At 55.4% G+C, this 268,971-nt stretch overlaps 4 protein-coding genes and 4 long non-coding RNA genes across 9 annotated transcripts; 5 read left to right on the top strand and 3 right to left on the bottom strand.

The window, feature by feature from the left end:
- Positions 1-39,055: 39,055 nt before the first annotated feature.
- Positions 39,056-126,699, bottom strand: LOC147571423 (liprin-alpha-1-like). The gene is made up of 12 exons (XM_086696418.1): positions 126,673-126,699; positions 125,367-125,501; positions 123,707-123,790; positions 65,803-65,913; positions 65,023-65,160; positions 63,355-63,501; positions 61,719-61,853; positions 60,057-60,140; positions 57,956-58,087; positions 55,241-55,320; positions 51,975-52,116; positions 39,056-40,074 (listed from the first exon to the last, which is right to left on the bottom strand). Exons 1-12 carry the CDS (start codon positions 126,697-126,699, stop codon positions 40,021-40,023), a joined length of 1,269 nt encoding a protein of 422 aa, XP_086552544.1. The 3' UTR covers positions 39,056-40,020.
- Positions 115,289-118,964, bottom strand: LOC147571424 (uncharacterized). Its single transcript, XR_015247405.1, has 2 exons — positions 118,891-118,964; positions 115,289-115,766 (listed from the first exon to the last, which is right to left on the bottom strand). It is a non-coding gene; the product is annotated as an uncharacterized LOC147571424 (long non-coding RNA).
- Positions 126,575-148,023, bottom strand: LOC147571422 (liprin-alpha-3-like). Of its 2 annotated transcripts, XM_086696424.1 has the most exons (6): positions 134,380-134,608; positions 129,842-129,943; positions 129,459-129,569; positions 128,679-128,816; positions 127,009-127,155; positions 126,575-126,779 (listed from the first exon to the last, which is right to left on the bottom strand). In XM_086696424.1, exons 1-6 carry the CDS (start codon positions 134,545-134,547, stop codon positions 126,711-126,713), a joined length of 735 nt encoding a protein of 244 aa, XP_086552550.1. In that variant the 5' UTR covers positions 134,548-134,608; the 3' UTR covers positions 126,575-126,710. The 2 variants fall into 2 exon arrangements, 1 of the variants encoding a protein (XP_086552550.1); XR_015247403.1 differs by lacking the exons at positions 126,575-126,779; positions 127,009-127,155; positions 128,679-128,816; positions 134,380-134,608 and adding exons at positions 145,388-146,444; positions 147,787-148,023 and having other exon boundaries at positions 129,123-129,569.
- LOC147571418 (uncharacterized) lies at positions 129,543-192,123 on the top strand. The gene is made up of 2 exons (XR_015247409.1): positions 129,543-129,678; positions 191,580-192,123. It is a non-coding gene; the product is annotated as an uncharacterized LOC147571418 (long non-coding RNA).
- Positions 171,173-177,555, top strand: LOC147571421 (liprin-alpha-4-like). Its single transcript, XM_086696420.1, has 6 exons — positions 171,173-171,339; positions 172,912-173,046; positions 174,592-174,675; positions 175,406-175,593; positions 177,182-177,298; positions 177,552-177,555. The coding sequence occupies exons 1-6, from the start codon at positions 171,196-171,198 to the stop codon at positions 177,553-177,555; spliced, it is 672 nt and encodes a 223-aa protein (XP_086552546.1). The 5' UTR covers positions 171,173-171,195.
- On the top strand, positions 179,445-183,120 carry LOC147571420 (uncharacterized). The gene is made up of 2 exons (XR_015247406.1): positions 179,445-179,518; positions 182,643-183,120. It is a non-coding gene; the product is annotated as an uncharacterized LOC147571420 (long non-coding RNA).
- On the top strand, positions 187,257-188,500 carry LOC147571419 (uncharacterized). Its single transcript, XR_015247404.1, has 2 exons — positions 187,257-187,661; positions 188,328-188,500. It is a non-coding gene; the product is annotated as an uncharacterized LOC147571419 (long non-coding RNA).
- A 44,577-nt stretch (positions 192,124-236,700) lies between the features above and the next one.
- Positions 236,701-268,193, top strand: LOC147571417 (liprin-alpha-1-like). Its single transcript, XM_086696421.1, has 11 exons — positions 236,701-237,135; positions 241,584-241,685; positions 241,958-242,068; positions 242,711-242,848; positions 244,372-244,518; positions 246,022-246,156; positions 247,732-247,815; positions 249,785-249,916; positions 252,552-252,631; positions 255,756-255,897; positions 267,823-268,193. Exons 1-11 carry the CDS (start codon positions 236,968-236,970, stop codon positions 267,874-267,876), a joined length of 1,293 nt encoding a protein of 430 aa, XP_086552547.1. The 5' UTR covers positions 236,701-236,967; the 3' UTR covers positions 267,877-268,193.
- Positions 268,194-268,971: the final 778 nt, after the last annotated feature.

Here is a 268,971-nt window from a genome sequence, read left to right as displayed (position 1 = left end):
GCTCCTCAAAGTGCGACGTGTGGAAAGTATATAATGCACACCACATTTTAAAGACAATGTGATAAAAGAGAACGCAAAAGCATTCATTAGTCTCCCTCACGCTGGCTATACACTGAAATGATATTTTGGATATACCTGTTAGTAATATTATTAAACTCATTCTCGCCTATTCCTTACTTGCTTTAAAGTGGTCACTAAAATCTGAATTCTGTCATTAACAAACTTCATCTAACGTATAAATAAGAGAATACTGCATTCCCCCCAATACACATTATTTGCACGTGGCCAAGGAAGAGTTCATGAAAACGAATATATGCCAGGCCATTAGGAAAGTGAACTCATCTGAAAGGACTGAAATACTGCAGGGCATATTTAGGGATCGCATTAGATTAACAGTTCATTTACCCCAACAATTCATCACGCCCACAGTGATGGGATGAAGACAGGGAGACTTCCAGTGATGACCAGTCCTGGGCGGCTGAGAGAGCACCATCACCCCTGCCACCACTTGAGGACAGGGAGGAGTAGGCTGTCGATGAACCAGGAAGCTGACTCTCACCTGACCCTGAATCTGCAGATGCCTTGATCTTGAGAACTTCCCAGTCTCCTCAACTATAGGAAAGAAGCTTCTGTGCTTATTAGGCAGCCAGTCTATGGAATTTTGTTACAATCACCCAAAAACACTGAGACAGATACCTTCATGGAATTCAGCTAGAAATCAGCACAAAGAGAACGAGAGAATCCCCCGAAACATCAAGATGTGTTATGCTCCTAAACATTGTGACGAATTAAGAAAAAGATACCACAGTGAAAGTTAGAAAATAGTTTCACATAAAAGATAATAAACATTTAGCTTATCAAAACTTGTAAGATCATTAAAGGTGTGCTTAAAGGGAGACTCATACCTTTAGAATACATATATCATAGGGATAGCTCAGTTGCTTGGTGACCAACTCTTGATTTTCGCTCAGGGTATGATCCCACGGCCACAAGATCGATCCCCAGCCTGGCTCCACACTGAGTGAGGAGCCTGCTTGAGATTCTATCTCTCTCTGTCTCTCTCTCTCTCTCTCTCCCTCTGCCCCTCTGCCCTGCTCATGCTCTCATTCTAAAATGAATCAACACACTAATAAGCAAATAAATACAATACACATACTGGAAAAGGACAAAGGCTAAAAATCAAATGAAGGATTTAGTTCCAGAACTACAAGATGGGACAGCAAACAATCACCAAGTAGATGGAAAAAAAAAAGGGGCAGAAATCAGTGCTGCAGGAAACAAATAGTAACTGACAGAAATAAAAAAAAAAAAAAGCGCCCAAGTTGGTTCTATGAAAAAGAAACAAAGCACAAAGTACCAATAGCAAGAAGTTCTAAAGCAAATATCACACCAGATGCTGCAGATAGGAGGGATATTAGAAACCAGTTGACACTTACTCCTTGGAAAGTTTGGGAGGTCTGAGCAAATTACAAGAAAACAAAATGCCTTATCTAAATAGACACGAGAAGATATGGGAAATCAGAAAAATCCTATTTCCACTTAAGAAAGGAATCTGCAATGAAAACCCTTCTCACAAGGAAAACCCTACACCAGCTGTTGGCCTAGCACTTCTTCCCAAAAGTAAAGAACACACACAAAAACTCTTCTGGGAAAGCACAAGGAGTGCTTCTTCCTACGTTGTTTTAGGAGGCCAGCACGACCTTAATCCCCAACCCCAGCATGGACAGCACAAGAGGGTGCAAGGGAACACCCACCTCTCTCTTGAATACACATGCAAGAATGCAAAGCACACTATTTACAAATGGAATCCAGTGAACAGAGAATGCATAGACATCAGGGTTGGATTATTCTAGAAGGGCAAAAGTTGTTTTAAGTAAAACCACAACATTGAAACAAATCACTTGTCCCCAAAATGCACAAAACACATTTCAGAAAACTTAGTATTATTATTTCTTTGATGATTGTTAAAAAATCAGAGCAAACTAAAAATAGAGGAGAATTTTCATGTTTTGATCCAACTATCTACCAGGAACGCAACGGCAGGTGTCATACGTAGTGGTAAAATACTGAACTCTTTGGGGCACCTGAGTGGCTTCTAGTCGGTGAAGCGTCTGACTCTTGATTTCAGCTCAGGCCACGATCTCACGGTTCATGAGTTCAAGCCTCGCATCAGACTCTGTGCTGACAGGGAGGAGTCTGCTTGGGATCCACTCTCTTTCCCATCTCTCACTCCCCTTCCCATGCACGCTCTCGAAATCAATAAAGAAAGAAACTTTAAAAAATATTAAGTATACACACAATTATGAAACCCTTCTCTCTCGTATCTGGAAGGAGACAAGGACACCTACTCTCACCACTTCCATTCAACACAGTACTGGAGGCCCTAGCCAATCCAAGGCAAGAAACATACAAATGGTTCTACTATTGGAAAGAAAAAAAAAGAAACTTACCAAAAGGCAACACAGAGAAGGAAAGGCAGACAGACACAAGAATGTGAAAACCTCTGCCACTCACAGATGTATTCCACACACATACAAAGAACTCATTCAAATCAACAAAAACCAAAACACACAACCTAATCACAAAGTGGCTTCCAAAAGGCAATTATTTCACAAAAGAAACACGTAAGTGGCCAAGACACACACGGGGGCGGGTCCCACGAATACACCTTACCTCCCAGCACCTGAGCCCCAGCAACCAGCTAACACACGAGAAGAGGCAGTACCAGGCATCAGCCAGCCCCGAGCTCCCACACGCTGTTGCTCGAGGGGGACAGACACGTGCCACCACTCACGCCCTGCTCCTCCATGGCAACCCAATACGGTGCATGTGGATCTGCAGGCAGCCTCTGCACAAACCGGAGCACCCACGGGAGAAAGAATAAACCGTGCTGTCCTCACACACTGGGCTTTCGACGCCAGGGGAGGACCAGCAGAGCCACGCAAGGAAAGCAGGCGCGTTGCGCACACACAGCGCTCAAGGGTTGGCTCAACACGAAGCGAAGAACAAGCCAAAGCCATCGCTGGTGAAAGTCAAGACCGTGGTTACCTTTGGGGGACGTTCGGTGGGAGTCAGTAGGAGTTAGGAAGCACGGTAAGGTTCCATTTCTTCATCCAGGTGGTGGTTCCAAGAATGTGTTCGCTGAGTGAAAGATACGGAAGATCAGCTGAAAGTAGTGGTCTAGGACGTTCCAAACATCCACCGCGTGCCACACAAAAAGGCAGCTCTGGGACGGCGGCGGCGGCTGCGGCTTCGGCGGCGGCGGCGGCGGCTTCGGCAGCGGCTTCGGCGGCGGGGGCGGCTGGGGCTGCGGCTGAGGCGGTGGCGGCTGCAGGCAGGCTGGCAGGCAGGCTAGCAGGATGGCAGGAAGGCAGGCAGGTAGTCAGGCCCGAGCGTGCATGGGAGAAGCTCGGCACCCGCTTGGCTGAGGCGGCGGCGGCGGCGGCTGCGGCGGCTGCGGCAGCGGCGGCGGCGGCGGCTGAGGCGGCTGCGGCTGAGGCCGCGGCTGAGTTGGCGGCGGCAGCTACGGCGGCGGGGGCGGCGGCGGCGGCGGCTGCGTCCGAGGCTGGGACGGCGGCGGTGGCTGTGGCTGCGGCGGCTGCGGCTGAAGCGGTGGCGGCGGTGGCGGCGGCTGCCGCCGAGGCTTGGGCGGCAGCGGCGGCGGTGGCTTCGGCGGCGGGGGCTGCAGCTGAGGCGGCTGCGGCTGCAGGCAGGCTGGCAGGCAGGCTAGCAGGCTGGCAGGAAGGCAGGCAGGTAGTCAGGCCCGAGCATGCAAGGGAGAAGCGGGGCACCCGCTTGGCTGGGACGCGCGAAGCAGGCTCTTGAAGCGCCCACAGGCAGCCGCTGGCTGTTCGGTCATACCAGCCAGAAGGCGCCTGACCCCGTCTTCTCTGGGAAGCTAAGCAGGGTCAAGCCTGCTTACCACTTGGATGGGAGTCGGCCTGGGAATACCGGGTGCTGTAGGCCTTGGCCTTTTAAGCCTTTGGCCTCCTTCACCTCTCCTCTGGCGCCCGCCGCCCGTCCCCCCCTCCCTGCCTGCGTCCCTGTCTGCCCAGGGAGCGGCGCTGCTGGGGCCAAACACGTCCCAGCCACTGCTCGCTCAGCCCCTCCCAGGCCAGCAAGGCGGCCGTGGCTGGCCCGACCCCGCCCCGTCTCGCCCCCCCCCACCCCCCCGTGCCCGCACACACCAGGGCACTACAAAGGGGCACACTCCCCACTCCCGGTACCCGGCCAAACCCCACTGCAGCGACTGGAAGCCACAGTCCAGCTGTGCACCTTTCCTGACACACCACCCAAACCCACACCCGATCCGAGGGGTTGTTACTGTGTGGGCGGAACCGGAGGCTGGCGTCTGGGGGCTGGGGGTGGGGGCTGGGTGGGTGGATACAAGAACCCAGGAGGGAGCGGAGAGGCCATGCGACTCCAGACTCCGCATCCGCCACAGCCCTGGGCCCCCTGGGTCCTGGACCTCTTCCCTCCCTCCAGCCCTCATCCCCAGGGCCCCTGGCATTTCACCAGGCCCAGCTAAGGCAGCGGCCTCGGGCTGGTGATGGTGTCTGGGGGCGCTGGGGGCTCCGGGTGGGTATGCCCCAGGTGGGGCAGACGGGAGGGAAAGGCCTGGTGGCTGGCGGCCCTCGCCCCAGGGCTGGGGAGGAGGCGCTGAGATACCAGCGGGGCGGGCCCGGAAGGCACGACTGGCCTGATGCCCCAAGCTCGCTCCACCCACTTCCCAGTGACTAGCCCAGCGTGGTGTGGTGCCTGGCTGCGAGGTGCCTTGCGGTGCGGTTCGGGATGGAAGCGGAGGCGGAAGTGGGGCCACGCCTGGAGCAGCCCGCAAGAGTCCCGGGATTGCAGAATGCCGAGGCTTGGGCCACAGCGCGTTGCCAGGGTCCTCTTGCGGGGCCTCTGCCACCCGCTCGGGGCCGGGGCCCAGGGCCCGCGGCGGAAGGCAAGCAGGCAGGCTGGCAGGCCGGCAAGCAGGCTGGCAGGCAGGCAAGCAGGCAGGCTGAGAGGCAGGCAAGCAGGCAGGCTGGCAGGCAGGCAAGCAGGCAGGCTGGCAGGCAGGCAAGCAGGCAGGCTGGCAGGCAGGCACGCAGGCAGGCTGGAAGGCCGGCAAGCAGACAGGCTGGCATGCAGGCAAACAGGCAGGCTGGCAGGCAGGCAAGCAGGCAGGCTGGCAGGCCGGCAAGCAGGCTGGCAGGCAGGCAAGCAGGCAGGCTGAGAGGCAGGCAAGCAGGCAGGCTGGCATGCAGGCAAGCAGGCAGGCTGGCAGGCAGGCAAGCAGGCAGGCTGGCAGCCCGGCAAGCAGGCTGTCAGGCAGGCAGGCAGGCAGGCTGGCAGGCAGGCTGGCAGGCAGGAAGGCTGGCAGGAAGGCAGGCAGGCAAGCAGGCAGGCAGGCAGGCAGGCACACAGGCAGGCTGGAAGGCCAGCAAGCAGGCAGGCTGGCATGCAGGCAAACAGGCAGGCTGGCAGGCAGGCAAAAAGGCAGGCTGGAAGGCCGGCAAGCAGGCTGGAAGGCAGGCAAGCAGGCAGGCTGAGAGGCAGGCAAGCAGGCATGCTGGCATGCAGGCAAGCAGGCAGGCTGGCAGGCAGGCAGGCTGGCAGGCAGGCTGGCAGGCAGGCAAGCAGGCCGGCGGCATGCAGGCAAACAGGCAGGCTGGCAGGCAGGCAAACAGGCAGGCTGGCAGGCAGGCTGGCAGGCAGGCAAACAGGCAGGCTGGCAGGCCGGCAAGCAGGCAGGCTGGCAGGCAGGCAAGCAGGCAGGCTGGCAGGCAGGCAAACAGGCAGGCTGGCAGGCAGGCAAGCAGACAGGCTGGCAGGCAGGCAAGCAGGCAGGCTGGCAGCCCGGCAAGCAGGCTGTCAGGCAGGCAAGCAGGCAGGCTGGCAGGCAGGCTGGCAGGCAGGCAAGCAGGCAGGCTGGCAGGCAGGCAAGCAGGCAGGCTGGCATGCAGGCAAGTAGGAAGGCTGGCAGGCTGGAAGGCCAGCAAGCAGGCAGGCTGGCAGGCAGGCAAGCAGGCAGGCTGGCAGGCAGGCAAACAGGCAGGCTGGCAGGCAGGCAAGCGGGCAGGCTGAGAGGCAGGCAAGCAGGCAGGCTGGAATGCAGGCAAGCAGGCAGGCTGGCAGGCAGGCAAGCAGGCAGGCTGGCAGGCAGGCACACAGGCAGGCTGGAAGGCCGGCAAGCAGACAGGCTGGAATGCAGGCAAGCAGGCAGGCTGGCAGGCAGGCAAGCAGGCAGGCTGGCAGGCAGGCACACAGGCAGGCTGGAAGGCCGGCAAGCAGACAGGCTGGCATGCAGGCAAACAGGCAGGCTGGCAGGCAGGCAAGCAGGCAGGCTGGCAGGCCAGCAAGCAGGCTGGCAGGCAGGCAAGCAGGCAGGCTGAGAGTCAGGCAAGCAGGCAGGCTGGCATGCAGGCAAGCAGGCAGGCTGGCAGGCAGGCAAGCAGGCAGGCTGGCAGCCCGGCAAGCAGGCTGTCAGGCAGGCAGGCAGGCAGGCTGGCAGGCAGGCTGGCAGGCAGGCAAGCAGGCAGGCTGGCAGGCAGGAAGGCTGGCAGCCCGGCAAGAAGGCTGTCAGGCAGGCAGGCAGGCAGGCTGGCAGGCAGGCTGGCAGGCAGGCAAGCAGGCAGGCTGGCAGGCAGGAAGGCTGGCAGGAAGGCAGGCAGGCAAGCAGGCAGGCTGGCAGGCAGGCACACAGGCAGGCTGGAAGGCCGGCAAGCAGGCAGGCTGGCAGGAAGGCAAAAAGGCAGGCTGGAAGGCCGGCAAGCAGGCTGGCAGGCAGGCAAGCAGGCAGGCTGAGAGGCAGGCAAGCAGGCAGGCTGGCATGCAGGCAAGCAGGCAGGCTGGCAGGCAGGCAGGCTGGCAGGCAGGCAAACAGGCAGGCAAGCAGGCCGGCTGGCATGCAGGCAAACAGGCAGGCTGGCAGGCAGGCAAAAAGGCAGGCTGGAAGGCCGGCAAGCAGCCTGGCAGGCAGGCAAGCAGGCAGGCTGAGAGGCAGGCAAGCAGGCAGGCTGGCATGCAGGCAAGCAGGCAGGCTGGCAGGCAGGCAGGCTGGCAGGCAGGCTGGCAGGCAGGCAAGCAGGCCGGCGGCATGCAGGCAAACAGGCAGGCTGGCAGGCAGGCAAACAGGCAGGCTGGCAGGCAGGCAAACAGGCAGGCTGGCAGGCCGGCAAGCAGGCAGGCTGGCAGGCAGGCAAGCAACAGGCTGGCAGGCAGGCAAACAGGCAGGCTGGCAGGCAGGCAAGGAGACAGGCTGGCAGGCAGGCAAGCAGGCAGGCTGGCAGCCCGGCAAGCAGGCTGTCAGGCAGGCAAGCAGGCAGGCTGGCAGGCAGACTGGCAGGCAGGCAAGCAGGCAGGCTGGCAGGCAGGCAAGCAGGCAGGCTGGCAGGCAGGACGGCTGGCAGGAAGGCAGGCAGCTGGCAGGCAGGCACACAGGGAGGCTGGAAGGCCGGCAAGCAGGCAGGCTGGCATGCAGGCAAACAGGCAGGCTGGCAGGCAGGCAAACAGGCAGGCTGGAATGCCGGCAAGCAGGCTGACAGGCAGGCAAGCAGGCAGGCTGAGAGGCAGGCAAGCAGGCAGGCTGGCATGCAGGCAAGCAGGCAGGCTGGCAGGCTGGAATGCCGGCAAGCAGGCAGGCTGGCATGCAGGCAAACAGGCAGGCTGGCAGGCAGGCAAGCAGGCAGGCTGGCATGCAGGCAAGCAGGAAGGCTGGCAGGCTGGAAGGCCAGCAAGCAGGCAGGCTGGCAGGCAGGCAAGCAGGCAGGCTGGCAGGCGGGCAAACAGGCAGGCTGGCAGACAGGCAAGCGGGCAGGCTGAGAGGCAGGCAAGCAGGCAGGCTGGAATGCAGGCAAGCAGGCAGGCTGGCAGGCAGGCAAGCAGGCAGGCTGGCAGGCAGGCACACAGGCAGGCTGGAAGGCCGGCAAGCAGACAGGCTGGAATGCAGGCAAGCAGGCAGGCTGGCAGGCAGGCAAGCAGGCAGGCTGGCAGGCAGGCACACAGGCAGGCTGGAAGGCCGGCAAGCAGATAGGCTGGCATGCAGGCAAACAGGCAGGCTGGCAGGCAGGCAAGCAGGCAGGCTGGCAGGCAGGAAGGCTGGCAGGAAGGCAGGCAGGCAAGCAGGCAGGCAGGCAGGCAGGCACACAGGCAGGCTGGAAGGCCAGCAAGCAGGCAGGCTGGCATGCAGGCAAACAGGCAGGCTGGCAGGCAGGCAAAAAGGCAGGCTGGAAGGCCGGCAAGCAGGCTGGAAGGCAGGCAAGCAGGCAGGCTGAGAGGCAGGCAAGCAGGCATGCTGGCATGGAGGCAAGCAGGCAGGCTGGCAGGCAGGCAGGCTGGCAGGCAGGCTGGCAGGCAGGCAAGCAGGCCGGCGGCATGCAGGCAAACAGGCAGGCTGGCAGGCAGGCAAACAGGCAGGCTGGCAGGCAGGCTGGCAGGCAGGCAAACAGGCAGGCTGGCAGGCCGGCAAGCAGGCAGGCTGGCAGGCAGGCAAGCAGGCAGGCTGGCAGGCAGGCAAACAGGCAGGCTGGCAGGCAGGCAAGCAGACAGGCTGGCAGGCAGGCAAGCAGGCAGGCTGGCAGCCCGGCAAGCAGGCTGTCAGGCAGGCAAGCAGGCAGGCTGGCAGGCAGGCTGGCAGGCAGGCAAGCAGGCAGGCTGGCAGGCAGGCAAGCAGGCAGGCTGGCATGCAGGCAAGCAGGAAGGCTGGCAGGCTGGAAGGCCAGCAAGCAGGCAGGCTGGCAGGCAGGCAAGCAGGCAGGCTGGCAGGCAGGCAAACAGGCAGGCTGGCAGGCAGGCAAGCGGGCAGGCTGAGAGGCAGGCAAGCCGGCAGGCTGGAATGCAGGCAAGCAGGCAGGCTGGCAGGCAGGCAAGCAGGCAGGCTGGCAGGCAGGCACACAGGCAGGCTGGAAGGCCGGCAAGCAGACAGGCTGGAATGCAGGCAAGCAGGCAGGCTGGCAGGCAGGCAAGCAGGCAGGCTGGCAGGCAGGCACACAGGCAGGCTGGAAGGCCGGCAAGCAGACAGGCTGGCATGCAGGCAAACAGGCACCTGGCAGGCAGGCAAGCAGGCAGGCTGGCAGGCCAGCAAGCAGGCTGGCAGGCAGGCAAGCAGGCAGGCTGAGAGTCAGGCAAGCAGGCAGGCTGGCATGCAGGCAAACAGGCAGGCTGGCAGGCAGGCAAGCTGGCAGCCCGGCAAGCAGGCTGTCAGGCAGGCAGGCAGGCAGGCTGGCAGGCAGGCTGGCAGGCAGGCAAGCAGGCAGGCTGGCAGGCAGGAAGGCTGGCAGCCCGGCAAGCAGGCTGTCAGGCAGGCAGGCAGGCAGGCTGGCAGGCAGGCTGGCAGGCAGGCAAGCAGGCAGGCTGGCAGGCAGGAAGGCTGGCAGGAAGGCAGGCAGGCAAGCAGGCAGGCTGGCAGGCAGGCACACAGGCAGGCTGGAAGGCCGGCAAGCAGGCAGGCTGGCAGGCAGGCAAAAAGGCAGGCTGGAAGGCCGGCAAGCAGGCTGGCAGGCAGGCAAGCAGGCAGGCTGAGAGGCAGGCAAGCAGGCAGGCTGGCATGCAGGCAAGCAGGCAGGCTGGCAGGCAGGCAGGCTGGCAGTCAGGCAAGCAGGCAGGCTGGCAGCCCGGCAAGCAGGCTGTCAGGCAGGCAAGCAGGCAGGCTGGCAGGCAGGCTGGCAGGCAGGCAAGCAGGCAGGCTGGCAGGCAGGCAAGCAGGCAGGCTGGCAGGCAGGAAGGCTGGCAGGAAGGCAGGCAGCTGGCAGGCAGGCACACAGGCAGGCTGGAAGGCCGGCAAGCAGGCAGGCTGGCATGCAGGCAAACAGGCAGGCTGGCAGGCAGGTAAACAGGCAGGCTGGAAGGCTGGCAAGCAGGCTGGCAGGCAGGCAAGCAGGCAGGCTGAGAGGCAGGCAAGCAGGCAGGCTGGCATGTAGGCAAGCAGGCAGGCTGGCAGGCTGGAAGGCCGGCAAGCAGGCAGGCTGGCATGCAGGCAAACAGGCAGGCTGGCAGGCAGGCAAGCAGGCAGGCTGGCATGCAGGCAAGCAGGCAGGCTGGCAGGCTGGAAGGCCGGCAAGCAGGCAGGCTGGCAGGCCGGCAAGCAGGCAGGCTGGCAGGCAGGCAAGCAGGCAGGCTGGCAGGCAGGCTGGCAGGCAGGCAAGCAGGCCGGCTGGCATGCAGGCAAACAGGCAGGCTGGCAGGCAGGCAAACAGGCAGGCTGGCAGGCAGGCAAACAGGCAGGCTGGCAGGCCGGCAAGCAGGCAGGCTGGCAGGCAGGCAAGCAGGCAGGCTGGCAGGCAGGCAAACAGGCAGGCTGGCAGGCAGGCAAGCAGGCAGGCTGGCAGGCAGGCAAGCAGGCAGGCTGGCAGGCAGGCAAGCAGGCAGGCTGGCAGGCAGGAAGGCTGGCAGGAAGGCAGGCAGCTGGCAGGCAGGCACACAGGCAGGCTGGAAGGCCGGCAAGCAGACAGGCTAGCATGCAGGCAAACAGGCAGGCTGGCAGGCAGGCAAACAGGCAGGCTGGAAGGCTGGCAAGCAGGCTGGCAGGCAGGCAAGCAGGCAGGCTGAGAGGCAGGCAAGCAGGCAGGCTGGCATGCAGGCAGGCAAGCAGGCAGGCTGGCATGCAGGCAAGCAGGCAGGCTGGCAGGCTGGAAGGCCGGCAAGCAGGCAGGCTGGCATGCAGGCAAACAGGCAGGCTGGCAGGCAGGCAAGCAGGCAGGCTGGCATGCAGGCAAGCAGGCAGGCTGGCAGGCTGGAAGGCCGGCAAGCAGGCAGGCTGGCAGGCAGGCAAGCAGGCAGGCTGGCAGGCAGGCAAGCAGGCAGGCTGGCAGGCAGGCTGGCAGGCAGGCGAGCAGGCAGGCAGGCTGGCAGGCAGGCAGGCTGGCAGGCTGGCAGGCAGGCAGGCAGTGAGGCGCGTGCATGGGTGAGGCGCGGCACGCGCTTGGCTTGGCACGCGTGCTGCAGGCTCTTGAAGCGCCCAGCGGCAGCCCCTGGCCTGTTCGGCCATAGCAGCCAGAACGCGTCCGACCCTGTCTTCTCTGGGAAGCTAAGCAGGTTCGGGCCTGGTTCCCACTTGGAAGGGAGACGGACTCGGATACTGGGTGTTGTAGGCCTTTGCCTTTTAAGCCTTTGGCCTCCTTCACCACTCCTTTGGCGCCCGCCGCCCGTCCCCCCTCCCTGCCTGCGTCCCTGTCTGCCCAGGGAGCGGCGCTGCTGGGGCCAAACACACCCCAGCCACAGCTCCCTCAGCCCCTCCCGGGCCAGCAAGGCGGCTGTGCCTGGCCCGGCCCCGCCCCGCCTCGCTCGCCCGCCCCCCCCCCCCCCGTGCCCGCACACACCAGGGCACTACAAAGGGGCACACTCCCCACTCCCGGTACCCGGCCAAACCCCACTGCAGCGACTGGAAGCCACAGTCCAGCTGTGCACCTTTCCTGACACACCACCCAAACCCACACCCGATCCGAGGGGGTGTTACTGTGTGGGCGGAACCGGAGGCTGGCGTCTGGGGGCTGGGGGTGGGGGCTGGGTGGGTGGATACAAGAACCCAGGAGGGAGCGGAGAGGCAGCGCGACTCCAGACTCCGCATCCGCCACAGCCCTGGGCCCCCTGGGTCCTGGACCTCTTCCCTCCCTCCAGCCCTCATCCCCAGGGCCCCTGGCATTTCACGAGGCCCAGTAGGGCAGCGGCCTCGGGCTGGTGATGGTGTCTGGGGGCGCTGGGGGCTCCGGGTGGGTTTGCCCCAGGTGTGGCAGCCGGAAGTAAAGGCCTGGTGGCTGGCGGCCCTCGCCCCAGGGCTGGGGAGGAGGCGCTGAGATCCCAGCGGGGCGGGCCCGGAAGGCACGACTGGCCTGATGCCCCAAGCTCGCTCCACCCACTTCCCAGTGACTAGCCCAGCGTGGTGTGGTGCCTGGCTGCGAGGTGCCTTGCGGTGCGGTTCGGGATGGAAGCGGAGGCGGAAGTGGGGCCATGCCTGGAGCAGCCCGCAAGAGTCCCGGGATTGCAGAACGCCGAGGCTTGGGCCACAGCGCGTTGCCAGGGTCCTCTTGCGGGGCCTCTGCCACCCGCTCGGGGCCGGGGCCCAGGGCCCGCGGCGGAAGGCAAGCAGGCAGGCTGGCAGGCCGGCAAGCAGGCTGGCAGGCAGGCAGGCGGGCAGGCTGAGAGGCAGGCAAGCAGGCAGGCTGGAATGCAGGCAAGCAGGCAGGCTGGCAGGCAGGCAAGCAGGCAGGCTGGCATGCAGGCACACAGGCAGGCTGGAAGGCCGGCAAGCAGACAGGCTGGCATGCAGGCAAACAGGCAGGCTGGCAGGCAGGCAAGCAGGCAGACTGGCAGGCCGGCAAGCAGGCTGGCAGGCAGGCAAGCAGGCAGGCTGAGAGGCAGGCAAGCAGGCAGGCTGGCATGCAGGCAAGCAGGCAGGCTGGCAGCCCGGCAAGCAGGCAGGCTGGCAGCCCGGCAAGCAGGCAGGCTGGCAGGCAGGCAAGCAGGCAGGCTGGCAGGCAGGAAGGCCGGCAGAAAGGCAGGCAGGAAAGCAGGCAGGCTGGCAGGCAGGCACACAGGCAGGCTGGAAGGCCGGCAAGCAGGCAGGCTGGCATGCAGGCAAACAGGCAGGCTGGCAGGCAGGCAAAAAGGCAGGCTGGAAGGCCGGCAAGCAGGCTGGCAGGCAGGCAAGCAGGCAGGCTGAGAGGCAGGCAAGCAGGCAGCCTGGCATGCAGGCAAGCAGGCAGGCTGGCAGGCAGGCAGGCTGGCAGGCAGGGTGGCAGGCAGGCAAGCAGGCCGGCTGGCATGCAGGCAAACAGGCAGGCTGTCAGGCAGGCAAACAGGCAGGCTGGCAGGCAGGCAAACAGGCAGGCTGGCAGGCCGGCAAGCAGGCAGGCTGGCAGGCAGGCAAGCAGGCAGGCTGGCAGGCAGGCAAACAGGCAGGCTGGCAGGCAGGAAGGCTGGCAGGCTGGCAGGCAGGCAAGCAGGCAGGCTGGCAGCCCGGCAAGCAGGCTGTCAGGCAGGCAAGCAGGCAGGCTGGCAGGCAGGCTGGCAGGCAGGCAAGCAGGCAGGCTGGCAGGCAGGCAAGCAGGCAGGCTGGCAGGCAGGAAGGCTGGCAGGCTGGCAGGCAGCTGGCAGGCAGGCACACAGGCAGGCTGGAAGGCCGGCAAGCAGGCAGGCTGGCATGCAGGCAAACAGGCAGGCTGGCAGGCAGGCAAACAGGCAGGCTGGAAGGCCGGCAAGCAGGCTGGCAGGCAGGCAAGCAGGCAGGCTGAGAGGCAGGCAAGCAGGCAGGCTGGCATGCAGGCAAGCTGGCAGGCTGGCAGGCTGGAAGGCCGGCAAGCAGACTGGCTGGCAGGCAGGCAGGCAGGCAGGCTGGCAGGCTGGAAGGCCGGCAAGCAGGCCGGATGGCAGGCAGGCAAGCAGGCCGGATGGCAGGCAGGCAAGCAGGCAGGCCGGCAAGCAGGCTGGCAGGCAGGCAAGCAGGCAGGCTGAGAGGCAGGAAAGCAGGCAGGCTGGCATGCAGGCAAGCAGGCAGGCTGGCAGGCTGGAAGGCCGGCAAGCAGGCAGGCTGGCATGCAGGCAAACAGGCAGGCTCGCAGGCAGGCAAGCAGGCAGGCTGGCATGCAGGCAAGCAGGCAGGCTGGCAGGCTGGAAGGCCGGCAAGCAGGCAGGCTGGCATGCAGGCAAACAGGCAGGCTGGCAGGCAGGCAAGCAGGCAGGCTGGCATGCAGGCAAGCAGGCAGGCTGGCAGGCTGGAAGGCCGGCAAGCAGGCAGGCTGGCAGGCCGGCAAGCAGGCAGGCTGGCAGGCAGGCAAGCAGGCAGGCTGGCAGGCAGGCTGGCAGGCAGGCAAGCAGGCCGGCTGGCATGCAGGCAAACAGGCAGGCTGGCAGGCAGGCAAACAGGCAGGCTGGCAGGCAGGCAAACAGGCAGGCTGGCAGGCCGGCAAGCAGGCAGGCTGGCAGGCAGGCAAGCAGGCAGGCTGGCAGGCAGGCAAACAGGCAGGCTGGCAGGCAGGCAAGCAGGCAGGCTGGCAGGCAGGCAAGCAGGCAGGCTGGCAGGCAGGCAAGCAGGCAGGCTGGCAGGCAGGAAGGCTGGCAGGAAGGCAGGCAGCTGGCAGGCAGGCACACAGGCAGGCTGGAAGGCCGGCAAGCAGACAGGCTAGCATGCAGGCAAACAGGCAGGCTGGCAGGCAGGCAAACAGGCAGGCTGGAAGGCTGGCAAGCAGGCTGGCAGGCAGGCAAGCAGGCAGGCTGAGAGGCAGGCAAGCAGGCAGGCTGGCATGCAGGCAGGCAAGCAGGCAGGCTGGCATGCAGGCAAGCAGGCAGGCTGGCAGGCTGGAAGGCCGGCAAGCAGGCAGGCTGGCATGCAGGCAAACAGGCAGGCTGGCAGGCAGGCAAGCAGGCAGGCTGGCATGCAGGCAAGCAGGCAGGCTGGCAGGCTGGAAGGCCGGCAAGCAGGCAGGCTGGCAGGCAGGCAAGCAGGCAGGCTGGCAGGCAGGCAAGCAGGCAGGCTGGCAGGCAGGCTGGCAGGCAGGCGAGCAGGCAGGCAGGCTGGCAGGCAGGCAGGCTGGCAGGCTGGCAGGCAGGCAGGCAGTGAGGCGCGTGCATGGGTGAGGCGCGGCACGCGCTTGGCTTGGCACGCGTGCTGCAGGCTCTTGAAGCGCCCAGCGGCAGCCCCTGGCCTGTTCGGCCATAGCAGCCAGAACGCGTCCGACCCTGTCTTCTCTGGGAAGCTAAGCAGGTTCGGGCCTGGTTCCCACTTGGAAGGGAGACGGACTCGGATACTGGGTGTTGTAGGCCTTTGCCTTTTAAGCCTTTGGCCTCCTTCACCACTCCTTTGGCGCCCGCCGCCCGTCCCCCCTCCCTGCCTGCGTCCCTGTCTGCCCAGGGAGCGGCGCTGCTGGGGCCAAACACACCCCAGCCACAGCTCCCTCAGCCCCTCCCGGGCCAGCAAGGCGGCTGTGCCTGGCCCGGCCCCGCCCCGCCTCGCTCGCCCGCCCCCCCCCCCCCGTGCCCGCACACACCAGGGCACTACAAAGGGGCACACTCCCCACTCCCGGTACCCGGCCAAACCCCACTGCAGCGACTGGAAGCCACAGTCCAGCTGTGCACCTTTCCTGACACACCACCCAAACCCACACCCGATCCGAGGGGGTGTTACTGTGTGGGCGGAACCGGAGGCTGGCGTCTGGGGGCTGGGGGTGGGGGCTGGGTGGGTGGATACAAGAACCCAGGAGGGAGCGGAGAGGCAGCGCGACTCCAGACTCCGCATCCGCCACAGCCCTGGGCCCCCTGGGTCCTGGACCTCTTCCCTCCCTCCAGCCCTCATCCCCAGGGCCCCTGGCATTTCACGAGGCCCAGTAGGGCAGCGGCCTCGGGCTGGTGATGGTGTCTGGGGGCGCTGGGGGCTCCGGGTGGGTTTGCCCCAGGTGTGGCAGCCGGAAGTAAAGGCCTGGTGGCTGGCGGCCCTCGCCCCAGGGCTGGGGAGGAGGCGCTGAGATCCCAGCGGGGCGGGCCCGGAAGGCACGACTGGCCTGATGCCCCAAGCTCGCTCCACCCACTTCCCAGTGACTAGCCCAGCGTGGTGTGGTGCCTGGCTGCGAGGTGCCTTGCGGTGCGGTTCGGGATGGAAGCGGAGGCGGAAGTGGGGCCATGCCTGGAGCAGCCCGCAAGAGTCCCGGGATTGCAGAACGCCGAGGCTTGGGCCACAGCGCGTTGCCAGGGTCCTCTTGCGGGGCCTCTGCCACCCGCTCGGGGCCGGGGCCCAGGGCCCGCGGCGGAAGGCAAGCAGGCAGGCTGGCAGGCCGGCAAGCAGGCTGGCAGGCAGGCAGGCGGGCAGGCTGAGAGGCAGGCAAGCAGGCAGGCTGGAATGCAGGCAAGCAGGCAGGCTGGCAGGCAGGCAAGCAGGCAGGCTGGCATGCAGGCACACAGGCAGGCTGGAAGGCCGGCAAGCAGACAGGCTGGCATGCAGGCAAACAGGCAGGCTGGCAGGCAGGCAAGCAGGCAGACTGGCAGGCCGGCAAGCAGGCTGGCAGGCAGGCAAGCAGGCAGGCTGAGAGGCAGGCAAGCAGGCAGGCTGGCATGCAGGCAAGCAGGCAGGCTGGCAGCCCGGCAAGCAGGCAGGCTGGCAGCCCGGCAAGCAGGCAGGCTGGCAGGCAGGCAAGCAGGCAGGCTGGCAGGCAGGAAGGCCGGCAGAAAGGCAGGCAGGAAAGCAGGCAGGCTGGCAGGCAGGCACACAGGCAGGCTGGAAGGCCGGCAAGCAGGCAGGCTGGCATGCAGGCAAACAGGCAGGCTGGCAGGCAGGCAAAAAGGCAGGCTGGAAGGCCGGCAAGCAGGCTGGCAGGCAGGCAAGCAGGCAGGCTGAGAGGCAGGCAAGCAGGCAGCCTGGCATGCAGGCAAGCAGGCAGGCTGGCAGGCAGGCAGGCTGGCAGGCAGGGTGGCAGGCAGGCAAGCAGGCCGGCTGGCATGCAGGCAAACAGGCAGGCTGTCAGGCAGGCAAACAGGCAGGCTGGCAGGCAGGCAAACAGGCAGGCTGGCAGGCCGGCAAGCAGGCAGGCTGGCAGGCAGGCAAGCAGGCAGGCTGGCAGGCAGGCAAACAGGCAGGCTGGCAGGCAGGAAGGCTGGCAGGCTGGCAGGCAGGCAAGCAGGCAGGCTGGCAGCCCGGCAAGCAGGCTGTCAGGCAGGCAAGCAGGCAGGCTGGCAGGCAGGCTGGCAGGCAGGCAAGCAGGCAGGCTGGCAGGCAGGCAAGCAGGCAGGCTGGCAGGCAGGAAGGCTGGCAGGCTGGCAGGCAGCTGGCAGGCAGGCACACAGGCAGGCTGGAAGGCCGGCAAGCAGGCAGGCTGGCATGCAGGCAAACAGGCAGGCTGGCAGGCAGGCAAACAGGCAGGCTGGAAGGCCGGCAAGCAGGCTGGCAGGCAGGCAAGCAGGCAGGCTGAGAGGCAGGCAAGCAGGCAGGCTGGCATGCAGGCAAGCTGGCAGGCTGGCAGGCTGGAAGGCCGGCAAGCAGACTGGCTGGCAGGCAGGCAAGCAGGCAGGCTGGCAGGCTGGAAGGCCGGCAAGCAGGCCGGATGGCAGGCAGGCAAGCAGGCCGGATGGCAGGCAGGCAAGCAGGCAGGCCGGCAAGCAGGCTGGCAGGCAGGCAAGCAGGCAGGCTGAGAGGCAGGAAAGCAGGCAGGCTGGCATGCAGGCAAGCAGGCAGGCTGGCAGGCTGGAAGGCCGGCAAGCAGGCAGGCTGGCATGCAGGCAAACAGGCAGGCTCGCAGGCAGGCAAGCAGGCAGGCTGGCATGCAGGCAAGCAGGCAGGCTGGCAGGCTGGAAGGCCGGCAAGCAGGCAGGCTGGCATGCAGGCAAACAGGCAGGCTGGCAGGCAGGCAAGCAGGCAGACTGGCAGGCCGGCAAGCAGGCTGGCAGGCAGGCAAGCAGGCAGGCTGAGAGGCAGGCAAGCAGGCAGGCTGGCATGCAGGCAAGCAGGCAGGCTGGCAGGCAGACAAGCAGGCCGGCTGGCAGCCCGGCAAGCAGGCTGTCAGGTAGGCAGGCAGGCAGGCTGGCAGGCAGGCTGGCAGGCAGGCAGGCTGGCAGGCAGGAAGGCTGGCAGGAAGGCAGGCAGGAAAGCAGACAGGCTGGCAGGCAGGCACACAGGCAGGCTGGAAGGCCGGCAAGCAGGCAGGCTGGCATGCAGGCAAACAGGCAGGCTGGCAGGCAGGCAAAAAGGCAGGCTGGAAGGCCGGCAAGCAGGCTGGCAGGCAGGCAAGCAGGCAGGCTGAGAGGCAGGCACTCAGGCAGGCTGGCATGCAGGCAAGCAGGCAGGCTGGCAGGCAGGCAGGTTGGCAGGCAGGGTGGCAGGCAGGCAAGCAGGCCGGCTGGCATGCAGGCAAACAGGCAGGCTGGCAGGCAGGCAAACAGGCAGGCTGGCAGGCAGGCAAACAGGCAGGCTGGCAGGCCGGCAAGCAGGCAGGCTGGCAGGCAGGCAAGCAGGCAGGCTGGCAGACAGGCAAACAGGCAGGCTGGCAGGCAGGCAAGCAGGCAGGCTGGCAGTCAGGCAAGCAGGCAGGCTGGCAGCCCGGCAAGCAGGCTGTCAGGCAGGCAAGCAGGCAGGCTGGCAGGCAGGCTGGCAGGCAGGCAAGCAGGCAGGCTGGCAGGCAGGCAAGCAGGCAGGCTGGCAGGCAGGAAGGCTGGCAGGAAGGCAGGCAGCTGGCAGGCAGGCACACAGGCAGGCTGGAAGGCCGGCAAGCAGGCAGGCTGGCATGCAGGCAAACAGGCAGGCTGGCAGGCAGGCAAACAGGCAGGCTGGAAGGCCGGCAAGCAGGCTGGCAGGCAGGCAAGCAGGCAGGTTGAGAGGCAGGCAAGCAGGCAGGCTGGCATGCAGGCAAGCTGGCAGGCTGGCAGGCTGGAAGGCCGGCAAGCAGGCAGGCTGGCATGCAGGCAAGCAGGCAGGCTGGCAGGCTGGAAGGCCGGCAAGCAGGCAGGCTGGCAGGCCGGCAAGCAGGCCGGATGGCAGGCAGGCAAGCAGGCAGGCCGGCAAGAAGGCTGGCAGGCAGGCAAGCAGGCAGGCTGAGAGGCAGGCAAGCAGGCAGGCTGGCATGCAGGCAAGCAGGCAGGCTGGCAGGCTGGAAGGCCGGCAAGCAGGCAGGCTGGCATGCAGGCAAACAGGCAGGCTCGCAGGCAGGCAAGCAGGCAGTCTGGCATGCAGGCAAGCAGGCAGGCTGGCAGGCTGGAAGGCCGGCAAGCAGGCAGGCTGGCAGGCCGGCAAGCAGGCAGGCTGGCAGGCAGGCAAGCAGGCAGGCTGGCAGGCAGGCTGGCAGGCAGGCGAGCAGGCAGGCAGGCTGGCAGGCAGGCAGGCTGGCAGGCTGGCAGGCAGGCAGGCAGTGAGGCGCGTGCATGGGTGAGGCGCGGCACGCGCTTGGCTTGGCACGCGTGCTGCAGGATCTTGAAGCGCCCAGCGGCAGCCCCTGGCCTGTTCGGCCATAGCAGCCAGAACGCGTCCGACCCTGTCTTCTCTGGGAAGCTAAGCAGGGTCGGGCCTGGTTCCCACTTGGAAGGGAGACGGACTCGGATACTGGGTGTTGTAGGCCTTTGCCTTTTAAGCCTTTGGCCTCCTTCACCACTCCTTTGGCGCCCGCCGCCCGTCCCCCCTCCCTGCCTGCGTCCCTGTCTGCCCAGGGAGCGGCGCTGCTGGGGCCAAACACACCCCAGCCACTGCTCCCTCATCCCCTCCCGGGCCAGCAAGGCGGCTGTGCCTGGCCCGGCCCCGCCCCGCCTCGCTCGCCCGCCCCCCCCCCCCCCCCCCCCGTGCCCGCACACCCCGGGGCACTTCAAAAGGGCACGCTCCCCACTCCCAGAACCGGGCCAAATCCCACTGCAGTGACTGGAAGCCACAGTCCAGCTGTGCACCTTTCCTGACACACCACCCAAACCCGCACCCGGACGGGGGGAGGGTGATGTGGGCGGAACTGGAATCTGGCGCCTGGGGGCTGGAGGATGGGCGCTGGGTGGGTGGATACAGGAACCCAGGAGCGGGCATTTGGGTATGTGGGAGGGCAACACGTCCCCAGCCTCCAACTTCCCCAAGGCCTGGGCTCCCTGGGTCCTGGATCTCTTCCCTCCCTCGAGCCCTCATCCACAGGGCCCCTGACATTTTAAGAGGCCCAGCTAGGGCAGCGGATTCGGGCTGATGCTGCTGTCTGGGGGCGCTGGGGGCTCCGGGTGGGTTTGCACCAGGTGGGGCAGACGGGAGGGAACGGCCTGGTGGCTGGCTGCGCTCGCCCTAGCGCTGGGGAGGAAGCGCTGAGAACCTGGCGGGGCGGGCCCCGAAGGCACGAGCGTCCTGATGCCCCACGCTCGCTTCTGCCCTCTTCCCAGTGAGCAGCCCAACGTGGTGTGGTGCGGAGCTGCGAGGTGCGGTGCGGTGCGGTGTGCTGCGGGATGGATGCAGAGGCGGGCCTGCGGCCAAGCCGGGAGCCGCCTGCAAGAGTCCCGGGGTTACAGAACGCCGGGATTGTGCCACGGCGCGTTGCCAGGGTCCTCTGGCGCGGCCTCGGCCACCCGCCGCGGCCCCACGGCTGCTGGCGGTGGCGGCAGCGGCGGCGGCTGCGGCTGAGGCGGCGGCTGCGGCTGAGGCGCCGGCGGGGGCGGCGGCTGCGTCTGAGCCGGCGGCTGGGGCGGCTGCAGCTGAGGCTGCGACTGCGGGGGCGGCTCCAGCTGAGGCTGCGACTGCGGGGGCGGCTGCAGCTGAGGCTGCGACGGCGGGGGCGGCGGCGGCTGTGGCTGAGGCGGCGGCTGCGGCGGCGGCGGCAGCGGCGGCGGCTGAGGCGGCGGCAGCGGCGGCGGCGGCGGCGGCTGAGGCGGCTGCAGCTGAGGCTGCGGCTGAGGTGGCGGCGACGGCTGCGGCGGCAGAGGCGGCGGCGGCGTCGGCTGCGGCCGAGGCTGCGACAGCGGCAGTGGCTGTGGCTGAGGCGGCGGCGGCGGCGCCGGCATCTGCAGCTGAAGCGGCCGCGGCGGCGACTGACGCCGAGGTTTGGACAGCGGCGGCGGCGGCTGCAGCTTAGGCGGCAGCGGCGGCGGCGGCGGCTGAGGCAGCTGCAGCTGAGGCTGCGACGGCGGCGGCGGCGGCGGCGGCGGCGGCTGCGGCTGAGGCGGCGGCGGCGACGGTGGCGGCGGCTGCCGCGGAGGCTTGGACTGTGGCGGTGGCTCCGGCTTCGGCGGCGGCGGCGGCTTCGGCGGCAGAGGTGGCGGCGGCATCGGCTGCGGCCGAGGCTGCGACAGCGGCAGTGGCTGTGGCTGAGGCGGCGGCGGCGACGCCGGCATCTGCGGCTGAAGCGGCGGCGGCGGCGACTGACGCCGAGGTTTGGACGGCGGCGGCGGCGGCTGCGGCTGAGGCGGCAGCGGCGGCGGCGGCGGCGGCGGCTGAGGCGACGGCGGCGGCTGAGGCGCCTGCAGCTGAGGCTGCGACGGCGGCGGCGGTGGCGGCTGCGGCTGAGGCGGCGGCGGCTGCGGCTGAGGCAGCAGCGGCGGCTGAAGCGGCTGCAGCTGAGGGTTCGACGGCGGCGTCGGCGGCTGCGGCTGAGACGGCGGCGGCGACGGTGGCAGCGGCTGCCGCCGAGGCTTGGACTGCGGCGGTGGCTCCGGCTTCGGCGGCGGCGGCGGCTGCGGCGGCTGCAGCTGAGGCTGCGATGGCAGGGGCGGCGGCGGCTGCGGCTGAGGCGGCTGCGGCTGCGGCTTCGGCGGCGGGGGCGGCGTGGGCTGCGGCTGAGGCGGCGGCGGCTGCAGGCATGCTGGCGCTGCTGGGGCCAAACACACCCCAGCCACTGCTCCCCCAGCCCCTCCCGGGTCAGCAAGTTGGCCTGGCCTGGTCCGGCCCTGTCAGGCGTGGCTGGCACACCCCACCGCATGTCAGAAGGGGCATGCTCCCTGCTACCCGCTCCCCTTATCAGGCCAAATCCCTCTGTACTGGCTGGAGGCCACTCCTCAGGTTTGCAATTTCCCTGACACACCACCCACAGGTGCAGGGAGCAGGAAGAGAGGGCGGGGCTGGGGTCTCGGTAGGGGTTCGCATGTTGGAGGTGTGGGTTGGGGCCTATTTATACAAGGACCCAGGAGGCTGGGAGGCGCAGTGAGTTCTCAGATATTGACTGTGCCCCAGTCCTGGGCTCCCTGGGTCCTCTACCTCTGCCCTGCCTCTCAGCCCTCATCCCCAGAGCCTCTGTCAATTCACGAGGCCCATCTACGGTATTGGGCTTGGGCTGGTGAGGTTCTCTGGGGACGCTCGGGGGGCTTCCTTTTGGTTTCGAGCCAGGTGGGGCAGACAGGAGAGAATGGCCAGGTTTTGGTTTGCGCTAGCCCTCTTGGTGGGGAGGAGGGCCTGAGAATCTGCTGGGCTGGAAGGCAAGGCTGGTCTTATGCCGCTTCTTCAGCGACCTGGTTCCACATTAGCAGCCTTGTTTTTTTTGTATGGGTTTGACACAGGTGTGTTTCCTTCCTGGGTCAGCCACTAAGATATGTACTTTTCAGCCCAGTGATAGAGTGTAAAGTTTCAACTTGTAATGGTTTGTTGAAACTATCGATTATTGGACTAAGTGAATTATGTCAGTCAGAAATCTACAAGTACCATGTAATATTGTAATCATTCACGGGTTAGAAGTAAAGAATCACCGGAAATAAGAGAGCGAGATCGTGAGGAAGAGACAAAGGGAGAGAGTGAGAGCGAGTAGAGTATCAAGTAACAGACCCTACTGTGATAATAGTTTGATAGTACTAGAGCGAAGGTGGCTGCTGGGGTAGTTTTCGCACCACGTGAAGGAGATTGAAATGTGTACCTGCAAAAATGCACACTGGGTAATATTTGGACCGTGAAACTACTTAACTCTTTGTATTAACCTTTTGAAATCAAAGAGACTACAAAAACTGCAATTTGAAAACGAAACAAAATGAAATGAGTACCTGTCCAATCGTTTAGTAGGTGAATTACATGAGATTGTAGTTATGGCACCCTTGCCAGGACTGCTGTGGGTTCTGAACTACGTTGGGGGTGGCACATGGGTGGCTCAGTGAGTTGAGTGTCCGACTTGGGCTCAGATCATGATCTCGCTGTCTGTGAGTTCGAGCCCTTTGTCGGGCCTTGTGCTGATAGCTCAGAGCCTGTGTCTCCCTCTCTCTCTGCCCCTTCCCTACTCATGCTGTGTCTTTGTCTGTCTCTCAAAGATGAATGAACATGAAAAAAATTTAAAAAAAAGAAGTACCTTAGAAGAAGTTACAATGTCCTCTAAGTCACATTGCATAGAGACTCCTCTCTTTCCCGTGCAGAAATAGTTAGCAGTAGTTGTGCAGGTATTGAAGAAGAATGAGGATGACAATGTCTTACAGATAGACAAAGGCAGCTTAACAATGGAAGGCTAGTGGGAAATCCTCCGTGCATGCCATCCTGGGCCTGTAGTTTTGACGCTCATGACGCAAGTCAAATAACAGGTTCATTCTGTATGAATTCCTTTAAAGGCCACCCATCCTTCCTCTGGGTCCAGCACTATATCTTCATTAGTGACCGGGACAAAATGTGATCTGTGCCCATGTGGAGATCACTGCCAATGAGGAAGACAGAGGTGAAAGGGGGGTCCATGTGGTTAGTAGGGATGGGAGACAACAGCACGGGTCATTGAGAGCAGAGACCTGCACTTCAAAGGAAACTTCCTCCGAAAGGAAAACTTGGCACGAAGGTCTCGGAAAGGAATGAATGAGAGCTTTTGGAAAAGTGTGGTTTTATATTGAATAAAAGATGTGTTATCATCTCACCTGTGTATTTATTCCTGGAACGTAGGTTTAAACTGGAGGGGATCGGGTATCTATCTGGCAATTTGTCTCACCAAATTATAGCATTGTGGCAGAAATCTCCTAGGCCTCTTTAGTTTTTCCAAGGACTTCTCCATTCCTGTGACAATCAAGTCATGCTCTTTGGAAACCTCCATTGGCTCCTCTTCCTGATTGACTTTCCTTAGATTTGGAAGCAGCTTAACCAAACCAGGTTACGTTTGCCGGTAGCTTTCTGTGTTCTTTGGATAGACAAAATAAGGCTGATGAAGGAAATAAGAATCCTGGCATTCAAGGGCAATCACAGCCTACACTGTTTTTCTACCTTAAGCATTATTTTCAGAGAGTGGAATCACAGTGTGAGTTTGGCTTTTTTGTTGGGCAAACTGTTTTGTTTCTGTTTTTATTCTTATTTTCATTTCAACTGGGTAAACCCTACTTCGTATCTTTAAATCTCCATTTACATTGGTTTTCAATTTTTTGTTACCCTACTCCTCATAGGGAAAACTCTTGGCCTGCTGCCAGTGCCCTTAAGAGTACACATAAATGGGAACAACAAGTAGCCATAGAAGGGGGAGCGCTTGCTGACGTTGCTTCTTTAAAAAGTCATAACAGGGTGGCTGCACCAGTTTGTATTGTGACCAGCAGTGCAAGAGTGTTCCCCTTTCTCCAACTCTCACCGACAACGGTTCCTTCTTGTGTGGTTCATTTTAGCCATTCTAGCAGGTGTGAGGTGGTCTCTCATCGTGGTTTTGCTCTGCATTCCTTAATGCACAGTGATGTTGAGCATCTTTCCATATGTCTGTTAGCCATCTGGAAGTCTTCTTTGGGCAAGTGTCTATTCATGCCTTCTGCCCATTTCATAACTGGGCTGTTTGGTTTTGGGTGCTGAGTTTGATAAGGTGTTTCTACATTTTGATCCTAACCCTTTCTCACATATGTGTCTTGCAAATATCTTCTCCCATGCTGTGGGCTGCTTTTAGTTGTGTTCATTGTTTCCTCCACTGTGCAGAAGGTTTTGTCTTGATGAGAATATTACTCAGCCATCAAAAAGCATGGAGTCTTGCCATTTGAAACTATGTGGATGGAACTAGAACGTATTGTGCTAAGCTAAATGAGTCCATCTGAGAAAGACAAAGATACAATTTCACTAGTATGTGGCAATTAACATATGAGAAGGTGAGGACGAGAAGAGAGGTAGACTTAAAAAAATTTTTTTTAATGTTTATTTATTTCTGAGACCGAGAGAGACAGAGCATGAGCGGGGGAGGGGCAGAGAGAGAGGGAGACACAGAATCCGAAGCAGGCTCCAGGCTCTGAGCTGTCAGCACAGAGCCTGACGCGGGGCCCAAACTCACAGATTGAGATCATGACCTGAGCCGAAGTCAGACACTCAACCGACTGAGCCACCCAGGTGGACCTAGAAAAGAGGTAGACTTTTAATGCTAAAGAACAAACTGAGAGTTGATGGAGGGATGTGGGTGAGAGATGGGCTAGATGGGTGGTGGGTACCAAGGAGGGCACTTGTGATGAGCACTGGGTGTTGTACGTAACTGATGAATCACGGAATTCGACTTCTGAAACCTATACGTTAACTAACTAAAATTTAAATTAAAATAAGAAACAGAAATCTAAACAGCCCACTCCCTCGGTCATGGCCCATGAAACGGTTTTGACAACAGTGTGTGACATTCTCTCTGGCACCATCATTCTAGATGCTGTATCATGGTCCTGTAGCCAGAGGAATCGGATCCTCTCTGTCTGAGAAGGAGGTGTCCCATTCAGGGCTCTTAGAGCAAAAGCAGAGATGACACATGCCTACATGAAAGTCTGTGCAAATCCCTAGTCACTGTCTTTGCTCTCCAGAATCAGACCCCTCCCCACCGGAATCAAAGGTGATGGCAACTGAAATCATGGCAACAATCACCCTCCAGTAAGAGAGTCGAGGCCCCTCCCGCTACTGAAAAATGAGTGCCCTGATCTCTAATGCACAACAAGGGGTCTGGTTTCAGGAGTGCGATGAGTCATTTTTGCTAGTTTTGTGGATGAGAAATTACACCAAACTCATCGTCCTATGTTCACTTTTCTGATGACGAGTGAGGCTGGATGTTTACCACTTCCTGCCATTTCCAAAATGTAGCCACCGTTCTCAGTTCTGGGTGAGCCTGCTGAACACACTCTCCCGGACATCCCCCGGGGACACAGACAGTGATCTGTGTCCAGTCAGGAAACGTCACTCCTTGTGAAACCACTAAGCTGTTAGTGAGGGGAGGTCAGTTTCCAGATTTCAGGACAGAAATTCTGTCACTTGCTTCTGACTTGCTTTGTCCCGTGTTTGTTCCATCTCTCTCTGTCTGTCTGCTCCTCTTTCTCTCTCTCTCTGTATCTCTCTCTCTCTCTCTCTCTCTCTCTCTCTCTCTCTCCTTCCCTTTTCCCTCTCTCTCTCTGCTCTCTGTCCTCATTTGCTCCCTCTGTCTGTCCGCTAACCCTACAAATGGGGAATCAAACACCTCAGTTAGGGAATACCATATGAGAACATGATAGAGGAGAGTAAGAAGCAAGTTTCCAAGGCAAAAGATTGAAATAGGCTCTCAGTTGCAACTGAGTTCTGACACTGTCTGTGTGAGTGAGCTTGGAAGGAAAGTATCGCCCTGTTGAGTCTCCATTGAGACCACAACCCTGGCTTCATAGAGACTTACTTTGAGGCAGGGTCACACAGCTATGCTGTGACTGGATTCCTCTCCTACAAAAATTGTGAGCTATTCAATATTAGTAGTTTTAAGGTTCTAAATAGCTAGACAAGTCTGTCAGAGAGGAATGGAAAGCTAATAGTCTACCAGGTCCCAGCATCTGGTCTATGGTCTGGCTCCTCTCTGCCTCTCCCCTCCCGGGATCCCACAGCCACATTATCCACCTTTCTGATGTGTCTGGACAAACTCGATTCTGTCTCCTATTCTTGGCCACAGCAATATCTTCTCCTGACACGTTGCAGACATGGGCAAGGTGTTTCCACTCTTGTCATTCTGGTCCCAGCAGATGTCACCTCCAGTGACTCCCCACGCTGTCCTCACAGCACACTTGTTTTTTTCACTATTACAGTCCTTGAACCCCTTCCCTTTTTATTGGGACAAATCTTGTCTTTCATACCTTCGTTCATCTCCCCACCAGACTGTGGAGACCTGGCAGGCGGGGACCGCTTTGTCCTTGCCAGCCTTTCAGTTAGGCCCGCCAGATCCCCTAGCGCAAAGTGCGTGCTTGGAGCAGTTACTGAATGAAGAAAATGAAGGTCTTGGAGCACTCTCTCTAGATTGAATGGGATTATTCTGTGGTGATAACTGCTACTCATGGGAGATTCCTGTTGTATCTGAGGCAGGGGGATTCCAGAATGACCTGTGCACGAACATTCCCTTGTTCCATTCCTCCAGCAAGTCTCAGTGTGCACCACGGACACAGGAGGCTGCCTGTTCCCTGGTGCCCGGCGCTAGCACTGCAGCCACAGGCATGAAGAACACCAAACAGAATCAGCACCCTAACACCAGCTTAACCTAATGGGACATAAACCTAAGCTAACGTGGCCCTCGAAGGTCCCTGAGTAAAGCTCATAAGCCACACGCCCAATAGCTGTGCTATGCATCTCAGGTTTCTGTCGTTCCCCTTTGTGCATCCCCAGTGTAGACTCGTGACTCGTGAGGCATCCTCCCGTCGGCCAGCAAAATGAACCCCCTGTTTCCCAATGAAGAGCCCGGGGACCCCGGACTGTTACTGGACTTGGGCTCTGGAGTCAGTGTACAGGGCTCTGACATATCCTTCCCTATCCCCACCCCTCACCGCCCCAAGTCCCCAAACCTCCCTAGGCTCTAAAGACTTCAGCAAGTATCAAGTCCTTCTCTAGTCTCTCAGAACACAGTGAGGCATTGATCGAGAACCAAGGCCAGTTGACACTTTATGATTTTACGGAACTCAGGATTAACCCACTGGCAACACAACTGATTATGGGAGAACACCAAAGCCTTTTCTTCTTTAGCTATTGTGAAACTACTGGGAGTTAGTTCATCATAATTCCAGGTGCCCAGAGAGGTGGACTGTAGGACCCTAGTCCTTTCCTCTGGAGGCTGGGTCAAGGATGGTCCTGGGTGCAGCAGAAACCTACATACGTTAAGAATCTCTTGCCCATCTTTGGGCCTTTGTGCATGCAGCTGTGACAATGGATGCTGCTGCCCCATGGCAGAGCTCTCGCTCACCTGTTTCTTCCTTCTGTCTTGTTATTGCCCAGTGTCCAGTCTCTCTTGAACACCGTTCAGTGTGTGTGTGTGTGTGTGTGTGTGTGTGTGTGCCAGTACATATGTGGGAATTAGGATGGCAAGGTGAACTCAAATGGACAGGAAGTGCTGACATGATTTCTCCTGGAATATCTGCCTCTCATTTTTAGAGCAAACGTGATGGGAGAGCTTTAAGCTATTGCCAGTTGCACCAAAGATACTTTGTCAGTTACACAGAAATTACCCTAACGGAGAGGTATAAAATCTGTACTCTGAAATCTCATGAACGAAATGCGAGAGGACACAAAGAAATGGGAAACCTCTCCATGCCCGTGGTTTGGAGTACAACGTGGTTAAAAGGTCTATACTACCCCAAGCAATCGACACGTTAGCGCAATGCATATCAAAATACCACCACCATCTTTCACAGAACAAAAGATCGTAAAATTTGTATGGAATGATAAAAGTCCCCGAATAAACAAAGCGATGCTAAAAACCAAAGCAAAACTGGAGGCATCGTTGTGGACATATTACAAAGAGGACTGAAAACCAACAAAAGAAATAAAACAAACAAAAAGCCTAATGATTTCTTGTGACTGACTCACTTATTCCAAGAATATTTCTATTTAGTTTCTCTTTATGCTTCTACCTCAGCAGTAGTCGAATAAAATCTAATGGTTGCCACTCAGATATTTAGAATACATGAAGGAAAATAGGACAGAAGAATGTGCTGTCGTGAAGATTCAACGTTTCTTTATGACATTTTCTACTCACAGGTGTTTCTAAATATGCGACCTCCTCATTTCTAGGTGATAGGAGAACGTGACCACATGCAGGAACCACAACTGACAGACTGTCTTCCAAGTGAATTGAGATATTTCTATATTTCTGTCAGATATCACTTTCCTGTTTGGCAATCCCACAGAAGTACTCACAGCTCAACCATTGGGAGACTTTGCACTTTAGCAACATAGGTTATTGTAAAGTCTATGTGGCCCGAGACATAAAAACACACAGTGATGTGTCCCTGTGTGGTGAATGCAGTCCAGAAACAGCGGTCATGCTGCAAAGCGATCAGGTTAGATGTTAAATAGAATAGAGAATATAAGACACTCATGCAATTCAAAGCAGGTGGTGCTGGAAAGAGCCCACCTCACTTCAGGGTCAAGAAGAGACTGGGATCAGGGGCCAGATTCAGGAGCAACTGGTCTGTCCTCAGACAGTGACAAGAAGCTCTAGGCGAGCTCCCACTCGGTGGTGTGCTACCCCACAGCAATCCGTTTGCCATGTTGGGGAAGAAAGGTTGTCCTTGCATTCCTAAGAAGTCAGGGCCAGGCAGGATTGTGTTGGCTCAGATGGTTACTTCCTGCTCTCTCCCAACCTCCTGGAATGCCTGTGCTTCCTAAGTTCTGAGATGCTAATGGTTTGTCCAAGCAAAGTGCATACCTTGCCTAAGGAGGTAGAAACAAGAATCTCCGTAAGTAAAGACCAGAGACCATCTCCAGGGACTTGGGGGTCAGCCAGGAGCCAGATAAGATCCTTCAAATCACCACTGCTCTATCGCTGAAGGAAAGGAATGGAAGAAAGTGATAGCCCTTTTACATACAGGGCTCCTAAGTGTAGCTACTGGAGGTTCCCCTGAGGCCTGGCCCACTGAGGTTAGTGCTGACACCAACCTGGCCCAGGAAAAAGTGCTAGTGACTTCATTGGAAGCTTTATACCATTTTCTTCGGTGAGGAAGACATCTGGCCTTCAGTGCATCCCTTCAGATTCCCTTGCTCTTTCATTAATGAGGATATCATTATGGGACATTCACAGACATCATCTAGGAGCATTTTCTGACGGTAATCATGGAGTTGCGACCAGTTGCCAGGAATCTAGGATGGCCTGGGCAATATGAATCCATGGGCCTCCTCTGCAAGGCCTACCTTGGCCAAAGATGTCATCGGGGATCGGAACTGTTCAGCCCAAGAGGCTTGCTTTGTGCATAGGGGCAGAGGAGGTTCGGAAGGATCCGATCTCCTTTCTGGATCAAGGGCCTAGGGCCATGTGGAGGAGCTACAGGGCTGTCAGTCAGACCGTGCCCAGTCCTTCCCGGGGAGCCTGCACTCACACCGTGTGTCATCACATAGCACTTAATTTCTGATATCGAAAAGGAAAGGTTGACCTCCTGCCAGTAAGAACTCTGTGTCTGGCTGGTTTCTGTCGCCATGGGACCATTGCCCTGCTCTCTACCCACCCCTTCCGGGAAAGCCTGAGCTACCTACCCCCTGAGACACTCAGGGACCGTGCGTGTAAAGTTCATTCACCGAGCAGGTTGGGGCACAACGATACTCCAAGACTAAAATACCAGAGCCTGAATCTGAAGACTCGCCAGGAGCAAGAGCCTACCTTGTGAGTCACAAGGGCCTCTCTATCCACAGATGGGAATGGCTTGAAACCTGGCCAGAGCTTGACACTTTGCTGACCATATTGACGTTGGGGTGCATGACGTTGCTCACGGGACTCCCTGGTACAGCTAGTGGGTGTTCCATTTCTCTTCAGGCCACAGGTCTTTTTCACTCCTTGGAACCCACACTTGCCCAGGGAGTTGTGCTAGTAACATCAGCTCCAGCTTCTTTCTGTTTTCACCTGAGATGAAGAACTTTAGCCCTCAGTGTATCTTTTCCATTTTCTTACACGTATCCTCACCGTGTGTTCATTGGGAGACATTCGTGCTGGAGTCGGGCAGCCTTTGTCTCCACTTTGATTGGTGGAGTCTTGCCAAGTTCCCATCGATTTGGAATGGCTTGAGGAACTGATGCTCTTCTGGTGTCTGCCAGATGTATCTTGGGAACAGGAGGTACTGGGGACATGAATGTGTGAAGCACAAGAGGCTTGCTCGTGGGTAGTGGCAGGTGATATTGAGAGACGGTTGGCCTCACTGCTGTGGCAAAAGTTGACAGAGATGTGGCCTTTAGGGCCACGGTCAGAAGGGGAAAAAAAATCACATAGATAGGGCTAGCTAGTCTTCTTTTCTTTCATACTTTACTGATAAATTAGATTCCATACAACACCCAGTGCTCATCCCAACAAGCCCTCCTCAATGCCCATCACCCATTTTCCCTCTCCCCCACCACCCATCCACCCTCCATTTGTTCTCTGTATTTAAGAGTCTCTTATGGTTTGCCTCCATCCCTCTCTGTTTGTAACTATTTTTTCCCCTTCCCTTCCCCTCGGTCTTCTCTTAAGCTTCTCAGGAAGCACATGTGAGTGAAAACATATGATACGTATCCTCCTCTGACTGACTTATGTCGCTCAGCATACAACCTTCCCGTTGCATCCACGTTGCTGCCAATGACATGCTTTCACTCTTTCTCTTTGCACGTAGGGCCGATTAACTCCCAGTGAGCACACGTGAAGGTTGTTTTCAACCCCCCGAACAACTAATTTCTGATGTCAACGAAAACATGTTGTCCTCCTCAAACCGTTGGGCGTTGAAGTCTCTTGTTGGTGCAGTGACTATTACTGTGCTCTTTGCCCCCGCCATAGACTGCCTCAACATCCTGCTTTTGGAGACTTTCAGGGATCCTGCATGCCCAGTCGTTGCGCCAGCAGGTGATCGTCAAAGAAACGACTCAAAAAGAACTAAACAGAATCAGAACCCAGTCCTACACACTTGGGCATCGGCTCGTATGGAGACTCTGCCCTCCAGATCACCACTGCTTTTACCCACGGACAGGAAAAGCTGCAAAGCTGGCAAGTGCCCCACCCCCCCTACACTGTTTGATGTCAGATGTTGGGGGTTTCTTTTGCTGCATTGAAGCTCCCAGGTGTAACTAAAATAGGTTCTATTTCTCTACAACCCACAGGTTTTCCATAGTCATAGGACATGAAGCTTCCCTGGGCAATTGTGCCGGTCACTTCCTTCACAGATTTATTTTAGTATCATCTGGGACAGAGAGTTGGGACCCAACTGTATCCCTTCTGATTCCCTTGATCTCTTCCTAATCCTGTTTTCCAGTGAGGGACTGAGTTTCCTAGCCTGGAACTATGTCTCTCTGATTTTAAGTGTGGAGTCCTGCTACGTTGCCCTAGATCCAAGGGAACATGGACAGTGGGTTCTCCATGGGCTCACCTGTGACACCTCTCTTGGCAAGAGAAGGCAAAAAGTCTTCTGGGATGGGGCAAGTGGTATTGGGAGGGAGCCATCTTCACTTGTGTGCAAGGGGAGTTGGAGATCAGAGGTCAGAGTCAGGAACCATGTAACTGTTACTCAGAGAGTGCCCAGCATTCACAAGCAGCTAACCCATGGCGATTCCCAAGGACACATTGCCCTCCCTTACTGAGACCTGTGTGCTTGTTAGCCGGAGGGCTGTCGGTGACCCTGTTCCACAGGTCGCTGTGAGGTAACCACATGATGAGAAGTCCAGTGTTGGAGCATGAGCATTGTTCTTCCCCAGGTGGTCAGGGCAGACAGTCCATTCAAAGACTCGGGGACCAGAGCCCAATTCCACAGACATGGCTGCCAGCCAGCACAGAGAAGCCAACGCTGAGATAGATCACGAGGGCCTCTGCCCACCGGTTGTGAGTGGAAGGCCAGAGCCAGAAGCCTTCCTGCCCTACGTAGCTCAGGATGCAGTGCGCTTGTGATCGGTGCTTCCTTTCATGCCAACCCCACAGACGTTTCCTTCTTACCCTCAGGACACCTAGCTTGCCTGGAAAATAGTGGTCATGTCCGCAGTCCCATCTTAATTCCATTTTCATCTGAGCTGAACAACTTATGTCCCCAGTGTGTTTCTTCTCACTTGTTATTCTTATTTTGATTATGATTATCATCATAATCATCATTGTTATTTATTGACCAGTTCCTCCCTGTGGAGCTTTGGTGGAAGCAGTCTGGAAGCCTCCCTTCTGATTTTTCATTGTCAACTCCTTTAAAGCAGAGTCCCTGGATGGGGGACAGTTTGGAAAATCAGTGCCTCATGGGCTTCCCTGGCAAACGTACAGTGGCAACAGGAAGCAGGTACCCCAGTGCGTTGCAAAGCATTGAGCACAAGAGGTTTGCCTGTGGACAAAAGGCCGGGTGGAAAGCAGGCTGCCTTCCTTCTAGGGCAAAGGAAATATATCAGCAGGAAGGAGTCAGGAGCAACGCGGCTGCCACCCAGACAGCAATCTCTGGCAGCTTCTCTGACTGAGAAGCTAATTTCACTTAGCATAATATCCTCCAGTTCCATCCACCTAGTTGCAAATGGCAAGATTCCGTTCATTTTGATAAGGCACAGACCTCTCTTCCTGGCGGAAGGTGAGAGGCTGCTCACAGGTCTCTCTCTGAAACCCAGCGATCCACTGAGGAAATCCCAGGCATCTGGAGGGATCCGTGTGTAACATGATGAAGAGTAAAAACGTCAGGAGGACGTCTGATGCCAGGGCAAGCCGTCAGGCGTGCAGACCTCTTCAGGACTCCAGGACATCCTCCCACACTTCACACGGCTTTGTGAAGAAATCCGAAGGAGGGAAGGAGGAAGTGCATTTGACTAACCAAATAGCTCAACCGGTTTTCAGACACATTGAGAAAATACAGAAAATGACACGTTTCCAAAGATTTGTAGCTGCATAAAGTTCTCTCTTCGTGCAAACGGAAATCACTGCTGCAACCTGCCAGCATACATCTCCTCATGGCCTCCAGGGTTTGTTCCTCGTAAATGATGACTTTGCTACAAGTAATAAATTCTATTACTGTGAGTTAAACATGTACTCACACATGCAAACACAACACACAAAAGGGCCACCAGGGTGGCCCACTAGGTCAAGCGTCCAACTTTCGACTCAGGTCATGATCTCGAGGTTTGTGGGTTCGAGCCCTTCGTCCAGCTCTGTGCTGTAAACTGGGAGCCTGGAGCCTGCTTCTGATTCTGTCTCCCTGTCTCTCTGCTCCTCCCCTGCTCACACCCTGTCTCCCTCTCTCAAAAAGGAATAAACACAAATAAATAAATAAATAAATAACCCAAGTAATCCTCTCTGGAGGGACCGTGTTGCAGCTGGGAGACAATCACAGCACAGGGAATGCTGTCTGCATGAAAAGCAGGGAGCTTCTGGGAGCAAAGGGAGAAGCCGGCTGCAATTCTAATGAACAGTAATGCTTACTGCCCAGAGATCAAGACACCGATCCGTCAAGCCACCGACTCCCCACCAACTCCCAGAAATGATACAGCAGCCTCGACAGGCACCCCACGGTTAGACATTACAGAGCAGAGAAACAAAGTGCCCTCTTTCCCTAGAAACAAGCCAGTCTCAAGCACATGCCACTTACATCCACGAACCACTCTGTCACACACAAGAACCACAGGGTCCCCGGCATCCCATCTACACATCCATTTGGTCAAGCACATCACTGAGCCCGGCCCAGGCTCGAAGGGAGGCCTTAGACTCCACCTCTCAAAGGGAGTAGTAGCGAAGCACCTACCTCCCATCGCGACTTTGATGTCATCATAGGCCACCTCTCAGCAAGTCTACGATGTCACTGCTTGTAGGACACATCCTGATGTCACACGAATCAAAATGTGAAAGCAGGGTCAAGACGGGATCGTGATGTAGCACTTGCATGCTGATTTGTGAGAGGAGACATGTCTCCACTGCCAGTGCAGCTCAAAGTTCGAACCCGGGCTACTTTACGTTCCAAAGTGAGGGCCAGGGAGCAGTCGTTCCAGGCTGAGACCATCTATCGCATGGAGGGGATCCCTAAACAACCACTAATGTTTTCTATTCTAGAAACTTCTGCACAAATGCCAAAGGAAGATGTACAGTAAACCCTCATGAACGCATCACCCATCTTCCACCAGTATCAAACCACATGGTCACTTAATCATTGATGCATACCCTGACCTAACCCAGGGCGTCGAATTCCCAGACGGTGGGTGAGTTCACGTGTAAATGCTGGGACATACGGTGGCACCGTGAGCCCTTTGTGTTGTCCTCCTTGCAATCCACGTGGCTGAGCGATACATATCGCTTTATTACCTAGATGCCACCGGGTAAATCTGAAATGGATTTGCCAGGGCTCACACTGGCCACCAATGAGTTTGTAGGGAAGCAAGGGGAGGAACGGTTAGAATAGTATCACATGGGGTAGGGAGGGGAGTAAAAACCAAGGTGGGGGCAACCACAGTTTCTCTTGAAATAATGAGTGTGGTGGCACTTTGGGCAAAACGTTAAAAACAGGGGCCCCTGGGTGGCTCAGCTAGTTGAGTGTCCAACTTCGGTTCAGGTCATCATCTTATCATTGATGAGTTCAAGCCCTGCGTCAAGCTCTATACTGACAGCCCGGAGCATGGAGCCTGTTTTGGATTCTATGTCTCCCTGTATCTCTGCCCCTCCCCCAGTAGCATTCTGTGTGTGTGTCTCTCTCTCCCTCTCAAAAATAAACAAACATTAAAACATTTGAAAAAGGAAAACAAAAAACCAGGGTCACTCAGCTGCCACTCGGGGGAGTATACAACTCTTGTAGGAGGGTCACGGGTCTGTGCAGACGTTATTTAAAATCTTTAAAAAGTAAATCGAAATTAGGGGCACCTGCGTGGCTCAGTCTGTTTAGCATCTGACTCTTGATTTCAGCTCACATCATGATCTTTTTGTTGGTGAGAGTTGTGTCCCATGTCGGGTTTGTGCTGACAGTGAGGAACCTGCTTGGGATTGTCTCTCCCTCTCCTCTGCCCCTCCTCCTCTCTCTCTCTCTCTCTCTCTCTCTCTCTCTGTCCCTCTCAAAATGAATACAATTTTTACAAAATTTAAAAGGTAACGTAAATGGAAAAGAAAATAAGGTGTTGGAGACGAAGACACCCTCAACCCTCTATTTGTGCAATGTGACAATCCCTCAGTCACTGCTTTAGTTACAAGTTAAATATTTTGTTAATTTTATATTTTTTACGTTCATTTTGAGAGCAAGCACTTGCGTGAACGGGAGAGGGGAGAGAGAGAATGCCAAGCAGGGTCCGTGCTGTCAGCGTAGAGACCGATGCCATGCTCAAACCCCACAAACCGTGAGACTATGACCTGAGAAGAGATCGAGAGGCAGACGCTCAACCAACTGAGCCACACCGGCACCCCTAGTTAAGAATTTGTAAAGCAATTTCCACTATTTTATTCTCATTATAAGTTTAAAAATAGCTTTTACTTAATTTTCTTAGAGCATCGTGGCCTGAAAACCAGAGCCATGGCACTGAGGCCTGGAGTGTAAGCTGTGGGCCGCCCCCCAGCGCCAGGGGAGAAAGGTTCTGTTGGCCTCCTCTGAGGATGGCTGGCCGGATGCACCGAAGACACTCCAAGCCAGTGGGACGGTGGCCGCCGCTTGCGCAGGAGAGGCCGACGTACCCTCTAACTGCTGGATGTGTCCCGGTACGTGTCCCCGAAACCCTGTGGGCGGCCCCCATGGCCATGGCTCACAGCGGACGGAGGCCTTGGAGGCGGCACAGTGGGACACAGGCCAACCTGCACCTGGCCCTCACCACAGCCCAGCCTGGCTGGCATCCTGGCGTCCAGGCCTGATGCTGCTTCCTCTCGCGTGTGGGCAGGATGGTTTCCTCTTGCATCGCTGTCTCCCCACACGTCCTTGTACCTGTCCAGAGTGCTTTCTGTCTCAGTAGCCCCTGAAAGTGTCTTCTACCAACGCAGAGCCCCCCCACCCACCGGGCACACACACACATTCGTGGCCAGGAGAGGCTCGGCACACTCGAGTGAGAAGATCAACTGGAAGTAATCCCGATGCGTGCCAGAGGTCCTCTTGACCATTGTCCGCTGTCTTCTGCTGTCTTCCTGGACAGTCCAGGGCCCTTCCTGTGACTCGAGAGTCCTCTTCCCTTGGGAGGGTGGGGCTCGCCCTCCCCACCCTGATGGCTCTGGGACAGGACCAGGCAAGGCAGGCCTTCTCCAGAAACAGGTGGACTGAGGAGGTGGGGTGAGCAGTGGGCCCCCTGCAGGCACATCTATGTCCAAATCTCTGGAACCTGTGCATGAGACTTTATTTGGGAAAGGGGTCTTTGTAGGTGCAGCTAAGCGGAGGACCTTGACACCACCCTGCGGTCCTCAGGAGGGAAGGTGCAAGGACGGATGTTCTTACGAGAGGCGGCAGGTAAGATACACTGAGGGAGGACAGGACAGTGGGCAGCAAGCAGCGAGGCTGGCAGGCCGCAGCCTCCCCGCCCCCCACCAGTTTCTGCCCAAGCAATGGTGGCTGAAGACACAGCGCTGGCCTCGAGGCAGGACTGGAAAAGGTGCAACAGGAAGACAAGGACAAGAAACAGCACAATCCGGGCCACTTGTTCCCACTGAGGAGTCAAGCGACAGGAAGGTAAGAGAGAGCAGAGCTCGGAGATCTTGAGAAACACCATCAAGCGAAGCCGTATCGGCAAGAAGGAGGAAACAACCCCACTTGCGCGTGTGCCTGCTGCCCCTCTGCAGAGGACATGGGGACAGATCACTCCCCGGACCACGGAGCACCCTTCTGGGGGGCTGAGGGCTCAGCTAGCAATAGGCGAGGAAGAACACGTGAAGCCACAATCACCTTCAGATCACACGATGTGACACTGGAGACAGGACCTGAAGGGCAGCAGTGATGAGGGTTTAGTGACCTCCAGTAGGAGTTTCTAGCAGCGGGGGAGTCAAGGGTCTTCGGTGGGACCTGGTGGGACTGTGGAAAGGCCTGCAAGCCCCGGACGTTCAGTGTGGAGTGAGTACAACCAAGTATGGCTAAGGAGTGTTCTCAGAGAGGCGAAAGCTCTCGACATCTGCTCGGCGCTTGGTCTGTTTCTCAACTGACATTTGTTTTTTAGGCACGAGTGGAACCACCAAATCAAGTTTTAATAAAACATCTGCAACTTAATGTACCTGGGGTGAACTGATCTGTTTCCAGAAACTTTCAGATGCCTAAGGCTTGCCCAGCTTTGGTGGGGAAGAGCAGATTGTTACATGTAAAAAGCAAGGAAGCACTCCGTTGTTCCAAAGCTCACACTTAACACGAAGGACTAGGAAGTGCAGAAAAAAAATAAAAATAAAAAATCAGCCAGCACAGATTCTGAGCAGGAAGACAACAACCTAACTACGCCCTAACGGAAGAAAGACGGGAAGGATTACTCCACAAAAAGGGAACGCAGCATTCAGAGGAGTAGCCGATCAGTCCTGGCAGGAGAGACAGTCCAGGAAGATGAAACCCAGTGATCGTCAGCTGTGCCCACCACACACGGACCACGGGTCAAGGTGTCCATCCGCCAACCCGATGGCCACGTGCTCTCCGTGGCGGGGAGGGAAGGAACCGTCCCAGAGTCGCCCGAGCGACAGGGATCTTGTGCCAGAGCCTCATGAGTTGGCCTGGTGGTGGCTGCCAGCCCCCGGTGCGGGCAGACCCTCCCGCCTGCCACACTGGCTGGTGTAAGACTCAGCACTGGGTCTGAGCTTCGGGAGAAGCAGCCTAGTGGGTTCCAGGGGCTGAGACGATGGGGAAGGATGCGGCCCTGGGCACTTCTTGGGACCTTGAGAGGACAGCAGCAGGACAGGAAAGCCCACACAGAGGATGGAAGAGGAGTGGAGACTGGGTGGAAAGCACGCGCCTGTACACACATGCGCACACGCACACACTCCAGTCTCCTGGGGTCCTGGAGGAAGAGCAGCCTCAGCTGGCCCTGACCGTGGAAGAGTCGCCCTGCCCCGTTGGCCTATTGCCTGGGCCCCCGGCTGCACTGATTCCGGGGCCGCTACCCTAGGGTCTGGGCACTTGGCCCTCCTGTGGAGGACACCCCTGTCCTGAACTTCCACTCCCAGCTGTGGTATTCCATCAGCTGGTTTCCACACTACTACTTCCACGTGGCAGAAGTGCCTTCATGGCCCCGAGCACCAGAGAAAACCACGGCAGCCACTTCTCAAGTCAATGGCAGCTTGTTCTCACTAGTCTTTATTGGCAGTGGGAAACGCTCCACTACTGCCTTGAAAGCCAGCAATAAATAATACCGTGAGAAAAATAGTTCAAAGTAGACGGTACCTACTCTGGCATACAATCAGGAAGTTCACAAAAGATTAATAGAAAAACACAGGGAAACTGTCAAACGTCCAATGAAAAGCAGAAACGACATGTAAAGAGACATGTCGTTTCTATCTCTGTACCAGCTGCATAAGAAATAAGGCACCATGATCTGAGCACATTCCTGGGTGGCTTTTTTATATGCCACCTCAAAATTATAAGTTACGTTGGCTACTCGTATAACCTGAAATGGCTGTCTCCTCAAAATCTACACATGGAGATGGGGCGCCTGGGTGGCTCAGTCACTTAAGCGTTCGACTTCAGCTCAGCTCACGATCTCACAGTTTGTGAGTTCGAGCCCCACGTCGGGCCCCGTGCTGACAGACAGCTCGGAGCCTGGAGCCTGCTTCGGATTCTGTGTCTTCTCCTGTCTCTGCAGCATCCATGCTCATGCTCTGTCTCTCTCTCTGTCTTTCAATAATAAAGAAACATAAAAAAATTAAATAAAATCTACAAATGGAGAATGAGGTCCACTCCGTAAACTTGTTTACAAACAAATCTAAACAGCTGATTTCCGTAAGAACAATAAGGCCTTTATTAGAGTTGCACTACATTGTTTCCAGGATCTTGCATCTTGCTCTGTGCTGAGCACCCAGCGCCCTGGCCCGAGGTGGGAGACCAGTGCACCCTGATTGGTCCTCTGAGAGTTCTGCTGCCAGGGGTCTAAGGTTCGGGTTGGGGGGGGGGGGGAGAAGGGGGTGGGCAGGGTTTCGGGGAAGAGGTGGCCAGGTTGCCCCACCCAGGCTTTCTGGGGCCTCAGCTCCCAGGTTGTGCGGGTCACTGCAGGCAAACTGCCCAGGCCCCCGGGGACCAGGCTCAGAAACAGCATACCGGCCCTGGGAGATTGTCACAGTGTTTCAATCAGCTTTCCACTCCAAGTTTCTTTAGCTGATAGTTAACACCAGATATTTTTAATCTGTTCACACTGCAGAAGAAAGCATTGCTTGCTAGAAAAAGTGTAGTTAAGGTGAGTCATTAAAATACAATGACAATTGCTGCAAATTAAGTCTGATTATATCAAAACCATGGTTGTAGAGCTAAGGGACATTCGTAAAGGATAATGCAGGCTGTGTCACGGTGATTTGACAAACGTGGTAAAATCCTTTTCTCTGTCAGGGCTTCTTAACAAACAATTAAACAATGATAATTACAATACATGCACAGGTTATAAAAGCCCTGTATTTGTCGTAGGATTTATACATACAACCATGATAGTACATACACTTGAAAGACTAAACTGCGATATAAGAACATCAATTGATTCCAAAGGATATTTATAGCCCGGATATACATGAAAGTAAGGAACTATCTATAGGGAGTGACAAATTTACAGAAATGTACGAAACATTACATGCTAAATGAGTTTCTCGATCCTATTCACGAATTTTTCAGTAATTAAATACTGTAAGAAAATATCTCAGGGTCCATATAACAAGGATTAACAGATGAAAGATCTGGTTGAAGTTTCAAATGTAGTCACTGCTGGGCTCTGCGTGCTGCAAGACCATCGGTAGAAGCAGTGTGGGTAAACTGCAAGATAAAGGAAAGAATCAGTCTTAAGACATCAGCCCGAAAAGCACCTTCCAGGGCCCCAGGTGGGGCCTAGCGCGTGCCCCCCGTCCCCAAAGACCTTCCTGGCTGAAGAGATTTGAGAATCTAGAGAAAATATGAAGCATTTTGCATGACCAATGAGAATCATTCGATTGAGTTCATACTGGCTTAAGACTGAAAGTTACCAAATTAAAAAAAAAACAAGATGAAGGAATCAATCAACTATTCTTTTTTTTTTTTTCAGGATTTTAAGTAATCTCCATTCTAAAATGGGGCTCAAACTCACTACCCTAAGTTCAAGTGTCATAGGCTCCACCTGGCCTCCAGCCAGGAGCTCCCAACAATCAAACACTGTGGCTGAGACAGGAAAACAGAATGAGAGCAGCACAAAGCCCACCCCCCGAGGCCCTCAGAGCAGGGAGAAGAGGGCTGGGCTCTGGGGCCCACACCCGAAATCTCCAAGTTCAAACTCAGCCCCTCAGAGGGCAATGTGCTTCCGCTTTTAAAAGCTAATCTCTCAACTGAGAGGCCACCAGCGTCACTCACGTGAGGACTAGAATCCTCTTGGGCCTGGTTCATTCAAGAAGGTGTGCGTAAAACAAGCCAGCCAGGGCCTGCTGACCTAGGAGCTCCAGCAGACCAGGCAAAGGCCAGTGCCACTTGCTCCCGAACGACCAGGAAGGTCAGCTCAGACCTGGAAAATCTCCTACTGCTCCGACAGCAAGCCTGCCTCCCTACCACAAAAGACATTAGCAGACACTGAAGCCAAACTTCTTTTTTTACAAAAAGAGTGGAAATACAGTTTTCTCCGGAAAAACTGAGAACACACCAACCTCTTTAAGTGTAAGCACACAAACACCAGAATCCTCTTAGCAGGTGTAGAGAAGCTCGTGTGTGTGTGCGCGCGCGCGCGCGCGTATGTGTATGTGTGTGTGAGTCTGTCTATGTGTGTCTGCGTGTCTGTGTGTTTCTGAAAGTCCCTAAGTGAGCCTGCTGCGGCTGTCCTGGCTCACACGGACATTGCGCAGACAGGACACAGGGTGTCCGACTGTGGCCTGCATGGACGGTGCCCTCTACTCACCAACAGGAGGCGTCGGCAGGATTAAGACATGACTGGCTGAATCCAGCCTCTGTGGTGCAGATACTATGCCTGCTCCAAGCAACACAAGGGGCAGCGTGCAAATGCAGCATGCGGTTAGTCTTAAAATAGCACATGAGGGCACAAATACAGCCACACACATTCTAAACCACAGCAGCAACCACTGAGGGCTCCCGGGGCACTTCTGAGTGGGGTTCTCTCCACCCGCAAGCAGCCGGGGGAGTCCCCGGGAGTTCACTCTCAAATAGCAATGGGGCAGTAGAGGCCATGAAAACACTTTCGCCGTGTCCATCTGCCATCTTGGGAAAGAGGGGCCAGGGCTGCCCATCACATACGTAGCTCTGCGAGTGTCGCTCTGAGGCTGGTCCAACGCTCTGAGGACACCCACGATGCCTAGTTGTAGTAGTTGAGAGAATACGCTAATATTCCATCAGATAGAAAAGTTAAAAAAATCTCTTTCACTGTGAAACTTTGATAAGCAGAAGTGAGGAGTAACCTTAGATCATTTGAGCCTGAGCATGCCACAGCATCTGAACGCCTTGTTACATATGAAGTCGGCCATTCTCCATCAGTGTTCACATTCCAACCCAAGAGCCTCCCATACCTCCGCCAAGAGGCTGGGGCAGAGCAGCACGTCACATACAGACCAGCAGCGTCTTCTCTGGCTGCATAGAGGACAGAGAGGAAGTGACCCAGAAGCCTGCAGGGAGAGTCTCTGCTGACCCAGCAGGTAAGTCAAGAGTGTCTTGATCCACATTGCTATCTCTAAGAAGGTGCCCTCCTGAAGCTTCTATCATCATCCTGGGAAATTACAGGACCCATTGTGAAATAAAAACCAAAAATATATAGTAAGGTCACCAGCCCTTTAAAATGACCTCACTCTGCAAGTTTGTTTACAGCTGTTTACCCCCATTCCTGACAGCCATTGGGGGCCCCCTGCCCAGACGGCTGCCCCAGGCGGTAAAGGGAGGCAGGGCCATATTTGTGCCAGGACCCTGACCGGGCACAAGTCAGGACAGTCCTGGGCTGACTGGACCTGCCGCACTGTCTTTGTGAAATCACCTTCTTGCTATACAAGATACTACCTTTTTGTTTTCAAAACAGTCTTTAAGCTGCGGACAGTGCCACACGCTAGGACAGTCCCACCGCACCCTTTCACGTGTCCTATTCTCGTCACACTCGAGTGTTCTTATGGCAATGAAGACAGTCTTAAGTAGTGGTGTGGGAGTAAATCAGTCCTGGTGTTGTATAAGGAGAAATCAACACTTCGTGTCTTGTTCAATAAAACGACTGTAACCTTCCCCCAGAGCACAGGGCCCTGGACTGCAGAGAGACCTCCAGGCGCCCCCAAACGCAACTTACAGGCTCTACTGCCAGGCTGCCGTCAACGTGTTATGATGTGAAAAATATTTCTCAAGACTATCAAAAGTCAAATACCAAAAGGAAAGAAACCAAACTCCTCACCTCTGTTAAAATATTGGTTTCTCAATAGCCCATTGGTTTGGGTGTTTTCTACGTTTTTGCAGGTACATTTATTTATTTTTGAAAGAGACACAAACAGTATGAGTTGTGGAAGGGCAGAGAGCTAGGGAGAGAGAGAATCCCAAGCAGAATCCCCATTGTCACCGCTGAGCCCAATGGGAGGCCCAAACTCACGAAGTGTGAGATCATGACCTGAGCCGAAAGCAAGACTCAGATGCTTAAATGATTGAGCTACCAGGCACCCCTGTTTGTTAGATTTTCAGAGAGAGAGGGAGAGAGAGAGAGAGAGAGAGAGAGTGAGAGAGAGAGAGAACGATTGTGTGTGAGTGAGATAGGGGCAGATAGAAAGGGTGACAGGGGACCCAAAGCAGGCTCCACGCAGACAGCAGCCAGCCCCATGCTGGCCTCAGACTCACAAGCAGTGTGATCATGACCTGAGCCAAAGTCAGACACTTAACCAACTGAGCCACACAGGCGCCCCAAAGCTCATTTGTTAATAAATTAAGAGCTAAGCTTAACTTGTAAGGTAAAATTATCTCCGCATTTGGAAGAGTAGTCTGGTACGTGATCCCTACAAACATAATAATCTACGTTCCTTTTGTTTTTTTTGTTTTTTTTGTTTTTGATTTTACTTTTAGGAAATCTCTACCCCCAGCACAGGGCTCAAAGTCACAACCCAGAGATTATGAGTCACGCTGTCCTCTGACTCAGCCAGCCAGGCATCCCCAAATATAATACTTAACAGTTAACGCAAATTTAGATATCATTAGGCTGAAAACTTATTTCACCAACCCTTTGGTCAGTCGCCATGACCAAAAGGTGGTTCGACTCCCATTCCAAGATAGCACGAGCCTGAAATCACGAGCCGACACCCCAAAAGTTAATGTCAATCTAAAGGATGACAACATATTGCAATTGCGTCGAAACCAAGACTTCAAACTCAAAACAATACCCATTGAATCCTAATAGTGTATTTTCAATCAGAGATGTTAATGTGGAGTCCATTAATGGGCTTGATTTACTTATCTTTGAGAGGCAGAGAGACAGCATGAGCAGGGGAGGGGCAGAGAGAGATGGAGAGAGAGAATCCCAAGCCGACTCCAAGTTGTCGGCACGGAGCCCGACTTGGGGCTCGACGCCACCAACTATGAGATCATGACCTGAGCCCAAAGCAAGGGTCGAGCGCCGAATCATCTGAGCCCCCCAGGAAGCCCACAGGAATGGGCCTTTGGGGAGAGGGGTCCATGCTCTCCGGGAAATTAGACAAGGGTGCCGTGGAGGGGGGTTTGCAGAGGGGACACTGAGGGCATTCCCAAAGGTGTACAGTGTTCTGTAGAAGGATCGAAAGAGTCCTGATTCTCCACTGAGCCCATGAGTCGAACAGAATTCCACAGGGAAATCAGAAACAGAAGCCATGAAACTTCCACGTGGCACACGAAGTAAGAGTGTTTCTCTCTCCACATAAGAGCTAAATGCACGCCAGTCTCACGAGCCTGTGAGGGGAAGGGACAGGCAGAGCTCAGGCAGGAGGAGGCAGCACCGAGGACTCCGTGCCGCGCAAAACAGACCGGGTTTGGCGAGAGAGGACTAGCTGTGCGGTGAAGCTACGCGCTGCCTTGCTCTAATACAGGCTGCGGGGTCTCCAGCAGGAGAGCAGTGGGCGGGTGCAGACGGCCCGGTGTCACCTGTGTGTGCTGGGTCGGGATCTGCACCAGAAGCGCCAGGGCGGTGACATCGAAGGTCCCATCTAAGGCCATCAACGTGCCGTGAACTCCACCGTCTACGCGATTGTTGGCATCCTCCTTAAGGCCGATCGATAGGACCCAGCGAATCCCCGGGTCCTTCCTCCAAACCAGCACCTCTGCCGACAGTAAACACCCATGGCCACGGTGGCTGCCGAAAGCTCTCTCCATCACATCCACACCCTGTAATGCAGGACAAGGATCTCCGCTGTGTGCCCCAAGCCTATGCTTCAGCTGCACACTCCGGGTGTTCTGGAAAACCTTCCTCCCGTCAGACAACACTGTTGGCCCCGAGCCTGGGCACCTTGTCACTTCAACACAAACGTCTCAGTTCTAATCGCAGAGCCCGCTTTGTGGACTCGGTTGAAAATCAGAGAAACCTGAAAAGACTCCCCAGCATATTAAGAGACTGTGACGGGACACCTCACTTTCATGCAAAGTAATAACTATTGCATTTGCTTTAGGACACATCGAAAAATCACCAGATGATTCACTAGTTACTTCTGGTGAAAGACGGCTTCTGTCAACTGTGAAGAGATTTAAAATGAAGTACACAGTACAGGAAACACATATACCCAGTTCATTTCCAAGGTCTTTCACTAGGTAAAATAACAGTTGTTCAAACACATGGACACGCTTAAAACACTTACAGATCGTTATCACATTTCTCTGTAATAACTCTGTAATAACTCTGAGACTCATTCTCCTGAGGCGGACATTGTCACCACTAGGCACCTTTCGTGGAGCCTTATGGGGCTCTACCTCACCGCCACCTCCCTGAGAACTTCACTCCTCATAGCCCACTGTACCCAGAAGCCTTACCAGAAACAGTCGGTTAACACATATTTTATAAGTGACGTGTATATGCTGTATTCCTTCATAAAACAAGGTAAATGTGATTAAGAAAACCATAAAGAGGAGAAAATACATTTACAATACTCTACTGGATGGAAACACATAACTTGCATACGAGTGGACCTGATCTTCAAACCCTGGCTGTTCAAGGGTCAACCGTATGTTTCTGGGACTGGCCGTGCATGTCCACAGAGACCACAGTATGATCCACTCTCAGACACTGCGTGATACCTATGGTAACACAGAACCCAAGTCAGCGATTTGAACATCTCAGCCCCGGAGAAAGTCACCTACACACACTCTGTGAAACTGAATCAAATGCTGGGGCAAACAACTCAATAAACGCTGTCCTCATACGACCAAGTACTTAAACCATACCTCCCGAAGATGACAAAATAAACGTAGGAAACACAGGGGAATGTTTTGGCCAATTTTGTGACCTCTGGACTTACAAGACATACACATTTCTGGGAGCAGTGGGTGTGACAGCCAGAGGGCACTACCACGAATCTTAACGTTTTCATTACAGAAAGTATAAGGATGTGGAAGAAAACACACTGGCAACATGTAAGGGACCGAATTTTCCCAGCATGGTTCCAGGAGCAAAAGGCCCTGGAGGCCTTTTTATGTCCGTGGAGGACATAATACTGCTTTGCAGCTATAGAGTCTATTGACCAAACGAACAGCTACTGCTTGAAAAACAGGTACAGCTGAAAAGTGCTCAGCAAGGTGACAAGAAACACAATGCTTATTTTTTAAAGTTTTTGGTGTTTTTCAGCTTGTGCGCCCAATTTGCGGAGTCCCAGGGCACCTTGGGAAGGGTTTTCAATTCCGTGGCTCCAATTCAGCGGCTGTGGGGAAGCAGAGTGATGAAATGGGAGGTGGGGGGTGTCCACAGCCACGTGAGGTCTCCCGACACGGGGAGGGGTCCGCAGGCAGAGAGACCACGGATCTAGAGGAATGAGGCCAGTAAGACCACCCACACGCTGGAAACACGCAGGGGACACCAACCTGGTCATGCAGGCTCGTCGCTAGCGTGGCTGGGGTGGACCTTTTGTCTTCTGGTGAGCAACCAGCGGATGGATTTTGTGATGCCCTTCTTCTTGGGGGCGTGGTTCAGTGAGTCCCGGCTATTGCCAGTTTTGCTGAGGCTGCTCAAGGGGCCATCCCGAGAGCCCGGGGATCTGGGGGACGCACAGGAGAGCATCTTCCACGCGTGCTCGTCACACGACACACCGCCCCACGTGATTAGAAGCACAATGCCCTGGGAGCTGACACTCTCTCCCTCCCAAGTATTATCTGGAGTCCAAGCCCCTTGGGTTGAGAACGCTCGGCACCCCTCCCTGGCTGTGACCCGGGAGCACGGAGGACATGCACACCTGAGCCACCCCAGGGCGTGGTGCGAGTAACAGAGGGGCTGCTGGAGCTGCGTGGTGGGGGTGGGGGGAAGAGAGCATGGCTCCTGACAGCCCCACAGGGCACAGTGCGGCCCAGGGGAGGAGCCCTAGGGAGCATGTCACCCAGGATCCACCGGGAGGAAAAGGGAGGTCTCAGGACGGCTGGTGCGTAGGATCTGAGCAAACGAGGCTGCCCTACAGCCACCAGCATCACAAGACTCCGGTCTTTCCCACCTGCCTTTTGCTCTGCTGGCCACACCCAGGGCACCCAGGCAGGTATCCCAAGAACGCCGTGCACGTAAGCTCGGTTCATTGGCCTCTCTTTGGAATCGCTGTTCCGACCCTTTCTCCCCCATGTAGAGATCAAAGGTTTCTCAGAGCTGAAAACCAGCGCACAGGCATGTCTCCTACGATGCCTGTGCCCCTTACTTTGTGGCGTCCCTGATGTCCTCGTGGCTGGCCTTGTGCGGTGCCCCTTGCTGCAGCCTGTCCAAGCTCAGGGACCTCTGGGAAGAAGGAGCTGACGGTCCACATCGTGTCCTTGCCACACGATCTTGTGACTCTCCCTCCAAAGGCAGCAACTGTGGGGTGGAGAGGAGAGTGACATGAGTTCACCGTGCGCCCAGACAGAGGAGCACACAGCCCTGAAATCACAGCCAGCAACTCATTTGAAAAGCTATGAGCTGTGCTTTGTGCAGGGTCCAAAACGACTTCCTAGGATCGGCCTAACGCCAGGCGAAAGGGTGGATTCGCGTCCGGGCAGTGGGCCCACTGAGACCCCCAGCCCATCGGCACCGAGGGGTGTACCCTCCCCAGGACCTCGCACCACCAGGAGCCCGGCCACAGAAGGTAGAGGCGGAGGCCCAAACCATGTCACCATACACCACGGCCAGCTGAGAAGGAAGGTGTTTGTTTCCTGACGCCGTTCAGGGCAAACCCTGGTGAGCACGGAGCCCTCCCGTGCACGATTGTCCAAAGCTCTTTGTTTGGGGGAAGTGGAGCGAGCTTGTGGCCTAACCCACTGTCACTTCTGGTAGCGATGCAAGGCTGGAACCTACGGGGACGTGTGTAAAGTGACAAGGCACCCAACCCCCTGACCCCACACTCGGGTCTGACTTCTGCTTCTCGGGGCCGTTTCGGGTGATGTTACAAACTGACGGACTCATCTGCAGCTTACAGACAGTCTGCTCGACACGGTGGAGACACAGTGTCCCGTGGCTGCCGTCACGACAAATGAACCCCTTCAGACTCCATTTTTCCTTCTGTGACAGGCGGTGGGTCTGCGGCTATGTGGCTGTGGGCCCTGGAAAGGACCGTGGGGCCACGGACCCGCCAGCGTTATGACCCTTGACAGGTCCTGGGGGTGAGGCAGGGCCGGATCTCACGAGACACACGTGTAGGACTGGCGAGACAGGCACAGCCAACTGGGTTTGTACCAGGACCTCCGAAGCTGCACGGGGCTCGGGACACCCATGGCGGTCAGCACCAAGCGGAGCTGAGCTCAGGGAAGACACAAGCTTCACCAACAGCTCCAAAACACCTGCCTCCTCTCCTGATTTCCTGACAATCGGCAGACAACAAAAGGCTACCTTAACAGGCTACAAATTATCCACATAAAAGCAAACAGGGTCAGACTCCCTCAACACAAGTAGATTTCATACCCAGGTGGAAGCAAGGATATGGAGAAAACAAACCCAAAGGGGAACAGGACGGGGAGCCACGCTAGCGACCAGGCTATGAGGTGAGCAGAGACGGAGGGCTCCGGGAGCACACCCTCCCCTGGGTCACAGCGCAGTCCACACACAGGCCCCCGCCCAGCACTGGGTCCTGCCAGACTTGTGCCTATGGGCCATTTCAGTCTCAACCAAAACGGGAGGCTCCCGCCAGGCTGGGAAGTGCAACGCCCGTGCTGGCCCTGTCTGCACGGACCTGACACCCACTGCCCGTACGCCTAGACTTCATCCCCCAAAACCTCCAAAGAGCCCTCCAAGTAGCCATCAGTGAGCTGCGGGAGCAGGCCGTCCTGCCTGGGTGTTCATCACGCGACCCTCTGTTCCTTGAGAAAGTCTTGCTACAGAGGAAAAGGCAGCACGAGCCAGCAGAATGCAGGGCGTGCTCTGTGCCCCGGCGCCGATGTGAGCTCCTGATCTCTGAGGACCGTGCACCGATGGGCAGTGTGTGGACACCCCAAGGGCCGTGAACCTTGCGCTGTCCTCACTTACCAGGAGAGCAAAGCAGGAAAAAAAAGACGGTGATGAATACACCCCGGTCACAAAACAACCAGTGACCGAACTGGCACTTGAACGCAAGAATTCAACTGAACGGACACACCGTCTGTGCAGTGGAGGGGCTCCCCCAGCTGCCGCCCAGCTCTGTATCAGAGGCACGGCCCTGTCAGCGCATGGCTGGGAAGGTCTGGGATGGGGGTCCGGTCCAGGGAGCAAGGCATCCCAGTTATGAGGCGGACTGTCTGGTCGAGGGTTCCGTCCCGAGGCACGGCGCTTCCCCTGAGGATGGGCACACCCACGTCATTGTCCTCTGGACACAGGAGGTGTCCTGTCCCGGCGAGGGGCACTGTAAATGGGAGGAGGGCGCCCGAGCAAAGGTGGGGTATGTGGCAGAGTGGTGTCGTGGCCAGTGTTTGCCCTGCAAAGTGTCCTCATGCACAGGACCCGGGCTCTCAGGCTCTGGTTGCACATCTGGAAATGGGCTAACCACACAAGCTGTGGCTCGCGGGGATGTCTGTGAGGGCCAGGTCACAGGATCCTAAACCACTGCACACACCAGGTGGCGAACGAACCCTAAGAGCTCTCTGAATGCTGCTGGCTACGGCTGTCAAAAGTGGTTATATCCCGAAATCGAAACTCTACGGCTCTGCTTCAGTAATTTCTCTTCCTAGAAACTTCTGTGTCTCATGGAACAAAGTTCGCAGCGCAGCGAGCAAGACACAAACGAGAGACAACGGCGAGCTCCGGTGGCCGTCGCAGGTACCGTGGAAACCGCACGCCGCGCTCGAGCTCCCAGTGGCTCCTGTACTTCCCCGCACACGCCAGCCGCTCGTCCTTACCCAGCTGTGGTGCTCACCGTGAAGAGACGGGCACTCTCCCCCACACCACAGACAAACACAGCTAGGTTGCACTACGAAACACTTTCGCTTTCTCCGATGCTTCCTTACATCGCTAGGCTGACAGAGGCATGCAAAGAAAGGAAGAGGAATCAGATTTACTGCACACTTGGAAGCTACAATTTCCAAGACGAAACGAGCAAACATATTTTAAAGAGAACAACGAGATGGATATAATGGAGAGAAGATTTAGAAACAACCACGACTGGACGCAGAACTTTGTTCCACCGCACATCTGAATGTAATAGGCTATTCGACATTTACCAGAGACACTCCCAATTATCACTCAGGGACGTAAAACTCCATGACAACATACACAACTTACTGAAACATGGCATCTTGTAGAACAAAGACGTCTAACAGGTGCCTATTCTAAACTTTCCTGTAACTGTTCTCCTTGTTGGAAACCAAGTTACACTTTTACAGTATCACCCGAGGGGATGCCGAAGTTCCCGCAACACCTTGTATAACACCAAACAAACCCACTCTGTTAACGCCCTGCTGGACGTGAATGTGAAATCCTGACCTCGAATTGGATTGACAACCTCTCACGAATCACTGTGCTGGTTACAGGAGGGTGCCCTGGGCAGGTACGTGATAAAAACGGGCTTAGGGGCAGGTGACAGCTTCACGTTGTAGGAGTCCCGAGTTTCAGTGTAGAAGGCAGTACTTGTGCTCAGTAAGCCCGTGAGATTTGGAGTCCTGAACGCGAGTGTCGGCACCGCAAAGCGTGCTGTCTGCATCGAGCTTCCGTTCATCTATGCTCAGTGCCTTATCTCTTTGGAAGAAACACTTCGTTTACAAATTATGATCTAGATCGTACCCGTATCCACCTGTACTATACAGCGATACGCTAACGACAATTTATGACTATTGGGGCAAAACCCCACTCTCTAATGACAAATGAAGATACAGGAGAAACAACACGAGCCAGCCACGAGTGACCACAGACGCGCCAGGGCAAAACAGCAAAATGACAAAACACAAACCACAGAACTTTTGCCCTGTGTCTCCTTCCAGCTAGCACTGCGTCTCTGCTCCCAACCAGAGTTCAAGTCCTCCAGAAATCTGCCCCTACTGTGTCTACACAGACTCTGGAACTCGGGCGAGCGGGCTTTAGCGCAAGGGCTCCTGGACCAGACCACCGTGGTCCTCGGCCTCCACCTTGCCTGGCCCCACCCAGCACGACCAGGCCACCGGTCTCCCTTTCCCTGAGCACCTGGCTCACTGAGCTCCTTCCACCTTGTGACCGCTTGCTCTCTGCCAGATCTGTCTCTCTCTCTCCACTGCCACACTGGGAATTGCCCAGAGAGCCACCCTTGGACTCTGGGGCTATCCACAGGTGCCCATCTAGGGACTCGTCAATCATCTGTCAAACAGAAATAGATAACTAACACACATCTCACCTTTTACTTCCCATTCGCTGCTGGTCTCCCCTCACTACACTGTGCACACATAGGGGTGCAGGCCTCTCCTCTGACTTTTTATCTATTTATTGTCTTCTTTGTTTTATTTCAAGTGGGGGAGGAGCAGAGAGAGGGAGAGAGAGAGAATCCCAAGCAGGCTCCAGGCGCGGTCAGCGCAGAGCCCCGTGCGGGGCTGCGGGGCTGCGGGGCTGCGGGTCTCGATCTCACCAAACCATAGATCGTGACATGCGCAGAAATCAGCAGTCAGACCCTTGACCGACTGAGCCACCCGGCGCCCCTCATCTGGGTTTTTCAGTCATGCTGCACCCTAGCTCTGGGACGATATCTGCACCAAACTTGTTCCATGACTACAGGTGCTCAAAACTTACACAAATATCTAAAAATATAGGCGGCTGAAGAGACAAAGGACAAAAGTACTTAAACTCCAAAGGTGAATTCTCTGTTGTTTAAGTTCGATGAAGACACGCGTTCATTTAACCTTCATTAGCATTTCAAACCCTTACTCATTTGCATTGTGCTGTGCTTAACACTAGGTCCTATCTTCATCCACATTGCTACTTTATACAAAGAAAGAACAAAAGCTCTCAAAAGTAAATTCTAAGGCAGCAAAAGAAGAATGGGGGAAGGGGAAAAGAGAAAGCAGCCTATCAGTCCCTTAGTTCCAGAAGAGCCTCACAGACAGAGGAAAAGGCAGGTGACATTGGAGCAGGCAGGTGGGTCCCACGAGAGCCCCCAGAGGATGGAGGTCCTTGCCTTGGAAGGCTCATGTCGCAGACGGGCCACACGGCCTTTCCGGTGGCGCCGCAACACCGCGCTGCTGCTGGTGCTGCTGGCATCCGTGGGGCTGTCCGCCAGACGGAACCTGGAAGCTGGGATGCTGCTGACGTGCGTCCGCCTGAAATATGGAGGAGAACAATCAAACAAACACGCGCACACACACACCAAGGTTGTTATCTAGAGAAAAGTGGGCTTTGTCAGCCAGGCCAGAACCCATCAATTGGGAACATGAGGTCACAGCAAAAGGTCTCCAAGGAAGGCATCCTTGCCCCTGGCTCCAGTGCAAGCCCGCTAGCCGGGCCCTGTGGAGACAGGGTCTCCCGGGCCCAGCAGGTGCAACGCATCCCCGCGGCCCAGACGTCCCCGAGGTGGAGCAGCGCCTGCCCCCGGTCAAGCTGTCATCCTGCGTGTCTGCACCACCTCCTGCCCAACTGACCGGAAAGCACTCCTGTACGTCCCTCTGGCCTTCACCTGCCACCGGCCCACATGTGCCAAGGCCCTTGCTGTGATGCCAGGTGACCCCAGGTTTTCCTCCACCAGCCACTATCGGACGCCCCAGGGGCATCCGCGGCAGGATCCTCGGGAACCACACCTCGCAGCTCCCGTACACAGGAGGTGGCAATGCGCCCGGTGTTTCCAAGGCAAAAGCGTCTCTGGCCTCTGTGCAGTTAGACTAACAGACAAATGTCCCCCTTGGCCACAGAAGTCTCCAGAAAAGTTCCATGGAGCCCCGAGACCCTAGGGTGGAGTCACTTAATTGGGCTGTCAGCTGCTCCCCTCAGCAAAGGATCTGGGCACGAAGCGGTCAGCAGCTGCGAAGGAGCACCCGCCAGCCCACGTGCCCGGCCTCAGCCAAGGGCTCACCCTCCACACTTGAACCCTGCACGGGAGTCCAGGGGCTCCTCGCTCTCTGGAAAAGAAGAGAGGCTGCCTTCCATTTCACAAATCCTTATGGTCTCGGGAGACAGAACACGCCCATCTGATTCACATCAGCTAAAGAGGGGGCCCCTGGCGTCACCCCTTGTGGCCTGGAGACAGAGCCACCACGACAGGGCGTCTCCTCTGTGGTGCTTCAAGCTCTTCTCTGAGGCCTTTCAAGAAACGTCATTGGCACGTGCTGCCTCAGGGTACTGCTTGTTTCTAAGACAGCCAAGTCGGAACTGGCCGCTGGCCACAACCATCTTCCCCTCCTCTGGTCCCCCCATTCCCAGAACAACTGCTCACCTGAGCTCAGGTGGTCTAGCTTCACCGCTGTGGGGCCACGACACATCGCCAATCGGGGAGAGCCACACACGCCGCCCCGCATGGGACCTGGCATGGTTCGTGGCTCCACCGAGGTTTGCGTGTGTCCCCTGACTCTGACACCCTATCTCAGGCTCCCTGGCTCCCGACCCCACCACCCTGCATCCAGTCCTATCCCAGAGCTCTCTCCCATCTGCCCCGCCTGCGTGTGCAATTTGGTCCGTCACCTTTCTTTTCCTCTGTAACCCAGACCATGTCATCTTGCTAGAGGAGGACACAAACGGAAGACGTGGCTGTGAGGTCGTGCCAGGAGGGCTCAGCTGTCCAGCCTGCCTGCCGCCTTCTCAGTCTCGTCCCCCCGGCCCCCGGCCGCTCACGGCGACACAGCTCCCACCAGCCTCGCTTCTGCCACCACACGAGAGATCACTTTGTGAGACGGCTTCAAACAGACCCTGTTCCTCAGCCGGTCTCCTGCCCGGTGTCTTCTGACCACAAGGCCACCTGTGACCACGGACAATGCCTCTGCAACCACGGGAGCACTGGGATCCTCTCTATCCTTCTCCTTGGCCAGCTCACCTCAGGCGGGTGACGGGCGTGGATGTCCCTCTTATGGCAACTGCCCCAGGGTGACACCCTCCAGGGGCCTGCACAGCCCCTTCCCTTGAGAACTCCAACATGCACTCGAGTGGCCTGCACCGCATCCACTGTTTGCTCCCTTGGCCTCCTCACACATACCCGTCATCAAGCCCTGGAATGGTGACACTCAGCACACTGGTGTCTTGCTGGCGAGGATCTCCATCAGCCAACCAAGAGGCTGCTCTGTGCCCGGATCTTCCTGTGTGCTTCTCTCTCCGGACACACATTCGCTGTGCCACCAGTAGTTCCCTGGACAGGGAGGGCCGCTTGGGACTCTACCTGCCCTGACTTCTCTCTCCTACAAGCAGGCTCAACACGGACAGCCACAGCACACCCTCGACTCTCCCGAGAGCCCACGTCGGCAGCCGCACAGACCCCAGTGAGGCCTGAGTGGGCCTGCCTTTGGAGCAGGAGCCTGCTTCCTGCACCTAAGGGGGCCCAGTCAGCTACTCGAGGCACTGTCACACCAGAATGACTCTCACATGGTACATATTTCCTACAAAGAAGCAAGCAAACCTTTGAATACCTTGCTGACAGTTACTGTCTGCAGGACGCAGCTCACAAGCCGGCTGACCCACTCCCTCACAGGCGACTCACCAACGTCCCAACAGAGTTGCGGCGATTACCTGTCATTCTCCAGTCTTTTCAAAAATATAAGAAACTGCGAGCACTGCGCTAACCCCACCGACGTCAAGGTGACCTTCACAACCACGGCCACGTGTGCACTCCCATGGTGACCCCACTGGCATTGCGGAAGGGACCATAGCTTCCAGGGATGCTGGGCCGAACCTGGCAGGCTGGACCCCTCCTAGCCCCACACCATCACTGCCACACTCGGGGGAGGGAGGCCGCAAATAAACCCACCCAAACACGAACAGAACTTTTCCTAACTTCTACTCCTCCTCCCATGGCTGTGAGCTCTGTCAGGCCTCCCGGTCTCCTGAGATTCCAAACCTAACCTCTGGAATGAGGTTTTACTTCTCCCTCTTGCCACCTACTAAGCTACCGGCTCCCTGAGCTACATCCAGTCCCTCTGCCCATTCGGCCAAAGGATTCCTCTGGAAGATACACAGCAGGTGCTAACGTATGTGTTTGTGAGGTGGTTCATGTTAGGCACGGTGAAGGGCAGTGTCCCCCCCCCAGCCCCGCCCCATCATCAGTTAGCTGGTACCTGGAAAATGGATCGCGTCAGACTACAACACACTCAGGGTTATTGTGTGTAACTCTGATCCGGTGCGGGTCATACCATAGCACACCCACGGTTCTACTTGGGAACCATGAGCTGGTTCAGGTCATACTGGTGACAGAGGGAAGCCGCCCCCAGCCGCGTCTCAAACAGATCTGTGAAGCGGGAAATGTCATACCTGTGGTGAAGCGAAGAGCCTCTCGATCTTGCCCGCTTTAATATGGCCCTCAGTGCTTCCATTTTCCGTAGAAGGTGATCCTGCAAAGCAGCAAATGACAACGACACTCACTGCAAGCAAGGTTAACTAGTCTTTGCATCAAGAGTCCGTTCAACTCAGAGCACAAACTGGTAGTGGCCAGAGGAGAGGAGAGTAGGGGCGGTTGGCAAAAGAGATGATGGTGAGTAGGAGGCATCAGCATCCAGGTATCAAATAAGGCCGTCTCGGGGATGAAAAGCACAGTACAGGGAATACGGTCCGTGATACCCTAAGGACTCTGTATGGTGACACACGGTGACCACAGTGATGGTGACGAGCACAGAGTCACGTGTGCAATTGTTGAAACGGTATGCTGTCTACTTGAAACTGATACCACACTGTAGGTTCATTAGAATTCAAGAAAAAATGGAAAACACTACTTGCATCAAGTGTGCTGAAATGCTGACCATCATAACCACGCTGGGTAAATTCAGCAGTTACAAACCCCAAGACCATTCTCTCCAAGAGTCCTCCAGTAAACACCCGGATCACCAAGTGAACGTCCTAAACCCTACTGAACAGTTAGGTCTCAGGCATAGCAAGGTTACAGAGGAGAAACACCGAGCCACTAGGACTTCTTCCTAATTATGTAGAGAGGAGCAGGACTTTCTGGGCGGTGGGGGAATAGCCCTTCTGTGTAATAGGCACGTGCTCCGTCGTGGACCCTCTGCAGCCCAGCCTCACGTCTGCACACGCAGCACCAGGGAGTAAAACCGACGAGGAGCTTTGGTCACACAACTACCCCCTAGGCAGTGCCGTCCCAGGCCGCAGACACCACCGCACGTGGCTAACTGAGCGCCCAAAATGGGGCTGGTCCCGACCACAGGGGATGGAACTGTGAGACGCCCCGTGGGTTGCAAGGACTGAATGTGGAAAAACATTGTAGAGTAGCTCCTTCATGTCTACACTATTTACATGATACAATAACATGTTGCCTGCATCGGGCTGCGTGAAAACTAACATCACCCGTGTGTTTGACCATTTCAAATGCAGCCTCGAGAACCCTTGGGATGACACCCATGTCACCTGTTACCTTCCTGCTGGGCAACGCTGCACTCCACGAAAGGTTTACGCGAACATTTTAGCTTTCGAGCGAACCCCCGAAGGGACTCAGAAATCTGAACCCCGTAGGCTGCTCGGCTCCAACTCCGCCACATGCGTGCCATTCAGACTTGCGAGCGTGGGGCCGCTCGAAAGCACAGTGGTGGCTCGCCTTGGAGGAAGTGTGAGCCCCAGAGGTCACCTGCTCCTTTCCAGTCTCAACCGATCACTGAATGAGTGAGAGACGGAAATACCTTCTCACGTTGCATTTCTTGTAACTGTTTTTTCAGATTGCCAACTTCTCCTAACAGAGACTTCTGAGAAAGATACCGACAGTCCTTTAGTGTTGATTCTTTCAAACGTTCCACATGCTAGACCATGCCTACGTTTCTCTTTACAATAACGCAGCACCACAGACAAGGCATGGAGCCGATGGCCATACCAACGAACCGCGTCACATGACCACAGAGTGAAATGCTGTCTGTGAAACTGCAGTAACAGCCTTTACTCATCCTTTGTCCATGTACAATTTCTTCACGGATCACTGTCTGACTGTAAGTATGACAAGTTCCTACGTTTACTTGCAGCAGGTACACTGGTTTGTACTAGCTTTTAGGGTCTGTGATGCCTCAGTCACTTGGGAAACCTGACCTAAGTTTCGTACATATACTTCCAATCTCACATACAACCTTCTACCGAAAGGCTGGCCCCAGTGATCAAGGTAGAACCTCACGTGGGGTATAATAACGCACCTCATAATGGGTTTTACCCAAAACAAGTGTGTCGTGAAATTAGCATTGCTCACTGGTGTCTCCAAGTGACAATCTTAGGGAAGATTCTGGGCTCATCTACAGGGACACAGGTGTAATCAGAACCGGTAGTATCAGGTCCGCATCCAACTGTCCCCACCAGAGCTTCTCTCACAGAGATCCTATGATACTGCTTCCCTCCCGTTACACCTCAAGTGTGTCCGTTATGATGGTGTAAGAGTCCAGGCTTAGACTCTTTCCAACCCAGATGAAAAGAGGGAAGGCAGGAGATGGAACAGGAGATACTCTGTTTTCAGCTGGTTAAATGCTTGACAGAACTGCGCACTCCTACCGGTCCGTCTGGACAAAAGAGGTAGAAATTAGCTCCCCAGACAAGAACCAGGCTGAAGGTTCCAGCACAGGGGTGGCAAACGAGGGCCTGCCGACCACATCCAGCCACCGCCGGGTCCTATCAACAAAGGGGTATCGGCACACGGCCCCTCCCCTTAGTTATATACTGCCTATGGCTGTTTCTGTGCCCATCTTTGATTAGCATGAAGCTAGCTTACTCCTTACGTCTCAGTTAGTCTCAGTTACGTCTCAGTTAGTAAAGGCCCAGACCATACTCCTCTTCTAGACAGTGAGACGCACCTTCCCGCACGCATACGTCGGGCGGGGACACGACACTGGGAACTTAACGTAGGCCTGCAGTTTTTCCGCGTGAAAGAATCATTTCTACTTTCTACAGTGGCTGTTAGCCTCTGCTCCACGCTGCTCCTCAGGATCACAACGTGAGCGTCTCCTCTGTGAGGACGGGGGCACTCAGCCGCTGTCTCTCATAGCCTACCTTATCTTCTGCAGCAGCCATTCTTTCCTTTAGATGACGCTGAAGACGCTCGTCAGATTCGGAAAGGAGCTTGTCAATAGTGCTGGACAGATGTTGATTAGTCTCTTCCTTCAGTTTTTCTCTCTGCCTTACCTGAAAGAGAAGACGCAGGCTTCAAGCCAAAGTGCGAACACTGGCTCAGGCGTGCGAATGACCAGCGGTGTGACCCACACGCACGCCATCCTCGGCTGCCCCTTCCCACGGCACTCTTTGGCGTGCTTGTGCGTCACTGCCAGCACCGACCTAGCGGGGCACACAAACGCAGGAACCTGCTTCCCAGGGGTCATCACTTAGCAGGTCCCTTTGTTTCTGGGAAACAAAACACGCATGGGCCCTCACGAATGTCCTCATTGTTAGCTCTCAGATGGGCTCAGGAGGCAGATGTACATGCAGGAAAGAGCATATTCTCAAGGGGATCAGCTGATCTACACACGGGAGGAGGCATATTCCGGGGCGGAAACCCAAGCTCAGATCTGGCCTCAGGGGGAAAGAAATGAATCCATTGACAAAACCCAAAGATAAAAAAAAAATCCCCTTTGGGAAAGATTCAGTGGTGAGAAAGACTTTGACCTGTTTTTCGTGAAATTCACACATCTCCTGAACGTTTTGTAATGGAAACTTGTATTTACCTCAAGTAATTTCCGAACGGAACCGCCAAGTTCACGGGTCTGTGTTTTATAGAACTCTCATCAATCGTATGGTTTAAAAACTTGTTCCTACCGCATATCCTGAATTAACCCAAAACAGAAGCGGCGAGGACAGGCCGGCAGGATTCAGGGGCTCCTGCCGGGCGGAGGGCCGTGGGGTACGGAGTACACATGTGCCCTGCAGTCGGGGGGCCCAGGGAGGAGGAAGAGCCCACAGGACACACCCGCAGGCTAGGCAATGGACAGTCCCTCCAGGCTCGGGCTTCCTCACCTCCAAGCCACACCTGCTGGCACCTCTTTCCTTGGGAGCAGGCAACAGAAAGCACGACCACCACACCTCACACGCAGCAACGGCCGTCACTCGGAAAAGACCCTGGCCACCCCACAAGAAGGGATCAGCACCCAAGTATTTTTCAAGCAAAGCAGCTTAAAAGTGTCCTTGGAATTGTCTCAGTTATAATAGAATCCTTATCTCAACACCTGTCCCTCCAAACTACCATACAGTCCTAAAGGCAATGAAGTGCTTCTCTAAGTAGGTGAGGTGGAATTCTCGGCCCAAGAGGCTAGCGTCTGGTTGTGCTCGCTTGTGTGCATGTGTCATGGCGGGCTGGGGTCGGCCAACGCGAGCCGTCACGCTGGCATCAGAAGCTTCACTCCGCGGAAACTCATGTTTTATTCTCTGACCCTGAGGGCCAAGCACACGAGTGTCTGGTGTAAGTTAAGGGTGAGTGTTTTGAGTTTTCTGGTGAAAACAAAACCCGATGGCCTTGGATGGACGTCCCAAGTTGGGGAGGCGGCTGCCTGCTCTGTCTCCTGGGTGTTTCATGTTGACGTCCGACCAGCTCCCACAGGGAAAAATCTCAGGGGATTCAAGGGACACGGGCCTCCCTTTCGTCAAGGCTCGATGACGCTATTCCTCTTCTTAGGAACATCTACCCCGACCTGTGCCTTTACATCTCAAGTAGAAATTCAGGATGTGGGGACCAAGGTCAGGCCCGTGACCTGATTTCAGGACCTCGGTGTCATGTCCTAAGGAAGGAGACCCCTCCTCTAGGCTGCCCTACCCCAGGCCAGTACCTCCGCTTTGGCCAAGGGACACCCACGAGGTCCCGCGTCAACCGTGAGTAGCTGCTAACGAGCTGGTGGGCACAGTGGGCTGTGCGGGTGCCTCCACCCCTAGGCGGCACTGCCTACGGGGCCCCAGCGTCCAGAGAACATTGTCCACAGGCTAGCAGTGTTCACTAGCATCCAACTCGCACAAGAGTGCACTGTACCCCTGATGGGATCGAGAAGGGGCCTGGCGTCCACGTGGGGAGAAGTGGGAAACAAGGGACCACTCCCTACCCCCACACCCCCAGCCTGCGCCTCATCCTCAACCACCGCCAGGTGCGCGGCTGCTCCGCCCGGACACGTACCCGCTGCAGTTCTTGGTTCTTTTCCTCCAGCTGGGCCTCCATCTGGCGCAGCCTTTCCTCGATGTTGCCACCCCTCTGCTCGGCCTGCGGGCGACAGCAGGGTCAGAAGAGCTGGCTGCCCCACCACACACGCTGTGCCTACGCACGACATGCTGTGAGCGGCCTTCTGCCTGCTCACAGTCCCTACAGGCCTCATGCGTGCCAGTGGGAAGCAGTGGGCTTCCATGCTGGTGACCGGGGGTAGGCAATGGTCTCGTCCCCACCCCGGGTCCCGGATCCTTGGACGGTGCCTCGTCCCCCGGGAGACACCCCTGGCCACTCAGCACGGACAGGAGGAAGCAGCAAGCGGAAAGAGCAAACAGGCGTGCTGCCTTCCTAAGCTGGGAAGTTACTTCCAACAATTTAGCTTCCTCAGCAGCACACTGTCCAAAGACAAAGGGTCGGGCTACACGGCTGACCAGGGACAGGAGAGAGGACAGGTGAGAAAAGAAATGGAGACTTGACATGCAGATCACAAAGGAGGAGAGGCTCTGTTGGAGCCTGGGCCTGTGGGCGCCCAATGCCGCCTGCCCGACTTGATGGCAGCCTTGAGGGTCATTATCCCGTGACGAAACCACCCCCCTTCCCACTGGGACCCTCACTGCACTGGAACCGCTGACACAGAAGCACCGACAGGCTCCCTGCTACAGGTTCCCTCAGCCCAGGTTCCGGAAGGATGGACTGGCTGCCCAGTCATGGGCTCCCTCGTCCTGTGTGCATCACTCGATCCCAGCACCGCCCACATCATGTCTGGAAACTACCTCTTCAACTGCTGCCTTCCTCTGTGGGTGGTGAGGGCTGTGAGAACTGGGAGGGCAGGGACTGTGTCTGGCACGTTCCTCGACTCTATTTGTGGAACCTCCGAGTGAATTCCTTAAAGATTTATTTCTTACAGGGGTGTCTGGGTGGCTCAGTCAGTCGGGTTCTGACTCTTGGCTTCAGCTCAGGTCATGAACTCAAGGTTTGGGGCTTCGAGCCTTGTGTCAGGCTCTGTGCTGATAGCATGGAGCCTACTTGGCATTCTATCTCCTTCTTTCTGCCCCTCTCCTGCTCATGTATGTGCCCAGGCTCGCTCTCTCTCTCTCTCTCTCTCTGTCTCAAAATAAATGAACATTTAAGAATTTTTTAAATAAAAAAACGATTGTGTTTGAAAGAGGATAGGATTTTCTCATTTCTCGGAAAAATTCTATGCTTTTTTTGTTTTTGTTTTTTTTTTTTTCCTTCGGTAAGCTCTACACCCAATGGGGAGCTCAGACTCATGACCCTGAGATCAAGAGTCCCAAGCTCCACTGACTGAGCCGGCCAGGCACCCCTGTCCTTCTCTTGCCCAAGGCTACTATCTTGAGCTTTGAGTCGCTGACTTAACTCTGAAAAGCAGTGAGTCTTAGATGCAGCCAACGGCAAACTGCACACGTCGGACAAAACCGGAGGGAACAAAACTGGGGATGATGCCTGCCGTTTGAAAAGCATTCCAATGTCAGACAAAGAAGCACCGAAAACAGATCTCAGCTGGTTCGCGGACTTTGGCACGCCGACGTTACCGGTGAGAAATGAGATACAAGAACGGACCGCCATGAAGTTGACATTCCCACCATGGGACCCAGAAGGAAACGGGGGCCCCACCTTGCAGAGGGTGGCCACCCTCTGGGCCGGCTCGGCTTCCACCTCGGGCAGCGACTTGGCCTTCCTCGGGGTCTGCTGCAGCTTCCGCTCCGCCACCTCCAGGCACTCTTGCAACTGGCGGTTTTGATCCGCAGTCTAGGAAATGAAGGCAAAGCATCAAAGTGTAGCAAGTCTTCTCTCCGTTTCCATTTTTAATAAAGTGAAACAAAATCTAAATGCAGAGATCTACTGTTAGTTCTGACTGAAGCCAACAGTTTGGTAGGTGCTTCAGAGTAAACCTTTCCTTTCTGCGAGGAGTCACCCACTGCCTTGGTCCTCCGTTCGCTACGCAAAACATGTCTTGCCAAACTCTTTGCTCTTCTTCACTATCTTCAAAGAAGTCTTTCCAAAGACAAAGTTCCCACACATTAAAGAAAACCCATCTTCTGGAGGAGCTTGCTCGCTCTTCCTGACCAGTTAAGGAGAGAAGGGTTCGGTCCTAACCCTTCGTAAACATATTTATACTGGGGTCCGAGGGCTCGCTACATAGGACATTCTGAGGTGGGCACATCAGCCAGCACAGAGCTTCTGAGAGCATGCCTGATGCCAGTTGAGTTCTTTTTGGAAGTGTACCATTATTCAACAAAAACACTCTCCCTCTTGACCAAAAACGTGGAAAACTTCAACGTGGAAAACTTAGACACGAGATTTTTTGTTAAAGGACTTTTAGGGAAGCCGAGGTGGCTCAGTCAGTTAAGCGTCCACCTTCGGCTCAGGTCATGATCTCATAGCTCATGGGGTCAACCCTGCCTCGTGCTCTCTGCTGACAGCTCAGAGCCTGGAGCCTGCTTTGGATTCTGTGTCTCCCTCTCTCCCTCTCTTGCCCTCCACTGCTCATGCTCGCTCTCTCTCTCTCTCTCTCTCTCTCACTCTGGCTCCCTTTCTCAAAAATAAATAAGCATTAAAAATATATAAAGTCATTTTAAAAATCATGTATAAGGTGAGGTTTTTGCAAGGTTAACGTGTGTTCCCACAGACTCCTTCCATCTTCTGTGTGCATATAGCTCTGTGTGTATATACAGACCACGTATCATGCTTGAAAACCCTCCAAACAGCATTCCTCCATGTCATTTTAATGGCTTCCTAGTATTTCACTTTGATTATCATTTTGGGTCGACTGACGCATTTGACAAACACACCAGACAAAGCTCACTCTGTTTCCAAGAAGCTGGATGTGGTTTTCCTGTTCAATGCCGGATGACCTGAGACAACCAAGGAAGAGACGTGCTGCTTCCCAAAACACAGGGTCTCACATCCTCACGCCAGACTGTGCTTCTGCACCTGCCATTCCCCCCGATCTCAGGTACTACCCAAAATGGCCAGCTGCCTACACATTCCCGGCCACTCCCTGCTCCTTTGGAAACAGTGCTGACAGGCAACAGAGTAACGTGCATGTAAGACAAGACAAAGAAGGAATCAAGGAGGGGAGCCCCATAACATGCTTCCATAAAATTCGAAAGAATTAAACCCTGGACGTTGAAGTAACCCCGCTGGTCAACACAAGTTTCTAAGATCCTAAAACCTTGACATTGACACTTGGTCCTTAACTTGACTTGTAATTAATAAAAGTGGAATGAAGTCCAACGAAACCAACGACCTGTCGATGCAGAGAGTCCTTCTTTGCCATCTCGTTTTCAAGTTTCTCCTTGAGGTCGTGCAGAGAGGTGGCTTTGTGCTGTGCCCTGAGGCAGCGCTTCTCAAGGGTAGTGATCCTGTCTTGCATGTCTTCCTTCTGGGCCATGGCCTACAGCAGGTATTTCAGAGGGAAAACAGGGAACGAATTAGCGTACGACACATTAACACACTCCAGACACAAAACCCGGGCGAAATCCTCATTTTCCAAACAAACAGAAAAGTAGCATCCTCGGGGCACCTGGGTGGCTCAGCCGGTGTCGCTCTGTGAGTTGGCGCCCCGCGTCAGGCTCTGTGCCGACAGTGCGGAGGCTGCTCGGGATTCTGACCAGTTACCCAGGCTTATTCTTTCCCATGTGTTCAAAGACAAACGGATAAGAAAGTCTCCCGGAAGTCACAACCTCGGTTGCCTCCGGACACCGTTGAGCTTTCCACAGAACAGCGACTTGCCTCTGGAGGCACACACCATGAGACAACCATCCTTTTTCCCGGGGAAAAGGCGGATGAAATCTCATCCAATTACCACAAAGTTGAAGCAGCAGTGGTAACAAATGGAAGCCAAACTCCACCTTTCATATAACTGGAAGTCATCTTCTATAGCCTAACCCTGTAACAACATTGTATCCCATGGTATCTGACACTGCAAATGGAACCAGAACGTCCTGCCCTGCGTTTCTTGTCCAACACCCGAAAGATTCCTCTTCCAGCCCTCCGTGTTTCCTAAGCAATTTATGTCAGCAGTCTCAAGAGTGAAAGTGATGAGTCCTAAGAAAGGATTTTCTAAATTCTCTGCACATTGAACTCTGCTGAGGGGTCTCTCCCCACCTCTGCCAAACAACAACTTCACTGAACAGGTTCTATAATTTCTGCAAATACTTTTGTTTTAAATTCCGACACGATCTCACCCACACTAAGGTACTAAACAGACTGCTCGTGCACTTACACCCTCGAGGGTCTGACAGGGTCTTCCCGAGGTGGCACTGCTGGGCTGGGGGTGGGGTGTGCGGGGACTGTCCGCAAAGGGCAGCTCACAGTGACAGGAGGAGGCACAGAGAAACCATCCTACCCTTACCAGTCCTCTGTGACAATGATCAGATTCCCATCGACGACCACACGTGCAGAAGCGGCCGCACTCCTCCATGACCTTACACCAGGACCAGCGGGCTACCCCTCGCTTACTCTGACCGTCACGACCAGGAGCACGGAACCCCTGGGAGGAGGGCAGGGCGGCAGAGGCGGCCGTGACGGCCCCTGGCAGAGCCGCCCCCGCAAGGCCGTGCCCCCGGAAACGCCCTGGCAGCACCACGCTGGTTCCTACGTGCCGAGTGTGTTCCCAAAATGGACCGAGAGCACGGCATGGGCCAAGCTCAGGTGGCCCACACGCCACACCCGAGGCCACTCCGCCGCCTGCCCGCCAGGCCTCGGCAGGGGAGAGCCCAGGGAGGACAGATTCCACCACGCAGATGGGGAGGCAGCCCGCCCAGGCCCCGGAGTCACGTCCCGTTCTGCTGCTACTTCTACCAAACTCCAAACGTTCAAAACCCGTGGGAGACGAAGGACACACTGGGCAAGGCCGAACCAAACACCCCACGTTTGGCTCGACGACGGCGTGGCCATTTCAACTGACACTCACTTCACGGACATCTCTTTGTAATATGGTGTTCATTGCTTCAGAAAGGATGAGGTCTTTCCTGGAGATGTCTAGGTCCTCTTCCAGCTTGGCCACGAGAGTGCACAGGGTAGCCAGGAGCTCTTTCATCTGGCTCTGCACCTTTGAAACTCAGAAAGGGAAGCAACATGTGAGGGCCCCCACTGCTAGTCTTCATACGTTGTTTTAAAAACAATGGATAAAAAGGAAACCCCCTCCAATCAAATCCTGGCGTGATGTCTGGAGCTGAACTCTGCGAGTGGCCCCTAATTCTTCTTCTACGAAACTACACCCCTCCAGTGCCACACGTAACTGCTCTCTCACCTGGAAACAAAGGGATTGAGTTGGTACACAGAGGTGTTTCATTAGTCCTTACTATACAGTTACCCTAAGATCCCCTTCGCCTCAAATGACATGACAGAATGCTGGTAAGGTTTTTCACGGATGCTCCTGTTCACAGACTTGCTTGTTAACCGCTTTCAATTTTACATTGGAGACAAATCTTCCCCCAAATAAATTACATTATGCAATTTGTACTAGCCAATCGATACACACAACATTTCCACCAACTACTGCTTTTTAACCATACAGACCTGTCTTCTTACAAGAATTCAAGAAGATGAAAAGGAAACCCCAGTCACACAAACACACAAAGTGTGCCTAGAACACACAGCATGTGCACAAATTGAGAACCGCCGTGGCTAGGCACACCGTTTCAGCCTCGGTTTTGTCCTTCTCCAATATGCAGTTGAGGACCTTGAGCACCTCCGCCTCACTGGACACGCCGGCCGGAGTCTTCGCCTGTCGCCGTATGACTGTTTTTTGAAGAGCTCTCTCGTGCCTGGAGACGAGGAACTCCAAATGTTCCAGCAGCAGCTGGCGGGAGAGGCAAAAGGAAAACCGTGTTTCAAGAACACCTTCAATTCCGGGCCTCAAGTTCACCAAATGCAAAACCAAGTCTGAATCCCTTCAATTCAGTTCCCAGGTAGGGAGCCGTCCCCGCCAATGTGTTAAAAGAGCCTTACTCCTCCTCACGGATCAAACAAGGTTTGAGAACAATAGGTCCCAGCCAACTCCACGGGGACATTGCGGACAAGGGGAGTGAATGGTGTCCCGTGTTTGAAGACACTGGCAGTGCGCCTACTGACCCTGGTGTTGTTTCTCTCCGCCTTCAGGTTGGCGATCTCCTCCTCTCTCTGCACGAGCTGCTCCCTGCAGGTGTGGAGCTCTGCAGCGAGAGCTGCACACTCCTGGGGTCGGAGAGGGGACAAAAGTGGAGAGACACAGGGGGTCTTTACCAGAGCACACCAGGCCTCCGTGGCCCTCCAGAGGCCCAGCACCCACCGCCCTCAAGTAGCATCACACACACCAGTCCCCTCCTCACCACCCACAGGAGTCCCGGGGATTTTCGGAGGGACCGACACTCAAGGGGACGGACATTTTCAGGTGCCTGGCAGGTCTAGGACTCAGGAACTCTGCTGACTCGGGAGCAAGCGGCCGAGAAGCCTCCTGCCCATCCGCAGCCTCTGGCCTCGTCTGCCAAGCAGGCTTGTGGAGCGGCAGTGGGGAAAGGCTGACGGTACTCAAAAGCTGCTGTCTTAGCCTGAACCCCTGGCTCAATCAGACTCAACCACACCCAATGGACTTTTCAAAAATGATGGTAGGACTCTTGACGAAAGGGCGAGTTTACGACTTCTTTCCTTAGTCAAGCAGGAAATATTATGGAGGAAGGGTTTCTGAGGAGAGTGATGCCAGGGCCCACCACCCCGCGTGGGGCTTCTCTCACGCCAATACTGAGCGCCCGCCCAGGACATGGCGTACAGGTGGGCTCCAAGGAGGTGGACGCACACTCTCCAGTCAGTCGAGCGCAGAGCCCGGTGCAGGGCTCAATCCCTGAACCATGACATCATGACCTGAGCTGAAACCAAGAGTCAGACGCTTAATGCCCTGAGACACCCAGGCGCCCCAGAGCTTTTGTCTCTGTAGGACAAACGAGGGGATAAACGTTCACTTAACAACTGACATTCCAAATAAGGAGAGTTGTTGATTTCAGCAATTCTGGAAAATCCAAGTACAAACTGGTGACACACTTCAATTTCTTTCATAAAGTAGCCCTTTCCAAATCAACGGGAATGTTACCACAGAACTGACCACGTTCCTTGCAATCTGACTTGACAAGGTGAACCCACAGAAGCCTATCTGATCCTTGATGTAGGACTGTGCAGGCCCGTTTCTATGTGGGGATTTTTGTTCCAATAAATGCACTGGAAACTCTTCTGGAGATGTGTGACATTTGGAAAGACTGGCAGATGAGCTGAGCAGCTACGAAGTATCAAACCTAGTAAGTAAAAGGGAGGCCACGAGTGCATGAAATATACGCAGATACTAGGCTATTAGAGCATTTCCTCCCCGAAAACATACACAAACCTACTCTGACAAGATAAAACGTATCATTTTGCACACAGAAACTGACCGTACCTACATGGTGCCATTTGCAGTCAAGAGAAAGGCAAACAAATGTGGAGACGCAGGATTAAGTCCTAACCGCATAACACGAGCTGTAGCAGACGCTGTCCTCTGGGGGAAGTGTGCACCACCTCCTGTTGCTCTTGAGGTCCCCTCAGGTGTTGCACGAATCCACGAATCTGCTACTCAGCTCTTGGTAAGCACTTCCTTTCTCCAGTACATCAAGCACCACAGGAGAAGTGATTTCTCAGGGTTCCTGCGTCATTTTCACCGCGTTAAGGGCAATACCATGAACCTTAATTACAGCCTGGGACCCGTTCGAAGTGTGCCCAGGGATGCCGGACGTGCTCCCGCGATGCAGAGAAGACTCATGGTGTGACAAGAAAAGGCTGAATGGCCTGACATGTACTGAGGTCCACAGCTGCAGCTGCCAGCCGGCCAGCGTGAGGACCACGGAGGCACAAAGAAAGGGAAAGTCTCGAAGCTCTCTCCCTGCGGCGACCCCAGCACATGCAAAAACCTGGTGCTACTGGTGAGACATCTTTGTGTCTGGTGCGGAAGATGTGGCATCTCTGTGGATGTAGGACTGCTGTGAGACGGGCACACCTGCCGACGCAACTCAAACTGCAAGACAAGTGAAGACCTGACATCACGACGTAAGGCAGAAGGAAGGGAAGGATCGAAAACTGGCACATTTCAATGCAGGCACAGGATAGCTTGGTGATTTTAGAAAGGGGTTTGGCTTTGAAAATGGTCCAGACGCTAGGAGAAGCAGCTTCCACCACGAAGAAGAAGGACACAGTTTCCCAGACGCCCCAGAGAAGATTGCAGAGAAGCAGGAACTACCATCCACCGCATGTCAACCACTCCAACGCAAAAAGTGAAAACCCAAGAAAATCAGTTGAGGAGACCATGGCTGCCTGCACGGGTTTTTCATGCAGCAGGAGGTGCCCTGTCGGGGGGAAAATGCCACAAACGACATTTATTCACGAGAAAGACAAGTGAGCACCAAGATGTTGGGTAGGAAGGGGTGAAGCAGCTACCGAATGAGCGGCTACAGGTGGGGGTGTGAGCAGGGCGGCTGGCCCTGTGTAGGAAGCTCACCCCAGGGTCCTGAAGGCAACAAGTGCCAGTGGCCAGTGGTCTGGCTGCACAACCAGAGCCCTTGCCCTGGGGCAGTTCCATCCCGGCTCTGTCCCTCAACTCAGGAAGTACACTGAAAGCAAGGGACTGTCCTCCAAAGTTCTTCTGACATTGGACAATGTCCTGGCCACCCAGAACCCCACGGGTCACCACCAAACGTGTCTTGGCGGCTCACTCGCTCCGGAGCGCAGCGGGTCTAAGTGAGCCTGCGGACCAGGGGCCACGAGGACCTGTGAGGTTCATGACACAGGCACGTTACAAGAAGGACAGTCAATGCTACCAAAGAGAACCGCCACAGAGGGAACATTATGAAAGTCAGGAAGATGCCAAGGGACGTTACAAAAAACTCTGGGGAAACCGTCAAGCCCAACACAATCAAGAAATCCCTGCTAGAGATGACTGTCCATACGACGTGCGTGATTTCCAGGACCTATGACACAGCCAATCAGGAAACTCATGAATGACACTGTGCATATGGCAAAAAGAAAAAAAAAGAAAAAGAAAAAGAAAAAGAAAAAGAAAAAGAAAAAGAGTTGGGGGATGCAGGGATTCAAAATGCGTATCCTACAGAAGGTCACGAGCACAGAGAAAAGCCCAGAGGAGGTCACAGAAGAAGACAGCACAGAGAGGAGATCTGGTGAAGCAGACGGAGGGCGAGGAAGGCGGGACGGAAGTGTCATCGCTGGAAAGCACGCTGCCACCAGGAGTGATCCGGCAGAGTCTCGGCTCCTTTCCCACATGGACCCTTCCATGACAAGGGCGCTGGGACTAAAGCCAGCCAGCCGTCTATGGAAACACTGGCCAGGAACAGAAAGGCCCTTCTGGAAAGCTGCACAGACAGTGCCCGCCTCCACCCCCATACCGCCAGGCCCCAAGGCCCAAGACAGCCCAATCTAGCGGGTCCCCCCCACCCCATGCATGTCTGCATATCAGCACATTTGTGAGGACCCACCCCCACTTTCCAGACAGCAAATCCTCACCAAGGTGCTCAGTGAACCACTTCGCCTGCCATGCACACGTCTGTGCGTGAAAATCGAGGGAGCATGCAGCCAGGCCACCCGGGACGCATGTGTGTCACCACCACCTAAGCGTTCATCAGGAGGAACGTCGTGTGCGAGACTTGTGTGCACTTGGACAGCCTATCCTCACACGGGCATAAGGGCAGTAAGATCTGACATAAAGACAGGCAAGCTCCACGCCACAGGACCCACGGCCCAGCAGGGAGAGGGAAGAGCAGGAGAGAGGCAAAGCCATCTCCCTGGCTTCTGACCACCGGACCAGGGAGCAAGCTGCTCTGTTCCCAGGAGGAGGCACAGGTGGGGGGGGCAGGGTGGTGGCCCGTGTGGAACTCAAAGAGCCCACAGTCCGCCCAGATGGAGCTTCACTACGAGGTGCTTGGAAAGGCGTCCGGGAGACAGAGTGGCGTGCATGAAGGAGAACACAGGGCAGCTGAACCTCCCAAGGAAAACCGCCTCCCCGAGTCTGACCCACGCCGACCCATGGCACAAAACGGCCATCCTGCAGCCGCACTGTGCACACGTTCCCCCTATTCCACCGAACCACACACTCCCATGCCCTTCTATTGCTCTCCGTAAAACCGCATACGTCTCTGGGCGAGGTAACTGCAGCACATAGGGTTCAGCACCTAATACCGTGCCTGCCATGCACTCCAGAACAGGTGAATACTTTAGTGTACGCCCTGTACCCACACACGTAAAATTACACACGCTGCTTTTAAACATTACGCAGTTCTGTAAAGGATATAAAGACGCACACTGTCCTGTGCTTTATGTGATGGGTGATGTGAGGGGCTTGTACCTGTTGCCTAAAACACGAATCTTAGAGCTCAACCCACACATTAGAAGGAGCCACTCTACCCAATGACGTCTACACTGCATCCATTCTTGTCTCCTCCCCCAACCCACTATCCACACAGAACCAGCACCAGCTTTCAAAACATTCAAATCCATCATGCCAGTCCTTCCCCCTGAGGACACAACGACCCCAGGCCCTTATCGGAAAACCCAACTCCTTACGGGGTAGGTTCCGTCCCAACGCCAGCTGCCTGGTGCCTCACCTGGCTCCGCTTCCGCTTCCATCGCTCACAACAAAGCCAAGCTCCTCCTTGACCCCGGCCTTTGGCCTCGGAGTCAGACTGCTGGGAGAGTGCTCGGTCAGCCTCAGCTCCCGAGCGACCTCTCCGGAAAAGGCCTTTCCGGAACCACAGTGCGCAAGTCAGCGACATTTGCTCCTAACCCCTTCACTCGCCCAGATACACTCTTCTCAGATGTGCCTCCACCACCCTCTCCGAGGAGCACAGCAGCCAGAGCCTGGCGACCACAATGGTGCAGAGTCACAAAAGGGCTCAACAAGGGTGGGTGGTTGTGTCTCTGCAGATGATTCGGGTGCACCAACACAGAAGCCCTTTTTGTGGGGGCTACACCGTACACATACAGACATCATAAGGACTCTAAACCCGTATCTTTCTATAATAACACTGAATGTAAATGGACCAAATGCGCCAACCAAAAGACACAGGGTATCAGAATGGATAAAAAAAACAAGACCCATCTATTTGCTGTCTACAAGAGACTCATTTTAGCCCTGAGGACACCTGTAGATGGAGAGTGAGGGGATGGAGAACTAGTTATCATGCTACTGGAAGCCAAAAGAAAGCTGGAGTAGCCATACTTGTATCAGACAAACTAGACTTTCAATCAAAGGCTGTAACAAGAGCTGAAGAAGGGCATTTGAGAATAATTACAGGGCCTATCCATCAGGAAGAGCTAACAATTATAAATGTCTATGCGCCGAATACAGGAGCCCCCAAATATAGAAAACAATTCCTCATAAACATGAGCAGCCTTATTGATAAGAACGTGGTCATTGCAGGGGACTTTAACACTCCACTGACAGAAATGGATAGATCATCTAGACACACGGTCAATAAAGAAACAAGGGCCCTGAAGGATACATTGGATCAGACGGACTTGACACATATATTTAGAACTCTGCATCCCAAAGCAACAGAATATACTTTCTTCTGGAGTGCACATGGAACTTTCTCCAAGATACGTCATATACTGGGTCACAAAGCAGCCCTTCATAAGTATACAAGAATTGAAATTATACCATGCATACTTTCAGACCACAAGGCTGTGAAGCTTGAAATGAACCACAGGAAAAAGTCTGGAACACCTCCCAAAGCATGGAGGTTCAAGAACACCCTACTAACGAATGAGTGGGTCAACCAGGCAATTAGAGAAGAAATTGAAAGATACATGGAAACAAACGAAAATGAAAATACAACAATCCAAACGCTTTGGGATGCAGCGAAGGCAGTCCTGAGAGGAAAATACATTGCACTCCAGGCCTATCTCCAGAAACAAGAGAAATCCCAAATACAAAATCTAACAGCACACCTAAAGGAAATAGAAGCAGAACAGCAAAGGCAGCCTAAACCCAGCAGAAGAGGAGAAATAAGAAAGAGCAGAGCAGAAATAAACAATATAGAATCTAAAAAAAACCGGAGAGCAGATCAACGAAACCAAGAGTTGGTTTTTTGAAAAGAAAAACAAAATTGACAAACCTCTAGCCAGGCTTCTCAAAAAGAAAAGGGAGATGACCCAAATAGATAAAATCATGAATGAAAATGGAATTATTACAACCAACCCCTCAGAGATACAAACAATTCTCAGGGAATACTATGAAAGATTATATGCCAACAAATTGGACAACCTGGAAGAAATGGACAAATTCCTAAACACGCACACTCTTCCAAAACTCAATCAGGAGGAAAGAGAAAGCTTGAACAGACCCATCACCAGCGAAGAAATTGAATCGGTTATCAAAAATCTCCCAACAAATAAGAGTCCAGGACCAGATGGCTTCCCAGGGGAGTTCTACCAGACGTTTAAAGCAGAGATAATACCTATCCTTCTCAAGCTATTCCAAGAAATAGAAAGGGAAGGAAAACTTCCAGACTCATTCTATGAAGCCAGTATCACTTTGATGCCTAAACCAGACAGAGACCCACTAAACAAAGAGAACTACAGGCCAATATCCCTGATGAATATAGATGCAAAAATTCTCAATAAGATACTAGCAAATCGAATTCAACAGCATATAAAAAGAATTACCCACCATGAGCACGTGGGATTCATTCCTGGGATGCAGGGCTGGTTCAACGTTCGCAAATCAATCAACGTGATACATCACAGTAAGAAAAGAAAAGATAAGAACCACGTGAGCCTGTCAAGCGATGCAGAAAAGGCCTTTGACAAAATTCAGCACCCTTTCTTAATAAAAACCCTTGAGAAAGTCGGGATAGAAGGAACATACTTAAAGATCGTAAAAGCTATGTCTGAAAAGCCCACAGCTAACATCATCCTCAATGGGGAAAAACTGAGAGCTTTTTCCCTGAGATCAGGAACGCGACGGGGATGCCCACTCTCACCGCTGTTGTTTAACATAGTGTTGGAAGTTCTAGCATCAGCAATCAGACAACAAAAGGAAATCAAAGGCACCCAAATTGGCAAAGATGAAATCAAGCTTTCCCTTTTTGCAGATGACATGATCCTATACATGGAAAATCTGACAGACTCCCCCAAAAGTCTGCTAGGCCTGATACATGAATTCAGCAAAGTTGCAGGACACAAAATCAATGTACAGAAATCAGTTGCATTCTTATACACTAACAATGAAGCAACAGAAAGACAAAGAAACTGATCCCATTTACAACTGCACCAAGAAGCATAAAATACCTAGGAATAACTCTAACCAAAGATGTAAAAGATCTGTATGCTGAAAACTATAGAAAGCTTATGAAGGTAATTGAAGAAGATATGAAGAAATGGAAAGACATTCCGTGCTCACGGATTGGAAGAATAAATATTGTCAAAATGTCAATACTACCCAAAGCTATCTACACATTCAAGGCAATCCCAATCAAAACTGCACCAGCATTCTTCTCGAAACTAGAACAAGCAATCCTAAAATTCATATGGAACCACAAAAGGCCCCGAATGGCCAAAGTAATTTTGAAGAAGAAGACCAAAGCAGGAGGCATCACAATCCCAGACTTTAGCCTCAACTGCAAAGCTGTCATCATGAAGACAGCATGGTATTGGCACAAACACAGACACATAGACCGATGGAATAGAATAGAAACCCCAGAACTAGACCCACAAACGTATGGCCAACTCATCTCTGACAAAGCAGGAAAGAACATCCAATGGAAAAAAGACAGTCTCTGTAACAAATGGTGCTGGGAGAACTGGACAGCAACATGCAGAAGGTTGAAACTAGACCACTTTCTCACACCATTCACAAAAATAAACTCAACATGGATAAAGGACCTGAGTGTGAGACAGGAAACCATCAAAACCCTAGAGAGGAAAGCAGGAAAAGACCTCTCTGACCTCAGCCGTAGCTATCTCTTACTCGACACATCCCCAAAGGCAAGGGAATTAAAAGCAAAAATGAATTACTGGGACCTTATGAAGATAAAAAGCTTCTGCACAGCAAAGGAAACAACCAACAACACTAAAAGGCAAACAACGGAATGGGAAAAGATATTTGCAAATGACATATCGGACAAAGGGCTAGTATCCAAAATCTATAAAGCGCTCACCAAACTCCACACCCAAAAAACAAATAACCCACTGAACAAATGGGCAGAAAACATGAATAGACACTTCTCTGAAGAAGACATCCGGATGGCCAACAGGCACATGTAAAGGTGCTCAACGTCGCTCCTCATCAGGGAAATACAAATCAAAACCACACTCAGATATCACCTCACGCCAGTCAGAGTGGCCAAAATGAACAAATCGAGAGACTATAGATGCTGGAGAGGATGTGGAGAAACGGGAACTCTCTTGCACTGTTGGTGGGAATGCAAATTGGTGCAGCCACTCTGGAAAACAGTGTGGAGGTTCCTCAGAAAATTAAAAATACACCTACCCTATGACCCAGCAATAGCACTGCTAGGAATTTACCCTAGGGGTACAGGAGTACTGATGCATAGGGGCACTTGTACCCCAATGTTTATAGCAGCACTCTCAACAATAGCCAAATGATGGAAAGAGCCTACATGCCCATCAACTGATGAATGGATAAAGAAATTGTGGTTTATACACACAATGGAGTACTACGTGGCAATGAGAAAGAATGAAATATGGCCCTTTGGAGCACCACGGATGGAACTGGAGAGTGTTATGCTAAGTGAAATAAGCCATACAGAGAAAGACAGATACCATATGGTTTCACTCTTAGGTGGATCCTGAGAAACTTAACAGAAACCCATGGGGGAGGGGAAGAAAAAAGAAAAAAGGAGGTTAGAGTGGGAGAGAGCCAAAGCAGAAGAGACTCTTAAAAACTGAGAACAAACGGGATTGATGAGGGGTGGGAGGGAGGGGAGGGTGGGTGATGGGTATTGAGGAGGGCACCTTTTGGGATGAGCACTGGGTGTTGTATGGAAACCAATTTGACAATAAATTTCATATATTGAAAAAAAAAATAATAAACATAAAAAAATTCAACAACCTCATGCCAGTCCTTCCCCCTGAGGACACAACGACCCCAGGCCCTTATCGGAAAACCCAACTCCTTACGGGGTAGGTTCCGTCCCAACGCCAGCTGCCTGGTGCCTCACCTGGCTCCGCTTCCGCTTCCATCGCTCACAACAAAGCCAAGCTCCTCCTTGACCCCGGCCTTTGGCCTCGGAGTCAGACTGCTGGGAGAGTGCTCGGTCAGCCTCAGCTCCCGAGCGACCTCTCCGGAAAAGGCCTTTCCGGAACCACAGTGCGCAAGTCAGCGACATTTGCTCCTAACCCCTTCACTCGCCCAGATACACTCTTCTCAGATGTGCCTCCACCACCCTCTCCGAGGAGCACAGCAGCCAGAGCCTGGCGACCACAATGGTGCAGAGTCACAAAAGGGCTCAACAAGGGTGGGTGGTTGTGTCTCTGCAGATGATTCGGGTGCACCAACACAGAAGCCCTTTTTGTGGGGGCTACCCTGTACGCTTGAGGGGCATCCCCCCCCCCCAGCCTGCTTCAGATTCTGGGTCTCCCTCTGTCTGCGCCTCCCCTGGCCACACACTCTGTCTCTCTAAATAGTAAATAAACATTACGAAAATTAGAATACAAACAACACTGATCAAACACTCCCAGAATAAGCGTCACTTAAGCGATCCACTTCATCTAGTTGCCCTGCCATAGCCAGCCCGTCATCACAAAGCCTGCCCTGGGCAGGCACCTGACAGGGGAGGAGGGCGGCCATGGCAGTAGGGGATAGGGAGCTGGGAGGCTGACACCATCACCACCCCATGGACGCTGGCTGAGTGTGGGCAAACTGGATGGGTCATTTTAGAAGAACGACGGGTACTAGGCAAGGACTACTGGGTTTCGTTTTCTCCTGTAACAAATGCTGAGGACCAAAATGTTTGCTATGACTTCTCAGTCTTCCCTGGCTTGCTCTTATACATGTGAGTAGCCTGTTAATCAACACATCATGAACTAGGAAAGATGAGTTCAATTTGAAGCATCTCTGAAGGCATCAAGGAGACCCCGAGGCAGTCCCAACTGGGAGGACCGAGACCCCAACAAAAGGGAAGCCCGCTGAGCCAACTCTAATGTTCAGAGTCCTCTCTCTCCCTCAAGACATGTGAGGATTCTGAATTTCCTCAGGGATTGGAGGCAAGATACCAACGAGCTGCAAAGGAAACCTAACAGAAAGGCAAGCAGAAAGTGGCAGCTAACCGAGCTCTGGACAGCACAGGGAGGCACAGAAAAGGAGCCCGGCACTCGGCAAGCACTGCCTGAGAAGCTGACCCTTCCATCATCTCATTGTGCTGTGGAGAAAATAACGGGGCTTTGGGAGCTAGCATCAAGGACGGGTCCTCGGAAATACTCCAGGCCTCCAAATGGAGACCCTGGAGGTCTACACGGGGGTGGGGGACAGCGTGAGCCCAGCTCACACTGCACCTTACAAAGACTGAGCCCCGGTCTCAACTCACTCACGCCTGAGTGGGCCCAAGAACCGCCGCACTCGGGGTGTGTGGGATGAAATGCTGAAGGAATACAAGCACACGAAGAGCCTCTATGCTTCTCCATACAGTCCAGCACAACAATAAAAACAAAGAAGAAATGAAAAGACAAGATAAGACAAGACAACAAAAAGACAGAAAAGAAAAGAAAAGAAAAGAAAAAAGAAGAAAAAAGAAAAGAATAGAAAAGAAAAAAGAAAAAAAGGAAAAGGAAACGAAAGGAAAGGCAAGGAAACGAAAGGAAAGGAAAGGAAAGGAAAGGAAAGGAAAGGAAAGGAAAGGAAGGGAAAGGAAGGCAAAGCAAGGCAAGGAAATGAAAGGAATGCCTGGGTGGCTCAGTCGGGGAAGCATCCCACTTTGGTTCATGTCATGAACTGACGCGTTATGGTTTGAGTCTCGCGTCGGGCTCTGTGGTGACAGTGCAGAGCCTGGAGCCTGCTTTGGATTCTGTGTCTCCCACTTTGCCTCCCCCTCCCCTGTTCAAGTTTTGTCTCTACCTCTCTCTCTCTCTCAAAAGTAAATAATATTAAAACAAAATTCTTTTCATAAGAAAAGGAAAGAAACAAACAAGCAAACAAAAAAAGAGAGGCACCTGGATAGCTCAGTCTACTCGTTTAAGTGACCAACACTTGGTTTCGGCTCACGTTTGTGAGTTTGAGCCCTGTGTTGGGCTCTCTACTGAACAGAAAAGAGCCTCTCCTCAACAGTGTCTCTCTCTCCCCCGTCCTCTACCCCCACCCCTGCTCTCACTTTCTTTCTCCCTCAAAATAAATAGATAAACATAAAAAAAAAAAAAAAAAAAACAAACAGGTCATATCGACCCAAAGAAGAAAGAAGAGAAACAGACCAAGAGGAGACACATAGACTGGAGTTATTGGATGCAAAAGTCAACTGTCCAAAAACCATTCTTGACAAATGGGAAATTTTCAGAGACTCAAAACAGATTCTCCAACTGCAAATTACCAGAGCTAAAATTAAGATCTCCAGGTGCCTGAGTGGCTCAGTTGGTTAAGCATCTGACTTCAGCTCAGGTCATGATCTCGTGATTCGGGAGTTTGAGCCCCGCGTTGGGCTCTGTGCTGACAGTGCAGAGCCTGGAGCCTGCTTCGGCATCTGTGTCTCCCTCTCTCTCTGTTCTTCCCTTGCTCCCAGTCTGTCTAGCTCTCTAACACAATTAAAAGACTAAAAAATCTTGTTAATGGCATGAAGAACTCAGTCGGTGGGTTTCACATCAGACTAGACACAGGTGAATAGACTCAGTGAACTGAAAGATAGTTAGGTAAAAATATATCTAGACCATACACAGAGAAAACGTCCAGAAAATACAGAAGCCCAAAAGACACAGAAGATATGGTACAAAGGTCCAATAGGAACCCACAAAGTAGAGGAAACACAGAATGGGTAGTACCACCTCGCTACAAAGATAAGAATCAAAACTGATAAAAGAACCATGAGAGTGACTCCACAAAGAACACCCGAGGCAAAAAGATGTTAACAGTCATGAGAGGACAAAGATACCGCCTTCCATGGGACAACGACAACAACACTACCAGCTGACTCTTCAAGAACAGCAAATGAAGCCAGATGATGGATTGGCATGTATGAAAGGTGAACTAAAATAGCCACCAACCTGGAAGTCTTTACCTAACAGAAACATTCTTCACAGTGAAGGCAAAGTAAAGATGTTTTTCAGGCAAAACAGAAGCAAAAACAAAAACGGAACAACAAAAACAACACACACACACACACACACACACACACACACACACACCATGACTACACATCAACTACAGACACAAACTAAAAGCAATATTAAAGCAGCTCGTTGCAAAAAAGAAATGTAGTCTCTGACAGAAATATGAAAAAACAAGGCTTGCAGAACAAAGGGTAACTATGAGAACAAACCTTAACAAGCATTAAGTGCACGAAACAATGACATCAACGCCAAAATCCATCTAAGACTAAAAAATATTAGCCAACAAAAGGTGAAGGGGAGTTCAGTGTGGTTCAAGTGTCCAAGAAAAGAGCAGGGGCGCCTGGGTAGCTCAGTCAGTTGAGTGTCCGACATTGCTCAGGTCACGATGTCACCTTTTGTGAGTTGGAGCCCCGCATCAGAGTCTGTGCGGATGGCTGAGAGCCTGGAGCCTGCATCAGATTCTGTGTCTCCCTTTCTGCTCTGCCCCTCACCCGATTGTATTATGTCTCTCTCAAAACACAAATAAATCTTAAAACAAAGAAAAACTAAGAGGAGAGAGCAGTGTCAGGGAAGCAGTACAAGTCCTGAATCAGGCAGGGGTCAGTTTAAAATGCACCTGCCTCTAGAAATAGATATATTCCAATTACCTAACAGATCAGTGTACAATTAAAAACTCCCTCCTACTTCTAAAGGAAGGCTAGAGACCAAAAGAACACACAACAGCTGGGACAAAGAAGAAACTAGTAATACAGTACGTGTAAACTAACATATCAGTCATTACATGTGCACAAATACTCCAAGGAAAAGTTTGAGTGTCAAATTCATTAGAAGGAAACTAAGCATACGCTGGTCACAAAGGTACACCCTAAAACGTAAGATCACAGACAGGTGGAAGGAAAAGATCCCCAGGCAAACCCAACCGAAGAGGAAACTGATGTGACCACTGGGACCCTCCAATAAACTAACCTCTATAGCAAAAAGCTCTACTAGAGACCAAGAGGAACATTTCACGATGGAAGTTCCATTTACCAGGAACACAAGACTTCTAACCTTGCATATACCTGATAACGCAATCTCGAAATACAGAAAAATTGACAAACATAGAAAAGGGAAAAGAGCCACATCCATAAGCATTATGGGAGACTTAACGATACATCTCTCAGTATCTGACAGAACTGACGACAACAGAAAAATCAAAGGAGTGGGACGGGGCTGTCCAATATGCGGTCACGTGCTTTATTGCAAGTCCTTGAAATGCGGCTCCTCAAAGTGCGACGTGTGGAAAGTATATAATGCACACCACATTTTAAAGACAATGTGATAAAAGAGAACGCAAAAGCATTCATTAGTCTCCCTCACGCTGGCTATACACTGAAATGATATTTTGGATATACCTGTTAGTAATATTATTAAACTCATTCTCGCCTATTCCTTACTTGCTTTAAAGTGGTCACTAAAATCTGAATTCTGTCATTAACAAACTTCATCTAACGTATAAATAAGAGAATACTGCATTCCCCCCAATACACATTATTTGCACGTGGCCAAGGAAGAGTTCATGAAAACGAATATATGCCAGGCCATTAGGAAAGTGAACTCATCTGAAAGGACTGAAATACTGCAGGGCATATTTAGGGATCGCATTAGATTAACAGTTCATTTACCCCAACAATTCATCACGCCCACAGTGATGGGATGAAGACAGGGAGACTTCCAGTGATGACCAGTCCTGGGCGGCTGAGAGAGCACCATCACCCCTGCCACCACTTGAGGACAGGGAGGAGTAGGCTGTCGATGAACCAGGAAGCTGACTCTCACCTGACCCTGAATCTGCAGATGCCTTGATCTTGAGAACTTCCCAGTCTCCTCAACTATAGGAAAGAAGCTTCTGTGCTTATTAGGCAGCCAGTCTATGGAATTTTGTTACAATCACCCAAAAACACTGAGACAGATACCTTCATGGAATTCAGCTAGAAATCAGCACAAAGAGAACGAGAAAATCCCCCGAAACATCAAGATGTGTTATGCTCCTAAACATTGTGACGAATTAAGAAAAAGATACCACAGTGAAAGTTAGAAAATAGTTTCACATAAAAGATAATAAACATTTAGCTTATCAAAACTTGTAAGATCATTAAAGGTGTGCTTAAAGGGAGACTCATACCTTTAGAATACATATATCATAGGGATAGCTCAGTTGCTTGGTGACCAACTCTTGATTTTCGCTCAGGGTATGATCCCACGGCCACAAGATCGATCCCCAGCCTGGCTCCACACTGAGTGAGGAGCCTGCTTGAGATTCTATCTCTCTCTGTCTCTCTCTCTCTCTCTCTCTCCCTCTGCCCCTCTGCCCTGCTCATGCTCTCATTCTAAAATGAATCAACACACTAATAAGCAAATAAATACAATACACATACTGGAAAAGGACAAAGGCTGAAAATCAAATGAAGGATTTAGTTCCAGAACTACAAGATGGGACAGCAAACAATCACCAAGTAGATGGAAAAAAAAAAGGGCAGAAATCAGTGCTGCAGGAAACAAATAGTAACTGACAGAAATAAAAAAAAAAAAAAAGCGCCCAAGTTGGTTCTATGAAAAAGAAACAAAGCACAAAGTACCAATAGCAAGAAGTTCTAAAGCAAATATCACACCAGATGCTGCAGATAGGAGGGATATTAGAAACCAGTTGACACTTACTCCTTGGAAAGTTTGGGAGGTCTGAGCAAATTACAAGAAAACAAAATGCCTTATCTAAATAGACACGAGAAGATATGGGAAATCAGAAAAATCCTATTTCCACTTAAGAAAGGAATCTGCAATGAAAACCCTTCTCACAAGGAAAACCCTACACCAGCTGTTGGCCTAGCACTTCTTCCCAAAAGTAAAGAACACACACAAAAACTCTTCTGGGAAAGCACAAGGAGTGCTTCTTCCTACGTTGTTTTAGGAGGCCAGCACGACCTTAATCCCCAACCCCAGCATGGACAGCACAAGAGGGTGCAAGGGAACACCCACCTCTCTCTTGAATACACGTGCAAGAATGCAAAGCACACTATTTACAAATGGAATCCAGTGAATAGAGAATGCATAGACATCAGGGTTGGATTATTCTAGAAGGGCAAAAGTTGTTTTAAGTAAAACCACAACATTGAAACAAATCACTTGTCCCCAAAATGCACAAAACACATTTCAGAAAACTTAGTATTATTATTTCTTTGATGATTGTTAAAAAATCAGAGCAAACTAAAAATAGAGGAGAATTTTCATGTTTTGATCCAACTATCTACCAGGAACGCAACGGCAGGTGTCTTACGTAGTGGTAAAATACTGAACTCTTTGGGGCACCTGAGTGGCTTCTAGTCGGTGAAGCGTCTGACTCTTGATTTCAGCTCAGGCCACGATCTCACGGTTCATGAGTTCAAGCCTCGCATCAGACTCTGTGCTGACAGGGAGGAGTCTGCTTGGGATCCACTCTCTTTCCCATCTCTCACTCCCCTTCCCATGCACGCTCTCGAAATCAATAAAGAAAGAAACTTTAAAAAATATTAAGTATACACAAAATTATGAAACCCTTCTCTCTCGTATCTGGAAGGAGACAAGGACACCTACTCTCACCACTTCCATTCAACACAGTACTGGAGGCCCTAGCCAATCCAAGGCAAGAAACATACAAATGGTTCTACTATTGGAAAGAAAAAAAAAGAAACTTACCAAAAGGCAACACAGAGAAGGAAAGGCAGACAGACACAAGAATGTGAAAACCTCTGCCACTCACAGATGTATTCCACACACATACAAAGAACTCATTCAAATCAACAAAAACCAAAACACACAACCTAATCACAAAGTGGCTTCCAAAAGGCAATTATTTCACAAAAGAAACACGTAAGTGGCCAAGACACACACGGGGGCGGGTCCCACGAATACACCATACCTCCCAGCACCTGAGCCCCAGCAACCAGCTAACACACGAGAAGAGGCAGTACCAGGCATCAGCCAGCCCCGAGCTCCCACACGCTGTTGCTCGAGGGGGACAGACACGTGCCACCACTCACGCCCTGCTCCTCCATGGCAACCCAATACGGTGCATGTGGATCTGCAGGCAGCCTCTGCACAAACCGGAGCACCCACGGGAGAAAGAATAAACCGTGCTGTCCTCACACACTGGGCTTTCGACGCCAGGGGAGGACCAGCAGAGCCACGCAAGGAAAGCAGGCGCGTTGCGCACACACAGCGCTCAAGGGTTGGCTCAACACGAAGCGAGGAACAAGCCAAAGCCATCGCTGGTGAAAGTCAAGACCGTGGTTACCTTTGGGGGACGTTCGGTGGGAGTCAGTAGGAGTTAGGAAGCACGGTAAGGTTCCATTTCTTCATCCAGGTGGTGGTTCCAAGAATGTGTTCGCTGAGTGAAAGCTACGGAAGATCAGCTGAAAGTAGTGGTCTAGGACGTTCCAAACGTCCACCGCGTGCCACACAAAAAGGCAGCTCTGGGACGGCGGCGGCGGCTGCGGCTTCGGCGGCGGCGGCGGCGGCTTTGGCAGCGGCTTCGGCGGCGGGGGCGGCTGGGGCTGCGGCTGAGGCGGTGGCGGCTGCAGGCAGGCTGGCAGGCAGGCTAGCAGGATGGCAGGAAGGCAGGCAGGAAGTCAGGCCCGAGCGTGCATGAGAGAAGCTCGGCACCCGCTTGGCTGAGGCGGCGGCGGCGGCTGAGGCGGCTGCGGCTGAGGCCGCGGCTGAGTTGGCGGCGGCGGCGGCGGCTGCGTCCGAGGCTGGGACGGCGGCGGTGGCTGTGGCTGCGGCGGCTGCGGCTGAAGCGGTGGCGGTGGTGGCGGCGGCTGCCGCCGAGGCTTGGGCGGCAGCGGCGGCGGTGGCTTCGGCGGCGGGGGCTGCAGCTGAGGCGGCTGCGGCTGTAGGCAGGCTGGCAGGCAGGCAAGCAGGCAGGCTGACAGCCCGGCAAGCAGGCTGTCAGGCAGGCAGGCAGGCAGGCTGGCAGGCAGACTGGCAGGCAGGCAAGCAGGCAGGCTGGCAGGCAGGGAAGCAGGCAGGCTGGCAGGCAGGAAGGCTGGCAGGAAGGCAGGCAGGCAAGCAGGCAGGCTGGCAGGCCGGCAAGCAGGCAGGCTGGCAGGCAGGCAAGCAGGCAGGCTGGCAGGCAGGCAAACAGGCAGGCTGGCAGGCAGGCAAGCAGGCAGGCTGGCAGGCAGGCAAGCAGGCAGGCTGGCAGCCCGGCAAGCAGGCTGTCAGGCAGGCAAGCAGGCAGGCTGGCAGGCAGGCTGGCAGGCAGGCAAGCAGGCAGGCTGGCAGGCAGGAAAGCAGGCAGGCTGGCAGGCAGGCAAGCAGGCAGGCTGGCAGCCCGGCAAGCAGCCTGTCAGGCAGGCAAGCAGGCAGGCTGGCAGGCAGGCTGGCAGGCAGGCAAGCAGGCAGGCTGGCAGGCAGGCAAGCAGGAAGGCTGGCAGGCAGGAAGGCTGGCAGGAAGGCAGGCAGCTGGCAGGCAGGCACACAGGCAGGCTGGAAGGCCGGCAAGCAGGCAGGCTGGCATGCAGGCAAACAGGCAGGCTGGCAGGCAGGCAAACAGGCAGGCTGGAAGGCCGGCAAGCAGGCTGGCAGGCAGGCAAGCAGGCAGGCTGAGAGGAAGGCAAGCAGGCAGGCTGGCATGCAGGCAAGCAGGCAGGCTGTCAGGCAGGCTGGCAAGCAGGAAGGCTGGCAGGAAGGCAGGCAGGCAAGCAGGCAGGCTGGCAGGCAGGCACACAGGCAGGCTGGAAGGCCGGCAAGCAGGCAGGCTGGCATGCAGGCAAACAGGCAGGCTGGCAGGCAGGCCAAAAGGCAGGCTGGAAGGCCGGCAAGCAGGCTGGCAGGCAGGCAAGCAGGCAGGCTGGCATGCATGCAAGCAGGCAGGCTGGCATGCACGCAAGCAGGCAGGCTGGCAGGCAGGCTGGCAGGCAGGCAAGCAGGCCGGCTGGCATGCAGGCAAACAGGCAGGCTGGAAGGCCGGCAAGCAGGCTGGCAGGCAGGCAAAAAGGCAGGCTGGCAGGCAGGCAAGCAGGCAGGCTGGCATGCAGGCAAGCAGGCAGGCTGGCAGGCAGGCAAGCAGGCAGGCTGGCAGGCAGGCACACAGGCAGGCTGGAAGGCCGGCAAGCAGACAGGCTGGCAGGCAGGAAGGCTGGCAGGAAGGCAGGCAGGCAAGCAGGCAGGCTGGCAGGCAGGCACACAGGCAGGCTGGAAGGCCGGCAAGCAGGCAGGCTGGCATGCAGGCAAACAGGCAGGCTGGCAGGCAGGCAAAAAGGCAGGCTGGAAGGCCGGCAAGCAGGCTGGCAGGCAGGCAAGCAGGCAGGCTGAGAGGCAGGCAAGCAGGCAGGCTGGCATGCAGGCAAGCAGGCAGGCTGGCAGGCAGGCAGGCTGGCAGGCAGGCTGGCAGGCAGGTAAGCAGGCCGGCTGGCATGCAGGCAAGCAGGCAGGCTGGCAGGCAGGCAAACAGGCAGGCTGGAAGGCAGGCAAACAGGCAGGCTGGCAGGCCGGCAAGCAGGCAGGCTGGCAGGCAGGCAAGCAGGCAGGCTGGCAGGCAGGCAAACAGGCAGGCTGGCAGGCAGGCAAGAAGGCAGGCTGGCAGGCAGGCAAGCAGGCAGGCTGGCAGCCCGGAAGCAGGCTGTCAGGCAGGCAAGCAGGCAGGCTGGCAGGCAGGCTGGCAGGCAGGCAAGCAGGCAGGCTGGCAGGCAGGCAAGCAGGCAGGCTGGCAGGCAGGAAGGCAGGCAGGAAGGCAGGCAGCTGGCAGGCAGGCACACAGGCAGGCTGGAAGGCCGGCAAGCAGGCAGGCTGGCATGCAGGCAAACAGGCAGGCTGGCAGGTAGGCAAACAGGCAGGCTGGAAGGCCGGCAAGCAGGCTGGCAGGCAGGCAAGCAGGCAGGCTGAGAGGCAGGCAAGCAGGCAGGCTGAGAGGCAGGCAAGCAGGCAGGCTGGCATGCAGGCAAGCAGGCAGGCTGGCAGGCTGGAAGGCCGGCAAGCAGGCAGGCTGGCATGCAGGCAAACAGGCAGGCTGGCAGGCAGGCAAGCAGGCAGGCTGGCATGCAGGCAAGCAGGCAGGCTGTCAGGCTGGAAGGCCGGCAAGCAGGCAGGCTGGCAGGCCGGCAAGCAGGCAGGCTGGCAGGCCGGCAAGCAGGCAGGCTGGCAGGCAGGCAAGCAGGCAGGCCGGCAATCAGGCTGGCAGGCAGGCAAGCAGGCAGGCTGAGAGGCAGGCAAGCAGGCAGGCTGGCATGCAGGCAAGCAGGCAGGCTGGCAGGCAGGCAAGCAGGCAGGCTGGCAGCCCGGCAAGCAGGCTGTCAGGCAGGCAGGCAGGCAGGCTGGCAGGCAGGCTGGCAGGCAGGCAAGCAGGCAGGCTGGCAGGCAGGAAGGCTGGCAGGAAGGCAGGCAGGCAAGCAGGCAGGCTGGCAGGCAGGCACACAGGCAGGCTGGAAGGCCGGCAAGCAGGCAGGCTGGCATGCAGGCAAACAGGCAGGCTGGCAGGCAGGCAAACAGGCAGGCTGGCAGGCAGGCAAACAGGCAGGCTGGCAGGCCGGCAAGCAGGCAGGCTGGCAGGCAGGCAAGCAGGCAGGCTGGCAGGCAGGCAAACAGGCAGGCTGGCAGGCAGGCAAGCAGGCAGGCTGGCAGGCAGGCAAGCAGGCAGGCTGGCAGGCAGGAAGGCCGGCAAGCAGGCAGGCTGGCATGCAGGCAAACAGGCAGGCTGGCAGGCAGGCAAGCAGGCAGGCTGGCATGCAGGCAAGCAGGCAGGCTGTCAGGCTGGAAGGCCGGCAAGCAGGCAGGCTGGCAGGCCGGCAAGCAGGCAGGCTGGCAGGCCGGCAAGCAGGCAGGCTGGCAGGCAGGCAAGCAGGCAGGCCGGCAAGCAGGCTGGCAGGCAGGCAAGCAGGCAGGCTGAGAGGCAGGCAAGCAGGCAGGCTGGCATGCAGGCAAGCAGGCAGGCTGGCAGGCAGGCAAGCAGGCAGGCTGGCAGCCCGGCAAGCAGGCTGTCAGGCAGGCAGGCAGGCAGGCTGGCAGGCAGGCTGGCAGGCAGGCAAGCAGGCAGGCTGGCAGGCAGGAAGGCTGGCAGGAAGGCAGGCAGGCAAGCAGGCAGGCTGGCAGGCAGGCACACAGGCAGGCTGGCAGCCCGGCAAGCAGGCTGTCAGGCAGGCAGGCAGGCAGGCTGGCAGGCAGGCTGGCAGGCAGGCAAGCAGGCAGGCTGGCAGGCAGGAAGGCTGGCAGGAAGGCAGGCAGGCAAGCAGGCAGGCTGGCAGGCAGGCACACAGGCAGGCTGGAAGGCCGGCAAGCAGGCAGGCTGGCATGCAGGCAAACAGGCAGGCTGGCAGGCAGGCAAACAGGCAGGCTGGCAGGCAGGCAAACAGGCAGGCTGGCAGGCCGGCAAGCAGGCAGGCTGGCAGGCAGGCAAGCAGGCAGGCTGGCAGGCAGGCAAACAGGCAGGCTGGCAGGCAGGCAAGCAGGCAGGATGGCAGGCAGGCAAGCAGGCAGGCTGGCAGCCCGGCACGCAGGCTGTCAGGCAGGCAGGCAGGCAGGCTGGCAGGCAGGCTAGCAGGCAGGCAAGCAGGCAGGCTGGCAGGCAGGCAAGCAGGCAGGCTGGCAGGCAGGAAGGCTGGCAGGAAGGCAGGCAGCTGGCAGGCAGGCAAGCAGGCAGGCTGGCAGGCAGGAAGGCTGGCAGGAAGGCAGGCAGCTGGCAGGCAGGCACACAGGCAGGCTGGAAGGCCGGCAAGCAGACAGGCTGGCATGCAGGCAAACAGGCAGGCTGGCAGGCAGGCAAACAGGCAGGCTGGAAGGCCGGCAAGCAGGCTGGCAGGCAGGCAGGCAAGCAGGCAGGCTGAGAGGCACGCAAGCAGGCAGGCTGGCATGCAGGCAAGCAGGCAGGCTGGCAGGCTGGAAGGCCGGCAAGCAGGCAGGCTGGCAGGCCGGCAAGCAGGCAGGCTGGCAGGCAGGCAAGCAGGCAGGCTGGCAGGCAGGCTGGCAGGCAGGCGAGCAGGCAGGCAGGCTGGCAGGCAGGCAGGCTGGCAGGCAGGCAAGCAGGCAGGCTGGCAGGCAGGCTGGCAGGCAGGCGAGCAGGCAGGCAGGCTGGCAGGCAGGCAGGCTGGCAGGCTGGCAGGCAGGCAGGCAGTGAGGCGCGTGCATGGGTGAGGCGCGGCACGCGCTTGGCTTGGCACGCGTGCTGCAGGGTCTTGAAGCGCCCAGCGGCAGCCCCTGGCCTGTTCGGCCATAGCAGCCAGAAAGCGTCCGACCCCGTCTTCTCTGGGAAGCTAAGCAGGGTCGGGCCTGGTTCCCACTTGGAAGGGAGAGGGACTCGGATACTGGGTGTTGTAGGCCTTTGCCTTTTAAGCCTTTGGCCTCCTTCACCACTCCTTTGGCGCCCGCTGCCCGTCCCCCCTCCCTGCCTGCGTCCCTGTCTGCCCAGGGAGCGGCGCTGCTGGGGCCAAACACACCCCAGCCACTGCTCCCTCAGCCCCTCCCGGGCCAGCAAGGCGGCTGTGCCTGGCCCGGCCCCGCCCCACCTCGCTCGCCCGCCACCCCCCCCCCCCGGGCCGCACACCCCGGGGCACTTCAAAAGGGCACGCTCCCCACTCCCAGAACCCGGCCAAATCCCACTGCAGTGACTGGAAGCCACAGTCCAGCTGTGCACCTTTCCTGACACACCACCCAAACCCGCACCCGGACGGGGGGAGGGTGATGTGGGCGGAACCGGAATCTGGCGCCTGGGGGCTGGAGGGTGGGCGCTGGGTGGGTGGATACAGGAACCCAGGAGCGGGCGTTTGGGTATGTGGGAGGGCAACACGTCCCCAGCCTCCAACTTCCCCAAGGCCTGGGCTCCCTGGGTCCTGGATCTCTTCCCTCCCTCGAGCCCTCATCCACAGGGCCCCTGGCATTTTAAGAGGCCCAGCTAGGGCAGCGGACTCGGGCTGATGCTGCTGTCTGGGGGCGCTGGGGGCTCCGGGTGGGTTTGCACCAGGTGGGGCAGACGGGAGGGAACGGCCTGGTGGCTGGCTGCGCTCGCCCTAGCGCTGGGGAGGAAGCGCTGAGAACCTGGCGGGGCGGGCCCTGAAGGCACGAGCGTCCTGATGCCCCACGCTCGCTTCTGCCCTCTTCCCAGTGAGCAGCCCAACGTGGTGTGGTGCGGGGCTGCGAGGTGCGGTGCGGTGCGGTGCGCTGCGGGATGGATGCAGAGGCGGGCCTGCGGCCAAGCCGGGAGCCGCCTGCAAGAGTCCCGGGGTTACAGAACGCCGGGATTGTGCCACGGCGCGTTGCCAGGGTCCTCTGTCGCGGCCTCGGCCACCCGCCGCGGCCCCACGGCTGCGGGCGGTGGCGGCAGCGGCGGCGGCTGCGGCTGAGGCGCCGGCGGGGGTGGCGGCTGCGTCTGAGCCGGCGGCTGCGTCTGAGCCGGCGGCAGGGGCGGCTGCAGCTGAGGCTGCGACGGCGGGGGCGGCTGCAGCTGAGGCTGCGACGGCGGGGGCGGCGGCTGCTGTGGCTGAGGTGGCGGCGGCGGCGGCTGCGGCGGCGGCGGCAGTGGCGGCGACGGCGGCTGAGGCGGCTGCGGCTGAGGCCGCAGCTGAGTTGGCGGCAGCGGCTGCGGGGGCGGCGGCAGCGGCGGCTGCGTCCGAGGCTGGGACGGCGGCGGTGGCTGTGGCTGCGGCGGCGGTGCCGGCGGCTGCGGCTGAAGCGGCGGCGGCGGCCGCCGCCGAGGCTTGGACGGCGGCGGCGGCTGCGGCTTCGGCGGCAGCGGCGGCGGTGGTTTCGGCGGCGGGGGCGGCGGGGGCTGCAGCTGATGCGGCTGCGGCTGCAGGCAGGCTGGCAGGCAGTCTAGCAGGCTGGCAGGAAGGCAGGCAGGTAGTCAGGCCCGAGCATGCAAGGGAGAAGCGGGTCACCCGCTTGGCTGGGACGCGCGAAGCAGGCTCTTGAAGCGCCCACAGGCAGCCGCTGGCTGTTCGGTCATACCAGCCAGAAGGCGCCTGACCCCGTCTTCTATGGGAAGCTAAGCAGGGTCAAGCCTGCTTACCACTTGGATGGGAGTCGGCCTGGAAATACCGGGTGCTGTAGGCCTTGGCCTTTTAAGCCTTTGGCCTCCTTCACCTCTCCTCTGGCGCCCGCCGCCCGTCCCCCCTCCCTGCCTGCGTCCCTGTCTGCCCAGGGAGCGGCGCTGCTGGGGCCAAACACGTCCCAGCCACTGCTCGCTCAGCCCCTCCCGGGCCAGCAAGGCGGCCGTGGCTGGCCCGGCCCCGCCCCGTCTCGCCCCCCCCCACCGCCCCGTGCCCGCACACACCAGGGCACTACAAAGGGGCACACTCCCCACTCCCGGTACCCGGCCAAACCCCACTGCAGCGACTGGAAGCCACAGTCCAGCTGTGCACCTTTCCTGACACACCACCCAAACCCACACCCGATCCGAGGGGGTGTTACTGTGTGGGCGGAACCGGAGGCTGGCGTCTGGGGGCTGGGGGTGGGGGCTGGGTGGGTGGATACAAGAACCCAGGAGGGAGCGGAGAGGCAGCGCGACTCCAGACTCCGCATCCGCCACAGCCCTGGGCCCCCTGGGTCCTGGACCTCTTCCCTCCCTCCAGCCCTCATCCCCAGGGCCCCTGGCATTTCACGAGGCCCAGCTAGGGCAGCGGCCTCGGGCTGGTGATGGTGTCTGGGGGCGCTGGGGGCTCCGGGTGGGTATGCCCCAGGTGGGGCAGACGGGAGGGAAAGGCCTGGTGGCTGGCGGCCCTCGCCCCAGGGCTGGGGAGGAGGCGTTGAGATCCCAGCGGGGCGGCCCGGAAGGCACGACTGGCCTGATGCCCCAAGCTGGCTCCACCCACTTCCCAGTGACTAGCCCAGCGTGGTGTGGTGCCTGGCTGCGAGGTGCCTTGCGGTGCGGTTCGGGATGGAAGCGGAGGCGGAAGTGGGGCCACGCCTGGAGCAGCCCGCAAGAGTCCCGGGATTGCAGAATGCCGAGGCTTGGGCCACAGCGCATTGCCAGGGTCCTCTTGCGGGGCCTCTGCCACCCGCTCGGGGCCGGGGCCCAGGGCCCGCGGCGGAAGGCAAGCAGGCAGGCTGGCAGGCCGGCAAGCAGGCTGGCAGGCAGGCAAGCAGGCAGGCTGAGAGGCAGGCAAGCAGGCAGGCTGGAATGCAGGCAAGCAGGCAGGCTGGCAGGAAGGCAAGCAGGCAGGCTGGCAGGCAGGCACGCAGGCAGGCTGGAAGGCCGGCAAGCAGACAGGCTGGCATGCAGGCAAACAGGCAGGCTGGCAGGCAGGCAAGCAGGCAGGCTGGCAGGCCGGCAAGCAGGCTGGCAGGCAGGCAAGCAGGCAGGCTGAGAGGCAGGCAAGCAGGCAGGCTGGCAGGCAGGCAAGCAGGCAGGCTGGCAGCCCGGCAAGCAGGCTGTCAGGCAGGCAGGCAGGCAGGCTGGCAGGCAGGCTGGCAGGCAGGCAAGCAGGCAGGCTGGCAGGCAGGAAGGCTGGCAGGAAGGCAGGCAGGCAAGCAGGCAGGCAGGCAGGCAGGCACACAGGCAGGCTGGAAGGCCGGCAAGCAGGCAGGCTGGCATGCAGGCAAACAGGCAGGCTGGCAGGCAGGCAAAAAGGCAGGCTGGAAGGCCGGCAAGCAGGCTGGAAGGCAGGCAAGCAGGCAGGCTGAGAGGCAGGCAAGCAGGCAGGCTGGCATGCAGGCAAGCAGGCAGGCTGGCAGGCAGGCAGGCTGGCAGGCAGGCTGGCAGGCAGGCTGGCAGGCAGGCAGGCTGGCAGGCAGGCTGGCAGGCAGGCAAGCAGGCCGGCGGCATGCAGGCAAACAGGCAGGCTGGCAGGCAGGCAAACAGGCAGGCTGGCAGGCAGGCAAACAGGCAGGCTGGCAGGCCGGCAAGCAGGCAGGCTGGCAGGCAGGCAAGCAGGCAGGCTGGCAGGCAGGCAAACAGGCAGGCTGGCAGGCAGGCAAGTAGACAGGCTGGCAGGCAGGCAAGCAGGCAGGCTGGCAGCCCGGCAAGCAGGCTGTCAGGCAGGCAAGCAGGCAGGCTGGCAGGCAGGCTGGCAGGCAGGCAAGCAGGCAGGCTGGCAGGCAGGCAAGCAGGCAGGCTGGCAGGCAGGACGGCTGGCAGGAAGGCAGGCAGCTGGCAGGCAGGCACACAGGGAGGCTGGAAGGCCGGCAAGCAGGCAGGCTGGCATGCAGGCAAACAGGCAGGCTGGCAGGCAGGCAAACAGGCAGGCTGGAATGCCGGCAAGCAGGCTGACATGCAGGCAAGCAGGCAGGCTGAGAGGCAGGCAAGCAGGCAGGCTGGCATGCAGGCAAGCAGGCAGGCTGGCAGGCTGGAATGCCGGCAAGCAGGCAGGCTGGCATGCAGGCAAACAGGCAGGCTGGCAGGCAGGCAAGCAGGCAGGCTGGCATGCAGGGAAGCAGGAAGGCTGGCAGGCTGGAAGGCCGGCAAGCAGGCAGGCTGGCAGGCAGGCAAGCAGGCAGGCTGGCAGGCAGGCAAACAGGCAGGCTGGCAGGCAGGCAAGCGGGCAGGCTGAGAGGCAGGCAAGCAGGCAGGCTGGAATGCAGGCAAGCAGGCAGGCTGGCAGGCAGGCAAACAGGCAGGCTGGCAGGCAGGCACACAGGCAGGCTGGAAGGCCGGCAAGCAGGCAGGCTGGCATGCAGGCAAACAGGCAGGCTGGCAGGCAGGCAAGCAGGCAGGCTGGCAGGCCGGCAAGCAGGCTGGCAGGCAGGCAAGCAGGCAGGCTGAGAGGCAGGCAAGCAGGCAGGCTGGCATGCAGGCAAGCAGGCAGGCTGGCAGGCAGGCAAGCAGGCAGGCTGGCAGCCCGGCAAGCAGGCTGTCAGGCAGGCAGGCAGGCAGGCTGGCAGGCAGGCTGGCAGGCAGGCAAGCAGGCAGGCTGGCAGGCAGGAAGGCTGGCAGGAAGGCAGGCAGGCAAGCAGGCAGGCTGGCAGGCAGGCACACAGGCAGGCTGGAAGGCCGGCAAGCAGGCAGGCTGGCATGCAGGCAAACAGGCAGGCTGGCAGGCAGGCAAAAAGGCAGGCTGGAAGGCCGGCAAGCAGCCTGGCAGGCAGGCAAGCAGGCAGGCTGAGAGGCAGGCAAGCAGGCAGGCTGGCATGCAGGCAAGCAGGCAGGCGGGCAGGCAGGCAGGCTGGCAGGCAGGCTGGCAGGCAGGCAAGCAGGCCGGCTGGCATGCAGGCAAGCAGGCAGGCTGGCAGGCAGGCAGGCTGGCAGGCAGGCTGGCAGGCAGGCTGGCAGGCAGGCAAGCAGGCCGGCTGGCATGCAGGCAAACAGGCAGGCTGGCAGGCAGGCAAGCAGGCAGGCTGAGAGGCAGGCAAGCAGGCAGGCTGGCATGCAGGCAAGCAGGCAGGCTGGCAGGCAGGCAAGCAGGCAGGCTGGCAGCCCGGCAAGCAGGCTGTCAGGCAGGCAGGCAGGCAGGCTGGCAGGCAGGCTGGCAGGCAGGCAAGCAGGCAGGCTGGCAGGCAGGAAGGCTGGCAGGAAGGCAGGCAGGCAAGCAGGCAGGCTGGCAGGCAGGCACACAGGCAGGCTGGAAGGCCGGCAAGCAGGCAGGCTGGCATGCAGGCAAACAGGCAGGCTGGCAGGCAGGCAAAAAGGCAGGCTGGAAGGCCGGCAAGCAGCCTGGCAGGCAGGCAAGCAGGCAGGCTGAGAGGCAGGCAAGCAGGCAGGCTTGCATGCAGGCAAGCAGGCAGGCTGGCAGGCAGGCAAGCAGGCAGGCTGGCAGCCCGGCAAGCAGGCTGTCAGGCAGGCAGGCAGGCAGGCTGGCAGGCAGGCTGGCAGGCAGGCAAGCAGGCAGGCTGGCAGGCAGGAAGGCTGGCAGGAAGGCAGGCAGGCAAGCAGGCAGGCTGGCAGGCAGGCACACAGGCAGGCTGGAAGGCCGGCAAGCAGGCAGGCTGGCATGCAGGCAAACAGGCAGGCTGGCAGGCAGGCAAAAAAGGAGGCTGGAAGGCCGGCAAGCAGCCTGGCAGGCAGGCAAGCAGGCAGGCTGAGAGGCAGGCAATCACGCAGGCTGGCATGCAGGCAAGCAGGCAGGCTGGCAGGCAGGCAGGCTGGCAGGCAGGCTGGCAGGCAGGCAAGCAGGCCGGCTGGCATGCAGGCAAACAGGCAGGCTGGCAGGCAGGCAAACAGGCAGGCTGGCAGGCAGGCAAACAGGCAGGCTGGCAGGCCGGCAAGCAGGCAGGCTGGCAGGCAGGCAAGCAGGCAGGCTGGCAGGCAGGCAAGCAGGCAGGCTGGCAGGCAGGCAAGCAGGCAGGCTGGCAGCCCGGCAAGTAGGCTGTCAGGCAGGCAAGCAGGCAGGCTGGCAGGCAGGCTGGCAGGCAGGCAAGCAGGCAGGCTGGCAGGCAGGCAAGCAGGCAGGCTGGAAGGCAGGAAAGCTGCCAGGAAGGCAGGCAGCTGGCAGGCAGGCACACAGGCAGGCTGGAAGGCCGGCAAGCAGACAGGCTGGCATGCAGGCAAACAGGCAGGCTGGAAGGCCGGCAAGCAGGCTGGCAGGCAGGCAAGCAGGCAGGCTGAGAGGCAGGCAAGCAGGCAGGCTGGCATGCAGGCAAGCAGGCAGGCTGGCAGGCTGGAAGGCCGGCAAGCAGGCAGGCTGGCATGCAGGCAAACAGGCAGGCTGGCAGGCAGGCAAGCAGGCAGGCTGGCATGCAGGCAAGCAGGCAGGCTGGCAGGCTGGAAGGCCGGGAAGCAGGCAGGCTGGCAGGCCGGCAAGCAGGCAGGCTGGCAGGCAGGCAAGCAGGCAGGCTGGCAGGCAGGCTGGCAGGCAGGCGAGCAGGCAGGCAGGCTGGCAGGCAGGCAGGCTGGCAGGCAGGCAGGCAGTGAGGCGCGTGCATGGGTGAGGCGCGGCACGTGCTTGGCTTGGCACGCGTGCTGTCTTCTCTGGGAAGCTAAGCAGGGTCGGGCCTGGTTCCCACTTGGAAGGGAGACGGACTTGGATACTGGGTGTTGTAGGCCTTTGCCTTTTAAGCCTTTGGCCTCTTTCACCACTCCTTTGGCGCCCGCCGCCCGTCCCCCCTCCCTGCCTGCGTCCCTGTCTGCCCAGGGAGCGGCGCTGCTGGGGCCAAACACACCCCAGCCACTGCTCCCTCAGCCCCTCCCGGGCCAGCAAGGCGGCTGTGCCTGGCCCGGCCCCCCCCCCCCCCCCCCCCCCCGTGCCCGCACACCCCGGGGCACTTCAAAAGGGCACGCTCCCCACTCCCGGAACCCGGCCAAATCCCACTGCAGTGACTGGAAGCCACAGTCCAGCTGTGCACATTTCCTGACACACCACCCAAACCCGCACCCGGACGGGGGGAGGGTGATGTGGGCGGAACCGGAATCTGGCGCCTGGGGGCTGGAGGGTGGGCGCTGGGTGGGTGGATACAGGAACCCAGGAGCGGGCGTTTGGGTATGTGGGAGGGCAACACGTCCCCAGCCTCCAACTTCCCCAAGGCCTGGGCTCCCTGGGTCCTGGATCTCTTCCCTCCCTCGAGCCCTCATCCACAGGGCCCCTGGCATTTTAAGAGGCCCAGCTAGGGCAGCGGACTCGGGCTGATGCTGCTGTCTGGGGGCGCTGGGGGCTCCGGGTGGGTTTGCACCAGGTGGGGCAGACGGGAGGGAACGGCCTGGTGGCTGGCTGCGCTCGCCCTAGCGCTGGGGAGGAAGCGCTGAGAACCTGGCGGGGCGGGCCCCGAAGGCACGAGCGTCCTGATGCCCCACGCTCGCTTCTGCCCTCTTCCCAGTGAGCAGCCCAACGTGGTGTGGTGCGGGGCTGCGAGGTGCGGTGCGGTGCGGTGCGCTGCGGGATGGATGCAGAGGCGGGCCTGCGGCCAAGCCGGAGCCGCCTGCAAGAGTCCCGGGGTTACAGAACGCCGGGATTGTGCCACGGCGCGTTGCCAGGGTCCTCTGGCGCGGCCTCGGCCACCCGCCGCGGCCCCACGGCTGCGGGCGGTGGCGGCAGCGGCGGCGGCTGCGGCTGAGGCGGCGGCTGCGGCTGAGGCGCCGGCGGGGGCGGCGGCTGCGTCTGAGCCGGCGGCTGGGGCGGCTGCAGCTGAGGCTGCGACTGCGGGGGCGGCTGCAGCTGAGGCTGCGACTGCGGGGGCGGCTCCAGCTGAGGCTGCGACTGCGGGGGCGGCTGCAGCTGAGGCTGCGACGGCGGGGGCGGCGGCGGCTGTGGCTGAGGCGGCGGCGGCGGCTGCGGCGGCGGCGGCAGCGGCGGCGGCTGAGGCGGCGGCAGCGGCGGCGGCTGAGGCGGCTGCAGCTGAGGCTGCGGCTGAGGTGCCGGCGACGGCTGCGGCGGCAGAGGCGGCGGCAGTGTCGGCTGCGGCCGAGGCTGCGACAGCGGCAGTGGCTGTGGCTGAGGCGGCGGCGGCGGCGCCGGCATCTGCAGCTGAAGCGGCCGCGGCGGCGACTGACGCCGAGGTTTGGACGGCGGCGGCGGCGGCGGCGGCGGCGGCTGAGGCGGCAGCGGCGGCGGCGGCGGCGGCTGAGGCGCCTGCAGCTGAGGCGGCGGCGGTGGCGGCTGCGGCTGAGGCGGCGGCGGCTGCGGCTGAGGCAGCAGCGGCGGCTGAAGCGGCTGCAGCTGAGGGTTCGACGGCGGCGTCGGCGGCTGCGGCTGAGACGGCGGCGGCGGCGACGGTGGCAGCGGCTGCCGCCGAGGCTTGGACTGCGGCGGTGGCTCCGGCTTCGGCGGCGGCGGCGGCTGCGGCGGCTGCAGCTGAGGCTGCGATGGCAGGGGCGGCGGCGGCTGCGGCTGAGGCGGCGGCGGTGGAGGCTGCGGCGGTGGCGGCTGCGGCTGCGGCTGAGGCGGCGGCGGTGGCGGCTGCGGCTGAGGCGGCGGCGAAGGCAGCTGCGGGGGCGGCTGAGGCGGCGGCGGCGGCTGAGGCGGCTGCAGCTGAGGCTGCGACGGCGGCGGCGGCGGCGACGGTGGCGGCGGCTGCCGCCGAGGCTTGGACTGCGGCGGTGGCTCCGGCTCCGGCGGCGGCGGCGGCTTCGGCGGAGGCTTCGGCGGCGGCTTCGGCGGCGGGGGCGGCGTGGGCTGCGGCTGAGGCGGCTGCGGCTGCGGCTGCGGCTGAGGCGGCGCCGGTGGCGGCTGCGTCTGAGCCGGCGGCTGGGGCGGCTGCAGCTGAGGCTGCGACTGCGGGGGCGGCTCCAGCTGAGGCTGCGACTGCGGGGGCGGCTGCAGCTGAGGCTGCGACGGCGGGGGCGGCGGCGGCTGTGGCTGAGGCGGCGGCGGCGGCTGCGGCGGCGGCGGCAGCGGCGGCGGCTGAGGCGGCGGCAGCGGCGGCGGCGGCTGAGGCGGCTGCAGCTGAGGCTGCGGCTGAGGTGGCGGCGACGGCTGCGGCGGCAGAGGCGGCGGCGGCGTCGGCTGCGGCCGAGGCTGCGACAGCGGCAGTGGCTGTGGCTGAGGCGGCGGCGGCGGCGCCGGCATCTGCAGCTGAAGCGGCCGCGGCGGCGACTGACGCCGAGGTTTGGACGGCGGCGGCGGCGGCGGCGGCGGCTGAGGCGGCGGCGGCGGCTGAGGCGGCAGCGGCGGCGGCGGCGGCTGAGGCGGCGGCGGCGGCTGAGGCGGCTGCGGCTGAGGCGGCGGCGGCGGAGGCTGCGGCGGTGGCGGCTGCAGCTGCGGCTGAGGGGGCGGCGAAGGCAGCTGCGGCAGCGGCGGCGGCGGCTGCGGCTGAGGCGGCGGCGGCGACGGTGGCGGCGGCTGCCGCCGAGGCTTGGACTGCGGCGGTGGCTCCGGCTCCGGCGGCGGCGGCGGCTTCGGCGGAGGCTTCGGCGGCGGCTTCGGCGGCGGGGGCGGCGTGGGCTGCGGCTGAGGCGGCGGCGGCTGCAGGCATGCCGGCGCTGCTGGGGCCAAACACACCCCAGCCACTGCTCCCCCAGCCCCTCCCGGGTCAGCAAGTTGGCCTGGCCTGGTCCGGCCCTGTCAGGCGTGGCTGGCACACCCCACCGCATGTCAGAAGGGGCATGCTCCCTGCTACCCGCTCCCCTTATCAGGCCAAATCCCTCTGTACTGGCTGGAGGCCACTCCTCAGGTTTGCAATTTCCCTGACACACCACCCACAGGTGCAGGGAGCAGGAAGAGAGGGCGGGGCTGGGGTCTCGGTAGGGGTTCGCATGTTGGAGGTTTGGGTTGGGGCCTATTTATACAAGGACCCAGGAGGCTGGGAGGCGCAGTGAGTTCTCAGATATTGACTGTGCCCCAGTCCTGGGCTCCCTGGGTCCTCTACCTCTGCCCTGCCTCTCAGCCCTCATCCCCAGAGCCTCTGTCAATTCACGAGGCCCATCTACGGTATTGGGCTTGGGCTGGTGAGGTTCTCTGGGGACGCTCGGGGGGCTTCCTTTTGGTTTCGAGCCAGGTGGGGCAGACAGGAGAGAATGGCCAGGTTTTGGTTTGCGCTAGCCCTCTTGGTGGGGAGGAGGGCCTGAGAATCTGCTGGGCTGGAAGGCAAGGCTGGTCTTATGCCGCTTCTTCAGCGACCTGGTTCCACATTAGCAGCCTTGTTTTTTTTGTATGGGTTTGACACAGGTGTGTTTCCTTCCTGGGTCAGCCACTAAGATATGTACTTTTCAGCCCAGTGATAGAGTGTAAAGTTTCAACTTGTAATGGTTTGTTGAAACTATCGATTATTGGACTAAGTGAATTATGTCAGTCAGAAATCTACAAGTACCATGTAATATTGTAATCATTCACGGGTTAGAAGTAAAGAATCACCGGAAATAAGAGAGCGAGATCGTGAGGAAGAGACAAAGGGAGAGAGTGAGAGCGAGTAGAGTATCAAGTAACAGACCCTACTGTGATAATAGTTTGATAGTACTAGAGCGAAGGTGGCTGCTGGGGTAGTTTTCGCACCACGTGAAGGAGATTGAAATGTGTACCTGCAAAAATGCACACTGGGTAATATTTGGACCGTGAAACTACTTAACTCTTTGTATTAACCTTTTGAAATCAAAGAGACTACAAAAACTGCAATTTGAAAACGAAACAAAATGAAATGAGTACCTGTCCAATCGTTTAGTAGGTGAATTACATGAGATTGTAGTTATGGCACCCTTGCCAGGACTGCTGTGGGTTCTGAACTACGTTGGGGGTGGCACATGGGTGGCTCAGTGAGTTGAGTGTCCGACTTGGGCTCAGATCATGATCTCGCTGTCTGTGAGTTCGAGCCCTTTGTCGGGCCTTGTGCTGATAGCTCAGAGCCTGTGTCTCCCTCTCTCTCTGCCCCTTCCCTACTCATGCTGTGTCTTTCTCTGTCTCTCAAAGATGAATGAACATGAAAAAAATTTAAAAAAAAGAAGTACCTTAGAAGAAGTTACAATGTCCTCTAAGTCACATTGCATAGAGACTCCTCTCTTTCCCGTGCAGAAATAGTTAGCAGTAGTTGTGCAGGTATTGAAGAAGAATGAGGATGACAATGTCTTACAGATAGACAAAGGCAGCTTAACAATGGAAGGCTAGTGGGAAATCCTCCGTGCATGCCATCCTGGGCCTGTAGTTTTGACGCTCATGACGCAAGTCAAATAACAGGTTCATTCTGTATGAATTCCTTTAAAGGCCACCCATCCTTCCTCTGGGTCCAGCACTATATCTTCATTAGTGACCGGGACAAAATGTGATCTGTGCCCATGTGGAGATCACTGCCAATGAGGAAGACAGAGGTGAAAGGGGGGTCCATGTGGTTAGTAGGGATGGGAGACAACAGCACGGGTCATTGAGAGCAGAGACCTGCACTTCAAAGGAACCTTCCTCCGAAAGGAAAACTTGGCACGAAGGTCTCGGAAAGGAATGAATGAGAGCTTTTGGAAAAGTGTGGTTTTATATTGAATAAAAGATGTGTTATCATCTCACCTGTGTATTTATTCCTGGAACGTAGGTTTAAACTGGAGGGGATCGGGTATCTATCTGGCAATTTGTCTCACCAAATTATAGCATTGTGGCAGAAATCTCCTAGGCCTCTTTAGTTTTTCCAAGGACTTCTCCATTCCTGTGACAATCAAGTCATGCTCTTTGGAAACCTCCATTGGCTCCTCTTCCTGATTGACTTTCCTTAGATTTGGAAGCAGCTTAACCAAACCAGGTTACGTTTGCCGGTAGCTTTCTGTGTTCTTTGGATAGACAAAATAAGGCTGATGAAGGAAATAAGAATCCTGGCATTCAAGGGCAATCACAGCCTACACTGTTTTTCTACCTTAAGCATTATTTTCAGAGAGTGGAATCACAGTGTGAGTTTGGCTTTCTTGTTGGGCAAACTGTTTTGTTTCTGTTTTTATTCTTATTTTCATTTCAACTGGGTAAACCCTACTTCGTATCTTTAAATCTCCATTTACATTGGTTTTCAATTTTTTGTTACCCTACTCCTCATAGGGAAAACTCTTGGCCTGCTGCCAGTGCCCTTAAGAGTACACATAAATGGGAACAACAAGTAGCCATAGAAGGGGGAGCGCTTGCTGACGTTGCTTCTTTAAAAAGTCATAACAGGGTGGCTGCACCAGTTTGTATTGTGACCAGCAGTGCAAGAGTGTTCCCCTTTCTCCAACTCTCACCGACAACGGTTCTTTCTTGTGTGGTTCATTTTAGCCATTCTAGCAGGTGTGAGGTGGTCTCTCATCGTGGTTTTGCTCTGCATTCCTTAATGCACAGTGATGTTGAGCATCTTTCCATATGTCTGTTAGCCATCTGGAAGTCTTCTTTGGGCAAGTGTCTATTCATGCCTTCTGCCCATTTCATAACTGGGCTGTTTGGTTTTGGGTGCTGAGTTTGATAAGGTGTTTCTACATTTTGATCCTAACCCTTTCTCACATATGTGTCTTGCAAATATCTTCTCCCATGCTGTGGGCTGCTTTTAGTTGTGTTCATTGTTTCCTCCACTGTGCAGAAGGTTTTGTCTTGATGAGAATATTACTCAGCCATCAAAAAGCATGGAGTCTTGCCATTTGAAACTATGTGGATGGAACTAGAACGTATTGTGCTAAGCTAAATGAGTCCATCTGAGAAAGACAAAGATACAATTTCACTAGTATGTGGCAATTAACATATGAGAAGGTGAGGACGAGAAGAGAGGTAGACTTAAAAAATTTTTTTTTAATGTTTATTTATTTCTGAGACCGAGAGAGACAGAGCATGAGCGGGGGAGGGGCAGAGAGAGAGGGAGACACAGAATCCGAAGCAGGCTCCAGGCTCTGAGCTGTCAGCACAGAGCCTGACGCGGGGCCCAAACTCACAGATTGAGATCATGACCTGAGCCGAAGTCAGACACTCAACCGACTGAGCCACCCAGGTGGACCTAGAAAAGAGGTAGACTTTTAATGCTAAAGAACAAACTGAGAGTTGATGGAGGGATGTGGGTGAGAGATGGGCTAGATGGGTGGTGGGTACCAAGGAGGGCACTTGTGATGAGCACTGGGTGTTGTACGTAACTGATGAATCACGGAATTCGACTTCTGAAACCTATACGTTAACTAACTAAAATTTAAATTAAAATAAGAAACAGAAATCTAAACAGCCCACTCCCTCGGTCATGGCCCATGCAACGGTTTTGACAACAGTGTGTGACATTCTCTCTGGCACCATCATTCTAGATGCTGTATCATGGTCCTGTAGCCAGAGGAATCGGATCCTCTCTGTCTGAGAAGGAGGTGTCCCATTCAGGGCTCTTAGAGCAAAAGCAGAGATGACACATGCCTACATGAAAGTCTGTGCAAATCCCTAGTCACTGTCTTTGCTCTCCAGAATCAGACCCCTCCCCACCGGAATCAAAGGTGATGGCAACTGAAATCATGGCAACAATCACCCTCCAGTAAGAGAGTCGAGGCCCCTCCCGCTACTGAAAAATGAGTGCCCTGATCTCTAATGCACAACAAGGGGTCTGGTTTCAGGAGTGCGATGAGTCATTTTTGCTAGTTTTGTGGATGAGAAATTACACCAAACTCATCGTCCTATGTTCACTTTTCTGATGACGAGTGAGGCTGGATGTTTACCACTTCCTGCCATTTCCAAAATGTAGCCACCGTTCTCAGTTCTGGGTGAGCCTGCTGAACACACTCTCCCGGACATCCCCCGGGGACACAGACAGTGATCTGTGTCCAGTCAGGAAACGTCACTCCTTGTGAAACCACTAAGCTGTTAGTGAGGGGAGGTCAGTTTCCAGATTTCAGGACAGAAATTCTGTCACTTGCTTCTGACTTGCTTTGTCCCGTGTTTGTTCCATCTCTCTCTGTCTGTCTGCTCCTCTTTCTCTCTCTCTCTGTATCTCTCTCTCTCTCTCTCTCTCTCTCTCCTTCCCTTTTCCCTCTCTCTCTCTGCTCTCTGTCCTCATTTGCTCCCGCTGTCTGTCCGCTAACCCTGCAAATAGGGAATCAAACACCTCAGTTAGGGAATAGCTTCTGATTCTGTGTCTCCCTCTCTCTCTGCTCCTCCCCTTCTCACATCCTATCTCCCTCTCTCAAAAATAAATAGACATGAAAACATATATAAATAACCCAAGGAAACCTCTCTGAAGGGACCGTGATGCAGCTGAGAGACAAGCACAGCACAGGGACTGCTGTCTGGATTAGAGCAGGGTGACTCAGGGAGCAAGGGAGAAGCCAGCTGCACTTCTCATGAACGGTCACTGCGACTGCAGAGAGACCAAGACACCAATTCATCAAGCCACCGACTCCCACAAATGATACACCAACCTCGACAGGCACTGCATTGTTACGAATTACAGAGTAGAGAACTCATGTCCTCTCTTCCCCTAGAAACCAGCCAGTGCCAAGCACGCACCGCTTACATCTGTGAGCAACTCTGTCACACTCAAGAACCACAGGTTCCCCGAGCATCCCATCTACACATCCATTTGGTCAAGCATGTCACCGAGGACGGCCCAGGCTCAAGGGGAAGCCTTAGACTCTACCTCTCAAAGGGAGTTGGAGACAAGCAACTACCTCCCATCATGACTTTGATGTCATCATAGGCCACGTTTCAGCAGGTCTAAGATGTCACCACTTGTAGGAAGCATCCTGATGTTACTCGAATCAAAATGTGAAAGCAAGGTCAAGATGGAATCGTGACGTGTAGGACTTGCACGCTGATTTGTGATGGGAGACGTGTCTCTGCTGCCGGTGCAGCTCAAAGTTTGAACCCGGGCTACCTGACGTTCCAAAGTGAGGGCCAGGGAGCAGTCGTTCCAGGCTGAGACCATCTATCGCATGGAGGGGATCCCTAAACAGCTACTAACGTTTTCTATTCTAGAAACTTCTGCACAAATGCCAAAGGAAGAGGTACAGTAAACCCTCATGAATCCATCACCCATCTTCCACCAGTATCAACCCACATGGTCACTTAATCATTGATGCATACCCTGACCTAACCCAGGGCGTCGAATTCCCAGAGGGTGGGTGAATTCACCTGTAAATCCCGGGGCATAAGGTGGCACCGTGAGCCCTTTCTGTTGTCCTCCTTGCAATCCACGTGGCTGAGCGATACATAGCGCTTTATTACCTAGATGCCACTGGGTAAATCTGAAGTGGATGTGCCAGGGCTCACACTGAGCACACATGAGTTAGCAGGTAAGTAAGGGGACAAAACGGTTAGAATACTATCGCATGGGGAAGGGAGGGGAGTAAGAACCAGGGTGGGGGCAATTCAGCCACAGTTTTCCTTGAAATAATGTGTGTGGTGGCACTTTGAGCAAAACATGAAAAACAGGGGCACCTCGGTGGCTCACTTGGCTGAGTGTCCAACTTCGACTCAGGTCATGATCTCACGATTCATGAGTTCAAGCCCTAGGTCGGGCTGTTTGGTGACAGCTCAGAGCATGGAGCCTTTTTCGGATTCTGTGTCTCCCTGACTCTCTTCCCCTCCCCCAGTTGCACTCTGTGTGTGTCTCTCTCTCCCTCTCAACAATAAATAACCATTAAAAACTTTAAAAGAAACAAAAACCAGGGTCACTCAGCTGCCACAGTCAGGGGAGTATACAACTCTTGATACCTGGGTCGTGGGTCTGTGCAGAAGTTACTTAACATCTTTAAAAATAAACCGAAATTCGGGGTACCTGGGTGGCTCAGTCAATTAAGCACCTGACTCTTGATTTCAGCTCAGATCATGATCTCTCTGTTGGTGAAAAAGTTCCCACATCAGGTTTGTGCTGACATTGGAGGGCCTGCTTGGGACTCTCTCTCCCTCTCTCTGACCCTCCTCCCCTCTCCCTCTCTCTCAAAAGATATCATTTTTAAAGTTTAAAAATTAACATAAGTAAAAAAGAAAATAAGATGTTGGAGACTAAGACAATCTTACCCCTCTATTTTTGCAATGTGACAATGCCTTACTCACTGCTTTAATTACGAGTGAAAAGTTTTTTTTTTTGTAACTTTATTTTTATAACTTTATTTTGAGACAGAGCACATGCGTGAGTGGGGGAGGGGAGAGAGAGAATCCCAAGCAGGGTCTGTGCTGCCAGCCCAGGGCTCGACGCGGGCCTCAAACCCACAAACCATGAGATCGTGACCTGAGCCGAGGTCAAGAGTCAGACGCTCAACCAACTGAGCCACCCAGGCTACCCTAATTAAAAAATTTTAAATTAACTGACATTATTATTCTCCTGAAAATGTTTACAAATAGCTTTTACTTAATTTTCCGAGAGCATCCTGGCCTGAAAACCAGAGCCATGGCCCTGAAGCACGGAGGCTAGGCTGTGGGCCTCCCCTCAGCACCAGTGGAGAAAGGTTCTGTTCGCCTCCTCTAAGGATGGCTGGCCGGACGCACTGAAAACAATCCAAGCAAGTGGGACGGCAGCCACCATTTGCGCAGGAGAGGCTGACCCACCCTCTAACTGCTGGATGTGCTCTGGTGTGTGTGCCCCGAAACCCTGTGGGCGGCCCCCATGGCCATGGCTCACAGCGGACGGAGGCCTTGGAGGCGGCACAGTGGGACACAGGCCTCCCTGCACCTGGCCCTCACCACAACCCAGCCTGGCTGGCATCCTGGCATCCAGGCCTGATGCTGCTTCCTCTCACGTGTGGGCAGGATGGTTTCCTCTTGCATCGCTGTCTCCCCTGCACGTCCTAGTGCCTTTCCAGAGTGGTTCCTGTCTCAGGGGTCCCTGAAAGTGCCTTCTACCAAAGCAGAGAACACTCACCCCCCCCCAGGCACACGCACGCTCGTGGCTAGGAGAGGCCCAGCACACTCGAGGGAGAACACCAACCGGCAGTAATCCTGATGCATGCCAGAGGTCCTCTTGACTATTTTCCATCTTCCACTTTCTTCCTGGACACTCTAGGGCTTGTCGAGAGTTCTCTTCCCTGTGGGAGGGTTGGACCCATCCTCCCCACCCTGATGCCTCCGGGGTAGGACCAGAGGAGGCCTTCTCCAGAAACAGGTGGACTGGGGAGGTGGTCCCGTCTATGTCCAAATCTCTGCAACCTGTGCATGTGACTTTATTTGGAAAAGCAGTCTTTGTGAGTGCAGCTACGTGGAGGACCTGGAGACCACCCTGGACTCCCTGGGGAGGGGGCTGGGGAGTACACGGATGAATGTTCTTAAAAAGAGGAGTCAGGTAAGATACACCGAGAAGGGACAGGGCACGGGGGCCAGCAAGCACCGAAGCCGGGCAGGATGGAGCCTCCCTGCTCCCGCTGAAATCTGCCCACGCACCGGGTGGTGTGGACACAGCGCTGGCCTCAGGTCAGGACTGGGAAAGGTGGCACAGGAAGACAAGGAGGAGAATCAGCAGAATCCACGCCACTTCTTCCCACCGAGGACTCAAGCGACAGGGGGGTAAGAGAAAGCAGAACGTCAGAGATGTTGAGAAACACCATCAAGTGAAGCCACATCATCAGGAAGGAGGCAACAACCCCTCCTGGGCATGCGCCGGCTGCCCCTGTGCAGGAGCCATGGGGACAGACCCCTCCCGGTACCGCGGACCACCCACCTGGGAGGTGGCAGGACTCGGCCAGCAAAAGGCGAGGAGGAAAGTGCGAAGTCACAATTACATTCAGAACACTCGACGTGACACACAAGAAAGGACCTTAAGGGCAGCAGTGAGGAGGGTAGAGTGGCCTCAAGGAGGAGTGTGAAGCGGTAGGAGAGTCAAGGGTATTCGGTGGGACCTGGCGGGTCTGTGGAAAGGCCTGCAAGCCCCGGAACATTCAGTATGGGGCGAGCACAGCCAAGGATGGCTAGCGCGTGTTCTCAGAGAGGCCACACCCCTCGGACATCTGCTTGGTCTGTTTCTCAATTGACATTTCTTTTTTAAGCATAATTAGATTCACCAAATCGAGTTTTAATAAACCATGTGCAACCTAATGTACCTGTGGGGAATTGGTCTGTTTCCAGAAACTCTCAGATGCCGAAGGCTTGCCCAGCTTTGGTGGGGAAAAAACAGAATCTTAGATGTAAAACGCAGGGAAGCACTTTGTTGTTCCAAACCTCACACTTCACACTAAGGACTAGGAAGTGCAGAAACTAAAGATCAGCCAGCAAAGGTTCTGAACAGGAAGACACAGAATGACCTAACTATGCCCTGACAGAAAGGAGAAGGGAAGTCTTACTCCACAGAAAGAAACTATGTATCCTTCACAGTAGTAAACGATCGGCCCTGGCGGGAGAGACAGTGCAGGAAGAGGAAATCCCAGCGATTGTCAGCTGTGCCCTCCACACAAGGCCCACGGGTCAGGGCGTCCATTCCTTGACCCAGTGACCATAAGCTCTCTGTGGCGGGGAGGGAAGGAACCATCCCAGAGTCGCCTGAGCTATGAGGGATCTTGTGCCAGAGCCTCCTGAGGTGGCCTCGTGAGGGCCGCTTCGGAATCTGTGTCTTCTCCTGTCTCTGCCCCTCCCATGCTCATGCTCTGTCTCTCTGTCTCTCAATAATAAATAAACATAAAAAACTTAAGGAAAATCTACAAATGGAGAATGAGGTCCACTCTTGAAACTTGTTCAAAAAACAAATGTAAAAAGTTGATTTCCGTAAGAACGGTAAGACCTTTATTAGAGTTGCACTACATTATTTCCAGGGTCTCGCGCCTTCCCCCTGGGTGCACACCCAGCACCCTGCCCCGCGGTGGGAGCCCAGTGCTTCCTGATGGGTCTTCTGAGTGTTGTGGTGCCAGGGAGTTCAGGGTGGGTGTGGGGCAGGGCTAGGGGGGGACGTGCCCAGGTCCCCCCCACCCAGGCTTGCCACGGCCCCAGCTCCCAGGTTCTGTGGGTCACTCCAGGCAAGCTGCCCAGGCCCCCAGGACTAGGCTCTGATAGAGCCCACGCACTGAGGACACCCACGAGGCCTAGTTGTTGTAGGTGGAAGAGCACGCTAATATTCAAGCAGATACGAAGTTAGGAGTCATCTTAGATCATTGAAGCCTGAGCGGGCCACAGCCTTGTTACATATGAAGTCGGCCATTCTCCACCATTGTTCACGTTCCAGTCAAAGAGCCTCCCGTGGCGCCGTCGCCGAGGGGCTGGGGCAGGTCAGCATGTCACGGACCGACGACCAGCTGCATCTTCTTTGGCTGCATAGAGGACAGAGAGGAAGTGACCCAGAAGTCTGCAGGGAGAGTCTCTGCTGACCCAGCAGCTAAGTCACAAATGTCCTTTGGTCTACATTGTTTTCTCCAAGAAGGTGCCTTCCTAAAGTTTTGTCATCATCCAGAAATCAAGACTGATTGGAAATTAAAAAACAAAAGTGGATACTAAAGTTACCAGCCCTTTAAAATGACCTCGCTCTGCAGTTTTGTTTACAGGTATTTACCCACATTCCTGACAGCCATCGGGCCCCCTGCCCAGAAGGCAGCCCCAGGGGGTAAAGGGAGACAGGGCCACACTTGTGCCAGGACCCTGACCGGGCACAAGTCAGCAGAGTCCTGGGCTGCCTGGGCCTGCTCCACTGTCTATGTGAAATCGCCTTCCTGCCATAGAAGATACTACCTTTTCGTTTTCCAAATAGTCTTTGAGCTGCAGACAGTGCCACACGCCGGGACAGTCCCACAGCGCCCTTGCCCTTGCCCTGTTCTCCTCACAAGCATGTGTTCGTTCTTAGGGCAATGACGACAGTCTTAAGTAGTGGTGTGGGAGGAAATCAGTCCTGCTTTTGTAGAAGGAGAATGCAACGTTTTGTGTCTTTTCAAATAAATAACTGAAACATTCCCCCAGAGCACAGGGCCCTGGATTGCAGTGAGATATCCGGCTACCCCCAAAACACAACTTACAGGCTCTATTCCCAGGCTGCAGCCAGTGTGTTATGATGTCAAAAATATTTCTGAAGGCTATCGGTGTCAAATAGCAAAAATGAAAGAAACCAAACTCCTCATCTCTGTGAAACTATTGGTTCCTCAATAGCTAATTGGTTTGTTTATTTATTTTTTATACTTTTTTTTTTTGAAAGAGACAGAAGCAGCAAGAGCGGAGCAGGGGCAGAGAGTTCGGGGGAGAGAGAATCCTAAGCAAACTCCCCGCTGTCAGCTCTGCGCCCAATGCAAGGCTCACATTCACCAAGTGTGAGAACACGACCTGTGCCGAAACCAAGACTCAGATGCTTCACTGACTGAGCCACCCAGTCGCCCCTGTTTTTAGAGTTTGAGAGAGAGAGAGAGAGAGAGAGAGAGAGAACGAGTGTGTATGAGGAGAAAGGGGCAGAGAGAAAGGAGGAAGGGGACCCAAAGCAGGCTCCACGCAGAAAGCAGCCAACCCACACTTTTTGTTAGCTCTCAACTTGCCAAAATACACATTTCGGGGAGCAGTGGGGTGGGAGAACCAGAAGGCATTACCACGAATCTTAGTGTTTTCATTACAGAAAGTATAAGGATGTGGAAGAAAACACATCAGCAACATCTAAGGGACAGAATTTTCCCAGCACGGTTCCAGGAGCAAAAGGTCTACTTTCAGTATCAAATTGCACACGGCCAGGTGGCAACTATCCAAGTTATTGTATATCCAAGTTAGTGTATCCAACACTTTTATACACTTCAAACATAGGAACATTCACATCAGACCACTGTTGGACAGTTTCTACAAATTTCCATTCCCAGAGAACCAAAAGGCTGAGGGTTCCTACGGAATTGTGAGCAGTAACAGAAATAACAGCATTTCACCTGAAGTACAACTCAGTGTGCCAGTCATGATCATTATTATGAGTTCTGAGAAGGAGACTACATTGAGGCAGATGGAAAGAAACCAACGGACAAGTCCGGGGGCTGAAGCGGAACGGCCTCTACGGGAAGGGGCTCTGTGGGCCCAGTGTGGACATGAGGCACCCCACTCCAGACCTCGCAGACTCTCAGGGCACGGAAGAGTGGCCACACGCCTTGCCTAATGTCCGGTGTATCACAGAGCCCACTGACTTCTGCCCTGGCTCAAGGCCCCGTCCCGTCGTCCCACCATCTCCAAAGTACCCCCGTGGCCCACCTCCTGCTCCACCCCGCTAGCCTGCAAACAACCTCTTCTGTTGAAAAGAGCTCACTTTTTTTAATCAGTTGTGGGATCACTGGGATATGGTTTCAACCTGCCTCCTTCACCCACTTAACTCAGCTCTGGGACACAGTGAACCCACGTGCGACCTGCTCTGCAGTGGAAAGTCCCAGAGAGATATGCCCGCACCACTCCTCTGGGCCCCCATCCCGGGCATCACAGCGCCTCAGCTGCTTGGTAGCAAACGAAACCCACTGCTGTTACTCGTTGTCAGAATCAAGACCAGTTGAAAATAAGATGTACTGATTAGACTGCAAAGGTCAGAGTCTACTGAAGAGAAACTCAAACACTACAGGGGAAGGAAACACAGGGGCAGCCTAGTGAGGACGCCAGAGAGATCACCAGCATGAGTGACAGGTTCTGAATGCTGGTGACCAGGTCCTCACAGGGGCTGCAGTTACACATAGTGTGATGGAGCTTCTGTGTTGAAAGTATCTCGTGGATATTTAGATGCAGACACTCCTGAAAGCCATGTGACGGAAGTGCTCCCACTGTTCCCAGGTACAGGTGAGAAAACAGAAGCACAGGAATGCTAATATGGACTTTCCCCAGAGCCCCGAACCCATCTGTGCAGGAGCCAGGCTCAGACGAAAGTGCTCTGGGGCCACACCCTCACGTGAGCCACAACATATCCTCCCTGCACAACTTCTCAAGGTGCACTGGGAATCCATGTGAGTCCCTTCAAGATTTCATACGTGCTCTACGTCCTCCAGGACCCACAGTTTAAGAAGAACCTCAGGTTCAGCGTGGAGGACATAATACTGCTTTGCAGCTATAGAGTCTATTGACCAAACGAACAGCTACTGCTTGAAAAACAGGTACAGCTGAAAAGTGCTCAGCAAGGTGACAAGAAACACAATGCTTATTTTTTAAAGTTTTTGGTGTTTTTCAGCTTGTGCGCCCAATTTGCGGAGTCCCAGGGCACCTTGGGAAGGGTTTTCAATTCCGTGGCTCCAATTCAGCGGCTGTGGGGAAGCAGAGTGATGAAATGGGAGGTGGGGGGTGTCCACAGCCACGTGAGGTCTCCCGACACGGGGAGGGGTCCGCAGGCAGAGAGACCACGGATCTAGAGGAATGAGGCCAGTAAGACCACCCACACGCTGGAAACACGCAGGGGACACCAACCTGGTCATGCAGGCTCGTCGCTAGCGTGGCTGGGGTGGACCTTTTGTCTTCTGGTGAGCAACCAGCGGATGGATTTTGTGATGCCCTTCTTCTTGGGGGCGTGGTTCAGTGAGTCCCGGCTATTGCTAGTTTTGCTGAGGCTGCTCAAGGGGCCATCCCGAGAGCCCGGGGATCTGGGGGACGCACAGGAGAGCATCTTCCACGCGTGCTCGTCACACGACACACCGCCCCACGTGATTAGAAGCACAATCCCCCAGCTTCTAGGGAGGGCTGCGCCCTGGGAGCTGACACTCTCTCCCTCCCAAGTATTATCTGGAGTCCAAGCCCCTTGGGTTGAGAACGCTCGGCACCCCTCCCTGGCTGTGACCCGGGAGCACGGAGGACATGCACACCTGAGCCACCCCAGGGCGTGGTGCGAGTAACAGAGGGGCTGCTGGAGCTGCGTGGTGGGGGTGGGGGGAAGAGAGCATGGCTCCTGACAGCCCCACAGGGCACAGTGCGGCCCAGGGGAGGAGCCCTAGGGAGCATGTCACCCAGGATCCACCGGGAGGAAAAGGGAGGTCTCAGGACGGCTGGTGCGTAGGATCTGAGCAAACGAGGCTGCCCTACAGCCACCAGCATCACAAGACTCCGGTCTTTCCCACCTGCCTTTTGCTCTGCTGGCCACACCCAGGGCACCCAGGCAGGTATCCCAAGAACGCCGTGCACGTAAGCTCGGTTCATTGGCCTCTCTTTGGAATCGCTGTTCCGACCCTTTCTCCCCCATGTAGAGATCAAAGGTTTCTCAGAGCTGAAAACCAGCGCACAGGCATGTCTCCTACGATGCCTGTGCCCCTTACTTTGTGGCGTCCCTGATGTCCTCGTGGCTGGCCTTGTGCGGTGCCCCTTGCTGCAGCCTGTCCAAGCTCAGGGACCTCTGGGAAGAAGGAGCTGACGGTCCACATCGTGTCCTTGCCACACGATCTTGTGACTCTCCCTCCAAAGGCAGCAACTGTGGGGTGGAGAGGAGAGTGACATGAGTTCACCGTGCGCCCAGACAGAGGAGCACACAGCCCTGAAATCACAGCCAGCAACTCATTTGAAAAGCTATGAGCTGTGCTTTGTGCAGGGTCCAAAACGACTTCCTAGGATCGGCCTAACGCCAGGCGAAAGGGTGGATTCGCGTCCGGGCAGTGGGCCCACTGAGACCCCCAGCCCATCGGCACCGAGGGGTGTACCCTCCCCAGGACCTCGCACCACCAGGAGCCCGGCCACAGAAGGTAGAGGCGGAGGCCCAAACCATGTCACCATACACCACGGCCAGCTGAGAAGGAAGGTGTTTGTTTCCTGACGCCGTTCAGGGCAAACCCTGGTGAGCACGGAGCCCTCCCGTGCACGATTGTCCAAAGCTCTTTGTTTGGGGGAAGTGGAGCGAGCTTGTGGCCTAACCCACTGTCACTTCTGGTAGCGATGCAAGGCTGGAACCTACGGGGACGTGTGTAAAGTGACAAGGCACCCAACCCCCTGACCCCACACTCGGGTCTGACTTCTGCTTCTCGGGGCCGTTTCGGGTGATGTTACAAACTGACGGACTCATCTGCAGCTTACAGACAGTCTGCTCGACACGGTGGAGACACAGTGTCCCGTGGCTGCCGTCACGACAAATGAACCCCTTCAGACTCCATTTTTCCTTCTGTGACAGGCGGTGGGTCTGCGGCTATGTGGCTGTGGGCCCTGGAAAGGACCGTGGGGCCACGGACCCGCCAGCGTTATGACCCTTGACAGGTCCTGGGGGTGAGGCAGGGCCGGATCTCACGAGACACACGTGTAGGACTGGCGAGACAGGCACAGCCAACTGGGTTTGTACCAGGACCTCCGAAGCTGCACGGGGCTCGGGACACCCATGGCGGTCAGCACCAAGCGGAGCTGAGCTCAGGGAAGACACAAGCTTCACCAACAGCTCCAAAACACCTGCCTCCTCTCCTGATTTCCTGACAATCGGCAGACAACAAAAGGCTACCTTAACAGGCTACAAATTATCCACATAAAAGCAAACAGGGTCAGACTCCCTCAACACAAGTAGATTTCATACCCAGGTGGAAGCAAGGATATGGAGAAAACAAACCCAAAGGGGAACAGGACGGGGAGCCACGCTAGCGACCAGGCTATGAGGTGAGCAGAGACGGAGGGCTCCGGGAGCACACCCTCCCCTGGGTCACAGCGCAGTCCACACACAGGCCCCCGCCCAGCACTGGGTCCTGCCAGACTTGTGCCTATGGGCCATTTCAGTCTCAACCAAAACGGGAGGCTCCCGCCAGGCTGGGAAGTGCAACGCCCGTGCTGGCCCTGTCTGCACGGACCTGACACCCACTGCCCGTACGCCTAGACTTCATCCCCCAAAACCTCCAAAGAGCCCTCCAAGTAGCCATCAGTGAGCTGCGGGAGCAGGCCGTCCTGCCTGGGTGTTCATCACGCGACCCTCTGTTCCTTGAGAAAGTCTTGCTACAGAGGAAAAGGCAGCACGAGCCAGCAGAATGCAGGGCGTGCTCTGTGCCCCGGCGCCGATGTGAGCTCCTGATCTCTGAGGACCGTGCACCGATGGGCAGTGTGTGGACACCCCAAGGGCCGTGAACCTTGCGCTGTCCTCACTTACCAGGAGAGCAAAGCAGGAAAAAAAAGACGGTGATGAATACACCCCGGTCACAAAACAACCAGTGACCGAACTGGCACTTGAACGCAAGAATTCAACTGAACGGACACACCGTCTGTGCAGTGGAGGGGCTCCCCCAGCTGCCGCCCAGCTCTGTATCAGAGGCACGGCCCTGTCAGCGCATGGCTGGGAAGGTCTGGGATGGGGGTCCGGTCCAGGGAGCAAGGCATCCCAGTTATGAGGCGGACTGTCTGGTCGAGGGTTCCGTCCCGAGGCACGGCGCTTCCCCTGAGGATGGGCACACCCACGTCATTGTCCTCTGGACACAGGAGGTGTCCTGTCCCGGCGAGGGGCACTGTAAATGGGAGGAGGGCGCCCGAGCAAAGGTGGGGTATGTGGCAGAGTGGTGTCGTGGCCAGTGTTTGCCCTGCAAAGTGTCCTCATGCACAGGACCCGGGCTCTCAGGCTCTGGTTGCACATCTGGAAATGGGCTAACCACACAAGCTGTGGCTCGCGGGGATGTCTGTGAGGGCCAGGTCACAGGATCCTAAACCACTGCACACACCAGGTGGCGAACGAACCCTAAGAGCTCTCTGAATGCTGCTGGCTACGGCTGTCAAAAGTGGTTATATCCCGAAATCGAAACTCTACGGCTCTGCTTCAGTAATTTCTCTTCCTAGAAACTTCTGTGTCTCATGGAACAAAGTTCGCAGCGCAGCGAGCAAGACACAAACGAGAGACAACGGCGAGCTCCGGTGGCCGTCGCAGGTACCGTGGAAACCGCACGCCGCGCTCGAGCTCCCAGTGGCTCCTGTACTTCCCCGCACACGCCAGCCGCTCGTCCTTACCCAGCTGTGGTGCTCACCGTGAAGAGACGGGCACTCTCCCCCACACCACAGACAAACACAGCTAGGTTGCACTACGAAACACTTTCGCTTTCTCCGATGCTTCCTTACATCGCTAGGCTGACAGAGGCATGCAAAGAAAGGAAGAGGAATCAGATTTACTGCACACTTGGAAGCTACAATTTCCAAGACGAAACGAGCAAACATATTTTAAAGAGAACAACGAGATGGATATAATGGAGAGAAGATTTAGAAACAACCACGACTGGACGCAGAACTTTGTTCCACCGCACATCTGAATGTAATAGGCTATTCGACATTTACCAGAGACACTCCCAATTATCACTCAGGGACGTAAAACTCCATGACAACATACACAACTTACTGAAACATGGCATCTTGTAGAACAAAGACGTCTAACAGGTGCCTATTCTAAACTTTCCTGTAACTGTTCTCCTTGTTGGAAACCAAGTTACACTTTTACAGTATCACCCGAGGGGATGCCGAAGTTCCCGCAACACCTTGTATAACACCAAACAAACCCACTCTGTTAACGCCCTGCTGGACGTGAATGTGAAATCCTGACCTCGAATTGGATTGACAACCTCTCACGAATCACTGTGCTGGTTACAGGAGGGTGCCCTGGGCAGGTACGTGATAAAAACGGGCTTAGGGGCAGGTGACAGCTTCACGTTGTAGGAGTCCCGAGTTTCAGTGTAGAAGGCAGTACTTGTGCTCAGTAAGCCCGTGAGATTTGGAGTCCTGAACGCGAGTGTCGGCACCGCAAAGCGTGCTGTCTGCATCGAGCTTCCGTTCATCTATGCTCAGTGCCTTATCTCTTTGGAAGAAACACTTCGTTTACAAATTATGATCTAGATCGTACCCGTATCCACCTGTACTATACAGCGATACGCTAACGACAATTTATGACTATTGGGGCAAAACCCCACTCTCTAATGACAAATGAAGATACAGGAGAAACAACACGAGCCAGCCACGAGTGACCACAGACGCGCCAGGGCAAAACAGCAAAATGACAAAACACAAACCACAGAACTTTTGCCCTGTGTCTCCTTCCAGCTAGCACTGCGTCTCTGCTCCCAACCAGAGTTCAAGTCCTCCAGAAATCTGCCCCTACTGTGTCTACACAGACTCTGGAACTCGGGCGAGCGGGCTTTAGCGCAAGGGCTCCTGGACCAGACCACCGTGGTCCTCGGCCTCCACCTTGCCTGGCCCCACCCAGCACGACCAGGCCACCGGTCTCCCTTTCCCTGAGCACCTGGCTCACTGAGCTCCTTCCACCTTGTGACCGCTTGCTCTCTGCCAGATCTGTCTCTCTCTCTCCACTGCCACACTGGGAATTGCCCAGAGAGCCACCCTTGGACTCTGGGGCTATCCACAGGTGCCCATCTAGGGACTTTTGTCAATCATCTGTCAAACAGAAATAGATAACTAACACACATCTCACCTTTTACTTCCCATTCGCTGCTGGTCTCCCCTCACTACACTGTGCACACATAGGGGTGCAGGCCTCTCCTCTGACTTTTTATCTATTTATTGTCTTCTTTGTTTTATTTCAAGTGGGGGAGGAGCAGAGAGAGGGAGAGAGAGAGAATCCCAAGCAGGCTCCAGGCGCGGTCAGCGCAGAGCCCCGTGCGGGGCTGCGGGGCTGCGGGGCTGCGGGGCTGCGGGTCTCGATCTCACCAAACCATAGATCGTGACATGCGCAGAAATCAGCAGTCAGACCCTTGACCGACTGAGCCACCCGGCGCCCCTCATCTGGGTTTTTCAGTCATGCTGCACCCTAGCTCTGGGACGATATCTGCACCAAACTTGTTCCATGACTACAGGTGCTCAAAACTTACACAAATATCTAAAAATATAGGCGGCTGAAGAGACAAAGGACAAAAGTACTTAAACTCCAAAGGTGAATTCTCTGTTGTTTAAGTTCGATGAAGACACGTGTTCATTTAACCTTCATTAGCATTTCAAACCCTTACTCATTTGCATTGTGCTGTGCTTAACACTAGGTCCTATCTTCATCCACATTGCTACTTTATACAAAGAAAGAACAAAAGCTCTCAAAAGTAAATTCTAAGGCAGCAAAAGAAGAATGGGGGAAGGGGAAAAGAGAAAGCAGCCTATCAGTCCCTTAGTTCCAGAAGAGCCTCACAGACAGAGGAAAAGGCAGGTGACATTGGAGCAGGCAGGTGGGTCCCACGAGAGCCCCCAGAGGATGGAGGTCCTTGCCTTGGAAGGCTCATGTCGCAGACGGGCCACACGGCCTTTCCGGTGGCGCCGCAACACCGCGCTGCTGCTGGTGCTGCTGGCATCCGTGGGGCTGTCCGCCAGACGGAACCTGGAAGCTGGGATGCTGCTGACGTGCGTCCGCCTGAAATATGGAGGAGAACAATCAAACAAACACGCGCACACACACACCAAGGTTGTTATCTAGAGAAAAGTGGACTTTGTCAGCCAGGCCAGAACCCATCAATTGGGAACATGAGGTCACAGCAAAAGGTCTCCAAGGAAGGCATCCTTGCCCCTGGCTCCAGTGCAAGCCCGCTAGCCGGGCCCTGTGGAGACAGGGTCTCCCGGGCCCAGCAGGTGCAACGCATCCCCGCGGCCCAGACGTCCCCGAGGTGGAGCAGCGCCTGCCCCCGGTCAAGCTGTCATCCTGCGTGTCTGCACCACCTCCTGCCCAACTGACCGGAAAGCACTCCTGTACGTCCCTCTGGCCTTCACCTGCCACCGGCCCACATGTGCCAAGGCCCTTGCTGTGATGCCAGGTGACCCCAGGTTTTCCTCCACCAGCCACTATCGGGCGCCCCAGGGGCATCCGCGGCAGGATCCTCGGGAACCACACCTCGCAGCTCCCGTACACAGGAGGTGGCAATGCGCCCGGTGTTTCCAAGGCAAAAGCGTCTCTGGCCTCTGTGCAGTTAGACTAACAGACAAATGTCCCCCTTGGCCACAGAAGTCTCCAGAAAAGTTCCATGGAGCCCCGAGACCCTAGGGTGGAGTCACTTAATTGGGCTGTCAGCTGCTCCCCTCAGCAAAGGATCTGGGCACGAAGCGGTCAGCAGCTGCGAAGGAGCACCCGCCAGCCCACGTGCCCGGCCTCAGCCAAGGGCTCACCCTCCACACTTGAACCCTGCACGGGAGTCCAGGGGCTCCTCGCTCTCTGGAAAAGAAGAGAGGCTGCCTTCCATTTCACAAATCCTTATGGTCTCGGGAGACAGAACACGCCCATCTGATTCACATCAGCTAAAGAGGGGGCCCCTGGCGTCACCCCTTGTGGCCTGGAGACAGAGCCACCACGACAGGGCGTCTCCTCTGTGGTGCTTCAAGCTCTTCTCTGAGGCCTTTCAAGAAACGTCATTGGCACGTGCTGCCTCAGGGTACTGCTTGTTTCTAAGACAGCCAAGTCGGAACTGGCCGCTGGCCACAACCATCTTCCCCTCCTCTGGTCCCCCCATTCCCAGAACAACTGCTCACCTGAGCTCAGGTGGTCTAGCTTCACCGCTGTGGGGCCACGACACATCGCCAATCGGGGAGAGCCACACACGCCGCCCCGCATGGGACCTGGCATGGTTCGTGGCTCCACCGAGGTTCGCGTGTGTCCCCTGACTCTGACACCCTATCTCAGGCTCCCTGGCTCCCGACCCCACCACCCTGCATCCAGTCCTATCCCAGAGCTCTCTCCCATCTGCCCCGCCTGCGTGTGGAAGTTGGTCCGTCACCTTTCTTTTCCTCTGTAACCCAGACCATGTCATCTTGCTAGAGGAGGACACAAACGGAAGACGTGGCTGTGAGGTCGTGCCAGGAGGGCTCAGCTGTCCAGCCTGCCTGCCGCCTTCTCAGTCTCGTCCCCCCGGCCCCCGGCCGCTCACGGCGACACAGCTCCCACCAGCCTCGCTTCTGCCACCACACGAGAGATCACTTTGTGAGACGGCTTCAAACAGACCCTGTTCCTCAGCCGGTCTCCTGCCCGGTGTCTTCTGACCACAAGGCCACCTGTGACCACGGACAATGCCTCTGCAACCACGGGAGCACTGGGATCCTCTCTATCCTTCTCCTTGGCCAGCTCACCTCAGGCGGGTGACGGGCGTGGACGTCCCTCTTATGGCAACTGCCCCAGGGTGACACCCTCCAGGGGCCTGCACAGCCCCTTCCCTTGAGAACTCCAACATGCACTCGAGTGGCCTGCACCGCATCCACTGTTTGCTCCCTTGGCCTCCTCACACATACCCGTCATCAAGCCCTGGAATGGTGACACTCAGCACACTGGTGTCTTGCTGGCGAGGATCTCCGTCAGCCAACCAAGAGGCTGCTCTGTGCCCGGATCTTCCTGTGTGCTTCTCTCTCCGGACACACATTCGCTGTGCCACCAGTAGTTCCCTGGACAGGGAGGGCCGCTTGGGACTCTACCTGCCCTGACTTCTCTCTCCTACAAGCAGGCTCAACACGGACAGCCACAGCACACCCTCGACTCTCCCGAGAGCCCCCGTCGGAAGCCGCACAGTCCCCAGTGAGGCCTGAGTGGGCCTGCCTTTGGAGCAAGAGCCTGCTTCCTGCACCTAAGGGGGCCCAGTCAGCTCCTCGAGGCACTGTCACACCAGAATGACTCTCACATGGTACATATTTCCTACAAAGAAGCAAGCAAACCTTTGAATAACTTCCTGACATTTACTGTCTGCAGGACGCAGCTCACAAGCCGGCTGACCCACTCCCTCACAGGCGACTCACCAACGTCCCAACAGAGTTGCGGCGATTACCTGTCATTCTCCAGTCTTTTCAAAAATATAAGAAACTGCGAGCACTGCGCTAACCCCACCGACGTCAAGGTGACCTTCACAACCACGGCCACGTGTGCACTCCCATGGTGACCCCACTGGCATTGCGGAAGGGACCATAGCTTCCAGGGATGCTGGGCCGAACCTGGCAGGCTGGACCCCTCCTAGCCCCACACCATCACTGCCACACTCGGGGGAGGGAGGCCGCAAATAAACCCACCCAAACACGAACAGAACTTTTCCTAACTTCTACTCCTCCTCCCATGGCTGTGAGCTCTGTCATGCCTCCCGGTCTCCTGAGATTCCAAACCTAACCTCTGGAATGAGGTTTTACTTCTCCCTCTTGCCACCTACTAAGCTACCGGCTCCCTGAGCTACATCCAGTCCCTCTGCCCATTCGGCCAAAGGATTCCTCTGGAAGATACACAGCAGGTGCTAACGTATGTGTTTGTGAGGTGGTTCATGTTAGGCACGGTGAAGGGCAGTGTCCCCCCCCCAGCCCCGCCCCATCATCAGTTAGCTGGTACCTGGAAAATGGATCGCGTCAGACTACAACACACTCAGGGTTATTGTGTGTAACTCTGATCCGGTGCGGGTCATACCATAGCACACCCACGGTTCTACTTGGGAACCATGAGCTGGTTCAGGTCATACTGGTGACAGAGGGAAGCCGCCCCCAGCCGCGTCTCAAACAGATCTGTGAAGCGGGAAATGTCATACCTGTGGTGAAGCGAAGAGCCTCTCGATCTTGCCCGCTTTAATATGGCCCTCAGTGCTTCCATTTTCTGTAGAAGGTGATCCTGCAAAGCAGCAAATGACAACGACACTCACTGCAAGCAAGGTTAACTAGTCTTTGCATCAAGAGTCCGTTCAACTCAGAGCACAAACTGGTAGTGGCCAGAGGAGAGGAGAGTAGGGGCGGTTGGCAAAAGAGATGATGGTGAGTAGGAGGCATCAGCATCCAGGTATCAAATAAGGCCGTCTCGGGGATGAAAAGCACAGTACAGGGAATACGGTCCGTGATACCCTAAGGACTCTGTATGGTGACACACGGTGACCACAGTGATGGTGACGAGCACAGAGTCACGTGTGCAATTGTTGAAACGGTATGCTGTCTACTTGAAACTGATACCACACTGTAGGTTCATTAGAATTCAAGAAAAAATGGAAAACACTACTTGCATCAAGTGTGCTGAAATGCTGACCATCATAACCACGCTGGGTAAATTCAGCAGTTACAAACCCCAAGACCATTCTCTCCAAGAGTCCTCCAGTAAACACCCGGATCACCAAGTGAACGTCCTAAACCCTACTGAACAGTTAGGTCTCAGGCATAGCAAGGTTACAGAGGAGAAACACCGAGCCACTAGGACTTCTTCCTAATTATGTAGAGAGGAGCAGGACTTTCTGGGCGGTGGGGGAATAGCCCTTCTGTGTAATAGGCACGTGCTCCGTCGTGGACCCTCTGCAGCCCAGCCTCACGTCTGCACACGCAGCACCAGGGAGTAAAACCGACGAGGAGCTTTGGTCACACAACTACCCCCTAGGCAGTGCCGTCCCAGGCCGCAGACACCACCGCACGTGGCTAACTGAGCGCCCAAAATGGGGCTGGTCCCGACCACAGGGGATGGAACTGTGAGACGCCCCGTGGGTTGCAAGGACTGAATGTGGAAAAACATTGTAGAGTAGCTCCTTCATGTCTACACTATTTACATGATACAATAACATGTTGCCTGCATCGGGCTGCGTGAAAACTAACATCACCCGTGTGTTTGACCATTTCAAATGCAGCCTCGAGAACCCTTGGGATGACACCCATGTCACCTGTTACCTTCCTGCTGGGCAACGCTGCACTCCACGAAAGGTTTACGCGAACATTTTAGCTTTCGAGCGAACCCCCGAAGGGACTCAGAAATCTGAACCCCGTAGGCTGCTCGGCTCCAACTCCGCCACATGCGTGCCATTCAGACTTGCGAGCGTGGGGCCGCTCGAAAGCACAGTGGTGGCTCGCCTTGGAGGAAGTGTGAGCCCCAGAGGTCACCTGCTCCTTTCCAGTCTCAACCGATCACTGAATGAGTGAGAGACGGAAATACCTTCTCACGTTGCATTTCTTGTAACTGTTTTTTCAGATTGCCAACTTCTCCTAACAGAGACTTCTGAGAAAGATACCGACAGTCCTTTAGTGTTGATTCTTTCAAACGTTCCACATGCTAGACCATGCCTACGTTTCTCTTTACAATAACGCAGCACCACAGACAAGGCATGGAGCCGATGGCCATACCAACGAACCGCGTCACATGACCACAGAGTGAAATGCTGTCTGTGAAACTGCAGTAACAGCCTTTACTCATCCTTTGTCCATGTACAATTTCTTCACGGATCACTGTCTGACTGTAAGTATGACAAGTTCCTACGTTTACTTGCAGCAGGTACACTGGTTTGTACTAGCTTTTAGGGTCTGTGATGCCTCAGTCACTTGGGAAACCTGACCTAAGTTTCGTACATATACTTCCAATCTCACATACAACCTTCTACCGAAAGGCTGGCCCCAGTGATCAAGGTAGAACCTCACGTGGGGTATAATAACGCACCTCATAATGGGTTTTACCCAAAACAAGTGTGTCGTGAAATTAGCATTGCTCACTGGTGTCTCCAAGTGACAATCTTAGGGAAGATTCTGGGCTCATCTACAGGGACACAGGTGTAATCAGAACCGGTAGTATCAGGTCCGCATCCAACTGTCCCCACCAGAGCTTCTCTCACAGAGATCCTATGATACTGCTTCCCTCCCGTTACACCTCAAGTGTGTCCGTTATGATGGTGTAAGAGTCCAGGCTTAGACTCTTTCCAACCCAGATGAAAAGAGGGAAGGCAGGAGATGGAACAGGAGATACTCTGTTTTCAGCTGGTTAAATGCTTGACAGAACTGCGCACTCCTACCGGTCCGTCTGGACAAAAGAGGTAGAAATTAGCTCCCCAGACAAGAACCAGGCTGAAGGTTCCAGCACAGGGGTGGCAAACGAGGGCCTGCCGACCACATCCAGCCACCGCCGGGTCCTATCAACAAAGGGGTATCGGCACACGGCCCCTCCCCTTAGTTATATACTGCCTATGGCTGTTTCTGTGCCCATCTTTGATTAGCATGAAGCTAGCTTACTCCTTACGTCTCAGTTAGTCTCAGTTACGTCTCAGTTAGTAAAGGCCCAGACCATACTCCTCTTCTAGACAGTGAGACGCACCTTCCCGCACGCATACGTCGGGCGGGGACACGACACTGGGAACTTAACGTAGGCCTGCAGTTTTTCCGCGTGAAAGAATCATTTCTACTTTCTACAGTGGCTGTTAGCCTCTGCTCCACGCTGCTCCTCAGGATCACAACGTGAGCGTCTCCTCTGTGAGGACGGGGGCACTCAGCCGCTGTCTCTCATAGCCTACCTTATCTTCTGCAGCAGCCATTCTTTCCTTTAGATGACGCTGAAGACGCTCGTCAGATTCGGAAAGGAGCTTGTCAATAGTGCTGGACAGATGTTGATTAGTCTCTTCCTTCAGTTTTTCTCTCTGCCTTACCTGAAAGAGAAGACGCAGGCTTCAAGCCAAAGTGCGAACACCGGCTCAGGCGTGCGAATGACCAGCGGTGTGACCCACACGCACGCCATCCTCGGCTGCCCCTTCCCACGGCACTCTTTGGCGTGCTTGTGCGTCACTGCCAGCACCGACCTAGCGGGGCACACAAACGCAGGAACCTGCTTCCCAGGGGTCATCACTTAGCAGGTCCCTTTGTTTCTGGGAAACAAAACACGCATGGGCCCTCACGAATGTCCTCATTGTTAGCTCTCAGATGGGCTCAGGAGGCAGATGTACATGCAGGAAAGAGCATATTCTCAAGGGGATCAGCTGATCTACACACGGGAGGAGGCATATTCCGGGGCGGAAACCCAAGCTCAGATCTGGCCTCAGGGGGAAAGAAATGAATCCATTGACAAAACCCAAAGATAAAAAAAAAATCCCCTTTGGGAAAGATTCAGTGGTGAGAAAGACTTTGACCTGTTTTTCGTGAAATTCACACATCTCCTGAACGTTTTGTAATGGAAACTTGTATTTACCTCAAGTAATTTCCGAACGGAACCGCCAAGTTCACGGGTCTGTGTTTTATAGAACTCTCATCAATCGTATGGTTTAAAAACTTGTTCCTACCGCATATCCTGAATTAACCCAAAACAGAAGCGGCGAGGACAGGCCGGCAGGATTCAGGGGCTCCTGCCGGGCGGAGGGCCGTGGGGTACGGAGTACACATGTGCCCTGCAGTCGGGGGGCCCAGGGAGGAGGAAGAGCCCACAGGACACACCCGCAGGCTAGGCAATGGACAGTCCCTCCAGGCTCGGGCTTCCTCACCTCCAAGCCACACCTGCTGGCACCTCTTTCCTTGGGAGCAGGCAACAGAAAGCACGACCACCACACCTCACACGCAGCAACGGCCGTCACTCGGAAAAGACCCTGGCCACCCCACAAGAAGGGATCAGCACCCAAGTATTTTTCAAGCAAAGCAGCTTAAAAGTGTCCTTGGAATTGTCTCAGTTATAATAGAATCCTTATCTCAACACCTGTCCCTCCAAACTACCATACAGTCCTAAAGGCAATGAAGTGCTTCTCTAAGTAGGTGAGGTGGAATTCTCGGCCCAAGAGGCTAGCGTCTGGTTGTGCTCGCTTGTGTGCATGTGTCATGGCGGGCTGGGGTCGGCCAACGCGAGCCGTCACGCTGGCATCAGAAGCTTCACTCCGCGGAAACTCATGTTTTATTCTCTGACCCTGAGGGCCAAGCACACGAGTGTCTGGTGTAAGTTAAGGGTGAGTGTTTTGAGTTTTCTGGTGAAAACAAAACCCGATGGCCTTGGATGGACGTCCCAAGTTGGGGAGGCGGCTGCCTGCTCTGTCTCCTGGGTGTTTCATGTTGACGTCCGACCAGCTCCCACAGGGAAAAATCTCAGGGGATTCAAGGGACACGGGCCTCCCTTTCGTCAAGGCTCGATGACGCTATTCCTCTTCTTAGGAACATCTACCCCGACCTGTGCCTTTACATCTCAAGTAGAAATTCAGGATGTGGGGACCAAGGTCAGGCCCGCGACCTGATTTCAGGACCTCGGTGTCATGTCCTAAGGAAGGAGACCCCTCCTCTAGGCTGCCCTACCCCAGGCCAGTACCTCCGCTTTGGCCAAGGGACACCCACGAGGTCCCGCGTCAACCGTGAGTAGCTGCTAACGAGCTGGTGGGCACAGTGGGCTGTGCGGGTGCCTCCACCCCTAGGCGGCACTGCCTACGGGGCCCCAGCGTCCAGAGAACATTGTCCACAGGCTAGCAGTGTTCACTAGCATCCAACTCGCACAAGAGTGCACTGTACCCCTGATGGGATCGAGAAGGGGCCTGGCGTCCACGTGGGGAGAAGTGGGAAACAAGGGACCACTCCCTACCCCCACACCCCCAGCCTGCGCCTCATCCTCAACCACCGCCAGGTGCGCGGCTGCTCCGCCCGGACACGTACCCGCTGCAGTTCTTGGTTCTTTTCCTCCAGCTGGGCCTCCATCTGGCGCAGCCTTTCCTCGATGTTGCCACCCCTCTGCTCGGCCTGCGGGCGACAGCAGGGTCAGAAGAGCTGGCTGCCCCACCACACACGCTGTGCCTACGCACGACATGCTGTGAGCGGCCTTCTGCCTGCTCACAGTCCCTACAGGCCTCATGCGTGCCAGTGGGAAGCAGTGGGCTTCCATGCTGGTGACCGGGGGTAGGCAATGGTCTCGTCCCCACCCCGGGTCCCGGATCCTTGGACGGTGCCTCGTCCCCCGGGAGACACCCCTGGCCACTCAGCACGGACAGGAGGAAGCAGCAAGCGGAAAGAGCAAACAGGCGTGCTGCCTTCCTAAGCTGGGAAGTTACTTCCAACAATTTAGCTTCCTCAGCAGCACACTGTCCAAAGACAAAGGGTCGGGCTACACGGCTGACCAGGGACAGGAGAGAGGACAGGTGAGAAAAGAAATGGAGACTTGACATGCAGATCACAAAGGAGGAGAGGCTCTGTTGGAGCCTGGGCCTGTGGGCGCCCAATGCCGCCTGCCCGACTTGATGGCAGCCTTGAGGGTCATTATCCCGTGACGAAACCACCCCCCTTCCCACTGGGACCCTCACTGCACTGGAACCGGTGACACAGAAGCACCGACAGGCTCCCTGCTACAGGTTCCCTCAGCCCAGGTTCCGGAAGGATGGACTGGCTGCCCAGTCATGGGCTCCCTCGTCCTGTGTGCATCACTCGATCCCAGCACCGCCCACATCATGTCTGGAAACTACCTCTTCAACTGCTGCCTTCCTCTGTGGGTGGTGAGGGCTGTGAGAACTGGGAGGGCAGGGACTGTGTCTGGCACGTTCCTCGACTCTATTTGTGGAACCTCCGAGTGAATTCCTTAAAGATTTATTTCTTACAGGGGTGTCTGGGTGGCTCAGTCAGTCGGGTTCTGACTCTTGGCTTCAGCTCAGGTCATGAACTCAAGGTTTGGGGCTTCGAGCCTTGTGTCAGGCTCTGTGCTGATAGCATGGAGCCTACTTGGCATTCTATCTCCTTCTTTCTGCCCCTCTCCTGCTCATGTATGTGCCCAGGCTCGCTCTCTCTCTCTCTCTCTCTGTCTCAAAATAAATGAACATTTAAGAATTTTTTAAATAAAAAAACGATTGTGTTTGAAAGAGGATAGGATTTTCTCATTTCTCGGAAAAATTCTATGCTTTTTTTGTTTTTGTTTTTTTTTTTTTCCTTCGGTAAGCTCTACACCCAATGGGGAGCTCAGACTCATGACCCTGAGATCAAGAGTCCCAAGCTCCACTGACTGAGCCGGCCAGGCACCCCTGTCCTTCTCTTGCCCAAGGCTACTATCTTGAGCTTTGAGTCGCTGACTTAACTCTGAAAAGCAGTGAGTCTTAGATGCAGCCAACGGCAAACTGCACACGTCGGACAAAACCGGAGGGAACAAAACTGGGGATGATGCCTGCCGTTTGAAAAGCATTCCAATGTCAGACAAAGAAGCACCGAAAACAGATCTCAGCTGGTTCGCGGACTTTGGCACGCCGACGTTACCGGTGAGAAATGAGATACAAGAACGGACCGCCATGAAGTTGACATTCCCACCATGGGACCCAGAAGGAAACGGGGGCCCCACCTTGCAGAGGGTGGCCACCCTCTGGGCCGGCTCGGCTTCCACCTCGGGCAGCGACTTGGCCTTCCTCGGGGTCTGCTGCAGCTTCCGCTCCGCCACCTCCAGGCACTCTTGCAACTGGCGGTTTTGATCCGCAGTCTAGGAAATGAAGGCAAAGCATCAAAGTGTAGCAAGTCTTCTCTCCGTTTCCATTTTTAATAAAGTGAAACAAAATCTAAATGCAGAGATCTACTGTTAGTTCTGACTGAAGCCAACAGTTTGGTAGGTGCTTCAGAGTAAACCTTTCCTTTCTGCGAGGAGTCACCCACTGCCTTGGTCCTCCGTTCGCTACGCAAAACATGTCTTGCCAAACTCTTTGCTCTTCTTCACTATCTTCAAAGAAGTCTTTCCAAAGACAAAGTTCCCACACATTAAAGAAAACCCATCTTCTGGAGGAGCTTGCTCGCTCTTCCTGACCAGTTAAGGAGAGAAGGGTTCGGTCCTAACCCTTCGTAAACATATTTATACTGGGGTCCGAGGGCTCGCTACATAGGACATTCTGAGGTGGGCACATCAGCCAGCACAGAGCTTCTGAGAGCATGCCTGATGCCAGTTGAGTTCTTTTTGGAAGTGTACCATTATTCAACAAAAACACTCTCCCTCTTGACCAAAAACGTGGAAAACTTCAACGTGGAAAACTTAGACACGAGATTTTTTGTTAAAGGACTTTTAGGGAAGCCGAGGTGGCTCAGTCAGTTAAGCGTCCACCTTCGGCTCAGGTCATGATCTCATAGCTCATGGGGTCAACCCTGCCTCGTGCTCTCTGCTGACAGCTCAGAGCCTGGAGCCTGCTTTGGATTCTGTGTCTCCCTCTCTCCCTCTCTTGCCCTCCACTGCTCATGCTCGCTCTCTCTCTCTCTCTCTCTCTCTCTCTCTCACTCTGGCTCCCTTTCTCAAAAATAAATAAGCATTAAAAATATATAAAGTCATTTTAAAAATCATGTATAAGGTGAGGTTTTTGCAAGGTTAACGTGTGTTCCCACAGACTCCTTCCATCTTCTGTGTGCATATAGCTCTGTGTGTATATACAGACCACGTATCATGCTTGAAAACCCTCCAAACAGCATTCCTCCATGTCATTTTAATGGCTTCCTAGTATTTCACTTTGATTATCATTTTGGGTCGACTGACGCATTTGACAAACACACCAGACAAAGCTCACTCTGTTTCCAAGAAGCTGGATGTGGTTTTCCTGTTCAATGCCGGATGACCTGAGACAACCAAGGAAGAGACGTGCTGCTTCCCAAAACACAGGGTCTCACATCCTCACGCCAGACTGTGCTTCTGCACCTGCCATTCCCCCCGATCTCAGGTACTACCCAAAATGGCCAGCTGCCTACACATTCCCGGCCACTCCCTGCTCCTTTGGAAACAGTGCTGACAGGCAACAGAGTAACGTGCATGTAAGACAAGACAAAGAAGGAATCAAGGAGGGGAGCCCCATAACATGCTTCCATAAAATTCGAAAGAATTAAACCCTGGACGTTGAAGTAACCCCGCTGGTCAACACAAGTTTCTAAGATCCTAAAACCTTGACATTGACACTTGGTCCTTAACTTGACTTGTAATTAATAAAAGTGGAATGAAGTCCAACGAAACCAACGACCTGTCGATGCAGAGAGTCCTTCTTTGCCATCTCGTTTTCAAGTTTCTCCTTGAGGTCGTGCAGAGAGGTGGCTTTGTGCTGTGCCCTGAGGCAGTGCTTCTCAAGGGTAGTGATCCTGTCTTGCATGTCTTCCTTCTGGGCCATGGCCTACAGCAGGTATTTCAGAGGGAAAACAGGGAACGAATTAGCGTACGACACATTAACACACTCCAGACACAAAACCCGGGCGAAATCCTCATTTTCCAAACAAACAGAAAAGTAGCATCCTCGGGGCACCTGGGTGGCTCAGCCGGTGTCGCTCTGTGAGTTGGCGCCCCGCGTCAGGCTCTGTGCCGACAGTGCGGAGGCTGCTCGGGATTCTGACCAGTTACCCAGGCTTATTCTTTCCCATGTGTTCAAAGACAAACGGATAAGAAAGTCTCCCGGAAGTCACAACCTCGGTTGCCTCCGGACACCGTTGAGCTTTCCACAGAACAGCGACTTGCCTCTGGAGGCACACACCATGAGACAACCATCCTTTCTCCCGGGGAAAAGGCGGATGAAATCTCATCCAATTACCACAAAGTTGAAGCAGCAGTGGTAACAAATGGAAGCCAAACTCCACCTTTCATATAACTGGAAGTCATCTTCTATAGCCTAACCCTGTAACAACATTGTATCCCATGGTATCTGACACTGCAAATGGAACCAGAACGTCCTGCCCTGCGTTTCTTGTCCAACACCCGAAAGATTCCTCTTCCAGCCCTCCGTGTTTCCTAAGCAATTTATGTCAGCAGTCTCAAGAGTGAAAGTGATGAGTCCTAAGAAAGGATTTTCTAAATTCTCTGCACATTGAGACCCCTGCTGAGGGGTCTCTCCCCACCTCTGCCAAACAACAACTTCACTGAACAGGTTCTATAATTTCTGCAAATACTTTTGTTTTAAATTCCGACCCGATCTCACCCACACTAAGGTACTAAACAGACTGCTCGTGCACTTACACCCTCGAGGGTCTGACAGGGTCTTCCTGAGGTGGCACTGCTGGGCTGGGGGTGGGGTGTGCGGGGACTGTCCGCAAAGGGCAGCTCACAGTGACAGGAGGAGGCACAGAGAAACCATCCTACCCTTACCAGTCCTCTGTGACAATGATCAGATTCCCATCGACGACCACACGTGCAGAAGCGGCCGCACTCCTCCATGACCTTACACCAGGACCAGCGGGCTACCCCTCGCTCACTCTGACCGTCACGACCAGGAGCACGGAACCCCTGGGAGGAGGGCAGGGCGGCAGAGGCGGCCGTGACGGCCCCTGGCAGAGCCGCCCCCGCAAGGTCGTGCCCCCGGAAACGCCCTGGCAGCACCACGCTGGTTCCTACGTGCCGAGTGTGTTCCCAAAATGGACCGAGAGCACGGCATGGGCCAAGCTCAGGTGGCCCACACGCCACACCCGAGGCCACTCCGCCGCCTGCCCGCCAGGCCTCGGCAGGGGAGAGCCCAGGGAGGACAGATTCCACCACGCAGATGGGGAGGCAGCCCGCCCAGGCCCCGGAGTCACGTCCCGTTCTGCTGCTACTTCTACCAAACTCCAAACGTTCAAAACCCGTGGGAGACGAAGGACACACTGGGCAAGGCCGAACCAAACACCCCACGTTTGGCTCGACGACGGCGTGGCCATTTCAACTGACACTCACTTCACGGACATCTCTTTGTAATATGGTGTTCATTGCTTCAGAAAGGATGAGGTCTTTCCTGGAGATGTCTAGGTCCTCTTCCAGCTTGGCCACGAGAGTGCACAGGGTAGCCAGGAGCTCTTTCATCTGGCTCTGCACCTTTGAAACTCAGAAAGGGAAGCAACATGTGAGGGCCCCCACTGCTAGTCTTCATACGTTGTTTTAAAAACAATGGATAAAAAGGAAACCCCCTCCAATCAAATCCTGGCGTGATGTCTGGAGCTGAACTCTGCGAGTGGCCCCTAATTCTTCTTCTACGAAACTACACCCCTCCAGTGCCACACGTAACTGCTCTCTCACCTGGAAACAAAGGGATTGAGTTGGTACACAGAGGTGTTTCATTAGTCCTTACTATACAGTTACCCTAAGATCCCCTTCGCCTCAAATGACATGACAGAATGCTGGTAAGGTTTTTCACGGATGCTCCTGTTCACAGACTTGCTTGTTAACCGCTTTCAATTTTACATTGGAGACAAATCTTCCCCCAAATAAATTACATTATGCAATTTGTACTAGCCAATCGATACACACAACATTTCCACCAACTACTGCTTTTTAACCATACAGACCTGTCTTCTTACAAGAATTCAAGAAGATGAAAAGGAAACCCCAGTCACACAAACACACAAAGTGTGCCTAGAACACACAGCATGTGCACAAATTGAGAACCGCCGTGGCTAGGCACACCGTTTCAGCCTCGGTTTTGTCCTTCTCCAATATGCAGTTGAGGACCTTGAGCACCTCCGCCTCACTGGACACGCCGGCCGGAGTCTTCGCCTGTCGCCGTATGACTGTTTTTTGAAGAGCTCTCTCGTGCCTGGAGACGAGGAACTCCAAATGTTCCAGCAGCAGCTGGCGGGAGAGGCAAAAGGAAAACCGTGTTTCAAGAACACCTTCAATTCCGGGCCTCAAGTTCACCAAATGCAAAACCAAGTCTGAATCCCTTCAATTCAGTTCCCAGGTAGGGAGCCGTCCCCGCCAATGTGTTAAAAGAGCCTTACTCCTCCTCACGGATCAAACAAGGTTTGAGAACAATAGGTCCCAGCCAACTCCACGGGGACATTGCGGACAAGGGGAGTGAATGGTGTCCCGTGTTTGAAGACACTGGCAGTGCGCCTACTGACCCTGGTGTTGTTTCTCTCCGCCTTCAGGTTGGCGATCTCCTCCTCTCTCTGCACGAGCTGCTCCCTGCAGGTGTGGAGCTCTGCAGCGAGAGCTGCACACTCCTGGGGTCGGAGAGGGGACAAAAGTGGAGAGACACAGGGGGTCTTTACCAGAGCACACCAGGCCTCCGTGGCCCTCCAGAGGCCCAGCACCCACCGCCCTCAAGTAGCATCACACACACCAGTCCCCTCCTCACCACCCACAGGAGTCCCGGGGATTTTCGGAGGGACCGACACTCAAGGGGACGGACATTTTCAGGTGCCTGGCAGGTCTAGGACTCAGGAACTCTGCTGACTCGGGAGCAAGCGGCCGAGAAGCCTCCTGCCCATCCGCAGCCTCTGGCCTCGTCTGCCAAGCAGGCTTGTGGAGCGGCAGTGGGGAAAGGCTGACGGTACTCAAAAGCTGCTGTCTTAGCCTGAACCCCTGGCTCAATCAGACTCAACCACACCCAATGGACTTTTCAAAAATGATGGTAGGACTCTTGACGAAAGGGCGAGTTTACGACTTCTTTCCTTAGTCAAGCAGGAAATATTATGGAGGAAGGGTTTCTGAGGAGAGTGATGCCAGGGCCCACCACCCCGCGTGGGGCTTCTCTCACGCCAATACTGAGCGCCCGCCCAGGACATGGCGTACAGGTGGGCTCCAAGGAGGTGGACGCACACTCTCCAGTCAGTCGAGCGCAGAGCCCGGTGCAGGGCTCAATCCCTGAACCATGACATCATGACTTGAGCTGAAACCAAGAGTCAGACGCTTAATGCCCTGAGACACCCAGGCGCCCCAGAGCTTTTGTCTCTGTAGGACAAACGAGGGGATAAACGTTCACTTAACAACTGACATTCCAAATAAGGAGAGTTGTTGATTTCAGCAATTCTGGAAAATCCAAGTACAAACTGGTGACACACTTCAATTTCTTTCATAAAGTAGCCCTTTCCAAATCAACGGGAATGTTACCACAGAACTGACCACGTTCCTTGCAATCTGACTTGACAAGGTGAACCCACAGAAGCCTATCTGATCCTTGATGTAGGACTGTGCAGGCCCGTTTCTATGTGGGGATTTTTGTTCCAATAAATGCACTGGAAACTCTTCTGGAGATGTGTGACATTTGGAAAGACTGGCAGATGAGCTGAGCAGCTACGAAGTATCAAACCTAGTAAGTAAAAGGGAGGCCACGAGTGCATGAAATATACGCAGATACTAGGCTATTAGAGCATTTCCTCCCCGAAAACATACACAAACCTACTCTGACAAGATAAAACGTATCATTTTGCACACAGAAACTGACCGTACCTACATGGTGCCATTTGCAGTCAAGAGAAAGGCAAACAAATGTGGAGACGCAGGATTAAGTCCTAACCGCATAACACGAGCTGTAGCAGACGCTGTCCTCTGGGGGAAGTGTGCACCACCTCCTGTTGCTCTTGAGGTCCCCTCAGGTGTTGCACGAATCCACGAATCTGCTACTCAGCTCTTGGTAAGCACTTCCTTTCTCCAGTACATCAAGCACCACAGGAGAAGTGATTTCTCAGGGTTCCTGCGTCATTTTCACCGCGTTAAGGGCAATACCATGAACCTTAATTACAGCCTGGGACCCGTTCGAAGTGTGCCCAGGGATGCCGGACGTGCTCCCGCGATGCAGAGAAGACTCATGGTGTGACAAGAAAAGGCTGAATGGCCTGACATGTACTGAGGTCCACAGCTGCAGCTGCCAGCCGGCCAGCGTGAGGACCACGGAGGCACAAAGAAAGGGAAAGTCTCGAAGCTCTCTCCCTGCGGCGACCCCAGCACATGCAAAAACCTGGTGCTACTGGTGAGACATCTTTGTGTCTGGTGCGGAAGATGTGGCATCTCTGTGGATGTAGGACTGCTGTGAGACGGGCACACCTGCCGACGCAACTCAAACTGCAAGACAAGTGAAGACCTGACATCACGACGTAAGGCAGAAGGAAGGGAAGGATCGAAAACTGGCACATTTCAATGCAGGCACAGGATAGCTTGGTGATTTTAGAAAGGGGTTTGGCTTTGAAAATGGTCCAGACGCTAGGAGAAGCAGCTTCCACCACGAAGAAGAAGGACACAGTTTCCCAGACGCCCCAGAGAAGATTGCAGAGAAGCAGGAACTACCATCCACCGCATGTCAACCACTCCAACGCAAAAAGTGAAAACCCAAGAAAATCAGTTGAGGAGACCATGGCTGCCTGCACGGGTTTTTCATGCAGCAGGAGGTGCCCTGTCGGGGGGAAAATGCCACAAACGACATTTATTCACGAGAAAGACAAGTGAGCACCAAGATGTTGGGTAGGAAGGGGTGAAGCAGCTACCGAATGAGCGGCTACAGGTGGGGGTGTGAGCAGGGCGGCTGGCCCTGTGTAGGAAGCTCACCCCAGGGTCCTGAAGGCAACAAGTGCCAGTGGCCAGTGGTCTGGCTGCACAACCAGAGCCCTTGCCCTGGGGCAGTTCCATCCCGGCTCTGTCCCTCAACTCAGGAAGTACACTGAAAGCAAGGGACTGTCCTCCAAAGTTCTTCTGACATTGGACAATGTCCTGGCCACCCAGAACCCCACGGGTCACCACCAAACGTGTCTTGGCGGCTCACTCGCTCCGGAGCGCAGCGGGTCTAAGTGAGCCTGCGGACCAGGGGCCACGAGGACCTGTGAGGTTCATGACACAGGCACGTTACAAGAAGGACAGTCAATGCTACCAAAGAGAACCGCCACAGAGGGAACATTATGAAAGTCAGGAAGATGCCAAGGGACGTTACAAAAAACTCTGGGGAAACCGTCAAGCCCAACACAATCAAGAAATCCCTGCTAGAGATGACTGTCCATACGACGTGCGTGATTTCCAGGACCTATGACACAGCCAATCAGGAAACTCATGAATGACACTGTGCATATGGCAAAAAGAAAAAAAAAGAAAAAGAAAAAGAAAAAGAAAAAGAAAAAGAAAAAGAGTTGGGGGATGCAGGGATTCAAAATGCGTATCCTACAGAAGGTCACGAGCACAGAGAAAAGCCCAGAGGAGGTCACAGAAGAAGACAGCACAGAGAGGAGATCTGGTGAAGCAGACGGAGGGCGAGGAAGGCGGGACGGAAGTGTCATCGCTGGAAAGCACGCTGCCACCAGGAGTGATCCGGCAGAGTCTCGGCTCCTTTCCCACATGGACCCTTCCATGACAAGGGCGCTGGGACTAAAGCCAGCCAGCCGTCTATGGAAACACTGGCCAGGAACAGAAAGGCCCTTCTGGAAAGCTGCACAGACAGTGCCCGCCTCCACCCCCATACCGCCAGGCCCCAAGGCCCAAGACAGCCCCATCTAGCGGGTCCCCCCCACCCCATGCATGTCTGCATATCAGCACATTTGTGAGGACCCACCCCCACTTTCCAGACAGCAAATCCTCCCCAAGGTGCTCAGTGAACCACTTCGCCTGCCATGCACACGTCTGTGCGTGAAAATCGAGGGAGCATGCAGCCAGGCCACCCGGGACGCATGTGTGTCACCACCACCTAAGCGTTCATCAGGAGGAACGTCGTGTGCGAGACTTGTGTGCACTTGGACAGCCTATCCTCACACGGGCATAAGGGCAGTAAGATCTGACATAAAGACAGGCAAGCTCCACGCCACAGGACCCACGGCCCAGCAGGGAGAGGGAAGAGCAGGAGAGAGGCAAAGCCATCTCCCTGGCTTCTGACCACCGGACCAGGGAGCAAGCTGCTCTGTTCCCAGGAGGAGGCACAGGTGGGGGGGGCAGGGTGGTGGCCCGTGTGGAACTCAAAGAGCCCACAGTCCGCCCAGATGGAGCTTCACTACGAGGTGCTTGGAAAGGCGTCCGGGAGACAGAGTGGCGTGCATGAAGGAGAACACAGGGCAGCCGGACCTCCCAAGGAAAACCGCCTCCCCGAGTCTGACCCACGCCGACCCATGGCACAAAACGGCCATCCTGCAGCCGCACTGTGCACACGTTCCCCCTATTCCACCAAACCACACACTCCCATGCCCTTCTATTGCTCTCCGTAAAACCGCATACGTCTCTGGGCGAGGTAACTGCAGCACATAGGGTTCAGCACCTAATACCGTGCCTGCCATGCACTCCAGAACAGGTGAATACTTTAGTGTACGCCCTGTACCCACACACGTAAAATTACACACGCTGCTTTTAAACATTACGCAGTTCTGTAAAGGATATAAAGACGCACACTGTCCTGTGCTTTATGTGATGGGTGATGTGAGGGGCTTGTACCTGTTGCCTAAAACACGAATCTTAGAGCTCAACCCACACATTAGAAGGAGCCACTCTACCCAATGACGTCTACACTGCATCCATTCTTGTCTCCTCCCCCAACCCACTATCCACACAGAACCAGCACCAGCTTTCAAAACATTCAAATCCATCATGCCAGTCCTTCCCCCTGAGGACACAACGACCCCAGGCCCTTATCGGAAAACCCAACTCCTTACGGGGTAGGTTCCGTCCCAACGCCAGCTGCCTGGTGCCTCACCTGGCTCCGCTTCCGCTTCCATCGCTCACAACAAAGCCAAGCTCCTCCTTGACCCCGGCCTTTGGCCTCGGAGTCAGACTGCTGGGAGAGTGCTCGGTCAGCCTCAGCTCCCGAGCGACCTCTCCGGAAAAGGCCTTTCCGGAACCACAGTGCGCAAGTCAGCGACATTTGCTCCTAACCCCTTCACTCGCCCAGATACACTCTTCTCAGATGTGCCTCCACCACCCTCTCCGAGGAGCACAGCAGCCAGAGCCTGGCGACCACAATGGTGCAGAGTCACAAAAGGGCTCAACAAGGGTGGGTGGTTGTGTCTCTGCAGATGATTCGGGTGCACCAACACAGAAGCCCTTTTTGTGGGGGCTACACCGTACACATACAGACATCATAAGGACTCTAAACCCGTATCTTTCTATAATAACACTGAATGTAAATGGACCAAATGCGCCAACCAAAAGACACAGGGTATCAGAATGGATAGAAAAAACAAGACCCATCTATTTGCTGTCTACAAGAGACTCATTTTAGCCCTGAGGACACCTGTAGATGGAGAGTGAGGGGATGGAGAACTAGTTATCATGCTACTGGAAGCCAAAAGAAAGCTGGAGTAGCCATACTTGTATCAGACAAACTAGACTTTCAATCAAAGGCTGTAACAAGAGCTGAAGAAGGGCATTTGAGAATAATTACAGGGCCTATCCATCAGGAAGAGCTAACAATTATAAATGTCTATGCGCCGAATACAGGAGCCCCCAAATATAGAAAACAATTCCCCATAAACATGAGCAGCCTTATTGATAAGAACGTGGTCATTGCAGGGGACTTTAACACTCCACTGACAGAAATGGATAGATCATCTAGACACACGGTCAATAAAGAAACAAGGGCCCTGAAGGATACATTGGATCAGACGGACTTGACACATATATTTAGAACTCTGCATCCCAAAGCAACAGAATATACTTTCTTCTGGAGTGCACATGGAACTTTCTCCAAGATACGTCATATACTGGGTCACAAAGCAGCCCTTCATAAGTATACAAGAATTGAAATTATACCATGCATACTTTCAGACCACAAGGCTGTGAAGCTTGAAATGAACCACAGGAAAAAGTCTGGAACACCTCCCAAAGCATGGAGGTTCAAGAACACCCTACTAACGAATGAGTGGGTCAACCAGGCAATTAGAGAAGAAATTGAAAGATACATGGAAACAAACGAAAATGAAAATACAACAATCCAAACGCTTTGGGATGCAGCGAAGGCAGTCCTGAGAGGAAAATACATTGCACTCCAGGCCTATCTCCAGAAACAAGAGAAATCCCAAATACAAAATCTAACAGCACACCTAAAGGAAATAGAAGCAGAACAGCAAAGGCAGCCTAAACCCAGCAGAAGAGGAGAAATAAGAAAGAGCAGAGCAGAAATAAACAATATAGAATCTAAAAAAAACCGGAGAGCAGATCAACGAAACCAAGAGTTGGTTTTTTGAAAAGAAAAACAAAATTGACAAACCTCTAGCCAGGCTTCTCAAAAAGAAAAGGGAGATGACCCAAATAGATAAAATCATGAATGAAAATGGAATTATTACAACCAACCCCTCAGAGATACAAACAATTCTCAGGGAATACTATGAAAGATTATATGCCAACAAATTGGACAACCTGGAGGAAATGGACAAATTCCTAAACACGCACACTCTTCCAAAACTCAATCAGGAGGAAAGAGAAAGCTTGAACAGACCCATCACCAGCGAAGAAATTGAATCGGTTATCAAAAATCTCCCAACAAATAAGAGTCCAGGACCAGATGGCTTCCCAGGGGAGTTCTACCAGACGTTTAAAGCAGAGATAATACCTATCCTTCTCAAGCTATTCCAAGAAATAGAAAGGGAAGGAAAACTTCCAGACTCATTCTATGAAGCCAGTATCACTTTGATGCCTAAACCAGACAGAGACCCACTAAACAAAGAGAACTACAGGCCAATATCCCTGATGAATATAGATGCAAAAATTCTCAATAAGATACTAGCAAATCGAATTCAACAGCATATAAAAAGAATTACCCACCATGAGCACGTGGGATTCATTCCTGGGATGCAGGGCTGGTTCAACGTTCGCAAATCAATCAACGTGATACATCACAGTAAGAAAAGAAAAGATAAGAACCACGTGAGCCTGTCAAGCGATGCAGAAAAGGCCTTTGACAAAATTCAGCACCCTTTCTTAATAAAAACCCTTGAGAAAGTCGGGATAGAAGGAACATACTTAAAGATCGTAAAAGCTATGTCTGAAAAGCCCACAGCTAACATCATCCTCAATGGGGAAAAACTGAGAGCTTTTTCCCTGAGATCAGGAACGCGACGGGGATGCCCACTCTCACCGCTGTTGTTTAACATAGTGTTGGAAGTTCTAGCATCAGCAATCAGACAACAAAAGGAAATCAAAGGCACCCAAATTGGCAAAGATGAAGTCAAGCTTTCCCTTTTTGCAGATGACATGATCCTATACATGGAAAATCTGACAGACTCCCCCAAAAGTCTGCTAGGCCTGATACATGAATTCAGCAAAGTTGCCGGACACAAAATCAATGTACAGAAATCAGTTGCATTCTTATACACTAACAATGAAGCAACAGAAAGACAAAGAAACTGATCCCATTTACAACTGCACCAAGAAGCATAAAATACCTAGGAATAACTCTAACCAAAGATGTAAAAGATCTGTATGCTGAAAACTATAGAAAGCTTATGAAGGTAATTGAAGAAGATATGAAGAAATGGAAAGACATTCCGTGCTCACGGATTGGAAGAATAAATATTGTCAAAATGTCAATACTACCCAAAGCTATCTACACATTCAAGGCAATCCCAATCAAAACTGCACCAGCATTCTTCTCGTAACTAGAACAAGCAATCCTAAAATTCATATGGAACCACAAAAGGCCCCGAATGGCCAAAGTAATTTTGAAGAAGAAGACCAAAGCAGGAGGCATCACAATCCCAGACTTTAGCCTCAACTGCAAAGCTGTCATCATGAAGACAGCATGGTATTGGCACAAACACAGACACATAGACCGATGGAATAGAATAGAAACCCCAGAACTAGACCCACAAACGTATGGCCAACTCATCTCTGACAAAGCAGGAAAGAACATCCAATGGGAAAAAGACAGTCTCTGTAACAAATGGTGCTGGGAGAACTGGACAGCAACATGCAGAAGGTTGAAACTAGACCACTTTCTCACACCATTCACAAAAATAAACTCAACATGGATAAAGGACCTGAATGTGAGACAGGAAACCATCAAAACCCTAGAGAGGAAAGCAGGAAAAGACCTCTCTGACCTCAGCCGTAGCTATCTCTTACTCGACACATCCCCAAAGGCAAGGGAATTAAAAGCAAAAATGAATTACTGGGACCTTATGAAGATAAAAAGCTTCTGCACAGCAAAGGAAACAACCAACAACACTAAAAGGCAAACAACGGAATGGGAAAAGATATTTGCAAATGACATATCGGACAAAGGGCTAGTATCCAAAATCTATAAAGCGCTCACCAAACTCCACACCCAAAAAACAAATAACCCAGTGAACAAATGGGCAGAAAACATGAATAGACACTTCTCTGAAGAAGACATCCGGATGGCCAACAGGCACATGTAAAGGTGCTCAACGTCGCTCCTCATCAGGGAAATACAAATCAAAACCACACTCAGATATCACCTCACGCCAGTCAGAGTGGCCAAAATGAACAAATCGAGAGACTATAGATGCTGGAGAGGATGTGGAGAAACGGGAACTCTCTTGCACTGTTGGTGGGAATGCAAATTGGTGCAGCCACTCTGGAAAACAGTGTGGAGGTTCCTCAGAAAATTAAAAATACACCTACCCTATGACCCAGCAATAGCACTGCTAGGAATTTACCCTAGGGGTACAGGAGTACTGATGCATAGGGGCACTTGTACCCCAATGTTTATAGCAGCACTCTCAACAATAGCCAAATGATGGAAAGAGCCTACATGCCCATCAACTGATGAATGGATAAAGAAATTGTGGTTTATACACACAATGGAGTACTACGTGGCAATGAGAAAGAATGAAATATGGCCCTTTGGAGCACCACGGATGGAACTGGAGAGTGTTATGCTAAGTGAAATAAGCCATACAGAGAAAGACAGATACCATATGGTTTCACTCTTAGGTGGATCCTGAGAAACTTAACAGAAACCCATGGGGGAGGGGAAGAAAAAAGAAAAAAGGAGGTTAGAGTGGGAGAGAGCCAAAGCAGAAGAGACTCTTAAAAACTGAGAACAAACGGGATTGATGAGGGGTGGGAGGGAGGGGAGGGTGGGTGATGGGTATTGAGGAGGGCACCTTTTGGGATGAGCACTGGGTGTTGTATGGAAACCAATTTGACAATAAATTTCATATATTGAAAAAAAAAATAATAAACATAAAAAAATTCAACAACCTCATGCCAGTCCTTCCCCCTGAGGACACAACGACCCCAGGCCCTTATCGGAAAACCCAACTCCTTACGGGGTAGGTTCCGTCCCAACGCCAGCTGCCTGGTGCCTCACCTGGCTCCGCTTCCGCTTCCATGGCTCACAACAAAGCCAAGCTCCTCCTTGACCCCGGCCTTTGGCCTCGGAGTCAGACTGCTGGGAGAGTGCTCGGTCAGCCTCAGCTCCCGAGCGACCTCTCCGGAAAAGGCCTTTCCGGAACCACAGTGCGCAAGTCAGCGACATTTGCTCCTAACCCCTTCACTCGCCCAGATACACTCTTCTCAGATGTGCCTCCACCACCCTCTCCGAGGAGCACAGCAGCCAGAGCCTGGCGACCACAATGGTGCAGAGTCACAAAAGGGCTCAACAAGGGTGGGTGGTTGTGTCTCTGCAGATGATTCGGGTGCACCAACACAGAAGCCCTTTTTGTGGGGGCTACCCTGTACGCTTGAGGGGCATCCCCCCCCCCCAGCCTGCTTCAGATTCTGGGTCTCCCTCTGTCTGCGCCTCCCCTGGCCACACACTCTGTCTCTCTAAATAGTAAATAAACATTACGAAAATTAGAATACAAACAACACTGATCAAACACTCCCAGAATAAGCGTCACTTAAGCGATCCACTTCATCTAGTTGCCCTGCCATAGCCAGCCCGTCATCACAAAGCCTGCCCTGGGCAGGCACCTGACAGGGGAGGAGGGCGGCCATGGCAGTGGGGGATAGGGAGCTGGGAGGCTGACACCATCACCACCCCATGGACGCTGGCTGAGTGTGGGCAAACTGGATGGGTCATTTTAGAAGAACGACGGGTACTAGGCAAGGACTACTGGGTTTCGTTTTCTCCTGTAACAAATGCTGAGGACCAAAATGTTTGCTATGACTTCTCAGTCTTCCCTGGCTTGCTCTTATACATGTGAGTAGCCTGTTAATCAACACATCATGAACTAGGAAAGATGAGTTCAATTTGAAGCATCTCTGAAGGCATCAAGGAGACCCCGAGGCAGTCCCAACTGGGAGGACCGAGACCCCAACAAAAGGGAAGCCCGCTGAGCCAACTCTAATGTTCAGAGTCCTCTCTCTCCCTCAAGACATGTGAGGATTCTGAATTTCCTCAGGGATTGGAGGCAAGATACCAACGAGCTGCAAAGGAAACCTAACAGAAAGGCAAGCAGAAAGTGGCAGCTAACCGAGCTCTGGACAGCACAGGGAGGCACAGAAAAGGAGCCCGGCACTCGGCAAGCACTGCCTGAGAAGCTGACCCTTCCATCATCTCATTGTGCTGTGGAGAAAATAACGGGGCTTTGGGAGCTAGCATCAAGGACGGGTCCTCGGAAATACTCCAGGCCTCCAAATGGAGACCCTGGAGGTCTACACGGGGGTGGGGGACAGCGTGAGCCCAGCTCACACTGCACCTTACAAAGACTGAGCCCCGGTCTCAACTCACTCACGCCTGAGTGGGCCCAAGAACCGCCGCACTCGGGGTGTGTGGGATGAAATGCTGAAGGAATACAAGCACACGAAGAGCCTCTATGCTTCTCCATACAGTCCAGCACAACAATAAAAACAAAGAAGAAATGAAAAGACAAGATAAGACAAGACAACAAAAAGACAGAAAAGAAAAGAAAAGAAAAGAAAAAAGAAGAAAAAAGAAAAGAATAGAAAAGAAAAAAGAAAAAAAGGAAAAGGAAACGAAAGGAAAGGCAAGGAAACGAAAGGAAAGGAAAGGAAAGGAAAGGAAAGGAAAGGAAAGGAAAGGAAGGGAAAGGAAGGCAAAGCAAGGCAAGGAAATGAAAGGAATGCCTGGGTGGCTCAGTCGGGGAAGCATCCCACTTTGGTTCATGTCATGAACTGACGCGTTATGGTTTGAGTCTCGTGTCGGGCTCTGTGGTGACAGTGCAGAGCCTGGAGCCTGCTTTGGATTCTGTGTCTCCCACTTTGCCTCCCCCTCCCCTGTTCAAGTTTTGTCTCTACCTCTCTCTCTCTCTCAAAAGTAAATAATATTAAAACAAAATTCTTTTCATAAGAAAAGGAAAGAAACAAACAAGCAAACAAAAAAAGAGAGGCACCTGGATAGCTCAGTCTACTCGTTTAAGTGACCAACACTTGGTTTCGGCTCACGTTTGTGAGTTTGAGCCCTGTGTTGGGCTCTCTACTGAACAGAAAAGAGCCTCTCCTCAACAGTGTCTCTCTCTCCCCCGTCCTCTACCCCCACCCCTGCTCTCACTTTCTTTCTCCCTCAAAATAAATAGATAAACATAAAAAAACAAAAAACAAACAAACAGGTCATATCGACCCAAAGAAGAAAGAAGAGAAACAGACCAAGAGGAGACACATAGACTGGAGTTATTGGATGCAAAAGTCAACTGTCCAAAAACCATTCTTGACAAATGGGAAATTTTCAGAGACTCAAAACAGATTCTCCAACTGCAAATTACCAGAGCTAAAATTAAGATCTCCAGGTGCCTGAGTGGCTCAGTTGGTTAAGCATCTGACTTCAGCTCAGGTCATGATCTCGTGATTCGGGAGTTTGAGCCCCGCGTTGGGCTCTGTGCTGACAGTGCAGAGCCTGGAGCCTGCTTCGGCATCTGTGTCTCCCTCTCTCTCTGTTCTTCCCTTGCTCCCAGTCTGTCTAGCTCTCTAACACAATTAAAAGACTAAAAAATCTTGTTAATGGCATGAAGAACTCAGTCGGTGGGTTTCACATCAGACTAGACACAGGTGAATAGACTCAGTGAACTGAAAGATAGTTAGGTAAAAATATATCTAGACCATACACAGAGAAAACGTCCAGAAAATACAGAAGCCCAAAAGACACAGAAGATATGGTACAAAGGTCCAATAGGAACCCACAAAGTAGAGGAAACACAGAATGGGTAGTACCACCTCGCTACAAAGATAAGAATCAAAACTGATAAAAGAACCATGAGAGTGACTCCACAAAGAACACCCGAGGCAAAAAGATGTTAACAGTCATGAGAGGACAAAGATACCGCCTTCCATGGGACAACGACAACAACACTACCAGCTGACTCTTCAAGAACAGCAAATGAAGCCAGATGATGGATTGGCATGTATGAAAGGTGAACTAAAATAGCCACCAACCTGGAAGTCTTTACCTAACAGAAACATTCTTCACAGTGAAGGCAAAGTAAAGATGTTTTTCAGGCAAAACAGAAGCAAAAACAAAAACGGAACAACAAAAACAACACACACACACACACACACACACACACACACACCATGACTACACATCAACTACAGACACAAACTAAAAGCAATATTAAAGCAGCTCGTTGCAAAAAAGAAATGTAGTCTCTGACAGAAATATGAAAAAACAAGGCTTGCAGAACAAAGGGTAACTATGAGAACAAACCTTAACAAGCATTAAGTGCACGAAACAATGACATCAACGCCAAAATCCATCTAAGACTAAAAAATATTAGCCAACAAAAGGTGAAGGGGAGTTCAGTGTGGTTCAAGTGTCCAAGAAAAGAGCAGGGGCGCCTGGGTAGCTCAGTCAGTTGAGTGTCCGACATTGCTCAGGTCACGATGTCACCTTTTGTGAGTTGGAGCCCCGCATCAGAGTCTGTGCGGATGGCTGAGAGCCTGGAGCCTGCATCAGATTCTGTGTCTCCCTTTCTGCTCTGCCCCTCACCCGATTGTATTATGTCTCTCTCAAAACACAAATAAATCTTAAAACAAAGAAAAACTAAGAGGAGAGAGCAGTGTCAGGGAAGCAGTACAAGTCCTGAATCAGGCAGGGGTCAGTTTAAAATGCACCTGCCTCTAGAAATAGATATAGTCCAATTACCTAACAGATCAGTGTACAATTAAAAACTCCCTCCTACTTCTAAAGGAAGGCTAGAGACCAAAAGAACACACAACAGCTGGGACAAAGAAGAAACTAGTAATACAGTACGTGTAAACTAACATATCAGTCATTACATGTGCACAAATACTCCAAGGAAAAGTTTGAGTGTCAAATTCATTAGAAGGAAACTAAGCATACGCTGGTCACAAAGGTACACCCTAAAACGTAAGATCACAGACAGGTGGAAGGAAAAGATCCCCAGGCAAACCCAACCGAACAGAAAACTGATGTGACCACTGGGACCCTCCAATAAACTAACCTCTATAGCAAAAAGCTCTACTAGAGACCAAGAGGAACATTTCACGATGGAAGTTCCATTTACCAGGAACACAAGACTTCTAACCTTGCATATACCCGATAACGCAATCTCGAAATACAGAAAAATTGACAAACATAGAAAAGGGAAAAGAGCCACATCCATAAGCATTATGGGAGACTTAACGATACATCTCTCAGTATCTGACAGAACTGACGACAACAGAAAAATCAAAGGAGTGGGACGGGGCTGTCCAATATGCGGTCACGTGCTTTATTGCAAGTCCTTGAAATGCGGCTCCTCAAAGTGCGACGTGTGGAAAGTATATAATGCACACCACATTTTAAAGACAATGTGATAAAAGAGAACGCAAAAGCATTCATTAGTCTCCCTCACGCTGGCTATACACTGAAATGATATTTTGGATATACCTGTTAGTAATATTATTAAACTCATTCTCGCCTATTCCTTACTTGCTTTAAAGTGGTCACTAAAATCTGAATTCTGTCATTAACAAACTTCATCTAACGTATAAATAAGAGAATACTGCATTCCCCCCAATACACATTATTTGCACGTGGCCAAGGAAGAGTTCATGAAAACGAATATATGCCAGGCCATTAGGAAAGTGAACTCATCTGAAAGGACTGAAATACTGCAGGGCATATTTAGGGATCGCATTAGATTAACAGTTCATTTACCCCAACAATTCATCACGCCCACAGTGATGGGATGAAGACAGGGAGACTTCCAGTGATGACCAGTCCTGGGCGGCTGAGAGAGCACCATCACCCCTGCCACCACTTGAGGACAGGGAGGAGTAGGCTGTCGATGAACCAGGAAGCTGACTCTCACCTGACCCTGAATCTGCAGATGCCTTGATCTTGAGAACTTCCCAGTCTCCTCAACTATAGGAAAGAAGCTTCTGTGCTTATTAGGCAGCCAGTCTATGGAATTTTGTTACAATCACCCAAAAACACTGAGACAGATACCTTCATGGAATTCAGCTAGAAATCAGCACAAAGAGAACGAGAAAATCCCCCGAAACATCAAGATGTGTTATGCTCCTAAACATTGTGACGAATTAAGAAAAAGATACCACAGTGAAAGTTAGAAAATAGTTTCACATAAAAGATAATAAACATTTAGCTTATCAAAACTTGTAAGATCATTAAAGGTGTGCTTAAAGGGAGACTCATACCTTTAGAATACATATATCATAGGGATAGCTCAGTTGCTTGGTGACCAACTCTTGATTTTCGCTCAGGGTATGATCCCACGGCCACAAGATCGATCCCCAGCCTGGCTCCACACTGAGTGAGGAGCCTGCTTGAGATTCTATCTCTCTCTGTCTCTCTCTCTCTCTCTCTCTCCCTCTGCCCCTCTGCCCTGCTCATGCTCTCATTCTAAAATGAATCAACACACTAATAAGCAAATAAATACAATACACATACTGGAAAAGGACAAAGGCTGAAAATCAAATGAAGGATTTAGTTCCAGAACTACAAGATGGGACAGCAAACAATCACCAAGTAGATGGAAAAAAAAAAGGGCAGAAATCAGTGCTGCAGGAAACAAATAGTAACTGACAGAAATAAAAAAAAAAAAAAAGCGCCCAAGTTGGTTCTATGAAAAAGAAACAAAGCACAAAGTACCAATAGCAAGAAGTTCTAAAGCAAATATCACACCAGATGCTGCAGATAGGAGGGATATTAGAAACCAGTTGACACTTACTCCTTGGAAAGTTTGGGAGGTCTGAGCAAATTACAAGAAAACAAAATGCCTTATCTAAATAGACACGAGAAGATATGGGAAATCAGAAAAATCCTATTTCCACTTAAGAAAGGAATCTGCAATGAAAACCCTTCTCACAAGGAAAACCCTACACCAGCTGTTGGCCTAGCACTTCTTCCCAAAAGTAAAGAACACACACAAAAACTCTTCTGGGAAAGCACAAGGAGTGCTTCTTCCTACGTTGTTTTAGGAGGCCAGCACGACCTTAATCCCCAACCCCAGCATGGACAGCACAAGAGGGTGCAAGGGAACACCCACCTCTCTCTTGAATACACGTGCAAGAATGCAAAGCACACTATTTACAAATGGAATCCAGTGAACAGAGAATGCATAGACATCAGGGTTGGATTATTCTAGAAGGGCAAAAGTTGTTTTAAGTAAAACCACAACATTGAAACAAATCACTTGTCCCCAAAATGCACAAAACACATTTCAGAAAACTTAGTATTATTATTTCTTTGATGATTGTTAAAAAATCAGAGCAAACTAAAAATAGAGGAGAATTTTCATGTTTTGATCCAACTATCTACCAGGAACGCAACGGCAGGTGTCATACGTAGTGGTAAAATACTGAACTCTTTGGGGCACCTGAGTGGCTTCTAGTCGGTGAAGCGTCTGACTCTTGATTTCAGCTCAGGCCACGATCTCACGGTTCATGAGTTCAAGCCTCGCATCAGACTCTGTGCTGACAGGGAGGAGTCTGCTTGGGATCCACTCTCTTTCCCATCTCTCACTCCCCTTCCCATGCACGCTCTCGAAATCAATAAAGAAAGAAACTTTAAAAAATATTAAGTATACACAAAATTATGAAACCCTTCTCTCTCGTATCTGGAAGGAGACAAGGACACCTACTCTCACCACTTCCATTCAACACAGTACTGGAGGCCCTAGCCAATCCAAGGCAAGAAACATACAAATGGTTCTACTATTGGAAAGGAAAAAAAAGAAACTTACCAAAAGGCAACACAGAGAAGGAAAGGCAGACAGACACAAGAATGTGAAAACCTCTGCCACTCACAGATGTATTCCACACACATACAAAGAACTCATTCAAATCAACAAAAACCAAAACACACAACCTAATCACAAAGTGGCTTCCAAAAGGCAATTATTTCACAAAAGAAACACGTAAGTGGCCAAGACACACACGGGGGCGGGTCCCACGAATACACCATACCTCCCAGCACCTGAGCCCCAGCAACCAGCTAACACACGAGAAGAGGCAGTACCAGGCATCAGCCAGCCCCGAGCTCCCACACGCTGTTGCTCGAGGGGGACAGACACGTGCCACCACTCACGCCCTGCTCCTCCATGGCAACCCAATACGGTGCATGTGGATCTGCAGGCAGCCTCTGCACAAACCGGAGCACCCACGGGAGAAAGAATAAACCGTGCTGTCCTCACACACTGGGCTTTCGACGCCAGGGGAGGACCAGCAGAGCCACGCAAGGAAAGCAGGCGCGTTGCGCACACACAGCGCTCAAGGGTTGGCTCAACACGAAGCGAGGAACAAGCCAAAGCCATCGCTGGTGAAAGTCAAGACCGTGGTTACCTTTGGGGGACGTTCGGTGGGAGTCAGTAGGAGTTAGGAAGCACGGTAAGGTTCCATTTCTTCATCCAGGTGGTGGTTCCAAGAATGTGTTCGCTGAGTGAAAGATACGGAAGATCAGCTGAAAGTAGTGGCCTAGGACGTTCCAAACGTCCACCGCGTGCCACACAAAAAGGCAGCTCTGTGCGGGCTGCTAACCCCCAAGAGAAGCAAGGAAGCCCCACCCATCTGAGTGCGGAATCAGGAAAGAGCATCCAGACACCCCAGGAGCCACCGCCACACCCTCCTCGCCTCCAGCTGTTCATCTGGGGGAGTCCACATCACCTTCCTAAACATAATTGGCCACAAGACACTGAATGCAGAAGCAGCTGGAAGAATAAAGACCTTGCACTAAGCCAATGCCAATGCCAATGCCATGCTTCTACACAGTGTTGTTCTGAAAATGTACGTATTTTTTCCATGAAAGGTATGAAAAATATGTACTAATTTCTTGTCTTTAAGTGAATTCATCACATCTGAGATGCTCGGATTTGGTTTGGTTTCCTTAATGTTTGTTTTTGAGAGAGAGACAAAGGACACGTGAAGGGGAGGGGCAGAGGGAGAGGGCCACAGAGAATCTGAGACAAGGCCAGGCTGGCAGCTGGCAGCACAGAGCCCCACATGGGGCTCTAAACTATCAACTGTGAGAGCACCACCTGAGCCAGAGTCGGACCCTTAACACAGAGAGCCACCCAGGCGCCCGCTTCAATTCTCGGTTTAACCTCACCACAGTAGAGATCAAGAGACACAACCCCCACACTCGAAGGCTCTCTGGGGCCCTCAATAATCCCCTGATGTCCGAGTGTCCCGACACCACCGAGTCTGAGAAACACTGACCCAGGGAACAAAGGGCACTCTCCCCTTCTTCTCGTCAACTTCCCAATTTCTATAGGGTTTCCCCAGCTCACCAGACTCTCGAGGGCCTGGCCCACAGGACGCAAGGGCCTAAGGCGGCCTTTGTTCGTGGCAGCCGCCTCGGGGGACAGAACGTGTGCAGCCTGTGCGGGGTCAGGGGACGGACAAGGCGGGAAGGTCTCCGACGGCCTCTGCGAGGGCGGGCGGCACACTCCTTACACGACAGCCGCGGCTGAGGCGGGCACCCGGAGAACCTCCCAGAAGCCACTACCTGCAGTGAGAAGGGCCCTTACCGCCTGCCGAGCGGTTAAGCCAGCACTGCCACGGGAGGCGCCCCCACACACACCCCGCCGCCACAGAGCGGCCACCACGACTCACGGGAGCCTGCGGGCGTCCACACGGACAGGCCGGCCTTCCGCCCGAGGGTGGCCAAATGCTGTCCCCGAGTGAGCAGAACCAGGGCGCCCCGCGCCTGCCGGCCTCCCACGGCTGGCACTGGGGCCTCTGCGGGAGTCCGAGCGGCGCTGGGTCCACCAGAACTCACCTGCCTCGATCGGGACGGTCTTCGGAGAAACAGGGGCCCCGGGACGACATCCTCGTAGGTGGAAGACTTCTAGCAAGGGAGAAGCCGGATGCTCAGAAGAGCACCTCCCTCGCCCTCCACAGCGCACGCGGGCTCCTACCGCCGGCAAGAGCCGCCGGCCTCCCGCCCACCTCTCCGCCTGGCAAATGCGCTGTGGCGCCAGCACCAACGGAAACTACTGCGTCAGGGCGGAAAGACTACCGGGTGGGACGCTGCACCGGCAGAGACTCCTCAACACGCACCCGCCCGGACGCACTGGGGTACAACGTCAGAGGCGAACCCGATCTCAGCTGCGGACCTTGGGCGATGGACACACATCAGCACAGGTTTGGGGCTGTGACAAAGGCCTCGCCCTGGCGGGGGGTTTGGATACCTGCTCAGGGGAGAGGCTGTGCCGCAGTAAGGGCAGGTATGTGTGTGACATCTCTGGAGCTTCCTGTCACATTTGCTAAAACTGCTCTAGAAAAGTAGCCAAGAAGCCAAAACCACCCCCAAAAATATGCATGGGCGGGCCTCTGTGCAATCCTAACCCAAGTCTGTGCTCTTTCCAAGCCCCTCCCCCACCCCCCTCCTCGGCCACCGACAGGGGCTCGGGAGCCTGTAAGAGCCCCGATGCCGTTGATGGGCCACCTTTGGGCCAGCTTCGGGACACCCTGGGCTACGTTGCAGCCTCGCTGCTCCTGATTGTCCATGTTTCCCAAAGCGCGAGACCCCCCACCCCTTGTCGCTTCTGGAGGACACACTGTGTCCCAGCAAAGCAGCGGTGCTGACTGCCCGCCCACAGGCACACTCTGATCCGTGTGAGGTGGCGTCTCAGTGTGGTTTTGATTTGTAGTCCCCTGATGAGGAGTCACTTTGAGCGTCTTTTCTTTTTTCTTGTATTCAATATAATTTATTGTCAAATTGGTTTCCATTCAACACCCAGTGCTCATCCCCACAGGTGCCCTCCTCGGTGGCCATCACCCACTTTCCCCTCTCCCCCACCCCCCATCAACCCTCAGTTTGTTTCAGTATTTAACAGTCTCCTCAGGCATGCCTCCTTCCCTCTCTGCAACTTGTTTCCCCCATTCCCCTCCCCTCTGGTCTCCTGTGAAGTTTCTCAGGATCCACATATGAATGAAAACATATGGTATCTGTCTTTCTCTGCCTGACTTATTTCACTTGGCAGAACACCCTGCAGTTCCTTCCACGTTGCCACAAATGGCCAGATTTCATCTTTTCTCATCGCCAACTAGTATTCCATTGTATATAGAAACCTCATCTTCTTTATCCATTTGTCCATTGACGGGCATTTAGGCTCTTTCCATCATGTGGCTATTGTTGAAAACGCTGCTATAAACATTGGGGTACGAGTCCCCTGTGCATCAGCACTCCTGAATCCCCTGAATTCTAGCAGTGCTATTGCTGCGTCATAGGGTAGATCTATTTTTAATGTGGTGAGGAACCTCCACACTGTTTCCAGAGTGGCCGCACCAGGTTTTCTTCCCACCAACAATGCAAGAGGGTTCCTGTTTCTCCTATCCTCTTCAGCATCTATTTTGTCCTGATTTGTTCATTCCCGCCACTCCGACTGATGTGAAGTGGAATCTCAGTGTGGTTTAGATTTGTATTCCTCTGATGAGGAGTGACGCTGAGTATCTTGTCATATGTCTCTTGGTCATCTGGATGTCTTCTTTCGAAAAGTACCTATTCATGTCTTCTGCCCATTTCATCCCCCGATTATTTGTTTTCAGGTGTGGCGTTTGGTGAGCTCTTTACAGGTGTTTGGATACTAGCCCTGTGTCTGATACATCATTTGCAAATATCTTTTCCCATTTCATCTGTTGTCTTTTTGTTTTGTTGCTTGTTTCCTTTGCAGTGCAGAGGGTGTTTATCTTGATGAGGTCCCAATAGTTCATTTTTGCTTTTAATTCCATTGCCTTTGGAGACGTGTCATGTAAGAAATTGCCACAGCTGAGGTCGGAGAGGTTTTGTCCTGCTTTCTCCTCTCGGGTTTTAAAGGTTTCGTGCCTCACATTCAGGTCCTTTATCCATTTTGAGTTTATTTTTGTGTATGCTGTAAGAAAGTGATCTAGTTTCATTCTTCTGCATGTTGCTGTCCAGTTCTCCCAGCACCAGTGGTTAAAGAGTCTGGTTTTTTTCCATTGGATACTCTTTCGTGCTTTGTGGAAGATTAGTGGGCCGGGCCATACATTTGTGGGTCTGAATCTGGGTTCTCTATTCTGTTCCATTATCCTCTGTGTCTGTTTGTGTGTCCATCCCATACTGTCTTGATGATAACGGGTTTGTAGCAGAGGCTACATTCTGGCACTGTGATGCCTCCCGCTTTGGTTTTCTTCTTGAATATTACTTTGTATATTCGGGGTCTTTTGTGCTTCCATACACACGTTAGCATTATTTGTTCTAGCTTTGGAAAGAATGGTGGCACGATTTTGATGGGGATTGCATTGAAGGTGTAGATTGCTTTGGGTGGTATTGACATTTTAACAATATTCATTCTTCGAATCCATGAACATGGAAAGTTTTCCCATTCTTTGTGTCTTCCTCAATTTACTTCATAAACCTTCTATAGTTTTCAGCACACACATCTTTTATATCTTTGGATAGGTTCATTCGTATTTTTAGGCTATTGATAGATATTTTATGGTCCTGGTGCAACTATGACCGTGATCAGTTTCCTTACTTCTCTTTCTGTTTGGTATTGGTATATCAAAATGCAATGGGTTTCTGTACATTGCTTTTGTACCCTGCGACTTTGCTGCACTGATGTATCAGTTCGAGGAGACTTTTGGTGGATTCTGTCAGGTTTTCCATGGAGAGTATCATGTGGTCTGTGAAGAGTCAATGTTTGACTTCATCTTTGCCATTGTGATACCATTTATTTCCTTTTGTTGTCTGATTGCTGGTTCTAGGAATTGCAAAAGTATGTTCAACAACAGTGGTGAGAATGGACATGCCTGTCATGTTCCTGATCTCAGGGGGAAAGTTTTCAGTTTATCCCCCGGAGAATTATATTAGCTGTGGGCTTGTATCATACGTGGCTTTCATGATGTTTACATATGTTCCTTCTATTCCGACTTTCTTGAGGGTTTTTATTAAGAAAGGATGCTGTGTTTTTTCAAATGCTTTCTCTGCCTGTATTGACAGGATCATGTGGTTCTTACCTGTGATTTTCTTAATGTGATGTATCCTATTGGTTGATTTGCAAATATTGAACCAGCCCTATAGCCGAGATAGGAATCCTACTTGATCCCGGTGAAAAATTCTTTTCATATGTTGTGCATTTGATTTGCCAGTATCTTGTTGAGAATTTTTGTATTCTCATTCATCAGGCATATTGTCTTGTAGTCGTCTTTTTTTTTTTTTTTTCTTTTTTTTCCTGGATCTCTGTCTGGTTTGGGAATCAAAGTAAAGCTGGCTTTGTAGAATGAGTCCGGAAGTTTTCCTTCCATTTCTATTCTGTGGAACAGCTTGAGAAGCATAGATATTAACTGCTTTAGATGTCTGATGGAATTCCCCAGGGAAGCATGTGGTCCTGAAAATGAGATAAATCTTAGGATGCAATGACTAGGACAACTCCCTGGCAAGCTGATGGTCTCAGGAATAAGATATGGATAGATATGAAACACATATGAGTAGGGCAAAGGGAAGCCTCTGTCGACTACCATGGGAACCGAAAGGCAAGATGCCTGTGTTCTTACTTCAGAAACAGAGGGAAAGCTTCTGGAGTTCACTGTTTTCCCTTGCCATCCTGTCAGTGGATAGAGAGGACAGTGATTCCAAGGTAACAGGCTCGTGCTGCAGGCTAAGCTCAAATGTTTGGAAAAGGGCTTGGATGCAGTAGTTCATGAATGGTCTCTTTCTGTGCTAAGGAGTCCTCGAGAATACTGCCCACGGTGAACCAACTGTTCCTCAGAGTAAAGGAATCTTTAATGGCCAGGGAGGGAAACAAGTTGGCTAGCCATCATTTCTTCTACCAGCCACCCAAACACCAAGTACTCTCAGGAAGGCAATCCTTCCTTTGGGATCTCAGAAACTGATTGCTCTTGGTTAGCACAGACCAGATTCAGAGCTGGTTAGGAGTGGCCAGCACTCACTATGCAGGGGACAGTCTCATTGTCCTTGCCTGAGACCAGAGACATGGTTATCATTATGGCCAGGGAAATCAGAATGGCTAGAAACAGGGCCAAAGTGTTTCAGTTCAGCAAATTATGGAATCAAGCTGGGACAGAAATGTCTACCTCCACATTCCTCTTATCCCAGAAGGGAGGATAGCTCCTTCCCAATATCCGTGACCCTGACTCCACATGAGCATTGCTGCTGGGCACTTTGAAATCCCCTGGGCTTACCTTTGTCCACATAGTGCTGAAAGGCAATTGCTGAGGGACCCCGTGGCCCAAGGGATCCCGCGGTGACAAGAAAATGGTCGGACACCCTGTTAAAAGTAGAAAACATGGCTCTGAGATACTGTCCCTGAGTGGACAACAGAAAGAACGTTGTGGGAAAAGAGCAACAGGATGGAGAATGATACAGAGAAGGCCAAAGTTCTTTCTTAACACGAGAGAATGTGATAAATCAAACAATGATGCGACGAGCACAATCTCCTGATAGGATGGTTGCCTCAGGAGTAAGAACCATGTGTGGGCTAGGACCAAGGGAAACCTCCTGCAGTGTTTCTCCAGAAAGGGGTGAAAAGTTCCTGGCACTGGCTTTTGTTGCCGTGTCCTTTGAAGCCAGTAGTGACCCCTAGTTACCAGATTCTGACTTGCGGCTAACCCTCAGGTATTTGGAGAATGGCTCTGCTGCACCAGTCCTCGAGTGGGCTCGGTCCGGTACGTAGCAGATCCTGAAGAATATTGCCAATGGATGAAGTGTGTGCTCTGCATGGTGAAGGCATCTGTATCCTCCAGTGTTTGGAGTTCTGCTGACGAACTGTTGAAGATTGGGGGCGACGGTGGACGTGATCCAGAGCCCAAGACCAAGAAAGATCTCCTGAAGACATCTTTCATACAACAAAGGCGATTTTATTAAACGATGGGGACAGAAACCACATGCAAGAAAATCTGCACTGGGGTCCTGACGGGTAACTCATTATTACACGCCATCAGGTTGGCAGGGTGTCAAGGATAGGGTTAGGGTTAGGAGGAAGCAAGTTTTCAGCACCTTGAGGGGCTAGGTGTGGCTAAGGAAACGCCCTTCATTACCACATAATAAAACCCAAGTCATGAGACCCATTCAATGTATATGAGGCGGGTGCGGAAGCTTGGAGGAATACTGCCAGGATATACCTTGGGCAGTTGAAATAAAAGAAGTTGACTTGCAGGGTCTTCAAGGTTGGGATAATGTTAGGCTTAGGTTGTGCTTTGCCCCTAGCAAAGGGTCATCACCATCACCGAGCAGCTAAGCTCCTAGAGGGATGTCACTCTATCCGTTTCAGAGATTGTCAGTGGGCTATAAGCAGTAAGGGAATTTAATTTTCATTTGCCGTAGCATCACACATTACCATGACAAGTGCTTAAGGCCCTTTTCTCTGTACTTGGGTGGTCAAGACTGTCCAAGGAATAACAATCATATTCCACCCAGGGTGGGAGGAGGGGCAGCTTGTGCTTTACCCCTCAGCCTGCCTTATGCTCCCTCATCATATCCTCCCTGAATAATGTCAACCCTGAAACCTTGAAGATGGATGAAGGTGGAAGGTCTCATCTTCTGTAGCTTCTTTGTACTGAGTAGGGGCATAGAGTCGTCCCTACCTATGTGGGTCCTTATTGGTCTCTTGGGAAACGTACAGAGGACTTACAAAAGGCGGCAGCGGCTGAATCCAAGGTGGGCCTCCTTGAGAAGAAAGGCTCATCGTTTGGCGCCTGGGGGTTGGAGGGTGGGGGCTGGGTGGGTGGATACAAGAACCCAGGAGCGAGCGGAGGGGCAGTGCGACTCCAGACTCCGCCTCCGCCACAGCCCTGGGCTCCCTGGGTCCTGGACCTCTTCCCTCCCTCGAGCCCTCATCCCCAGGGCCCCTGGCATTTCACGAGGCCCAGCTAGGGCAGCGGCCTCGGGCTGGTGATGGTGTCTGGGGGCGCTGGGGGCTCCGGGGTGGGTTTGCACCAGGTGGGGCAGACGGGAGGGAAAGGCCAGGTGGCTGGCTGCGCTCGCCCCAGGGCTGGGGAGGAGGCGCTGAGATCCCAGCGGGGCGGGCCCTGAAGGCACGACTGGCCTGATGCCCCAAGCTCGCTCCACCCACTTCCCAGTGAGCAGCCCAGCATGGTGTGGTGCTCGGCTGGGAGATCCCTTGCTGTGCTGGATGGAAGCGGGGGCGGGGCTCGGGCCAAGCCAGGAGCAGCCTGTAAGAGTCCCGGGATTGGAGCACACCAGGGCTTACACCACAACGCATTGCCAGGGTCCTCTTGCCCAGCCTCTGTCACCCGCCCAGGGCCGGGGGCCGCGGCGGAGGGCGGCGGCAGGAAAGCAGGCAGGCTGGAAGGCAAGCAGGCAGGCAGGCAGTCAGGCGCGTGCATGGGTGAAGCGCGGCACCCGCTTGGCTTGGGACGCGTGGAGCAGGGTCTTGCACCCAGCGGCAGCCGCTGGCCTCTTGGGCCATAGCAGCCTCAACGCTTCCGACCCAGTCTTCTCTGGGAAGCTAAGCAGGGTCAGGCCTTGTTAGCACTTGGATGGGAGACGGTCTGGGAGTACCGGGTGCTGTACGCCTTTGCCTTTGGCCTCCTTCACCTCTCCTTTGGCGCCCGCCGCCCCTCCCCCCTCCCTGTCTGTGTCCCTGTCTCCCCAGGGAGCACCGCTGATGGGGCCAAACACACCCCAGTCAATACTCCCTCAGCCCCTCCTGGACCGGTGAGGCAGCCATGCCTGGCCCGGCCCCGCCCCGCCTCGCCCCCCGTGCCCGGACACCCCAACACTTGAAAGGGGCACGCTCCCCACTCCTGGCACCCGGCCAAATGCCACTGCAGCCACTGGAAGCCACAGCCCAGCTTTGCACCTTTCCTGACACACCACCCAAACCCGCACCCGGACAGATGGTGGGTGGTGCGGTGTGGGCGGAACGGGAGGCTGGCGCCTGGGGGCTGGGGGCTGGGGGCTGGGTGGGTGGATACAAGAACCCTGGAGCGAGCGGAGGGGCAGCGCGACTCCAGACTCCGCATCCGCCACAGCCCTGGTCCTGGACCTGGACCTGGTCCTGGACCTCTTCCCTCCCTCGAGCCCTCATCCCCAGGGCCCCTGGCATTTCACGAGGCCCAGCTAGGGCAGCGGCCTCGGGCTGGTGATGGTGTCTGGGGGCGCTGGGGGCTCCGGGTGGGTTTGCACCACGTGGGGCAGACGGGAGGGAAAGGCCTGGTGGCTGGTGGCACTCGCCCCAGGGCTGCGGAGGAGGCGCTGAGATCCCAGCGGGGCGGGCCCGGAAGGCACGACTGGCCTGATGCCCCAAGCTCGCTCCACCCACTTCCCAGTGACCAGCCCAGCATGGTGTGGTGCGCGGCTGCAGGTGCCCAGCGGTGCGGTTCGGGACGGAAGCGGAGGCGGAAGTGGGGCCACGCCTGGAGCAGCCCCCAAGAGTCCCGGGATTGGAGAACGCCGGGGCTTGGGCCACAGCGCGTTGCCAGGGTCCTCTTGCGGGGCCTCTGCCGCCCGCGGCGGAGGGCGGCGGAAGGCAAGCAGGCAGGCTGGCAGGCAGGCAAGCAGGCAGGCTGGCAGGCAGGCAGGCAGGCAGGGTAGCAGGCAGGCAAACAGGCAGGCTGGCAGGCAGGCGAGCAGGCAGGCTGCCAGGCAGGCAGGCAGGCAGGCTGGCAGGCAGGCAAACAGGCAGGCTGGCAGGCAGGCGAGCAGGCAGGCAGGCTGGCAGGCAGGCAGTCTGGAAGGCAGGCAGGCAGTGAGGCGCGTACATGGCTGAGGCACGGCACCCGCTAGGCTTGGCAGGCGTGCAATAGCGTATTGACGCGCCCAGCGGCACCGCTGGCCTGTTCGGCCATAGGAGCCAGAACGCGTCCGACCGCGTCTTCTCTGGGAAGCTAAGCAGGGTCGGGCCTGGTTCCCACTTGGAAGGGAGACGGACTCGGAATACCGGGTGCTGTAGGCCTTTGCCTTTTAAGCCTTTGGCCTCCTTCACCACTCCTTTGGCGCCCGCCGCCCGTCCCCCCTCCCTGCCTGCGTCCCTGTCTCCCCAGGGAGCGGCGCTGCTGGGGCCAAACACACCCCAGCTACCCTTCCTTCAGCCCCTCCCGGGCCAGCAAGGCGGCCGGGCCTGGCCCGGCCACGCCCCGCCTCGCCCCCCCTCCCCACCCCGTGCCCGCACACCCCAGGGCACTTCAAATGGGCACGCTCCCCACTCCCGGAAACCGGCCAAATCCCACTGCAGGGTCTGGAAGCGACAGTCCAGCTGTGCACCTTTCCTGACACACCACCGAAACCCGCACCCGCTCCGAGGGGGGGGTTACGGTGTGGACGGAACGGGAGGCTGGCGCCTGGGGGCTGGGGGGTGGGGGCTGGGTGGGTGGATACAAGAACCCAGGAGTGAGCGGAGGGGCAGCGCGACTCCAGACTCCGCCTCCGCCACAGCCCTGGGCTCCCTGGGTCCTGGACCTCTTCCCTCCCTCGAGCCCTCATCCCCAGGGCCCCTGGCATTTCACGAGGCCCAGCTAGGGCAGCGGCCTCGGGCTGGTGATGGTGTCTGGGGGCGCTGGGGGCTCCGGGGTGGGTTTGCACCAGGTGGGGCAGACGGGAGGGAAAGGCCAGGTGGCTGGCTGCGCTCGCCCCAGGGCTGGGGAGGAGGCGCTGAGATCCCAGCGGGGCGGGCCCTGAAGGCACGACTGGCCTGATGCCCCAAGCTCGCTCCACCCACTTCCCAGTGAGCAGCCCAGCATGGTGTGGTGCTCGGCTGGGAGATCCCTTGCTGTGCTGGATGGAAGCGGGGGCGGAAGTGGGGCCAAGCCTGTAGCAGCCTGCAAGAGTCCCGGGATTGGCGAACGCCGGGGCTTGGGCCACAGCGCGTTCCCAGGGTCCTCTTGTGGGGCCTCTGCCACCCGCCCGGGGCCTGGGCCCAGGGCCCGCGGCGGAAGGCAAGAAGGCAGGCTGGCAGACCGGCAAGCAGGCTGGCAGGCAGGCAGGCAAGCAGGCAGGCTGGCAGGCAGGCAAGCAGGCAGGCTGGCAGGCAGGCTGGCAGGCAGGCAGGCAGTGAGGCGCGTGCATGGGTGAGGCGCGGCACCCGCTTGCCTTGGCACGCGTGCAGCAGGCTCTTGAAGCGCCCAGCGGCAGCCGCTGGCCTGTTCGACCATAGAAGCCAGAACGCGTCCGACCGCATCTTCTCTGGGAAGCTAAGCAGGTTCGGGCCTGGTTCCCACTTGGAAGGGAGACGGACTCGGAATACCGGGTGCTGTAGGCCTTTGCCTTTTAAGCCTTTGGCCTCCTTCACCACTCCTTTGGCGCCCGCCGCCCGTCCGCCCTCTCTGCCTGCGTTCCTGTCTCCCCAGGGAGCGGCACTGCTGGGGCCAAACACGCCCCAGCTAATGTTCCCTCAGCCCCTCCCGGGCCAGCAAGGTGGCCATGCCTGGCCCGGCCCCGCCCCGCCTCGCTCCCCCCCGCCCCCCCGTGCCTGCACACCCCGGGGCTCTTCAAAGGGGCACACTCCCCACTCCCGGAACCCGGCCAAATCCCACTGCAGTGACTGGAAGCCACAGTCCAGCTGTGCACCTTTCCTGACACACCACCCAAACCCGCACCCGGACGGAGGGAGGGTGATGTGGGCGGAACCGGAGGCTGGCGCCTGGGGGCTGGAGGGTGGGCGCTGGGTGGGTGGATACAAGAACCCAGGAGCGGGCGTTTGCGTGGGCAGGAGGGCAACACGACCCCAGCCTCCAACTTCCCCAAGGCCTGGGCTCCCTGCGTCCTGGATCTCTTCCCCCCCTCGAGCCCTCATCCCCAGGGCCCCTGGCATTTTAAGAGGCCCAGCTAGGGCAGCGGACTCGTGCTGATGATGCTGTCTGGGGGCGCTGGGGGTTCCGGGTGGGTTTGCACCAGGTGGGGCAGACGGGAGGGAACGGCCTGGTGGCTGGCTGCGCTCGCCCTAGTGCTGGGGAGGAAGCGCTGAGAACCTGGCGGGGCGGGCCCCGAAGGCAGGAGCGTCCTGATGCCCCACGCTGGCTTCCGCCCTCTTCCCAGTGAGCAGCCCAAGGTGGTGTGGTGCGGGGCTGCGAGGTGCGGTGCGGTGCGGTGCACTGCGGGATGGAAGTAGAGGCGGGCCTGGGGCCAAGCCGGGAGCCACCTGCAAGAGTCCCGGGGTTACAGAACGCCGGGGATTGCGCCACAGCGCGTTGCCAGGGTCCTCTGGCGCGGCCTCCGCCACCCGCCGCGGCCCCACGGCTGCGGGCGGTGGCGGCAGCGGCGGCGGCTGCGGCTGAGGCGGCGGCGGCGGCGGCGGCGGCGGCGGCTGAGGCGGCTGCAGCTGAGGCTGCGGCTGAGGTGGCGGCGACGGCTGCGGCGGCGGGGGCGGCGGCGGCGTCGGCTGCGGCCGAGGCTGGGACGGCGGCGGTGGCTGTGGCTGAGGCGGCGGCGGCGGCGCCGGCGTCTGCGGCTGAAGCGGCGGCGGCGGCGGCGACTGCCGCCGAAGCTTGGACGGCGGCGGCGGCGGCTGCGGCTGAGGCGGCGGCGGCGGCGGCGGCTTCGGCAGCGCTTCGGCGGCGGGGTCGGCGGGGGCTGCGGCTGAGGTGGCGGCGGCTGCAGGCTGGCAGGCAGGCTGGCAGGCAGGCAAGCAGGCAGGCTGGCAGGCAGGCAGGCAGGCTGGCAGGCAGGCAAGCAGGCAGGCTGGCAGGCAGGCAGGCAGGCTGGCAGGCAGGCAGGCAGGCAGGCAAGCAGGCAGGCTGGCAGGCCGGAAGCAGGCTGGCAGGCAGGCAAGCAGGCAGGCTGGCAGGCAGGCGAGCAGGCAGGCTGGCAGGCAGGCGAGCAGGCAGGCTGGCAGGCAGGCAAGCAGGCAGGCTGGCAGGCAGACAAGCAGGCAGGCAGGCTGGCAGGCAGGCAGGCTGGCAGGCAGGCAGGCAGGCAGTGAGGCGCGTACATGGCTGAGGCACGGCACCCGCTAGGCTTGGCAGGCGTGCAATAGCCTATTGAAGCGCCCAGCGGCACCGCTGGCCTGTTCGGCCATAGCAGCAGAACGCGTCCGACCGCGTCTTCTCTGGGAAGCTAAGCAGGGTCGGGCCTGGTTCCCACTTGGAAGGGAGACGGACTTGGAATACCGGGTGCTGTAGGCCTTTGCCTTTTAAGTCTTTGGCCTCCTTCACCACTCCTTTGGCGCCCGCCGCCCGTCCCCCCTCCCTGCCTGCGTCCCTGTCTCCCCAGGGAGCGGCGCTGCTGGGGCCAAACACACCCCAGCTACCCTTCCCTCAGCCCCTCCCGGGCCAGCAAGGCGGCAGTGCCTGGCCCGGCCCCGCCCCGCCTCGCTCCCCCCGTGCCCGCACACCCCGGGGCTCTTCAAAGGGGCACGCTCCCCACTCCCGGAACCCGGCCAAATCCCACTGCAGTGACTGGAAGCCACAGTCCAGCTGTGCACCTTTCCTGACACACCACCCAAACCCGCACCCGGACGGAGGGAGGGTGATGTGGGCGGAACCGGAGGCTGGCGCCTGGGGGCTGGAGGGTGGGCGCTGGGTGGGTGGATACAAGAACCCAGGAGCGGGCGTTTGCGTGGGCGGGAGGGCAACACGACCCCAGCCTCCAACTCCCCCAAGGCCTGGGCTCCCTGGGTCCTGGATCTCTTCCCTCCCTCGAGCCCTCATCCACAGGGCCCCTGGCATTTCAAGAGGCCCAGCTAGGGCAGCGGACTCGGGCTGGTGATGTTGTCTGGGGGCGCTGGGGGCTCCGGGTGGGTTTGCACCAGGTGGGGCAGACGGGAGGGAACGGCCTGGTGGCTGGCTGCGCTCGCCCTAGTGCTGGGGAGGAAGCGCTGAGAACCTGGCGGGGCGGGCCTGGAAGGCATGGCAGACCTGATGCCCCAGGCTACCTTCCACCCTCTTCCCAGTGAGCAGCCCAACGTGGTGTGGTGCTGGGCTGCGAGGTGCCTTGCTGTGCTGGATGGAAGCGGAGGCGGGCCTCGGGCCAAGCCGGGAGCAGCCTGTAAGAGTCCTGGGATTGGAGCACACCAGGGCTTGCACCACAGCGCGTTGCCAGGGTCCTCTTGCCCGGCCTCTGTCACCCGCCCAGGGCCCGGGGCCGCGGCGGAGGGCGGCGGCAGGAAAGCAGGCAGGCTGGAAGGCTGGCAGGCTGGCAGGCTGGCAGGCAGGCAGGCAGTCAGGCGCGTGCATGGGTGAAGCGCGGCACCCGCTTGGCTTGGGACGCGTGGAGCAGGGTCTTGAAGCGCCCAGCGGCAGCCGCTGGCCTCCTGGGCCACAGCAGCCTGAACGCTCCCGACCCAGTCTTCTCTGGGAAGCTAAGCAGGGTCGGGCCTTGTTAGCACTTGGATGGGAGACGGTGTGGGAGTACCGGGTGCTGTACGCCTTTGCCTTTACCTTTGGCCTCCTTCACCTCTCCTTTGGCGCCCGCCGCCCCTCCCCCCTCCCTGTCTGTGTCCCTGTCTCCCCAGGGAGCACCGTTGATGGGGCCAAACACACCCCAGTCACTACTCCCTCAGCCCTTCCCGGGCGAGCCAGGCGGCCATGCCTGGCCCGGCCCCGCCCCCCTCGCCCCCCCCCCCCCCCCCGTGCCCGCACACCCCACGGCACTTCAAAGGGGCACGCTCCCCACTCCCGGCACCCGGCCAAATGCCACTGCAGCCACTGGAAGCCACAGCCCAGCTTTGCACCTTTCCTGACACACCACCCAAACCCGCACCCGGACGGAGGGTGGGTGGTGCGGTGTGGGCGGAATCGGATGCTGCGCCTGGGGGCTGGAGGGTGGGCGCTGGGTGGGTGGATACAAGAACCAAGGAGCGGGCGTTTAGGCGGGAGGGAGGGCTACAAGACCCCAGCCTCCAACTCCGCCAAGGCCTGGGCTCCCTGGGTCCTGGACCTCTTCTCTCCCTCGAGCCCTCATCCCCAAGGCCCCTGGCATTTCACGAGGCCCAGCTAGGGCAGCGGCCTCGGGCTAGTGATGTTGTCTGTGGGCGCTGGGGGCTCCGGGGTGGGTTTGCACCAGGTGGGGCAGACGGGAGGGAACGGCCTGGTGGCTGGCTCCTCTTGCCCTCGGGCTGGGGAGGAGGCGCTGAGAACCCAGCGGGGCAGGCCCGGAAGGCAGGAGCGGCCTGATGCCCCAAGCTCGCTCCACCCACTTCCCAGTGAGCAGCCCAGCGTGGTGTGGTGCGGGGCTGCGAGGTGCCTTGGGGTGCGGTTCCGGATGGAAGCGGAGGCGGAAGTGGGGCTAGGCCGGGAGCAGCCTGCAAGAGTCCCGGGATTGTAGAATGCAGGGGCATGGGCCACAGCGCGTTGCCAGGGTCCTCTTGCGGGGCCTGTGCCACCCACCCAGGGCCCGGGGCCCAGGGCCCGCGGAAGAGGGTGGCGGCAGGCAAGCAGGCAGGCTGGCAGGCAGGCTGGCAGGCAGGCGCGTGCATGGGTGAGGCGCGGCACCCGATTGGCTTGGCACGCGTGGAGCAGGCTCTTGAAGCGCCCAGCAGCAGCCGCTGGCCTGTTAGGCCATAGCAGCCAGAACGCGTCCGACCCTGTCTTCTCTGGGAAGCTAAGCAGGGTCGGGCCTGGTTCCCACTTGGAAGGGAGACGGACCCGGAATACCGGGGGCTGTAGGCCTTTGCCTTTTAAGCCTTTGGCCTCCTTCATCACTCCTTTGGCGCCCGCCGCCCCTCCCCCCTCCCTGCCTGCGTCCCTGTCTCCCCAGGGAGCTGCGCTGGTGGGGCCATACACACCCCAGCCACTGCTCCCTCAGCCCCTCCCGGGCCAGAAAGGGGCCTTGCCTGGCCCTGCCCCTCCCCGCCTCGCCCCCCCCCCCCCCCCCGTGCCCGCACACCCCAGGGCACTTCAATGGGGCACGCTCCCCATTCCCGGATCCTGGCCAAATCCCACTGCAGCGACTGGAAGCGACAGTCCAGCTGTGCACCTTTCCTGACACACCACCCAAACCTGCACCCGCTCCGAGGGGGGGGTTACGGTGTGGGCGGAACCGGAGGCTGGCGCCTGGGGGCTGGAGGTTGGCGGCTGGTTGGGTGGATACAAGAACCCAGGAGCTGGCGGGACGGGCAGCACGACCTCAGACTCCGCATCAGCCACAGGCCTGGGCTCCCGGGTCCTGGACCTCTTCCCTCCCTCGTGCCCTCATCCCCAGGGTCCCTGGCATTTCACGAGGCCCAGCTAGGGCAGCGGACTCGGGCTGGTGATGTTGTCTGGGGGTGCTGGGGGTTCCGGGTAGGTTTGCACCAGGTGGGGCAGACAGGAGGGAACGGCCTGGTGGCTGGCTGCGCCGGCCCTAGGGCTGGGGAGGTGGTGCTGAGAACCCAGCGGGTAGGGTCTGGAAGGCAAGAGCGGCCTGATGCCCCAAGCTCGCTCCACCCACTTGCCAGTGAGCAGCCCAGCGTGATGTGGTGTGCGGCTGCGAGGTGCCTTGCAGTGCGGTTCGTGATGGAAGCGGAGGCGGAAGTGGGGCCAAGCCGGGAGCAGCCTGCAAGAATCCTGGGAATGGAGAAAGCCGGGGCTTTCGCCACAGCGCGTTGCCAGGGTCCTCTTGCGGGGCCTCCCCCAACCGCCCGGGGCCCGGGGCCCAGGGCCCGCGGCGGAGGGCGGCGGAAGGCAACCAGGCAGGCTGGCAGGCAGGTAAGCAGGCCGGGTGGCAGGCAGCCGCGCAATCAGGGAAGCTGGCAGGCAGGCGCGTGCATGGGTGAAGCGCGGCACCCGCTTGGCTTGCCACGCCTGGAGCAGGCTCTTGAAGCGCCCAGCCGCAGTCGCTGGTCCCAGCTCCCAGGTTCTGTGGGTCACTCCAGGCAAGCTGCCCAGGCCCCCAGGACTGGGCTCTGATAGAGCTCATGCACTGAGGATACCCACGATGCCTAGCTGTAGTAGGTGAAAGAGCACACTAATATTCAAGCAGTTAAGCAGAAGTTATGAGTCATATTAGATTATTGAAGCCTGAGAGGGCCACAGCCTTGTTACATACGAAGTCGGCCATTCTCCACCATTGTTCACATTCCAGTCAAAGAGTCTCCCGTGGTGCTGTCGCCGAGGGGCTGGGGCAGGTCAGCATGTCACGGACCGACGACCAGCTGCATCTTCTTTGGCTGCATAGAGGACAGAGAGGAAGTGACCCAGAAGTCTGCAGGGAGAGTCTCTGCTGACCCAGCAGCTAAGTCACAAATGTCCTTTGGTCTACATTGTTTTCTCCAAGAAGGTGCCTTCCTAAAGATTTGTCATCATCCAGAAAGCAAGACTGATTGGAAATTAAAAAACAAAAGTGGATACTAAAGTTACCAGCCCTTTAAAATGACCTCGCTCTGCAGTTTTGTTTACAGGTATTTACCCACATTCCTGACAGCCATCGGGCCCCCTGCCCAGAAGGCAGCCCCAGGGGGTAAAGGGAGACAGGGCCACACTTGTGCCAGGACCCTGACCGGGCACAAGTCAGCAGAGTCCTGGGCTGCCTGGGCCTGCTCCACTGTCTATGTGAAATCGCCTTCCTGCCATAGAAGATACTACCTTTTCGTTTTCCAAATAGTCTTTGAGCTGCAGACAGTGCCACACGCCGGGACAGTCCCACAGCGCCCTTGCCCTTGCCCTGTTCTCCTCACAAGCATGTGTTCGTTCTTAGGGCAATGACGACAGTCTTAAGTAGTGGTGTGGGAGGAAATCAGTCCTGCTTTTGTAGAAGGAGAATGCAACGTTTTGTGTCTTTTCAAATAAATAACTGAAACATTCCCCCAGAGCACAGGGCCCTGGATTGCAGTGAGATATCCGGCTACCCCCAAAACACAACTTACAGGCTCTATTCCCAGGCTGCAGCCAGTGTGTTATGATGTCAAAAATATTTCTGAAGACTATCGGTGTCAAATAGCAAAAATGAAAGAAACCAAACTCCTCATCTCTGTGAAACTATTGGTTCCTCAATAGCTAATTGGTTTGTTTATTTATTTTTTATACTTTTTTTTTTTTTAAGAGACAGAAAAAGCAGGAGTGGAGCAGGGGCAGAGAGTTAGGGGGAGAGAGAATCCTAAGCTAACTCCCCGCTGTCAGCTCTGAGCCCAATGCAAGGCTCACATTCACTAAGTGTGAGAACATGACCTGTGCCGAAACCAAGACTCAGATGCTTCACTGACTTCGCCACGCAGTCGCCCCTGTTTTTAGAGTTTGAGAGAGAGAGAGAGAGAGAGAGAGAGAGAGAGAGAGAGAACGAGTGTGTATGAGGAGAAAGGGGCAGAGAGAAAGGAGGAAGAGGACCCAAAGCAGGCTCCACGCAGAAAGCAACCAACCCACACTTTTTGTTACCTCTCAACTTGCAAAAATACACATTTCGGGGAGCAGTGGGGTGGGAGAACCGGAAGGTATTACCACGAATCTTAGTGTTTTCATTACAGAAAGTATAAGGATGTGGAAGAAAACACATCAGCAACATCTAAGGGACAGAATTTTCCCAGCACGGTTCCAGGAGCAAAAGGTCTACTTTCAGTATCAAATTGCATACAGCAAGGTGGCAACTATCCAAGTTATTGTAAAACACTTTTATACACTTCAAACATAGGGACATTCAAATCAGACCACTGTAAACAGTTTCTACAAACTTGCATTCCCAGGGAACCAAAAGCCTGAGGGTTCCTACGGAATTGTGAGCAGTAACAGAAATAACGGCATTTCAACTGAAGTACAACTGAGAGGGACAGTCATGATCCTTATTATGAGTTCTGAGAAGGAGACTAGATTGAGGCAGACAGAAAGAGAAACCAACAGACAAGTCCGGGGGCTGAAGGGGAAATGGCCTCTAGCGGTAAGGGGCCCTGTGGACCCAGTGTGGACGTGAGACACCCCGCTCCAGACCTCGTAGGCACTCGGGGCACTGAAGCGTGGACACATCCCTTGCCTGCTGTCCGGTGTATCACAGAGCCCACTGAGTTCTTCCCCGGCTCAAGGCCCCGTCCCGTCGTCCCACCGTCTCCAATGTCCCCCCTTGGCCCACCTCCTGCTCCACCCCACTAAACTGCAAACCGCCTCTTCTGTTGAAGAGGGCTCACTTTTATTTTTCAGTTGTCGGATCACTGGGATGTGGTCTCAACCTGCCTCCTTCATCCACTTAACTCAGCTCTGGGACACGCTCAACCCACATGCGACCTGCTCTGCAGTGGAAAGTCCCAGAGAGATATGCCTGCACCACTCCTCTGGGCCCCCATCCCGGGCATCACAGCGCCTCAGCTGCTTGGTAAGAAATGAAACCCACTGCTGTTACTCATTGTCAGAATCAAGAGCAGTTAAAAAAAGTGGTACTGGGGCGCCTGGGTGGCGCAGTCGGTTAAGTGTCCGACTTCAGCCAGGTCACGATCTCGCGGTCCGGGAGTTCGAGCCCCGCGTCGGGCTCTGGGCTGATGGCTCAGAGCCTGGAGCCTGTTTCCGATTCTGTGTCTCCCTCTCTCTCTGCCCCTCCCCCGTTCATGCTCTGTCTCTCTCTGTCCCAAAAATAAATAAATGTTGAAAAAAAAATTAAAAAAAAAAAGTGGTACTGAATAGATTGCAAAGGTCAGAGTCTATTTAAGAGAAACTCAAAAACTACAGGGGAAGGAAAAAGGAGGGCAGCCTAGTGAATAAGCCAGAGAGACCACCAGATGAATGACAGTTTCTGAATGCTGGTGACCATGTCCTCACAGGGGCTGCAGTTACACATAATGTGATGGAGCTTCTGTGATCAAAGTATCTCGTGGATATTTAGATGCAGACACTCCTAAAAGCCATGTGATGGAAGTGCTCCCACTGTTCCTATTAACAGGTGATTAAACGGAAGCACAGGAATGCTAATATGTAGCTTCCCCAGAGCCCCAAACTCATCTGTTCAGGAGCCAGGCTCAGCGTCAAGTGCTCTGGGGTCACGCCCTCCCTGCACAACTTCTCAAGGTGGACTGGGAATCCACGTGAGTCCTTTCCAGATTTCATACATGCTCTACGTCCTCCAGGAACCATAGTTGAATTCGGGCCTCAGGTTCACTGTGGAGGAGATACAACCTATTTGCAGCTATATAGAACATTGAACAAACAACCACTGCTTCAAAACCAGGTACAGCTGAGAACTACTCAGCAACATGACAAATACCACAATGGTTATTTTTTAAAGTTTATTGTGTTTATCAGCTTGTCCGCCAAATTTGCTGAGTCCCAGGGCACCGTGGAAGGGTTTTCAACCTCCAATTCAGTGGCTGTGGGGAAGCAGAGTGATGAAATGGGAGGTGGGGGGTGTCAACAGCCACGTGAAGGTCTCCCGACAGGGGAAGGGGTCTGCAGGTCGAGTGACTGCGGATCTAGAGGAACGATGCCAGTAAGACCTCACTCATGCGGGAGCCACGCAAGGGACACCAACCTGTTCAGGCGGTCTTGTCACTAGCGTGGCCGGGGTGGACCTTTTGTTTCTTGCCTAGCAAGCAGCGCACTGAAGACTGATGACCTTCTTTTTGGGGGCGTTGTGCAGCGAGTCCTGGCTACTGCGACTGCTGCTGAGGTTGCTCAAGGGGCCATCCTGAGAGCCTGTGGATCTGGGGGACGCACATGAGAGTATCTTCCAGGCATGCTCGTCACACGACACACCACCCCACGTGAGGGAGAAGCACATTCCCCAGCTTCTAGGGAGGGCTGCGCCCTGGGAGCTGACACTCTCCCTCCCAAGTATATCTGGAGTCCAAGTGCCCTGGGTCGGGAACGCACAGCACCCCTCCCAGGCCGTGACCCGATAACCATGTCGTGGGTCTCATGTAATGCAATGAGGCTGTCCCCTGCATAGTGAGTGCCGGCCTCTCCTAACGAGCTCTGAATCTGGTCTGTGCTAACCAAGAGCAATCAGTTTCTGAGATCCCAAAGGAAGGATTGCCTTCCTGAGAGTACTTGGTGTTTGGGTGGCTGGTAGAAGAAATGATGGCTAGCCAACTTGTTTCCCTCCCTGACCGTTAAAGATGCTTTTACTCTGAGGAACACTTGGTTCACCATGGGCAGTATTCTCGAGGACTGCTTAGCACAGAAAGAGACCATTCATGAACTACTGCATCCAAGCCCTGTTCCAAACATTTGAGCTTAGCCTGCAGCACGAGCCTGTTACCTTGGAATCACTGTCTTCTCTATCCACTGATAGGATGGCAAGGGAAAACAGTGAACTCCAGAAGCTTTCCCTCATTTCTAAGGTAATAACACAGGCATCTTGCCTTTGGGTTCCCACGGTAGATGACGGAAGCTTCCCTTTGCTGTACCCATATGTGTTTCATATCTATCCATATCTTATTCCTGAGACCATCAGCTTGCCAGGGAGTTGTCTTAGTCATTGCTTCCTAATATTTATCTCATTTTCTGGACCACATGCTTCCCTGGGGAATTCCATCAGACATCTAAAGCAGTTAATATCTATCCTTCTCAAGCTGTTCCACAGAATAGAAATGGAAGGGAAACTTCTAGACACATTCTACAAAGCCAGCTTTACTTTGATTCCCAAACCAGACAGAGACCCAGCAAAAAAAAAAAAAAAAGACGACTATAGGACAATATGCCTGATGAATGAGAATACAAAAATTCTCAACAAGATACTGGCAAATCAAACGCACAGCATATGAAAAGAATTTTTCACCATGATCAAGTAGGATTCCTATCTGGGCTATAGGGCTGGTTCAATATTTGCAAATCAATCAATACGATACATCACATTAAGAAAATCACAGGTAAGAACCACATGATCCTGTCAATACAGGCAGAGAAAGCATTTGACAAAACACAGCATCCTTTCGTAATAAAAACCCTCAAGAAAGTCAGAATATGGGGCGCCTGGGTGGCGCAGTCGGTTAAGCGTCCGACTTCAGCCAGGTCACGATCTCGCGGTCCGTGAGTTCGAGCCCCGCGTCGGGCTCTGGGCTGAATGCTCAGAGCCTGGAGCCTGTTTCCGATTCTGTGTCTCCCTCTCTCTCTGCCCCTTCCCCGTTCATGCTATGTCTCTCTCTGTCCCAAAAAATAAATAAAAAACGTTGAAAAAAAAAATTAAAAAAGAAAGTCAGAATAGAAGGAACATATGTAGACATCATAAAAGCCATGTATGATACAAGGCCGCAGCTAATATAATTCTCCTGGGGATAAACTGCAAACTTTCCCCCTGAGATCAGGAACATGACAGGCATGTCCACTGTCACCACTGTTGTTGAACATAGTTTTTCAATTCCTAGAACCAGCAATCAGACAAAAAAATGAAATAAATGGCATCACAATGGCAAAGATGAAGTCAAACGTTCACTCTGCACAGACCACATGATACTCTACCTGGAAAACCTGACAGAATCCACCAAAAGTCTCCTCGAACTGATACATCAATTCAGCAAAGTCGCAGGGTACAAAATCAATGTACAGAAACCCCTCACATTTTAATATACCAATAACAACGAAACAGAAAGAGAACTAAAGAAACTGATCACGTTTACAGTTGCACCAGGACCATAAAATACCTATCAATAACCTAAAAATACGAATGAACCAATCCAAACATATAAAAGTTCTGTGTGCTGAAAACTATACAAGGGTTATGAAGGAAATTGAAGAAGACACAAAGAAATGGGAAAACATTCCATGTTCATGGATTCAAAGAATAAATATTGTTAAAATGTCAATACCATCCAAAGCAATCTACACTTTCAATGCATTCCCATCAAAATCGTGCCACCATTCTTTTCAAAGCTAGAACAAGTAATGCTAACATTTGTGTGGAACCAAAAATTCCCCGAATATACAAAGTAATATTGAAGAAGAAAACCAAAGCAGGAGGCATCACAGTGCCAGAATGTAGCCTCTGCTACAAACCTGTTATCATCAAGACAGTATGGAATGGGCACACAAACAGACAAATAGGCCAATGGAACAGAATAGAGAACCCAGATTCAGACCCACAAATGTATGGCCCGGCCCACTAATCTTCCACAAAGCACGAAAGAGTATCCAATGGAAAAAAACCAGACTCTTTAACCACTGGTGCTGGGAGAACTGGACAGCAACATGCAGAAGAATGAAACTAGATCACTTTCTTACAGCATACACAAAAATAAACTCAAAATGGATAAAGGACCTGAATGTGAGACACGAAACCTTTAAAACCCGAGAGGAGAAAGCAGGACAAAACCTCTCCTACCTCAGCTGTGGCAATTTCTTACATGACACGTCTCCAACGGCAAGGGAATTAAAAGCAAAAATGAACTATTGGGACCTCATCAAGATAAACACCTTCTGCACTGCAAAGGAAACAAGCAACAAAACAAAAAGACAACAGATGAAATGGGAAAAGATATTTGCAAATGACGTATCAGACACAGGGCTAGTATCCAAACACCTGTAAAGAGCTCACCAAACGCCACACCTGAAAACAAATAATCGGGGGATGAAATGGGCAGAAGACATGAATAGGTACTTTTCGAAAGAAGACATCCAGATGACCAAGAGACATATGACAAGATACTCAGCGTCACTCCTCATCAGAGGAATACAAATCTAAACCACACTGAGATTCCACTTCACATCAGTCGGAGTGGCGGGAATGAACAAATCAGGACAAAATAGATGCTGAAGAGGATAGGAGAAACAGGAACCCTCTTGCATTGTTGGTGGGAAGAAAACCTGGTGCGGCCACTCTGGAAACAGTGTGGAGGTTCCTCACCACATTAAAAATAGATCTACCCTATGACGCAGCAATAGCACTGCTAGAATTCAGGGGATTCAGGAGTGCTGATGCACAGGGGACTCGTACCCCAATGTTTATAGCAGCGTTTTCAACAATAGCCACATGATGGAAAGAGCCTAAATGCCCGTCAATGGACAAATGGATAAAGAAGATGAGGTTTCTATATACAATGGAATACTAGTTGGCGATGAGAAAAGATGAAATCTGGCCATTTGTGGCAACGTGGAAGGAACTGCAGGGTGTTCTGCCAAGTGAAATAAGTCAGGCAGAGAAAGACAGATACCATGTGTTTTCATTCATATGTGGATCCTGAGAAACTTCACAGGAGAGCAGAGGGGAGGGGAAAGGGGGAAATGAGTTACAGAGCGGGAAGGAGGCATACCCTAAGGGAGTCTTAAATACTGAGAACAAACTGAGGGTTGATGGGGGGTGGGGGAGAAGGGAAAGTGGGTGATGGCCATTGAGGAGGGCACCTGTGGGGATGAGCACTGGGTGTTGAATGGAAACCAATTTGACAACAAATTATGTTGAATACAAGAAAAAAGAAAAGATGCTCAAAGTGACTCCTCATCAGGGGACTACAAATCAAAATCACACTGAGACGCCACCTCACACGGATCAGAGTGTGCCTGTGTGTGGGCAATCAGCACTGCTGCTTTGCTGGGACACAGTGTGTCCTCCAAAAGCGACAAGGGGTGGGGGGTCTCGTGCTTTGGGAAACATGGACAATCACGAGCAGTCTGTTTAGTACCTTAGCGTGGATGAGGTCGTGTCAGAATTTAAAACAAACGTATTTGCAGAACTTATATAACCCGTTCAGTGAAGTTGTTGTTTGGCAAAGGTGGGGGGAGACCCCGTAGCAGAGTTCAATATGCAGAGAATTTAGAAAATCCTTTCTTAAGACTCATCACTTTCACTCTTGAGATGGCTGACATAAATTGCTTAGGAAACACGGAGGGCTGGAAGAGGAATCTTTCGGGTGTTGGGCAAGAAACGGAGGGCAGGACGTTCTGGTTTCATTTGCAGTGTCAGATACCATGGGATACAATGTTGTTACAGGGTTAGGCTATAGAAGATGACTTCCAGTTATATGAAAGGTGGAGTTTGGCTTCCATTTGTTACCACTGCTGCTTCAACTTTGTGGTAATAGGATGAGATTTCAACCGCCTTTTCCCCGGAAAAAGGATGGTTGTCTCATGGTGTGTGCCTCCAGAGGCAAGTCGCTGTTCTGTGGAAAGCTCAACGGTGTCCGGAGGCAACCGAGGTTGTTGACTTCCGGGAGACTTTTTTATCCGTTTGTCTTTGAACACATGGGAAAGAATAAGCCTGGGTAACTGGTCAGAATCCCGAGCAGCCTCCGCACTGTCGGCACAGAGCCTGACGCGGGGCGCCAACTCACAGAGCGACACCGGCTGAGCCACCCAGGTGCCCCGAGGATGCTACTTTTCTGTTTGTTTGGAAAATGAGGATTTCGCCCGGGTTTTGTGTCTGGAGTGTGTTAATGTGTCGTACGCTGGTTCTTTCCGTGTTTTCCCTCTGAAATACCTGCTGTAGGCCATGGCCCAGAAGGAAGACATGCAAGACAGGATCACTACCCTTGAGAAGCGCTGCCTCAGGGCACAGCACAAAGCCACCTCTCTGCACGACCTCAAGGAGAAACTTGAAAACGAGATGGCAAAGAAGGACTCTCTGCATCGACAGGTCGTTGGTTTCGTTGGACTTCATTCCACTTTTATTAATTACAAGTCAAGTTAAGGACCAAGTGTCAATGTCAAGGTTTTAGGATCTTAGAATCTTGTGTTGACCAGCGGGGTTACTTCAACGTCCAGGGTTTAATTCTTTCGAATTTTATGGAAGCATGTTATGGGGCTCCCCTCCTTGATTCCTTCTTTGTCTTGTCTTACATGCACGTTACTCTGTTGCCTGTCAGCACTGTTTCCAAAGGAGCAGGGAGTGGCCGGGAATGTGTAGGCAGCTGGCCATTTTGGGTAGTACCTGAGATCGGGGGGAATGGCAGGTGCAGAAGCACAGTCTGGCGTGAGGACGTGAGACCCTGTGTTTTGGGAAGCAGCACGTCTCTTCCTTGGTTGTCTCAGGTCATCTGGCATTGAACAGGAAAACCACATCCAGCTTCTTGGAAACAGAGTGAGTTTGCCTGGTGTGTTTGTCAAATGTGTCAATCGACCCAAAATGATAATCAAAGTGAAATACTAGGAAGCCATTAAAATGACATGGAGGAATGCTGTTTGAGAGCACGTAACATGTTCCAAATCTTGAGTGTAAAGGGCAGATCGCGAAATACTATGTGTACAGCATGTGATTTATTTTGGAGGGTTTTAAAGCATGATACGCGGTCTGTATATACACACAGAGCTATATGCACACAGAAGATGGAAGGAGTCTGTGGGAACACACGTTAACCTTGCAAAAACCTCACCTTATACATGATTTTTAAAATGACTTTATATATTTTTAATGCTTATTTATTTTTGAGAGAGGGAGACAGAGTGAGAGAGAGAGAGCGAGCGAGCATGAACAGTGGAGGGCCAGAGAGGGAGAGAGGGAGACACAGAATCCAAAGCAGGCTCCAGGCTCTGAGCTGTCAACACAGAGCACGAGGCGGGGTTGACCCCATGAGCTATGAGATCATGACCTGAGCCGAAGGTGGACGCTTAACTGACTGAGCCACCTCGGCTTCCCTAAAAGTCCTTTAACAAAAAATCTCGTGTCTGAGTTTTCCACGTTGAAGTTTTCCACGTTTTTGGTCAAGAGGGAGAGTGTTTTTGTTGAATAATGGTACACTTCCAAAAAGAACTCAACTGGCATCAGGCATGCTCTCAGAAGCTCTGTGCTGGCTGATGTGCCCACCTCAGACTGTCCTATGTAGCGAGCCCTCGGACCCCAGTATAAATATGTTTACGAAGGGTTAGGACCGAACCCTTCTCTCCTTAACTGGTCAGGAAGAGCGAGCAAGCTCCTCCAGAAGATGGGTTTTCTTTAATGTGTGGGAACTTTGTCTTTGGAAAGACTTCTTTGAAGATACTGAAGAAGAGCAAAGAGTTTGGCAAGACATGTTTTGCGTAGCGAACGGAGGACCAAGGCAGTGGGTGACTCCTCGCAGAAAGGAAAGGTTTACTCTGAAGCACCTACCAAACTGTTGGCTTCAGTCAGAACTAACAGTAGATCTCTGCATTTAGATTTTGTTTCACTTTATTAAAAATGGAAACGGAGAGAAGACTTGCTACACTTTGATGCTTTGCCTTCATTTCCTAGACTGCGGATCAAAACCGCCAGTTGCAAGAGCGCCTGGAGGTGGCGGAGCGGAAGCTGCAGCAGACCCCGAGGAAGGCCAAGTCGCTGCCCGAGGTGGAAGCCGAGCCGGCCCAGAGGGTGGCCACCCTCTGCAAGGTGGGGCCCCCGTTTCCTTCTGGGTCCCATGGTGGGAATGTCAACTTCATGGCGGTCCGTTCTTGTATCTCATTTCTCACCGGTAACGTCGGCGTGCCAAAGTCCGCGAACGAGCTGAGATCTGTTTCCGGTGCTACTTTGTCTGAGATTGGAATGCTTTTCAAACGGCAGGCATCATCCCCAGTTTTGTTCCCTCGGGTTTTGTCCGACATGTGCTGTTTGCCATTGGCAGCATCTAAGACTCAGTGCTTTTCAGAGTTAAGTCAGCGACTCAAAGCTCAAGATAGTAGCCTTGGGTAAGAGAAGGACAGGGGTGCCTGGCCGGCTCAGTCAGTGGAGCTTGGGACTCTTGATCTCAGGGTCATGAGTCTGAGCTCCCCGTTGGGTGTAGAGCTTACCGAAGGAAAAAAAAAAACAAAAAAGCATAGAATTTTTCCAAGAAATGAGAAAATCCTGTCCTCTTTTAAACACAATCGTTTTTCTTTAAAAAATTCTTAAATGTTCATTTATTTGAGACAGACAGAGAGGGTGAGCATGGGCACATACCTGAGCAGGGGAGGGGCAGAAAGAAGGAGATAGAATGCCAAGTAGGCTCCATGCTATCGGCACAGAGCCTGACACAGGGCTCGAACGCCCAAACCTTGAGTTCATGACCTGAGCTAAATCCAAGAGTCAGAACCCGACTGACCGAGCCACCCAGACACCCCTGTAAGAAATAAATCTTTAAGGAATTCACTCGGAGGTTCCACAAATAGAGTCAAGGAATGTGCCAGACACAGTCCCTGCCCTCCCAGTTCTCACAGCCCTCACCACCCACAGAGGAAGGCAGCAGTTGAAGAGGTAGTTTCCAGACATGATGTGGGCGGTGCTGGGATCGAATGATGCACACAGGACGAGGGAGCACATGACTGGGCAGCCAGTCCATCCTTCCGGAACCGGGGCTGACGGAACCTGTAGCAGGGAACTGTAGGTGCATCTGCGTCACCGGTTCCAGTGCAGTGAGGGTCCCAGTGGTAAGGGGGTGGGGTCGTCATGGGATGCTGACCCTCAAGGCTGCCATCAAGTCGGGCAGGTGGTATTGGGCGCCCACAGGCCCAGGCTCCAAGAGAGCCTCTCCTCCTTTGTGATCTGCATGTCAAGTCTCCATTTCTTTTCTCTCCTGTCCTCTCTCCTGTCCTGGTCAGCCACGTAGCAGAACCCTTTGTCTTTGGACACTGTGCTGCTGAGGAAGCTAACTTGTTGGAAGTAACTTCCCAGCTTAGGAAGGCAGCACGCCTGTTTGCTCTTTCCACTTGCTGCTTCCTCCTGTCCATGCTGAGTGGCCAGGGGTGTCTGCCGGGGACGAGGCACCGTCCAAGTATCCGGGGCCTGGGGTGGGTACGAGACCATTGCCTACCCCCGGTCACCAGCATGGAAGCCCACTGCTTCCCACTGGCACACATGAGGCCTGTAGGGACTGTGAGCAGGCAGAAGGCTGCCTGTCGTGCGTAGGCACAGCGTGTGTTGTGGGGCAGCCAGCTCTTCTGAGCCCGCTGTCGCCCACAGGCCGAGCAGGGCCGTGGCAACATCGAGGAAAGGCTGTGCCAGATGGAGGCCCAGCTGGAGGAAAAGAACCAAGAACTGCAGCGGGTACGTGTCCGAGCGGAGCAGCCACGCACCTGGCAGTGGTTGAGGATGAGGCGCAGGCTCGGGGTGTGGGGGTAGGGTGTGGTCCCTTGTTTCCTACTTCTCCCCATGTGGACGCCAGGCCCCTTCTCAATCCCATCAGGGGTAAAATGCACTCTTGTGCGAGTTGGATGCTAGTGAACACTGCTAGCCTGTGGACAATGTTCTCTGGACGCTGGGGCCCCGTAGGCAGTGCCGTCTAGGGGTGGAGGCACCCGCACAGCCCACCGTGCCCACCAGCTCATTAGCAGCTATTCACGGTTGACTCGGGACCTCGTGGGTGTCCCTTGGCCAAAGCGGAGGTACTGGCCTGGGGTAGGGCAGCCTAGAGGACGGGTCTCCTTCCTTAGGACATGACACTGAGGTCCTGAAATCAGGTCACGGGCCTGACCTTGGTCCCCACATCCTGAATTTCTACTTGAGATGTAAAGGAACAGGTCGGGGTACATGGTCCTAAGAAGAGGAATAGCGTTATCGAGCCTTGACGAAAGGGAGGCCCGTGTCCCTTGAATCCCCTGAGATTTTTCCCTGTGGGAGCTGGTCGGACGTCAACATGAAACACCCAGGAGACAGACCAGGCAGCAGCCTCCCCAACTTGGGACGTCCATCCAAGGCCATCGGGTTTTGTTTTCACCAGAAAACTCAAAACACTCACCCTTAACTTACACCAGACACTCGTGTGCTTGGCCCTCAGGGTCAGAGAATAAAACATGAGTTGCCGCAGAGTGAAGCTTCTGATGCCAGCCTGACGGCTCGAGTTGGCCGACCCCAGCCCGCCATGACACATGCACACAAGCGAGCACAACCAGACGCTAGCCTCTTGGGCCGAGAATTCCACCTCACCTACTTAGAGAAGCACTTCATTGCCTTTAGGACTGTATGGTAGTTTGGAGGGACAGGTGTTGAGATAAGGATTCTATTATAACTGAGACAATTCCAAGGACACTTTTAAGCTGCTTTGCTTGAAAAATACTTGGGTGCTGATCCCTTCTTGTGGGGTGGCCAGGGTCTTTTCCGAGTGACGGCCGTTGCTGCGTGTGAGGTGTGGTGGTCGTGCTTTCTGTTGCCTGCTCCCAAGGAAGGAGGTGCCAGCAGGTGTGGCTTAGAGGTGAGGAAGCCCGAGCCTGGAGGGACTGTCCATTGCCTAGCCTGCGGGTGTGTCCTGTGGGCTCTTCCTCCTCCCTGGGCCCCCCGACTGCAGGGCACATGAGTACTCCGTACCTCACGGCCCTCCGCCCGGCAGGAGCCCCTGAATCCTGCCGGCCTGTCCTCACCGCTTCTGTATTGGGTTAATCCAGGATATGCGGTAGAAACAAGTTTTTAAACCATACGATTGATGAGAGTTCGATAAACACAGACCCGTGAACTTTGCGGTTACGTTCAGAAATTACTTGAGGTAATTAGTTATGAATTTGTAATACAAGTTTCCGTTACAAAACGTTCAGGAGATGTGTGAATTTCACGAAAAACAAGGGAAAGTATTTCTCACCACTCAATTTTTCCCAAAGTAGATTTTTTTTTATCATTCGGTTGTGTCAATGGATTCATTTCTTTCCCCCTGAAGCCAGATCCGAGCTTCTATTTACACCCCAGAATATTCCTCCCCCCTTTGTAGATAAGCTGATCCCCTTGAGAATATGGTCTTTCCTGCATGTACATAGCCTCCTGAGCCCATCTGAGCTAATAATGAGGACATTCGTGATGGCCCATGCGTGTTTTGTTTCCCAGAAACAAAGGCACCTGCTAAGTGATGACCCCTGGGAAGCAGGTTCCTGCATTTGTGTGCCCCGATAGGTTGGTGCTGGCAGTGATGCACTAGCACGCCAAAGTGCCGTGGGAAGGGGCAGCCGAGGTTGCCGTGCGTGTGGGTCACACCGCTGGCCATTCACACGTCTGAGCCAGTGTTCACACTTTTGCTTGAAGCCTGCATCTTCTCTTTCAGGTAAGGCAGAGAGAAAAACTGAAGGAAGAGACTAATCAACGTCTGTCGGGCACTGTTGACCAGCTCCTTTACGAATCTGACGAGCGTCTTCAGCGTCATGTTAAAGAGAGAATGGTAGCTGCGGAAGATAAGGTAGGACATGAGAAATAGCGGCTGAGTGCCCCTGTCCTCACAGAGGAGACGCTCACGTTGTGATCCTGAGGAGCAGCGTGGAGCAGAGGCTAACAGCCACTGTAGAAAGTAGAAATGATTCTTTCACGCGGAAAAACTGCAGGCTGTTACCCACTGCCTGCGTTAAGTTCTCAGTGTCCTGTCCCCGCCCGACGTATGCGTGCGGGAAGGTGCGTCTCACTGTCTAGAAGAGGAGTATGGTCTGGGGAGGGCCCGAGAGTAAGTATTTTAGGCCTTTACTAACTGAGACGTAAGGAGTAAGCTAGCTTCATGCTAATCAAAGATGGGCACAGAAACAGCCATAGGCAGTATATAACTAAGGGGAGGGGCCGTGTGCCAATAACCCTTTGTTGATAGGACCCGGCGGTGGCTGGATGTGGTCGGCAAGCCCTCGTTTGCCACCCCTGTGCTGGAACCTTCAGCCTGGTTCTTGTCTGGGGAGCTAATTTCTACCTCTTTTGTCCAGACGGACCGGTAGGAGTGCGCAGTTCTGTCAAGCATTTAACCAGCTGAAAACAGAGTATCTCCTGTTCCATCTCCTGCCTTCCCTCTTTTCATCTGGGTTGGAAAGAGTCTAAGCCTGGACTCTTACACCATCATAACGGACACACTTGAGGTGTAACGGGAGGGAAGCAGTATCATAGGATCTCTGTGAGAGAAGCTCTGGTGGGGACAGTTGGATGCGGACCTGATACTACCGGTTCTGATTACACCTGTGTCCCTGTAGATGAGCCCAGAATCTTCCCTAAGATTGTCACTTGGAGACACCAGTGAGCAATGCTAATTTCACGACACACTTGTTTTGGGTAAAACCCATTATGAGGTGCGTTATTATACCCCACGTGAGGTTCTACCTTGATCACTGGGGCCAGCCTTTCGGTAGAAGGTTGTATGTGAGATTGGAAGTATATGTACGAAACTTAGGTCAGGTTTCCCAAGTGACTGAGGCATCACAGACCCTAAAAGCTAGTACAAACCAGTGTACCTGCTGCAAGTAAACGTAGGAACTTGTCATACTTACAGTCAGACAGTGATCCGTGAAGAAATTGTACATGGACAAAGGATGAGTAAAGGCTGTTACTGCAGTTTCACAGACAGCATTTCACTCTGTGGTCATGTGACGCGGTTCGTTGGTATGGCCATCGGCTCCATGCCTTGTCTGTGGTGCTGCGTTATTGTAAAGAGAAACGTAGGCATGGTCTAGCATGTGGAACGTTTGAAAGAATCAACACTAAAGGGCTGTCGGTATCTTTCTCAGAAGTCTCTGTTAGGAGAAGTTGGCAATCTGAAAAAACAGTTACAAGAAATGCAACGTGAGAAGGTATTTCCGTCTCTCACTCATTCAGTGATCGGTTGAGACTGGAAAGGAGCAGGTGACCTCTGGGGCTCACACTTCCTCCAAGGCGAGCCACCACTGTGCTTTCGAGCGGCCCCACGCTCGCAAGTCTGAATGGCACGCATGTGGCGGAGTTGGAGCCGAGCAGCCTACGGGGTTCAGATTTCTGAGTCCCTTCGGGGGTTCGCTCGAAAGCTAAAATGTTCGCGTAAACCTTTCGTGGAGTGCAGCGTTGCCCAGCAGGAAGGTAACAGGTGACATGGGTGTCATCCCAAGGGTTCTCGAGGCTGCATTTGAAATGGTCAAACACACGGGTGATGTTAGTTTTCACGCAGCCCGATGCAGGCAACATGTTATTGTATCATGTAAATAGTGTAGACATGAAGGAGCTACTCTACAATGTTTTTCCACATTCAGTCCTTGCAACCCACGGGGCGTCTCACAGTTCCATCCCCTGTGGTCGGGACCAGCCCCATTTTGGGCGCTCAGTTAGCCACGTGCGGTGGTGTCTGCGGCCTGGGACGGCACTGCCTAGGGGGTAGTTGTGTGACCAAAGCTCCTCGTCGGTTTTACTCCCTGGTGCTGCGTGTGCAGACGTGAGGCTGGGCTGCAGAGGGTCCACGACGGAGCACGTGCCTATTACACAGAAGGGCTATTCCCCCACCGCCCAGAAAGTCCTGCTCCTCTCTACATAATTAGGAAGAAGTCCTAGTGGCTCGGTGTTTCTCCTCTGTAACCTTGCTATGCCTGAGACCTAACTGTTCAGTAGGGTTTAGGACGTTCACTTGGTGATCCGGGTGTTTACTGGAGGACTCTTGGAGAGAATGGTCTTGGGGTTTGTAACTGCTGAATTTACCCAGCGTGGTTATGATGGTCAGCATTTCAGCACACTTGATGCAAGTAGTGTTTTCCATTTTTTCTTGAATTCTAATGAACCTACAGTGTGGTATCAGTTTCAAGTAGACAGCATACCGTTTCAACAATTGCACACGTGACTCTGTGCTCGTCACCATCACTGTGGTCACCGTGTGTCACCATACAGAGTCCTTAGGGTATCACGGACCGTATTCCCTGTACTGTGCTTTTCATCCCCGAGACGGCCTTATTTGATACCTGGATGCTGATGCCTCCTACTCACCATCATCTCTTTTGCCAACCGCCCCTACTCTCCTCTCCTCTGGCCACTACCAGTTTGTGCTCTGAGTTGAACGGACTCTTGATGCAAAGACTAGTTAACCTTGCTTGCAGTGAGTGTCGTTGTCATTTGCTGCTTTGCAGGATCACCTTCTACAGAAAATGGAAGCACTGAGGGCCATATTAAAGCGGGCAAGATCGAGAGGCTCTTCGCTTCACCACAGGTATGACATTTCCCGCTTCACAGATCTGTTTGAGACGCGGCTGGGGGCGGCTTCCCTCTGTCACCAGTATGACCTGAACCAGCTCATGGTTCCCAAGTAGAACCGTGGGTGTGCTATGGTATGACCCGCACCGGATCAGAGTTACACACAATAACCCTGAGTGTGTTGTAGTCTGACGCGATCCATTTTCCAGGTACCAGCTAACTGATGATGGGGCGGGGCTGGGGGGGGGACACTGCCCTTCACCGTGCCTAACATGAACCACCTCACAAACACATACGTTAGCACCTGCTGTGTATCTTCCAGAGGAATCCTTTGGCCGAATGGGCAGAGGGACTGGATGTAGCTCAGGGAGCCGGTAGCTTAGTAGGTGGCAAGAGGGAGAAGTAAAACCTCATTCCAGAGGTTAGGTTTGGAATCTCAGGAGACCGGGAGGCATGACAGAGCTCACAGCCATGGGAGGAGGAGTAGAAGTTAGGAAAAGTTCTGTTCGTGTTTGGGTGGGTTTATTTGCGGCCTCCCTCCCCCGAGTGTGGCAGTGATGGTGTGGGGCTAGGAGGGGTCCAGCCTGCCAGGTTCGGCCCAGCATCCCTGGAAGCTATGGTCCCTTCCGCAATGCCAGTGGGGTCACCATGGGAGTGCACACGTGGCCGTGGTTGTGAAGGTCACCTTGACGTCGGTGGGGTTAGCGCAGTGCTCGCAGTTTCTTATATTTTTGAAAAGACTGGAGAATGACAGGTAATCGCCGCAACTCTGTTGGGACGTTGGTGAGTCGCCTGTGAGGGAGTGGGTCAGCCGGCTTGTGAGCTGCGTCCTGCAGACAGTAAATGTCAGGAAGTTATTCAAAGGTTTGCTTGCTTCTTTGTAGGAAATATGTACCATGTGAGAGTCATTCTGGTGTGACAGTGCCTCGAGGAGCTGACTGGGCCCCCTTAGGTGCAGGAAGCAGGCTCTTGCTCCAAAGGCAGGCCCACTCAGGCCTCACTGGGGACTGTGCGGCTTCCGACGGGGGCTCTCGGGAGAGTCGAGGGTGTGCTGTGGCTGTCTGTGTTGAGCCTGCTTGTAGGAGAGAGAAGTCAGGGCAGGTAGAGTCCCAAGCGGCCCTCCCTGTCCACGGAACTACTGGTGGCACAGCGAATGTGTGTCCGGAGAGAGAAGCACACAGGAAGATCCGGGCACAGAGCAGCCTCTTGGTTGGCTGACGGAGATCCTCGCCAGCAAGACACCAGTGTGCTGAGTGTCACCATTCCAGGGCTTGATGACGGGTATGTGTGAGGAGGCCAAGGGAGCAAACAGTGGATGCGGTGCAGGCCACTCGAGTGCATGTTGGAGTTCTCAAGGGAAGGGGCTGTGCAGGCCCCTGGAGGGTGGCACCCTGGGGCAGTTGCCATAAGAGGGACGTCCACGCCCGTCACCCGCCTGAGGTGAGCTGGCCAAGGAGAAGGATAGAGAGGATCCCAGTGCTCCCGTGGTTGCAGAGGCATTGTCCGTGGTCACAGGTGGCCTTGTGGTCAGAAGACACCGGGCAGGAGACCGGCTGAGGAACAGGGTCTGTTTGAAGCCGTCTCACAAAGTGATCTCTCGTGTGGTGGCAGAAGCGAGGCTGGTGGGAGCTGTGTCGCCGTGAGCGGCCGGGGGCCGGGGGGACGAGACTGAGAAGGCGGCAGGCAGGCTGGACAGCTGAGCCCTCCTGGCACGACCTCACAGCCACGTCTTCCGTTTGTGTCCTCCTCTAGCAAGATGACATGGTCTGGGTTACAGAGGAAAAGAAAGGTGACGGACCAACTTGCACACGCAGGCGGGGCAGATGGGAGAGAGCTCTGGGATAGGACTGGACGCAGGGTGGTGGGGTCGGGAGCCAGGGAGCCTGAGATAGGGTGTCAGAGTCAGGGGACACACGCGAACCTCGGTGGAGCCACGAACCATGCCAGGTCCCATGCGGGGCGGCGTGTGTGGCTCTCCCCGATTGGCGATGTGTCGTGGCCCCACAGCGGTGAAGCTAGACCACCTGAGCTCAGGTGAGCAGTTGTTCTGGGAATGGGGGGACCAGAGGAGGGGAAGATGGTTGTGGCCAGCGGCCAGTTCCGACTTGGCTGTCTTAGAAACAAGCAGTACCCTGAGGCAGCACGTGCCAATGACGTTTCTTGAAAGGCCTCAGAGAAGAGCTTGAAGCACCACAGAGGAGACGCCCTGTCGTGGTGGCTCTGTCTCCAGGCCACAAGGGGTGACGCCAGGGGCCCCCTCTTTAGCTGATGTGAATCAGATGGGCGTGTTCTGTCTCCCGAGACCATAAGGATTTGTGAAATGGAAGGCAGCCTCTCTTCTTTTCCAGAGAGCGAGGAGCCCCTGGACTCCCGTGCAGGGTTCAAGTGTGGAGGGTGAGCCCTTGGCTGAGGCCGGGCACGTGGGCTGGCGGGTGCTCCTTCGCAGCTGCTGACCGCTTCGTGCCCAGATCCTTTGCTGAGGGGAGCAGCTGACAGCCCAATTAAGTGACTCCACCCTAGGGTCTCGGGGCTCCATGGAACTTTTCTGGAGACTTCTGTGGCCAAGGGGGACATTTGTCTGTTAGTCTAACTGCACAGAGGCCAGAGACGCTTTTGCCTTGGAAACACCGGGCGCATTGCCACCTCCTGTGTACGGGAGCTGCGAGGTGTGGTTCCCGAGGATCCTGCCGCGGATGCCCCTGGGGCGCCCGATAGTGGCTGGTGGAGGAAAACCTGGGGTCACCTGGCATCACAGCAAGGGCCTTGGCACATGTGGGCCGGTGGCAGGTGAAGGCCAGAGGGACGTACAGGAGTGCTTTCCGGTCAGTTGGGCAGGAGGTGGTGCAGACACGCAGGATGACAGCTTGACCGGGGGCAGGCGCTGCTCCACCTCGGGGACGTCTGGGCCGCGGGGATGCGTTGCACCTGCTGGGCCCGGGAGACCCTGTCTCCACAGGGCCCGGCTAGCGGGCTTGCACTGGAGCCAGGGGCAAGGATGCCTTCCTTGGAGACCTTTTCCTGTGACCTCATGTTCCCAATTGATGGGTTCTGGCCTGGCTGACAAAGTCCACTTTTCTCTAGATAACAACCTTGGTGTGTGTGTGCGCGTGTTTGTTTGATTGTTCTCCTCCATATTTCAGGCGGACGCACGTCAGCAGCATCCCAGCTTCCAGGTTCCGTCTGGCGGACAGCCCCACGGATGCCAGCAGCACCAGCAGCAGCGCGGTGTTGCGGCGCCACCGGAAAGGCCGTGTGGCCCGTCTGCGACATGAGCCTTCCAAGGCAAGGACCTCCATCCTCTGGGGGCTCTCGTGGGACCCACCTGCCTGCTCCAATGTCACCTGCCTTTTCCTCTGTCTGTGAGGCTCTTCTGGAACTAAGGGACTGATAGGCTGCTTTCTCTTTTCCCCTTCCCCCATTCTTCTTTTGCTGCCTTAGAATTTACTTTTGAGAGCTTTTGTTCTTTCTTTGTATAAAGTAGCAATGTGGATGAAGATAGGACCTAGTGTTAAGCACAGCACAATGCAAATGAGTAAGGGTTTGAAATGCTAATGAAGGTTAAATGAACACGTGTCTTCATCGAACTTAAACAACAGAGAATTCACCTTTGGAGTTTAAGTACTTTTGTCCTTTGTCTCTTCAGCCGCCTATATTTTTAGATATTTGTGTAAGTTTTGAGCACCTGTAGTCATGGAACAAGTTTGGTGCAGATATCGTCCCAGAGCTAGGGTGCAGCATGACTGAAAAACCCAGATGAGGGGCGCCGGGTGGCTCAGTCGGTCAAGGGTCTGACTGCTGATTTCTGCGCATGTCACGATCTATGGTTTGGTGAGATCGAGACCCGCAGCCCCGCAGCCCCGCAGCCCCGCACGGGGCTCTGCGCTGACCGCGCCTGGAGCCTGCTTGGGATTCTCTCTCTCTCCCTCTCTCTGCTCCTCCCCCACTTGAAATAAAACAAAGAAGACAATAAATAGATAAAAAGTCAGAGGAGAGGCCTGCACCCCTATGTGTGCACAGTGTAGTGAGGGGAGACCAGCAGCGAATGGGAAGTAAAAGGTGAGATGTGTGTTAGTTATCTATTTCTGTTTGACAGATGATTGACAAAAGTCCCTAGATGGGCACCTGTGGATAGCCCCAGAGTCCAAGGGTGGCTCTCTGGGCAATTCCCAGTGTGGCAGTGGAGAGAGAGAGACAGATCTGGCAGAGAGCAAGCGGTCACAAGGTGGAAGGAGCTCAGTGAGCCAGGTGCTCAGGGAAAGGGAGACCGGTGGCCTGGTCGTGCTGGGTGGGGCCAGGCAAGGTGGAGGCCGAGGACCACGGTGGTCTGGTCCAGGAGCCCTTGCGCTAAAGCCCGCTCGCCCGAGTTCCAGAGTCTGTGTAGACACAGTAGGGGCAGATTTCTGGAGGACTTGAACTCTGGTTGGGAGCAGAGACGCAGTGCTAGCTGGAAGGAGACACAGGGCAAAAGTTCTGTGGTTTGTGTTTTGTCATTTTGCTGTTTTGCCCTGGCGCGTCTGTGGTCACTCGTGGCTGGCTCGTGTTGTTTCTCCTGTATCTTCATTTGTCATTAGAGAGTGGGGTTTTGCCCCAATAGTCATAAATTGTCGTTAGCGTATCGCTGTATAGTACAGGTGGATACGGGTACGATCTAGATCATAATTTGTAAACGAAGTGTTTCTTCCAAAGAGATAAGGCACTGAGCATAGATGAACGGAAGCTCGATGCAGACAGCACGCTTTGCGGTGCCGACACTCGCGTTCAGGACTCCAAATCTCACGGGCTTACTGAGCACAAGTACTGCCTTCTACACTGAAACTCGGGACTCCTACAACGTGAAGCTGTCACCTGCCCCTAAGCCCGTTTTTATCACGTACCTGCCCAGGGCACCCTCCTGTAACCAGCACAGTGATTCGTGAGAGGTTGTCAATCCAATTCGAGGTCAGGATTTCACATTCACGTCCAGCAGGGCGTTAACAGAGTGGGTTTGTTTGGTGTTATACAAGGTGTTGCGGGAACTTCGGCATCCCCTCGGGTGATACTGTAAAAGTGTAACTTGGTTTCCAACAAGGAGAACAGTTACAGGAAAGTTTAGAATAGGCACCTGTTAGACGTCTTTGTTCTACAAGATGCCATGTTTCAGTAAGTTGTGTATGTTGTCATGGAGTTTTACGTCCCTGAGTGATAATTGGGAGTGTCTCTGGTAAATGTCGAATAGCCTATTACATTCAGATGTGCGGTGGAACAAAGTTCTGCGTCCAGTCGTGGTTGTTTCTAAATCTTCTCTCCATTATATCCATCTCGTTGTTCTCTTTAAAATATGTTTGCTCGTTTCGTCTTGGAAATTGTAGCTTCCAAGTGTGCAGTAAATCTGATTCCTCTTCCTTTCTTTGCATGCCTCTGTCAGCCTAGCGATGTAAGGAAGCATCGGAGAAAGCGAAAGTGTTTCGTAGTGCAACCTAGCTGTGTTTGTCTGTGGTGTGGGGGAGAGTGCCCGTCTCTTCACGGTGAGCACCACAGCTGGGTAAGGACGAGCGGCTGGCGTGTGCGGGGAAGTACAGGAGCCACTGGGAGCTCGAGCGCGGCGTGCGGTTTCCACGGTACCTGCGACGGCCACCGGAGCTCGCCGTTGTCTCTCGTTTGTGTCTTGCTCGCTGCGCTGCGAACTTTGTTCCATGAGACACAGAAGTTTCTAGGAAGAGAAATTACTGAAGCAGAGCCGTAGAGTTTCGATTTCGGGATATAACCACTTTTGACAGCCGTAGCCAGCAGCATTCAGAGAGCTCTTAGGGTTCGTTCGCCACCTGGTGTGTGCAGTGGTTTAGGATCCTGTGACCTGGCCCTCACAGACATCCCCGCGAGCCACAGCTTGTGTGGTTAGCCCATTTCCAGATGTGCAACCAGAGCCTGAGAGCCCGGGTCCTGTGCATGAGGACACTTTGCAGGGCAAACACTGGCCACGACACCACTCTGCCACATACCCCACCTTTGCTCGGGCGCCCTCCTCCCATTTACAGTGCCCCTCGCCGGGACAGGACACCTCCTGTGTCCAGAGGACAATGACGTGGGTGTGCCCATCCTCAGGGGAAGCGCCGTGCCTCGGGACGGAACCCTCGACCAGACAGTCCGCCTCATAACTGGGATGCCTTGCTCCCTGGACCGGACCCCCATCCCAGACCTTCCCAGCCATGCGCTGACAGGGCCGTGCCTCTGATACAGAGCTGGGCGGCAGCTGGGGGAGCCCCTCCACTGCACAGACGGTGTGTCCGTTCAGTTGAATTCTTGCGTTCAAGTGCCAGTTCGGTCACTGGTTGTTTTGTGACCGGGGTGTATTCATCACCGTCTTTTTTTTCCTGCTTTGCTCTCCTGGTAAGTGAGGACAGCGCAAGGTTCACGGCCCTTGGGGTGTCCACACACTGCCCATCGGTGCACGGTCCTCAGAGATCAGGAGCTCACATCGGCGCCGGGGCACAGAGCACGCCCTGCATTCTGCTGGCTCGTGCTGCCTTTTCCTCTGTAGCAAGACTTTCTCAAGGAACAGAGGGTCGCGTGATGAACACCCAGGCAGGACGGCCTGCTCCCGCAGCTCACTGATGGCTACTTGGAGGGCTCTTTGGAGGTTTTGGGGGATGAAGTCTAGGCGTACGGGCAGTGGGTGTCAGGTCCGTGCAGACAGGGCCAGCACGGGCGTTGCACTTCCCAGCCTGGCGGGAGCCTCCCGTTTTGGTTGAGACTGAAATGGCCCATAGGCACAAGTCTGGCAGGACCCAGTGCTGGGCGGGGGCCTGTGTGTGGACTGCGCTGTGACCCAGGGGAGGGTGTGCTCCCGGAGCCCTCCGTCTCTGCTCACCTCATAGCCTGGTCGCTAGCGTGGCTCCCCGTCCTGTTCCCCTTTGGGTTTGTTTTCTCCATATCCTTGCTTCCACCTGGGTATGAAATCTACTTGTGTTGAGGGAGTCTGACCCTGTTTGCTTTTATGTGGATAATTTGTAGCCTGTTAAGGTAGCCTTTTGTTGTCTGCCGATTGTCAGGAAATCAGGAGAGGAGGCAGGTGTTTTGGAGCTGTTGGTGAAGCTTGTGTCTTCCCTGAGCTCAGCTCCGCTTGGTGCTGACCGCCATGGGTGTCCCGAGCCCCGTGCAGCTTCGGAGGTCCTGGTACAAACCCAGTTGGCTGTGCCTGTCTCGCCAGTCCTACACGTGTGTCTCGTGAGATCCGGCCCTGCCTCACCCCCAGGACCTGTCAAGGGTCATAACGCTGGCGGGTCCGTGGCCCCACGGTCCTTTCCAGGGCCCACAGCCACATAGCCGCAGACCCACCGCCTGTCACAGAAGGAAAAATGGAGTCTGAAGGGGTTCATTTGTCGTGACGGCAGCCACGGGACACTGTGTCTCCACCGTGTCGAGCAGACTGTCTGTAAGCTGCAGATGAGTCCGTCAGTTTGTAACATCACCCGAAACGGCCCCGAGAAGCAGAAGTCAGACCCGAGTGTGGGGTCAGGGGGTTGGGTGCCTTGTCACTTTACACACGTCCCCGTAGGTTCCAGCCTTGCATCGCTACCAGAAGTGACAGTGGGTTAGGCCACAAGCTCGCTCCACTTCCCCCAAACAAAGAGCTTTGGACAATCGTGCACGGGAGGGCTCCGTGCTCACCAGGGTTTGCCCTGAACGGCGTCAGGAAACAAACACCTTCCTTCTCAGCTGGCCGTGGTGTATGGTGACATGGTTTGGGCCTCCGCCTCTACCTTCTGTGGCCGGGCTCCTGGTGGTGCGAGGTCCTGGGGAGGGTACACCCCTCGGTGCCGATGGGCTGGGGGTCTCAGTGGGCCCACTGCCCGGACGCGAATCCACCCTTTCGCCTGGCGTTAGGCCGATCCTAGGAAGTCGTTTTGGACCCTGCACAAAGCACAGCTCATAGCTTTTCAAATGAGTTGCTGGCTGTGATTTCAGGGCTGTGTGCTCCTCTGTCTGGGCGCACGGTGAACTCATGTCACTCTCCTCTCCACCCCACAGTTGCTGCCTTTGGAGGGAGAGTCACAAGATCGTGTGGCAAGGACACGATGTGGACCGTCAGCTCCTTCTTCCCAGAGGTCCCTGAGCTTGGACAGGCTGCAGCAAGGGGCACCGCACAAGGCCAGCCACGAGGACATCAGGGACGCCACAAAGTAAGGGGCACAGGCATCGTAGGAGACATGCCTGTGCGCTGGTTTTCAGCTCTGAGAAACCTTTGATCTCTACATGGGGGAGAAAGGGTCGGAACAGCGATTCCAAAGAGAGGCCAATGAACCGAGCTTACGTGCACGGCGTTCTTGGGATACCTGCCTGGGTGCCCTGGGTGTGGCCAGCAGAGCAAAAGGCAGGTGGGAAAGACCGGAGTCTTGTGATGCTGGTGGCTGTAGGGCAGCCTCGTTTGCTCAGATCCTACGCACCAGCCGTCCTGAGACCTCCCTTTTCCTCCCGGTGGATCCTGGGTGACATGCTCCCTAGGGCTCCTCCCCTGGGCCGCACTGTGCCCTGTGGGGCTGTCAGGAGCCATGCTCTCTTCCCCCCACCCCCACCACGCAGCTCCAGCAGCCCCTCTGTTACTCGCACCACGCCCTGGGGTGGCTCAGGTGTGCATGTCCTCCGTGCTCCCGGGTCACAGCCAGGGAGGGGTGCCGAGCGTTCTCAACCCAAGGGGCTTGGACTCCAGATAATACTTGGGAGGGAGAGAGTGTCAGCTCCCAGGGCGCAGCCCTCCCTAGAAGCTGGGGGATTGTGCTTCTAATCACGTGGGGCGGTGTGTCGTGTGACGAGCACGCGTGGAAGATGCTCTCCTGTGCGTCCCCCAGATCCCCGGGCTCTCGGGATGGCCCCTTGAGCAGCCTCAGCAAAACTAGCAATAGCCGGGACTCACTGAACCACGCCCCCAAGAAGAAGGGCATCACAAAATCCATCCGCTGGTTGCTCACCAGAAGACAAAAGGTCCACCCCAGCCACGCTAGCGACGAGCCTGCATGACCAGGTTGGTGTCCCCTGCGTGTTTCCAGCGTGTGGGTGGTCTTACTGGCCTCATTCCTCTAGATCCGTGGTCTCTCTGCCTGCGGACCCCTCCCCGTGTCGGGAGACCTCACGTGGCTGTGGACACCCCCCACCTCCCATTTCATCACTCTGCTTCCCCACAGCCGCTGAATTGGAGCCACGGAATTGAAAACCCTTCCCAAGGTGCCCTGGGACTCCGCAAATTGGGCGCACAAGCTGAAAAACACCAAAAACTTTAAAAAATAAGCATTGTGTTTCTTGTCACCTTGCTGAGCACTTTTCAGCTGTACCTGTTTTTCAAGCAGTAGCTGTTCGTTTGGTCAATAGACTCTATAGCTGCAAAGCAGTATTATGTCCTCCACGCTGAACCTGAGGTTCTTCTTAAACTGTGGGTCCTGGAGGACGTAGAGCACGTATGAAATCTTGAAGGGACTCACATGGATTCCCAGTGCACCTTGAGAAGTTGTGCAGGGAGGATATGTTGTGGCTCACGTGAGGGTGTGGCCCCAGAGCACTTTCGTCTGAGCCTGGCTCCTGCACAGATGGGTTCGGGGCTCTGGGGAAAGTCCATATTAGCATTCCTGTGCTTCTGTTTTCTCACCTGTACCTGGGAACAGTGGGAGCACTTCCGTCACATGGCTTTCAGGAGTGTCTGCATCTAAATATCCACGAGATACTTTCAACACAGAAGCTCCATCACACTATGTGTAACTGCAGCCCCTGTGAGGACCTGGTCACCAGCATTCAGAACCTGTCACTCATGCTGGTGATCTCTCTGGCGTCCTCACTAGGCTGCCCCTGTGTTTCCTTCCCCTGTAGTGTTTGAGTTTCTCTTCAGTAGACTCTGACCTTTGCAGTCTAATCAGTACATCTTATTTTCAACTGGTCTTGATTCTGACAACGAGTAACAGCAGTGGGTTTCGTTTGCTACCAAGCAGCTGAGGCGCTGTGATGCCCGGGATGGGGGCCCAGAGGAGTGGTGCGGGCATATCTCTCTGGGACTTTCCACTGCAGAGCAGGTCGCACGTGGGTTCACTGTGTCCCAGAGCTGAGTTAAGTGGGTGAAGGAGGCAGGTTGAAACCATATCCCAGTGATCCCACAACTGATTAAAAAAAGTGAGCTCTTTTCAACAGAAGAGGTTGTTTGCAGGCTAGCGGGGTGGAGCAGGAGGTGGGCCACGGGGGTACTTTGGAGATGGTGGGACGACGGGACGGGGCCTTGAGCCAGGGCAGAAGTCAGTGGGCTCTGTGATACACCGGACATTAGGCAAGGCGTGTGGCCACTCTTCCGTGCCCTGAGAGTCTGCGAGGTCTGGAGTGGGGTGCCTCATGTCCACACTGGGCCCACAGAGCCCCTTCCCGTAGAGGCCGTTCCGCTTCAGCCCCCGGACTTGTCCGTTGGTTTCTTTCCATCTGCCTCAATGTAGTCTCCTTCTCAGAACTCATAATAATGATCATGACTGGCACACTGAGTTGTACTTCAGGTGAAATGCTGTTATTTCTGTTACTGCTCACAATTCCGTAGGAACCCTCAGCCTTTTGGTTCTCTGGGAATGGAAATTTGTAGAAACTGTCCAACAGTGGTCTGATGTGAATGTTCCTATGTTTGAAGTGTATAAAAGTGTTGGATACACTAACTTGGATATACAATAACTTGGATAGTTGCCACCTGGCCGTGTGCAATTTGATACTGAAAGTAGACCTTTTGCTCCTGGAACCGTGCTGGGAAAATTCTGTCCCTTAGATGTTGCTGATGTGTTTTCTTCCACATCCTTATACTTTCTGTAATGAAAACACTAAGATTCGTGGTAATGCCTTCTGGTTCTCCCACCCCACTGCTCCCCGAAATGTGTATTTTGGCAAGTTGAGAGCTAACAAAAAGTGTGGGTTGGCTGCTTTCTGCGTGGAGCCTGCTTTGGGTCCCCTTCCTCCTTTCTCTCTGCCCCTTTCTCCTCATACACACTCGTTCTCTCTCTCTCTCTCTCTCTCTCTCTCTCAAACTCTAAAAACAGGGGCGACTGGGTGGCTCAGTCAGTGAAGCATCTGAGTCTTGGTTTCGGCACAGGTCGTGTTCTCACACTTGGTGAATGTGAGCCTTGCATTGGGCGCAGAGCTGACAGCGGGGAGTTTGCTTAGGATTCTCTCTCCCCCGAACTCTCTGCCCCTGCTCCGCTCTTGCTGCTTCTGTCTCTTTCAAAAAAAAAAAGTATAAAAAATAAATAAACAAACCAATTAGCTATTGAGGAACCAATAGTTTCACAGAGATGAGGAGTTTGGTTTCTTTCATTTTTGCTATTTGACACCGATAGCCTTCAGAAATATTTTTGACATCATAACACACTGGCTGCAGCCTGGGAATAGAGCCTGTAAGTTGTGTTTTGGGGGTAGCCGGATATCTCACTGCAATCCAGGGCCCTGTGCTCTGGGGGAATGTTTCAGTTATTTATTTGAAAAGACACAAAACGTTGCATTCTCCTTCTACAAAAGCAGGACTGATTTCCTCCCACACCACTACTTAAGACTGTCGTCATTGCCCTAAGAACGAACACATGCTTGTGAGGAGAACAGGGCAAGGGCAAGGGCGCTGTGGGACTGTCCCGGCGTGTGGCACTGTCTGCAGCTCAAAGACTATTTGGAAAACGAAAAGGTAGTATCTTCTATGGCAGGAAGGCGATTTCACATAGACAGTGGAGCAGGCCCAGGCAGCCCAGGACTCTGCTGACTTGTGCCCGGTCAGGGTCCTGGCACAAGTGTGGCCCTGTCTCCCTTTACCCCCTGGGGCTGCCTTCTGGGCAGGGGGCCCGATGGCTGTCAGGAATGTGGGTAAATACCTGTAAACAAAACTGCAGAGCGAGGTCATTTTAAAGGGCTGGTAACTTTAGTATCCACTTTTGTTTTTTAATTTCCAATCAGTCTTGATTTCTGGATGATGACAAAACTTTAGGAAGGCACCTTCTTGGAGAAAACAATGTAGACCAAAGGACATTTGTGACTTAGCTGCTGGGTCAGCAGAGACTCTCCCTGCAGACTTCTGGGTCACTTCCTCTCTGTCCTCTATGCAGCCAAAGAAGATGCAGCTGGTCGTCGGTCCGTGACATGCTGACCTGCCCCAGCCCCTCGGCGACGGCGCCACGGGAGGCTCTTTGACTGGAACGTGAACAATGGTGGAGAATGGCCGACTTCATATGTAACAAGGCTGTGGCCCGCTCAGGCTTCAATGATCTAAGATGACTCCTAACTTCGTATCTGCTTGAATATTAGCGTGCTCTTCCACCTACAACAACTAGGCCTCGTGGGTGTCCTCAGTGCGTGGGCTCTATCAGAGCCTAGTCCTGGGGGCCTGGGCAGCTTGCCTGGAGTGACCCACAGAACCTGGGAGCTGGGGCCGTGGCAAGCCTGGGTGGGGGGGACCTGGGCACGTCCCCCCCTAGCCCTGCCCCACACCCACCCTGAACTCCCTGGCACCACAACACTCAGAAGACCCATCAGGAAGCACTGGGCTCCCACCGCGGGGCAGGGTGCTGGGTGTGCACCCAGGGGGAAGGCGCGAGACCCTGGAAATAATGTAGTGCAACTCTAATAAAGGTCTTACCGTTCTTACGGAAATCAACTTTTTACATTTGTTTTTTGAACAAGTTTCAAGAGTGGACCTCATTCTCCATTTGTAGATTTTCCTTAAGTTTTTTATGTTTATTTATTATTGAGAGACAGAGAGACAGAGCATGAGCATGGGAGGGGCAGAGACAGGAGAAGACACAGATTCCGAAGCGGCCCTCACGAGGCCACCTCAGGAGGCTCTGGCACAAGATCCCTCATAGCTCAGGCGACTCTGGGATGGTTCCTTCCCTCCCCGCCACAGAGAGCTTATGGTCACTGGGTCAAGGAATGGACGCCCTGACCCGTGGGCCTTGTGTGGAGGGCACAGCTGACAATCGCTGGGATTTCCTCTTCCTGCACTGTCTCTCCCGCCAGGGCCGATCGTTTACTACTGTGAAGGATACATAGTTTCTTTCTGTGGAGTAAGACTTCCCTTCTCCTTTCTGTCAGGGCATAGTTAGGTCATTCTGTGTCTTCCTGTTCAGAACCTTTGCTGGCTGATCTTTAGTTTCTGCACTTCCTAGTCCTTAGTGTGAAGTGTGAGGTTTGGAACAACAAAGTGCTTCCCTGCGTTTTACATCTAAGATTCTGTTTTTTCCCCACCAAAGCTGGGCAAGCCTTCGGCATCTGAGAGTTTCTGGAAACAGACCAATTCCCCACAGGTACATTAGGTTGCACATGGTTTATTAAAACTCGATTTGGTGAATCTAATTATGCTTAAAAAAGAAATGTCAATTGAGAAACAGACCAAGCAGATGTCCGAGGGGTGTGGCCTCTCTGAGAACACGCGCTAGCCATCCTTGGCTGTGCTCGCCCCATACTGAATGTTCCGGGGCTTGCAGGCCTTTCCACAGACCCGCCAGGTCCCACCGAATACCCTTGACTCTCCTACCGCTTCACACTCCTCCTTGAGGCCACTCTACCCTCCTCACTGCTGCCCTTAAGGTCCTTTCTTGTGTGTCACGTCGAGTGTTCTGAATGTAATTGTGACTTCGCACTTTCCTCCTCGCCTTTTGCTGGCCGAGTCCTGCCACCTCCCAGGTGGGTGGTCCGCGGTACCGGGAGGGGTCTGTCCCCATGGCTCCTGCACAGGGGCAGCCGGCGCATGCCCAGGAGGGGTTGTTGCCTCCTTCCTGATGATGTGGCTTCACTTGATGGTGTTTCTCAACATCTCTGACGTTCTGCTTTCTCTTACCCCCCTGTCGCTTGAGTCCTCGGTGGGAAGAAGTGGCGTGGATTCTGCTGATTCTCCTCCTTGTCTTCCTGTGCCACCTTTCCCAGTCCTGACCTGAGGCCAGCGCTGTGTCCACACCACCCGGTGCGTGGGCAGATTTCAGCGGGAGCAGGGAGGCTCCATCCTGCCCGGCTTCGGTGCTTGCTGGCCCCCGTGCCCTGTCCCTTCTCGGTGTATCTTACCTGACTCCTCTTTTTAAGAACATTCATCCGTGTACTCCCCAGCCCCCTCCCCAGGGAGTCCAGGGTGGTCTCCAGGTCCTCCACGTAGCTGCACTCACAAAGACTGCTTTTCCAAATAAAGTCACATGCACAGGTTGCAGAGATTTGGACATAGACGGGACCACCTCCCCAGTCCACCTGTTTCTGGAGAAGGCCTCCTCTGGTCCTACCCCGGAGGCATCAGGGTGGGGAGGATGGGTCCAACCCTCCCACAGGGAAGAGAACTCTCGACAAGCCCTAGAGTGTCCAGGAAGAAAGTGGAAGATGGAAAATAGTCAAGAGGACCTCTGGCATGCATCAGGATTACTGCCGGTTGGTGTTCTCCCTCGAGTGTGCTGGGCCTCTCCTAGCCACGAGCGTGCGTGTGCCTGGGGGGGGGTGAGTGTTCTCTGCTTTGGTAGAAGGCACTTTCAGGGACCCCTGAGACAGGAACCACTCTGGAAAGGCACTAGGACGTGCAGGGGAGACAGCGATGCAAGAGGAAACCATCCTGCCCACACGTGAGAGGAAGCAGCATCAGGCCTGGATGCCAGGATGCCAGCCAGGCTGGGTTGTGGTGAGGGCCAGGTGCAGGGAGGCCTGTGTCCCACTGTGCCGCCTCCAAGGCCTCCGTCCGCTGTGAGCCATGGCCATGGGGGCCGCCCACAGGGTTTCGGGGCACACACACCAGAGCACATCCAGCAGTTAGAGGGTGGGTCAGCCTCTCCTGCGCAAATGGTGGCTGCCGTCCCACTTGCTTGGATTGTTTTCAGTGCGTCCGGCCAGCCATCCTTAGAGGAGGCGAACAGAACCTTTCTCCACTGGTGCTGAGGGGAGGCCCACAGCCTAGCCTCCGTGCTTCAGGGCCATGGCTCTGGTTTTCAGGCCAGGATGCTCTCGGAAAATTAAGTAAAAGCTATTTGTAAACATTTTCAGGAGAATAATAATGTCAGTTAATTTAAAATTTTTTAATTAGGGTAGCCTGGGTGGCTCAGTTGGTTGAGCGTCTGACTCTTGACCTCGGCTCAGGTCACGATCTCATGGTTTGTGGGTTTGAGGCCCGCGTCGAGCCCTGGGCTGGCAGCACAGACCCTGCTTGGGATTCTCTCTCTCCCCTCCCCCACTCACGCATGTGCTCTGTCTCAAAATAAAGTTATAAAAATAAAGTTACAAAAAAAAAAACTTTTCACTCGTAATTAAAGCAGTGAGTAAGGCATTGTCACATTGCAAAAATAGAGGGGTAAGATTGTCTTAGTCTCCAACATCTTATTTTCTTTTTTACTTATGTTAATTTTTAAACTTTAAAAATGATATCTTTTGAGAGAGAGGGAGAGGGGAGGAGGGTCAGAGAGAGGGAGAGAGAGTCCCAAGCAGGCCCTCCAATGTCAGCACAAACCTGATGTGGGAACTTTTTCACCAACAGAGAGATCATGATCTGAGCTGAAATCAAGAGTCAGGTGCTTAATTGACTGAGCCACCCAGGTACCCCGAATTTCGGTTTATTTTTAAAGATGTTAAGTAACTTCTGCACAGACCCACGACCCAGGTATCAAGAGTTGTATACTCCCCTGACTGTGGCAGCTGAGTGACCCTGGTTTTTGTTTCTTTTAAAGTTTTTAATGGTTATTTATTGTTGAGAGGGAGAGAGAGACACACACAGAGTGCAACTGGGGGAGGGGAAGAGAGTCAGGGAGACACAGAATCCGAAAAAGGCTCCATGCTCTGAGCTGTCACCAAACAGCCCGACCTAGGGCTTGAACTCATGAATCGTGAGATCATGACCTGAGTCGAAGTTGGACACTCAGCCAAGTGAGCCACCGAGGTGCCCCTGTTTTTCATGTTTTGCTCAAAGTGCCACCACACACATTATTTCAAGGAAAACTGTGGCTGAATTGCCCCCACCCTGGTTCTTACTCCCCTCCCTTCCCCATGCGATAGTATTCTAACCGTTTTGTCCCCTTACTTACCTGCTAACTCATGTGTGCTCAGTGTGAGCCCTGGCACATCCACTTCAGATTTACCCAGTGGCATCTAGGTAATAAAGCGCTATGTATCGCTCAGCCACGTGGATTGCAAGGAGGACAACAGAAAGGGCTCACGGTGCCACCTTATGCCCCGGGATTTACAGGTGAATTCACCCACCCTCTGGGAATTCGACGCCCTGGGTTAGGTCAGGGTATGCATCAATGATTAAGTGACCATGTGGGTTGATACTGGTGGAAGATGGGTGATGGATTCATGAGGGTTTACTGTACCTCTTCCTTTGGCATTTGTGCAGAAGTTTCTAGAATAGAAAACGTTAGTAGCTGTTTAGGGATCCCCTCCATGCGATAGATGGTCTCAGCCTGGAACGACTGCTCCCTGGCCCTCACTTTGGAACGTCAGGTAGCCCGGGTTCAAACTTTGAGCTGCACCGGCAGCAGAGACACGTCTCCCATCACAAATCAGCGTGCAAGTCCTACACGTCACGATTCCATCTTGACCTTGCTTTCACATTTTGATTCGAGTAACATCAGGATGCTTCCTACAAGTGGTGACATCTTAGACCTGCTGAAACGTGGCCTATGATGACATCAAAGTCATGATGGGAGGTAGTTGCTTGTCTCCAACTCCCTTTGAGAGGTAGAGTCTAAGGCTTCCCCTTGAGCCTGGGCCGTCCTCGGTGACATGCTTGACCAAATGGATGTGTAGATGGGATGCTCGGGGAACCTGTGGTTCTTGAGTGTGACAGAGTTGCTCACAGATGTAAGCGGTGCGTGCTTGGCACTGGCTGGTTTCTAGGGGAAGAGAGGACATGAGTTCTCTACTCTGTAATTCGTAACAATGCAGTGCCTGTCGAGGTTGGTGTATCATTTGTGGGAGTCGGTGGCTTGATGAATTGGTGTCTTGGTCTCTCTGCAGTCGCAGTGACCGTTCATGAGAAGTGCAGCTGGCTTCTCCCTTGCTCCCTGAGTCACCCTGCTCTAATCCAGACAGCAGTCCCTGTGCTGTGCTTGTCTCTCAGCTGCATCACGGTCCCTTCAGAGAGGTTTCCTTGGGTTATTTATATATGTTTTCATGTCTATTTATTTTTGAGAGAGGGAGATAGGATGTGAGAAGGGGAGGAGCAGAGAGAGAGGGAGACACAGAATCAGAAGCTATTCCCTAACTGAGGTGTTTGATTCCCTATTTGCAGGGTTAGCGGACAGACAGCGGGAGCAAATGAGGACAGAGAGCAGAGAGAGAGAGGGAAAAGGGAAGGAGAGAGAGAGAGAGAGAGAGAGAGAGAGAGATACAGAGAGAGAGAGAAAGAGGAGCAGACAGACAGAGAGAGATGGAACAAACACGGGACAAAGCAAGTCAGAAGCAAGTGACAGAATTTCTGTCCTGAAATCTGGAAACTGACCTCCCCTCACTAACAGCTTAGTGGTTTCACAAGGAGTGACGTTTCCTGACTGGACACAGATCACTGTCTGTGTCCCCGGGGGATGTCCGGGAGAGTGTGTTCAGCAGGCTCACCCAGAACTGAGAACGGTGGCTACATTTTGGAAATGGCAGGAAGTGGTAAACATCCAGCCTCACTCGTCATCAGAAAAGTGAACATAGGACGATGAGTTTGGTGTAATTTCTCATCCACAAAACTAGCAAAAATGACTCATCGCACTCCTGAAACCAGACCCCTTGTTGTGCATTAGAGATCAGGGCACTCATTTTTCAGTAGCGGGAGGGGCCTCGACTCTCTTACTGGAGGGTGATTGTTGCCATGATTTCAGTTGCCATCACCTTTGATTCCGGTGGGGAGGGGTCTGATTCTGGAGAGCAAAGACAGTGACTAGGGATTTGCACAGACTTTCATGTAGGCATGTGTCATCTCTGCTTTTGCTCTAAGAGCCCTGAATGGGACACCTCCTTCTCAGACAGAGAGGATCCGATTCCTCTGGCTACAGGACCATGATACAGCATCTAGAATGATGGTGCCAGAGAGAATGTCACACACTGTTGTCAAAACCGTTGCATGGGCCATGACCGAGGGAGTGGGCTGTTTAGATTTCTGTTTCTTATTTTAATTTAAATTTTAGTTAGTTAACGTATAGGTTTCAGAAGTCGAATTCCGTGATTCATCAGTTACGTACAACACCCAGTGCTCATCACAAGTGCCCTCCTTGGTACCCACCACCCATCTAGCCCATCTCTCACCCACATCCCTCCATCAACTCTCAGTTTGTTCTTTAGCATTAAAAGTCTACCTCTTTTCTAGGTCCACCTGGGTGGCTCAGTCGGTTGAGTGTCTGACTTCGGCTCAGGTCATGATCTCAATCTGTGAGTTTGGGCCCCGCGTCAGGCTCTGTGCTGACAGCTCAGAGCCTGGAGCCTGCTTCGGATTCTGTGTCTCCCTCTCTCTCTGCCCCTCCCCCGCTCATGCTCTGTCTCTCTCGGTCTCAGAAATAAATAAACATTAAAAAAAAATTTTTTAAGTCTACCTCTCTTCTCGTCCTCACCTTCTCATATGTTAATTGCCACATACTAGTGAAATTGTATCTTTGTCTTTCTCAGATGGACTCATTTAGCTTAGCACAATACGTTCTAGTTCCATCCACATAGTTTCAAATGGCAAGACTCCATGCTTTTTGATGGCTGAGTAATATTCTCATCAAGACAAAACCTTCTGCACAGTGGAGGAAACAATGAACACAACTAAAAGCAGCCCACAGCATGGGAGAAGATATTTGCAAGACACATATGTGAGAAAGGGTTAGGATCAAAATGTAGAAACACCTTATCAAACTCAGCACCCAAAACCAAACAGCCCAGTTATGAAATGGGCAGAAGGCATGAATAGACACTTGCCCAAAGAAGACTTCCAGATGGCTAACAGACATATGGAAAGATGCTCAACATCACTGTGCATTAAGGAATGCAGAGCAAAACCACGATGAGAGACCACCTCACACCTGCTAGAATGGCTAAAATGAACCACACAAGAAAGAACCGTTGTCGGTGAGAGTTGGAGAAAGGGGAACACTCTTGCACTGCTGGTCACAATACAAACTGGTGCAGCCACCCTGTTATGACTTTTTAAAGAAGCAACGTCAGCAAGCGCTCCCCCTTCTATGGCTACTTGTTGTTCCCATTTATGTGTACTCTTAAGGGCACTGGCAGCAGGCCAAGAGTTTTCCCTATGAGGAGTAGGGTAACAAAAAATTGAAAACCAATGTAAATGGAGATTTAAAGATACGAAGTAGGGTTTACCCAGTTGAAATGAAAATAAGAATAAAAACAGAAACAAAACAGTTTGCCCAACAAGAAAGCCAAACTCACACTGTGATTCCACTCTCTGAAAATAATGCTTAAGGTAGAAAAACAGTGTAGGCTGTGATTGCCCTTGAATGCCAGGATTCTTATTTCCTTCATCAGCCTTATTTTGTCTATCCAAAGAACACAGAAAGCTACCGGCAAACGTAACCTGGTTTGGTTAAGCTGCTTCCAAATCTAAGGAAAGTCAATCAGGAAGAGGAGCCAATGGAGGTTTCCAAAGAGCATGACTTGATTGTCACAGGAATGGAGAAGTCCTTGGAAAAACTAAAGAGGCCTAGGAGATTTCTGCCACAATGCTATAATTTGGTGAGACAAATTGCCAGATAGATACCCGATCCCCTCCAGTTTAAACCTACGTTCCAGGAATAAATACACAGGTGAGATGATAACACATCTTTTATTCAATATAAAACCACACTTTTCCAAAAGCTCTCATTCATTCCTTTCCGAGACCTTCGTGCCAAGTTTTCCTTTCGGAGGAAGGTTCCTTTGAAGTGCAGGTCTCTGCTCTCAATGACCCGTGCTGTTGTCTCCCATCCCTACTAACCACATGGACCCCCCTTTCACCTCTGTCTTCCTCATTGGCAGTGATCTCCACATGGGCACAGATCACATTTTGTCCCGGTCACTAATGAAGATATAGTGCTGGACCCAGAGGAAGGATGGGTGGCCTTTAAAGGAATTCATACAGAATGAACCTGTTATTTGACTTGCGTCATGAGCGTCAAAACTACAGGCCCAGGATGGCATGCACGGAGGATTTCCCACTAGCCTTCCATTGTTAAGCTGCCTTTGTCTATCTGTAAGACATTGTCATCCTCATTCTTCTTCAATACCTGCACAACTACTGCTAACTATTTCTGCACGGGAAAGAGAGGAGTCTCTATGCAATGTGACTTAGAGGACATTGTAACTTCTTCTAAGGTACTTCTTTTTTTTAAATTTTTTTCATGTTCATTCATCTTTGAGAGACAGAGAAAGACACAGCATGAGTAGGGAAGGGGCAGAGAGAGAGGGAGACACAGGCTCTGAGCTATCAGCACAAGGCCCGACAAAGGGCTCGAACTCACAGACAGCGAGATCATGATCTGAGCCCAAGTCGGACACTCAACTCACTGAGCCACCCATGTGCCACCCCCAACGTAGTTCAGAACCCACAGCAGTCCTGGCAAGGGTGCCATAACTACAATCTCATGTAATTCACCTACTAAACGATTGGACAGGTACTCATTTCATTTTGTTTCGTTTTCAAATTGCAGTTTTTGTAGTCTCTTTGATTTCAAAAGGTTAATACAAAGAGTTAAGTAGTTTCACGGTCCAAATATTACCCAGTGTGCATTTTTGCAGGTACACATTTCAATCTCCTTCACGTGGTGCGAAAACTACCCCAGCAGCCACCTTCGCTCTAGTACTATCAAACTATTATCACAGTAGGGTCTGTTACTTGATACTCTACTCGCTCTCACTCTCTCCCTTTGTCTCTTCCTCACGATCTCGCTCTCTTATTTCCGGTGATTCTTTACTTCTAACCCGTGAATGATTACAATATTACATGGTACTTGTAGATTTCTGACTGACATAATTCACTTAGTCCAATAATCGATAGTTTCAACAAACCATTACAAGTTGAAACTTTACACTCTATCACTGGGCTGAAAAGTACATATCTTAGTGGCTGACCCAGGAAGGAAACACACCTGTGTCAAACCCATACAAAAAAAACAAGGCTGCTAATGTGGAACCAGGTCGCTGAAGAAGCGGCATAAGACCAGCCTTGCCTTCCAGCCCAGCAGATTCTCAGGCCCTCCTCCCCACCAAGAGGGCTAGCGCAAACCAAAACCTGGCCATTCTCTCCTGTCTGCCCCACCTGGCTCGAAACCAAAAGGAAGCCCCCCGAGCGTCCCCAGAGAACCTCACCAGCCCAAGCCCAATACCGTAGATGGGCCTCGTGAATTGACAGAGGCTCTGGGGATGAGGGCTGAGAGGCAGGGCAGAGGTAGAGGACCCAGGGAGCCCAGGACTGGGGCACAGTCAATATCTGAGAACTCACTGCGCCTCCCAGCCTCCTGGGTCCTTGTATAAATAGGCCCCAACCCAAACCTCCAACATGCGAACCCCTACCGAGACCCCAGCCCCGCCCTCTCTTCCTGCTCCCTGCACCTGTGGGTGGTGTGTCAGGGAAATTGCAAACCTGAGGAGTGGCCTCCAGCCAGTACAGAGGGATTTGGCCTGATAAGGGGAGCGGGTAGCAGGGAGCATGCCCCTTCTGACATGCGGTGGGGTGTGCCAGCCACGCCTGACAGGGCCGGACCAGGCCAGGCCAACTTGCTGACCCGGGAGGGGCTGGGGGAGCAGTGGCTGGGGTGTGTTTGGCCCCAGCAGCGCCGGCATGCCTGCAGCCGCCGCCGCCTCAGCCGCAGCCCACGCCGCCCCCGCCGCCGAAGCCGCCGCCGAAGCCTCCGCCGAAGCCGCCGCCGCCGCCGGAGCCGGAGCCACCGCCGCAGTCCAAGCCTCGGCGGCAGCCGCCGCCACCGTCGCCGCCGCCGCCTCAGCCGCAGCCGCCGCCGCCGCTGCCGCAGCTGCCTTCGCCGCCCCCTCAGCCGCAGCTGCAGCCGCCACCGCCGCAGCCTCCGCCGCCGCCGCCTCAGCCGCAGCCGCCTCAGCCGCCGCCGCCGCCTCAGCCGCCGCCGCCGCCGCTGCCGCCTCAGCCGCCGCCGCCGCCTCAGCCGCCGCCGCCGCCGCCGCCGCCGTCCAAACCTCGGCGTCAGTCGCCGCCGCGGCCGCTTCAGCTGCAGATGCCGGCGCCGCCGCCGCCGCCTCAGCCACAGCCACTGCCGCTGTCGCAGCCTCGGCCGCAGCCGACGCCGCCGCCGCCTCTGCCGCCGCAGCCGTCGCCGCCACCTCAGCCGCAGCCTCAGCTGCAGCCGCCTCAGCCGCCGCCGCCGCTGCCGCCGCCTCAGCCGCCGCCGCTGCCGCCGCCGCCGCAGCCGCCGCCGCCGCCTCAGCCACAGCCGCCGCCGCCCCCGCCGTCGCAGCCTCAGCTGCAGCCGCCCCCGCAGTCGCAGCCTCAGCTGGAGCCGCCCCCGCAGTCGCAGCCTCAGCTGCAGCCGCCCCAGCCGCCGGCTCAGACGCAGCCGCCACCGGCGCCGCCTCAGCCGCAGCCGCAGCCGCAGCCGCCTCAGCCGCAGCCCACGCCGCCCCCGCCGCCGAAGCCGCCGCCGAAGCCTCCGCCGAAGCCGCCGCCGCCGCCGGAGCCGGAGCCACCGCCGCAGTCCAAGCCTCGGCGGCAGCCGCCGCCACCGTCGCCGCCGCCGCCGCCGTCGCAGCCTCAGCTGCAGCCGCCTCAGCCGCCGCCGCCGCCTCAGCCGCCCCCGCAGCTGCCTTCGCCGCCGCCTCAGCCGCAGCCGCCACCGCCGCCGCCTCAGCCGCAGCCGCAGCCGCCACCGCCGCAGCCTCCACCGCCGCCGCCTCAGCCGCAGCCGCCGCCGCCCCTGCCATCGCAGCCTCAGCTGCAGCCGCCGCAGCCGCCGCCGCCGCCGAAGCCGGAGCCACCGCCGCAGTCCAAGCCTCGGCGGCAGCCGCTGCCACCGTCGCCGCCGCCGCCGTCTCAGCCGCAGCCGCCGACGCCGCCGTCGAACCCTCAGCTGCAGCCGCTTCAGCCGCCGCTGCTGCCTCAGCCGCAGCCGCCGCCGCCTCAGCCGCAGCCGCCACCGCCGCCGCCTCAGCTGCAGGCGCCTCAGCCGCCGCCGCCGCCGCCGCTGCCGCCTCAGCCGCCGCCGCCGCCGCCGCCGCCGCCGTCCAAACCTCGGCGTCAGTCGCCGCCGCGGCCGCTTCAGCTGCAGATGCCGGCGCCGCCGCCGCCGCCTCAGCCACAGCCACTGCCGCTGTCGCAGCCTCGGCCGCAGCCGACACTGCCGCCGCCTCTGCCGCCGCAGCCGTCGCCGGCACCTCAGCCGCAGCCTCAGCTGCAGCCGCCTCAGCCGCCGCCGCTGCCGCCGCCTCAGCCGCCGCCGCTGCCGCCGCCGCCGCAGCCGCCGCCGCCGCCTCAGCCACAGCCGCCGCCGCCCCCGCCGTCGCAGCCTCAGCTGCAGCCGCCCCCGCAGTCGCAGCCTCAGCTGGAGCCGCCCCCGCAGTCGCAGCCTCAGCTGCAGCCGCCCCCGCAGTCGCAGCCTCAGCTGCAGCCGCCCCAGCCGCCGGCTCAGACGCAGCCGCCGCCCCCGCCGGCGCCTCAGCCGCAGCCGCCGCCTCAGCCGCAGCCGCCGCCGCTGCCGCCACCGCCCGCAGCCGTGGGGCCGCGGCGGGTGGCCGAGGCCGCGCCAGAGGACCCTGGCAACGCGCCGTGGCACAATCCCGGCGTTCTGTAACCCCGGGACTCTTGCAGGCGGCTCCGGCTTGGCCGCAGGCCCGCCTCTGCATCCATCCCGCAGCGCACCGCACCGCACCGCACCTCGCAGCCCCGCACCACACCACGTTGGGCTGCTCACTGGGAAGAGGGCAGAAGCGAGCGTGGGGCATCAGGACGCTCGTGCCTTCGGGGCCCGCCCCGCCAGGTTCTCAGCGCTTCCTCCCCAGCGCTAGGGCGAGCGCAGCCAGCCACCAGGCCGTTCCCTCCCGTCTGCCCCACCTGGTGCAAACCCACCCGGAGCCCCCAGCGCCCCCAGACAGCAGCATCAGCCCGAGTCCGCTGCCCTAGCTGGGCCTCTTAAAATGCCAGGGGCCCTGTGGATGAGGGCTCGAGGGAGGGAAGAGATCCAGGACCCAGGGAGCCCAGGCCTTGGGGAAGTTGGAGGCTGGGGACGTGTTGCCCTCCCACATACCCAAACGCCCGCTCCTGGGTTCCTGTATCCACCCACCCAGCGCCCACCCTCCAGCCCCCAGGCGCCAGATTCCGGTTCCGCCCACATCACCCTCCCCCCGTCCGGGTGCGGGTTTGGGTGGTGTGTCAGGAAATGTGCACAGCTGGACTGTGGCTTCCAGTCACTGCAGTGGGATTTGGCCGGGTTCCGGGAGTGGGGAGCGTGCCCTTTTGAAGTGCCCCGGGGTGTGCGGGCACGGGGGGGGGGGGGGGGGGGGGGGCCGGGCCAGGCACAGCCGCCTTGCTGGCCCGGGAGGGGCTGAGGGAGCAGTGGCTGGGGTGTGTTTGGCCCCAGCAGCGCCGCTCCCTGGGCAGACAGGGACGCAGGCAGGGAGGGGGGACGGGCGGCGGGCGCCAAAGGAGTGGTGAAAGAGGCCAAAGGCTTAAAAGGCAAAGGCCTACAACACCCAGTATCCAAGTCCGTCTCCCTTCCAAGTGGGAACCAGGCCCGACCCTGCTTAGCTTCCCAGAGAAGACAGCACGCGTGCCAAGCCAAGCACGTGCCGCGCCTCACCCATGCACGCGCCTCACTGCCTGCCTGCCTGCCAGCCTGCCTGCCTGCCAGCCTGCCTGCCTGCTCGCCTGCCTGCCAGCCTGCCTGCCAGCCTGCCTGCTTGCCTGCCTGCCAGCCTGCCTGCTTGCCGGCCTGCCAGCCTGCCTGCTTCCCGGCCTTCCAGCCTGCCAGCCTGCCTGCTTGCCTGCATGCCAGCCTGCCTGCTTGCCTGCCTGCCAGCCTGCCTGTTTGCCTGCATGCCAGCCTGCCTGCTTGCCGGCCTTCCAGCCTGCCAGCCTGCCTGCTTGCCTGCATGCCAGCCTGCCTGCTTGCCTGCCTCTCAGCCTGCCTGCTTGCCTGCCTGCCAGCCTGCTTGCCGGCCTTCCAGCCTGCCTGTTTGCCTGCATGCCAGCCTGTCTGCTTGCCGGCCTTCCAGCCTGCCTGTGTGCCTGCCTGCCAGCTGCCTGCCTTCCTGGCAGCTTTCCTGCCTTCCAGCCTGCCTGCTTGCCTGCCTGCCAGCCTGCCTGCTTGCCTGCCTGCCAGCCTGCCTGCCAGCCTGCCTGCTTGCCTGCCTGACAGCCTACTTGCCGGGCTGCCAGCCTGCCTGCTTGCCTGCCTGCCAGCCTGCCTGCTTGCCTGCCTGCCAGCCTGCCTGCTTGCCTGCCTGCCAGCCTGCCTGCTTGCCGGCCTGCCAGCCTGCCTGTTTGCCTGCCTGCCAGCCTGCCTGTTTGCCTGCCTGCCAGCCTGCCTGTTTGCCTGCATGCCAGCCGGCCTGCTTGCCTGCCTGCCAGCCTGCCTGCCAGCCTGCCTGCCTGCCAGCCTGCCTGCTTGCCTGCATGCCAGCCTGCGTGATTGCCTGCCTCTCAGCCTGCCTGCTTGCCTGCCTGCCAGGCTGCTTGCCGGCCTTCCAGCCTCCTTTTTTGCCTGCCTGCCAGCCTGCCTGTTTGCCTGCATGCCAGCCTGCCTGCTTGCCGGCCTTCCAGCCTGCCTGTGTGCCTGCCTGCCAGCCTGCCTGCTTGCCTGCCTGCCTTCCTGCCAGCCTTCCTGCCTGCCAGCCTGCCTGCTTGCCTGCCTGCCAGCCTGCCTGCCAGCCTGCCTGCCTGCCTGCCTGACAGCCTGCTTGCCGGGCTGCCAGCCTGCCTGCTTGCCTGCCTGCCAGCCTGCCTGCTTGCCTGCATGCAAGCCTGCCTGCTTGCCTGCCTCTCAGCCTGCCTGCTTGCCTGCCTGCCAGGCTGCTTGCCGGCCTTCCAGCCTGCCTTTTTGCCTGCCTGCCAGCCTGCCTGTTTGCCTGCATGCCAGCCTGCCTGCTTGCCGGCCTTCCAGCCTGCCTGTGTGCCTGCCTGCCAGCCTGCCTGCTTGCCTGCCTGCCTTCCTGCCAGCCTTCCTGCCTGCCAGCCTGCCTGCTTGCCTGCCTGCCAGCCTGCCTGCCAGCCTGCCTGCCTGCCTGCCTGACAGCCTGCTTGCCGGGCTGCCAGCCTGCCTGCTTGCCTGCCTGCCAGCCTGCCTGCTTGCCTGCATGCCAGCCTGCCTGCTTGCCTGCCTCTCAGCCTGCCTGCTTGCCTGCCTGCCAGCCTGCCTGTTTGCCTGCATGCCAGCCGGCCTGCTTGCCTGCCTGCCAGCCTGCCTGCCAGCCTGCCTGCCAGCCTGCCTGCCTGCCAGCCTGCCTGCTTGCCTGCATGCCAGCCGGCCTGCTTGCCTGCCTGCCAGCCTGCCTGCCAGCCTGCCTGCCTGCCCGCCTGCCTGCTTGCCTGCATGCCAGCCTGCCTGCTTGCCTGCCTCTCAGCCTGCCTGCTTGCCTGCCTGCCAGGCTGCTTGCCGGCCTTCCAGCCTGCCTTTTTGCCTGCCTGCCAGCCTGCCTGTTTGCCTGCATGCCAGCCTGCCTGCTTGCCGGCCTTCCAGCCTGCCTGTGTGCCTGCCTGCCAGCCTGCCTGCTTGCCTGCCTGCCTTCCTGCCAGCCTTCCTGCCTGCCAGCCTGCCTGCTTGCCTGCCTGCCAGCCTGCCTGCCAGCCTGCCTGCCTGCCTGCCTGACAGCCTGCTTGCCGGGCTGCCAGCCTGCCTGCTTGCCTGCCTGCCAGCCTGCCTGCTTGCCTGCATGCCAGCCTGCCTGCTTGCCTGCCTCTCAGCCTGCCTGCTTGCCTGCCTGCCAGCCTGCTTGCCGGCCTGCCAGCCTGCCTGCTTGCCTGCCTGCCAGCCTGCCTGTTTGCCTGCATGCCAGCCTGCCTGCTTGCCGGCCTTCCAGCCTGCCTGTGTGCCTGCCTGCCAGCCTGCCTGTTTGCCTGCCTGCCAGCCTGCCTGCTTGCCTGCATTCCAGCCTGCCTGCTTGCCTGCCTCTCAGCCTGCCCGCTTGCCTGCCTGCCAGCCTGCCTGTTTGCCTGCCTGCCAGCCTGCCTGCTTGCCTGCCTGCCAGCCTGCCTGCTTGCCGGCCTTCCAGCCTGCCAGCCTTCCTGCTTCCCTGCATGCCAGCCTGCCTGCTTGCCTGCCTGCCAGCCTGCCTGTTTGCCTGCATGCCAGCCTGCCTGCTTGCCGGCATTCCAGCCTGCCAGCCTGCCTGCTTGCCTGCATGCCAGCCTGCCTGCTTGCCTGCCTCTCAGCCTGCCTGCTTGCCTGCATGTCAGCCTGCTTGCCGGCATTCCAGCCTGCCTGTTTGCCTGCCTGCCAGCCTGCCTGTTTGCCTGCATGCCAGCCTGCCTGCTTGCCGGCCTTCCAGCCTCCCTGTGTGCCTGCCTGCCAGCTGCCTGCCTTCCTGCCAGCCGTCCTGCCTGCCAGCCTGCCTGCTTGCCTGCCTGCCAGCCTGCCTGCTTGCCTGCCTGCCAGCCTGCCTGCCAGCCTGCCTGCTTGCCTGCCTGACAGCCTGCTTGCCGGGCTGCCAGCCTGCCTGCTTGCCTGCCTGCCAGCCTGTCTACTTGCCTGCCTGCCAGCCTGCCTGTTTGCCTGCCTGCCAGCCTGCCTGCTTGCCTGCCTGCCAGCCTGCCTGCTTGCCGGCCTGCCAGCCTGCCTGTTTGCCTGCCTGCCAGCCTGCCTGTTTGCCTGCCTGCCAGCCTGCCTGTTTGCCTGCATGCCGCCGGCCTGCTTGCCTGCCTGCCAGCCTGCCTGCCAGCCTGCCTGCCTGCCAGCCTGCCTGCCAGCCTGCCTGCCAGCCTGCCTGCCTGCCAGCCTGCCTGCTTGCCTGCATGCCAGCCTGCCTGCTTGCCTGCCTCTCAGCCTGCCTGCTTGCCTGCCTTCCAGCCTGCTTGCCGGCCTTCCAGCCTGCCTTTTTGCCTGCCTGCCAGCCTGCCTGTTTGCCTGCATGCCAGCCTGCCTGCTTGCCGGCCTTCCAGCCTGCCTGTGTGCCTGCCTGCCTGCCTGCCTGCTTGCCTGCCTGCCTTCCTGCCAGCCTTCCTGCCTGCCAGCCTGCCTGCTTGCCTGCCTGCCAGCCTGCCTGCCAGCCTGCCTGCCTGCCTGCCTGACAGCCTGCTTGCCGGGCTGCCAGCCTGCCTGCTTGCCTGCCTGCCAGCCTGCCTGCTTGCCTGCCTCTCAGCCTGCCTGCTTGCCTGCCTGCCAGCCTGCTTGCCGGCCTGCCAGCCTGCCTGCTTGCCTGCCTGCCAGCCTGCCTGTTTGCCTGCATGCCAGCCTGTCTGCTTGCCGGCCTTCCAGCCTGCCTGCGTGCCTGCCTGCCAGCCTGCCTGCTTGCCTTCCTGCCAGCCTGCCTGCTTGCCTGCATTCCAGCCTGCCTGCTTGCCTGCCTCTCAGCCTGCCTGCTTGCCTGCCTGCCAGCCTGCTTGCCGGCCTGCCAGCCTGCCTGCTTGCCTTCCGCCGCGGGCCCTGGGCCCCGGCCCCGAGCGGGTGGCAGAGGCCCCGCAAGAGGACCCTGGCAATGCGCTGTGGCCCAAGCCTCGGCATTCTGCAATCCCGGGACTCTTGCGGGCTGCTCCAGGCGTGGCCCCACTTCCGCCTCCGCTTCCATCCCGAACCGCACCGCAAGGCACCTCGCAGCCAGGCACCACACCACGCTGGGCTAGTCACTGGGAAGTGGGTGGAGCCAGCTTGGGGCATCAGGCCAGTCGTGCCTTCCGGGCCGCCCCGCTGGGATCTCAACGCCTCCTCCCCAGCCCTGGGGCGAGGGCCGCCAGCCACCAGGCCTTTCCCTCCCGTCTGCCCCACCTGGGGCATACCCACCCGGAGCCCCCAGCGCCCCCAGACACCATCACCAGCCCGAGGCCGCTGCCCTAGCTGGGCCTCGTGAAATGCCAGGGGCCCTGGGGATGAGGGCTGGAGGGAGGGAAGAGGTCCAGGACCCAGGGGGCCCAGGGCTGTGGCGGATGCGGAGTCTGGAGTCGCGCTGCCTCTCCGCTCCCTCCTGGGTTCTTGTATCCACCCACCCAGCCCCCACCCCCAGCCCCCAGACGCCAGCCTCCGGTTCCGCCCACACAGTAACACCCCCTCGGATCGGGTGTGGGTTTGGGTGGTGTGTCAGGAAAGGTGCACAGCTGGACTGTGGCTTCCAGTCGCTGCAGTGGGGTTTGGCCGGGTACCGGGAGTGGGGAGTGTGCCCCTTTGTAGTGCCCTGGTGTGTGCGGGCACGGGGCGGTGGGGGGGGGCGAGACGGGGCGGGGCCGGGCCAGCCACGGCCGCCTTGCTGGCCCGGGAGGGGCTGAGCGAGCAGTGGCTGGGACGTGTTTGGCCCCAGCAGCGCCGCTCCCTGGGCAGACAGGGACGCAGGCAGGGAGGGGGGACGGGCGGCGGGCGCCAGAGGAGAGGTGAAGGAGGCCAAAGGCTTAAAAGGCCAAGGCCTACAGCACCCGGTATTTCCAGGCCGACTCCCATCCAAGTGGTAAGCAGGCTTGACCCTGCTTAGCTTCCCATAGAAGACGGGGTCAGGCGCCTTCTGGCTGGTATGACCGAACAGCCAGCGGCTGCCTGTGGGCGCTTCAAGAGCCTGCTTCGCGCGTCCCAGCCAAGCGGGTGACCCGCTTCTCCCTTGCATGCTCGGGCCTGACTACCTGCCTGCCTTCCTGCCAGCCTGCTAGACTGCCTGCCAGCCTGCCTGCAGCCGCAGCCGCATCAGCTGCAGCCCCCGCCGCCCCCGCCGCCGAAACCACCGCCGCCGCTGCCGCCGAAGCCGCAGCCGCCGCCGCCGTCCAAGCCTCGGCGGCGGCCGCCGCCGCCGCTTCAGCCGCAGCCGCCGGCACCGCCGCCGCAGCCACAGCCACCGCCGCCGTCCCAGCCTCGGACGCAGCCGCCGCTGCCGCCGCCCCCGCAGCCGCTGCCGCCAACTCAGCTGCGGCCTCAGCCGCAGCCGCCTCAGCCGCCGTCGCCGCCACTGCCGCCGCCGCCGCAGCCGCCGCCGCCGCCACCTCAGCCACAGCAGCCGCCGCCCCCGCCGTCGCAGCCTCAGCTGCAGCCGCCCCCGCCGTCGCAGCCTCAGCTGCAGCCGCCCCTGCCGCCGGCTCAGACGCAGCCGCCGGCTCAGACGCAGCCGCCACCCCCGCCGGCGCCTCAGCCGCAGCCGCCGCCGCTGCCGCCACCGCCCGCAGCCGTGGGGCCGCGGCGGGTGGCCGAGGCCGCGACAGAGGACCCTGGCAACGCGCCGTGGCACAATCCCGGCGTTCTGTAACCCCGGGACTCTTGCAGGCGGCTCCCGGCTTGGCCGCAGGCCCGCCTCTGCATCCATCCCGCAGCGCACCGCACCGCACCGCACCTCGCAGCCCCGCACCACACCACGTTGGGCTGCTCACTGGGAAGAGGGCAGAAGCGAGCGTGGGGCATCAGGACGCTCGTGCCTTCAGGGCCCGCCCCGCCAGGTTCTCAGCGCTTCCTCCCCAGCGCTAGGGCGAGCGCAGCCAGCCACCAGGCCGTTCCCTCCCGTCTGCCCCACCTGGTGCAAACCCACCCGGAGCCCCCAGCGCCCCCAGACAGCAGCATCAGCCCGAGTCCGCTGCCCTAGCTGGGCCTCTTAAAATGCCAGGGGCCCTGTGGATGAGGGCTCGAGGGAGGGAAGAGATCCAGGACCCAGGGAGCCCAGGCCTTGGGGAAGTTGGAGGCTGGGGACGTGTTGCCCTCCCACATACCCAAACGCCCGCTCCTGGGTTCCTGTATCCACCCACCCAGCGCCCACCCTCCAGCCCCCAGGCGCCAGATTCCGGTTCCGCCCACATCACCCTCCCCCCGTCCGGGTGCGGGTTTGGGTGGTGTGTCAGGAAAGGTGCACAGCTGGACTGTGGCTTCCAGTCACTGCAGTGGGATTTGGCCGGGTTCTGGGAGTGGGGAGCGTGCCCTTTTGAAGTGCCCCGGGGTGTGCGGCCCGGGGGGGGGGGGTGGCGGGCGAGCGAGGTGGGGCGGGGCCGGGCCAGGCACAGCCGCCTTGCTGGCCCGGGAGGGGCTGAGGGAGCAGTGGCTGGGGTGTGTTTGGCCCCAGCAGCGCCGCTCCCTGGGCAGACAGGGACGCAGGCAGGGAGGGGGGACGGGCAGCGGGCGCCAAAGGAGTGGTGAAGGAGGCCAAAGGCTTAAAAGGCAAAGGCCTACAACACCCAGTATCCGAGTCCCTCTCCCTTCCAAGTGGGAACCAGGCCCGACCCTGCTTAGCTTCCCAGAGAAGACGGGGTCGGACGCTTTCTGGCTGCTATGGCCGAACAGGCCAGGGGCTGCCGCTGGGCGCTTCAAGACCCTGCAGCACGCGTGCCAAGCCAAGCGCGTGCCGCGCCTCACCCATGCACGCGCCTCACTGCCTGCCTGCCTGCCAGCCTGCCAGCCTGCCTGCCTGCCAGCCTGCCTGCCTGCTCGCCTGCCTGCCAGCCTGCCTGCCAGCCTGCCTGCTTGCCTGCCTGCCAGCCTGCCTGCCTGCCAGCCTGCCTGCCTGCTCGCCTGCCTGCCAGCCTGCCTGCCAGCCTGCCTGCTTGCCTGCCTGCCAGCCTGCCTGCTTGCCGGCCTGCCAGCCTGCCTGCTTGCCGGCCTTCCAGCCTGCCAGCCTGCCTGCTTGCCTGCATGCCAGCCTGCCTGCTTGCCTGCCTGCCAGCCTGCCTGTTTACCTGCATGCCAGCCTGCCTGCTTGCCGGCCTTCCAGCCTGCCAGCCTGCCTGCTTGCCTGCATGCCAGCCTGCCTGCTTGCGTGCCTCTCAGCCTGCCTGCTTGCCTGCCTGCCAGCCTGCCTGCTTGCCGGCCTTCCAGCCTGCCAGCCTTCCTGCTTCCCTGCATGCCAGCCTGCCTGCTTGCCTGCCTGCCAGCCTGCCTGTTTGCCTGCATGCCAGCCTGCCTGCTTGCCGGCATTCCAGCCTGCCAGCCTGCCTGCTTGCCTGCATGCCAGCCTGCCTGCTTGCCTGCCTCTCAGCCTGCCTGCTTGCCTGCATGTCAGCCTGCTTGCCGGCATTCCAGCCTGCCTGTTTGCCTGCCTGCCAGCCTGCCTGTTTGCCTGCATGCCAGCCTGCCTGCTTGCCGGCCTTCCAGCCTCCCTGTGTGCCTGCCTGCCAGCTGCCTGCCTTCCTGCCAGCCGTCCTGCCTGCCAGCCTGCCTGCTTGCCTGCCTGCCAGCCTGCCTGCTTGCCTGCCTGCCAGCCTGCCTGCCAGCCTGCCTGCTTGCCTGCCTGACAGCCTGCTTGCCGGGCTGCCAGCCTGCCTGCTTGCCTGCCTGCCAGCCTGTCTACTTGCCTGCCTGCCAGCCTGCCTGTTTGCCTGCCTGCCAGCCTGCCTGCTTGCCTGCCTGCCAGCCTGCCTGCTTGCCGGCCTGCCAGCCTGCCTGTTTGCCTGCCTGCCAGCCTGCCTGTTTGCCTGCCTGCCAGCCTGCCTGTTTGCCTGCATGCCGCCGGCCTGCTTGCCTGCCTGCCAGCCTGCCTGCCAGCCTGCCTGCCTGCCAGCCTGCCTGCCAGCCTGCCTGCCAGCCTGCCTGCCTGCCAGCCTGCCTGCTTGCCTGCATGCCAGCCTGCCTGCTTGCCTGCCTCTCAGCCTGCCTGCTTGCCTGCCTTCCAGCCTGCTTGCCGGCCTTCCAGCCTGCCTTTTTGCCTGCCTGCCAGCCTGCCTGTTTGCCTGCATGCCAGCCTGCCTGCTTGCCGGCCTTCCAGCCTGCCTGTGTGCCTGCCTGCCTGCCTGCCTGCTTGCCTGCCTGCCTTCCTGCCAGCCTTCCTGCCTGCCAGCCTGCCTGCTTGCCTGCCTGCCAGCCTGCCTGCCAGCCTGCCTGCCTGCCTGCCTGACAGCCTGCTTGCCGGGCTGCCAGCCTGCCTGCTTGCCTGCCTGCCAGCCTGCCTGCTTGCCTGCCTCTCAGCCTGCCTGCTTGCCTGCCTGCCAGCCTGCTTGCCGGCCTGCCAGCCTGCCTGCTTGCCTGCCTGCCAGCCTGCCTGTTTGCCTGCATGCCAGCCTGTCTGCTTGCCGGCCTTCCAGCCTGCCTGCGTGCCTGCCTGCCAGCCTGCCTGCTTGCCTTCCTGCCAGCCTGCCTGCTTGCCTGCATTCCAGCCTGCCTGCTTGCCTGCCTCTCAGCCTGCCTGCTTGCCTGCCTGCCAGCCTGCTTGCCGGCCTGCCAGCCTGCCTGCTTGCCTTCCGCCGCGGGCCCTGGGCCCCGGCCCCGAGCGGGTGGCAGAGGCCCCGCAAGAGGACCCTGGCAACGCGCTGTGGCCCAAGCCTCGGCATTCTGCAATCCCGGGACTCTTGCGGGCTGCTCCAGGCGTGGCCCCACTTCCGCCTCCGCTTCCATCCCGAACCGCACCGCAAGGCACCTCGCAGCCAGGCACCACACCACGCTGGGCTAGTCACTGGGAAGTGGGTGGAGCCAGCTTGGGGCATCAGGCCAGTCGTGCCTTCCGGGCCGCCCCGCTGGGATCTCAACGCCTCCTCCCCAGCCCTGGGGCGAGGGCCGCCAGCCACCAGGCCTTTCCCTCCCGTCTGCCCCACCTGGGGCATACCCACCCGGAGCCCCCAGCGCCCCCAGACACCATCACCAGCCCGAGGCCGCTGCCCTAGCTGGGCCTCGTGAAATGCCAGGGGCCCTGGGGATGAGGGCTGGAGGGAGGGAAGAGGTCCAGGACCCAGGGGGCCCAGGGCTGTGGCGGATGCGGAGTCTGGAGTCGCGCTGCCTCTCCGCTCCCTCCTGGGTTCTTGTATCCACCCACCCAGCCCCCACCCCCAGCCCCCAGACGCCAGCCTCCGGTTCCGCCCACACAGTAACACCCCCTCGGATCGGGTGTGGGTTTGGGTGGTGTGTCAGGAAAGGTGCACAGCTGGACTGTGGCTTCCAGTCGCTGCAGTGGGGTTTGGCCGGGTACCGGGAGTGGGGAGTGTGCCCCTTTGTAGTGCCCTGGTGTGTGCGGGCACGGGGGGGTGGGGGGGGGCGAGACGGGGCGGGGCCGGGCCAGCCACGGCCGCCTTGCTGGCCCGGGAGGGGCTGAGCGAGCAGTGGCTGGGACGTGTTTGGCCCCAGCAGCGCCGCTCCCTGGGCAGACAGGGACGCAGGCAGGGAGGGGGGACGGGCGGCGGGCGCCAGAGGAGAGGTGAAGGAGGCCAAAGGCTTAAAAGGCCAAGGCCTACAGCACCCGGTATTTCCAGGCCGACTCCCATCCAAGTGGTAAGCAGGCTTGACCCTGCTTAGCTTCCCATAGAAGACGGGGTCAGGCGCCTTCTGGCTGGTATGACCGAACAGCCAGCGGCTGCCTGTGGGCGCTTCAAGAGCCTGCTTCGCGCGTCCCAGCCAAGCGGGTGACCCGCTTCTCCCTTGCATGCTCGGGCCTGACTACCTGCCTGCCTTCCTGCCAGCCTGCTAGACTGCCTGCCAGCCTGCCTGCAGCCGCAGCCGCATCAGCTGCAGCCCCCGCCGCCCCCGCCGCCGAAACCACCGCCGCCGCTGCCGCCGAAGCCGCAGCCGCCGCCGCCGTCCAAGCCTCGGCGGCGGCCGCCGCAGCCGCTTCAGCCGCAGCCGCCGGCGCCGCCGCCGCAGCCACAGCCACCACCGCCGTCCCAGCCTCGGACGCAGCCGCCGCTGCCGCCGCCCCCGCAGCCGCTGCCGCCAACTCAGCTGCGGCCTCAGCCGCAGCCGCCTCAGCCGCCGTCGCCGCCACTGCCGCCGCCGCCGCAGCCGCCGCCGCCGCCGCCTCAGCCACAGCAGCCGCCGCCCCCGCCGTCGCAGCCTCAGCTGCAGCCGCCCCCGCCGTCGCAGCCTCAGCTGCAGCCGCCCCAGCCGCCGGCTCAGACACAGCCGCCGGCTCAGACGCAGCCGCCACCCCCGCCGGCGCCTCAGCCGCAGCCGCCGCCGCTGCCGCCACCGCCCGCAGCCGTGGGGCCGCGGCGGGTGGCCGAGGCCGCGACAGAGGACCCTGGCAACGCGCCGTGGCACAATCCCGGCGTTCTGTAACCCCGGGACTCTTGCAGGCGGCTCCCGGCTTGGCCGCAGGCCCGCCTCTGCATCCATCCCGCAGCGCACCGCACCGCACCGCACCTCGCAGCCCCGCACCACACCACGTTGGGCTGCTCACTGGGAAGAGGGCAGAAGCGAGCGTGGGGCATCAGGACGCTCATGCCTTCAGGGCCCGCCCCGCCAGGTTCTCAGCGCTTCCTCCCCAGCGCTAGGGCGAGCGCAGCCAGCCACCAGGCCGTTCCCTCCCGTCTGCCCCACCTGGTGCAAACCCACCCGGAGCCCCCAGCGCCCCCAGACAGCAGCATCAGCCCGAGTCCGCTGCCCTAGCTGGGCCTCTTAAAATGCCAGGGGCCCTGTGGATGAGGGCTCGAGGGAGGGAAGAGATCCAGGACCCAGGGAGCCCAGGCCTTGGGGAAGTTGGAGGCTGGGGACGTGTTGCCCTCCCACATACCCAAACGCCCGCTCCTGGGTTCCTGTATCCACCCACCCAGCGCCCACCCTCCAGCCCCCAGGCGCCAGATTCCGGTTCCGCCCACATCACCCTCCCCCCGTCCGGGTGCGGGTTTGGGTGGTGTGTCAGGAAAGGTGCACAGCTGGACTGTGGCTTCCAGTCACTGCAGTGGGATTTGGCCGGGTTCTGGGAGTGGGGAGCGTGCCCTTTTGAAGTGCCCCGGGGTGTGCGGGCACGGGGGGGGGGGGTGGCGGGCGAGCGAGGTGGGGCGGGGCCGGGCCAGGCACAGCCGCCTTGCTGGCCCGGGAGGGGCTGAGGGAGCAGTGGCTGGGGTGTGTTTGGCCCCAGCAGCGCCGCTCCCTGGGCAGACAGGGACGCAGGCAGGGAGGGGGGACGGGCAGCGGGCGCCAAAGGAGTGGTGAAGGAGGCCAAAGGCTTAAAAGGCAAAGGCCTACAACACCCAGTATCCGAGTCCGTCTCCCTTCCAAGTGGGAACCAGGCCCGACCCTGCTTAGCTTCCCAGAGAAGACGGGGTCGGACGCTTTCTGGCTGCTATGGCCGAACAGGCCAGGGGCTGCCGCTGGGCGCTTCAAGACCCTGCAGCACGCGTGCCAAGCCAAGCGCGTGCCGCGCCTCACCCATGCACGCGCCTCACTGCCTGCCTGCCTGCCAGCCTGCCAGCCTGCCTGCCTGCCAGCCTGCCTGCCTGCTCGCCTGCCTCCCAGCCTGCCTGCCAGCCTGCCTGCTTGCCTGCCTGCCAGCCTGCCTGCCTGCCAGCCTGCCTGCCTGCTCGCCTGCCTGCCAGCCTGCCTGCCAGCCTGCCTGCTTGCCTGCCTGCCAGCCTGCCTGCTTGCCGGCCTGCCAGCCTGCCTGCTTGCCGGCCTTCCAGCCTGCCAGCCTGCCTGCTTGCCTGCATGCCAGCCTGCCTGCTTGCCTGCCTGCCAGCCTGCCTGTTTACCTGCATGCCAGCCTGCCTGCTTGCCGGCCTTCCAGCCTGCCAGCCTGCCTGCTTGCCTGCATGCCAGCCTGCCTGCTTGCGTGCCTCTCAGCCTGCCTGCTTGCCTGCCTGCCTGCCAGCCTGCTTGCCGGCCTTCCAGCCTGCCTGTTTGCCTGCCTGCCAGCCTGCCTGTTTGCCTGCATGCCAGCCTGTCTGCTTGCCGGCCTTCCAGCCTGCCTGTGTGCCTGCCTGCCAGCTGCCTGCCTTCCTGCCAGCCTTCCTGCCTGCCAGCCTGCCTGCTTGCCTGCCTGCCAGCTGCCTGCCTTCCTGCCAGCCTTCCTGCCTGCCAGCCTGCCTGCTTGCCTGCCTGCCAGCCTGCCTGCATGCCAGCCTGTCTGCTTGCCGGCCTTCCAGCCTGCCTGTGTGCCTGCCTGCCAGCTGCCTGCCTTCCTGCCAGCCTTCCTGCCTGCCAGCCTGCCTGCTTGCCTGCCTGCCAGCTGCCTGCCTTCCTGCCAGCCTTCCTGCCTGCCAGCCTGCCTGCTTGCCTGCCTGCCAGCCTGCCTGCTTGCCTGCCTGCTAGCCTGCCTGCCAGCCTGCCTGTTTGCCTGCATGCCAGCCTGCCTGCTTGCCGGCCTTCCAGCCTGCCAGCCTGCCTGCTTGCCTGCATGCCAGCCTGCCTGCTTGCCTGCCTGCCAGCCTGCCTGTTTGCCTGCATGCCAGCCTGCCTGCTTGCCGGCCTTCCAGCCTGCCAGCCTGCCTGCTTGCCTGCATGCCAGCCTGCCTGCTTGCCTGCCTCTCAGCCTGCCTGCTTGCCTGCCTGCCAGCCTGCTTGCCGGCCTTCCAGCCTGCCTGTTTGCCTGCATGCCAGCCTGTCTGCTTGCCGGCCTTCCAGCCTGCCTGTGTGCCTGCCTGCCAGCTGCCTGCCTTCCTGGCAGCTTTCCTGCCTGCCAGCCTGCCTGCTTGCCTGCCTGCCAGCCTGCCTGCGTGCCTGCCTGCCAGCCTGCCTGTTTGCCTGCCTGCCAGCCTGCCTGCTTGCCTGCCTGCCAGCCTGCCTGCTTGCCGGCCTGCCAGCCTGCCTGTTTGCCTGCCTGCCAGCCTGCCTGTTTGCCTGCCTGCCAGCCTGCCTGTTTGCCTGCATGCCAGCCGGCCTGCTTGCCTGCCTGCCAGCCTGCCTGCCAGCCTGCCTGCCTGCCAGCCTGCCTGCTTGCCTGCATGCCAGCCTGCGTGATTGCCTGCCTCTCAGCCTGCCTGCTTGCCTGCCTGCCAGGCTGCTTGCCGGCCTTCCAGCCTGCTTTTTTGCCTGCCTGCCAGCCTGCCTGTTTGCCTGCATGCCAGCCTGCCTGCTTGCCGGCCTTCCAGCCTGCCTGTGTGCCTGCCTGCCAGCCTGCCTGCTTGCCTGCCTGCCTTCCTGCCAGCCTTCCTGCCTGCCAGCCTGCCTGCTTGCCTGCCTGCCAGCCTGCCTGCCAGCCTGCCTGCCTGCCTGCCTGACAGCCTGCTTGCCGGGCTGCCAGCCTGCCTGCTTGCCTGCCTGCCAGCCTGCCTGCTTGCCTGCATGCAAGCCTGCCTGCTTGCCTGCCTCTCAGCCTGCCTGCTTGCCTGCCTGCCAGGCTGCTTGCCGGCCTTCCAGCCTGCCTTTTTGCCTGCCTGCCAGCCTGCCTGTTTGCCTGCATGCCAGCCTGCCTGCTTGCCGGCCTTCCAGCCTGCCTGTGTGCCTGCCTGCCAGCCTGCCTGCTTGCCTGCCTGCCTTCCTGCCAGCCTTCCTGCCTGCCAGCCTGCCTGCTTGCCTGCCTGCCAGCCTGCCTGCCAGCCTGCCTGCCTGCCTGCCTGACAGCCTGCTTGCCGGGCTGCGAGCCTGCCTGCTTGCCTGCCTGCCAGCCTGCCTGCTTGCCTGCATGCCAGCCTGCCTGCTTGCCTGCCTCTCAGCCTGCCTGCTTGCCTGCCTGCCAGCCTGCCTGTTTGCCTGCATGCCAGCCGGCCTGCTTGCCTGCCTGCCAGCCTGCCTGCCAGCCTGCCTGCCTGCCAGCCTGCCTGCTTGCCTGCATGCCAGCCTGCCTGTTTGCCTGCCTGCCAGCCTGCCTGTTTGCCTGCATGCCAGCCGGCCTGCTTGCCTGCCTGCCAGCCTGCCTGCCAGCCTGCCTGCCTGCCCGCCTGCCTGCTTGCCTGCATGCCAGCCTGCCTGCTTGCCTGCCTCTCAGCCTGTCTGCTTGCCTGCCTGCCAGGCTGCTTGCCGGCCTTCCAGCCTGCCTTTTTGCCTGCCTGCCAGCCTGCCTGTTTGCCTGCATGCCAGCCTGCCTGCTTGCCGGCCTTCCAGCCTGCCTGTGTGCCTGCCTGCCAGCCTGCCTGCTTGCCTGCCTGCCTTCCTGCCAGCCTTCCTGCCTGCCAGCCTGCCTGCTTGCCTGCCTGCCAGCCTGCCTGCCAGCCTGCCTGCCTGCCTGCCTGACAGCCTGCTTGCCGGGCTGCCAGCCTGCCTGCTTGCCTGCCTGCCAGCCTGCCTGCTTGCCTGCATGCCAGCCTGCCTGCTTGCCTGCCTCTCAGCCTGCCTGCTTGCGTGCCTGCCAGCCTGCTTGCCGGCCTTCCAGCCTGCCTGCTTGCCTGCCTGCCAGCCTGCCTGTTTGCCTGCATGCCAGCCTGCCTGCTTGCCTGCCTCTCAGCCTGCCTGCTTGCGTGCCTGCCAGCCTGCTTGCCTGCATTCCAGCCTGCCTGCTTGCCTGCCTCTCAGCCTGCCCGCTTGCCTGCCTGCCAGCCTGCCTGTTTGCCTGCCTGCCAGCCTGCCTGCTTGCCTGCCTGCCAGCCTGCCTGCTTGCCGGCCTTCCAGCCTGCCAGCCTTCCTGCTTCCCTGCATGCCAGCCTGCCTGCTTGCCTGCCTGCCAGCCTGCCTGTTTGCCTGCATGCCAGCCTGCCTGCTTGCCGGCATTCCAGCCTGCCAGCCTGCCTGCTTGCCTGCATGCCAGCCTGCCTGCTTGCCTGCCTCTCAGCCTGCCTGCTTGCCTGCATGTCAGCCTGCTTGCCGGCATTCCAGCCTGCCTGTTTGCCTGCCTGCCAGCCTGCCTGTTTGCCTGCATGCCAGCCTGCCTGCTTGCCGGCCTTCCAGCCTCCCTGTGTGCCTGCCTGCCAGCTGCCTGCCTTCCTGCCAGCCGTCCTGCCTGCCAGCCTGCCTGCTTGCCTGCCTGCCAGCCTGCCTGCTTGCCTGCCTGCCAGCCTGCCTGCCAGCCTGCCTGCTTGCCTGCCTGACAGCCTGCTTGCCGGGCTGCCAGCCTGCCTGCTTGCCTGCCTGCCAGCCTGTCTACTTGCCTGCCTGCCAGCCTGCCTGTTTGCCTGCCTGCCAGCCTGCCTGCTTGCCTGCCTGCCAGCCTGCCTGCTTGCCGGCCTGCCAGCCTGCCTGTTTGCCTGCCTGCCAGCCTGCCTGTTTGCCTGCCTGCCAGCCTGCCTGTTTGCCTGCATGCCGCCGGCCTGCTTGCCTGCCTGCCAGCCTGCCTGCCAGCCTGCCTGCCTGCCAGCCTGCCTGCCAGCCTGCCTGCCAGCCTGCCTGCCTGCCAGCCTGCCTGCTTGCCTGCATGCCAGCCTGCCTGCTTGCCTGCCTCTCAGCCTGCCTGCTTGCCTGCCTTCCAGCCTGCTTGCCGGCCTTCCAGCCTGCCTTTTTGCCTGCCTGCCAGCCTGCCTGTTTGCCTGCATGCCAGCCTGCCTGCTTGCCGGCCTTCCAGCCTGCCTGTGTGCCTGCCTGCCTGCCTGCCTGCTTGCCTGCCTGCCTTCCTGCCAGCCTTCCTGCCTGCCAGCCTGCCTGCTTGCCTGCCTGCCAGCCTGCCTGCCAGCCTGCCTGCCTGCCTGCCTGACAGCCTGCTTGCCGGGCTGCCAGCCTGCCTGCTTGCCTGCCTGCCAGCCTGCCTGCTTGCCTGCCTCTCAGCCTGCCTGCTTGCCTGCCTGCCAGCCTGCTTGCCGGCCTGCCAGCCTGCCTGCTTGCCTGCCTGCCAGCCTGCCTGTTTGCCTGCATGCCAGCCTGTCTGCTTGCCGGCCTTCCAGCCTGCCTGCGTGCCTGCCTGCCAGCCTGCCTGCTTGCCTTCCTGCCAGCCTGCCTGCTTGCCTGCATTCCAGCCTGCCTGCTTGCCTGCCTCTCAGCCTGCCTGCTTGCCTGCCTGCCAGCCTGCTTGCCGGCCTGCCAGCCTGCCTGCTTGCCTTCCGCCGCGGGCCCTGGGCCCCGGCCCCGAGCGGGTGGCAGAGGCCCCGCAAGAGGACCCTGGCAACGCGCTGTGGCCCAAGCCTCGGCATTCTGCAATCCCGGGACTCTTGCGGGCTGCTCCAGGCGTGGCCCCACTTCCGCCTCCGCTTCCATCCCGAACCGCACCGCAAGGCACCTCGCAGCCAGGCACCACACCACGCTGGGCTAGTCACTGGGAAGTGGGTGGAGCCAGCTTGGGGCATCAGGCCAGTCGTGCCTTCCGGGCCGCCCCGCTGGGATCTCAACGCCTCCTCCCCAGCCCTGGGGCGAGGGCCGCCAGCCACCAGGCCTTTCCCTCCCGTCTGCCCCACCTGGGGCATACCCACCCGGAGCCCCCAGCGCCCCCAGACACCATCACCAGCCCGAGGCCGCTGCCCTAGCTGGGCCTCGTGAAATGCCAGGGGCCCTGGGGATGAGGGCTGGAGGGAGGGAAGAGGTCCAGGACCCAGGGGGCCCAGGGCTGTGGCGGATGCGGAGTCTGGAGTCGCGCTGCCTCTCCGCTCCCTCCTGGGTTCTTGTATCCACCCACCCAGCCCCCACCCCCAGCCCCCAGACGCCAGCCTCCGGTTCCGCCCACACAGTAACACCCCCTCGGATCGGGTGTGGGTTTGGGTGGTGTGTCAGGAAAGGTGCACAGCTGGACTGTGGCTTCCAGTCGCTGCAGTGGGGTTTGGCCGGGTACCGGGAGTGGGGAGTGTGCCCCTTTGTAGTGCCCTGGTGTGTGCGGGCACGGGGGGGTGGGGGGGGGCGAGACGGGGCGGGGCCGGGCCAGCCACGGCCGCCTTGCTGGCCCGGGAGGGGCTGAGCGAGCAGTGGCTGGGACGTGTTTGGCCCCAGCAGCGCCGCTCCCTGGGCAGACAGGGACGCAGGCAGGGAGGGGGGACGGGCGGCGGGCGCCAGAGGAGAGGTGAAGGAGGCCAAAGGCTTAAAAGGCCAAGGCCTACAGCACCCGGTATTTCCAGGCCGACTCCCATCCAAGTGGTAAGCAGGCTTGACCCTGCTTAGCTTCCCATAGAAGACGGGGTCAGGCGCCTTCTGGCTGGTATGACCGAACAGCCAGCGGCTGCCTGTGGGCGCTTCAAGAGCCTGCTTCGCGCGTCCCAGCCAAGCGGGTGACCCGCTTCTCCCTTGCATGCTCGGGCCTGACTACCTGCCTGCCTTCCTGCCAGCCTGCTAGACTGCCTGCCAGCCTGCCTGCAGCCGCAGCCGCATCAGCTGCAGCCCCCGCCGCCCCCGCCGCCGAAACCACCGCCGCCGCTGCCGCCGAAGCCGCAGCCGCCGCCGCCGTCCAAGCCTCGGCGGCGGCCGCCGCAGCCGCTTCAGCCGCAGCCGCCGGCGCCGCCGCCGCAGCCACAGCCACCGCCGCCGTCCCAGCCTCGGACGCAGCCGCCGCTGCCGCCGCCCCCGCAGCCGCTGCCGCCAACTCAGCTGCGGCCTCAGCCGCAGCCGCCTCAGCCGCCGTCGCCGCCACTGCCGCCGCCGCCGCAGCCGCCGCCGCCGCCGCCTCAGCCACAGCAGCCGCCGCCCCCGCCGTCGCAGCCTCAGCTGCAGCCGCCCCCGCCGTCGCAGCCTCAGCTGCAGCCGCCCCAGCCGCCGGCTCAGACACAGCCGCCGGCTCAGACGCAGCCGCCACCCCCGCCGGCGCCTCAGCCGCAGCCGCCGCCGCTGCCGCCACCGCCCGCAGCCGTGGGGCCGCGGCGGGTGGCCGAGGCCGCGACAGAGGACCCTGGCAACGCGCCGTGGCACAATCCCGGCGTTCTGTAACCCCGGGACTCTTGCAGGCGGCTCCCGGCTTGGCCGCAGGCCCGCCTCTGCATCCATCCCGCAGCGCACCGCACCGCACCGCACCTCGCAGCCCCGCACCACACCACGTTGGGCTGCTCACTGGGAAGAGGGCAGAAGCGAGCGTGGGGCATCAGGACGCTCGTGCCTTCAGGGCCCGCCCCGCCAGGTTCTCAGCGCTTCCTCCCCAGCGCTAGGGCGAGCGCAGCCAGCCACCAGGCCGTTCCCTCCCGTCTGCCCCACCTGGTGCAAACCCACCCGGAGCCCCCAGCGCCCCCAGACAGCAGCATCAGCCCGAGTCCGCTGCCCTAGCTGGGCCTCTTAAAATGCCAGGGGCCCTGTGGATGAGGGCTCGAGGGAGGGAAGAGATCCAGGACCCAGGGAGCCCAGGCCTTGGGGAAGTTGGAGGCTGGGGACGTGTTGCCCTCCCACATACCCAAACGCCCGCTCCTGGGTTCCTGTATCCACCCACCCAGCGCCCACCCTCCAGCCCCCAGGCGCCAGATTCCGGTTCCGCCCACATCACCCTCCCCCCGTCCGGGTGCGGGTTTGGGTGGTGTGTCAGGAAAGGTGCACAGCTGGACTGTGGCTTCCAGTCACTGCAGTGGGATTTGGCCGGGTTCTGGGAGTGGGGAGCGTGCCCTTTTGAAGTGCCCCGGGGTGTGCGGGCACGGGGGGGGGGGGGGTGGCGGGCGAGCGAGGTGGGGCGGGGCCGGGCCAGGCACAGCCGCCTTGCTGGCCCGGGAGGGGCTGAGGGAGCAGTGGCTGGGGTGTGTTTGGCCCCAGCAGCGCCGCTCCCTGGGCAGACAGGGACGCAGGCAGGGAGGGGGGACGGGCAGCGGGCGCCAAAGGAGTGGTGAAGGAGGCCAAAGGCTTAAAAGGCAAAGGCCTACAACACCCAGTATCCGAGTCCGTCTCCCTTCCAAGTGGGAACCAGGCCCGACCCTGCTTAGCTTCCCAGAGAAGACGGGGTCGGACGCTTTCTGGCTGCTATGGCCGAACAGGCCAGGGGCTGCCGCTGGGCGCTTCAAGACCCTGCAGCACGCGTGCCAAGCCAAGCGCGTGCCGCGCCTCACCCATGCACGCGCCTCACTGCCTGCCTGCCTGCCAGCCTGCCAGCCTGCCTGCCTGCCAGCCTGCCTGCCTGCTCGCCTGCCTCCCAGCCTGCCTGCCAGCCTGCCTGCTTGCCTGCCTGCCAGCCTGCCTGCCTGCCAGCCTGCCTGCCTGCTCGCCTGCCTGCCAGCCTGCCTGCCAGCCTGCCTGCTTGCCTGCCTGCCAGCCTGCCTGCTTGCCGGCCTGCCAGCCTGCCTGCTTGCCGGCCTTCCAGCCTGCCAGCCTGCCTGCTTGCCTGCATGCCAGCCTGCCTGCTTGCCTGCCTGCCAGCCTGCCTGTTTACCTGCATGCCAGCCTGCCTGCTTGCCGGCCTTCCAGCCTGCCAGCCTGCCTGCTTGCCTGCATGCCAGCCTGCCTGCTTGCGTGCCTCTCAGCCTGCCTGCTTGCCTGCCTGCCTGCCAGCCTGCTTGCCGGCCTTCCAGCCTGCCTGTTTGCCTGCCTGCCAGCCTGCCTGTTTGCCTGCATGCCAGCCTGTCTGCTTGCCGGCCTTCCAGCCTGCCTGTGTGCCTGCCTGCCAGCTGCCTGCCTTCCTGCCAGCCTTCCTGCCTGCCAGCCTGCCTGCTTGCCTGCCTGCCACCTGCCTGCCTTCCTGCCAGCCTTCCTGCCTGCCAGCCTGCCTGCTTGCCTGCCTGCCAGCCTGCCTGCTTGCCTGCCTGCTAGCCTGCCTGCCAGCCTGCCTGCCTGCCTGCCTGACAGCCTGCTTGCCGGGCTGCCAGCCTGCCTGCTTGCCTGCCTGCCAGCCTGCCTGCTTGCCTGCCTGCCAGCCTGCCTGTTTGCCTGCCTGCCAGCCTGCCTGCTTGCCTGCCTGCCAGCCTGCCTGCTTGCCGGCCTGCCAGCCTGCCTGTTTGCCTGCCTGCCAGCCTGCCTGTTTGCCTGCCTGCCAGCCTGCCTGTTTGCCTGCATGCCAGCCTGCCTGCTTGCCGGCCTTCCAGCCTGCTTGTGTGCCTGCCTGCCAGCCTGCCTGCTTGCCTGCCTGCCTTCCTGCCAGCCTTCCTGCCTGCCAGCCTGCCTGCTTGCCTGCCTGCCAGCCTGCCTGCCAGCCTGCCTGCCTGCCTTCCTGCCAGCCTTCCTGCCTGCCAGCCTGCCTGCTTGCCTACCTGCCAGCCTGCCTGCCAGCCTGCCTGCCTGCCTGCCTGCCAGCCTGCCTGCTTGCCTGCCTGCCAGCCTGCCTGCCAGCCTGCCTGCTTGCCTGCCTGACAGCCTGCTTGCCGGGCTGCCAGCCTGCCCTCTTGCCTGCCTGCCAGCCTGCCTGCTTGCCTGCCTGCCAGCCTGCCTGTTTGCCTGCCTGCCAGCCTGCCTGCTTGCCTGCCTGCCAGCCTGCCTGCTTGCCGGCCTGCCAGCCTGCCTGCTTGCCTGCCTGCCTTCCTGCCAGCCTTCCTGCCTGCCAGCCTGCCTGCTTCCCTGCCTGCCAGCCTGCCTGCTTGCCTGCCTGCCAGTCTGCCTGCCAGCCTGCCTGCCTGCCTGCCTGACAGCCTGCTTGCCGGGCTGCCAGCCTGCCTGCTTGCCTGCATGCCAGCCTGCTTGCCGGCCTGCCAGCCTGCCTGCTTGCCTGCCTGCCAGCCTGCCTACAGCCGCAGCCGCCTCAGCTGCAGCCCCCGCCGCCGAAGCCACCGCCGCCGCTGCCGCCCAAGCCTCGGCGGCAGCCGCCGCCACCACCGCCACCGCTTCAGCCGCAGCCGCCGCAGCCACAGCCACCGCCGCCGTCCCAGCCTCGGACGCAGCCGCCGCCGCCGCCGCCAACTCAGCCGCGGCCTCAGCCGCAGCCGCCTCAGCCGCCGCCGCCGCCGCTGCCGCCGCCGCCGCCTCAGCCAAGCGGGTGCCGAGCTTCTCTCATGCACGCTCGGGCCTGACTTCCTGCCTGCCTTCCTGCCATCCTGCTAGCCTGCCTGCCAGCCTGCCTGCAGCCGCCACCGCCTCAGCCGCAGCCCCAGCCGCCCCCGCCGCCGAAGCCGCTGCCGAAGCCGCCGCCGCCGCCGCCGAAGCCGCAGCCGCCGCCGCCGTCCCAGAGCTGCCTTTTTGTGTGGCACGCGGTGGACGTTTGGAACGTCCTAGACCACTACTTTCAGCTGATCTTCCGTATCTTTCACTCAGCGAACACATTCTTGGAACCACCACCTGGATGAAGAAATGGAACCTTACCGTGCTTCCTAACTCCTACTGACTCCCACCGAACGTCCCCCAAAGGTAACCACGGTCTTGACTTTCACCAGCGATGGCTTTGGCTTGTTCCTCGCTTCGTGTTGAGCCAACCCTTGAGCGCTGTGTGTGCGCAACGCGCCTGCTTTCCTTGCGTGGCTCTGCTGGTCCTCCCCTGGCGTCGAAAGCCCAGTGTGTGAGGACAGCACGGTTTATTCTTTCTCCCGTGGGTGCTCCGGTTTGTGCAGAGGCTGCCTGCAGATCCACATGCACCGTATTGGGTTGCCATGGAGGAGCAGGGCGTGAGTGGTGGCACGTGTCTGTCCCCCTCGAGCAACAGCGTGTGGGAGCTCGGGGCTGGCTGATGCCTGGTACTGCCTCTTCTCGTGTGTTAGCTGGTTGCTGGGGCTCAGGTGCTGGGAGGTATGGTGTATTCGTGGGACCCGCCCCCGTGTGTGTCTTGGCCACTTACGTGTTTCTTTTGTGAAATAATTGCCTTTTGGAAGCCACTTTGTGATTAGGTTGTGTGTTTTGGTTTTTGTTGATTTGAATGAGTTCTTTGTATGTGTGTGGAATACATCTGTGAGTGGCAGAGGTTTTCACATTCTTGTGTCTGTCTGCCTTTCCTTCTCTGTGTTGCCTTTTGGTAAGTTTCTTTTTTTTTCTTTCCAATAGTAGAACCATTTGTATGTTTCTTGCCTTGGATTGGCTAGGGCCTCCAGTACTGTGTTGAATGGAAGTGGTGAGAGTAGGTGTCCTTGTCTCCTTCCAGATACGAGAGAGAAGGGTTTCATAATTTTGTGTATACTTAATATTTTTTAAAGTTTCTTTCTTTATTGATTTCGAGAGCGTGCATGGGAAGGGGAGTGAGAGATGGGAAAGAGAGTGGATCCCAAGCAGACTCCTCCCTGTCAGCACAGAGTCTGATGCGAGGCTTGAACTCATGAACCGTGAGATCGTGGCCTGAGCTGAAATCAAGAGTCAGACGCTTCACCGACTAGAAGCCACTCAGGTGCCCCAAAGAGTTCAGTATTTTACCACTACGTAAGACACCTGCCGTTGCGTTCCTGGTAGATAGTTGGATCAAAACATGAAAATTCTCCTCTATTTTTAGTTTGCTCTGATTTTTTAACAATCATCAAAGAAATAATAATACTAAGTTTTCTGAAATGTGTTTTGTGCATTTTGGGGACAAGTGATTTGTTTCAATGTTGTGGTTTTACTTAAAACAACTTTTGCCCTTCTAGAATAATCCAACCCTGATGTCTATGCATTCTCTGTTCACTGGATTCCATTTGTAAATAGTGTGCTTTGCATTCTTGCATGTGTATTCAAGAGAGAGGTGGGTGTTCCCTTGCACCCTCTTGTGCTGTCCATGCTGGGGTTGGGGATTAAGGTCGTGCTGGCCTCCTAAAACAACGTAGGAAGAAGCACTCCTTGTGCTTTCCCAGAAGAGTTTTTGTGTGTGTTCTTTACTTTTGGGAAGAAGTGCTAGGCCAACAGCTGGTGTAGGGTTTTCCTTGTGAGAAGGGTTTTCATTGCAGATTCCTTTCTTAAGTGGAAATAGGATTTTTCTGATTTCCCATATCTTCTCGTGTCTATTTAGATAAGGCATTTTGTTTTCTTGTAATTTGCTCAGACCTCCCAAACTTTCCAAGGAGTAAGTGTCAACTGGTTTCTAATATCCCTCCTATCTGCAGCATCTGGTGTGATATTTGCTTTAGAACTTCTTGCTATTGGTACTTTGTGCTTTGTTTCTTTTTCATAGAACCAACTTGGGCGCTTTTTTTTTTTTTTTATTTCTGTCAGTTACTATTTGTTTCCTGCAGCACTGATTTCTGCCCTTTTTTTTTTCCATCTACTTGGTGATTGTTTGCTGTCCCATCTTGTAGTTCTGGAACTAAATCCTTCATTTGATTTTCAGCCTTTGTCCTTTTCCAGTATGTGTATTGTATTTATTTGCTTATTAGTGTGTTGATTCATTTTAGAATGAGAGCATGAGCAGGGCAGAGGGGCAGAGGGAGAGAGAGAGAGAGAGAGAGACAGAGAGAGATAGAATCTCAAGCAGGCTCCTCACTCAGTGTGGAGCCAGGCTGGGGATCGATCTTGTGGCCGTGGGATCATACCCTGAGCGAAAATCAAGAGTTGGTCACCAAGCAACTGAGCTATCCCTATGATATATGTATTCTAAAGGTATGAGTCTCCCTTTAAGCACACCTTTAATGATCTTACAAGTTTTGATAAGCTAAATGTTTATTATCTTTTATGTGAAACTATTTTCTAACTTTCACTGTGGTATCTTTTTCTTAATTCGTCACAATGTTTAGGAGCATAACACATCTTGATGTTTCGGGGGATTTTCTCGTTCTCTTTGTGCTGATTTCTAGCTGAATTCCATGAAGGTATCTGTCTCAGTGTTTTTGGGTGATTGTAACAAAATTCCATAGACTGGCTGCCTAATAAGCACAGAAGCTTCTTTCCTATAGTTGAGGAGACTGGGAAGTTCTCAAGATCAAGGCATCTGCAGATTCAGGGTCAGGTGAGAGTCAGCTTCCTGGTTCATCGACAGCCTACTCCTCCCTGTCCTCAAGTGGTGGCAGGGGTGATGGTGCTCTCTCAGCCGCCCAGGACTGGTCATCACTGGAAGTCTCCCTGTCTTCATCCCATCACTGTGGGCGTGATGAATTGTTGGGGTAAATGAACTGTTAATCTAATGCGATCCCTAAATATGCCCTGCAGTATTTCAGTCCTTTCAGATGAGTTCACTTTCCTAATGGCCTGGCATATATTCGTTTTCATGAACTCTTCCTTGGCCACGTGCAAATAATGTGTATTGGGGGGAATGCAGTATTCTCTTATTTATACGTTAGATGAAGTTTGTTAATGACAGAATTCAGATTTTAGTGACCACTTTAAAGCAAGTAAGGAATAGGCGAGAATGAGTTTAATAATATTACTAACAGGTATATCCAAAATATCATTTCAGTGTATAGCCAGCGTGAGGGAGACTAATGAATGCTTTTGCGTTCTCTTTTATCACATTGTCTTTAAAATGTGGTGTGCATTATATACTTTCCACACGTCGCACTTTGAGGAGCCGCATTTCAAGGACTTGCAATAAAGCACGTGACCGCATATTGGACAGCCCCGTCCCACTCCTTTGATTTTTCTGTTGTCGTCAGTTCTGTCAGATACTGAGAGATGTATCGTTAAGTCTCCCATAATGCTTATGGATGTGGCTCTTTTCCCTTTTCTATGTTTGTCAATTTTTCTGTATTTCGAGATTGCGTTATCGGGTATATGCAAGGTTAGAAGTCTTGTGTTCCTGGTAAATGGAACTTCCATCGTGAAATGTTCCTCTTGGTCTCTAGTAGAGCTTTTTGCTATAGAGGTTAGTTTATTGGAGGGTCCCAGTGGTCACATCAGTTTTCTGTTCGGTTGGGTTTGCCTGGGGATCTTTTCCTTCCACCTGTCTGTGATCTTACGTTTTAGGGTGTACCTTTGTGACCAGCGTATGCTTAGTTTCCTTCTAATGAATTTGACACTCAAACTTTTCCTTGGAGTATTTGTGCACATGTAATGACTGATATGTTAGTTTACACGTACTGTATTACTAGTTTCTTCTTTGTCCCAGCTGTTGTGTGTTCTTTTGGTCTCTAGCCTTCCTTTAGAAGTAGGAGGGAGTTTTTAATTGTACACTGATCTGTTAGGTAATTGGACTATATCTATTTCTAGAGGCAGGTGCATTTTAAACTGACCCCTGCCTGATTCAGGACTTGTACTGCTTCCCTGACACTGCTCTCTCCTCTTAGTTTTTCTTTGTTTTAAGATTTATTTGTGTTTTGAGAGAGACATAATACAATCGGGTGAGGGGCAGAGCAGAAAGGGAGACACAGAATCTGATGCAGGCTCCAGGCTCTCAGCCATCCGCACAGACTCTGATGCGGGGCTCCAACTCACAAAAGGTGACATCGTGACCTGAGCAATGTCGGACACTCAACTGACTGAGCTACCCAGGCGCCCCTGCTCTTTTCTTGGACACTTGAACCACACTGAACTCCCCTTCACCTTTTGTTGGCTAATATTTTTTAGTCTTAGATGGATTTTGGCGTTGATGTCATTGTTTCGTGCACTTAATGCTTGTTAAGGTTTGTTCTCATAGTTACCCTTTGTTCTGCAAGCCTTGTTTTTTCATATTTCTGTCAGAGACTACATTTCTTTTTTGCAACGAGCTGCTTTAATATTGCTTTTAGTTTGTGTCTGTACTTGATGTGTAGTCATGGTGTGTGTGTGTGTGTGTGTGTGTGTGTGTTGTTTTTGTTGTTCCGTTTTTGTTTTTGCTTCTGTTTTGCCTGAAAAACATCTTTACTTTGCCTTCACTGTGAAGAATGTTTCTGTTAGGTAAAGACTTCCAGGTTGGTGGCTATTTTAGTTCACCTTTCATACATGCCAATCCATCATCTGGCTTCATTTGCTGTTCTTGAAGAGTCAGCTGGTAGTGTTGTTGTCGTTGTCCCATGGAAGGCGGTATCTTTGTCCTCTCATGACTGTTAACATCTTTTTGCCTCGGGTGTTCTTTGTGGAGTCACTCTCATGGTTCTTTTATCAGTTTTGATTCTTATCTTTGTAGCGAGGTGGTACTACCCATTCTGTGTTTCCTCTACTTTGTGGGTTCCTATTGGACCTTTGTACCATATCTTCTGTGTCTTTTGGGCTTCTGTATTTTCTGGACGTTTTCTCTGTGTATGGTCTAGATATATTTTTACCTAACTATCTTTCAGTTCACTGAGTCTATTCACCTGTGTCTAGTCTGATGTGAAACCCACCGACTGAGTTCTTCATGCCATTAACAAGATTTTTTAGTCTTTTAATTGTGTTAGAGAGCTAGACAGACTGGGAGCAAGGGAAGAACAGAGAGAGAGGGAGACACAGATGCCGAAGCAGGCTCCAGGCTCTGCACTGTCAGCACAGAGCCCAACGCGGGGCTCAAACTCCCGAATCACGAGATCATGACCTGAGCTGAAGTCAGATGCTTAACCAACTGAGCCACTCAGGCACCTGGAGATCTTAATTTTAGCTCTGGTAATTTGCAGTTGGAGAATCTGTTTTGAGTCTCTGAAAATTTCCCATTTGTCAAGAATGGTTTTTGGACAGTTGACTTTTGCATCCAATAACTCCAGTCTATGTGTCTCCTCTTGGTCTGTTTCTCTTCTTTCTTCTTTGGGTCGATATGACCTGTTTGTTTGTTTTTTTTTTTTTATGTTTATCTATTTATTTTGAGGGAGAAAGAAAGTGAGAGCAGGGGTGGGGGTAGAGGACGGGGGAGAGAGAGACACTGTTGAGGAGAGGCTCTTTTCTGTTCAGTAGAGAGCCCAACACAGGGCTCAAACTCACAAACGTGAGCCAAAACCAAGTGTTGGTCACTTAAACGAGTAGACTGAGCTATCCAGGTGCCTCTCTTTTTTTGTTTGCTTGTTTGTTTCTTTCCTTTTCTTATGAAAAGAATTTTGTTTTAATATTATTTACTTTTGAGAGAGAGAGAGAGGTAGAGACAAAACTTGAACAGGGGAGGGGGAGGCAAAGTGGGAGACACAGAATCCAAAGCAGGCTCCAGGCTCTGCACTGTCACCACAGAGCCCGACGCGAGACTCAAACCATAACGCGTCAGTTCATGACATGAACCAAAGTGGGATGCTTCCCCGACTGAGCCACCCAGGCATTCCTTTCATTTCCTTGCCTTGCTTTGCCTTCCTTTCCCTTCCTTTCCTTTCCTTTCCTTTCCTTTCCTTTCCTTTCGTTTCCTTGCCTTTCCTTTCGTTTCCTTTTCCTTTTTTTCTTTTTTCTTTTCTATTCTTTTCTTTTTTCTTCTTTTTTCTTTTCTTTTCTTTTCTTTTCTGTCTTTTTGTTGTCTTGTCTTATCTTGTCTTTTCATTTCTTCTTTGTTTTTATTGTTGTGCTGGACTGTATGGAGAAGCATAGAGGCTCTTCGTGTGCTTGTATTCCTTCAGCATTTCATCCCACACACCCCGAGTGCGGCGGTTCTTGGGCCCACTCAGGCGTGAGTGAGTTGAGACCGGGGCTCAGTCTTTGTAAGGTGCCGTGTGAGCTGGGCTCACGCTGTCCCCCACCCCCGTGTAGACCTCCAGGGTCTCCATTTGGAGGCCTGGAGTATTTCCGAGGACCCGTCCTTGATGCTAGCTCCCAAAGCCCCGTTATTTTCTCCACAGCACAATGAGATGATGGAAGGGTCAGCTTCTCAGGCAGTGCTTGCCGAGTGCCGGGCTCCTTTTCTGTGCCTCCCTGTGCTGTCCAGAGCTCGGTTAGCTGCCACTTTCTGCTTGCCTTTCTGTTAGGTTTCCTTTGCAGCTCGTTGGTATCTTGCCTCCAATCCCTGAGGAAATTCAGAATCCTCACATGTCTTGAGGGAGAGAGAGGACTCTGAACATTAGAGTTGGCTCAGCGGGCTTCCCTTTTGTTGGGGTCTCGGTCCTCCCAGTTGGGACTGCCTCGGGGTCTCCTTGATGCCTTCAGAGATGCTTCAAATTGAACTCATCTTTCCTAGTTCATGATGTGTTGATTAACAGGCTACTCACATGTATAAGAGCAAGCCAGGGAAGACTGAGAAGTCATAGCAAACATTTTGGTCCTCAGCATTTGTTACAGGAGAAAACGAAACCCAGTAGTCCTTGCCTAGTACCCGTCGTTCTTCTAAAATGACCATCCAGTTTGCCCACACTCAGCCAGCGTCCATGGGGTGGTGATGGTGTCAGCCTCCCAGCTCCCTATCCCCCACTGCCACGGCCGCCCTCCTCCCCTGTCAGGTGCCTGCCCAGGGCAGGCTTTGTGATGACGGGCTGGCTATGGCAGGGCAACTAGATGAAGTGGATCGCTTAAGTGACGCTTATTCTGGGAGTGTTTGATCAGTGTTGTTTGTATTCTAATTTTCGTAATGTTTATTTACTATTTAGAGAGACAGAGTGTGTGGCCAGGGGAGGCGCAGACAGAGGGAGACCCAGAATCTGAAGCAGGCTGGGGGGGGGGGATGCCCCTCAAGCGTACAGGGTAGCCCCCACAAAAAGGGCTTCTGTGTTGGTGCACCCGAATCATCTGCAGAGACACAACCACCCACCCTTGTTGAGCCCTTTTGTGACTCTGCACCATTGTGGTCGCCAGGCTCTGGCTGCTGTGCTCCTCGGAGAGGGTGGTGGAGGCACATCTGAGAAGAGTGTATCTGGGCGAGTGAAGGGGTTAGGAGCAAATGTCGCTGACTTGCGCACTGTGGTTCCGGAAAGGCCTTTTCCGGAGAGGTCGCTCGGGAGCTGAGGCTGACCGAGCACTCTCCCAGCAGTCTGACTCCGAGGCCAAAGGCCGGGGTCAAGGAGGAGCTTGGCTTTGTTGTGAGCCATGGAAGCGGAAGCGGAGCCAGGTGAGGCACCAGGCAGCTGGCGTTGGGACGGAACCTACCCCGTAAGGAGTTGGGTTTTCCGATAAGGGCCTGGGGTCGTTGTGTCCTCAGGGGGAAGGACTGGCATGAGGTTGTTGAATTTTTTTATGTTTATTATTTTTTTTTTCAATATATGAAATTTATTGTCAAATTGGTTTCCATACAACACCCAGTGCTCATCCCAAAAGGTGCCCTCCTCAATACCCATCACCCACCCTCCCCTCCCTCCCACCCCTCATCAATCCCGTTTGTTCTCAGTTTTTAAGAGTCTCTTCTGCTTTGGCTCTCTCCCACTCTAACCTCCTTTTTTCTTTTTTCTTCCCCTCCCCCATGGGTTTCTGTTAAGTTTCTCAGGATCCACCTAAGAGTGAAACCATATGGTATCTGTCTTTCTCTGTATGGCTTATTTCACTTAGCATAACACTCTCCAGTTCCATCCGTGGTGCTCCAAAGGGCCATATTTCATTCTTTCTCATTGCCACGTAGTACTCCATTGTGTGTATAAACCACAATTTCTTTATCCATTCATCAGTTGATGGGCATGTAGGCTCTTTCCATCATTTGGCTATTGTTGAGAGTGCTGCTATAAACATTGGGGTACAAGTGCCCCTATGCATCAGTACTCCTGTACCCCTAGGGTAAATTCCTAGCAGTGCTATTGCTGGGTCATAGGGTAGGTGTATTTTTAATTTTCTGAGGAACCTCCACACTGTTTTCCAGAGTGGCTGCACCAATTTGCATTCCCACCAACAGTGCAAGAGAGTTCCCGTTTCTCCACATCCTCTCCAGCATCTATAGTCTCTCGATTTGTTCATTTTGGCCACTCTGACTGGCGTGAGGTGATATCTGAGTGTGGTTTTGATTTGTATTTCCCTGATGAGGAGCGACGTTGAGCACCTTTACATGTGCCTGTTGGCCATCCGGATGTCTTCTTCAGAGAAGTGTCTATTCATGTTTTCTGCCCATTTGTTCAGTGGGTTATTTGTTTTTTGGGTGTGGAGTTTGGTGAGCGCTTTATAGATTTTGGATACTAGCCCTTTGTCCGATATGTCATTTGCAAATATCTTTTCCCATTCCGTTGTTTGCCTTTTAGTGTTGTTGGTTGTTTCCTTTGCTGTGCAGAAGCTTTTTATCTTCATAAGGTCCCAGTAATTCATTTTTGCTTTTAATTCCCTTGCCTTTGGGGATGTGTCGAGTAAGAGATAGCTACGGCTGAGGTCAGAGAGGTCTTTTCCTGCTTTCCTCTCTAGGGTTTTGATGGTTTCCTGTCTCACATTCAGGTCCTTTATCCATGTTGAGTTTATTTTTGTGAATGGTGTGAGAAAGTGGTCTAGTTTCAACCTTCTGCATGTTGCTGTCCAGTTCTCCCAGCACCATTTGTTACAGAGACTGTCTTTTTTCCATTGGATGTTCTTTCCTGCTTTGTCAGAGATGAGTTGGCCATACGTTTGTGGGTCTAGTTCTGGGGTTTCTATTCTATTCCATCGGTCTATGTGTCTGTGTTTGTGCCAATACCATGCTGTCTTCATGATGACAGCTTTGCAGTTGAGGCTAAAGTCTGGGATTGTGATGCCTCCTGCTTTGGTCTTCTTCTTCAAAATTACTTTGGCCATTCGGGGCCTTTTGTGGTTCCATATGAATTTTAGGATTGCTTGTTCTAGTTTCGAGAAGAATGCTGGTGCAGTTTTGATTGGGATTGCCTTGAATGTGTAGATAGCTTTGGGTAGTATTGACATTTTGACAATATTTATTCTTCCAATCCGTGAGCACGGAATGTCTTTCCATTTCTTCATATCTTCTTCAATTACCTTCATAAGCTTTCTATAGTTTTCAGCATACAGATCTTTTACATCTTTGGTTAGAGTTATTCCTAGGTATTTTATGCTTCTTGGTGCAGTTGTAAATGGGATCAGTTTCTTTGTCTTTCTGTTGCTTCATTGTTAGTGTATAAGAATGCAACTGATTTCTGTACATTGATTTTGTATCCTGCAACTTTGCTGAATTCATGTATCAGGCCTAGCAGACTTTTGGGGGAGTCTGTCAGATTTTCCATGTATAGGATCATGTCATCTGCAAAAAGGGAAAGCTTGACTTCATCTTTGCCAATTTGGGTGCCTTTGATTTCCTTTTGTTGTCTGATTGCTGATGCTAGAACTTCCAACACTATGTTAAACAACAGCGGTGAGAGTGGGCATCCCCGTCGCGTTCCTGATCTCAGGGAAAAAGCTCTCAGTTTTTCCCCATTGAGGATGATGTTAGCTGTGGGCTTTTCAGACATAGCTTTTACGATCTTTAAGTATGTTCCTTCTATCCCGACTTTCTCAAGGGTTTTTATTAAGAAAGGGTGCTGAATTTTGTCAAAGGCCTTTTCTGCATCGCTTGACAGGCTCACGTGGTTCTTATCTTTTCTTTTCTTACTGTGATGTATCACGTTGATTGATTTGCGAACGTTGAACCAGCCCTGCATCCCAGGAATGAATCCCACGTGCTCATGGTGGGTAATTCTTTTTATATGCTGTTGAATTCGATTTGCTAGTATCTTATTGAGAATTTTTGCATCTATATTCATCAGGGATATTGGCCTGTAGTTCTCTTTGTTTAGTGGGTCTCTGTCTGGTTTAGGCATCAAAGTGATACTGGCTTCATAGAATGAGTCTGGAAGTTTTCCTTCCCTTTCTATTTCTTGGAATAGCTTGAGAAGGATAGGTATTATCTCTGCTTTAAACGTCTGGTAGAACTCCCCTGGGAAGCCATCTGGTCCTGGACTCTTATTTGTTGGGAGATTTTTGATAACCGATTCAATTTCTTCGCTGGTGATGGGTCTGTTCAAGCTTTCTCTTTCCTCCTGATTGAGTTTTGGAAGAGTGTGCGTGTTTAGGAATTTGTCCATTTCTTCCAGGTTGTCCAATTTGTTGGCATATAATCTTTCATAGTATTCCCTGAGAATTGTTTGTATCTCTGAGGGGTTGGTTGTAATAATTCCATTTTCATTTATGATTTTATCTATTTGGGTCATCTCCCTTTTCTTTTTGAGAAGCCTGGCTAGAGGTTTGTCAATTTTGTTTTTCTTTTCAAAAAACCAACTCTTGGTTTCGTTGATCTGCTCTCCGGTTTTTTTTAGATTCTATATTGTTTATTTCTGCTCTGCTCTTTCTTATTTCTCCTCTTCTGCTGGGTTTAGGCTGCCTTTGCTGTTCTGCTTCTATTTCCTTTAGGTGTGCTGTTAGATTTTGTATTTGGGATTTCTCTTGTTTCTGGAGATAGGCCTGGAGTGCAATGTATTTTCCTCTCAGGACTGCCTTCGCTGCATCCCAAAGCGTTTGGATTGTTGTATTTTCATTTTCGTTTGTTTCCACGTATCTTTCAATTTCTTCTCTAATTGCCTGGTTGACCCACTCATTCGTTAGTAGGGTGTTCTTGAACCTCCATGCTTTGGGAGGTGTTCCAGACTTTTTCCTGTGGTTCATTTCAAGCTTCACAGCCTTGTGGTCTGAAAGTATGCATGGTATAATTTCAATTCTTGTATACTTATGAAGGGCTGCTTTGTGACCCAGTATATGACGTATCTTGGAGAAAGTTCCATGTGCACTCCAGAAGAAAGTATATTCTGTTGCTTTGGGATGCAGAGTTCTAAATATATGTGTCAAGTCCGTCTGATCCAATGTATCCTTCAGGGCCCTTGTTTCTTTATTGACCGTGTGTCTAGATGATCTATCCATTTCTGTCAGTGGAGTGTTAAAGTCCCCTGCAATGACCACGTTCTTATCAATAAGGCTGCTCGTGTTTATGAGGAATTGTTTTCTATATTTGGGGGCTCCTGTATTCGGCGCATAGACATTTATAATTGTTAGCTCTTCCTGATGGATAGGCCCTGTAATTATTCTCAAATGCCCTTCTTCAGCTCTTGTTACAGCCTTTGATTGAAAGTCTAGTTTGTCTGATACAAGTATGGCTACTCCAGCTTTCTTTTGGCTTCCAGTAGCATGATAACTAGTTCTCCATCCCCTCACTCTCCATCTACAGGTGTCCTCAGGGCTAAAATGAGTCTCTTGTAGACAGCAAATAGATGGGTCTTGTTTTTTCTATCCATTCTGATACCCTGTGTCTTTTGGTTGGCGCATTTGGTCCATTTACATTCAGTGTTATTATAGAAAGATACGGGTTTAGAGTCCTTATGATGTCTGTATGTGTACGGTGTAGCCCCCACAAAAAGGGCTTCTGTGTTGGTGCACCCGAATCATCTGCAGAGACACAACCACCCACCCTTGTTGAGCCCTTTTGTGACTCTGCACCATTGTGGTCGCCAGGCTCTGGCTGCTGTGCTCCTCGGAGAGGGTGGTGGAGGCACATCTGAGAAGAGTGTATCTGGGCGAGTGAAGGGGTTAGGAGCAAATGTCGCTGACTTGCGCACTGTGGTTCCGGAAAGGCCTTTTCCGGAGAGGTCGCTCGGGAGCTGAGGCTGACCGAGCACTCTCCCAGCAGTCTGACTCCGAGGCCAAAGGCCGGGGTCAAGGAGGAGCTTGGCTTTGTTGTGAGCGATGGAAGCGGAAGCGGAGCCAGGTGAGGCACCAGGCAGCTGGCGTTGGGACGGAACCTACCCTGTAAGGAGTTGGGTTTTCCGATAAGGGCCTGGGGTCGTTGTGTCCTCAGGGGGAAGGACTGGCATGATGGATTTGAATGTTTTGAAAGCTGGTGCTGGTTCTGTGTGGATAGTGGGTTGGGGGAGGAGACAAGAATGGATGCAGTGTAGACGTCATTGGGTAGAGTGGCTCCTTCTAATGTGTGGGTTGAGCTCTAAGATTCGTGTTTTAGGCAACAGGTACAAGCCCCTCACATCACCCATCACATAAAGCACAGGACAGTGTGCGTCTTTATATCCTTTACAGAACTGCGTAATGTTTAAAAGCAGCGTGTGTAATTTTACGTGTGTGGGTACAGGGCGTACACTAAAGTATTCACCTGTTCTGGAGTGCAAGGCAGGCACGGTATTAGGTGCTGAACCCTATGTGCTGCAGTTACCTCGCCCAGAGACGTATGCGGTTTTACGGAGAGCAATAGAAGGGCATGGGAGTGTGTGGTTCGGTGGAATAGGGGGAACGTGTGCACAGTGCGGCTGCAGGATGGCCGTTTTGTGCCATGGGTCGGCGTGGGTCAGACTCGGGGAGGCGGTTTTCCTTGGGAGGTTCGGCTGCCCTGTGTTCTCCTTCATGCACGCCACTCTGTCTCCCGGACGCCTTTCCAAGCACCTCGTAGTGAAGCTCCATCTGGGCGGACTGTGGGCTCTTTGAGTTCCACACGGGCCACCACCCTGCCCCCCCCACCTGTGCCTCCTCCTGGGAACAGAGCAGCTTGCTCCCTGGTCCGGTGGTCAGAAGCCAGGGAGATGGCTTTGCCTCTCTCCTGCTCTTCCCTCTCCCTGCTGGGCCGTGGGTCCTGTGGCGTGGAGCTTGCCTGTCTTTATATCAGATCTTACTGCCCTTATGCCCGTGTGAGGATAGGCTGTCCAAGTGCACACAAGTCTCGCACACGACGTTCCTCCTGATGAACGCTTAGGTGGTGGTGACACACATGCGTCCCGGGTGGCCTGGCTGCATGCTCCCTCGATTTTCGCGCACAGACGTGTGCATGGCAGGCGAAGTGGTTCACTGAGCACCTTGGTGAGGATTTGCTGTCTGGAAAGTGGGGGTGGGTCCTCACAAATGTGCTGATATGCAGACATGCATGGGGTGGGGGGGACCCGCTAGATGGGGCTGTCTTGGGCCTTGGGGCCTGGCGGTATGGGGGTGGAGGCGGGCACTGTCTGTGCAGCTTTCCAGAAGGGCCTTTCTGTTCCTGGCCAGTGTTTCCATAGACGGCTGGCTGGCTTTAGTCCCAGCGCCCTTGTCATGGAAGGGTCCGTGTGGGAAAGGAGCCGAGACTCTGCCGGATCACTCCTGGTGGCAGCGTGCTTTCCAGCGATGACACTTCCGTCCTGCCTTCCTCGCCCTCCGTCTGCTTCACCAGATCTCCTCTCTGTGCTGTCTTCTTCTGTGACCTCCTCTGGGCTTTTCTCTGTGCTCGTGACCTTCTGTAGGATACGCATTTTGAATCCCTGCATCCCCCAACTCTTTTTCTTTTTCTTTTTCTTTTTCTTTTTCTTTTTCTTTTTCTTTTTCTTTTTTTTTCTTTTTGCCATATGCACAGTGTCATTCATGAGTTTCCTGATTGGCTGTGTCATAGGTCCTGGAAATCACGCACGTCGTATGGACAGTCATCTCTAGCAGGGATTTCTTGATTGTGTTGGGCTTGACGGTTTCCCCAGAGTTTTTTGTAACGTCCCTTGGCATCTTCCTGACTTTCATAATGTTCCCTCTGTGGCGGTTCTCTTTGGTAGCATTGACTGTCCTTCTTGTAACGTGCCTGTGTCATGAACCTCACAGGTCCTCGTGGCCCCTGGTCCGCAGGCTCACTTAGACCCGCTGCGCTCCGGAGCGAGTGAGCCGCCAAGACACGTTTGGTGGTGACCCGTGGGGTTCTGGGTGGCCAGGACATTGTCCAATGTCAGAAGAACTTTGGAGGACAGTCCCTTGCTTTCAGTGTACTTCCTGAGTTGAGGGACAGAGCCGGGATGGAACTGCCCCAGGGCAAGGGCTCTGGTTGTGCAGCCAGACCACTGGCCACTGGCACTTGTTGCCTTCAGGACCCTGGGGTGAGCTTCCTACACAGGGCCAGCCGCCCTGCTCACACCCCCACCTGTAGCCGCTCATTCGGTAGCTGCTTCACCCCTTCCTACCCAACATCTTGGTGCTCACTTGTCTTTCTCGTGAATAAATGTCGTTTGTGGCATTTTCCCCCCGACAGGGCACCTCCTGCTGCATGAAAAACCCGTGCAGGCAGCCATGGTCTCCTCAACTGATTTTCTTGGGTTTTCACTTTTTGCGTTGGAGTGGTTGACATGCGGTGGATGGTAGTTCCTGCTTCTCTGCAATCTTCTCTGGGGCGTCTGGGAAACTGTGTCCTTCTTCTTCGTGGTGGAAGCTGCTTCTCCTAGCGTCTGGACCATTTTCAAAGCCAAACCCCTTTCTAAAATCACCAAGCTATCCTGTGCCTGCATTGAAATGTGCCAGTTTTCGATCCTTCCCTTCCTTCTGCCTTACGTCGTGATGTCAGGTCTTCACTTGTCTTGCAGTTTGAGTTGCGTCGGCAGGTGTGCCCGTCTCACAGCAGTCCTACATCCACAGAGATGCCACATCTTCCGCACCAGACACAAAGATGTCTCACCAGTAGCACCAGGTTTTTGCATGTGCTGGGGTCGCCGCAGGGAGAGAGCTTCGAGACTTTCCCTTTCTTTGTGCCTCCGTGGTCCTCACGCTGGCCGGCTGGCAGCTGCAGCTGTGGACCTCAGTACATGTCAGGCCATTCAGCCTTTTCTTGTCACACCATGAGTCTTCTCTGCATCGCGGGAGCACGTCCGGCATCCCTGGGCACACTTCGAACGGGTCCCAGGCTGTAATTAAGGTTCATGGTATTGCCCTTAACGCGGTGAAAATGACGCAGGAACCCTGAGAAATCACTTCTCCTGTGGTGCTTGATGTACTGGAGAAAGGAAGTGCTTACCAAGAGCTGAGTAGCAGATTCGTGGATTCGTGCAACACCTGAGGGGACCTCAAGAGCAACAGGAGGTGGTGCACACTTCCCCCAGAGGACAGCGTCTGCTACAGCTCGTGTTATGTGGTTAGGACTTAATCCTGCGTCTCCACATTTGTTTGCCTTTCTCTTGACTGCAAATGGCACCATGTAGGTACGGTCAGTTTCTGTGTGCAAAATGATACGTTTTATCTTGTCAGAGTAGGTTTGTGTATGTTTTCGGGGAGGAAATGCTCTAATAGCCTAGTATCTGCGTATATTTCATGCACCCGTGGCCTCCCTTTTACTTACTAGGTTTGATACTTCGTAGCTGCTCAGCTCATCTGCCAGTCTTTCCAAATGTCACACATCTCCAGAAGAGTTTCCAATGCATTTATTGGAACAAAAATCCCCACATAGAAACGGGCCTGCACAGTCCTACATCAAGGATCAGATAGGCTTCTGTGGGTTCACCTTGTCAAGTCAGATTGCAAGGAACGTGGTCAGTTCTGTGGTAACATTCCCGTTGATTTGGAAAGGGCTACTTTATGAAAGAAATTGAAGTATGTCACCAGTTTGTACTTGGATTTTCCAGAATTGCTGAAATCAACAACTCTCCTTATTTGGAATGTCAGTTGTTAAGTGAACGTTTGTCCCCTCGTTTGTCCTACAGAGACAAAAGCTCTGGGGCGCCTGGGTGTCTCAGGGCATTAAGCGTCTGACTCTTGGTTTCAGCTCAGGTCATGATGTCATGGTTCAGGGATTGAGCCCTGCACCGGGCTCTGCGCTCGACTGACTGGAGAGTGTGCGTCCACCTCCTTGGAGCCCACCTGTACGCCATGTCCTGGGCGGGCGCTCAGTATTGGCGTGAGAGAAGCCCCACGCGGGGTGGTGGGCCCTGGCATCACTCTCCTCAGAAACCCTTCCTCCATAATATTTCCTGCTTGACTAAGGAAAGAAGTCGTAAACTCGCCCTTTCGTCAAGAGTCCTACCATCATTTTTGAAAAGTCCATTGGGTGTGGTTGAGTCTGATTGAGCCAGGGGTTCAGGCTAAGACAGCAGCTTTTGAGTACCGTCAGCCTTTCCCCACTGCCGCTCCACAAGCCTGCTTGGCAGACGAGGCCAGAGGCTGCGGATGGGCAGGAGGCTTCTCGGCCGCTTGCTCCCGAGTCAGCAGAGTTCCTGAGTCCTAGACCTGCCAGGCACCTGAAAATGTCCGTCCCCTTGAGTGTCGGTCCCTCCGAAAATCCCCGGGACTCCTGTGGGTGGTGAGGAGGGGACTGGTGTGTGTGATGCTACTTGAGGGCGGTGGGTGCTGGGCCTCTGGAGGGCCACGGAGGCCTGGTGTGCTCTGGTAAAGACCCCCTGTGTCTCTCCACTTTTGTCCCCTCTCCGACCCCAGGAGTGTGCAGCTCTCGCTGCAGAGCTCCACACCTGCAGGGAGCAGCTCGTGCAGAGAGAGGAGGAGATCGCCAACCTGAAGGCGGAGAGAAACAACACCAGGGTCAGTAGGCGCACTGCCAGTGTCTTCAAACACGGGACACCATTCACTCCCCTTGTCCGCAATGTCCCCGTGGAGTTGGCTGGGACCTATTGTTCTCAAACCTTGTTTGATCCGTGAGGAGGAGTAAGGCTCTTTTAACACATTGGCGGGGACGGCTCCCTACCTGGGAACTGAATTGAAGGGATTCAGACTTGGTTTTGCATTTGGTGAACTTGAGGCCCGGAATTGAAGGTGTTCTTGAAACACGGTTTTCCTTTTGCCTCTCCCGCCAGCTGCTGCTGGAACATTTGGAGTTCCTCGTCTCCAGGCACGAGAGAGCTCTTCAAAAAACAGTCATACGGCGACAGGCGAAGACTCCGGCCGGCGTGTCCAGTGAGGCGGAGGTGCTCAAGGTCCTCAACTGCATATTGGAGAAGGACAAAACCGAGGCTGAAACGGTGTGCCTAGCCACGGCGGTTCTCAATTTGTGCACATGCTGTGTGTTCTAGGCACACTTTGTGTGTTTGTGTGACTGGGGTTTCCTTTTCATCTTCTTGAATTCTTGTAAGAAGACAGGTCTGTATGGTTAAAAAGCAGTAGTTGGTGGAAATGTTGTGTGTATCGATTGGCTAGTACAAATTGCATAATGTAATTTATTTGGGGGAAGATTTGTCTCCAATGTAAAATTGAAAGCGGTTAACAAGCAAGTCTGTGAACAGGAGCATCCGTGAAAAACCTTACCAGCATTCTGTCATGTCATTTGAGGCGAAGGGGATCTTAGGGTAACTGTATAGTAAGGACTAATGAAACACCTCTGTGTACCAACTCAATCCCTTTGTTTCCAGGTGAGAGAGCAGTTACGTGTGGCACTGGAGGGGTGTAGTTTCGTAGAAGAAGAATTAGGGGCCACTCGCAGAGTTCAGCTCCAGACATCACGCCAGGATTTGATTGGAGGGGGTTTCCTTTTTATCCATTGTTTTTAAAACAACGTATGAAGACTAGCAGTGGGGGCCCTCACATGTTGCTTCCCTTTCTGAGTTTCAAAGGTGCAGAGCCAGATGAAAGAGCTCCTGGCTACCCTGTGCACTCTCGTGGCCAAGCTGGAAGAGGACCTAGACATCTCCAGGAAAGACCTCATCCTTTCTGAAGCAATGAACACCATATTACAAAGAGATGTCCGTGAAGTGAGTGTCAGTTGAAATGGCCACGCCGTCGTCGAGCCAAACGTGGGGTGTTTGGTTCGGCCTTGCCCAGTGTGTCCTTCGTCTCCCACGGGTTTTGAACGTTTGGAGTTTGGTAGAAGTAGCAGCAGAACGGGACGTGACTCCGGGGCCTGGGCGGGCTGCCTCCCCATCTGCGTGGTGGAATCTGTCCTCCCTGGGCTCTCCCCTGCCGAGGCCTGGCGGGCAGGCGGCGGAGTGGCCTCGGGTGTGGCGTGTGGGCCACCTGAGCTTGGCCCATGCCGTGCTCTCGGTCCATTTTGGGAACACACTCGGCACGTAGGAACCAGCGTGGTGCTGCCAGGGCGTTTCCGGGGGCACGACCTTGCGGGGGCGGCTCTGCCAGGGGCCGTCACGGCCGCCTCTGCCGCCCTGCCCTCCTCCCAGGGGTTCCGTGCTCCTGGTCGTGACGGTCAGAGTGAGCGAGGGGTAGCCCGCTGGTCCTGGTGTAAGGTCATGGAGGAGTGCGGCCGCTTCTGCACGTGTGGTCGTCGATGGGAATCTGATCATTGTCACAGAGGACTGGTAAGGGTAGGATGGTTTCTCTGTGCCTCCTCCTGTCACTGTGAGCTGCCCTTTGCGGACAGTCCCCGCACACCCCACCCCCAGCCCAGCAGTGCCACCTCAGGAAGACCCTGTCAGACCCTCGAGGGTGTAAGTGCACGAGCAGTCTGTTTAGTACCTTAGTGTGGGTGAGATCGGGTCGGAATTTAAAACAAAAGTATTTGCAGAAATTATAGAACCTGTTCAGTGAAGTTGTTGTTTGGCAGAGGTGGGGAGAGACCCCTCAGCAGGGGTCTCAATGTGCAGAGAATTTAGAAAATCCTTTCTTAGGACTCATCACTTTCACTCTTGAGACTGCTGACATAAATTGCTTAGGAAACACGGAGGGCTGGAAGAGGAATCTTTCGGGTGTTGGACAAGAAACGCAGGGCAGGACGTTCTGGTTCCATTTGCAGTGTCAGATACCATGGGATACAATGTTGTTACAGGGTTAGGCTATAGAAGATGACTTCCAGTTATATGAAAGGTGGAGTTTGGCTTCCATTTGTTACCACTGCTGCTTCAACTTTGTGGTAATTGGATGAGATTTCATCCGCCTTTTCCCCGGGAGAAAGGATGGTTGTCTCATGGTGTGTGCCTCCAGAGGCAAGTCGCTGTTCTGTGGAAAGCTCAACGGTGTCCGGAGGCAACCGAGGTTGTGACTTCCGGGAGACTTTCTTATCCGTTTGTCTTTGAACACATGGGAAAGAATAAGCCTGGGTAACTGGTCAGAATCCCGAGCAGCCTCCGCACTGTCGGCACAGAGCCTGACGCGGGGCGCCAACTCACAGAGCGACACCGGCTGAGCCACCCAGGTGCCCCGAGGATGCTACTTTTCTGTTTGTTTGGAAAATGAGGATTTCGCCCGGGTTTTGTGTCTGGAGTGTGTTAATGTGTCGTACGCTAATTCGTTCCCTGTTTTCCCTCTGAAATACCTGCTGTAGGCCATGGCCCAGAAGGAAGACATGCAAGACAGGATCACTACCCTTGAGAAGCACTGCCTCAGGGCACAGCACAAAGCCACCTCTCTGCACGACCTCAAGGAGAAACTTGAAAACGAGATGGCAAAGAAGGACTCTCTGCATCGACAGGTCGTTGGTTTCGTTGGACTTCATTCCACTTTTATTAATTACAAGTCAAGTTAAGGACCAAGTGTCAATGTCAAGGTTTTAGGATCTTAGAAACTTGTGTTGACCAGCGGGGTTACTTCAACGTCCAGGGTTTAATTCTTTCGAATTTTATGGAAGCATGTTATGGGGCTCCCCTCCTTGATTCCTTCTTTGTCTTGTCTTACATGCACGTTACTCTGTTGCCTGTCAGCACTGTTTCCAAAGGAGCAGGGAGTGGCCGGGAATGTGTAGGCAGCTGGCCATTTTGGGTAGTACCTGAGATCGGGGGGAATGGCAGGTGCAGAAGCACAGTCTGGCGTGAGGATGTGAGACCCTGTGTTTTGGGAAGCAGCACGTCTCTTCCTTGGTTGTCTCAGGTCATCCGGCATTGAACAGGAAAACCACATCCAGCTTCTTGGAAACAGAGTGAGCTTTGTCTGGTGTGTTTGTCAAATGCGTCAGTCGACCCAAAATGATAATCAAAGTGAAATACTAGGAAGCCATTAAAATGACATGGAGGAATGCTGTTTGGAGGGTTTTCAAGCATGATACGTGGTCTGTATATACACACAGAGCTATATGCACACAGAAGATGGAAGGAGTCTGTGGGAACACACGTTAACCTTGCAAAAACTTCACCTTATACATGAATTTTAAAATGACTTTATATATTCTTAATGCTTATTTATTTTTGAGAAAGGGAGCCAGAGTGAGAGAGAGAGAGAGAGAGAGAGAGAGCGAGCATGAGCAGTGGAGGGCAAGAGAGGGAGAGAGGGAGACACAGAATCCAAAGCAGGCTCCAGGCTCTGAGCTGTCAGCAGAGAGCACGAGGCAGGGTTGACCCCATGAGCTATGAGATCATGACCTGAGCCGAAGGTGGACGCTTAACTGACTGAGCCACCTCGGCTTCCCTAAAAGTCCTTTAACAAAAAATCTCGTGTCTAAGTTTTCCACGTTGAAGTTTTCCACGTTTTTGGTCAAGAGGGAGAGTGGTTTTGTTGAATAATGGTACACTTCCAAAAAGAACTCAACTGGCATCAGGCATGCTCTCAGAAGCTCTGTGCTGGCTGATGTGCCCACCTCAGAATGTCCTATGTAGCGAGCCCTCGGACCCCAGTATAAATATGTTTACGAAGGGTTAGGACCGAACCCTTCTCTCCTTAACTGGTCAGGAAGAGCGAGCAAGCTCCTCCAGAAGATGGGTTTTCTTTAATGTGTGGGAACTTTGTCTTTGGAAAGACTTCTTTGAAGATAGTGAAGAAGAGCAAAGAGTTTGGCAAGACATGTTTTGCATAGCGAACGGAGGACCAAGGCAGTGGGTGACTCCTCGCAGAAAGGAAAGGTTTACTCTGAAGCACCTACCAAACTGTTGGCTTCAGTCAGAACTAACAGTAGATCTCTGCATTTAGATTTTGTTTCACTTTATTAAAAATGGAAACGGAGAGAAGACTTGCTACACTTTGATGCTTTGCCTTCATTTCCTAGACTGCGGATCAAAACCGCCAGTTGCAAGAGCGCCTGGAGGTGGCGGAGCGGAAGCTGCAGCAGACCCCGAGGAAGGCCAAGTCGCTGCCCGAGGTGGAAGCCGAGCCGGCCCAGAGGGTGGCCACCCTCTGCAAGGTGGGGCCCCCGTTTCCTTCTGGGTCCCATGGTGGGAATGTCAACTTCATGGCGGTCCGTTCTTGTATCTCATTTCTCACCGGTAACGTCGGCGTGCCAAAGTCCGCGAACCAGCTGAGATCTGTTTTCGGTGCTTCTTTGTCTGACATTGGAATGCTTTTCAAACGGCAGGCATCATCCCCAGTTTTGTTCCCTCCGGTTTTGTCCGACGTGTGCAGTTTGCCGTTGGCTGCATCTAAGACTCACTGCTTTTCAGAGTTAAGTCAGCGACTCAAAGCTCAAGATAGTAGCCTTGGGCAAGAGAAGGACAGGGGTGCCTGGCCGGCTCAGTCAGTGGAGCTTGGGACTCTTGATCTCAGGGTCATGAGTCTGAGCTCCCCATTGGGTGTAGAGCTTACCGAAGGAAAAAAAAAAAACAAAAACAAAAAAAGCATAGAATTTTTCCGAGAAATGAGAAAATCCTATCCTCTTTCAAACACAATCGTTTTTTTATTTAAAAAATTCTTAAATGTTCATTTATTTTGAGACAGAGAGAGAGAGAGAGAGAGCGAGCCTGGGCACATACATGAGCAGGAGAGGGGCAGAAAGAAGGAGATAGAATGCCAAGTAGGCTCCATGCTATCAGCACAGAGCCTGACACAAGGCTCGAAGCCCCAAACCTTGAGTTCATGACCTGAGCTGAAGCCAAGAGTCAGAACCCGACTGACTGAGCCACCCAGACACCCCTGTAAGAAATAAATCTTTAAGGAATTCACTCGGAGGTTCCACAAATAGAGTCGAGGAACGTGCCAGACACAGTCCCTGCCCTCCCAGTTCTCACAGCCCTCACCACCCACAGAGGAAGGCAGCAGTTGAAGAGGTAGTTTCCAGACATGATGTGGGCGGTGCTGGGATCGAGTGATGCACACAGGACGAGGGAGCCCATGACTGGGCAGCCAGTCCATCCTTCCGGAACCTGGGCTGAGGGAACCTGTAGCAGGGAGCCTGTCGGTGCTTCTGTGTCACCGGTTCCAGTGCAGTGAGGGTCCCAGTGGGAAGGGGGGTGGTTTCGTCACGGGATAATGACCCTCAAGGCTGCCATCAAGTCGGGCAGGCGGCATTGGGCGCCCACAGGCCCAGGCTCCAACAGAGCCTCTCCTCCTTTGTGATCTGCATGTCAAGTCTCCATTTCTTTTCTCACCTGTCCTCTCTCCTGTCCCTGGTCAGCCGTGTAGCCCGACCCTTTGTCTTTGGACAGTGTGCTGCTGAGGAAGCTAAATTGTTGGAAGTAACTTCCCAGCTTAGGAAGGCAGCACGCCTGTTTGCTCTTTCCGCTTGCTGCTTCCTCCTGTCCGTGCTGAGTGGCCAGGGGTGTCTCCCGGGGGACGAGGCACCGTCCAAGGATCCGGGACCCGGGGTGGGGACGAGACCATTGCCTACCCCCGGTCACCAGCATGGAAGCCCACTGCTTCCCACTGGCACGCATGAGGCCTGTAGGGACTGTGAGCAGGCAGAAGGCCGCTCACAGCATGTCGTGCGTAGGCACAGCGTGTGTGGTGGGGCAGCCAGCTCTTCTGACCCTGCTGTCGCCCGCAGGCCGAGCAGAGGGGTGGCAACATCGAGGAAAGGCTGCGCCAGATGGAGGCCCAGCTGGAGGAAAAGAACCAAGAACTGCAGCGGGTACGTGTCCGGGCGGAGCAGCCGCGCACCTGGCGGTGGTTGAGGATGAGGCGCAGGCTGGGGGTGTGGGGGTAGGGAGTGGTCCCTTGTTTCCCACTTCTCCCCACGTGGACGCCAGGCCCCTTCTCGATCCCATCAGGGGTACAGTGCACTCTTGTGCGAGTTGGATGCTAGTGAACACTGCTAGCCTGTGGACAATGTTCTCTGGACGCTGGGGCCCCGTAGGCAGTGCCGCCTAGGGGTGGAGGCACCCGCACAGCCCACTGTGCCCACCAGCTCGTTAGCAGCTACTCACGGTTGACGCGGGACCTCGTGGGTGTCCCTTGGCCAAAGCGGAGGTACTGGCCTGGGGTAGGGCAGCCTAGAGGAGGGGTCTCCTTCCTTAGGACATGACACCGAGGTCCTGAAATCAGGTCACGGGCCTGACCTTGGTCCCCACATCCTGAATTTCTACTTGAGATGTAAAGGCACAGGTCGGGGTAGATGTTCCTAAGAAGAGGAATAGCGTCATCGAGCCTTGACGAAAGGGAGGCCCGTGTCCCTTGAATCCCCTGAGATTTTTCCCTGTGGGAGCTGGTCGGACGTCAACATGAAACACCCAGGAGACAGAGCAGGCAGCCGCCTCCCCAACTTGGGACGTCCATCCAAGGCCATCGGGTTTTGTTTTCACCAGAAAACTCAAAACACTCACCCTTAACTTACACCAGACACTCGTGTGCTTGGCCCTCAGGGTCAGAGAATAAAACATGAGTTTCCGCGGAGTGAAGCTTCTGATGCCAGCGTGACGGCTCGCGTTGGCCGACCCCAGCCCGCCATGACACATGCACACAAGCGAGCACAACCAGACGCTAGCCTCTTGGGCCGAGAATTCCACCTCACCTACTTAGAGAAGCACTTCATTGCCTTTAGGACTGTATGGTAGTTTGGAGGGACAGGTGTTGAGATAAGGATTCTATTATAACTGAGACAATTCCAAGGACACTTTTAAGCTGCTTTGCTTGAAAAATACTTGGGTGCTGATCCCTTCTTGTGGGGTGGCCAGGGTCTTTTCCGAGTGACGGCCGTTGCTGCGTGTGAGGTGTGGTGGTCGTGCTTTCTGTTGCCTGCTCCCAAGGAAAGAGGTGCCAGCAGGTGTGGCTTGGAGGTGAGGAAGCCCGAGCCTGGAGGGACTGTCCATTGCCTAGCCTGCGGGTGTGTCCTGTGGGCTCTTCCTCCTCCCTGGGCCCCCCGACTGCAGGGCACATGTGTACTCCGTACCCCACGGCCCTCCGCCCGGCAGGAGCCCCTGAATCCTGCCGGCCTGTCCTCGCCGCTTCTGTTTTGGGTTAATTCAGGATATGCGGTAGGAACAAGTTTTTAAACCATACGATTGATGAGAGTTCTATAAAACACAGACCCGTGAACTTGGCGGTTCCGTTCGGAAATTACTTGAGGTAAATACAAGTTTCCATTACAAAACGTTCAGGAGATGTGTGAATTTCACGAAAAACAGGTCAAAGTCTTTCTCACCACTGAATCTTTCCCAAAGGGGATTTTTTTTTTATCTTTGGGTTTTGTCAATGGATTCATTTCTTTCCCCCTGAGGCCAGATCTGAGCTTGGGTTTCCGCCCCGGAATATGCCTCCTCCCGTGTGTAGATCAGCTGATCCCCTTGAGAATATGCTCTTTCCTGCATGTACATCTGCCTCCTGAGCCCATCTGAGAGCTAACAATGAGGACATTCGTGAGGGCCCATGCGTGTTTTGTTTCCCAGAAACAAAGGGACCTGCTAAGTGATGACCCCTGGGAAGCAGGTTCCTGCGTTTGTGTGCCCCGCTAGGTCGGTGCTGGCAGTGACGCACAAGCACGCCAAAGAGTGCCGTGGGAAGGGGCAGCCGAGGATGGCGTGCGTGTGGGTCACACCGCTGGTCATTCGCACGCCTGAGCCGGTGTTCGCACTTTGGCTTGAAGCCTGCGTCTTCTCTTTCAGGTAAGGCAGAGAGAAAAACTGAAGGAAGAGACTAATCAACATCTGTCCAGCACTATTGACAAGCTCCTTTCCGAATCTGACGAGCGTCTTCAGCGTCATCTAAAGGAAAGAATGGCTGCTGCAGAAGATAAGGTAGGCTATGAGAGACAGCGGCTGAGTGCCCCCGTCCTCACAGAGGAGACGCTCACGTTGTGATCCTGAGGAGCAGCGTGGAGCAGAGGCTAACAGCCACTGTAGAAAGTAGAAATGATTCTTTCACGCGGAAAAACTGCAGGCCTACGTTAAGTTCCCAGTGTCGTGTCCCCGCCCGACGTATGCGTGCGGGAAGGTGCGTCTCACTGTCTAGAAGAGGAGTATGGTCTGGGCCTTTACTAACTGAGACGTAACTGAGACTAACTGAGACGTAAGGAGTAAGCTAGCTTCATGCTAATCAAAGATGGGCACAGAAACAGCCATAGGCAGTATATAACTAAGGGGAGGGGCCGTGTGCCGATACCCCTTTGTTGATAGGACCCGGCGGTGGCTGGATGTGGTCGGCAGGCCCTCGTTTGCCACCCCTGTGCTGGAACCTTCAGCCTGGTTCTTGTCTGGGGAGCTAATTTCTACCTCTTTTGTCCAGACGGACCGGTAGGAGTGCGCAGTTCTGTCAAGCATTTAACCAGCTGAAAACAGAGTATCTCCTGTTCCATCTCCTGCCTTCCCTCTTTTCATCTGGGTTGGAAAGAGTCTAAGCCTGGACTCTTACACCATCATAACGGACACACTTGAGGTGTAACGGGAGGGAAGCAGTATCATAGGATCTCTGTGAGAGAAGCTCTGGTGGGGACAGTTGGATGCGGACCTGATACTACCGGTTCTGATTACACCTGTGTCCCTGTAGATGAGCCCAGAATCTTCCCTAAGATTGTCACTTGGAGACACCAGTGAGCAATGCTAATTTCACGACACACTTGTTTTGGGTAAAACCCATTATGAGGTGCGTTATTATACCCCACGTGAGGTTCTACCTTGATCACTGGGGCCAGCCTTTCGGTAGAAGGTTGTATGTGAGATTGGAAGTATATGTACGAAACTTAGGTCAGGTTTCCCAAGTGACTGAGGCATCACAGACCCTAAAAGCTAGTACAAACCAGTGTACCTGCTGCAAGTAAACGTAGGAACTTGTCATACTTACAGTCAGACAGTGATCCGTGAAGAAATTGTACATGGACAAAGGATGAGTAAAGGCTGTTACTGCAGTTTCACAGACAGCATTTCACTCTGTGGTCATGTGACGCGGTTCGTTGGTATGGCCATCGGCTCCATGCCTTGTCTGTGGTGCTGCGTTATTGTAAAGAGAAACGTAGGCATGGTCTAGCATGTGGAACGTTTGAAAGAATCAACACTAAAGGACTGTCGGTATCTTTCTCAGAAGTCTCTGTTAGGAGAAGTTGGCAATCTGAAAAAACAGTTACAAGAAATGCAACGTGAGAAGGTATTTCCGTCTCTCACTCATTCGGTGATCGGTTGAGACTGGAAAGGAGCAGGTGACCTCTGGGGCTCACACTTCCTCCAAGGCGAGCCACCACTGTGCTTTCGAGCGGCCCCACGCTCGCAAGTCTGAATGGCACGCATGTGGCGGAGTTGGAGCCGAGCAGCCTACGGGGTTCAGATTTCTGAGTCCCTTCGGGGGTTCGCTCGAAAGCTAAAATGTTCGCGTAAACCTTTCGTGGAGTGCAGCGTTGCCCAGCAGGAAGGTAACAGGTGACATGGGTGTCATCCCAAGGGTTCTCGAGGCTGCATTTGAAATGGTCAAACAGACGGGTGATGTTAGTTTTCACGCAGCCCGATGCAGGCAACATGTTATTGTATCATGTAAATAGTGTAGACATGAAGGAGCTACTCTACAATGTTTTTCCACATTCAGTCCTTGCAACCCACGGGGCGTCTCACAGTTCCATCCCCTGTGGTCGGGACCAGCCCCATTTTGGGCGCTCAGTTAGCCACGTGCGGTGGTGTCTGCGGCCTGGGACGGCACTGCCTAGGGGGTAGTTGTGTGACCAAAGCTCCTCGTCGGTTTTACTCCCTGGTGCTGCGTGTGCAGACGTGAGGCTGGGCTGCAGAGGGTCCACGACGGAGCACGTGCCTATTACACAGAAGGGCTATTCCCCCACCGCCCAGAAAGTCCTGCTCCTCTCTACATAATTAGGAAGAAGTCCTAGTGGCTCGGTGTTTCTCCTCTGTAACCTTGCTATGCCTGAGACCTAACTGTTCAGTAGGGTTTAGGACGTTCACTTGGTGATCCGGGTGTTTACTGGAGGACTCTTGGAGAGAATGGTCTTGGGGTTTGTAACTGCTGAATTTACCCAGCGTGGTTATGATGGTCAGCATTTCAGCACACTTGATGCAAGTAGTGTTTTCCATTTTTTCTTGAATTCTAATGAACCTACAGTGTGGTATCAGTTTCAAGTAGACAGCATACCGTTTCAACAATTGCACACGTGACTCTGTGCTCGTCACCATCACTGTGGTCACCGTGTGTCACCATACAGAGTCCTTAGGGTATCACGGACCGTATTCCCTGTACTGTGCTTTTCATCCCCGAGACGGCCTTATTTGATACCTGGATGCTGATGCCTCCTACTCACCATCATCTCTTTTGCCAACCGCCCCTACTCTCCTCTCCTCTGGCCACTACCAGTTTGTGCTCTGAGTTGAACGGACTCTTGATGCAAAGACTAGTTAACCTTGCTTGCAGTGAGTGTCGTTGTCATTTGCTGCTTTGCAGGATCACCTTCTACGGAAAATGGAAGCACTGAGGGCCATATTAAAGCGGGCAAGATCGAGAGGCTCTTCGCTTCACCACAGGTATGACATTTCCCGCTTCACAGATCTGTTTGAGACGCGGCTGGGGGCGGCTTCCCTCTGTCACCAGTATGACCTGAACCAGCTCATGGTTCCCAAGTAGAACCGTGGGTGTGCTATGGTATGACCCGCACCGGATCAGAGTTACACACAATAACCCTGAGTGTGTTGTAGTCTGACGCGATCCATTTTCCAGGTACCAGCTAACTGATGATGGGGCGGGGCTGGGGGGGGGACACTGCCCTTCACCGTGCCTAACATGAACCACCTCACAAACACATACGTTAGCACCTGCTGTGTATCTTCCAGAGGAATCCTTTGGCCGAATGGGCAGAGGGACTGGATGTAGCTCAGGGAGCCGGTAGCTTAGTAGGTGGCAAGAGGGAGAAGTAAAACCTCATTCCAGAGGTTAGGTTTGGAATCTCAGGAGACCGGGAGGCATGACAGAGCTCACAGCCATGGGAGGAGGAGTAGAAGTTAGGAAAAGTTCTGTTCGTGTTTGGGTGGGTTTATTTGCGGCCTCCCTCCCCCGAGTGTGGCAGTGATGGTGTGGGGCTAGGAGGGGTCCAGCCTGCCAGGTTCGGCCCAGCATCCCTGGAAGCTATGGTCCCTTCCGCAATGCCAGTGGGGTCACCATGGGAGTGCACACGTGGCCATGGTTGTGAAGGTCACCTTGACGTCGGTGGGGTTAGCGCAGTGCTCGCAGTTTCTTATATTTTTGAAAAGACTGGAGAATGACAGGTAATCGCCGCAACTCTGTTGGGACGTTGGTGAGTCGCCTGTGAGGGAGTGGGTCAGCCGGCTTGTGAGCTGCGTCCTGCAGACAGTAAATGTCAGGAAGTTATTCAAAGGTTTGCTTGCTTCTTTGTAGGAAATATGTACCATGTGAGAGTCATTCTGGTGTGACAGTGCCTCGAGGAGCTGACTGGGCCCCCTTAGGTGCAGGAAGCAGGCTCTTGCTCCAAAGGCAGGCCCACTCAGGCCTCACTGGGGACTGTGCGGCTTCCGACGGGGGCTCTCGGGAGAGTCGAGGGTGTGCTGTGGCTGTCTGTGTTGAGCCTGCTTGTAGGAGAGAGAAGTCAGGGCAGGTAGAGTCCCAAGCGGCCCTCCCTGTCCAGGGAACTACTGGTGGCACAGCGAATGTGTGTCCGGAGAGAGAAGCACACAGGAAGATCCGGGCACAGAGCAGCCTCTTGGTTGGCTGACGGAGATCCTCGCCAGCAAGACACCAGTGTGCTGAGTGTCACCATTCCAGGGCTTGATGACGGGTATGTGTGAGGAGGCCAAGGGAGCAAACAGTGGATGCGGTGCAGGCCACTCGAGTGCATGTTGGAGTTCTCAAGGGAAGGGGCTGTGCAGGCCCCTGGAGGGTGTCACCCTGGGGCAGTTGCCATAAGAGGGACGTCCACGCCCGTCACCCGCCTGAGGTGAGCTGGCCAAGGAGAAGGATAGAGAGGATCCCAGTGCTCCCGTGGTTGCAGAGGCATTGTCCGTGGTCACAGGTGGCCTTGTGGTCAGAAGACACCGGGCAGGAGACCGGCTGAGGAACAGGGTCTGTTTGAAGCCGTCTCACAAAGTGATCTCTCGTGTGGTGGCAGAAGCGAGGCTGGTGGGAGCTGTGTCGCCGTGAGCGGCCGGGGGCCGGGGGGACGAGACTGAGAAGGCGGCAGGCAGGCTGGACAGCTGAGCCCTCCTGGCACGACCTCACAGCCACGTCTTCCGTTTGTGTCCTCCTCTAGCAAGATGACATGGTCTGGGTTACAGAGGAAAAGAAAGGTGACGGACCAACTTCCACACGCAGGCGGGGCAGATGGGAGAGAGCTCTGGGATAGGACTGGATGCAGGGTGGTGGGGTCGGGAGCCAGGGAGCCTGAGATAGGGTGTCAGAGTCAGGGGACACACGCGAACCTCGGTGGAGCCACGAACCATGCCAGGTCCCATGCGGGGCGGCGTGTGTGGCTCTCCCCGATTGGCGATGTGTCGTGGCCCCACAGCGGTGAAGCTAGACCACCTGAGCTCAGGTGAGCAGTTGTTCTGGGAATGGGGGGACCAGAGGAGGGGAAGATGGTTGTGGCCAGCGGCCAGTTCCGACTTGGCTGTCTTAGAAACAAGCAGTACCCTGAGGCAGCACGTGCCAATGACGTTTCTTGAAAGGCCTCAGAGAAGAGCTTGAAGCACCACAGAGGAGACGCCCTGTCGTGGTGGCTCTGTCTCCAGGCCACAAGGGGTGACGCCAGGGGCCCCCTCTTTAGCTGATGTGAATCAGATGGGCGTGTTCTGTCTCCCGAGACCATAAGGATTTGTGAAATGGAAGGCAGCCTCTCTTCTTTTCCAGAGAGCGAGGAGCCCCTGGACTCCCGTGCAGGGTTCAAGTGTGGAGGGTGAGCCCTTGGCTGAGGCCGGGCACGTGGGCTGGCGGGTGCTCCTTCGCAGCTGCTGACCGCTTCGTGCCCAGATCCTTTGCTGAGGGGAGCAGCTGACAGCCCAATTAAGTGACTCCACCCTAGGGTCTCAGGGCTCCATGGAACTTTTCTGGAGACTTCTGTGGCCAAGGGGGACATTTGTCTGTTAGTCTAACTGCACAGAGGCCAGAGACGCTTTTGCCTTGGAAACACCGGGCGCATTGCCACCTCCTGTGTACGGGAGCTGCGAGGTGTGGTTCCCGAGGATCCTGCCGCGGATGCCCCTGGGGCGCCCGATAGTGGCTGGTGGAGGAAAACCTGGGGTCACCTGGCATCACAGCAAGGGCCTTGGCACATGTGGGCCGGTGGCAGGTGAAGGCCAGAGGGACGTACAGGAGTGCTTTCCGGTCAGTTGGGCAGGAGGTGGTGCAGACACGCAGGATGACAGCTTGACCGGGGGCAGGCGCTGCTCCACCTCGGGGACGTCTGGGCCGCGGGGATGCGTTGCACCTGCTGGGCCCGGGAGACCCTGTCTCCACAGGGCCCGGCTAGCGGGCTTGCACTGGAGCCAGGGGCAAGGATGCCTTCCTTGGAGACCTTTTGCTGTGACATCATGTTCCCAATTGATGGGTTCTGGCCTGGCTGACAAAGTCCACTTTTCTCTAGATAACAACCTTGGTGTGTGTGTGCGCGTGTTTGTTTGATTGTTTTCCTCCATATTTCAGGCGGACGCACGTCAGCAGCATCCCAGCTTCCAGGTTCCGTCTGGCGGACAGCCCCACGGATGCCAGCAGCACCAGCAGCAGCGCGGTGTTGCGGCGCCACCGGAAAGGCCGTGTGGCCCGTCTGCGACATGAGCCTTCCAAGGCAAGGACCTCCATCCTCTGGGGGCTCTCGTGGGACCCACCTGCCTGCTCCAATGTCACCTGCCTTTTCCTCTGTCTGTGAGGCTCTTCTGGAACTAAGGGACTGATAGGCTGCTTTCTCTTTTCCTCTTCCCCCATTCTTCTTTTGCTGCCTTAGAATTTACTTTTGAGAGCTTTTGTTCTTTCTTTGTATAAAGTAGCAATGTGGATGAAGATAGGACCTAGTGTTAAGCACAGCACAATGCAAATGAGTAAGGGTTTGAAATGCTAATGAAGGTTAAATGAACACGTGTCTTCATCGAACTTAAACAACAGAGAATTCACCTTTGGAGTTTAAGTACTTTTGTCCTTTGTCTCTTCAGCCGCCTATATTTTTAGATATTTGTGTAAGTTTTGAGCACCTGTAGTCATGGAACAAGTTTGGTGCAGATATCGTCCCAGAGCTAGGGTGCAGCATGACTGAAAAACCCAGATGAGGGGCGCCGGGTGGCTCAGTCGGTCAAGGGTCTGACTGCTGATTTCTGCGCATGTCACGATCTATGGTTTGGTGAGATCGAGACCCGCAGCCCCGCAGCCCCGCAGCCCCGCAGCCCCGCACGGGGCTCTGCGCTGACCGCGCCTGGAGCCTGCTTGGGATTCTCTCTCTCTCCCTCTCTCTGCTCCTCCCCCACTTGAAATAAAACAAAGAAGACAATAAATAGATAAAAAGTCAGAGGAGAGGCCTGCACCCCTATGTGTGCACAGTGTAGTGAGGGGAGACCAGCAGCGAATGGGAAGTAAAAGGTGAGATGTGTGTTAGTTATCTATTTCTGTTTGACAGATGATTGACAAAAGTCCCTAGATGGGCACCTGTGGATAGCCCCAGAGTCCAAGGGTGGCTCTCTGGGCAATTCCCAGTGTGGCAGTGGAGAGAGAGAGACAGATCTGGCAGAGAGCAAGCGGTCACAAGGTGGAAGGAGCTCAGTGAGCCAGGTGCTCAGGGAAAGGGAGACCGGTGGCCTGGTCGTGCTGGGTGGGGCCAGGCACGGTGGAGGCCGAGGACCACGGTGGTCTGGTCCAGGAGCCCTTGCGCTAAAGCCCGCTCGCCCGAGTTCCAGAGTCTGTGTAGACACAGTAGGGGCAGATTTCTGGAGGACTTGAACTCTGGTTGGGAGCAGAGACGCAGTGCTAGCTGGAAGGAGACACAGGGCAAAAGTTCTGTGGTTTGTGTTTTGTCATTTTGCTGTTTTGCCCTGGCGCGTCTGTGGTCACTCGTGGCTGGCTCGTGTTGTTTCTCCTGTATCTTCATTTGTCATTAGAGAGTGGGGTTTTGCCCCAATAGTCATAAATTGTCGTTAGCGTATCGCTGTATAGTACAGGTGGATACGGGTACGATCTAGATCATAATTTGTAAACGAAGTGTTTCTTCCAAAGAGATAAGGCACTGAGCATAGATGAACGGAAGCTCGATGCAGACAGCACGCTTTGCGGTGCCGACACTCGCGTTCAGGACTCCAAATCTCACGGGCTTACTGAGCACAAGTACTGCCTTCTACACTGAAACTCGGGACTCCTACAACGTGAAGCTGTCACCTGCCCCTAAGCCCGTTTTTATCACGTACCTGCCCAGGGCACCCTCCTGTAACCAGCACAGTGATTCGTGAGAGGTTGTCAATCCAATTCGAGGTCAGGATTTCACATTCACGTCCAGCAGGGCGTTAACAGAGTGGGTTTGTTTGGTGTTATACAAGGTGTTGCGGGAACTTCGGCATCCCCTCGGGTGATACTGTAAAAGTGTAACTTGGTTTCCAACAAGGAGAACAGTTACAGGAAAGTTTAGAATAGGCACCTGTTAGACGTCTTTGTTCTACAAGATGCCATGTTTCAGTAAGTTGTGTATGTTGTCATGGAGTTTTACGTCCCTGAGTGATAATTGGGAGTGTCTCTGGTAAATGTCGAATAGCCTATTACATTCAGATGTGCGGTGGAACAAAGTTCTGCGTCCAGTCGTGGTTGTTTCTAAATCTTCTCTCCATTATATCCATCTCGTTGTTCTCTTTAAAATATGTTTGCTCGTTTCGTCTTGGAAATTGTAGCTTCCAAGTGTGCAGTAAATCTGATTCCTCTTCCTTTCTTTGCATGCCTCTGTCAGCCTAGCGATGTAAGGAAGCATCGGAGAAAGCGAAAGTGTTTCGTAGTGCAACCTAGCTGTGTTTGTCTGTGGTGTGGGGGAGAGTGCCCGTCTCTTCACGGTGAGCACCACAGCTGGGTAAGGACGAGCGGCTGGCGTGTGCGGGGAAGTACAGGAGCCACTGGGAGCTCGAGCGCGGCGTGCGGTTTCCACGGTACCTGCGACGGCCACCAGAGCTCGCCGTTGTCTCTCGTTTGTGTCTTGCTCGCTGCGCTGCGAACTTTGTTCCATGAGACACAGAAGTTTCTAGGAAGAGAAATTACTGAAGCAGAGCCGTAGAGTTTCGATTTCGGGATATAACCACTTTTGACAGCCGTAGCCAGCAGCATTCAGAGAGCTCTTAGGGTTCGTTCGCCACCTGGTGTGTGCAGTGGTTTAGGATCCTGTGACCTGGCCCTCACAGACATCCCCGCGAGCCACAGCTTGTGTGGTTAGCCCATTTCCAGATGTGCAACCAGAGCCTGAGAGCCCGGGTCCTGTGCATGAGGACACTTTGCAGGGCAAACACTGGCCACGACACCACTCTGCCACATACCCCACCTTTGCTCGGGCGCCCTCCTCCCATTTACAGTGCCCCTCGCCGGGACAGGACACCTCCTGTGTCCAGAGGACAATGACGTGGGTGTGCCCATCCTCAGGGGAAGCGCCGTGCCTCGGGACGGAACCCTCGACCAGACAGTCCGCCTCATAACTGGGATGCCTTGCTCCCTGGACCGGACCCCCATCCCAGACCTTCCCAGCCATGCGCTGACAGGGCCGTGCCTCTGATACAGAGCTGGGCGGCAGCTGGGGGAGCCCCTCCACTGCACAGACGGTGTGTCCGTTCAGTTGAATTCTTGCGTTCAAGTGCCAGTTCGGTCACTGGTTGTTTTGTGACCGGGGTGTATTCATCACCGTCTTTTTTTTCCTGCTTTGCTCTCCTGGTAAGTGAGGACAGCGCAAGGTTCACGGCCCTTGGGGTGTCCACACACTGCCCATCGGTGCACGGTCCTCAGAGATCAGGAGCTCACATCGGCGCCGGGGCACAGAGCACGCCCTGCATTCTGCTGGCTCGTGCTGCCTTTTCCTCTGTAGCAAGACTTTCTCAAGGAACAGAGGGTCGCGTGATGAACACCCAGGCAGGATGGCCTGCTCCCGCAGCTCACTGATGGCTACTTGGAGGGCTCTTTGGAGGTTTTGGGGGATGAAGTCTAGGCGTACGGGCAGTGGGTGTCAGGTCCGTGCAGACAGGGCCAGCACGGGCGTTGCACTTCCCAGCCTGGCGGGAGCCTCCCGTTTTGGTTGAGACTAAAATGGCCCATAGGCACAAGTCTGGCAGGACCCAGTGCTGGGCGGGGGCCTGTGTGTGGACTGCGCTGTGACCCAGGGGAGGGTGTGCTCCCGGAGCCCTCCGTCTCTGCTCACCTCATAGCCTGGTCGCTAGCGTGGCTCCCTGTCCTGTTCCCCTTTGGGTTTGTTTTCTCCATATCCTTGCTTCCACCTGGGTATGAAATCTACTTGTGTTGAGGGAGTCTGACCCTGTTTGCTTTTATGTGGATAATTTGTAGCCTGTTAAGGTAGCCTTTTGTTGTCTGCCGATTGTCAGGAAATCAGGAGAGGAGGCAGGTGTTTTGGAGCTGTTGGTGAAGCTTGTGTCTTCCCTGAGCTCAGCTCCGCTTGGTGCTGACCGCCATGGGTGTCCCGAGCCCCGTGCAGCTTCGGAGGTCCTGGTACAAACCCAGTTGGCTGTGCCTGTCTCGCCAGTCCTACACGTGTGTCTCGTGAGATCCGGCCCTGCCTCACCCCCAGGACCTGTCAAGGGTCATAACGCTGGCGGGTCCGTGGCCCCACGGTCCTTTCCAGGGCCCACAGCCACATAGCCGCAGACCCACCGCCTGTCACAGAAGGAAAAATGGAGTCTGAAGGGGTTCATTTGTCGTGACGGCAGCCACGGGACACTGTGTCTCCACCGTGTCGAGCAGACTGTCTGTAAGCTGCAGATGAGTCCGTCAGTTTGTAACATCACCCGAAACGGCCCCGAGAAGCAGAAGTCAGACCCGAGTGTGGGGTCAGGGGGTTGGGTGCCTTGTCACTTTACACACGTCCCCGTAGGTTCCAGCCTTGCATCGCTACCAGAAGTGACAGTGGGTTAGGCCACAAGCTCGCTCCACTTCCCCCAAACAAAGAGCTTTGGACAATCGTGCACGGGAGGGCTCCGTGCTCACCAGGGTTTGCCCTGAACGGCGTCAGGAAACAAACACCTTCCTTCTCAGCTGGCCGTGGTGTATGGTGACATGGTTTGGGTCTCCGCCTCTACCTTCTGTGGCCGGGCTCCTGGTGGTGCGAGGTCCTGGGGAGGGTACACCCCTCGGTGCCGATGGGCTGGGGGTCTCAGTGGGCCCACTGCCCGGACGCGAATCCACCCTTTCGCCTGGCGTTAGGCCGATCCTAGGAAGTCGTTTTGGACCCTGCACAAAGCACAGCTCATAGCTTTTCAAATGAGTTGCTGGCTGTGATTTCAGGGCCGTGTGCTCCTCTGTCTGGGCGCACGGTGAACTCATGTCACTCTCCTCTCCACCCCACAGTTGCTGCCTTTGGAGGGAGAGTCACAAGATCGTGTGGCAAGGACACGATGTGGACCGTCAGCTCCTTCTTCCCAGAGGTCCCTGAGCTTGGACAGGCTGCAGCAAGGGGCACCGCACAAGGCCAGCCACGAGGACATCAGGGACGCCACAAAGTAAGGGGCACAGGCATCGTAGGAGACATGCCTGTGCGCTGGTTTTCAGCTCTGAGAAACCTTTGATCTCTACATGGGGGAGAAAGGGTCGGAACAGCGATTCCAAAGAGAGGCCAATGAACCGAGCTTACGTGCACGGCGTTCTTGGGATACCTGCCTGGGTGCCCTGGGTGTGGCCAGCAGAGCAAAAGGCAGGTGGGAAAGACCGGAGTCTTGTGATGCTGGTGGCTGTAGGGCAGCCTCGTTTGCTCAGATCCTACGCACCAGCCGTCCTGAGACCTCCCTTTTCCTCCCGGTGGATCCTGGGTGACATGCTCCCTAGGGCTCCTCCCCTGGGCCGCACTGTGCCCTGTGGGGCTGTCAGGAGCCATGCTCTCTTCCCCCCACCCCCACCACGCAGCTCCAGCAGCCCCTCTGTTACTCGCACCACGCCCTGGGGTGGCTCAGGTGTGCATGTCCTCCGTGCTCCCGGGTCACAGCCAGGGAGGGGTGCCGAGCGTTCTCAACCCAAGGGGCTTGGACTCCAGATAATACTTGGGAGGGAGAGAGTGTCAGCTCCCAGGGCATTGTGCTTCTAATCACGTGGGGCGGTGTGTCGTGTGACGAGCACGCGTGGAAGATGCTCTCCTGTGCGTCCCCCAGATCCCCGGGCTCTCGGGATGGCCCCTTGAGCAGCCTCAGCAAAACTGGCAATAGCCGGGACTCACTGAACCACGCCCCCAAGAAGAAGGGCATCACAAAATCCATCCGCTGGTTGCTCACCAGAAGACAAAAGGTCCACCCCAGCCACGCTAGCGACGAGCCTGCATGACCAGGTTGGTGTCCCCTGCGTGTTTCCAGCGTGTGGGTGGTCTTACTGGCCTCATTCCTCTAGATCCGTGGTCTCTCTGCCTGCGGACCCCTCCCCGTGTCGGGAGACCTCACGTGGCTGTGGACACCCCCCACCTCCCATTTCATCACTCTGCTTCCCCACAGCCGCTGAATTGGAGCCACGGAATTGAAAACCCTTCCCAAGGTGCCCTGGGACTCCGCAAATTGGGCGCACAAGCTGAAAAACACCAAAAACTTTAAAAAATAAGCATTGTGTTTCTTGTCACCTTGCTGAGCACTTTTCAGCTGTACCTGTTTTTCAAGCAGTAGCTGTTCGTTTGGTCAATAGACTCTATAGCTGCAAAGCAGTATTATGTCCTCCACGGACATAAAAAGGCCTCCAGGGCCTTTTGCTCCTGGAACCATGCTGGGAAAATTCGGTCCCTTACATGTTGCCAGTGTGTTTTCTTCCACATCCTTATACTTTCTGTAATGAAAACGTTAAGATTCGTGGTAGTGCCCTCTGGCTCTCACACCCACTGCTCCCAGAAATGTGTATGTCTTGTAAGTCCAGAGGTCACAAAATTGGCCAAAACATTCCCCTGTGTTTCCTACGTTTATTTTGTCATCTTCGGGAGGTATGGTTTAAGTACTTGGTCGTATGAGGACAGCGTTTATTGAGTTGTTTGCCCCAGCATTTGATTCAGTTTCACAGAGTGTGTGTAGGTGACTTTCTCCGGGGCTGAGATGTTCAAATCGCTGACTTGGGTTCTGTGTTACCATAGGTATCACGCAGTGTCTGAGAGTGGATCATACTGTGGTCTCTGTGGACATGCACGGCCAGTCCCAGAAACATACGGTTGACCCTTGAACAGCCAGGGTTTGAAGATCAGGTCCACTCGTATGCAAGTTATGTGTTTCCATCCAGTAGAGTATTGTAAATGTATTTTCTCCTCTTTATGGTTTTCTTAATCACATTTACCTTGTTTTATGAAGGAATACAGCATATACACGTCACTTATAAAATATGTGTTAACCGACTGTTTCTGGTAAGGCTTCTGGGTACAGTGGGCTATGAGGAGTGAAGTTCTCAGGGAGGTGGCGGTGAGGTAGAGCCCCATAAGGCTCCACGAAAGGTGCCTAGTGGTGACAATGTCCGCCTCAGGAGAATGAGTCTCAGAGTTATTACAGAGTTATTACAGAGAAATGTGATAACGATCTGTAAGTGTTTTAAGCGTGTCCATGTGTTTGAACAACTGTTATTTTACCTAGTGAAAGACCTTGGAAATGAACTGGGTATATGTGTTTCCTGTACTGTGTACTTCATTTTAAATCTCTTCACAGTTGACAGAAGCCGTCTTTCACCAGAAGTAACTAGTGAATCATCTGGTGATTTTTCGATGTGTCCTAAAGCAAATGCAATAGTTATTACTTTGCATGAAAGTGAGGTGTCCCGTCACAGTCTCTTAATATGCTGGGGAGTCTTTTCAGGTTTCTCTGATTTTCAACCGAGTCCACAAAGCGGGCTCTGCGATTAGAACTGAGACGTTTGTGTTGAAGTGACAAGGTGCCCAGGCTCGGGGCCAACAGTGTTGTCTGACGGGAGGAAGGTTTTCCAGAACACCCGGAGTGTGCAGCTGAAGCATAGGCTTGGGGCACACAGCGGAGATCCTTGTCCTGCATTACAGGGTGTGGATGTGATGGAGAGAGCTTTCGGCAGCCACCGTGGCCATGGGTGTTTACTGTCGGCAGAGGTGCTGGTTTGGAGGAAGGACCCGGGGATTCGCTGGGTCCTATCGATCGGCCTTAAGGAGGATGCCAACAATCGCGTAGACGGTGGAGTTCACGGCACGTTGATGGCCTTAGATGGGACCTTCGATGTCACCGCCCTGGCGCTTCTGGTGCAGATCCCGACCCAGCACACACAGGTGACACCGGGCCGTCTGCACCCGCCCACTGCTCTCCTGCTGGAGACCCCGCAGCCTGTATTAGAGCAAGGCAGCGCGTAGCTTCACCGCACAGCTAGTCCTCTCTCGCCAAACCCGGTCTGTTTTGCGCGGCACGGAGTCCTCGGTGCTGCCTCCTCCTGCCTGAGCTCTGCCTGTCCCTTCCCCTCACAGGCTCGTGAGACTGGCGTGCATTTAGCTCTTATGTGGAGAGAGAAACACTCTTACTTCGTGTGCCACGTGGAAGTTTCATGGCTTCTGTTTCTGATTTCCCTGTGGAATTCTGTTCGACTCATGGGCTCAGTGGAGAATCAGGACTCTTTCGATCCTTCTACAGAACACTGTACACCTTTGGGAATGCCCTCAGTGTCCCCTCTGCAAACCCCCCTCCACGGCACCCTTGTCTAATTTCCCGGAGAGCATGGACCCCTCTCCCCAAAGGCCCATTCCTGTGGGCTTCCTGGGGGGCTCAGATGATTCGGCGCTCGACCCTTGCTTTGGGCTCAGGTCATGATCTCATAGTTGGTGGCGTCGAGCCCCAAGTCGGGCTCCGTGCCGACAACTTGGAGTCGGCTTGGGATTCTCTCTCTCCATCTCTCTCTGCCCCTCCCCTGCTCATGCTGTCTCTCTGCCTCTCAAAGATAAGTAAATCAAGCCCATTAATGGACTCCACATTAACATCTCTGATTGAAAATACACTATTAGGATTCAATGGGTATTGTTTTGAGTTTGAAGTCTTGGTTTCGACGCAATTGCAATATGTTGTCATCCTTTAGATTGACATTAACTTTTGGGGTGTCGGCTCGTGATTTCAGGCTCGTGCTATCTTGGAATGGGAGTCGAACCACCTTTTGGTCATGGCGACTGACCAAAGGGTTGGTGAAATAAGTTTTCAGCCTAATGATATCTAAATTTGCGTTAACTGTTAAGTATTATATTTGGGGATGCCTGGCTGGCTGAGTCAGAGGACAGCGTGACTCATAATCTCTGGGTTGTGACTTTGAGCCCTGTGCTGGGGGTAGAGATTTCCTAAAAGTAAAATCAAAAAAAAAAAAAAAACAAAAAAAACAAAAGGAACGTAGATTATTATGTTTGTAGGGATCACGTACCAGACTACTCTTCCAAATGCGGAGATAATTTTACCTTACAAGTTAAGCTTAGCTCTTAATTTATTAACAAATGAGCTTTGGGGCGCCTGTGTGGCTCAGTTGGTTAAGTGTCTGACTTTGGCTCAGGTCATGATCACACTGCTTGTGAGTCTGAGGCCAGCATGGGGCTGGCTGCTGTCTGCGTGGAGCCTGCTTTGGGTCCCCTGTCACCCTTTCTATCTGCCCCTATCTCACTCACACACAATCGTTCTCTCTCTCTCTCTCTCTCTCTCTCTCTCTCTCTCCCTCTCTCTCTGAAAATCTAACAAACAGGGGTGCCTGGTAGCTCAATCATTTAAGCATCTGAGTCTTGCTTTCGGCTCAGGTCATGATCTCACACTTCGTGAGTTTGGGCCTCCCATTGGGCTCAGCGGTGACAATGGGGATTCTGCTTGGGATTCTCTCTCTCCCTAGCTCTCTGCCCTTCCACAACTCATACTGTTTGTGTCTCTTTCAAAAATAAATAAATGTACCTGCAAAAACGTAGAAAACACCCAAACCAATGGGCTATTGAGAAACCAATATTTTAACAGAGGTGAGGAGTTTGGTTTCTTTCCTTTTGGTATTTGACTTTTGATAGTCTTGAGAAATATTTTTCACATCATAACACGTTGACGGCAGCCTGGCAGTAGAGCCTGTAAGTTGCGTTTGGGGGCGCCTGGAGGTCTCTCTGCAGTCCAGGGCCCTGTGCTCTGGGGGAAGGTTACAGTCGTTCATTGAACAAGACACGAAGTGTTGATTTCTCCTTATACAACACCAGGACTGATTTACTCCCACACCACTACTTAAGACTGTCTTCATTGCCATAAGAACACTTGAGTGTGACGAGAATAGGACACGTGAAAGGGTGCGGTGGGACTGTCCTAGCGTGTGGCACTGTCCGCAGCTTAAAGACTGTTTTGAAAACAAAAAGGTAGTATCTTGTATAGCAAGAAGGTGATTTCACAAAGACAGTGCGGCAGGTCCAGTCAGCCCAGGACTGTCCTGACTTGTGCCCGGTCAGGGTCCTGGCACAAATATGGCCCTGCCTCCCTTTACCGCCTGGGGCAGCCGTCTGGGCAGGGGGCCCCCAATGGCTGTCAGGAATGGGGGTAAACAGCTGTAAACAAACTTGCAGAGTGAGGTCATTTTAAAGGGCTGGTGACCTTACTATATATTTTTGGTTTTTATTTCACAATGGGTCCTGTAATTTCCCAGGATGATGATAGAAGCTTCAGGAGGGCACCTTCTTAGAGATAGCAATGTGGATCAAGACACTCTTGACTTACCTGCTGGGTCAGCAGAGACTCTCCCTGCAGGCTTCTGGGTCACTTCCTCTCTGTCCTCTATGCAGCCAGAGAAGACGCTGCTGGTCTGTATGTGACGTGCTGCTCTGCCCCAGCCTCTTGGCGGAGGTATGGGAGGCTCTTGGGTTGGAATGTGAACACTGATGGAGAATGGCCGACTTCATATGTAACAAGGCGTTCAGATGCTGTGGCATGCTCAGGCTCAAATGATCTAAGGTTACTCCTCACTTCTGCTTATCAAAGTTTCACAGTGAAAGAGATTTTTTTAACTTTTCTATCTGATGGAATATTAGCGTATTCTCTCAACTACTACAACTAGGCATCGTGGGTGTCCTCAGAGCGTTGGACCAGCCTCAGAGCGACACTCGCAGAGCTACGTATGTGATGGGCAGCCCTGGCCCCTCTTTCCCAAGATGGCAGATGGACACGGCGAAAGTGTTTTCATGGCCTCTACTGCCCCATTGCTATTTGAGAGTGAACTCCCGGGGACTCCCCCGGCTGCTTGCGGGTGGAGAGAACCCCACTCAGAAGTGCCCCGGGAGCCCTCAGTGGTTGCTGCTGTGGTTTAGAATGTGTGTGGCTGTATTTGTGCCCTCATGTGCTATTTTAAGACTAACCGCATGCTGCATTTGCACGCTGCCCCTTGTGTTGCTTGGAGCAGGCATAGTATCTGCACCACAGAGGCTGGATTCAGCCAGTCATGTCTTAATCCTGCCGACGCCTCCTGTTGGTGAGTAGAGGGCACCGTCCATGCAGGCCACAGTCGGACACCCTGTGTCCTGTCTGCGCAATGTCCGTGTGAGCCAGGACAGCCGCAGCAGGCTCACTTAGGGACTTTCAGAAACACACAGACACGCAGACGCACATAGACAGACTCACACACACATACACATACGCGCGCGCGCGCACACACACACACACACGCACACACACACACACACACACACACGAGCTTCTCTACACCTGCTAAGAGGATTCTGGTGTTTGTGTGCTTAGACTTAAAGAGGTTGGTGTGTTCTCAGTTTTTCCGGAGAAAACTGTATTTCCACTCTTTTCGTAAAAAAAGAAGTTTGGCTTCAGTGTCTGCTAATGTCTTTTGTGGTAGGGAGGCAGGCTTGCTGTCGGAGCAGTAGGAGATTTTCCAGGTCTGAGCTGACCTTCCCGGTCGTTCGGGAGCAAGTGGCACTGGCCTTTGCCTGGTCTGCTGGAGCTCCTAGGTCAGCAGGCCCTGGCTGGCTTGTTTTACGCACACCTTCTTGAATGAACCAGGCCCAAGAGGATTCTAGTCCTCACGTGAGTGACGCTGGTGGCCTCTCAGTTGAGAGATTAGCTTGTAAGAGCGGAAGCACATTGCCCTCTGAGGGGCTGAGTTTGAACTTGGAGATTTCGGGTGTGGGCCCCGGAGCCCAGCCCTCTTCTCCCTGCTCTGCGGGCCTCGGGGGGTGGGCTTTGTGCTGCTCTCATTCTGTTTTCCTGTCTCAGCCACAGTGTTTGATTGTTGGGAGCTCCTGGCTGGAGGCCAGGTGGAGCCTATGACACTTGAACTTAGGGTAGTGAGTTTGAGCCCCATTTTAGAATGGAGATTACTTAAAATCCTGGAAAAAAAAATAGTTGATTCCTTCATCTTGTTTTTTTTTTAATTTGGTAACTTTCAGTCTTAAGCCAGTATGAACTCAATCGAATGATTCTCATTGGTCATGCAAAATGCTTCATATTTTCTCTAGATTCTCAAATCTCTTCAGCCAGGAAGGTCTTTGGGGACGGGGGGCACGCGCTAGGCCCCACCTGGGGCCCTGGAAGGTGCTTTTCGGGCTGATGTCTTAAGACTGATTCTTTCCTTTATCTTGCAGTTTACCCACACTGCTTCTACCGATGGTCTTGCAGCACGCAGAGCCCAGCAGTGACTACATTTGAAACTTCAACCAGATCTTTCATCTGTTAATCCTTGTTATATGGACCCTGAGATATTTTCTTACAGTATTTAATTACTGAAAAATTCGTGAATAGGATCGAGAAACTCATTTAGCATGTAATGTTTCGTACATTTCTGTAAATTTGTCACTCCCTATAGATAGTTCCTTACTTTCATGTATATCCGGGCTATAAATATCCTTTGGAATCAATTGATGTTCTTATATCGCAGTTTAGTCTTTCAAGTGTATGTACTATCATGGTTGTATGTATAAATCCTACGACAAATACAGGGCTTTTATAACCTGTGCATGTATTGTAATTATCATTGTTTAATTGTTTGTTAAGAAGCCCTGACAGAGAAAAGGATTTTACCACGTTTGTCAAATCACCGTGACACAGCCTGCATTATCCTTTACGAATGTCCCTTAGCTCTACAACCATGGTTTTGATATAATCAGACTTAATTTGCAGCAATTGTCATTGTATTTTAATGACTCACCTTAACTACACTTTTTCTAGCAAGCAATGCTTTCTTCTGCAGTGTGAACAGATTAAAAATATCTGGTGTTAACTATCAGCTAAAGAAACTTGGAGTGGAAAGCTGATTGAAACACTGTGACAATCTCCCAGGGCCGGTATGCTGTTTCTGAGCCTGGTCCCCGGGGGCCTGGGCAGTTTGCCTGCAGTGACCCGCACAACCTGGGAGCTGAGGCCCCAGAAAGCCTGGGTGGGGCAACCTGGCCACCTCTTCCCCGAAACCCTGCCCACCCCCTTCTCCCCCCGCCCCCAACCCGAACCTTAGACCCCTGGCAGCAGAACTCTCAGAGGACCAATCAGGGTGCACTGGTCTCCCACCTCGGGCCAGGGCGCTGGGTGCTCAGCACAGAGCAAGATGCAAGATCCTGGAAACAATGTAGTGCAACTCTAATAAAGGCCTTATTGTTCTTATGGAAATCAGCTGTTTAGATTTGTTTGTAAACAAGTTTACGGAGTGGACCTCATTCTCCATTTGTAGATTTTATTTAATTTTTTTATGTTTCTTTATTATTGAAAGACAGAGAGAGAGACAGAGCATGAGCATGGAT

The sequence above is a fragment of the Puma concolor genome, unplaced genomic scaffold (assembly GCF_028749965.1).
Source record: "Puma concolor isolate L17-30 unplaced genomic scaffold, mPumCon1.1.hap2 unalloc_scaffold_28, whole genome shotgun sequence".
NCBI classification, from domain to species: Eukaryota; Metazoa; Chordata; class Mammalia; order Carnivora; family Felidae; genus Puma; species Puma concolor.
The sequence above is the reverse complement of the archived record's forward strand: the minus strand, read 5'-3'. Positions and strand labels throughout refer to the sequence as shown.

Bases quoted from the DNA above. Each gene is read 5' to 3' on its own strand.
- LOC147571422 (XM_086696424.1), bottom strand. From the start codon at position 134,547: ATGTCGCTGACTTGCGCACTGTGGTTCCGGAAAGGCCTTTTCCGGAGA. The intron at 129,944-134,379 runs GTGAGGCACCAG...CTCCGACCCCAG, and splicing joins GGAAGCGGAAGCGGAGCCAG to GAGTGTGCAGCTCTCGCTGC. The intron at 126,780-127,008 runs GTCGTTGGTTTC...GTTGCCTGTCAG, and splicing joins AGGACTCTCTGCATCGACAG to CACTGTTTCCAAAGGAGCAG.
- LOC147571423 (XM_086696418.1), bottom strand. From the start codon at position 126,699: ATGGCAGGTGCAGAAGCACAGTCTGGC. The intron at 63,502-65,022 runs GTGAGTGTCAGT...TACCTGCTGTAG, and splicing joins TACAAAGAGATGTCCGTGAA to GCCATGGCCCAGAAGGAAGA. The intron at 40,075-51,974 runs GCAAGGACCTCC...TTTATCTTGCAG, and splicing joins TGCGACATGAGCCTTCCAAG to TTTACCCACACTGCTTCTAC.
- LOC147571421 (XM_086696420.1), top strand. From the start codon at position 171,196: ATGGCCCAGAAGGAAGACATGCAAGACAGGATCACTACCCTTGAGAAG. The intron at 174,676-175,405 runs GTACGTGTCCGA...CTTGGCCCTCAG, and splicing joins AGAACCAAGAACTGCAGCGG to GGTCAGAGAATAAAACATGA. The intron at 175,594-177,181 runs GTAGTTTGGAGG...CTTTGTTGATAG, and splicing joins ATTGCCTTTAGGACTGTATG to GACCCGGCGGTGGCTGGATG.
- LOC147571417 (XM_086696421.1), top strand. From the start codon at position 236,968: ATGTCGCTGACTTGCGCACTGTGGTTCCGGAAAGGCCTTTTCCGGAGA. The intron at 247,816-249,784 runs GTACGTGTCCGG...CTTCTCTTTCAG, and splicing joins AGAACCAAGAACTGCAGCGG to GTAAGGCAGAGAGAAAAACT. The intron at 252,632-255,755 runs GTATGACATTTC...TCCATATTTCAG, and splicing joins GGCTCTTCGCTTCACCACAG to GCGGACGCACGTCAGCAGCA.